Source organism: Strigops habroptila, chromosome 3 (genome assembly GCF_004027225.2).
Source record: "Strigops habroptila isolate Jane chromosome 3, bStrHab1.2.pri, whole genome shotgun sequence".
NCBI classification, from domain to species: Eukaryota; Metazoa; Chordata; class Aves; order Psittaciformes; family Psittacidae; genus Strigops; species Strigops habroptila.
In genome coordinates, this window is record NC_044279.2 from 8,755,535 (window position 1) to 9,043,892 (window position 288,358).

General features: G+C 38.7%; 1 protein-coding gene across 5 annotated transcripts; it reads left to right on the plus strand.

The window, feature by feature from the left end:
* Positions 1-101,297: 101,297 nt before the first annotated feature.
* SEMA3D (semaphorin 3D) lies at positions 101,298-239,204 on the plus strand. 5 transcript variants are annotated; one of them, XM_030481161.1, is made up of 19 exons: positions 101,298-101,382; positions 121,700-121,935; positions 146,285-146,477; positions 161,533-161,693; positions 174,254-174,316; positions 176,029-176,148; positions 180,254-180,347; positions 183,661-183,789; positions 189,861-190,003; positions 202,171-202,285; positions 202,687-202,756; positions 204,108-204,252; positions 215,454-215,676; positions 218,648-218,736; positions 220,546-220,587; positions 221,846-222,003; positions 224,113-224,177; positions 226,435-226,574; positions 236,153-237,963. In XM_030481161.1, the coding sequence occupies exons 2-19, from the start codon at positions 121,927-121,929 to the stop codon at positions 236,564-236,566; spliced, it is 2,373 nt and encodes a 790-aa protein (XP_030337021.1). In that variant the 5' UTR covers positions 101,298-101,382; positions 121,700-121,926; the 3' UTR covers positions 236,567-237,963. The 5 variants fall into 5 exon arrangements, with proteins under 5 accessions (XP_030337021.1, XP_030337023.1, XP_030337020.1 ...); XM_030481160.1 differs by lacking the exon at positions 101,298-101,382 and adding an exon at positions 101,779-101,849; XM_030481163.1 differs by lacking the exon at positions 121,700-121,935 and having other exon boundaries at positions 101,318-101,382; positions 146,287-146,477.
* The last annotated feature ends 49,154 nt before the right edge of the window (positions 239,205-288,358 follow it).

Genomic DNA, 288,358 nt, shown 5'->3' on the forward strand with positions numbered 1-288,358 from the left:
CTTCAGCAGTGACCTCAGGCACATCCAGCTCAGCTGTGCCGAGCAGAAGAAGGTGCTGGGGGCACTAGGAAGGCCACGACCTCTCTGCCCAACTTGGGAAAGCAAAGCTTGTTTTTGCTCCCCGGGGAAAGATAGGGGTATGGGGGCTGAAATTGCTGATTAGCAGAGAAAACAGCCTTTCCCTGAACCATCAGTGACTACAGCTATGGCCCTCCCAGCCCCCTGGGAAGAGGCACTCTTCAGGAGTGTCTTCTACTGTTTTCTGTCTCCTTTGGTTGTGCCTCTCACCCTCTTAGTTCTCATCCTCAGAGAAGCTTTTTTTAAGGGGTTGAAAGACCTTCAGCAGGCTCAGTCAACTGCCATAGCAATCCTCACAGCTCACCAAGGGCTTCTATTAGTTGTCAAGTAGTTTGTTGGCAGAGGAGAGTTCAAAGGAAGCAATTGAAGGATACCCATCAGTTGACTGGTAATAATTACAAAGCTCCTCTTACACACTGAGGCCAGGGGTATATTCTGGAAAGCTTCTATTTGAAGAGGAGTTTGAAAACAAGTCTCACCTACTGAAAGTGCTCAAGTGGGTGTTGAATAGGTGCTGAATGGAAATTGGCCCAATTTCCAAGTCTTAAAAGTTTTAGATCACTTGTTTCTAAGTAAATGAGAAAAACACTGTCAAATATTGCTAGATAAAACCTTCAAATGAGAGTTTGATTTAGAATCCACATGGAATTTCATATTTGGGATGGAAGTTTAATAGTTTGCTCGATAAAGAGCTAGTGTTAGTGTAGGACTTGATGTATAGGCTTAAATTCTGGTCCAAATTATGCTACACAGGGCTTTGGCAGTGACCAGAGCTATTTGAAGCCATTTGCTGAAGAGGTGAATGCAGAGAGAAAGGGAGAATAGGAGACAGTGTTTAGGAAAGAAATAAGCAGGTTTCATGGATATTCACATTCTTCAAATGGAAGCTTACTGTCCAAAAACATTAATTTCAACAGAAATGTAATGAGTTTACATTTCTGGTTAACCATACAACACAGCTGTTACCTCACTTTGCTGTTCAATATATTGCAGGTTTAGTGCATGAAATCACTCTGACATTCAAACTAATCCAAAACATGGTAGCAGGACTGAACACAATTAAATAAAGAAATCCTGGTTGTGGCTTTGAAAAACTCTTACTGTTGTATTGCATTGAAAATGTCCAGAGTTGTCAGCACAGCCAGCTCAAGGCTGCCTCACAGCATGGGTGCCTAGGAAATGTTTTAAGCAGCTAAAGGAGCTGAAGTTGCAGTTCAAGCCAGAGACACAGTAGTTGTTTTGTCCTTTCTATTATATTACCCTTTTACAGTAATTGCCTGACAAAGGAAGTAGTGGGGAACGGCGCAGGAGCATTTTTGTTGACTTTGCCCCTGTGAGTGTGGATGAAAGGAAAACTTTTCTGTGCATAGGAACAGTTAAAATGTAGCATTGTTTTCTGGCTTGGGCTATCAAGGACGAGACATGGACTATAATGAAATAACGGGGTGTACAGTTTGAACTTTCAAAAAGTGAGTCTGGCCTTTTCCTTATTCTCTTGGTTTTGCGTTTAAGAAGCTGTCCATATTGAATTTGCACTCATGTCTTTCAGCCCAAGTATTCATGCTTTCACAGCTACATCTCCAACACCTAAGCCAGCAAGTTAAGCCTGAAAAGACATTTAATCACCCAGCTCCAAAACTTTGTGAATTTGACTTCAGCAGTCACATTTTCTCTCTTTCAGTTGATATATTCCCAGCCAGATTTCATTCTCCCTGCTTTGCCCAAACTGCCTAAGCAATATTATTATGATTTCTAAATAAACTATTTCCTGACTCACTGCATCCCTGGCACAGCCACACTTCAGCCTTCCTCTTGTCCTATTTTTGTTTATATTTTTTATTTCTACTTAATCTGATCATTTTTTATCCAACCTTGCCTTCTGTTTCTACTTCCTCAAAGTCCTATATAGTCCATTCCTTTTTCTCTTGTTTTGCTTACCTCTCCCTTTAACGACCTCATGATATGAATGACTCCCTTAAAGTGGTCTACTCATATTTACCCCTTTACCTCAGCAATTTCAGATCAGATCATCAGTATGAATTTATTTTTTTCGGATATCTCTTCTTTGACATTCTAGTGCCAGTTCAGACTTCAAAGTTTCTAAAGAGACACCAGTAGTAATTCTTAGTATCTCTTCTGCTAGCTTGTCTCCACAACTGCTGGAAGCTTTGCTTATGCATGTTTGCATTCTTGAAGTAATTTGAGTTGTATTTCTCTTTGTCTCCCACGCTTCCAGCCTTCCAATAATTCCTATCATCATCTTCTTTAGTATTGTCAAATTTCTCTCTTTCTTCAAACTTTTGTTGTACTGCTGTTAGTCAGCCCCACACCTGTGTTATCTCTTGCTTTAATTAATCTAGCCTTTAGCTTTTCAGCTTTTTCTGAAGTTGCAGCTATTACATTTGTCTATACCTTGCTCTCAGTGTCTCCTGGGAGATCAAAATATCTTTCACTATTGGAATGTTAGTTACTGTCAGGTTTTTTTCAAATTTTTTTCTTTTTTTCTTAAAGAATGTCCTGATACTACTTTTTTAAGCTTTCCTTCCCTGTAGGTTTTTCCCTGTGGGTATTAAAAGTATATGCAAAAAGCTGCTTCCAGACTGAGAAGAGATGATGCTACAACATGTTCTTTTGCCAAATAGCCCAGAGTTATCTAGGATTTGAAACATCCTGAGTCAAATACTAAATACCTGAAACAGAACAGGAGATTTAGAACATTATTTTTTACTACCATCTCTAGTTTGAGAATATTCCATAAACTCTTCAGGGTATGACTTCCCAATGTTGATATCTCCCATGAAACCTGGTCTACTCTTCAAAATATTTGAGTGCTCAAAATAGCAAGAAATTAGGCTCTGGCTATCCAAACTACTAGATTACAGACTTCTTTCTCTTCCTCTGTTCAATCCCCGTCTCTATGTCAGATAGAGAGGATTCTTGGTCTAAACCATATTTCAGAGTACCCTAACCACTGTGTTATAGGGAAACACCTGCTCCAGAGATGTCAGAATTAATAGTTAACACATAGAGATTATGATCTTATAAACTTTTTGCTAAATTTGGCCATGCTTTTGGAGTGACCAAAACTCACCATATACAGTGAAGTGGTTTTCGAAACTCACTCATCTAATCCTGTCTAACGTGACTGACATTTCATTGTTGAGATGCAATCTGACTTTGGTGTCAAGTTCATATGATTAGAGATATTTTCTAGCTTGTTTTAGTTTGTTTTCTTCCCCTTCTTGAGTAACATTTTTCAACTGGGGGGGAAGGCGGGGAGAGGGTTGGGGGAGAGGGGAATGGGAGGGGAAAGAGAGAGAGAGAAAATAAAAAAGAGAGGGGAAAAAAAAAGTCTACATTTGTGGATTATGAAAACAAAGAATCTGACCAAAACCAGCAAACACTAATTTAAATTCTGCTTCCAGCATGACAAAAACTATGGAAAAAGCCTGAAGCTCATTCATTAAGAAGAAAGATTTAGAAACATGTGTCCTCATTGGAACTTGATCTCTAATATGGCCAATACTTGAGAGCTTTAATTGTTCTGGTGTACTTAAACTTTTATTTGAAATATTAATTGTGATGAGTAGGAGGAAAGGGTTATCCCTTCAGTTCTGCCTTCTGGCCTGATGAGCATTTACATTTTCCATGTAAATGTACATTTACATTTTCTACTAACTGTAGTCACAGCTACTTGTTAAAAGATTTTAATACACAATGCAATGGAAAAGAACATCAGCTATGCATCTCTGGAGAACAACATTCATACTGTCTTAGATCATAACCCAAAATGAGCTGTTGATCTCACCAGTTCTCATTTGTTTGTAGCATAAAACCACCACATGGTTTGGCACAGAAAGAATTCCCTGCCCAGGGAAAGTTGTGGCTTTTTAAGGGTGTAGCAGGTTTAGTATATAGCTAAACACAAGGAGTACAGCAAGACCAGTGTTGTTTAAGCACTGAACTAATTTGCACATGGAAAGAATATGTTATTTGTGTTTTCTACCATCAGCTACCTTCATGGTTTGATTATTTTTTCCTTCTCTTTTCATTCTGTGATTCTTTCTAATGAAAGGTTTTGTATTTCCAACTGGTATTGCAGAAACAGTCTAGTCAGAATATCTATGAGTTCATTGTCTAGATGTTTGCATCATTTACTAGTAAACAGCTGACACTGTTTTAGTTGATCAACTCAAATTGAACCTTTATTTCTCAGCAAACAAACCTGACCTGAAAGACAATAACATCTTGGTCTATCACATGGCCTCTCATTATTTTCTGAAATTATTGTTAAATTAAAAGGTTGTTGAAAAAGATTGTTTCAGCTTTTGTGCACATGAAACTGGATCCTGCCTTGAACTATTGCATGCTAATTAACTCTTCACTATTGGAAGTCAATGCACAATTACGTCGTCTATGTCAGTGTTCAAATTTTGAGGAGGAAATGTTCAATTAGCATTGTCAAATGAAAATTTAGACATTCACAATACAGAAGGAACCTTTTGTTGACTTAGAGTCAAGCGGTGTCAAAGGCACAACAGGAAATTGCCATTAGCCAATCTGGACTTTCTCAACATTCAGCTCTACATCCCATAATCATCAGCTTCTGAAGCAGAGCAATTTAGGTAGCAAGTCAATCACGTCTGTAACTTTGGTCAACCCATTTGTGGCATGCAACCACATGGGATGAAGATTGCCTACACATTCCAGCTCCTGGACCTAGTGCTTGACTCTTTTCTTTATCAGATGTACTAAACACCATTGGGAGACTGTTGTTATTTTGGAGGCAAAAGATTAATGACTTATCTTTAAAGCTACAACAACTGTTTCATTTTATGAAGCCTATTTTTGCAAATATTCATGGCTGCATTTGGTAATTGATATTTATTGTCATGCTCAGGAGTTGAAAAATTTGGAAATCGGGATTAATATTCAAATGGAAAGCTAAGTCATATGGAACATTTTTAAGCAAACTCAGAAAGATGTGCTGAATATGAACCCATATGTCATTTCCAGAAAAGGCAGTACTGGAGCCATGTGTCATGTTCATCCCATTTGTCCATCCCACAAGCGATGCTCTAGGCCATGGCTGCATGTAGCAACTGTGAAGTTGTAAGCTCTGGCTGACGTTGTGTAGCAGCTGTACTATGATGAGGGAATGGACTTTCAAAAGCCCCCCTCAGCTGCATGGAAATTTATCTCACATATATATTCTGTATAGAAAAACTGTACAGGACTTAATGGAATGCAAATTTTAGGTGATGGTGCTGGGGAGAAGACTCTGCTCCTGCTGAACAGAATCTGCATCTATTTTAGTTAACAAAAAAATGGTTAGGCTCAGCACTGAAAGCTGCAATAAAGATTCATTTGGTTTCTCTTGAAGATTCAGCCTGCAAGCTTGATGATTAGAATTACATTAATTGATTAAACCCAAACATGCTGGTATAACGTATCTTCAGATTCTTACTCTTTATCTCATTTTCCTTTGTATATGTGTGAAATGATTCAACTTAGATATAATACGTCTAACTTTTAATTTTAATTGAAAGATTGGAGAAAATAATACAAATAGTAAATACTTTTCTTAAAAATGTACCTTATCTGGAGGGGGAGCTTTGATGAAGATGTGTAGATAACTATGACTAGCAACAAATATCATGAGATAAATGTTAACTTAAAATAGCACCCTTTAGGCATCTATTGCCTAAAGAAGGTACATCAAAAGATAAAACTAAATATTCCTTTAGGCTATGGATACAGAGTACCATAAAGATTGAGTGCTCCTTGCAATCAAATGCCTTAGCAGGGTTTAGCAAGGCTGCCAAATAGATTCACTTTATCTTAACCTGGCTTGTTATTTTTCCACATTAATTTGTCTTTATATTGGTTTGAATAACTGCTGAATGCAAAAACCGGGCTAATTTTGGCAAGAAGTTCCAGAAATGCTGAAAGGACTAATATATAGGGTGATTGAATCATAACTCAGCTGACAGATGGAACAAATTCCTGTATGCTCCTCTATGCTTGTCCATTACAAAATCGTCCTGGCTCAGCAAAGTAGTTCAGATTTTCATAGCACAAGATCATATGTTCTTACCTTGAATAGCTATGAAAAATTTAGTTTAGATGTGAGGAAATTGCTGTTGAGTTATAAGTTAGGTTCCATCTATTTCTGGTAACACAGTTGCAAATCCATGATGACAGAATAATTGAAGTTATGTCACACTACTGATGGGATAAAGTCATTACTGATTTACATTTTAATAACACAGCAAACACCATGATTACCTCAGTACTAGTGAACTAATCTCCCCGTTCTGAAAGAATAATAATAAGTTTTTCACCTAAGAAGATAAAACACACACAAAAGTAAAGCCTTTTTAAAGGAAGTTGGAGCCCTACTTACCAAGTTTTATGTCATGCTGCCTTTGGTTACAATATAAAGAGTCAGCAGTTTTTGCTGATCAATAGAAATATAGCTATGTTCACAGTGAAGCAGAAAAACTGGTTATTTGATTTTGATAACATTTAAGGAAGATTTTACTAGGTATTACTTGGGCATAAACTCCTCTAAAGATGAGATCAGTTTACAAATGCAGATGCATTAGTACACTTAAAAAGTCCCAAAATGGAAAAGTCTGCTCTATAGAAAAATTCTGCACTTCAGGAAAAGTTTTGTTCTAAATTTGAACAAAACACAGAAAGTCTGAAGTTTCTCCTGGCAAAGAAAACTAAAAATTCTACCGGTGATTCTGACATTGGGGGTTTAGCTGTTACCCTAACTCAGGAAAACCCTGATAGTGCTGAAGAAAGTAAGCTGTGCTAGCATGAGAAAGAAATATTTCCTTATTTCTAGATAAGGAGCCCAGAAGACTAAGACAGCCAGAGAGCTCTCCCACAATAACAGATCTGTGACACAGACCTGGAGAGTTTTCAGTCTATCTGCACAGCAAGGTTGTTCCAGAGTGTAAGTTCCTGTGAATCCAAGAAATACCTGAGCAAGCAGTCTTAGGACTGAGAAATTAACACCCTCCTAAAATTTAGCCTGAAAATATATGTTAAAAAAGAAAACCTGTTCTTACTGTAACTTCAAAATGTAATTTCCAGGCCTTACTGTACCTTTTGCCATTACAAATTCTGGTATTGAATTACTTTTTTTTTTTTAATTAGGGCTTCAGCATTTCAGAGCATGTGACATTCCAATCAAAGCAATGAAAAGCATATCACCAGCTGGCTCTTTGTTATGCTTCAGTTAAAAATACCTTTCACTTCACTGACACAATGCCACATGCCATGAAATATATTTCCTTTCACAGATTCTTGGTGTCACTTGTAAGAATGTAATTAGATCTACACCCTGGTCATGTAGGTAGCCCGAATAAGTGAAATACTGACTTCAGAGACTACTGTTTTTAACAGCGGTAGAAGTCATGAGCTGTGCCCTTCAGCATTGTTGAATTGTCGGGGAAACAGTTAGAAACTCTACTTAAAGCTTTTAGCTGTTCAAATGTGTTGTACATGCACATGTAAGCTACTGCTGAGTTACCTCTCTAGTCTCAAAAGCCTCCTGACTGTTTACTCCAATGTTGCTTGAGAAGAATTAGCAATCAGGAATAATGCATGCAATATTTTTCTGGCATTATGCAAGATAAGTACAAGATATGTTTGTGTATAGGCAAGAAAGGGTGAAGTGAAAGGTTGGGAATAAAGAAGAAAGAATGAACATTTCATGGAGCTTCCCTGTAAGGTAAAAATACAGCATATTTGTTATTCAATGCTATTAGCAAAGGTCATTATATGTTTCTACTGGTCCCTTAGGGAGGGTCTACTATTGGTCTTTGATAAAGATACCAGTGATGAATGCAAAACTTAGTGATGGATACAAAGATAAAATTCCTCTGTTCTTGTGTCAATTTATTTTTTTGCTGTACTGGTTATTAGAAACGATAGTTTGGATGCTACAAGTTATAGTTCTGAATCAGATTTTCATAAGCAATTAGATCTGAGATTCAGTGCATCAAAGCCTTTTCAGCATAGATTCACAAAGGGCTGGATGTGCCCTGGATGTGTGTTGTTCAGAAAGATTTTCAATAGAATTTAGTTTCATAACCCCGTGTTACTATCTTTTTCTTCCTAAACTGGATTTTCCTTCCAGTCAGTGGATTTGCCGGTGTTGTATGACTTTTGAGTGGGACCTTATGACGTTTTGCTTTAAAAAAATAGGGAATGGTAATTATGAACCTGAAAAATAATATTTCTAAACAAATAAGATTCCATGACATTTCGTTTTCCCATAATAAAATCAAATTAAAAAATCCCAGAATCACAAATGAAAATGTGTTAAATCTATTGTGGGCTTAAATTCAGTTTAACGGCAGGGTTGCATGCACCTGAAAAACAGGTTTGTAAAGGAAAGGCTTCCAGACACTACTGTAAAAGAGTGACAACAGGCGCCACTATGTTGGAGATAAAGATAACAGCCCAGTTAAGAGCGGGGGGGTTTTTATTGTAGCCACATGAACTCAAAGCCAGCTCCTGAGTTTCTTTCTTGTGTCAGATTCATAGTGGGTAAAATTCAGTCTTGCAAATTCTTCCATGTATGAAAATGTTAATTCACTGTTTTATATTTCTTCTCTCATGAATTTACACTTACTTTGTAACTATCGTTACTCCCAAATTAGATTCATTCAATCATGAAATGAAGGACAGTATGGTCTCAGCTAAAGAGAGTGATGTTCTTTGTCCACACCTATTATTATTTTGGCTAATGCAGTTTATTATTATTTGACTAGCATCTATAGATATCTTATTGGTCAGCATATTAATACACCTTTTCTTTAGTTCTGCCAAGAAAGCCACTTCTACTAACTCTTAATGAGAACACCTTTCATCTTCATTTAGGTCTTACAAAGTTATGATCAGCAAACAAATTGTCAGTGAAAAAATCTTTTTTTACTCATCCCACCATCCTTTTTTTTCCGCCTTTACCTCTTCCTCATCACAACTGAAGCAGTTTATTTAGTACAGTAGTCCTGGCAACAAAGATAAAAATCATCTTAACAAGTCTGATGATAGTCATCAGTTGTTCAGAAGGCATTACAAGACTGTCTTATCTCCTAATTACTCAGAAAGGCACAAGCTGCACTCTCAGGGCTTTCCTGAAATGCCGTGAAATTCTCTTTTAGTTGTACATCGATCTTTTCCTTCTTGAGAAGCAGGAAGGTGGTAGGGAAATCTCCCATGGAAACCACTATGCAGCTTCCTGTCCCAACTGTTTTTGCAGTTTCTGACCCTGAAACCTGACTTTGTCAATGGTAAATACACACGGCTACAGAGCTGCAACGAAGCCAGTGAAGGTCTCCTTGACCCTGTACATTGTAATATATGATGGTAATGGGAGAGCTAAGATAAAATGCTTGGAAATGCAGAATGTAAAATCAGTATATGAAAGGAGAAAACTTGGAAGATTTAAGAGTCTGTAGGAACAAAATCCAATGGCAAGTTTGTTTCATCGCTCTGAAAACCTATAGGAAAATTTAAAGAATTGTTCTCAATAGGTGATAAGAAGGTGAAAGTTTAAGCTTGTAAAGAGAAAGGAGGTGTTTGGGATATTATGAGTTTGCTGGATTGAGTGATTTGGCTTCTAAGAAGCGTGTTGAGTGATGAGGAAGGGAGAAGGAATAATGAGGAATTCGATTCTAGTCCATAAAACGTTAAGGAGAAGCATTGCATGAACAGCTCATTCTTTTGCAGCTTGATTCTTCCCTGCTGAATGTAGGGGCAATAAATACTTTGGGGTTTTCAGGAGAAAATGCTCTGAAAATTTTTATTTCAGGAACCATTCTTTTTTTTTTTTTTTAATCAATAATGTCTTATGCTGCATGTAAACAGTTACCAGGAGGGTTAAAGCGATAAGAAAAAGTTTAATTTGCTGATGGAAGAACTACATTGACAAGACTTCAAAAAATTCAGGCCTGAAATGTTGTTTTGAATGAACTGCAGCATGTTTCCTTCTTTACAGTCTGAGAATAGCTCATTACTTTGCTCACGTTGTTCCAGTTTTAGAGATAGAATCCTGGTCCGACAGGATCTAAAATAGCCTCTTCTAGACTTGAATAGGGTCTAGAATATGCTTTTGTTTTTCTGTTTCTGAACACCCTGTTCTCATAAGCAAAAGTTCTTCATTTAGAGGAGATACAGTGAACCTTCAGGCCATCCTGGATAGGGGAATGAAAGAAGACTGAGATACAATAAGGAAGCAGAAGAAAACCACCACATTCTTTATACTCAGCTCTTTTAACTCTTGAGCAAATATCTGCGCATCCGGAAACAGCCAAATCAACTATTTGGTATTGAGTTCCTCCATCTTCCTTATTTGGATAAAACATACAAGGACGAGCATGAGGGCAGGTCAGGAAGGACAAATGGCAGATGTAATAGGGAGTCATGCTTTCTATCCCTTGAAAAAGTGTGGCTTAATAGTAACTGAAGGTCTCTGATTGCTGAGTTGAGATCTCCAACACAGCTATCCTGCCTCTATAACACTAAAAGTTATGAAGGATGTGTATTCACTTTGTCACAATGTCCCTTTCTCAGTGACTCTTTCTGTAGAGGAGTGTGACCAAGCTTTCCAAGCCAGCCTGAACTTTTTTTCTCCGCATTTACCACTGTGAAACATAACTACAATGGAAAAGATGCAGCCTTTATCTGTCTGTTCTATGTGAACTTGAATTGTGATTCATAAGAGGCGAGCCTCACTTTCCAGTGTGCCCCTCTTCTTGAAGGCTTCCTGCTCAGATTTGATTGATAAGTGAATGTATTTTCCAGATATGCTTTCTTGCCCTGCCTCCCCTTCCTCATTTCTGAAAAGAAGCAATGAGGGGAAAGAAATGGACTGTAAAAGAAGCACAAAAGCAGAGACTTGCTGAATTATGAGAGCAGACTCAAGGGGCCTCCCGGTAAAAATGGGGTAATCGGACAGCATAATATCATATGACTTCAAGACATGATGCAACAAGCACCCATGCGGCATTCAATTATACATGTCCAAATGATAGTCTGTCTTCAACCACCATTCTTCTGGGGCCTCTCTCTATCATTTAGCTCAGAGTGAAGGATGCTTTGTTCCTTTAGGCATAGAGGGGATTTGCCAGATATCCTTCAGGTTGCATTTAGGAGGAGGGGAGGACACGTTAGCAGCCTGTCTTGGCAGGTATGGCAGGTCTGTGACAAGGACTGCCCTCACAGCTGCTCAGTTTCCTCTTCTTCCAATGTGGTTTTGGTGTGTCTGCATCCAGTCCTACTTTTCTCAGCCCATCAATCTTCCTGGACGGACATTCCTTGGATCTTTGACTTTTAGTGCATTCCAGTGAATGGCTTTTGGGTTTATAGTTGCTCAAGATGACTATTTCCCTTCTCACAGAAGTTTTAGGCTACCACAGTACTTCTCTGAAAATATTGACAAGTGGAGGAGTTGGAAATAAGGCCTAACGAATGCAAGATTATAGTCGTGTCTGAGATCTTTCCTATACGTTGGGTATTTGTATATTGAGGAACCATAGACCTCTTCCTTTTCTTTTTTGTGAATCTTCTGTTTCAGTTAAAGGAAATCTCTCTGTAACACAGGCTTGCATGTGGTGTGAGAGTCTCAAACTGCCGTGACTAATGAAGACGCAGGGGATGAAAATTCCTTTTTCAATGCGAGATACACAGAAACTTTTAAAAAGCATTCTTTGAACTAGGCTGATGAGTGCTGCTTTATTGTTCAGAAATGTCTTAGAAACAGACTGTATCTAGTGTATTTCAAAATGTGCTTCTATATCAAGCTGCATGGAATATTCAAAATATGTTTTGTGTATGTGTGACTACATATAATAATAAATGGTACATATAAGATGCATTGTATGAGTGACTTTACACCAGGTCAGTTACACAGGACACTAATATTTTTAATATTTCTTATTTCCTAAAGGAGATTTTATTTTTCCTGCCTAATACAGGCTGTAAGTGTTAGGAATAATCTTTCTTTTTTAAAAAATAGATTTACAGAAATCTCCTGACACATACATCATGTCACATAACTCAGTTTTGAATATACTTCTTAAGACAGGTTTTGTGGAGACCTAACTAATGTGGAGTAATTATGACAATTGTTCTGCACCTTCAGGAAGGAAACCCCAGCCATTTATACAAAACCACGAAATTTTATTCCTATTTCTGAGCACCATAAGTCATTAGTAGACCTTAAATGTCCATTGGAAGTGCCTGCCTCAGGGCTATGTTGCTGTGTCCCTGGCCTGTCCCTGAACATTGAATGTTAGCTGTAGCCCTCTTAAGGTTTGTACCTTACACCATATAGAGAAAGAGTACGACATTAAAGTCAATTAAATTTACAGCCACTTAAGCAAGCTGCACTCCTTCCAGTCTCTTCTTTCAGTGGAAGAGGAGAGAAAGCTGAACGTTGCCTTGATCAGAGGAAAATAAGTAGAGAAGATCCATGGAAAGCCAATAGTTACTGTTCTGCTGTCTCCTTTCCTGTGAATGAAGTACCTTTAAAAGAGGTTTATTTGCATCAGGTAAACCGCAAAATATTTCAGTCCTGCAGCAAAACAGGGAAAGCACTCTGGGAACAGCACTTACCCTCTGCAGCAGTAGCCCTGTTTTGTTTGAACTTTTGGCACAGGGAGGCTTTTCTCCCATCTGAAAAAGTAGAAAAGGCACAACTAGAGGTTTTTGTGCACACAGAAAGTGAGAAGGCCTCTTCCTCCTATGGGTTTCTCTCCAAAAGTCTGTTGCATCACCTTTTCCTATTGCAAAAGCCTCATAGTGGGGTTGTGTGCAGTATGGAATTCAGTCTGCCTCACTTGCCAGCCATTGTACTTGGCTTTTTTATTGTTTGTTTATCTGTTTTATACTCATCTTTCTGTGGCTTTGTCTCAGACATAAATATTTATAGACTTCTGGATTTCTTTTTTTCTGTAAGCATTGTTTTTAATCAGTACAAACTCCCAGGAAACCACTGGTCCAGAGACCAACTATACATTTCCCTATATGTAAGATAGCAAAAGATGAATATAGGAATCTGTTCGCACTTCTCAACTAGGAGTCATTTCCTTTGCTCTCTATACTAACACTTCTCAGACCTAGTCTAAACCAGGACGGCTTTATATCTGTTATATCAGCATCACAGATAGAATAGCTGATATATATAACAGCTGATGTATAGGTATTATAGCTGTGATGCTGACCCCTATATCATTAGTGAATATGGACAGAGATGTTCTATGATGTTGTGTGCTAGTGAAAAAGAATTAGAGATCAAATTAGCCACTCTTTTCAATGTAGCTACATTTTCATGTGTAGCTGAGTCATTGCTGAGCTGGAGCAGCAGCCTATATATCCCATCCATTATCCCTTAAACCAAGGGTTCCCATCTACAGCTCCCACACTTCATCTTCATACCAGCACTGTGGTTTAGGCAATGCTGTCCATGGGCAATTACCCCATTGGCTGGTAAGCAGCTAACACTGATCTTACAGTGTCAACATTTTGTTGTTGCTCTGTTCACAGTACTTGCCACAGGAATTTACAGACATAGGAGCAAGAATACTGGATTCCCTTTTTCATCCCAGTGAAACAAAGGTATTCTAATGTAAGGTAGGGGGAGGCTATATTGTGGACAGTCATTGCTTGCGGGAAAAAGGTGATGGTATGTGAATGGAAAACCAGAGGTTACACACCGACTGCTGAGAGCTTGACACAAGGCCAATACCCTGGGCTTTCCTGAAAGGATTTCATGGACAGCACTAGCCCAGCAAATTAAACCTCGGATCCCTTCCCTAAAACTTTTAATCCCTCTGATTCATACCCTTCCAACACATTCTTTGTAACCTCTGTAATATTCCAAGAGAGGTAGGATTCATATTGATCCCAGCTGTTTCTTCAGACTTCCAGAAGCCACAAGTTTACATTTCCAAAACAGCACATCTGCCATGACATTATCATGGGGGTTTTCAGGGAGTTCGTTCTGGTCTGAGGATGAAAAGCCCTTTGCAGTGCCATCTTCCTGCATGAAGGGCCTAAGTTTCCAGCGATGTTCTTGCATCTTAGATATGCAATAGCCACTGTGATCACAGATACTGAATCTGATCTGAAAGACAGATCTGATTTTGTCACACACATGAATATCCCCACTGCACTGACTGAGCTGTTTAGGCATTTGGAGTAATATCCCCATGGCAGGATTGTACATCCCTTGCTGTCTACAGTGTTTCATGGCACATGGATAAGTAAGTGTTTGAACTCAGTCCCTAGTCACATCTCTTGCTGCAGGTGAATGTGTCATATTACCTCTGTGGATCATTTAATCTGTTACTTTACAGAATGATAAGATTTTAATGCTTTGAAGGTATTACGTTTAACATTGGTTTGTGGTGTTTTGTCTTCATCTGTGCAGTTCATCTCTGAGAAAAGCAGAGGTTTTTGCCCTTATAGATAATGTGAATGGTACGGTATAGGAAGTGTTAACCTGTAAACCCATGTAGCTCCACCTGGCCTAGATCACTAGACTCCTTCCCCGTGCATGGGCAACTGCTCCTCATGTTAATGAGGAAAGCATGCTCTTTGAAAGGGAAACATACACATCACGCTTCACATCCTAAAGCACTCAAGATGTTTTTTTGACATGCCAGAGATAAGTAGCATGATGCACAAATACATATAATACTTGATGAGGTACCATACTACTTGATGAGATATAATAATATATACAAAACTATTATCACTCAGCTGTCTTCCAATACATATGCTGAGACTATCAATAATCACACTTGGTTTGGATTTCTGGGTAATATTTTGAATTGAATTCAAATACAAGTATAACCTGGCATTAAGCCTTTTTTCCTGCATTACAGGACAAGCAGAGTTAATTCAAAAATGTGGTATTTGCTGAGAATTTTGAAACATGTATCTACAATTATTTTGTGAAACTGGATGATTTTAAATTTTTTTTAATGTTTTACACTCTTTTTCTTCTCTGTTTTTCCAGCTTTGACATAGAAAAGTACAGAAGGAAGAAGGTAATGGTTTAGTTTTCTTGTATTTGTGAGAAAATTGTAAAAAAACCACATAAAATGGGTCTGACTTTTTTTAAAAAAAGAATTCTGGCTTTGGTCAACTGCCTTTGAACAAAAATAATTACTGCAAAAGGTCGATCAGACTCAAAGGTCATGCTACAGCGAGAATCACAGTTGAATGAAAATAAATGTAACAAAAAATATTACAAGCATTTTTAAGAAAGTCATGGAATTAAAACAAATAATAAATAGTGACTGGCAGACTGAGCAGCAGGCAAAGAAAAGTAAATATGCTCTGTAGAGTATTTTAGACTTATTGACCACTCCAGCAATTTAGAAATAGGGCTTGTAATATGTCCTGTAATCTTTAGCCAGTACCTAGCTGGTACTCTTGTTTTTCCCATTGCCAGTGAATCAGGAAGCAAATGTTTAAACTGCATTGGAAATGGCTGCATGTTTTGTACTCATGCTCTTATTTGTGAGAGGTTAGGCTCCTGATCTGCCTGTGCATCTAAAACTCTTATTCATACCAATACTTCTGTAAGAAGAATGCTGTATTTGGCCTAATTTCTGCATAGAGTAAGAGTAAAATTTGATTATAAGTGGTATAGAATAATCACTCTAAGAAAACATCTCCATCTGGAGGTATATACTACATTCAAAGAACTACAGATAATTATTTGGAAATGAACATAGTTTGGAAAACAAATGGATAAAATTTCAAAATCCTTAAATGGGATGAGAGCAAAAACAGTAATACAATCTAAGTACAAAACTGATGTAAGTTGTAAGCATGACCAGAGAGAGTAAAATTATAAAATAGTACAGTTCATCTCAAGTCCCTGTTTTCACATGTCAACAGGACTCTGAATCAATTGCATTTTGATTACTCCTAATATGTATATTGTAGTAATTTTGATTTTCTTCTTAACTGCTTACATTTTTTGTGTGCTTTTGTGTGCCTTAAAATGGAATTACTTCAATGAATAAAGCAGCTTCACTCAAATCTTAAGTTTTCTTCCCCCTCATGGTATGTTTTTATTGTTAGGGTCCTATTTCTATTTCCAGAGACTACATAAAAAATGGGTTTACCTGTTGCATTGCTTGAGTTATAGTCCTCCAGATTAGAAGTCCCAGCACTGAACATGAAAGCCTATACTGGGCTACCTGTAGCCATGTGATTTCACCATAGCATGAATATATGACCCTAACTGTGAATAATTAGGATGATATCATAGTTAAGTTTTCCTTTCCTCAAGATATTTATGAAAAGTATTGATAAGGAATTTGAAAAGCCAGCAACAGGAAACATGGGAATCTGAGTACTCTTCATACAAAAGAATGTGACATAGGTCTGGGCATTGGATTGGCTCTTGACATGGATTATCCTTTTCCAAAGTGATTTAGGATGGATGTGCAAATTTATACCTTTTTGTCTCTGTCCACAGTTCATCCATGTTGTGACACAAGTGGTTTAAGGTTGCTCAAAGAACGACCATCAAAGGTACCAGCACGAGTAGTTTTAATATGAATTTATAAAGGCATGACCGAACAGAATTTGGTGGCAAGGTTCACTCTGTTGCTTATTACATGGATGAAGCATACAAAGAAAATTTGAGGTAAAATTGAGCTAAAAATCATTGTTACAGAGACAGAAGGCACAAAGAGTAAGGGAGACCCTCACACTGAATCATGAGGTTCAGAGTGGACCTCCTTGATTTCTAAACTCCTGATGGAGCCTGGCTGTGGCTGAGTCTTAGTCTCAGACTTGGTCAAACATCTACATCTAATGGAAGAGATAAAGAAATCCTCTCTTTGAGTCAGTTCAGAATAGACCCCCTTGCTTTCTAAACTCCTAAAGGAGTCGAAGAGTGGCTGGATTTAGTCTTTGTCTTAGACTTAGTCAATGGTACATGTATGTACAGGGTTACAAGTATACCTGTTTACTACAGAGGGAATTTTTACATGGTTCTCATCTAGCAGCAGTTTGCAGTTTTAAGGTGGATCTTATAAAGTGAAGCAATGGAATTTACTACACCTTTTATAGTGATTTATACACACACACACACTCATAGATATAAAGGTATCTGCTAAAAATTCCCTTTGAGGTCAGTGAAATATTCACATCTGATATCTCAGTATTTCTCAGTGGGCAAGTGTTGAGTGTCGAGGTGTGGGGAATCTTTAACCTAGGTCCCATCTTTCAGTGACAGTTTGTCGACTACCACACATTTGAGAGTTTGAGAACTCTGAGAGGCATCCCACTCAGAGGCACCCCATCTCTCTTGCAGCCTTCTGTGGTCCAGGAGAACTCAAAGAGCCTCACTTAGGACCACTGTATGGTTGCAAGATGTTGGCTTTAGTCATTAATATGCTTCCACCCTGGCCACAACCTGGGCTGGTAATTACTGGAAATTTTTCCAAACCCCAGTGACAATGGTACCATCCACTGAGGCTATAATCAAGGGGCGGAATGTCCCGAGGCTGTCAGGGAATGACTGATTATCCCTAGTCTTGCTTCCCACCTTTGCCAGGTGACAGGAGTCCCTGGCAAAATCAGTGCCTTCCTTCTTAGCCACATTAAGAGTTGCTGGTAGGGTCAAGGAATGCTTCACCACCTGTCATGAAGAAACTGAGAGAAGCAAGAACATGAATGAACATTGCTGAGGAGAGTAAAATAAACAGGAAGCACTAACTTAGAAAGCCAGATAATTACATGCCTCCTTGCACAAGTGAATTGCAATCCTATTTTATTATGCGAGCCTCTGTTTCCTGCAGTACTACTGCATCCATCAGAGCACAAGATGAGCAGTATTTCATGAGTGTGATTTTTTTTTTCCTTCAGTATAACATTATGCCTCATTTACTCCACACTAGCTGTGCAGAGGAATCTTTGTTGGCACTCCTCTGATTCTTGCTGCACATCTGCTATTTGAGCACATCTTCAACATGAACAAACTCCTTAGATGCTAGTTTGGGACAGAGAAGTATTACTTGCATTTCGCAGAGACAAAAGAAGAGATTAAGCTACTTTCTCTGTACATTATAGTGTGCAAGCACCAAGGGTTTGAAAAGTATCCAGCTCTCTCAGATTGTACTCCAGTGCCCTAATTTATAGAGCAATTAGTCTCTTGTGTGCATGGTGGCTTAAATCACTATACATCATGCTCTCTTTGTAATGAATGTAAGAGTACTAAGATTAGCAAACATTATCAGGGGGCAATGCACTGCAGGACATTACTAAGTCCAGCTTTCCCTGCTCAGCAAGTGAGCTGCATGTGAGCACTGTAACGGCTCATCTAGCGAAGCCCCAGCAGCAGGGCTAAGATCACTTTAGTTTTTAACTGCTGCTTCCCAGCCAAGTGTGCCACTGAGTCAGACTCTCACTGGTTTTATTGAATTGTGCAGTGGTAGAGGAAAGGATCAATTCCACTTTGTAACTATATTACCTGGGAAAATATTGGACAGTAGTCTGGAGATAGGACAGCACTAAAATGATAGATGCGACTCTATGATTCAACACTGAGATGGTGACAAAAGAGGTGGAACTGCCTTCCACTGCCAAAAGACCCAGTGCTTCCATTAGCTGGTCCTACATGGCAGGAGGCAGATGCTTGGGAAAATGGAGCTTTACCATTTCTGATGTTTGCTCTCTTCTAGCACTGGAGTAGGGCAGCAGAGCTGCCCCTAATGTTTCTCTATCCTCATGGCCCTCTACTTGATCCATTTCCACTACAACTCTCGATTCATAGGGGAGGCCTTTTCTTCTTGCAGGTAGTGCAAATTGTCTACAAGGAAAGAAGATGTATGTTTACTTTCTTGCAACTTGGTTATGAAGAACTGCTCTGCAATGCCTGAAATCCCCCAGTATGACTGATTCCTATCATTTGACCTTGACAGGCTTGAGAAGTGGGACAATGTGAACTATGTGAAGTTCAACAAGGCCAAGTGTAAGATCTTGTACCTGGGTCAGTGCAACCCCCAGTATCAATACAGGCTGGGGGTGAATGGATTGAAAGCAGCTCTGCAGGAAAGGGCTTGGGGGTACTGGTGGACAAAAAATTGGACATGACCCAGCAATGTGCACTCACAGCATTGTGGGGGGCTGCAGCACAAGAGGCATGGCCATCAGGTTGAGGGATGTGATTCTACCCCTCTGCTCTGCTGAGACCCCACCTGGAATACTGCCTCTAGCTCTGGGGTCCTCAGTACAGGAAAGACCTACACCTTTTAGAGCAGGTCCAGAGGAGGTCATGGTCAGGATCAAAAATGATCAGGGAGCTGGAACATCTCTTCTATGAATAAAGGGAAGAAAGGCTGTGGCTGTGCTGTTCAGCCTGTAGAAGAGAAAGCTCTGGGGAGACCTTATTGTGGCCTTTCAATCTATAAAGAGGGCTCATAAGAAAGACATAAATACTTTTTGCCAGGGCTTGCATGGCAGAACAAGGGGAAACGGGTTTAAACTAAAAAAGGGTATGTTTAGATCGGACAGAAGGAAGACATTTTTTTATACGGAGGGTGGTGAGGCACTGTAACAGGCTTCCCAGAGAGGCTGTGGATGTCCCATCCCTGGCAGTGTTCAAAGCCAGGTTGGATGGGGCTTGGAGAAATCTGATCTAGTGGAAGGTGTCCCTGCCTGTGGCAGGGGGGTTGGACCAGATGATCTTCAAACATAAAAATTCTACGATTGATTCTATAATTGTATGATTCTGTGATTCTATTATCTAAAAACTACTCTATAAAATTGATAACATTTATACAAAAGGTATTACATATGTCCTTAAACCTTTGACATACAATTAATTTTGCACTTGTTTTCCAGCAAGTCTCTGACCTTCCTATTACATTTCAAGTGTTTACCATCCAACTCCTGTAGTCATGATGTATTTGAGATTCAGTGGTTAGCTTTTCTAATAATGCAAAATACACAATTTTTCATCCATCCTTTATTTTTGCAGGTTGTATTTGCTAGGAAAAATATCATTTGGGACTACTACTTGGGCTGTGAAGAAACAAGATATTCCAAAGGGAAAAATCTAAACAGAGAGGTACTGGGAACTGAAAGAGGTCTCACAGAAATTTTTGTGTAGCTTTAGTGACAGCAATTGCTTAACATTCTGACTATAACAAACACACATTTCACTGCAGCTTTAACTCCAGCTGGGAGCCCAGCTATGCACGTTGTAAAGTAATATAAAGTGAAAGGATAGTTGTATGATGGAAACAAAGTATTAGGTGTCAGGATGTGTGGATTTCAGACCTGGATTTGCCCTGGACTATGCATTGAAGTAAACTATTTGGTCTGTTTCTATCTCCCTTTGAATAACTAACTACCTGTAGTACTTATATATCTCTTGGAGATGCTGGACTGCTAAGTTGGTTTCATGGAGAGTTATTTTGGTAGAATAGTAAAAGTTGCCGAAATGTCATTTGAGACACTGGAAGGAGTATTTGCCATCCACTCGAAGCATAATTCTCAATCATTTAGCTAAAAAAAATTCTGAGAATTAGGAGCTTTGGGCAGACAATAGAAATGGTATTAACAATAATTGTTTTACAGAATCACAGAATGGTTGAGGCTGGAAAGGACCAGTGGAGGTCATCTCGTCCAACCTTCTTGCTCAAGCAGGGTCACCTACAGCACATTACTCAGGATTGTGTCCAGACGGCTTTTGGATATCTCCAGGGAAGGAGACTCCACAACCTCTCTGGGCAACTTATTCTAGTGCTCAGTCATCCTCACAGTAAAGATCTTTCTCATTTTCAGGAGGTATTTCTTGTGTTTTAATTTATGCTCATTTGCCTCTTGTCCTATTGCCTGGAACCACCAAGAAGAGTCTGGCCCCATCTTCTCGACACCCTCTCTTCAGATACTTCTATACGTTGACCAGATTCCACCAAGCCTTCAGCCTGTTCTGAATGGCAGCACAGCACTCTGGAGCATCAGCCACTCCTTCCTGTTCTGTATCATCAGCTGAGGAGGCACTCTACCCCTTCTTTGTCCTAGTCATTGATGAATAAAGTTGAACAATACTGGACCCAGTATTGACCCTTGGGGACACTGGTAATTATGGGTCTCCAACGAGACTCTGTGCCACTGATCACAACTCTCTGAGACCTGCCTTTCAGCTGGATGTCAATCCACCTCACTGTCCAACTCGCACTTTCTGAGCTTGCCTGTGAGGATGTGATGGGAGACAGTGTCAAAAGCCTTGCTGAAGTCCATGTAGACAAAAACCACTGCTCTCTCCTTTTCAGTCCAGCTAGTTGTCCGAATGTAGAAGGCAATTGCGTTGGTTAAGTGTGATTTCGTTTTGGTGAATCCATGCTAACTGCTCCTGATCACCTTTTTGTCCTCCATGTGCTTAGAGATGGCCTCTAAGCTGTGAGCTGTTCCACCACCTTTCCAGGAATTGACCATGGGCAGAGGTTTGTACTCTTTGGTTTTTTTAAGGCATCTAAATTTAAGCTACTGAAAGTCTAAATTTAACTTAGCAGAAGTCTTCCTGGGTTATCTGTATTACACAGATCTGTATTACACAGAAAAGACTAACCTCCTCCAAAAAGTCTTTCTGAGTATCTAAATTAGATTTTCCTTTAAAACTGACTTTCAGAAGAGTCATCACTGACTATGCAGGGAGTAGAGGGTAATTAAGCATGGGATGCATTTCACCAGGTTTCAATGCCTGATAGCTAAATGTCTTCACCAGAACTAGTCTTTTAGGTTCACTGGGGAGAAATAAACACTTCAGAGTACAACATACACATTTCTCATATAAGATTAATGCTTGTCCAAGCAGTCATAAAAAGAATTTACACAGCTGATACTAAGTAGACCTCTCAATTAAAGAAGTCTCAAGTCATATTCCTAAAGTTTGAATACCTCTTTTCCTCTACCTGTACCTGCTTTGAAACAGATGTACTGAATATCCTTAGCGCTTAAAGGCTAATACCTTGATTTTCAGCACAGCTTGAAATGTTATCCCCAAAACACAAATTCTGGCAGTAAATTGGTCTGCCTTTTACTCTGAAGTGAGAAACTTTTGTTGAACAAAATTCTTGAGTTCAGGATTTAATTTTAAGGTAGGGATGCCAAACCCAAATAGGCCAGCACTCAGGGCAATCTGCCCGACTCAGAAGAGGAACATGAGGTTTGGTTCTTCTCATGCCAGATGAGAATCTTATCCTCCACGCTGTTGGCAGCTCTTTCCTGGGCCTCTCTTCTTCCTCTAGCTCCCACTCTCCTTCCCTCCCTTCCCCCATCTCTGGAAAAGTTTGACCAGGTTTGACTTCCTTTTCTTCTCCATCAGAAAAGCATCATGTTTTACAATCTAAAATCTGTGCAAAAAATGGAAGATTTGTTTTCAGGCCAGACTGCCTAAAACAATCCTTAGCATCAGCAGGTCAGTTTTGCTTAAGTGGTCAAAAGCCTCTGATTTTAAAGAGAAAAATTCACACTGCAGCAAAAATTAAAAAAAAAAAAAAAAAAAAGGAAAAATTAGGGAATGGAAATTAGTCTTTCAAAACAACCTATAGTAATAAAAAAATTGTTTCCTTTCATTTTCTGGCTTCAGTTTTCTGTTTCTACGTGTTCCAACTGCATTTTAGTAAAGAGATGTATTATTGCGTTCTTTTTGCTGTAGATACTGCTTTGTGGTAAACAGAATTTAATCGGGCTAAATAAAATTATTCTAATTCTTTCTGAGTTTGGATAACAGGAAGTACACACATTTTTTTATTTCCTTTCTTTCAAAATATCAAAGAATGAAAAATGTCTCAGTCTGAATGTTGTTTCCAGCTTCATTTTACCTTTTTTTAATATTACTCTTTCAGCTCTTGTTAAAATAGTAGCACTGTCTTGGGTTATGATCAGGGAGACTGTCACAGAAAAAATACCTCCTACGCAGAAGATTTTGCTGACCAAGGGTTACAAAAGTTTTGATAACAGAAAAAGGACTCCAGCACAGTCCTGTTGTGAAGGTCCTGAAATGATAAGCCTATCTCCACTTATTGTGAAGGTTTTCTCTTTGAGCTTGGCCATTTTTCATCTTCAATCTTGCTGCTCACTGCCTGTTCCATGGCCCTCTTTTCACTTTTACTCCTTTGGCCTCCTGGGTCTCCAAAAGCAAGGTGCCTCCAGAGCCTGTGTTACAGCTGCATAAACCAGTTGCTTGTTCACTCTAGACATTCCTATCTCTCCAGCCACTTGAACGGTGACATTACTATGGAAAGCAAAACTGATGGACTTATAGCAAGTTCCCCATGTACTGGGCTCTCAAACCAGAGGAAAGCCCAGGTGCTTTTATGCAAGTGACTTCTGCTTCGTTCCTTGCACTAGAGGCTGTGCTAAATACGTTGTGCCATTGCCTGCACAAAGTACAGCAGCAAGTGCATGATGTTTGTTCTTTTTGTTTCTCAGCTGGGTGTTGACCATGTGCCCAGTCTTGTACAATGCTTAAGAACATTTTGTTCTCTCCCAGAAGGTCATTGCATACGTATTGGACATACAATGCAATACGAGACCTCAGAAGAGCTCTCAAAGTGATTTTATTTTTCTTGCTAGTAAAAAGAGAAAAAACCACACTTCATTTTTCATTCTGAATCAAATCAAAAGCAGAGTTGGCTGCTCAGGAATTTGTTCTGCCAGAGATGGTGTTATGCTTAGAGCCCAGGGGTCACTAAATATAACAGTATGCTCTTACAAGAATAAGACAAAAAGGTTTCAGGTTTAGTGTTAGATACTAATGAACCAGAACCTGCCATGATCTCCCATGATTTTTTTAGATCCATCTAATAAATATCCAGGTGCCTCAAACTTTATAAGCAATCTCTTGCTGCCTAGTCGCTGTCAACCACATTTTAGAAACGGGTTAAACGCGCAAAACTCTTTGTGTAAATAAGGGTAAATGTATGATGGTTTTCATCAGGACAAAATCTTCTCCAACCTCTTCTGGATGACAGGTTTAATCCAAATACACCATGACTTCAAGAGCTGTACATCTGTTGGCTGGATCTCACCCTCTTCAGATCCTTCCTTGAGTAATAATATCCTACTGTTTTAAAGTTTCGGTTTAAATTATGTGGAGTATGACATTTTGCTCCCAATACAGTTGAAAAGAACAAAGATGTTTCGTTTTGCTTTTCCAGATCCTGAAAAAAGAGATGGTATTTCACTATCCACACTACTTTGTACAAAGTTCCTCTAGTATTAATTAGCACTTCTGTTTAAATTCAGGGATTTTGAAATGGCAAAGCAGGCACGTAAATATTGAATGACTTACCATGCATAAAAGGTAGACAAAATGTCCCCCCTTTCAAGACATTATCATTTGTACCACATTTTTAAGGCTAGATCCTAGGAATGAAATCTTGCTGTCATGGTGTGGGGCAAAAATTTCATCATTAGCTATGAAGTCAGGTTTTCATAAAGAGTCTTCCTGATAAATTTATTTGAGTTAAAGAAAACCTCTGTCAGTAGATGACAGCAGAAAGGCTTTTTCTCTCTGGACGCTACTCATTAAAAAGTATTGCAGCCATGAACACATAACCAATGCTGTAGTTGGGATTGCAAGTAATGAAATGCAATGAGGTGTTTGGGGTCTTATCTAACATGTTGTTAGATGTATCTCACGTAGATGTCTATAGCAGACTGTCCACCTGAGTCTCCTTTCACCGACAGTGGAGAGAGACATCACTGGAAGATTATCCTAGCTATATATATCCTATATGTGTATAGGATGAAATGAATTGTTCCTCACAAATGTCTGTTCTCTCAATCACCTTTCAAGTGACTTTGTGGTGGCCCTCAAATCCTGCATCTGGCTTGATGAAGTCTTTTCTCACTCTCCAACTGCATTTGCCTGATCAGCCTTCATTTTCCAATTACAATTGCGCTTCCATTTCATCATTACAATCCAGCTCCAAGGCTTCTCTGACAAACAAATCCCAGAGTGGTTTAGCATCTGCACATGCGACATACTGCAGACACAGTACTCTGAAACATATTGTAAAAATTCAGATTTTACATACTTCTTTGAGATAATTGAGTGAAAGCACAAATTGTGCAAAGAGATGTTCATTAATCAGCCTGTATCCTATGTGTTCCTTACTTTTTCCTGTGCTGTTTCAGAACTATATTTCCAGACTAGTTCAGTTATCTCCAAGACAGCTTGAGTCTTCTATTGTCTCATCAGTCTAGGAATACAGTCACATTCTTACCTTTTGGAGAAGATATTTTGTCTGAGCAGTTCCATGTGTGCTAAAGCATATCCATCTGGCACCCTTGAAGAGAACTCAGTGTGATAAACATTACTACAAATTAGCATGGTTTGAAATCCTGGATCTAAAAAGAAGGTTTTAATTAACTGTATTTACTGAGTGGTCTTGGGATGTGTTTTAAGACTACTCCCTCCAGAGAGATGAAAGTAAACAGAGACTTTGACGCTGCACGCGTGTGTTTGCGTGTGTGGACATGTCTCCTGTGATCCTTTTTCTTGTCCAAAATGCATGTTTTATTTTCTTGTTCCAAACGGAATATTCAAGAACTTAGTCATTGCCAGTAAAACTTTTGAGCGCCTCAACTCTTCAAAATAGAATGTCAATAGCTGGGTTTTTTTACATATGACTCAGGGTAAAAGTTTTACTGCCAAGGTTTATCAGTCATCAAACTTTCACTCAGTGTAGATACAATCTGTTTGCCTGAGAGCTGAAACAAGAAAGAACATGTATTCCAAGAAGATCTCATACGATCTCATGTAAAAAAAGAGATCTCATATGATTATACTGCTGATTTACTTTTGGCTAAAATACTTCCCAGAACAGTGACAGAACACCATGCACATACTTATAGACAGGTATTTGACTGGTAAATTGATGGAGGTTCTCCTTTTGGCAACAGCCAATGTTAAGTGTAGGATGAACAGCAGTACAGAAGCAGTCAGTTTTTTGAGAAAAGGTAAAAGTAGCAGCAACAGACAATACAGGGCAGCTGGAACCACTTCTAGGTGGCTAGATGGATGGAAATCAATTCAATTTCAAAAGTTAATTAAATTATAACAAATCCGTGAAAAAATTTGGAGACTGACCAACGAAAGACATTAGGAAAACCTAAAAAATAAATTAAAAACGAATCAACAACTGCTCAGCTTTGCCGCTTTAGGTGAAATAGAACTCCAGATGGACCAACACCAAGGTCAGTAAAGGTTATCTCAGAGGATATTTCAAATTCATATCATGTAACTAATGCTGATCCACCTGCAAAATCTTACACGCTCAGAGTAATGTTTCCGGAAGACAGAAAGAATGTTACTTCACAGGCGGATACTGGGTCAGGTCCTCAGCTGATACAAATTGGCTTTTCTACCTTGATTTCAGTGGAGTTATGATTTTCAATGGAATTATGCCAGTTAATTCTGGACTAGATCCTCAACTGAAGTTTTTACTTGTAAAAGTTTCAAATATTTCATTTAATACCTTCTTATCGGAAAAATTATCTCTTCCACCCTTCCTCCATACTTCTGATTTGGTTCTGTAAATTTCTCAGCCTCTTTTTTGCAGCAATTAATGTCTTCTGCTGAATTAATTAAGTTAGAATAAATATTTTCAAAAAAGACATAATAAAAATAAGGAATGCATCACTAGAGTTCATTCACAAGGCAGAGCAATTGCAGTCAAAATGGTGTTTCAGTTACTCATTTTGGTAATGTACAGTTACACTAGTATTTGTCTTTTATTCTTTGGAATCTGGAATTGACCTTTAGCATAATTTGGGGGGCTTTTATATGGTACTTTACTTGACTCAGCACTGTACTATGTGAGATTTGATGTCAATGTAATATGCTGATATATGTGTGGTCAGCTTCTCTTTTGAGTTTATATCTGAAGAAAAAAACCATTCAAAAATATATAATATACAACATATTTCTAAGATATATTAAGTAAGTGGTGAGATTAGGTATGATAGAGCTAACCCCAATATATTACCCAAGGTCCTAAGAAATGAGAAATGCAGTTCCTAGTTCAGAGGTTTTCTATGTTACCCTTGGAAACTGCTTAATCTTTTTGCTTCAGCTTCCTTTTACTTCAGTTTAATGAGTTTTATATTTCTTCCTTATCAATAGATAGTGAGAATAAAGTTGCTAATACCTGAAGTGTTAACTTGGCAGGTACAGGTGAAATCTGATTCATCCTACCGAACTTTTTTTTCTGTGCTGGGTCCTTTAGTGCTGTAGTACTTTCTAGGACTACTTTCACAGACAACAGAGGAAAAGCTGTTTCCAGAAGATGCTTCTTCCCACCCATTTCATATTTCTCTCCTGTGTCAAGATGAAACAATCCCTGGGATGTCTATTTTTTTCTCCCTGGACTAGAAAGAGCCTAGATTTCTAAATAGCTTAAATGTTCAAATAACTGAAATTAGAGGATATGATCACAAATATGGTCCATACATTAGTTACATATACAGCCAAATAAACCATTTTGAGAATACTAATATTTATAAATTGTGATATACATAAACCTAGTCACATAATCACTTACGTTCATTTCTGGCTGGGAATTTTCCAACAATTCACAGCAGAAGAGTCTGAAGGAGGAATTTGAGGGGAAACAGACAATCGAAATATGCTGTGCTTCAAATGAGTCTTTAGGGAACATTTTGTAGATAAATTGTCAAATATCTCTCTGTTATAATCTCCCAGTTATTAGAAATGCCTTGTATCAGTGCTTTTAGCTTGAAGGGGGCAAAATATTAGTGGAAACAAAATCTATGTGTATGATGATAGGTATCGGGAAGACATAAAATGAAATTCAGCCTAGTTTAGAGAACCATTACAGATGAACCATTACAGATTCTGAAGGCTTAAACAATGTGTCACCCTTAAGATCTATAAACATGCTTGTTTCATGGCAACCCATAAAAATGAACTCTTATGCCTAAAGGGGTTCAGCTGTCCCTCTTGAGGATTTTTTAACTTTTTCAATTGTTAGGTTATTGGGCAGGCCATAAACTCACGACATTTGCCTGGAAGGCAGAAGCTCTCTGTTTGACCTGTGATTGCTCCTTTTTTGCCAAAGGAGGTTGCAGAAGCACACACAAATAAGTCAGGTCTCTGCCAGTAGGACGTGTTTGTTTGACATCAACTTGCTTTGCTATTGCTGCAGCATATGCCTGGAAATTCAGTAAACTTTTTTAGTTCCCTCGTCATTCTTCTTTACAGACTGTTTCAGGATGATAAGAAGAAGTTTGGTGCTCCCTTCAAATCCAGAATTCCTACAAGAGTTTTTGGACAGATCTTGAAAGAAATATGTGTGCACATACCACATAAATGAATTATTTTTTACAATGATTCAGCTCCAGCATTTTTAAACTATTTATTGAAAGTTAATCTTCAAACTACTTAAATTTTCAGGTGGTTTTTGCCTTTTGCAATCAAATCTTTCCCACACTCAAAATTAAACACCATCTAGAAAAGAAACAAAAAAAGATGAATCTGTTTCTCAACTTATAACGGTGTTGAGGAACTAGTGCGCAGGTGTGACCTGTAACTACCACCAGCCCCCATTACCATCAACCAGCACAATGTATATTCCCAAAATCATATAACCAGGGCAGAATGCATACTTCCCTGTTATTTAATGAGGTTCACCTCATTATTTAATTCCAATCAATCTTCTTCTTACAGAGATAGAGAAGCTTATATGACTGACTTTGGTAAAAACTCAAATGCTTGTAAACTTTCAGAGTTATGGTCATTCACCATTAAGAACACCAAGAACAGGATAAGCATGGTGGTGTTCAGGCAGTGGTATTGTTTATTCTTTTGATCTTTACTTTTTCTTCCCTTTTCTTCCCACTGACTTTAACAACTACTTTTAGGAGTTAATAATCCACATTCATATATTTGCAATATGAAATGTAATACTTTCATCTGTGTAGTCATATAAAACTTCCCTCTCTGCAGGAAATGGAGAGAAATCCAGGGATTTAGATACTGTTGGCTACAGGTGTAATTTAGTTTCCATATAGTTAGGGCTGCTTTTATTGAGAAAGTTCTTTCCTTGTTTATTATCACTTTGGACTCTTATCACTATACCTAGTGTTTTATCTTTACAATTTGGAGCTGTGAGTTTCATAACCTGTTCTGCAGAAAACACAATGATAAGGGGGGGAAAGTACCCTACCTCTCAGGGGAGAGTTGTGTAATGGACCAAATCTCAATGGCTTGCAGTGCCTGTGATGACAGATTAGAAAACTTGAGCTCCAAAAAATATCTAAAACCCATTAGCATTAGCGATTACATTTACATCTCTCAACACATTTCTTTGTAATGTGGTATTTTTGTCTGCCTGATTTTGTGTTATTACTGTGTTTGTTATATCCTTTTGCTTGGAGCATGGAGCTCTGCCTGGGGGCAGATGAGGAATCGACCAACAGCTTATGGGTTAGATTTAAAGGGAGGGCAGGGACAGGGAACATTATAGTGAGGGCCTGCCGCAGGCCACCCAACCAGAAACAACTAGCAGAGAAGGCTCTTCATAGACAGATGGGAGCAGCATCGTATTCACAAGTCCTGGTTCTCATGGGGAACTTTAGCCATCCTGATATCTGTTGGAGGGACAACACAGGAGGGCATAAGCAATCCAGGAGGTTCTGGAATGCACTGATGATAACTTCCTTCTCCAATGACACTGTCAAAGTCACAGAAGGCAAAGGCAGGGACTGGGAGAATAAAGAACCACCCACTGTAGGAGAAGACCAGGTTCAAGGTACCTGAATGTGCGCAAGTCGCGCAACTAAGGAACGTGAAGGTGCACAAGTCCATGGGACCTGATGAGATGCATCTGTGGGCAGAGAATAGATTGAAAGCAGCTCTGAGGAGAAAGACTTGGAGGTGTTAATTGATGAAAAGCTCAACATGACCTGGCAATGCGTGCTTGCAGGCCAGAAAGCCAACCATGTCCTGAGCTGCATCAGAAGAAGCATGACCAGCAAGTCACGGAAGGTGATTATCCCCTCTACTCCACTCTTGTGAGACCACACCTGGAGTCCTCCATCCAGCTTTGGGGCTCCCAACATAAAAAGGATGTGGACTGGTTGGAGTGAGTCCAGAGGAAGCCATGAGGATGATCAGAGGGCTGGAACACCTTTCCTGTGTAGACAGGCTGAAAGACTTGGAGTTGTTTGCCTGGAGAAGAGAAGGCTCCAGAATGACCTTAGAGCAGGCTCCAGTGCCTAAAGGGAGACTACAAGAAATCTGGAGAGGGATTTTTTACAAGGGCATGGAAGGATATGACTAGGTATAATGGCTTTAAGCTGAAAGAGGGTAGATTTAGGTTAGCTAATAAGAAGAAATTCTTTACTGTGCTGATGGTGAGGCCCTAGCACAGGCTGCCCAGAGAAGCTGAGGCTGCCCCATCCCTGTGTTCAAGGCCAGGTTGGATGGGGCTTGGAGCAACCTGGTCTAGTCGAAGGTGCCCCTGCCCATGGCAGGAGGGTTGGAACTGGATGATCTTTAAGGTCTCTTCTAACCCAAACATTCCTGTAATTCTATGCTTTTCCAAGAGCTAAACAGAAAGACATAAAATCCTGCGAAAATTTGCATTTTGTTCTTGTGGTTTAATCTCTGATCAGTACTCTGGATTGTCTCACTAGTTTACGGAGCCCAGCACCTTTAGAACATGGTTGGACTTGCGATGTAGATACAAATCTACAGCATGAGACTTACTTTTTCCTAACATGCCACTCCTGGGAGGTCTGCTACACTGAAACCTACTGACCGGCTCAGTGGAAAATTACGGAGCTATAAAATGCTGCTATCCTAACAGTAATCTATTGGAGTTTATAATATATACATTAGCCAAGATTAACTTTAGCAAACTGTATAGTTGAACTGATTTTTCTGCTCCATACTGAAAATTAGACTCCTTTTTGAAGCTCTGTTTCCCTCACCCATTTGTTTTCTCCTCTGGTTTTCCCCTGCCTTCGGAGATGATGTACTGCATCTCTACTGCAGTTCTTCATGCAAGTCAACAGTCATTGTCATTGTCCTAAGCTTGGAGAGAGAGTCATATTAAGAATTCTGAAAATGTGTATATAAACCACATTTTATGAATAGTATAATGAATACTTTAAAGTTACCTTCTTTACACCTTACCAAACCCCTCAATTCGTTGGTAGGTTTTATTAATTTTCCATGGTCTCTCTAAGGTGTTTTCATCCACCAAATTTAGAAATTAATATATGAAAAAATATTTTAAATTAAACCCACTGCAATATTTTAAATTGAAATCTCCCCCTATCTATACATACACACTGCATTAACACAACTGGGTTACTTTTTTTTGACTGAAACTGAGAGCAGCTCCAGGGAAGAAACCCCAGGATTAACTTCAGCCTTGCACACAGCTTCTTCTTGGTTCTAGCTCACTACTGATTAATCAGCTCTCTGGCAAGGTCTAGGGTATAAAAAGCATCAAAGTAACTTAAAGACACTTTTGTTCTCCCCTCACTTATATGAGGAGTTAGTTACAAAATACACAATCCAACTCATTGTGCTTTATACCACTTCATATCCAGCCCTCATCCAGTTTTCCTCTCACTAATGGCAGTAAAAGGATCCTTACTAACTTGGGAAAAGTATGGCCTTAGATGTTGATGGTTTCCTGAACACAGTTCAGATGGTACATACACTCAACCTTTGTGTTTCCTGGGATATTGGCCTAACCACCAAGAAAAGTACAAAACCTTCATTCACATTTCTTTTTTTAGTAGCAGAAAGGGATATTATGTAACTTTGGAAATTTGATAAAGATTCAGCTTCAGAGATTGGTTAGTTAATGGAAGCATTCTGGTTTCCTCAAAAGAACCATGTCTCTGCAACAATCATGGCTGAAGAGTCCCCCAGGGCTTGGAGTCCTCTTCTGTACTGCTGAAAGGATAATATTTAGAACAGAGACAATCAGCTATTCATCCCCTGCCTTGATTTATGTTGTACACTTTGGATAACACTTACCCAGTAGCGGAAATTGTCAAAGCTTTGCCTATCTTTTAAGCCCTGGGTAAGGATGGAAGGGGAAGAGGAAGCTTGAATGAATCACTGAATATAATACACTCTGCTACTGTGCAAAGTAGCTATAAACACTTTAATATGCTTCTCTGAAAATGGTTTTGACCTCAAGGTGTTCAGAGCCTCAGCTTAGTTCTGATTTTACCATGAATAAGAGCTATTTGGCTATGGAATCTGTTCTCTGAGGCACCACAGAGAGTGAGTATCATAGTTTATTTACAGTGTGACATACAGTTAAGGAAACACTCAGAAATATACAGCTGGATGAGGAGACAATGTCAGAAGACAAGGAAGACTGGATTTATTACAGGTGAATAAGGAAATCCTGAGCTTTAGGGAAAATCATGAGGTTCAGAAATGTTGGCACTAAGTCTGATAATTATGAAAACAAGAGAGAATTTTTGTTCAATGGTACAGTTCTGGCTGGGATGACAATGATGCCTGATAGGTGAGGTGACTTGTTCACATCATGATCAATAGTTTTGGCACAGCTCAAAGAAAATACAGGCCGCTTTTCTAGGCTTTTAGTAATCTGTTAGGTTCTGGGCCACCCAGTTTTGCCACCCAGTTTCACCACCCAGCAAGTTCCTTGTAGGCAGCAGCAGGGGGTACTGGAGGGATTATTCTTCTTCAGACAGCAACAACACAGATAGGTCAATGGTTGTCAAATTAGTGTTTTTTGCTTTTCAATGGGAGGCCTTGGGATAAGACATAGTAATAATGGTTTGGCTTTATGGCTCCCAGGAGCTACAGCCCCTATCTGCTGCTTCTGCTTGTGCGGTCCATCTCTGCCCCTAATCAAAATGACTTTGACAACAGATCCTTCTCCTTAATGTTAACTGCCACTGCTTCTTGTGGGAATCTGCCTGGCAATGTGTCCTCTCTTCTTTTTAACCTCTTTCCCCCAGTTTGAGAACTGTGATCTTAAGACAGGTTTCACAGATTTTTTATTTTTTTTTTCTCCCTTTTAATTCTAAATTGAATGAATTGGCACCTTGAGGCTTGCAACTTCCTAAGGACTTTGGAGTTGATCTGGTGAATCATTCCAGGCTTTCTGCCTTGACAGTATCTATCTTCTTTATTTCTTTCTTCTCTCTTTTTCTTCCAACTCTCCTTCCTCATCTTCTTCATTTTGGAGTGACAACCTTGGGGGATGGGGGAGGAAAGGAATAAATCCTCTTTTATTCTCTCATTTCTCTGTTTTACCTCTATTATCCTTGTTTAAACACTAAAAGAAGCCATTAAGATGTTGTCATTTTCATTCATTGGCACATATTCAGAGTTCTGAGTCATGTTGCCGAAAGGCACCTCTATTTCCCAGCAAATGACTTATTGGCACATGAATGGCTACAGCTGAAACTCTCAGGTGTTCTAAACACACATGGAAGTGGTCCCTATTTTATTGCTTTCTCTTCAATTCCATTCCTCTGAAGTACATGGTATTCTACCAGCTTTGTGGAATTTTCTCAAAAAAATCAGAACTGAGTCAGTTACATTGCTGAAGAATGGTGAGATGATACCACCAAATCAAGAATATATCAAATATGTATATCAATACTATCAATATATATCAAGAATATATAGGACATATTAAGCTGGTCTGGCCAATAAGGTGTTGGAGCATAGAGGTTTTGGAGTGTGTCTAAAGAAAGGCAACGAAGCTGGTGAAGGGTCTGGAGCACAAGTCTGATGAGGAGTGGCTGAGGCAACTAGAGTTGTTTAGCCTCCTGGAGAGAAGGAGGCTGAAGGGAGACCTCATCACTCTCTGCAGCTAACTGAAAGGAGGTTATGGTGAGGTGGGGGTTGGTTTCTTTTCCAAGTAACAAGTGATAAGACAAGAGGAAATGGCCTCAAGTTGTGCCAGGGGACGTTTAAATTGGATATGGTGAAAAATTTCTTCACCGCAAGTGTTGTCAAGAATTGGAACAATTTAAAACTATTTTTCTGCTCTTCTGTCATGTATATTTTTTGACTGTACAGATGATAAATGAAAACCATCAGATTTCATCACGAAACAAATGACTAAAGGGCAGATGAACATTTTTTATGCACATTTTGAAGTTATTGTGTTTCAGACATAAAAAGGTTTCATATGTCACATAAAGTCATTTCAACGGTATTAAAGGAACTTTCTGAGGGGTTTGAGGTTATGGCTTAACTGGCATCTCACCTAAGAGGGAATACATACAGGCAAACTGGAAAGGTCCTTCTGGAATTAAGCGGAAATGGTTACAAAAGGTTTAAGAGAAGAGCTTAAAGAGGAAGGGGAGAACCTTACCAGATAGAACATATCGTTTTTCTATCTTGGCAAACACAGCCATCAGCAAGCTAAACCAGAGAGTCACAGGGAACTCTCCCTATGACTGTGCTGGACTCAGCAAAGTCATTTTGTTAGATGAATCCTCCACTCACTTGGGCGTTACTTTGCTTCACATAATTGACTGTGTGGTGGGTTGACCTTGGCTATCTTGAAGACCTCCAACCAGACATTCTCTCAATCCCCCTTCTCAACAGAAGTAAGACAGAAAAGCTTGTGGGTTGTAATAAAGACAGTTTAATAAGAAAAGCAAAATCTGTATGTGGGAACAAAGACAAAAGGAATTTATTCACTTACTTCCCATCAGCAGGCAGACGTCCAGCCACTTTCTGGGAAGCAGGGCCTCAATATGCATAGCAGTTGATTGGGAAGATAAATGCCATAACCACAAACGTCCCTATGTCCTCCCCTTTCCCTCAGCTTTTGTTGCTGAGCACAGTGTCATACGCTGAACATCCTGTTGGTCAGTTTGGGTCAGCTGTCCCACCTATGTCCCCTCCCAACCTCTTACCCACCACCAGTGTACTGACCTTGGTGGGAGGTGGCTGGGGAGAAGGCCTTTGATGCTGTGAAAGCACTGTTCAGCAATAGTTGACATATTGGTGTTTTGACACTGTTTTAGCCACAAACGCAAAGTGCAACCCCACACCAGCTGCTATGAAGGAAGTCAATGCCATCTGTGCCAGACCTTGTACAGACAGCAACTAAATAATTCCATCACCAAATAATCACAACATTTAAAAATATTGGTAGTAAGTATTCAAGTATGGTTAAAAAGTATAAACAGCTGAAAAGTGTTGCAGGATAAATATTATAAAATTCTAAGGAAATAAGTATGATCTTGCATTTATGAGATGTACAAGCATCTTCATATATTTCCCTGACATGCTGCCTGATATAAGTAATGCTCTTATAGACTTTGGCTTGTCTACTATAGCTCCTGGCTAGATATCTTTCACAAACGGAGAAAGATGATGAAAAGGAATTCTGTAGAAGAGGAAAATTCTCTGGCATTAATTACTGTAACTAAGCTTGATGGTTTCAGTACTTGGTATGGACCAAGTAAACTCTTTCAAGGTGAAGCTCTGTTCTCTTGGGTTTGCTCCAGTAGAAATTAGAACTAGCTGAAACAGAAAATAACGTTTGAATGCTCAAGTCCATTTACTGAAATTGAGATAAAATCGCCTTGTTTCTGGAATTATTTCTTGGTTCCTACTGATTTTTTGAAGGTAGAAAGTTCCCATTTCATGAAAAGAATGTTCAATTAAAATTCATACGCTGAACAGATATATTCCCTGAAACTGAAGTACTAGCTAGTGCAGTACAACTAAAGCCCTGAGGTCATTAAAGAGTAATGATAACAAAAAAGTGTATCAGTATGATAAGTCTACTTAAACTCTTAAACTTGTGAAAAATAAACTGATTTTTCACCCATAAAGGTAAATAGATGAAGAAAGAGTGCTCTATTAGGCAAATTCATAACTTTACCAGCAAAGTATTAAATCTTTAAGCAGTGTAATGTTTTTATGCTGACATTTCCAGATGAAACCACTGAAAGATAGTGGAGGTTATAAACTTCATTGTGAATGCTGAAATATTAAGACATATTCATAAACTTTGCTATAAAAGTACTGTTTTTGGACAATAATTCTGACCAGCCATAAAAATCACCAAGCCCCGCCTCCACCTTCTGTGTCTAATACTGCACAAACGCACTGTCAATCATTGTACTCTATACTGGGATTTTGACATTTTCTACATGACTGAAAGTGCTTATATGACTAAATCAAACTCATGAAAATACTGCCAGCTTCAAACCTTTGTAAGACAAAAGGAGGAAATGCCTAATACAGATATACTTAACCCAGTTTAACCCTCATTTAGCTTGCGGGAATAAATCTTTGAGTTTTATCACTGCAAAGAATAATTTTGTGTGTATGTCATTGTTTTGAATATGTTGGATACAAAACCCATTTAAACCAGTCCAACACTAAACACTAACTATGTTTTAATCATGCTCTCAGAGTTGGCAAGCTAGGGCTTTAAATTCTAAGAGCATGTCCCAGTGGAAACGTTAAAGAACTTGCTAGTGGAAATGGGCTATCTAATCTCGCATTAAATAGGAAATATAAATGTGCTTTGAAAGATCATGACTATCCTGGAAGTCTAACAAATTGAGGTACATGTTTATTGGTTAAGAGAAAATTTTTTAGTTCTCTAAGTAAGAAGTGGTTAACGAGCCACGATATTCGTTCCATCTCATGCAAGACTTCTAGATTTGTATCAAATTGAGGTGTACAAGCACATTTAACTTCTTAAAAAAAATACATATTTTTTTTTGCTAATATTTTATATAAAAAAATAAATATTTAGATTCTATGATTTTAGAGTTTGTATGGTTGGAGGTGGATGTATTAAAATACAAGCTTTGGTGGGAATTATAATAAGAAAAGCATGTTTAATCAGAAAGAAGGGAATAAAAAGAGTAGTTCATCTGTTACAATCCATCAGTTTTATATTATCAGTATCAGACCTAGAAAAATTACAATGAACTATGTTTAATATGTTTAACACTTGGCCAGTGTTTAGTCTGATGGCTTAATTCAGATACATGTTTTTTGTGAATTCTATCTGCCAAGAAGACATTTCAAAATCCTTATGCCCACATAAATATTCATCTCAGACCTTACAATTTCATTTGTGCACAAATAAATAAGTCATTGCTTGGGAGTAGAAGACAGGAATTGTTCAGCTGAACCATTCATTTTTTGTCATTAGACTAGTCAAAAGAGTTCTGAAAGGAATCTTCTATATGTCAAATGAAAACAGACTCATAAGGAAGAAATGTTTTTTTCTTTGATGTAATAAAAGAAGACTCTGTGTTTATTAGATGATATTCAGCGGTTTAATTCAATGGATCCTCTGAATAAATCCAGGAAATGTTGTTCTGGTTGAAAACCTACCAATTTTCTAATAAATCGGCTGACCATTCTGAGACTTCTTGTTCTAGCTCTGGATCTTACACTGGACTGATGCCACTAGTTACATTCATTAGTAATTTTGACACCTTTCTGTTCTCAGTAAATTCTAATGCTTTGATCTTTTCTGGATATGCCTTGAAATCTAGTTTATATGATGTTGCCTTTATATGCTTTGAGTTTAAGGATTCAAATTATTCATGCAGAGTGGAAGTACGTATATGATAGAACTGACAAAATCTAGACATCAAAATCTATGGCTGTTCACCTGAGACTTTCTTTGCAGACAGTAGAATTAGTTAGCAGAGATATATTTCATCACATCTTAAAATAGATGTCAAAAATAGGTCAAGTGTATCACACCCTGGAAGTGCTTACTTCTGTCTATTGACATTTGCAAACTCAGCTATTGATGGCTGTTGCAGAAATCCTAGCAGAAGTGTTTATACATTCATTGTCAGATGTGATTAGGAACTTGCACATAGCACTAACATAATTGAAGAAACATTCCTGAGACTTCTACTCCAAATCTGTGTAGCTATTGAAGAGCTGCATTTATTTCACAAAGGGAATTTTAAAAGAATCAGTTTAGGACTATAATGATAATATTATTTTCTCTGACTAGGGATTCCAGTTGCACATGCAAGGGCACAGGTTTATGTGTGATAATTACAAGTGAGTGGGCAATGAAGGCTGGCGTGAGTGCTAATGAGAAGAAGTTTGCAATTTGTCAGTAGTACAGGCTGGATTTAGTCATGAAAGAAATGTTAAATGATGACAAGTATTCTGCCTGTTGTACTCATCAAAAAAAGAAAGAGCAGGGCTCAGAAAGAACTGAATTCTTTAAAGTACTAAAATAGAAATTATATTTACAACAGTTAAACTGAAGAGAGTGTTGGTCAGAGAAGGAAAAGAAACTATTATAGTGGAAAACACAATAGGACGAATGAAGACAAAATCACAAAGAGAGAAGGCCAAGTGATTCTTTGCTGCCCATTCAGAGTTGCTGATAACTGACAGTTCTTGGATTCAATCCAAAAGATTTGCTATATTTGATCTAAAGATAACCCCCATAACTTGGAGGGAATTTCATTAATGTATCTGGGAACACTTATCTTACCTCATGAAAACAATATATCTTTTTAAGTGATAGCACGTTCATTTCTGTAGAATCGGGGAGAAAGAAGGTGTGGAAAAATGACTCATTTTCAAATGTGATAAGAAAATGAGGTAGTGTTTAGTTTAGAAGGTGTGTCTGACAGCAACTTTAATTTATATGCCCAAAAGCCTTGAAAAACCTGGAATAAAGCATAGAAAGAAACCTCAACAAAAATAGAACTACTATCATTCTGAGGTATAATTTATCTCCATTAAGGAGGTAATACACATCATGTCTTGTGTCTAGAAAAGCCTATGAATGTATGGAGATTAGCTCCAGTAGCAATTAAACCACTACCTCTGGGACACTGCACACAGGGAAAGGAAAAAGTTAAATTTATTCAACTACATGAGAAAGAAAGAAAAAGAAAGACAAAAATGGAAATACATATATGTTTTTTATCCAACATTCAAAATAATAGTATTAGGACATGGGATTGAAGATTGAATTATCATAGTTTAGATAGTTATTGACTGCCACCTTGCTCAAATTGCTTTCTGGACAATAATAGATATTATTAGCCAACCCTCAGTTGTGAGGTTATAAATTAGTTGTGAATCTTGAAACTGATTTGCATTGCCTCGTATCTGAAACAGGATAAACTTTAAATATGGAGACATTATTGTGAACTTACCCTGCCTAATATCCAGTTAGGCTGTCTACATGAGCCATTGAGCTATTAAATCAACATGCAGTCAGAATCATTCAGGAATATGGAGTGCTTCTTTCAGGTCTATAGAAAAAAAAAATCTTTATTTGCCTCAGCAACAACTTTATAAACTGGCTAGGACAACTTTTCCGTTCCAAATCAACATGGTTTTTGAAGACGGCAACAAAGAAAACCAGCACTGGCAAAAGAGTTTCTGTGAAGTTGTATTTTCCTGCAAGAATGGATTTAGTCCAATCACATCAAAATCACACACTTCCAATAGTATTGCAGTGTTCATTTCTGGGTTTTGTTTTTTGTCCTGATTCACAAAACCCTGATGTACAGGGAAACAGGTCTTGAAGTTTCATTAAAACTAATAGTGGTGCAGTTGGCCAAAACTGAGTAAGTATCTTACGGTTGCACCTCCCTTCAAAGAAAACCATCCCTGAAGACAATGAAATAATGAAAGACCAGGAAAGACCGAGTAAATGCCAACTCTGTTCCTGAAAACTGAGGTTCAGGGCCACTGAACTCCTCACTGTCTAAGAGTTTAGCCCAGCCAGAGATCTGGGACTTCACTGATTCAGGGATTACAGCCTACCAGATGAATCCCTCTTCCAAAGGAGACCATGGGAGCCGTGGCTTGACTGTTTTTTCACAGGGATAGGAAGCCTAGGAAAACTCCATTTAACCCTTTCTTGGAGTTAGCAAAATGGTCATTGAAATGGAAATGCTTCAAAACAATCTGAGTTCAATAAACCAATCATGAATGAAAGCTGCTAAATGAGTTTTCCAACAAGTTATGAAGAAAAACATGAAATATTTCAGTTTCTGGGCCTTTCAAATCATAGTGACTAAAAGCAAAATACATTTATAAATTTCTTTAAATCATAGTGACTAAAAGCAAAATACATTTATAAATTTCTTTCCAATGTAAGTTAACCATTTTTAGTATACACACAAGGGTCCATTTAGAAAGAGAAATGAGAAAGAGTTTGTCTGATTGTTCAACAGCCAACAGACTTATCTGCTCCCAGCAGAGTCTCTTTGGTGTTGACATACCACTCTTGTGTCTGAATGGAAAGCAAAAATGATATGTTTCAAGAAAATTCTGTTGGTGGTGTTGGGTACTCATGAAAGATGGGATTTTTTCAAGGAAACATGCTAGCTTCCTATATGCAATCACGAGCATGCTATGTTTTATTTTCCTTTAAATCTGTTGCAGTTAAACATGAGCCAGCTTGGCAACCTATAGAAGAATCTACATAAAAAGATGTAATCTGTTCCAGTTACAGTAATATGTGATGATTATTTCATAATTCATAACTGTGGAGGCGTTAAATCCATACCTGAACCATTAACATCCTGAAAGCATATAAACAACTTCAGTGTGAAGGAGTCTCTTTTCCCACAAAGTTTCGTCATGGTATTAAAATTCACACCTGAGGCTGCAGGGTAGGAATGTTAACAGCTGAATTGGAATAAATTATACTCTAGATAGAGTTCACTCTATTAGACTGACTTGTCAGAATTAGTTTCAGTTTGTATTATTTCCGTAGAGCTCAATGAATGCAATGAATGCATTAAATGAAACTTGAGTCTTTGTGTTTTAAACATAGATCTGAGTAAAAATAAATTATTCCAAGAAATATATGGCTACATTTTCCACAATGCAATGACATTTTACATAGTTATCAGCTGTTAATGATGTCTTAAGAAACTGCATTTTTAAACGGCAGACTACATGTGCTCATAGAATATATCTGGCAGGCTCAGAGAAAGCCTGTCACACTAAACAAGTTATTTTTTCTGTAAGTTATCTGATAAGTGGCCCATATCCCTGCAGAGCTCTCAGTTAAATCTTTAAGAAATGTAAGAAAGTCTCATTATGTTCACAATATGGTCCTGGATGTTTTGTAAAGCCAACAACTCTCCCAGCCAACTTAATATTCCAGCCCTGGGAGGGACTCCTCCCTGTGTTTTGGGAGCCCTACAAGTTGTTTCTGAAATTCCAATATAATCACCAGTTTTATACTAGAAATCCCATGGAAGAGGCCTCAATGGAATGTGTACATTTTAGAAAACTGTATCATCTTTTTTTAAGACTTCTTTTTGTAGCTCTGTTTAGTGGAATTAACTCTAACCTCAACCTTACAAGTACGGAAATACTTTCCTTCTCAACCTGTCAAAATACGGTCACTTGTTCAGCTTCAGAAAGAACACACTCGTATTCTTTTCCATGCTGCCTCTCATGCCACATCTACAAGACTGTCTATTTAGCTATCAAATAATTCCTTAAAATTGTTCTCTGGGTTGCTTACAAATAAGGAAGCTAATGTAAGCTAAGACTATTGACCACTATTAATGATCACCAGATTGACCAATATTATTTCATTTCCTTAAAAGCCCTTAGTTGCTATATATATCTGTTTCACCCACAAATTTATTTTTTAGCATTTGATGATGTTGGTTTGAGATTCACTGTGCCTCTTTTCTTCATACAATGTGGATACCATAACACTGTCAGAAAATAGGCTGTCATGGCATTTAGACCAAGATTAATGTACTCATATGAAAGGCGCTTACATGCGTGATAGGTATTTAATTTCCTTTTTTATTTGGTGACAGTATAGTCAACACTATCACTAGAATTTATTGAGCAGTTCAATCCACCTTTAAAGAGACCCCGAAAGTCTAGTTCAGTATCCCAGACTTAAGCATCTAAAGCCATGCGAGGTGCTGTAGAGTATTCAAGATAAACAGACAGAACTAGCAGGTATGGCACACTACCAGTGACCTTCTGAAGCAACAGTTCAGGCCTTTCAAATGACACTGGATATCTGAGTTGCATTCTTAGTCTGAAAATAACTGAATTCTGCACTGGGCATGTAGAGTGTAATCTAGATTACGTAAATGTATTCTGTCATTAAGACACAAAGCCAAAGGATCTCTGGCAGACAATTTGGAAAGTTTATATGAGTGATGAGGTACCTGGAGTTCATTAAAAATTAGTTCAATTCAGATGTATATCTAAATTTCTGCTTTTCTACAGACACCTTCTTGAGGTTATACAGAAGGCATATCTGTTCATTTGGCGGTCCATAGCCTACAACCTTTCTATTTCTAAAACCCTAACTATTCTATGATTCCATGAATCTATGATTCCAGTGATTAATGCCTAACCTCAAGGCCAAGTGGAAAGACAAAGCATATGCCTACACTACTCAGAACTATTTCCTTCTACAACACTCAATCTGTGGCTGAGTCCATAGGCTAGGGACTTTTGATGTTCTCTGTTCCCTGTGCTTTTACCCAAGGCACTCAATGCTCACATCCTACAGCCTGTGCATAACTGGGACCTCTGAGCTCCTGAAACTGAGCCATTAATATGTTAGAGCAGATATTCCTGTGGATGCTCTTGCTGTTCCTTCTGAATATCCTCCTACTTAAACCACTGACTGCACGTACAGATAAAAGCTACCAGTTGCCTGTATCTTTCCTCCTTTTTGAAAGACTACAAAAAAGACTTATTCTAATGCAGCTGGCGGTTAAATGAGTACTGATCTAGTAACTGCTCTTTTAAAACACACTTTCTAAAGGACTGTCGCCTAAATTTAGCATAGTGAATGTTTTTGTTCAAAGGCTGTGCTAGTCAACAATTTCCAGTCCTGGAAAATATTATAAAAATGACTGGGAACAGCAGGCTGCCTGTTTTTTTCTAACAGCATTAGAAATTACCAGCTCTGAAATGAGACCCAGGCTCCTGGTTAGCCTGGAAATGAAATAAGAACCATCTACTTGTCCAATACAGATCTTGAATTAATTCTGGCTTCTGGTTGGAAACATAATTCATTTCCCTTTAATTTTTATGTTCTTGAACTGTTTTTTGATTAAAACTGTGAGGTGATGTGACAGCAGAATGCCAACTTTGTGCTGTTTATTTCTTGAGAACAAGAAAACCAGTTCCCTAATGGAGGCCCCATAGGAAAATGTCTGTAAGTTTGAAAAGAGAGAGGGGGTGAAGGAAAGAGGGAGAGGGGAGAAGAGGGGGAGACAAAGGGAGGTTATTAGCAAGAGGAAGCTGGAAACAAAGCTATAAATTGAAGACCACACAATTGTTGGGTTGCTGCTTCTAGGGATTTTTCTTGCTGAGTTTCTCTCCTGCAGCACTGAGTGCCTCCTGCACGCTATGGAAGGAGCAAGTTTGGAAAGGCAGAAATGCTCCCTGGCCTAACCTCTCACAGCAGATTGGCTGGGCTGCCATTGCGAGTCAGTTTTACAGTGGAGATGGGACAAGGCTGGAGACAGACTTGAGCATGGACTAGGGATAGACTACAAAAGCTCTGGATTTTAAGCAAAAAGGCATGGTAAGAGGTTGTGCAAGGTGTTGAAGAGTGTCTGACTTGGAGACCTTGGCTATGATATTACAGTACATAGGTACACAGCTGTTTTGTCTTCAATGGGTAACACTAATTCAAGTGCCTTTGTTATGTGTTGATAATCAACGTTCTTCAGAAATGAAGGTGGCAATATTGCATTGAAAGCTTATCAGTTCCATCTTTGCAAAAATTGCAGATTTCTCTATCTCAGAGGCTTTAAGTGAATTTTAGTATTTGCACAATTGCAGACAAACACATTTAATGAATAGGAAACTTTGAGGTATTCTAAAAATGCATCTTAAAAAAAAAAAGAAACAAACAACAAAGAAAAAACCCAACCAAAACCCTGTATGACAAGTGTATCATTTTAGTTTATTCCAGCCTCGACTAGAGTAATTTTATTTTAGGAACATGGTTTAAGAATAAATTTCTGTTCAAGACAACACTGGAGCAGTTGCTTAATTTCCATTGGCACCTGTGGGACCTAAGCACATGATTCATATTATACAGATACTTAAGTGCTTCCCTGAATAGGACTGTGACACAGTGACCCAGCCCCAAAAGTGTATTAATGTGTTATATGTGGTCTTTATAATGTGCCAAGAACCAGAAATAAAATGGCTGCTTATGCCAAAAGCATCTCATGATATGTAGCTTACAGAATGGTATGTTGTAGGTTTGCTACTGTAATTCATTTTTATCACTGCAATTCAGCTGATATACTGAGAGAAAAGATAAACAGGATAGAAGAATTGGCCCGCGATGATTCCTCTGTACCTAAAGAGATTTATTGTCAAATAAGCTTAAGACAATTCCATTTGCATTCTGATAGCAAGCAGCTAGAAGAAAGGCCATGCTATTGCCAGAGCTCTCAAACAGTAAAGAAATAAAAGGATTCCTAAGACATGGGTTGAAATTTTGTCACCATTCAGCATAAAATCCTCAAATGTAAGTGAAAGGCAGAAATGCTCTACTCCAGAAGAATAAATTCATTCAGCAGCTCCTCAGTTCAATAGTTGAAAAATACCCTCCCCTATGACAACTAGGATAAGACACAGTTTAAGATTGTTTTCTTATTTTCATCAATTTCTTTTGTAGGTGTTTCCAATTTTATAATTAAGAACCTTACTCTTTTGCTTAGCTGGAACACAACATGCCTCCAGTCCAGAATTCCATCTGATTACATAAATCTGGGGAGTACATAACATATGTTCAAGCAAAAAATCCAGATAAATCAGTGTTGCAAGTAAGTTTGTTGCAGGATTTGCAGTTTGGAAGGAATTAGGGGATCAAAAGAGATGGCATGCTTCTTGCTAAATTCCCGTGTTTGGATAAGGGAAAAAAGAAACAGGAATTGCTCTTAGATGGTATTAGGTAATTCATGCATTGAACTACACTATGTCAGGGAAATAAGGCTTGAACTGATCTTTGTACTGAAGAGCGCTGAAGCTGAAGACTGGGATGGAAATCAAGGCAGACATCTAGAGCTGGAGAAATTATGATAGCTAGGTGAAGATGTGCAGGAGATTTATTCAACATGGTGAAGTCCATCCTGTGTAAATGGATGCAGAGGCTGGGGAAAGCTCAGAGCATGGAAGAACCCTGGTTAGAGAACCAAAATGCAGGAGGGTGATTTGATTGAGGGGATGCCACGTGGAAGACGATGCCATGTGAGAGGGTGGTACATGGAGCATATGCTATAGAATAAAAAGTTTAGAGGTTATGATGAAAAATATTATCACCTGCAGCCTGGTATCGTTGCGGTAAACCCTTCACTTAAATGTGAAGAGAGCAAAAGTAATTGGTTGCCATGCAGGTTTCCCGAGATGCATTCAGGGCACTCAGAGAGTTCTCATCAATGCAGGAATTTATAAAATTCCTGCAATTACCTTGATTTAAGGAAGCAGTAAAAATAACTCTATGTTATAGCAGTGAACTCGTCGGTTACATTCAGTCCCAAAACTACAATCCTGACAAGCTATGACAGTAGTAACAGTATTAGAATTACTTCAGATTACCTGCTCACAGATGATTGCAACAACACTTCAAAAAGTGATCCACAAATACTTCCATGAAAAGCAATTTAGCAAAAATATAGTGAACAAAAGATTGGCAAGGTCTAGAAAACATTACCAAGGAAACTGGGAGAAGTGAGGGCCAGCTCCTTCCTACAGGACAGAAGAGACAAGGAGGGTCCTCAGGGTGGCAAGGCAGAACATCTCAGCCAGGGCCAGTCCCCCTCAACAGGAGCAAGTCAGGCCAGGGGCATCTGGGGCAGCCCTAGGCATGGGCATCAGACACATCCATGGGAACGGGGAAAGGATGAGGCCAGTCGAGGACATTGGCCTGTGGGTGGGGGTCAGGATCCAAATCAGGAAGGAGGATCAGAGCCAGCCCCAGCTTGGAATGGCCATACAAGGTGGTGGGGATGGAGCAATCTGTTATTGGTGCCTGATTCCTAAGAAGCCGTGTGAATACTGCAATATGTGGCCATGGCAACATGTGCACTCAGAAACAAAAATGTCACAGCTGAGAATTTCTAATTTTAAGTGTTGAAGAGGATTTAAACAACAGAGTTTAAACTGATTTCTATAGTTTATGTATAGAATCTTAAATGTAGTACCATGACTGAGTTGCAATCTACCTGACGAAAGACACACATGACTATTTCCCATGTTGCTGTCAAATATTCAGTCAGTGCTCACACAGCAATAACACTCATTACATTTTCTAAAAGATCTACAATGTATATTTGATCTGACTTGCCTGATATTTAAAATAATTGATTTTTATTCACGGAAACTAATTCTATTTTAGGTTGTTAAGATGGGCCCGCAGGCAAACTTTCTAAGTCCTCTTATTTTCATTAAAGTAACCCTAAAGATTCAAAAATGCGGGAAGTGGTCTTGATCCCCACCTTAATAAATGTAGCCCCAAAGATTTGGCTTTGGTGGTAATTTCCTGCAGAGAATTTACACAGAAGACAACTGCTTTGAATTCCTGGGCTGATACATATCTGAAATTATCATCTTCTCTTTTTATTACCCACAAAAGAATAAACAAAATTCCACACATCCATTTAAATGAGCTTAAAGTCCAATATATTAAAATATTTCCCACAAAAGATTTCTTGAGTAGAACCAGTTCCAGATTCCAGCATGTTCAAATCCAGTTTGCATGTTCTGATTTTTCACAAAAGTCCCAGTAGGAAATATTCAAACAGAATACAAGAATTATTTTGTATAACAAAAACAAACCCCAAATGCTCTAGTTTGATTGCAGTTGTAATGTATTTGAGTGTCTAACACATCACTAATATGTTACTTTGTGAATGAAGAAGTATTTTTATTTCTAGACATTCTTTCAGCCACAGAATTTCTAATCAACACGAACAATTTTGTGCTTTGTTACCTTGCTATATATTGTGGAATAGATCCTATTTACGATGGTGTGACACAGAGCAATATTTTTGTCTAGTACAATGTGGGATTGAAGATGTCTTGCATAATCAAAAAGGCACATCATACCTATTACCTATTACCCCAGTGTATTTCCTTGCAAATGCAGATCTGCTCTGCAAGGTAATGTCCCAGCCAGGTTAGCTGTGTCTGAAAGTAGTTGGAAATGAGGGGTTTCTCTCTTCATTTGGCCTTGCTTTGTCTTTCTCCATAAACCAGTTTGAGTATCAAGTGTATAATAACCACTTGGAAATGGAAAAGAAAAAAAAAGAAAGAAAATAACACAATGCATTACTTGACTGGGATACTTCTTCTAAAGTAGACCTCTTTTAGAACATGATGCTTGGCACGCGATGTCTGTGTTCAGACAAGGACTGTGAGCTGCGTGATAAGACACTTCCTCCAACCCAGACTTTTCTCTTCCAATCTGTCAGATACTATTTATCCATTTCCCTGCATCATTGTGAGCCTTAATCATTTAGGACAATGCTCATATAACCATCAGTGGAAGAGGTTAAGGGTCTTAATGTGCCCCAAGCATTTTAAAAGCCTCAGAGGAAAGGTTCAGTGACTGAACAATATTATCTTACAGGCTAAAGACTTTTTTTTCTCCTTAATGTATATAACTAGATGTGCTTTTACTGTAATGAGCAGAAGTGACCATTAGGGTCATTGATAATACTTTGCATTTATAGAACCAGTTAGAAATACTCCTATCTCTTCACAGCATGCCTGTGGAGGAGTTTTACAATCCTTTTCTTTTCATCATGTTGGCCAATGGAACAATTTTTTTCTATAGTGGTTTTAGATCATGGGTAGAACTTGGTGCAATAGTCAGGAATTTGGATGTATGTGTCTAGGCTGTTTAATTTTTTTCAGAATTAATAAAACCTTTAGCTACGCAGGGGCTTTCAGAAGGCTTTCATAGTTGCATATATAGGAAGTAATGGATTTGGATAAAAGATCTCTGCAACTGAGGAGATTCAAGGAACTTACCCTCTTCTAAGCATGAAAAAAATGATGACCTACTTAGCTGATATTTCAGGTTCTAGGCTTAGTAGCATTGACATCTCACACTCTCTCTTGTGTTTCTGTTTTGTTTAAAATCAATGAAAATCTGGTAGCTTAATACTGTTATGACAGGCATTATAATGCTTCATTTTTCTCTGAAATGGTAATTTTGATACAACAATGTACACCCTAAATTAAATAGTTCCAATAACAGGATCAGTGTAGCCAGCATGGCTTCAAATTGACGTAATTTAGCCTAACACACCAAGTAAATCCTTAGGGGGCTGGTGTTAAGATACCACAGATACTCTACCACTGACACCAAAATAGTTCCAGTGAGTCCAGAAAGTAGTCATATATTCCCACTTCATCATAGGCACATCCAAAAGGCAGGTGGGCTCAAGTCTGAGGCGTGTGGTTCAGGAGGCCTGTGAAGCTTTTGTACGTATTGTGGATAAACAGAGTATTTCAGGCTCCGGGATGTCCATTTGGCACTTCTTCAAGAATGCAAAAAGCAGGCATAAATGAAAAATTCCACATTCTGAAACAGCTGAATTTTTCTTAACAGAAGTAATAAGAGACAAAACACTTCTCTACTGAAAGCTAAACCCTTAGTCCAATAAAATAATTCTAAAAGCAACAAAATCTCTTTTTTTCCGCAGGATGTGATCAAGTCTGTTTGTCATGGGTAGTTTAGAAAGCGTGTGTCTCCAACACTGTGTTCATCACAAGATTTGTACATAACAAAGGCCCAGTAAAAGCCTGGAAAACAAATCCTTGCTCATTATAACTAGAGCATGGAACAGGCTGATATCTGAGCAGTGAGCTAACAAATGACCCACTACAGAGGTTATTTAAATGTTTGGAATAAAAATGGTAATGCCTCTTTAGGTATTGCCAGTGGTAACTCAGTGGCTTGAATACTGTAGCAAGAACAAAATGTTACACAAGTTAATGAGAAAAGCATGAACTATTAAGCCCTGTAAAGGTGACATTAATTGAAATCTATGTGTAAGCCATTTAACTGTAACAGCTTGAATTTTCTTTTTCTGCAGTTAAGAGTCTATGATTTTCTAAATGTTTTACACTATAACACTGACACAGTTTCTCTTTTATGAGTGAAAGACTAATTTACTTTTGGTATGTCCTTCTGGCTTTTACAGTTCTGTATTTTTCTCTACATTTAGGTTAGGTTTTAAAATACTAAGCATTGGCAACCCAGTCACCCATAGTAGGCCGTTGCCTCCATGCACAGTCCTAAAGGTATGGGTGCTCACCCAAAGACACCCACAGTACAGTACTTTAATATTCTACACAATGAATTAAAAAGTTAGTGGGTTTTGAAAGTATTAAGTGTGAGGTTTTTCTTTAGAGCTGAGAGCACCTGAATTTCAGACTGGAGGTAACAAGTTTTACCATGATCACCTCACATACACAGTGGAATTCTATAGTTACTGAAGTCTTGACTCCCTCTGTGCAGTGACATATTCAGGAGGTGATTCAAATCCCTCATTACAATATTGTTCACTGAGCACAGTCCATCAAATATAAAGTGACTTTAAGCTGACTACTCCTAATGCAGCTGTCAGACTACAGATAGTGTGTATGTTTACAGTGCTACTCATTACCATTCCTGTAAAGTATCTTTGAAACTTAAAGGAAGACATTTTTTTCCATGATGTTTCCCTGAGCGTAGAGGATTTAGAAAACTTCAATTAATTCACTGTAATATTAGAGGTTTTCAATTCACAGAGAAGCAAACAGGATTAATGAATACATGCACCTGAAAGACTTGGAGATACACTACAATGAAAACTTACATCATCATCTTACTATACATCCCCAGAGTCAACCAACACTCCTTATCAGTCAGTGGATAAATAATTACACTGGCTAGGTCTTGTTTTTCTTAAATTAAGATTGTTTCATATGGTCCTCTGAAATCTGGGAGAGCAAGCCAACCTAATAGCTTCATGTTTCACTTGCCTGGAACAACCATTCTGGTCTTTTCACTCAGACTTTTCAGTCAGTAGTGATGACTAGAGTTCAGATAACTGTTTTCTGTCTGGTCAAGCTTAAGTTTTGTTATCTGATACATGGATAAAACTCCATAAAAACCAATCTAAGATAAACAAAACAAACCAATACCTCAGTAAAATGGGAACAAACAAATGGTAATTGGAGAAGCATTGCATGCAGTGTACAACATCACAGGCTTGCTATGCCAACAGCAGTTAAAGAGCTGAGTGCTTTAGACAGTTACTTTTCTTCCCATCTATAATTTCATATTTGTTTTTATATCGTGGACATAAAAACAGCTGCTGCTAGAACACGTTGAAAATGACTCCAACAAAGCCTAATTTATTGCAGTAAAGAAAGCTTTTACTTTGTGCAAGTAGAACTCAGAGCAGCTATATAGTACTATAACTATATACAGTTCTTCAGCAGAAAAGTTTGCTTTCTAACTAGACTGCAACACAGAACATGGTATAAGTGATAGGGCTTCAGCAAAGCACAGAATATTCATGGGAAACATCTGGCTGTACAGTACGTTTATAACTAATATCAGAATAATTTAAACTCAAGTCACATTCTCTCTTGTAATTAGACAAAGTGATTTCAGACCGTTCTGACTTATAGCTATTGAGACTACTAAATCCTTAGCAAAGGTTCATGCTTTCAGATTTATCTTTCCACTGTCGATGACCCATTCAGGGTAACTGTGTTAAATTAGCCTTCTTCATCCATTGGAAACAAGCAGCACAGCATCTTCTTTCATTTCTTTCCAGATCTGGTTCTTTTGTTAGGCTTAATTCATAGCCCTGTGTATGAGGTCCACCATCTAACTGAACTGTTAGATGTGATGATCATGACTATGTTTGCATTTTTTTCATGGGCAATCTGTCACCTGTCATCTGCCACATTTCACCATTGTTCATTTTTAACTGAATGTTGAATGATTATTTTAATATACTCCTTTTACTGTTGCATCTTAAAACCAGTATATTATCTACATTAAGCAGACAAACTAGCAAAGAAAATACATACCAGAGTAAGCAGAAATTCAGTTTAAAAGGGACTGAATGAAAGTCACAGAAGTTTCCGTGGAAGCAATAACTTCCATGACCTAAACCAGGATAGAGATTTGCTGTACAACCTCAAATAAAAAGGCAAATTTTTACTTTTAATTTAATAGGTGAGATGAAACAAAAGATGTTTTCAATTAGACAGTCATTTGTAGGACTCAGGTCTGAATTTGGAAATCTAAATTTAGGTGTCTAGTATGTAAGTATCTCCAGATGAGTGAGAAACATTGTTTGATCTCTCAAGGCCAGTCAGTAGAGATGTAGGACATGACTTATTCGTGTTAGAAGTCTGGTGGTATTTAAGATAACTTACAGCAGCCGCTTGGCCTCCATCTGCCAATTGAGAAGGACATGGCTCTCCTGTAAGTACTTTGATGTATCTTCCAGTTTGAATTTAGTAGAAGCTGGAGATCACAATCAGTCAACTGCCAGGTTGCCTAAACATAGGCGTCTAATGCCACTTGAAATATTTAACAGTATCTCGTCTGCGCTCCAGCATCACCGTATGAGCATACATCTCCCCTTTGTTCTGTATCATCTGACATGCCAGCACGTTTTGAATGTACTAGGTGCTTACATCAGGTAAATGAATCATGCCATAGATGTCTGATCTAAAAGGAGCTGAATAGCTTTTCCAGGTGCTGTCAACTGTATTGTCAGAATCTCTGTTGATCATTATACAATCTGAGACACCTACTGAATATTTAAAAGTCTGCATGCCTATTCTTAAATTTAGCCACATTTTAGACAATCTGAATCTGAACTGTCATTAATTTTTGTGCATGCCAGTCTTTTGATAGCTCTAAATAGCCCTGCAGAGGGACAATCTTTCCACCTAACCACATTCAAACACACAGATGCAGGAGAACACATCTGAAGGTGACTTGTGTATTGATATAAGTTGGCAGTGGACAACAGTATCCGGTAGAACTCCATGCTAATACTCTAGAGGCCAGTTGACTCCTGTTTTTGGCGTTGTGCTTCACAGTCAAAAACATTCCTGAGTGTACTCAGTCCAACAGTGTTGCATTTTGCTGCCTAATGACTTGGTTAGACAGCACTTCCAAGTAGAATGCTGTCCAGGCCACCTGATAGGAAGCTGGTCTTAGATTGGTGGAAGTAATAGCGGGTGTGGAGAGATCGCTTTGGAAGCAAAATGGACCAGAACAATTTTTGTGTTAATAAAACATGTGTTCTTAGTTTCATTTGCATGAAAACTTTTCCGTTCATGTGCATTTATCCAATTGAAGAGAGATGTTAACATTATATAAAAGTACATATCTGGGAGACAAGTGTTCACATTAAGGCCGAGTTAGATTTCTTTTTCTTATACCAGGGCAACTCAATAAAGCCAATGAACAATCTCATTCTTCTAACAAAGCAAGATTTATCCCTTGCTGTGTGATTTTTACAGCTGCATTGGGTGTTTAAAAGGGTCAGGATTGTCTCCTTTTTTACCCCATTCCTCAAAAGCTCAGCTTTCATTCAGCAAGGTTACAGAATCCTTGGGAAAAAAAGGATAGAATTTAGTAAAAAGTAAGTCCTCTGTTCATTGTATTTAGGAACTAAAATCTCATCTTTGAGCAATATAGGCAAGGTATATTTATTTTCTGCCAGACACTGTGTTTTCTGGGAATCTTTGGTGTGATTTGAGTTCACTATATGCCTCTTTCTGTCTACCTTGCAATAATGCTTGATATTTCTAGACAAAAATAACCCAACAACAGAACACATTCACAAAACCTAAGCATGGAGGAACTCTGTTGGAATCTGATGATGAAGGTGGGAACTAAACTAAAGGGTCTAAGGAGAAAGCTTGAATCTTGTTCAATTTAATTTTTTTGTGCTAATTTCCCAATAAGGTGTTTGGTAATGTTTCTGTTTAAGTAAGCTTGTTGTAACCTGGAAAAAAAATATTGCTGTAATTATAATCTGTAAAAGTCTGAACAAACAAATTATGCTTAGGCATGCCTGGGCTGAGGTGTTACCCTAATTTAAGGCAACATTTTGTGGCTTAGAGGCGCAATAGTCACAAACCATAAGGAAACATTGAAAAGACTATTAAGTCTCCTGCTAGGAGAAAGAACTGTGTGTGTGGTCCTTCATCCTACAAGTAGTCTCAGTAAAATGCAGAAATCACTTGAAAATAAAGATGATTAGTGGAGCAGGAGCAGCTCAGTACAGTGAATGGCATCTCACATTTCTGGGTCAGCTGAAACTTAGATATGTCCTTACTAAAGTTCAGGGCTGTTGTCAAAGCCTTGGAAATTGCAAATTGTGAATGGAGCATTAATATAGAATGTCTGGGAAGCAGCCAGTTGCCCAAGCAGTTGTCTTCCCAAGGGATTAAAGGAGAAGACTTAAAATGCTTTGGGAACTACTTTGGGCAGAGAACAACTTACTGTATATTATCCTGTCTTCTTTATTGTTGCTCATTGCTGAGTCCTCCTTCATACAGTGGTTTACTTGTTTCCTTTATTGCAGGACTGAAGTTTAGTGCATTTAGCACCTAGACAGTTAACTATAATTCTACCAATATCCTCATTGGGGGGTATAATTGTTTATTATTAATGATCTCCAGAAACTTAACCTGACCTATAAAAATACCTGGCTGAAGAACTGCACATATAGCACTTTATTTACTCTTTTCAACTCTACTTGGGAAACATTTCATAACTGCCCACTGCATTTCAGAAGAGGGTCTCCATTCTTAGTTGCTGTAAATTCACCAGTCTTCAGCGAGCAACATTGATTAATCCCGGATGAGTATGTGACTAAGTGTCTATCTAACCAAGATCATTACTGTATTCTTGGAAGCTGTTTTTCGTAGTTTTCAGATCTAGGGTGGAAAACTAGGGTTCACATTTCTGCTTAGAGTGGCACATTCACATCTCCAGTTGCCATGTGTTCTGCATACCTTACAATCAACAACTGAGTTACCTAACCTGGCTAGAATAAAGAAAAACAAAACAATAAACCCCCAAAAGACTGTTGTGAAATGGAGGAGTATTAGAAACAAGCCAGTATGCCCTTTGTATCTGTCATATCTTGCTGACTCCTTTGCATTCCTATGCTATTGCAGCAATTTCTGAGTATGAAACTTCCTTTTCAGTGGAGTGTGGTGGGAAGTTACAAATTAGACCTATAGACAAATACACACAAATCTGGTGCAGTATGTGAGTGTGGATGAGAAAATTTATCTATTCACGATAAAAGAAGGAGTTGTCTTCATTAGAGCTGTCAGTGACTCCACTCTCCCACCCAAAATGCTAGATAATGGTCTGTAGGAAAGAATTCTGTGCTGGTAGCCAGCAGAAGTAACATTAATAGGTCTCTTCTACCTCCATTTTTTTGTTTTAATTCTTTCAAAACAAGCGCAATCTGGGGATTTAACTGAAATATGGTCATTTCACTCACATTCTAATAAAAACGTGAACATCCAAGCATGACCTTTTTTCCACTTGTGACAAAAAGGGGCTTAAAAAGAGAAGTTCTACACTAAGGAGTTAAACCTCTGAGTAGACATACTTTGTTCCTACCCTGTGCTGCACTTTAATTTGCCTTTTGGTTTCCTTTCTCATTTAAAAATTCTCTTGTAAGTTTGGGGAGATGTTGCTCTGATGATTAAACACAGATTTTAGTGGCTTGCTGTATTAACACTGTTTCTGTGACTGCCAAATGTTGTAGCTTCAGGATTCTTCAGCATGTACCAAGAGCTGGCACATCTTCTTGCATTTGTTCTGGCACTTTTCAGTCCTCACAGTGTAGCAGCACAGGCTCTAGAAGAGTAACCCACCAGATCGCCCCAGGGATAGAAATGCCAACCAACCAAAGCCTGGCTTCTGTAATGCAGCCAGCATATTTAAACTGTCCTGGAAAACAGGAACTGGAGGAATAGAATAGAATTTTAAAAAGATGATATTAAAAAAAAAAAAAGAAAAATGGTTTGAATTGAGCTCAGTTGTAAAGCTAGTGTGAGCCTGAGCAAGTAGAAGTGCAGGAATCAAACTCTGGCCCACATTTTCCAGGCATTATTTTCTGCTTAGTGCTGGCTAATAGAGATGACAACTGCCTGCCACCCATTCCCACCCACCTGATGAAGACAGAGGCAAATTGTGACCTTCCCTTATCACAAAGCTTCAAAAAGTTCCAGAAATTCAAGTAGCCCCATGAGGGACACCTACCTGTGTGCTCCTGCACAGGACAGCAGGAGTGAGCTGTGCCCATCATATGTGAGACACGAGCTCACAGAGGTGGGAGGCAGAAACTCAGATGTAAAGCTGAAAACTTAACTGCTTCATGACCAAGAACCCAAGTTTGCACAAAACACCACAAAGTAGGAGTGTGAGAAATCTGACAGAGCACCGGCTGTGATTTGAAGCCAAGGTTTCAAATGTGAAACCTGAAGTCCGTGCTGTGATTTGCAGTGTGAAATATGGAGATCTCCAAACTGCAAGCAATTTAGTCATGGTTGGGTAATTTAACCCAGAGCTCCCTGTCATAGAAAACAGATAGCTCGATGTACTGAAAGCAGCTTCGTTAAGCCACCTTGGCCTCAGTCTCCTGGCGAGACCAAATATGTTCCAGCTCTGTTCCCATATTGATCCTGGACTCGCAGAGCAGTTGCAATGAAGTCAATTTACTGCTCTACCTGCAATATGGGAACGATGGTTCCTGCCTAAGCTGCTCTGAGATCTTCATCTAACTGTGAATGATTGATTTCTTTGTTCACTGCTCAAAAGACCTCTTTCTCTCATTTCAAAACAAAATAATTTTTTTCAGATCATCAAGTCATTTTTTTTGGTTCTATCCCAAATAAAATTATCTTTTTTTTTGGGATTATTATTTATTTACACTTATTCAAACATATGAAACATCTTATTAAATCTTTTCCAGCTCATCAACATTCAATGAAGTTTTAAAATAAATGCAATTTATCTGAAGAGTCACTTCTTAATACAGTATTTCTATAGAAAGTAATTTATTTATTTAAAAAGGACAGGTGATATTTTCTTTCCTTTCACTGACATTTTGACACTCTTGCTTCCCTCTACTCTTGGACAACACAGAAGAACACATAAGAAATTACAGGGGATTTATTTATACTGAGTGATACATTCATCAGTGAGGTGGCAGTAGTTGCTGTGGTACTCACTGCAAACATAAGAACTTAAACACATTCCCAAACAGACAGCTGTGATACTTACCATCTCCAGCTGTGCTGCTCATGACAGTATTCATGTAACAACAAACCGTTACGATAAGCATGTAATGTAAAGGTTCCCTAACTAAACTAATAGTCATGGAATCATAGAATCATAGAATCACAGAATCATAGAATAGTTAGGGTTGGAAAGGACCTTAAGATCATCTAGTTCCAACCCCCTGACATGGCAGGGACGCCTTACACTAGAACATGTTGCCCAAGACTCTTTCCAAAAGTATTATTAATGGTAGAGATTTGCATATTTTAAAATATTATCGTATGCTTAATTTGTCTTTCACATGACTCCAAACATATAGTGCATCATTAATGACACTTTTGACTGTTTTCTGCTATCTTGCTGAAGTAATCTAGACAGGTTCATCACTGTAAGAAATCACACATTAGTTAGTTGGAGTATTGAATCTCTTCATCAGGGACTGTAGTGATAGGACAAGGGGTAATGGGTTTAAACTTAAATGGGAAAGTTCAGGTTAGATATAAGGAAGAAGTTCTTTACTGTGAGGGTGGTGAGGCACTGGAACAGGTTGCCCAGAGAAGTGGTAAATGCTCCATCCCTGGCAGTGTTCAAGGCCAGGCTGGACAGAGTCGTGGGTGATATGGTCTAGTGTGAGGTCTTCCTGCCCATGGCAGGGGATTGGAACTAGGTGAGCTTAAGGTCCTTTCCAACCCAAACTACTCTATGATTCTATGATTCTATGATTTAGTTGTCATGACTGCAGCTGAACACTTTTCAAATGTTTAAGCCTTTCTGCTACCTCAACACCTTTTCAGATAAGCAACCCCTCAGTGTCCTCCTGAAATTAGCTATCAAAGCAAAGACAGTTACCATAACTTGCAGAATCACTGAAGCATCAATCAGCGAGCCTTTCCCCCCTCATTATTTACTTGTTACCTAGGAAGAAACTCCACTGTTTTATGTTATTGATTCTTCCTTGATTGTTATCTCAATTGATCGATTATACACTAGTGTTCTGTTGGGTCATGCCATTCGTGCTGCTCACAATCTCCAGTTCTGTTAAAAAGATACTGTCAGTTTACATCAAACTCACTAACACATGTGCTTCAATTTAAAACTGAAATCATCTCGCACAGATGCAAATCTTCTTGTTGCCACCACAGTGATTCTGCGAATTGGCATACACAATTTTTTCCCCAATCGTAACCTCTCCAGCTTGTGTGTTCCCTTTGAGTAGCCACTGAAATTACTCCCTCCACCTGCAATATTATTCCCTTTAGAAAAAACTGCTTTCACTCCATTGGGATATGTCAGAAAGAACTTCTCGGAGGCCAAAAGAGTCTTCCAAAAAGTTTTACTATATTTAGATTTGAATAATAAAGGCTTCCATGCAAGACTGCAGATTATCTACAGTACAGTTAAAGCAAAATCTCTTTAGCATTCAAATAGTCATTTAGACAGAAACTCAGCCACCTAAAGAAACTCCTTTCCACTTCATCATCATTCTGGGAAGCATGCCCTGAGACTTGTCCAACAGCCTGATCCATTGAGTTAATTCTACTGGTGTAAAACTGGTGTAAGAGGAAAATCAGACTCAGAACTTCCAATTTTTCCAGCTGTTAAGTACCTTCAAGTTAATTTCCTTTTTGCTATTAATACTGAAATATGTCACTTTCCTGACCTTCCCTCCCCCCCCATCTTTTTCCATTTGGATACTGAAAATAGAAGGGTAAGACTCATGGCAACATTACAGAAATTAATTCATATTAGCACTGCCTTCAGTTTCCCATTCCTGAGCACCATGCTTCACTAGCTAGTTTGTATATATCAGCCAATATTATTTATGTAAATGCTATTAACACAGAATCTCTTTTTCTTTTTTTAAACAAAGTAATATGGAATCACTTTTCTCTACTTTCAAAAATAGCTCACTACATATATTTCTTACTCACAAAAGCTCTTTAGCAACTCAACTGACTTCCAGGAAAATTAAGGAAGGAATCAGGATTGGGTCACACCTGAACTGGAGGTTTGCTTTCTACAGATCAGTTAAAAGATGGGGTTTTTCACATCTTTACATCAAAACTCCTACCTATGCCGTTGATGGTATGTTGTGGGAGTAGCACAGGTGTTTGACTTCTGCTTCATGGGTCCACAAGCACCATTTCCCTCCTCCTCAGGCCAATTTTCTCGTATACTTTCCGTTTCAAAACCTACCAACTCAATTTATTTGCAAGAAAATAAGCTTGCATTAAAGGATGTCCCTGTGAGTAAAGGCTACTCTGTGCAAGACAAGGCAAAATCTGAGTCAAATTATAATACTGGCATTTTGGCTCCCAAGAGAATGGTATAAATGTCATTTTCTTTTTGAGATGTAAACATCAATTTCTAGCAAGATGTGGCAACATAATTCCACATATAGTGCATCTCAGGTAATATTTGAGAAATCTGCAAAACCTCTCAGTTGGGTCAGTAGGTATTGGGATGCTCTGATGCAGTTTTCATGGTTGCTTGTAATCGTCTGTTGCAGAGAGTTGTATTTTTTTCCCCTCTTTTCTCATTGCAAACCCACCCTGATGGGTTTTGCAGTGTATACTACCCAGCGTTCTTCTGCTGATTTAACATTCTCTGATGCCACGCAAACAAGTTGAATAAACTGTAGCAGTGGTATGCAGACAAATGTGTTCCTTTGTTTATAGCAATCCCATAAATCTGTGTGTATTGATACTGGTGCAGAGGTCTCTGATGATCCTGAAAGAGAGAATTTGGGCAGGATATCAATCTCTTATGATCCTGAAATAATGCCACAGGATCTTTAACTTCCACTTGAACAAGCACTAAAGGCAGAGAGATGGAAACTTGGATTAACTTCTTATCCAAGTGACACCTCTCGCAATGTTTTTGACCCTTACTTTAAAGCTGTCACCGGTTGCCTTGATTTATGGAAACACTATCCTTTTAAATCCTCCTCCCTCTTATCTCTGCAGGCAGTTTCCTGATTTGCTTTTCTTTCTCTTAGATCATCCATATAATTTCTTGACAGGGGCTGTGTGGACAGGCACACTTTCGATGGTAGTCAGAAAGAAAAATGATTCTCTCTTTTCCAGTAGAACAGAAGATATGGACATTTTTAGTAGTTTCACTCTGAAGACTCCAAGTCTTTTTGTTTCAGTTTACAGAACAAAAAAAACCCAAAGCAGAATAAAATCACTGCAAATTTCATTTTGTCTTACTCTAGTTTCACAAGCTAAGTTTCCCAGAAGAATCAGAAGCGTACTATAGAAACAGGATACTATTTCCATCATTCCAAAGAGCTTTCTTCAGTAATAAAGAACCTGCTAGGCTAACACCATTTCAACAATAAAAATAAAAGCTGGTCCCAGCCCCAGAGATTGTCTGTACTAGTAAACAGTCTAAAAAGCCATAACCAGAGAGTAAGATGGAGCATGAACACACTATCTATGTGATTTAACAGTTGCCATGCTCCCTGCCAATATTTTGCCTTGTGCCATTTAGTGTTGACCAGACAATACCTGTGCACAATTCAGGAGACAGCATGTGTCTGTGTCTTTTTCCCATGGGCACTTTGGGTATTTTCATCCAGGTTTTCTTTGGAAAGAAGCTAGATGAAGTGTGCAAAGGCAGGCCATGCCATGTCATTGGAGGTCAGGAGCACAGAACAGTCTTTGTTCATTGTTTGTAACACAGACACAGCCAGAGATTCTGCAGCTGAAGCACAAGTGGCAACAGAGGAATGCAGTGGATGTCAGCCCACAGGAATTAAAATCTAAGAAGCAGTGCATCACCTGGAGAAACGCTGTCTATATTGACACAGCTTTGACAGTAGTTAAAAGGAATTTTTCAAGAGCCTAATGAAAGAAATCATAAAGCTTTAAATACTGAGAATAGGTAATAGGGAAGGATTATTATTTTTTTGGTTTTTCAGGCAGAAATACACATTAGTTTATAAAATTGTAAAGAAACTACCGTTTGCCATATTGTTATTGTCTACTTCCCATACTGGTGGATTTCACATTTTCCATTGGAGAGTGGACACTCAAGAAGTTAATTCAGCTTTTGTAGGAAAAATAGAATGATGAGGTGGGACACAAATGGAGCAGAGCGTGCTTCTCCTGGTCCACTGGTGGCTGTTTGACAAAAAACTCTACAAAAGAGTAAGTCACATATCACTTGCATTTGGACCAGTGGTCTCTGCAAAGTAATAATTTGAATGACAAAGGCATTAATGAGAAGGGTCAGAGCCTTGCAATGTGAAAATGAAGAATAAATCTACCTCCAGCAAAGTCACTTTCTTTCTGATATTAACATTGCAACATTCTTCTGCAAAGAGATTGAAACTGTCCCAGCATAAATATTCTGTGTGGAAAACAAATTAGGTACTTGTGACACAAAAACTGTAAGTGGATTCATAAGGTTTTACTTGGGGTTTTTTGGGGGGGTTGTTTGTTTCTTTGTTTAACATGAACCTGGGGTAAGTTTTCTTTCTTTCTTTTCTGCTGGTGAAGAAGTGAACTTTAATATGAATGCCGATCTTTCTGCAGACAACATCTCCTGCTGCTCCAACCAGCAACTTGGGGAAGATCACAAACAGCAGAGTCCCAGTTGGCCCCAAACATCCTGAACTTCCACTCATTAAAGCTGGGCCTTAAGACAGTACAATATGGCTTCCCCTAGAGGTGTTTTTTTCCCCAAGAAAAAATAATAATACACTGAATATTTTAATTTATTTTCTTTTGCTCCGTCTCAAGACTTTCGTGATGAATCCAGGAAAGTGCAGCATGATTTCATTATGTCTTGAATATATACAGTGTGAATATTGACTTTTTAGTCATTAAAAGTGTAAACATAGCTTGCAGATTCCACAGAGTTTAAACACATGACTAGCATAGTTACTCAGACTGTGGGTATTTTAAGAACATGTCAAGATTGCAGCTATCAGGAGCAGATAATTTTACTCAGTATATTTATTGTGGCTTTCTTGCATGACTTAAAACTTGCAAAGTTGAAGTCTTCTTTTCTCCAAAGTCAATTATCAGAAAGCTATGGGAGAAAAGCATCTTTTTTTCCACATGAAACCCAAGTTCTTAAGGTCTGTTCACACAGCTGGGCATGCAGAATCAGCAAAGCTCTTAAAAATTCCCCTGGGAACTAATGTGAGTTAATGACAGTGTAACAATGGGATAGCGCTTGTCACAGTCTTCCCAGTAACTTCCAAATAAAATAAAACAATAAAACAAATAAAATGAAATAGCCATTCAATCTTCTCTGACAGAGATAGTAGTCACAATGGTATTAACTGGCAAATATGTTCAGGCCGAGACTGTAACCCTTGTTGTGTTTACTGCGAGACCACTGCCACAGTCATTGGAAGTGTAGTATGTGAAAATTCTTTATGTTTCTGCACTACTTTGTTCTGCTACAGTAGCTGAGGCAATTTAAAGGCCAACTCGTGGGAATTACTGCAGCACAAACGTGTAATGTGAACATTATGTTAACATCACAAGCCAGTATAACTTAGCACTTCTGCATCTCTTGAAGGAATAGTACTAGATGGCATGTTGTCTCCTTTGAACTGAAGATAAGCCTTTTCTTAATGAGGGGACAATTTTTAACTCATCATTGAAGGAATATTGGCTGAATCTTTCACATAAATTTATGGTTCTTACGATCCTGATTCTTTTTTAATAGAGAAAAATTGGCTGGCTTTCTCATACGAATCGTTCTGGTGTTGGGAAAGGGAAAACAGCCAGTAAAAGTTACATAAAAACGGGAGAGGAATTGAGTTACAGAAGCACCCCAAAGCATCCAAACCAGTAAAACATATCGCATGTTATTCTTGAACAGTGCAGCCTTTTCAGAGGTAGTAGAATGCTTCTCTGAAGTCCCATTTTATATGTGATTGATAAGAAAACTATGCCTCCTATCTTGAAGCTGACTTGGCTACTGAAAGTCAGGCTTTTGGCATCCACAGACGAGCCTCCTTTCATCCTACCAAGACTGAGCACAGACAAGTCATCCTGTGTTCATTCTCTTTCCTGTTGACAAAGCATCAGGTTTATCCTGTTGGATTTCTGTTGCGACATCGCCTGGGGTCACGCTCTGTGCCACCCTTGCATGTTGATGGACACAAGTAGTCTTTGCCCTCTCATTCTTCCAGTCTCTCCTGCAGTTATCTCAACTGCGAGGCCCAAAAAAGTCTTGATAACAATTAGACAGCTGGCATAGATTGTGAGGGGGCTGTGAAAATAGTAGAGCTGTAATTTGTTTATAATGGAAAACAGCTTGACCCTCCTTCTGATTCAATGCCCTGTCAGTATAGACTATCAAAGCCTTGGGCAGAATTCAAAGGATTTTTAGGATCAAGGTCAGGTTCAGGTTCAATGCATCACTCTGCCTGAGGACCTTTGAAGCTCCTTCGTCACCCCTAGAAGAATGCCGTAAGTGCAGCTTCAAGACAGCATCATGGTTGAGCTCTTCCACTTTCTATTAGCAAACATTCACAAGTACAGCACAGTTACACTTTCCAGCTGAACATCTCAGAAAAAGTGGGTGAGATCACTAATACTGTAACTAGTATAATATTTTTATGTGGGTGTTCAGAGTTCTCAAAGGAGAAACTGGAGGACACCTCCAAAATTTCTGACATTATAAGATTTCCATATTCACTTGAAATCATTCCTTGGTTAATTGAATGGTGAGAGGATTGCTGTGGGAGGAGAAAGATTTTAATTACTTTTTGCTGTTAGAAACAAAATTTGATCCTGTGTTTTACAAATTCTGGATGAATTCTATGATTACTGAGTAAAAAAGGAGACATTGTTTTTGCTTCTCTTTACGGCAGATTAAAGAAACTAGCCCTGTTCCTTCCAACCTCATAAAATTTTCTGGACACAGAACTTGAGAAACTACAATTTGTCAAAATAGAATTAAAAAGGGAATTAAAAATTACCCTGCTTTCACTGTAAATCTTCTTCTTAGATCTAAACTAACCTAACCTAATCCAAGTTTCTCAGTTTTCTCAGATGCACTGCATAGTTCAGGGTCTCATTACTGTGTACACACATCAATGTTTTGCCATTTATTTATTCTGAAAATTCTCTGAATCTTCTGATTCATATCGTAGCTACATATTTACTGTGAGGGTGGTGAGGCACTGGAACAGGCTGCCCAGAGAAGTGGTAAATGCTCCATCCCTGGCAGTGTTCAAGGCCAGGTTGGACAGAGCCTTGGGCCACACGGTTTAGTGCGAGGTGTCCCTGTCCATGTCAGGGGGGTTGGAACTAGATGATCTTAAGGTCCTTTCCAACCCTAACTATTCTACGATTCTATGATTCTATTATTTGATGGCTGGGCTGCCTGATACCCTGAGGCAGTAATTCCTGATGGGAGGCATATGAGGATTTTCTGAGAATGCAAGAAGGCAGAAATCTGAAGAAGACCAATCACAGAGTGACTATGTATTGGGAAGAGGCTATTATTTTTACTGCCTGGAGATATCATAGTAAGACTGTGTTCTGCACTGCATCTTCTGTGATATACTTTATTTGAAGGAATACAACTCCCATGCTACAATGTTTCCTAAAGCCAAAATTGAATATTCATGTAGAAGTCTCTTCCAGAGGATTTTAACCCCAGCAGAACTAGAAAAACAACCTCCAGTAACTAGGTGTTCCTAGATTAGTCGAACTGCTTATTTTGGAGATCACATCTCAAAGTAACATAGTTTCAGATCATGTTTTCCAAAAAGCAACAGTCTTGATCTGTTTTGGCTGAGTCATAAAATTGTTGTGGGAAGTTATTGTTGAGCACGTTCTTTAGGTGAGTGTGTTCCAGGTTAGGTTATTGGACTCTGAGATGAAACCTCTGCTTTGGCAGGTGGTAAAGTAAGCCCAAAACAAAACCTGAGGAAAGGCATTGGCCATGGCTTAAGAATCTCTTTTCTAATCCCTTCTTTTATGAAGGGTGGAAGGGAAGGCTGAAGGCACTGCAGGGGTAGAACGAAGCTTGCTTGGGAGGAAGGGAAGCAGCAGGGTTAAATTATGACTTATGAATAATCATTTCTTTTGTTGTCATAGGGTTTTATTGCATTTGGCACTGAATGGCTGTGTCGTTATAGGAATTTATGTTCATGCCTCATTCTAATGAAAAAAAGAAAAAAAAACCTGAATAATTAATTTCTAAACTAAAAAGAACATGCAAGAGCATCCACAAGGAACATTACCTCTTTCATTTGGCCCAGCTTTAAAAACGTGTAAAAGCAGGACTTTACTGTCCAATTAGTTTGGCCAAATTCTGCTCCGTTGTCCATGGGGAGGAAAAAACCTGTTACCCATGTTCAAAACTGGACAACCATGAGTAAGTAAGATTTATAAAACTCTGAGTACCTCCAAAGTCTTTTTCACACAGGTTTTTGGTACTGGTACTAGAATTAACTACAAGAATTATGCATCCTTATAAGAATTTATCCAAAGACACCCTAAGAACTGAAAACTGGGCAGCCTGTGTTAGGTTAGGCACATAGACTTGAAGAGCTAGTCAAGTGGAACCAGTGTCTGTGGAGCCTGGTGTGAGAAAACAAGATATCCGACCTCTGCCCAAGCTGAGTGCTGTATTTGCTTCTTTTCTGTCTCATCTCAGAGGTGGACCTATCCAGTGGCTCCACATGTTTCCCCTGAAGCTCCTATGTTGCTTTTAAAGCTGAGTAACAGCAACACTTTTACTAAAAAGAACTAAAGTTAGGATTTGCTGAACCAAAGTTCAGTGTATGTGGGTGTTCTCCCTGTTAGACGCTTGTGTGCCCATGGCAACTGACTTCTCATGATGTCCACTTTGCTGTGTTGTTCTTGGATGGCTGGAATAGAGAACGCTTTTGCTGCTATTTGCTTCACTTGACTGAGGGGGGAATGGTTCCAGATGTGTAAATAGCTCCTGGTGCTCTTCCAGTTTCGTTCCTCACTACCCCATGGAGATGCGTTTGCTTAAGCAGGGCATAGTATGAGAAGAAGCCCTGCTGGATTCCTCCTTCTAAACCTTCCAGCACATCTCGGGCCTGACCTACAGTATCTTGGTCAGTAAAGCCCTTGACGTCTCCTTGAACAAAAAGAACCAGTTTTACTACATTAAGTTATGGTTTTATCTGATAACAATAAAGAGGGATAACTAAATGCATGTGACTCTCAGTAGGACTTTAACTTAGGCCTCCAGAGATGATCAGTGAATATCCCAATCAACTACACATTTGTCTATTCTTATACGAGTCCCTTGAGATAACAATGGTACAAAAAGCAATATTATCTAATTAACACATGCAGTTGGAATCTGATCTTTCCTTTTCCCTTGGAATGTGTCTGCTGAAACAGCACTCACATCACTACAGGATTTATGAGGATTACATAAAGTGCTTTTTCCCATACACATAGTGCGTATGAGTTTCATCCATCAATGCAAGCTTGCATAAGCCCTGTGAATGGTTATGCACAACTTTGAAATCCTATCTCAAGTGGCAGACAAAATGGAAAGTGTATAGAATACAATATGCAAAGTGTAGATATGCATTTTTTCTCACATATAGTTGTAATCTGTAGTTTATGAATATTACATTGAGGCTGGAAGGAATAATGTTTTGTATAACATAGTTTTCCTTTGTATGCTTGGTAAACTAAAAAGCATGGGAATTTCAAACCATGTTTTGATATTCTATATCTGAGTAATAACATCTGAAACTTACTGCTGATTTTAGAGGCTTACTTCCCTCAAAGCTGCAGAAGAAAAGAGTGAAAATTAGTACTTGTAAGCCCCTGGCTCCTAGTTTTATGGCCATATGAGTAGATGCTTCCTGGAAAAATGGTGGAGAAAGGAAGAAGCCTGAGTCCTGATCTGATATTAATTCCTGTAGTTATATTTGTTTCTCGACCTGTGTTATTGATATCTGCTGAACATATGATAGATACACTGTTAAAAAAGTATTTAACAAAAAAAAGCATTCACTGCTGACTGGCAAAAATGGCCCTCTTTCTCCATAGATACCAAATAACACAGTGTGTTGAACCTGACAAATCAGGATGTGAAGATTACCATTACAGATGAAACAAAATGTCCATCTAGCCTTTCCTCATCCAGTGACTATTGCCCGGCACACATGGAGAAAAAAAACACACAAAGAAACAGTACAGATGTCAGGTGGTTTTTGCCCTTTCATAGCCTTTTAGCATTGCCAAGGTAAGGTCTCATCCAGACCTTTGAAAGAAGTGGAAGATAAAGTTTTAGAGTAAGTTCGTCTTGCCTTGTTCTTTCTTTCTCAGCATTAGCTTTCTTCTCAAGGCTTTCAGTAGTCTTAAAACTCATTTCCCAAGGGAGTAGCAGCAACAACAGAAAAAGGCCAGACAGAAAAAACCCAATATTGTAGAGGCTTCAGAGACAGGGTTGGCGATGGTCTTCTATTCATGAACAGTGATCACTGGCATTGTTTGGTATCTCCATAGAGTGGTAATCATACCAGTTCTTGGGTTCTTTACAAAACAGTGTGAAAGAAAGGACAGCAACATCCTTGCTGTCTACAGAGGAACTGTCTTAGTGCAGAGAGCTGCTAATCATAAAATCAAGATCCCAAAAGCAGCAGGTTTTGAGTCGAGCCTGTGTAACTTTAATGGGGTCCTAATTTGAAGGAGTGCTTAGCACTGATCTGGAAAATCAATTGCCCACACAAACATCTAAGAGGTAGCACAAAATATCTCCAGTTAGTTTTAACAGCTGATCCTAGAAAATGCAAATTGCATTGCCCAGAGAATTCCTAATACTTAAAAAAATTCTGTGTCCTAGACTAGATACCGGTCAGGATACTTTATTTGAATAATTTCTGGAAAATAAGACCCTATAAAACCGAATTTATTTCCTGGTAAAAAGATATTAACTATATTTGTACCTCATTCAGTCCAGCTGGATTAAATTCTTGCTGAGCACATAAGACAGCTTTTATTTGCTTCCTGTAATGATAGGTAAGAAGGCATTTAATATAAGAAAATAGCTTTAAAACTGTATAAATCTTTGCAGCTGAAAAAGGACCCACTCAGACTGAAAATCCTTGCTTTTTAAAACAAACTCACTTTCTTAAAGTTTTTTCAATCCAAATATTCAAAGCAATGTTTAACCTTTGTTGTATTTTCTCCCCTCTTCTATGATATCCTTGTTCAATTGTTGCAGTGTACTTGATTTAAATTCTAAGTCTTCTTGTTAACCAATACACTGAGTTTTAAGCATGGTGAAGTCCCATTTAAACAAATAAATGTTTAAACTACAGACCACACTCCAGCTTTGGAACTTTGTATGGCAAGAGAACCGATGCACGTCTGTCACTACGGAATACTGCATAACAATAAAAATGTCTGGAAAGTTAACTGGCCAAGCCTGGATCAGATATCCATGCAAAATGCCATCATTCTGCAAACCTGAAAAGCTCAATAGGACACTTTACATGTCAAAAATTAATCATTTAAATGCAGCGGGAGTATTGCCTAGACTTAGATAAGTCCAGGCTTTAGGATTTAAGAACATACGATATTGTTTATAACAATATATCTGACATAGAAATTTCCATTTGTCTATATTTGTCATATACAGACATAGATTTTTATATATTTTATTTTAATAATTCAGTTTTCATAATGAAAATATTTCTGGATTGTGTGAGCATCTAGTTCAAATATCATACTAAAGAACTGTGACTCCCCGTTTTTGAAAATGTGGTATGTATTTTTGTGTGTCTACAAAGTCTGTTCATCTTAGAAACTTTTTTTGGACTATCCACAAATTGAATTATAGAATATAGTTAAAAGAAAAAAATCATGAATCATGAGAAAGAAGGATTGATTTAGCAAACAATACAGTCAGAAGTACCAAATGAAGAGAGAGGAAATAGTTTTGCATCTGGAAACCTCATGTGTTAGAAATAGATGCTTATTTCAAGACTGCCCTTTGGCTTAGGTTTCTCTGTTTAGTTCTATTCACCTCTAAGGTGTAACAGGCATAAGCTTCATTGTTAACTCTAAATGCAGATAGCATTACCAGAATTTATATAATCTGTGTGCAAATTCAACTACCAAATGAGGTGGTTGCTCCATTCCTAGAAAATGTTCGATTACCTAAGTACTTGCATGCAGAGATTTCTCATTCTGTGTGTTAGCGGAGACTCATGACAGATGGTTTCAGGATGATCATCAGCCATCACCCAGTTTTTCTGATCTGAAGTCACAAGATAGATAGATAGATAGTTTTTCAGGCAGGTATTAATCTGGATCATACCTTTCAAGTAGCAGCCAAAATGAAACAACCAATCTAATCTTTGAATGTGAATTTAAGGAACCATTTGAAAGACCCCGCTAGGTTAAATAAAATGTCAGGTGCACCTGTAGGCAGACTGACAACTTCTTGCTGAATTTGTATAAATATTCCTGTATCTCCAGTTGTTTTTAAGAAGACTTGAAAATTTGAATTGCATTTGACTGGTGTTGCAATGTCATCTGTGTAAAGCTTTACTCATACAGTCTTCATTTCATGTGTGCTTTGCTCAGTCAAGGCTTAGAAACCAAGAAGAAATTTTTTAAATTAACAAGAATAAATTCCAAGAATGAGAAGATATCCCTCATGAGTTTCAAAGGAACATGAAATGAGTAATGTTAAAGGGAATTCTATAGGCAAAATGAATTGTTACCATTCCCAAGCACTTGAAAAATCAGTCATCAGCTTACATGAGACTCAAAATACACAATGTTTTGCAAGCATGGTCTTCAGAATCTTTTATTTGCTTTTTATTTTTTAAAGTTGCTATGATTTGAATGTCCAAGCTTTTCTCTGCCACAGGCTGGAAGCTGATGTTTTATCTGCTTTCAGTGGAAACTGATCTCATATGAACACAAAGCTTGGAGCTGAATTTTGAGAAATCCTTCAACTATTGTAAGACTTGAGATAATATGATGAGATGTGGCATCACAGAGGCAGGTAAGAAGCCACACATTCAACATCAAAAATCTACTGTATACAACACACCATGTTGTGAGCTCAGTACAACATGAAAAAAAGCCTTTTACAAAGTGGAGGGCTTTTCTGTGCAGTGTGTTTTGATGTGTTTCCCAGGCTGGTAAGATGCTGAGAATGGCTTAAGCTTTTGTAGCTTTATTCAACTCTTAAAAACATCTCCAGATCTCTTTAATTGACTAAGCTGGCATTTGATAGTGTGAAGCATTATGGCATTTACTTCTGTGATTCAGAGATGGCTTGAGAGGTTCCCTTCCCAAGGGACCCCAGTGTGCTACTGAGAAACCTAACAGTTGTTCCACAAAAGGCTTGCTCTAAAGAGAAGACTGTGATAGTTTGGCAGGGGCCAAGAAATCATCTGGGATCTTTTCATCAGACCTACGTGCCCATTTTGTAGGCTCTCTTATTGCAGTCTCACACATGGCTGTTCAGGGGGCATTGGCTAAAGGAGACAACAGAAACCATTTTGTTATATAGTTCTGCATCAAACATCACTATGCAACATATAATTAGCACTATAGTGCTAACAGAATCATTTGCTCTCTATATATAAATGAAATAAACCCCAGAATATGTTGAGTACTACAGCACAGTACTGCAATACTGATGCTAGAAAGGCCCATTATCTATGAAACGCATTGCACTTCCCTTATTAGATTGTAAGAACTGGGAATATATGGTAATTATATGATGTCTTCCTTGTCATACAGTCTTCATGTATTTATCTTCTCGGCAATTTTCAGGAAATTGGTATTAGTTCTTCCCATAAACTGGGAGACAGGACACAGACATTAGATTACCTTGGACAAGTCTTCATAAGAGCTGAAGCTGTGCCACCACCAGACCACACACTTCTTTCTCACCCAGCTAGGTGGAATTCACTTTTTGTTTTCATCTCACAAAAATTGAGCTCTTTAAAATTACACTTTCAGTTTAAACTGCACTTTTACTTCCTGTTAAGGAAGACGCTGAAGTTGTAGCAGGAGTTTAATCTGCCTTTTATTTCTATCAATCAGGAATGTAGCCTGACTTTTTAACTGACCTGCTGTGATTTCTAAGTTGAAGACAAACACAAAAGGATTTTATTAAATCCAAACTACTGAGCTTTTTTGAAAAGCCCCTGTTTGGTATTTGCTTTCTATGCATAAAACCTGTTTTTCTTTTATCCCTCCAGTAGTTCAATTGAAAAACAGTTTGATGAAAAAGACCCTCAAGCCTTACTATGCAGCAATTGGGCCTTTGAAAACAAATTTTGGGTAATATGAGTTTTTACAACACATTTATATATTTATTTCTTGGATTATTGTATTTAAGGGCTGTGAGGAGTTGAGGGGGCTGACTGCTTTGTCTAAACCACATGGGGTTTTTTGGCATTAGCGGTGAAGCTGTTCCAAGCCAGATAACTAAGGCTTATGAACAAAGCTAATTAATTTAAGAGTTCATGCACAGGTTACAGAAACACCAGTGGTGTGAGCAGGTTTTCTTCTCCTTTCCTCTTCTAAACCCTTAAACACCTACTTTCCCTGCCACAGCTAACTCCAGCTAAGGGGCATATACATATCCTTGAAGAAAGCAAAATTCTTGTGCTCTTGCTTCTCCAGGCAGGTTCAGTAAACCTGGACAGGTCCTGTGGCAAGCCCTCATTTACTGCTCAATTCTTTTTACAGGCAGCAGGTATTAAGCAAGCTTCTTGCAGCAGCTGTTCTGGGAAACACTGGCATGACTGTAATCCTCCCGCCTGAAATACTCCTAGATATTTACTGATTCTCACTGCTCACAGCTGAAAAGGCTCCAAGTTACTGGAGCCAAACTAACCCTGGGGTCTCAGTGTTAGAAGCCAAATGTAAAAATGAGGAAAAAAATGTATGTTCAGGGTCTGAATTTTAGGTTAAATAGAAAAAACGCCCAGATCAAAACCCTTTACTGTGGGGCACCAAGGAAGGCTTTCTTTAGTTCTTGAACCCTTTTCAAAACCTGATTTTTTTTTTTCCCCTCAAAATTTAATTCAGCTATGGAAATGTAGAATATAATTTCAAACTGGAATTAGAAACATATTTGCTTATTGCTCAAAAAGAAAAATTAATGTAGTGTTGGGGTTTTTTTTTAATTCTTTGTGTTAGTTGAAATTACTTTTCAGATTCTGTTTCATACTTCAGTAAATCTCTAGTTTGGGCACTTCTAAAAATTTATTTTTAAGCAAAACTATAGAAATAAAGTATTTACTGTATAGCATTGTCCAGCTCTGGAAAGTCACTTTGGAATAAAATAAAATGAAGATTGTTCTCAAAGAAAACACTGAAAAGGAAATAGCAAATATCCTACTCCAAAACGAACAGAAATACAAAGAATATAGACTTTAGTAGACAGAGCAGTTCCTCATAATAGCCTAATCTAATAATCAGGCTGACTAAGGATTTTGTATCCTTTGGTAAAAAGGAGGATATAAAAAATAGCTGCATGCTAATGTCCTGGTTCACTGGCTTCTCTCAGACATTTAAGTTTTATATTACAGCCTCAGCTGAATTTTTTATTATTATTACTATATATTTTTAATAGTAGGCTGCTTTAGCTTCCTTATCCAACATCTAGAGTTTTATTGATTGAGCAGATATTGTACCAGACTCTGAAGTTAAAATTTGTCACTTCTTATTTTATAGAAAATCAGATTGTTTTAAATGGAAAACTTTTATAATCTTTGTAACTGAGACGGTCAAGGTGGACCCCAGCATTTTCCACCCACAAGATAGATAAGATGTTTGCTTTTGTCTGTCTAACTTGGGAATTAACTAATGAATTCTAATACGAACATAGAGATGGTCGAGCTTTCAAAGACTGGATGGGATTTCAGGCAAGACTGGAGTGAACTGTTGCCATACTTATTTTTATGGAGTCAGATCATAGCAAATCATACTCTGGATTGTGGAAAACACATAGACACAGTGAGGTTGTGAACTAGCTTGCACTGGGATATCCCAGTGAAAACTATTCAAAGATTAACATTCTTTTCATCTTTTCCTGATTATTCTTCAGCACAATGTTGTATCTTTGAAGAAACATTAATGATCAGTGCTTCCTTGAGCTTGCTGTGCTATTGGAATTGCTCTCACCTGACCATGGTTCTGCAGAAGCAGAAAAGGCTAAAACCCAAAAGCTATCACAGGCAGACTATGAATAGTTTGTCTTTCACAGTAAGAAGAAAACCTCAACCAGTACTTGGAAATTTTCAGATTACTTCCATATTATGGTGCTGCCTGACATTTTGTTCCCATTTTAATCCATCTTTCTCTTGTTTGAGTATCAAACTGCGTGCCCTGCATCAGATGAGGTCTTACCATTACCTTGTACACAGGCATTTTTCCCCTCATTCTCTTTGGATCGCACATGCCTTTACACAGCTCTACAACACAGGCAGCTCGTAGTCATACTGTGAGTCTCTAGTGTGCAGTCTTTTTTTCCTCTTTGTTACTTTCAAGCCCTTAGCATCCAACCCCCAAGCAAAAAGTTTTAGTACTGCCTAAATGAGTGTTCTCACTTTTCATAGCACTGAATTTTCTCCCATTTCTGTCTCTCTAACAAAAGACCATCCAGTTCTTTCTCTATGGCACCCCCATCTTTCACTACAGTGACAATGACTTCCAACTCTGTGTTGGCATGTTTTATTAGATCACTTTTGGGTTTCTGTGCCAAAGTCATAATGAAAACATTACATCAAGTTAGTCTAAGTTTGATCCTCAAGAAATTCCACTGCAATATCCATGTGATCCAAGGCTTCCCATTTAGATACAGCTTGTCATCTCCCGTTTAAGCAATTCTTTAGCCAAGTTCCAGTTTGTGTATTAATCATCTCCAGCCCAAGAAATTTCCCTGCGACCCAGTCTCAAATACTTTACTTAAGTCCAGATATGTGACTATATTTACTGCATTTTCCTCATGAGAAATTGAAGGTTTTTATAAAAAGAAGATTGAGGATCTTTAACACATGACATTTTGGTCAATGTGTTTTTATCATATTTTCAATTGACTTTTTCTTGAGTTTATTTTGTTTTTCTCACCAAAACTTTCTTTAAGCCTTGAGTAATGATACTAAGGGTATAACTGCCTTATCTCTTTTTCCTTTCTTTTAACCTGTTATATACAACTAATAGGTTTTCCAGTTTCCCATCATATAACACTCCAAGTTGGCAAATGCATTAGAACTCCTTCATATCAGAGCTGTTATTTTATCAGCATCTTTTTTTTTTTTTTTTTGGTTGGTTTCCCAGAAATCTTGAATGCACATTATCCTTTCTCTGTTTGCTGCTCCTTCAGGTCAAAATATCTAATGCTGAGTTCTCCTTCCACTTCACGTAATATTTCCAATATCAGTGGTTGGACTCGATGAAGATTCTGTGATTTCACTCTTACTTCCATTAGTCACTACCTTTATGAACACTGCCATCACTGAAACATAGATTCACAGGGGTTTGGGTTTTATGTCAACTTTATGTCAACTTTAATGTCAACTTAGTCTGGCCTACACAGATACTGTTTTTCCTTTGTTCCTTTGCATGGCTGCCTTGTGAGACTAATGCTTTTCCTGTATCTTTGTTTCTTTTTTATTTTTAAAGTTGGTCTTACCCCATCTTTACATATTCTGACCTCTACGATGTAGCTTCTTCATTGATTGAGCCTTCTTCCCACTTTTTACAGACTGTGTAACATTTTCTTCTATATGTCTTTAACAGCTTCTACAATAACCCTGACACTTTTAAAACTATAGTTATTTCTATTCTTACAAAACATTTGTCCACTGGAACAACTGGAACATACCAATGCCACCAATAACTGTTTTAAAATCTGTGTGAAAACTAATCTAATACATGTTCAGTATTAGAAATTATGTAAAGAGAGAGGAGAGAAGAGAAGAGAGAGAAGAGAAGGAAAGGAAAGGGAAGGGGAGGGAAAGAAGAGAAGAGAAGAGAAGAGAAAAGAGGAGAGGAGAGGAGAGGAGAGGAGAGGAGAGGAGAGGAGAGGAGAGGAGAGGAGAGGAGAGGAGCGGAGAGGAGAGGAGAGGAGAGGAGAGGAGAGGAGAGGAGAGGAGAGGAGAGGAGAGGAGAAGAGAGGAGAGGAGAAGGGAAGGGAAGGGAAGGGAAGGGAAGGGAAGGGAAGGGAAGGGAAGGGAAGGGAAGGGAAGGGAAGGGAAGGGAAGGGGAGGGAGGGGAGGGGAGGGGAGGGGAGGGGAGGGGAGGGGAGGGGAGGGGAGGGGAGGGGAGGGGAGGGGAGGGGAGGGGAGGGGAGGGAAGAGGAGAGGACATTTTCAGTTGGAAGAGACCTACAATGATAATCCAGTTCAACTGCCTGATCACTTCAGGACATATATTCATATGTCATATATGTCATATGACTTCTGTTCTGGACTACTGTTTCAGGGTAAACAACTACAGCATGAATACAACCAGACTTGTGTCACCAGTTCTTTGAGGGAGGACATTCAGCTGGAAGCTTTGAGCTCTGCTTCTGGTTGACAGAAGAGAATGACAAGAGTCTCAGCTAACAACTTTGTTTTAAGGAGGAATCAATATAACAAATTTTAATGCCAAAACTTGATGCCAAACAAACTCTTTTCGTGACTTGAATCCCAGCCTCCTCCTTAAGCCTCACGTAAAATTAACTGTTGTCATAGGGTATCCCTGAATTTCCCATCTTCATCTGGCATCAGTAAGACTAAAATGATATGATAACTTGGCAAAAACACTATAGTTAGTGAGTTTGAAGATGAAGGATTTCCAGTCATGGGAAACTGGAAACAGTACTCAGCTGTAACACAAAAAAGGTCATTAGGTCACTGTCAGCAGAGATGCAAAAAGATGGCGTAAGTTAGATCTGGGCTTTGGTGAAAATCCAAAATAAGCATAATGTCATATTCAGAAGAAAACAGTAGATATTCTTCTTTTTACAATACACAGTATAAAGCCCACTTGTGATCTTTTTACTTTGGTTGACACAGACAGAGCTCTGCTGATTTAACTACAGAATTACTTTTGAATATCAACCCTCCTGAATGCCCCAACCATGATAGGTTGCATAATTCTGATCAGATACTTCACCCTCCTTATACGTACATTATTGAAAATGGTACAGATTTACAAAGATTCAGTATCAGTGATTAGGCATTTTTTAATCAAAGTATACTAACTTAGTTTCTTAGAAAATTTCTGGTTCAGTTCTTCTGGCCCACTCAGAACTTTGAGGCCAGACCTAAATCATAGAATTATTTAGGTTGGGAGGGACCTTAAAGATCATCTAGTTTCACCCACCCTGCCATGGGCAGCGACACCTGCCCCATTCAACCTGGCCTTGAACACTTCCAGGGATGGGGCGTCCACAACTTCCCTGGGAAACCAGTTCTAGAGCCTCACCACCCTCACAGTGAATAATTTCTTCTTAATATCCAATCTAAATCTCCCCTCTTTCAGTTTAAAGCCATTCCCCCTTGTCCTATTCCTACATTCCCTTGCTGTTTAGAACAAGGTCCAGGATAACACCTCTCCTTATCGGCTTCTCCAGTACTTGGAGAAGGAAGTTATCATCAACACATTCCAGGAGCCTCCTGGATTGCTTGTGCCCTACTGTGTTGTCTCTCCAACAGATACCAGGGTGGTTGAAGTCCTCTATGAGGACCAGGACTTGTGAACATGATGCTGCTTCCATCTGTCTATAACAAAGGGCATCATCTGCTGGGTCTTCCTGGTTGGGTGGCCAGTAGCAGAACCCAACTATTATGTTGCCTGTCCCTGCCCTCCTGTTAATCCTGACCCATAAGCTGTCGGTCAGCTCCTCATCCATCCCCAGGTCGAGCTCCATGCCCTCCAGCTCCTCATCTCCCTCGCCTGTCCTTCCTTAAGAGTCTTTATCCTTTCATTCCAATGCTCCAGTCATAAAAGCCATCCCATCATGTCTTTGTGGCAGGCCAGGCAGGCGCTGTCCACCACAATAGTAACTTCGATGTATTCAGTTTGTTTTCATGCTGATGATAAGTCATCTCTTGATCTGCTGTAGAGAGCAGTATGCATTCTTGTACTGGGGAATCAGAAGGTACAACAAAGTCTTGGCCATTTTAACTCCTCTTGTTTGGAACACAGAGCTAGGTGAGATTAATTCCATCCTTCATTTCTGAATCTAAACACTACATTTCCAGAATAACATTTGTTATGAAAGCCCCTTATAGGGAAAAACAGGAAGTATTTGAGGACATTACCATCTTCACTGCTCTAGCAACATATGTTTGATGCCAGTTATGAGGTCATCTGGGTAGAATATAGAGTGATGTTTGAAATTATAGGAGGCAAAGAGAAGAATTAATAATTCAACAAAATCAACGCCTCGGTGAAAATGAAAGAATTATATGAATCGATTTTAGGTCAATTCATTCAATTAGCTATGCAGAATATACAACTACTATACTATGATGTCTTACAAATGCAGTAGTTGGAATTTGAAGAGAACCAAAGAGACTTAGACACCAAAATAAACCAGCTTCCATTGTCTCTTCACTAAATCTTTTTGTAACAACAGAGTAATCTCCCTGGCTGGCATATGCTGACATGGTTCAGTTTAGCTGAGTAGAACAAAACAGATTTATGAGAGCTGACAGTTTATTCCTTACACCTCTTTTCCCCGCCCATTCTGCTTACACAATTTAGCGTTCCTTGCAATTGCAATTTCTTTTAGGTGGCCTCTACATCTTATACGAAGAAATACCATGCAAAAGTTCTCTTTTAAAAGAAGTCTTTTTACTGTAGAAGTTTCCTTGTTTGAGCATCTTCTTCCTCTCTTACACATCCACTTGATGATCTCTGAGTTTTTTCACATCTGACTATAAAATGGGGAAGGAGAATTTTCTTTTTGTTTCCCTTCACAATACGTCATTTTTAAAACATTTGGTCTGAACACTTGCACATGCAAGTGGTTCTGCTGACTTCATTATTATATGGGAGCTAAGAGGCTTGCAGAGAACCAGTCCTCTGTGAATAGTGAAAAATGTTTAAAAGTACATTATAGCCCCTAGTCATTGGACTCAAATTTCTGAATGAGCCAGCTTGAAATCTAATGTGAGCTTCCAGATTTCTGCATCTAACTTTGATAATTTTAGCTGACATTCCTGCAATGACATCTTGTACATTCAAATATTTTATACAGCCCACCATTGTAGAATTGTTTTTTCATACTTTTTCTCAATTCAAGCAGTGGGGAACCTCTCCCCCCCCCCCAAAAAAAAAAAAAAACCAAACCAACAGATTTAAAATTATTGATTTATTTAATGTTTCCCAGCACTTCTTTGCTACTTCTTTATATATCAAACTATCACTAGAAATAGTGGGAAAAGGCTAAAACAATCAAAGGTGATGAAACCCTTTATGGTAAGGTAGCTGTTGTTTTCTATGAAGCTGTCAAAAAAGAACTGACAAATGCAAAATTTCAGTATTAACATCATAGCTGAATTAAATGTAAACTTTTTATTGTAAGTCAAACACCTTTTGGATCTACATATCTACCAAAAAATACGAATCTCTAATATGCATTATGAGTGACAATGTAGAGTTCTGTGCTTTCCATAAAATTACTGAATATTAAAAACAAAAGGAATGCATCTCATTCTCCAGTATTTGAGGTTGGTAAGAAAACTGTCAAACAGTGAAGTCTGATGAGGACTGCATTCTTTGAGCATTAAAACTGCCACTGGGTTTTGACATAGTGGCTTGCTTTAATTATTCTTAGCAACTGTGTCTTGGATTGCTTAACATGATTTTAATTTACAATGGTATTAACACAGCTGTTCGTTGCATTGTCACTTTTGGGAACCATGAAATGAAACATGTGAGTTACTAGATTTCTTTTTAGGCACATGGGAAAATTTCATCATCACAAAAATCATTCTCTTGGGACTGAACAGCTCAGACTTGGATTTTTTAACTAAACCAGGATAGACACTAAATATTTTTAGTAAAAGTCTGGTTTGTTGTTCAGCTTCTGTTGGAAGAAGAGCCTTGAGAAGGTGAATTTGAATTTAAGTTTTATATTAGTCATTTGTATTGATACAGAAAAATCCCAAGTGAACACTGGGATCTCACTGACAAACCTACATCCTCAAATCAATCACTCTATCACCAATATATTTTTTCTTATTTCTCAGCCTCTATAAATTAAATGCAGAATAAATCAGGGAAGTGCGCTAACTACATCATGAGTATTGTGTGCCACTACAAGTCTTTCTACAACATTTCCTGCAACATAGGGACTGTCTGATATAAGGGTGGTATTTACGTTTTTTTCCCAATTCATCATTATTTTAATCTATAAATAAAAGATCTATAAAACATATGAAATGATTTTGAAGTGTGTTGCAGAGAAGAAGCAGGTGGATGTTTTGGCAGTGGCATCTGGATGTTGTCAGGGATATGGGCTAGGTATTCCACTCACAAAGATCCATGACAGCTGGGCCAGCATGGCAGGCATATCACTGATTTCTATGAACATAGGCTCAGAATCATTTCCAGATTATCCAGCCTGGCAAATTGTAACCACTTTGTGATGCTGAGGAGTGTTCACTCACTGTTTATTAACCTGTTGCTCAGGATACTTTGAAAAGAGTAGTGTTTCTGATACCAAAACACATTATTGTGAAACTTGAAAAGATGCCAGTTTGCCATGAGGATGGTTACAAAATGTTTTAGATTGGCATTCTAGCTAATTTGATTACTAATCTATCATTTGGGCTTAAGTACTGAGAACTCCACCTGGTTCCTTGAATACAAATGAAACTCCTTCTGTAGCAAAGGATTCAGTGTTAGTCCTTTGTGATAAATAAAGAATGTGGCTGCTTATTGATGATTGATTACTTGCTACCTAAACTGTTAGGATGCTTATTCAGTATCCTTACTTAATGTCTTATACTTGATGAGTTAGGATAATTAGTATCTAAAGTATAGATAGTTATGCTTCCAAATTGGAAAGCTTTGCATAAAAGCTAAGCAAAACCAATTATTTTGTCTTGCAGAATGAGATTCAACTCATGGACTAAACTTATATGTAGGCATCTAGAGGTAAATGGAAACTGTGTGCTGAAGTTGCCACTGTACCCACACATGGGGTAGGGCATACTAGGGCACCTCAGATAGCACTAAATTCCTACATTTAAGCAACTGTACTGACTCCAGAGAACAAAACCCATTTCTGGCCTATATTTAATTTTACAACACCAATAAACATGAAACTTGTCCTTTCAAATGAAAAAGACTAATAAGGTTAGAAGAAAGCATGAAAAATCCCCCAATTATAGCTTGTTGGCAGGTTGGCAACACAGTTTAAAAGAACATATTAGGAAATTAGCATTGTGTCCTATTATTTTGACACTTCTTTTAGCATCTAAAAATGCAACTGTGCCAACATTGGGACATAGCAACTCTTAGAGCATTGATTGAGTGAGTGAAAACATGCTAAGTTCTGTTTTGATGGTTTATTTTGATAGTACTGCCAGACAAGATGTTATTTATAGACTTCAAACATCTTGAGTGAAAAAAAGTTTTGTTTCATGAAAGGATTTGTTCCTTTCATGAAGAGGTCCAGCTACCTTTGCCCAGCAGAATATGCTTGTAGATGTGTAATATGGAAAGGCAGTGGGCTCTGGACATGTATGCTCTTCATGAAGGCTTTCAGGCTGTAATAATCATCCTCACTGACATAGATCAGACATTTCTTCAGTAAGAGATATCTAAAATGATTTTGACATTATATGGGGTCAAACTTTGGAAAAGAAACTGCATGTTCAGTGTTTCAATTATGTGATTTAGATGCAGGCTGCAGAAGGGGTCCTAGGTTGAAGAAGATGAGCACAAAAAGCAGTTCAGGCTAGCTGGTAAGGGCAAGTAAGCCAGCTCTTTCTGGGTTAGCACACCCTGTGTCCTTGGACTGAACACGTTGCTTTTGGAAGCGCTGCAGCAGAAATGGGTGGTGTTTGCTTAGTGGTGGTGTCTGCTTTGCACCTGGTGCTGTCGACTCACAGCAGCTCCCATGCTGCAGCAAGACTTCTGCATTTGACAGCTTTATCTGCATTCTCCCTTTATCTGATGGAAGGAGACATTTTTTACATAACAAAGCTGTTAATTAGTTCCCGACAAGATTAACAGGGATTTGTTTTGACATAATCAGGGCTAATTCCATTAGTCCTGAGGCTAAGGCTGTGCTAGAAGAGACGCTGACAAGCTTTACAGGTAAACATAGATTCAAAAGTACTCCATAAGCAAACCTACTTTATGAAGGTTTAATAGACATATGCATACAAAAGCTGTGTATACAAAGTGTGTTTAACAAAACGACACTGTGTGAAGGAAAAACAGTTCTTCAGAGGGTGTAACAGATTATACTATAGTGAGTTTTGTTATTTCTCACAGATGTTTATTTTTCTCGCCTAAATTCCCTGCCTTTATACTTTTGCATATTCAGTGCTAGAAAGAAAGCAAATTAGCTTTACTGTGGAACTCCTAAATTAAACACTTTGCTAAGGCTAAACCTCTGCCTTTAAACACCCTATGTAATACTGTCTTTTGCTTGATTAGGTTATCTGGATGGTTAGAACATAACAGGAGGTATTTGTAGGTAAGGCAGATAGAGTAGTAACTATCCATACCCTTTAAAACATAAAAATAATTTAGACTTGTTCAGTGATTTTTGTCTAGCTCCACAAGAATTAAGTGCAAGGCAGGCCTTTGTTTAGCACTTCTCTGAACCATTCCCTCTTCACTGGAGGCAATATGGGCTTTTAGAATCATAGAATGGTTTGGTTTGGAAGGGACCTTAAAGCTCATCCAGCTCCAAACCACTGCCACAGGCAGGGACACCTTCCATTAGAGCAGGTTGCTCCAAGCCCTGTTCAACCTGGCCTTGAACACTGCCAGGGATGGGGCAGCCACAGCTTCTCTGGGCAACCTGTGCCAGCGCCTCACCACCCTCATCATAAATAGAGTTCTTCCTTGTGCCCGGTTTAAACCTACCTTCTTTCAGTTTCAAACCATTGCCCCCTGTCCTGTCACTACAGACTCTTTCTCCATCATTCTTATAAGCCCTTTTCATAGACTGAAAGGCTATATATAAGATCTCCCTAGAGCCGTTTCTGCTCCAGGCTGAACAGCCAACCCCTGCTCTCTCAGCCTGCCTTCATAGCAGAGCTGCTCCAGCCCTCTGGATCATTTTCATGGCCCTCCTCTGGACCTGCTCTAACAGGTCCATGTTTCCTGTACCGAGGACCCCAGAGCTGGATGCAGTACTCCAGATGGGGTCTCACAAGAGAAACATAAATTAGGTGTGAGTTGAATACAGAGAAATCATAGATTCAGTACAAACTTGCTAGATTAAATTTATATGACTTAAAAATAGATACCAAGAACAATAACCACTCTTTGAGTTTTGATCTGATAAAAACCATATTTTTAAAATTCTATACTGAAAGAATATGTCATTAGGAATCTGGCCCAAACCTCATTGACTTTAAGGTAAATAAGCATCACTGAAAGGTTCTATTGATCTGAGAAGAGTGAGGTTGGGTTTAGACATCTGAATCTTTCTAAATTTAACATATGTATTTATTATGCAAAAGAGGTTTCTTGAATGTTTAAAAGTATCTCTGTCTTAAATCCATTTACAACGTGGATATTCTAGATCCATTTCTAAGTCTATCCAGCCTGCAAAAAACCTACTTTATTTATGTTCCTATTCCATGATCTCTGCTTACTTGATCATAGTCTCTGATAGACCATCTACTTGAAAATGGCTGCAGAAATTATTTATATTTTTATGGTAAGGTGTTACCATAAAAATAAATGTTCTTCCTGAGACATAATTACCTCTCATGCGGTTACTTAAGATCTATGCTGAATTACACACTCAAAAGGTATAGGATATATTGAATGCACGGTCAAAAAAGATACAGTCATACTAGAAAAAGTACAGAAAGGGACAGCTGATGATCACTGATTTCTGTATGAGAAATGTCTGAGTGGATAAAGGCTATTTGTCATGAAAAATGTAACACTGAAGGGAAGATTATCATCGAGTTCTACAAAACTGTAAGTAATATGGGAAAAGGTGACTGTTGACAAGTAATCATGATACATTAGCATTGGAGCATCAAATACTTTAGCAAAATGCATGTTCAAACAACCAGAAGGACGTGACAATTAACATATAATTATATATGGAGCTCATGAAATGTTGTGGACAATCAGTTCAAAAAGCACAACTGACCAATTCAAGAAAGGAATGCACCATGGGAGGTTTTCTGATGTGAATACACCACATCAAACTTGAGGAAGATATTTTAGCTGTGAATGAGGTCTTTGGCATGGGTTCTTCAAGAGTGTTCTTGCGTCAAAGTACCACCTGCTTGTCTATTTTTGTGTGACTACCCACTGTTGGAGGCCAGATACTGATACAGATGGGCCTTTGTTCTGTTCCAGAACTGTTGTTCCGAGGTTCAATGCATTAAATCATAAGAGGCCTTCCTGCTCAGATAAAGTATGATGGGTGGAACTTAAGCAGGGAAAAATTCAAAAATAGACTTGAAATTTTGACTCCCTGGTAGTTTATATCGTAGTTTAACCCAACCTGGGGATTAAGCAAGCAATGCTAGCCTGGATGTGGGCTGTTTGGTGGGCCAGGCATATCCTTGGGAACCAGCATGAACAGATGGCCACTGTGAACTGATGCCAATGGAGGAAGCTGGTCATCTAGAAAAGTTTCCTCCTGCCCTTCTTCCCAAGCTTGCTAGTGTGTTTTGAGTTGAAGGGAGTTGGCCTTCTGAAAAGTCCCATTTTTGCATCCCTGTAGCAAATAGCATGCTCTGACCACTTAACTATAATAGTTTGTGTTCAGTGCTCCAACATGAACCACCTCATCTAGTGTTTGGATCTCAGTGCTAGAATAGTGCATTTGGCTTAGAAGGCAAGAACAAAATAAAGTGTCTTGAGAATGCAGAGCTATGAAGTAACCACATGTAACATTTCTGAAGTAAAGCACATTTGTAAAGCTTCAAACTGATCTTTTGCTAAAAAGAGAGCACATTCTTGTACAAACATTATTCCCTTCTTCTGAAATTGGAGCGCGATTGTCCCAGTCTTGAACTTATCCAACTGTATAAAGGTTTTCTAAGTGATAAAGATTACTTAATTTCAGGTGCTAAACATTTCCTGTCTATTTTTTCCAAGCATAGTTTTATATGAAACATATGATCATATATGAAATATTAAATCTTCAAAACTTTATACCAAAATTCTGAAAGCAGGTCATTTTATCATTAAATAAAAGTACATACTCAGATTGAAAAACTCTATGCCAGGAAAATCCCTGTGCTACCTGAAACAAAAAGAGTTTGCCTGATATTAGTGTTCACAGCTACAGAGATGACAGGTGATCTCAGAAAGTACTTTCAGCATCTGAATGCTGCATTAAGAATCCCAAGCTGTCATTTAGGTGCCAGTAACATTCATCAAATTCCCACCTAACCCCTGTGGGTTCCTTAAGTGCCTAATTTAACTAATTAAGGGGTTAGGCATAGAACCTTAAGTCTGTGAGGCTTTTTCTGTTCTTAATGGACATAAAGTAGCTCCTACAGGCTGACTCTGAGTGGCTGTATTAGGCTTTTGCTCTGAAATGCCCTGCAGGGCAGATCTTTTTTCTCAGCAGGGAATAAAAAGGGACCAGTGGACATCAGTTGCCTCACATTATTCTTTGTGACTATTCTACATAATTTCTCATGTGGTATCTAAACTGAGAAACTCCAGAGCAGAAGGTTCCCAATCTGAGTGTAAATCTTAGCCTGTCCTAACTCCACATGTAAGTGGGATTTAAGCACACCCCAGACATCTCCCACATCTTGTTTACTGGGGAAAGATAACTGAAGCACAGGCTGGATGTCATCTACTGTGAACTGTTAAGAGGTCTTTGTTTTGAAACACTGCAGGGTCTTCCATGGTGCAGAGCTACAGGTCAGTTTAGGAGCAGCCCAGGACATTTGCATTTCTGTGGCAGGAAATGTCTATTTTGAGGATGTCCAGGAGCAAGGTGCTAAAGTCATGCCTTCTAAACTCATGCCTTCATCCTTCTGCATGACTTCACCCTCTTGTCTTGCTTAGCCTACCTGCATGCCATGACCCGATAGACCTGATTACAGTATGTTTAATTCCAGATCAGACCAATAAATACAATGTTGGTATCTTCCCACACACTCAATATATTCTAGGCTGTAGATTTCCTTCTTCTGCCTGAGATTAAAAATAACATTGTATGAAATAGTTGACTATTCATTTCAGTGGCAAATGGAATGTAGTTTTCTGTACAATCCTGTTTGTATTTTTGTTAGACTTAGCTATAAGTTTAATTAAATCATGGAGAGATGCGTGTTCAAGGCTTTTCTTAAAAAACCCTGTTATCTGTGTAAATCAAACTGAAAGATTTCTAAACCTCCTGCAAACTGGAAACGTGGATAAAGTTTTTCTAAAATTATTTTTAAGAAAAGCTTGGGGTCTTTTTAATGATTCCCCCTCCCCAAAAGACGAAGTTTCCTGAAATCCTGAAACTACTCTTTGAAATTAGAAGAGGCAAAACTAGCAGTCACTTCTCTCCCGTTTCTCAGCACTTCCCAGGTGCCAGAGCTATTCCCACCACCCTTAAAGCCCTCTCAAACCCTTTCCCCTTCCTCACGGGAATGCTCCAATCCCAAAACTGTTACTTCCAGCGTGGGTCTTCCTTCCCCCTGCTCTTTCCATGGTCTTCGCCATGAGACATAAGCTGTCTCTTTCTGCAGAGTGGCCCAGCCAGGAAGGCGGGCTGGCTCTGCTGTGCCCATCAGCTGAGCAGAAAGGGTGCTCAGCACTGAGCTGGCTATTGCATAACAGGGAGCAGGGAGGTTGAACAAGGAATTATAATAATGAAATTCAGTGGACCAAACATGCTGATTGATGAGCCTGAGCTGTTAATAAACTGTGCGATGTGCAGAAGTGAGCTGGATGACTTCCCTGTATCCTTTCCTCTCCTATTTTCAAATACAGTCATCTGGAGTCAAGTCAGCCCCTGCTATTACCGAGTGCTATTACTAAACCTGATGATAAAAGAACTGAGCAGCATTCAGGATGGGCTCCAGAGACATCAGGGACACTGCAAACCTTGCTTTTTTGAAAATGAAAACATTTTACTTTCCTATTTAAGAAACAAAATAAGCAAAGCCAATCCAAGAAATCACCTAGCAAAACAATGGACAGGGAATTTCATTCTCCACCTTGGCAGAAGACGATGTTGGAGACGGCTTGCATATGAGAGCTGTTCATCACATCTAGGAATGGTTACAAAAATGCTGTCAGCACGTTTTCATCTGAAAAGGCTGTTTTAGCAACAGTGATATATTTTAATACAACATGTTGCACTGTTTCCAAAGGAGATGCTTTGGTCTAGAGAAATGAGCATTTCATTTATCATTACATTAAAAAATGTCCTTAGTGAACTAATGTGATTTTTCATCCTGCATGTTAGTTTTGGCATGGCATTTCACAGAATTTTGTAACTAGCGTGTATGTAATCACATAAAAATAAATATAAAAAAAGAAAAAATCTGGAAAAAATACTCGAGGCCTTTCAAAGTTCCATTCAGATCCAGCAATGTCTTTTAATACATTTAGTGCATAGTTATCCTCATAACTATACATATATACCGGTAGATGTATTGCTCATCAAGACAAGTCTTCTGCCACTGATATTTCACCTCTTCCAGCTCTTTCTTCAAGCTTGAAAACCTAAACTGAATTTACCTTCTATCAGGTTTAGGTCCTAAAAGCAAACTTCCTGAAGAGGTTTATTCCACGGGACATCGGCTCCTGTATTTATAGTAATTTAAACTATATCTTTTAGGATTTTGTACATACAAAACTTCCTGCCTCCATTTGCTCAGTTTCCTATAGTTTGAATAGCTTGCTTTGTATTTTATTCCATAATTTTCCTACGGTTTACTTAAAGTTAATTGATATACTCAATAACTTATGCCCCAGAGTAAAATCCCTTCAGAAATTTCTTTTCATATGGAGGAATTAGAAGTCTTTTTATGTGCATAAATTTAAGATAATCAAGAATCATCTTTCTTATAGGCTTAGTCTAGAGAAATATAGTCTTTTCTTTCTCCCTTTCAAGGTGGAAAATAAACTTATCTCTTATTAGCAGTGAGCCAAAAACTTGTCCTGTTACCATTGTGCTCACACATAATGAATTTTTAAGGTTTTCAATAATAATCTTAATGAACAAGTCAGGGAATTGGCTGTATAAGCGAGTGTGATCAGGTCACTTAAAGGGTAAGACAATCTTAAAATTAGTGAGGCACTGGGGATGGCTATTTAGAACATTTCAAAATGTATATGCTGAGATATTCAAGAACTTTTTGACTCCATTTTTTTCTATAAAGAGGAGGTCTCCCACTGGCTGAAAAATGACAAACCATCCATATATAATTTAATCTGTTTTGTATAATTTTACACACTATTTTATTTGGAGTAAAAGACATAAGTTTGCAGGGCTTCTCAGCAAGTCTCTATTTGAATTTCAGGATTTTGGTAGTGCACAGCAGGATAAATATATGCAGAGTTTCTTTCACCCTGTAAATAATGGAGACTGACAGTGGACTGGAAAAAACTGCATCTGTGAATAGGGCTTGGTGCAATTCCATCAGTCAAGCAGGTCAGCGGTATAGCAGAGTGGCAGCTGATAACTCCTGGTTGTGATGACAATAACATGCAAAGGGTGTATGTATGTATGTCTTTCCTTCTCGTGGTTGCCAAGTCCACAGATGACAACCTACTGCTGTTACCCATGACTGGAACTGAACTGTGGGTTCAGCCAGTGGAGACCTCATTCGAAAGTCATTTTTCAGACTCTGACAGCTTTTTTTTTTGATGATCAAAACAAAATGAGAATCCTCATGCTACATTTAATATAATTTTTTTCTGTTTTTATTTTTTATATATATGCTACGTTATTATCAATCAGGACAGAGAGTTAACTGACATAAAGTATTTACATAAGAAAACATTTGTGTTACATAGAGTTTTATTCCCATTAGTGGTATCTTTCTATGTTCCAATGGTCTACAGCAAAAATTCTGAGTCTTGAACACATTTGAATGTGTGATGGTAGAAAAATAAAATGACAAAAGGCAAAACTGAGATGACAGTGTGGCTTGTCTGACAAAAGAGAAGTAAAATAAAGCAAAGATAGGAACAAGCTCATGTGGAACAAAAAGACATTATGGCTGTGAACGTTTAATAAATGCTTTTATATGAACAAGAAGTACACCGTAAACACAATTGATTCTGCTCACAGCTTGAAGAGGATCTGTGTAGAATGAAGATGGTTCAAATTCCAATTCATTACTGAAAATGAAAAGCCAAAGGCTAAAATCATCCCAAGGAAATTAAAGTTTATCAAGGTAAAAATGCTTCTGAAGTTTGTGATTTCATTTTTTCTGAAAAAAGACCAAAACAACCCACACCAAAACCCCTCTCACTGCGAAATGTTGACACTTTTAAGGTATTTTATGGCTTTCACTTCAAATGTCAAGTGGGGTCTGCCTACAGCTAATACAATTTAACCATTCTGTACTGAAACTGATCTCTCAAGTTATGGCTAGTAACACAGAAGACTACTATGTTTAATATACATTAGGTCTAACCCACTCTTGTAATGGAAAATGAGTAATTTATATATTTTTTAATAAATCATTTCACCACTTGTTTTTTTGTAGAAAACGCAGTGTATTACTTGGCATAAGTGGTAGGATATTGTGCAATACACAACAGAGTTCATACTTTCAGTCCATTGCAATGTTTCAGCGTAGCTTCATGAAGTTCAGCATTGCTGTAATGAATTACATCAGCCAAGGATCTGCTGTGGAACTGAGCTGCAAATTTAGCGTGTAACATACAGAGACAAAAATTTAAAAGAAGTCCTGTTCATAATGAAAAAGTAAGAACAAAGGCTTGAGTCACTTGTCAAAAAATCTCCTGCAACCAACAAATTTTACAGTTATTGTTGATTTCAGTGACTCACAATTCACTCTTCACTAAGCCATAGTAGATATGTGGTTTGGGGTATTTTGCTTCTATATACCAGATACAGAAAATAACATAGCTTAAGGGTCATGGAAGGGGCAAAGTGACATAATGAAACACAGAAATAGGAAATTAGCAGAGCTACCTGGGAGGCCAAAAATACAACAAAAAGCCTCCCAGAAGTCTATTGTTTATGTCAGCAGAAAGGTTTGACATGAAAAAAGAAAGGAAAAATTACAAATATTTTCATTTTTTAAATAAAAAAGTATGTTTGCTTTCATCAAATCATGGAATCTAAAGAACCAAAGTAAAATCTTTCTTTCTGGTTCCAGTTATTTAAAAAGAACACAACTGTTCAAAGCAATAGCAAATCTTTTCCTCATCCCGGCTCTAGCAGATGCTACTTTTTTCCAGTCTCAGAGGGAGGTGCAAGAATTCCACTGAAGGATGCATGCAAAATAATCTGCTAGAAGGGAAGCTCCCTTCAGAAAAACAGATGCCAGATTTGAATGGTGCCCTTACTGAAAAATGGTAGAACTGAACCTTAAGTCTACTTTCACACATCATCTTTCAAAACATATATCAGACATGAATGAAAAATGTTAGTGCCATTGTGGGGTATCAGTTAAGAAAAATATGCAAGTATTGTGCAGTTTCCTTCACAAAGTGGTGAGTTTAAGTCTGCCAGAAGATTATCTGTTCTTTGAAGAACATATGTAATATGACAGATCTAAATTCTATTGTATTTTTCTTCTTGAGTGTTCATGGACAGGATGCTGCACTTTAAAGAAATACTATGAGACTAAAAATTTGAGGTCAGTGGGTCTGGTTTGCTATAACTGGGTGGATTTTCTATATTTAATTAAGTGGCTGGTCCTGAGAGAATTATCATCTGCTCTTTCCACTAATGTGAAGATGTGACTACTCAAGACTCTGTCATTCTCTTAAAGTTGAGATTAGCATTTGAAGAATCCACCCTGTGGCTCATGGGACCTCAGAATCAGCACACCACAAGTCTTCACCTGCCTTGTTTGCAGGGGAGTAATGAAATTTGGCTGGTTCTGGGTATTTTCCCTGCAGGTTTCTATCTTGCCTTAATTACAAAGACTTCTCACCTGCCCATATTTGCCTGTGGACTGCACAGGAATAACTGTGACATTCTGGGGCTATGGTGCTACCTGCTTAAAAAGTTCTTCAAGGCCCTCATCCCTCTGCTGCAGCAGTATCTATGGTGAAAGAGTGCTATGTAGAAGACTTAATACAAGGCAAATGTCTGTAGCAACCCTGAAGGGGACTCAGTGCAGTGGCAAGGCAGAAATTCCCACCTTCATCTCTGCCCAGCTGTGTGGTACACCTGCTCCTTCCCATAACCTTTTAGATTACTCCTTTTAGATTTGGCTTAGGTGTTAGTGCATCCCCAGCCGACCTCCTTTTTGCAATGATATGTTCTTCCACATATCCTTCTTCCTTACTATTTTACTGTAGTATTTTTCACTTTACCCTCTGATGTGAGGTAGATCATTAAGAAGTGAAATGAAGAAAACAACATGTCCTAGATTAAAAAACTAGAGTCCTGAAGATTTAATCTCTGCATTTGTTCTGTTTTTCTGGTGTTTCTTGTTAGAATTAGGATTAGGATGAGAAGTTTCTTATTAGGATTAGAATGAAAACCTGGCTCTCTCAGTTGCCTCTAGATGAGAGTAAAATACAAAATTCTGTTCCCAGAAGGATCTTCCTTGGTCGTTTTTGTGTGTGTTTGTTTTTGCTTCTGCTATTTTTTTTTTTTTTTTGTGTAGGCTTTGTAAAACCTCTTATTGTTTTATCCCAGAAATAAGTATGACGTGCATGAGCTGCTTCTGTGGATGCACAGGACTTGATCTGGATGGCCACACATGAAAGGAGTGGAACTAATGGGCATTGTCCATTATAAAAGTACTAGTTTGATGCATGGTTTGTATTTTGCCTTGTCAGTGGTGTGGTATCACAAAACCAGGCTTACATTTTTTTCAGTGAACTCCAGGCTAACTGTTTTGGAAAAGGAAGAATGTATGTCTGTACAGGCATCCAAAGATATTCCATAAAGCCATAAGCACAGAACCCATTGCTGCCACAAGGACCACAAAACCCAGGAGTAAGTCGCTTCAGATCACTCCAAAAACCACCTAGATCCTTGCCAACCCTGTTTTCCTTTATAGTTTAATTCTAGATTCAATAAACACAAAGAAAAGGCCATCAAACGGAGACTATGTAATTTACAATTAGAACGTGTAACTGGTGTTTCATAAAAATATGGGTACAGTTATGTCTCTGGGTTGAATCGAAAGAACCACAAGTTTTGACAACTTGCACCTGCAATATAAATTTACTGGATTTTGAGAAAAGTAAAATACTACATTACATATACACAAAGTACGTATTCCTTAGCCATGGTCCTCTTTTGAAACCTAGCTCCTTGAACAATGTTGCCAAAAGAAACAGCTTTTGTGCTTTCAGACAGCCAACATCTTATAAAACCAGGCAGATGAATGATGTTATGTGTAAAGGATGAATAAAAATATCAAAGATCCGAAGTTCCAAATAGGCTTTGCAGGCCAAGAAAACTGTATTAAAATTCACCGCATAGAAGATAAAAGTAAGTAACACTGGGACCAACCTGAGCATTTAGTTGCTTATGAATGTTCCTGAGGCAGAATGATACCTCAGTTTGCAATCAGAGTTCCTAAGATTTTTGAAGTGAGTTTCTACATTGGATTTGTTAATTGACGGTAAAGGTATAAGCATATGGTTTATGAGTTATATGTTGAATGGGTATCTTTACCGTTATTTGAGAGTGTTAGCATTCAGAGCCATGCTTTGGAATTCTGTCTTTTGAGTTTGGGAGAAGCCTTTTACCATCAGTGGCAGAAGACTGGGATTACATTTAGATTAAAGCCAGAAGAAAGAATTTGACAACTCAGACAAGACAGCCTTCATAATTTAAATTATAGAAATATAAAAAAAAAAGCTTGAATTAGCACTTAATAATTCAACACCATGAATATCATTCCACAGTAATCTCTAGAGTTGTATCATTGTATACCTTAAATAAAATCCATATATGCTTTAATATATGTAAATGAAAGACTCGAACTCAACATTAATCGGCAAAGGAACACACTGCTTTTAGACTTTCTCATGCCAGTAAAATATGCAGGTGAAAATTTCCTTTCTGTTCTTCAAAGCAGTTGCCAGCTCAATATGTTTTCACTTATATGTATGTAAAACATAAATATTGATACCATAACTAAAGACTTCAGAGAGAGCTGGATCTATTTATCAGATGTTATAGAAATGCACAGGAAAATTTGTTCTTTTCCAAGACTACACCTGATTTTAATCAGAAACTAGCAACTGACCATCAAAAGTAAGAGTGGCAGTATACATATAAAGGTCACCTGCAGGTTAGTTCTGGGTGAGAGTCATCTCACCTGATTTTACCTATCTGAAGATTAAAGCTCTGACAATGAACTCGTCATCATAGGTTGCCTTTGTGAGGCATCTCCAAAGAAGAAGTCATCTGACCTCTCTAGAACAGGATCTTGTATTCTTTGGAGGAGCCTATTTCCCTTCTTAGACTAATTGGTAGTCTCAGGTGACTTTATCATAATTAATGCCTTACTCTTGGCTCATGCTAGCCTGGTTGAGCTATTGAGAAGTTGAGCATAATTCTGCATGACCAAGGCGTATCCCAAAGACAGGAACAGAAGAGGTCACAAACTGAATAATAGGAAGTGAGGAAACAAAAGTTTACTTTCACCAGTATTTTTTTTAAACGCCTTATATAATGAGAATATGCCTCCTTTATTTTATTCTTTTGTTCTCTCTAGAATAGGGTTGCTTTAATACAGAGTGATTCTGGCAGTAGTCCTCACTGTTACAATATACATCTTGGAAGGATCTAGGAAGCTGGATCAGTCTCTGTCCCTCAATCACACAAGTTACAGCTTGGACATATATTTGAGCTCTTTGTGACCTTGCAGATGCTTCCATTGTGAACAATCACTTCATTTGTTTCCCTCATTCTTTTTTATTTGTGTTTTATTATTTTCTATTGAAGGCCAGGTTTTAGTAGGTTTTCTCTTTTTTTGTCTTTCTCAACAAATAACTTCGCAAATAGTACAGTGTGATTCTTTAATCCCTTTTGACATCCAAATATAAGATAGATGTAAATACTCCGAGGTAAACTTTGAAGTTATCAGGTACTTTTAGTACTGCTTAGACATAACTCGGCATTCTCTAACATACATCTGGATCTGCTCTGTTTTTTAGTTTCGCCGACAATACATTAATGTCTGGTAAATGGTCTACAGAGTCTCATGTATTCAGAGACTTTAACATGCCAAAATAATTTGCTGTTGTACCTTTGCCTTCCAAAAATCAGGATGATGAAACATACTGCTACAATGGGCTTTGCTCTAACACTACTTTAAAAATCAGTCATCTCAATAATGGTCATGGTTATTAGCCATTGGAACAATTTCTCCAGGGATTTCTCTTACTTTTAGTTACTTTGCTCAGAACTGACATTTTTTCTTATGTATCTGTTCTAGCTCAGCCTGAGGTTGAAGGCTGAACTCAGACATCGTCCACTGAAATTCCTGAGTCAGGTCAGAGATAAGTGATCACATCTTAGTTTTGGCCTTAAAGTCTTTCTTTATATAAACTAAGCCTTCTCATCTGATTGACATTAATGTGTAGCTGTTAAGTAGCATAGACTGAAATAATTAATAAATAATAATAAATTATGGAAATATGTCTACTGATATCAGTGAGAGAAGGTATTAGTTAAGCTTAATTTCCACTTCTTTCTCTGCTGCCAATCTAATCAATACTTAACTATGGAAAAATTAAATTGATCGGTTTTTTTCTATGCTGAACAAAGCTGTTGAGAAGTGCCTAATTTGTAAAAATGTCAGTCTTCCTTTTTAATCTAAAGCACCGTTTTCCTTTTCTATTATTTTTACTTATGTTTCTTTGTGAACTGAAAGCACCTGGAGCTATGCATTGACTTGGTAGATACAGTAGCTTTCCATATATAGTACACTTGGTGCTCAAGTCTGTTTTCAAAAGCATTCTCTCATTGCAACTGTTTTTCTATGGCCTCAGGTTCTGCTCTTATTGCAGTCTATAACAAAAGCCGTCATTTACTGAAAGAAGGAAGTCTGAACGAGAAAATACTATAAGCTAGCTAACCAAACTGATCTATATGCTGCATTTCACTTCATATCTGCAGTTTGCTAGGACAGAAGATATCTACCCAAACCACAGTATCAAATACTGGCTCTTGAATGCATTAGGATCCTTCATATTTGAGTTCAAATTACAGTCTTCTCAGCTGATAGAGCCACTGAATATAAAAGCATTTTATATGGATGCACATGTTTTCAATGATGCTAAACTTATTAGTTTGTTTTTCTTTTTTTGTTTTTAGAATTTTTTAAGCCATAGCCCTGAAGACTGAATGGCAGCCAGGCACAGCCACATCTAGAAATGTTGCTGATGTGAACTGAATTAAATCTAGTATAAAGCCGAATAAATGATTTATGCTGAAACTAGAAATAAACAAAATTAATTAAAAATCTGTTTATTTAGTTTGCATAAAATATCTTTCAGGCTCTGAAAGCAATTTTGTTCAACAAGAAACACCAACATGTGGTCACTCTGTTTCCAGGTTATAATGCTGACATGAATAGCACCTTTCATAACAGAGTCCTCAATAACCTTTGGACTTGATCCTGAAAACACTTTGTATGTAATTATGTTGGCTTCAGCTGTACTACTTCAGGGTGGGTTTCACTCACTTAACATTAGACATTTAGAAGCAGACATGTAGGCTCCCTCTGCAGTCAAAGGAGAGATATAGAAAGCACTAAGGAAGAAGTTGCACTCCTTGTCTGAAGTTTTTTTTTTAATGGGATGCATCATCATATAGGGAGATTGACATCAATCTCTACTGACTGCATAAGAAGCCTCTATGGTTAGAAACACAGATTATAGAAAATGTTTATCTGCAAATTGGAGTGCATATATTTTTGGTGATCAAAACCTGGGATCACCAGTATACCAGTTAGCTAAGCAGTTTGTGGAGAGAAACAATCAGTGCAATATTCATCACTTTAGTGTAAAGCATATATTAGTAATGACTGGTGCCTCCTTTGGCCAGAAAGGTGGTAGTCTGAAGGATGTAGAGATGCTATAGTACAATCAAACCTGGATGCAGCTATGATGTAAATGGGAGTGGTATGCAAGGACTCACTTCATTATGTGGACCAGAACTACAGTAATGAGAGAGGAGGTTACAGCTCCCACAGAAACAAGTTCATCTGCTATGAATCTCCACCTGACCACATGGGCAAGAGTGAGTTGTGCTCCTGTAAAGTGCTGTTGAACTGTGAAACTAAAATAAGACAAGAAAATGGTACTGGTGTTTTCCCAAGAGTTCCCCACAAAATACACTTCTAATTCAAAATGCAGCTCACTGTGGATTGCTGAGATACTCAAAATATGATGATACAAGGATTTTGCTAAGCTTTTGGGATTTGGCTTCCTTTCACTGGATTTAGATGTCTCACTAACCTTTTTTGTCCAGACTAGGTTTCATGTAGAGAGAAACCAACACTTAAACCTTTGAAGTTTCCCTCCAGAGCTCCTCAAATCCACAACTTCCATGCATATATGACTGTCTGCATTAGAAATGATGGGGTGATCTTCAAGTAAAGAGTCCATTTCCTTCAAACCTGTTGGATTTAAAGGATTTAAACAGACTTCTAACACAGAACAGAGGGATTATGCAAACAAACAAACTGTACCAAGTTACTGTTTTCTTCCTTCTGACAGCTGATAACTCTTCCGTATGAATTTTGTACTGACTTGGCTGGTAGTATATTAAGCTACTAACAACAATCTGTTCTCACTGATGAAGCTATAACAAATTCAGTGTTTACAGTTTAAGGGAGACAATCTTTTAATACAATCAAAATACCTATTTATTGAGGACAGTGAACATGAGCTCACGTAATGTATGCTGTGAATCATTAAGGCATGTGGTTCCATTTAACACTATTTTGCTTGCAAAGTGATCACCTAGAGTTAAGGCTAGCCCTAAATTAGGTAGGAAACAAAAATATCCAAGAATAAATAATAAATAGGGTGTGTTTTGGACTAAGCTATCTTTTAGAGCCAGAAAGAACATTTCTATCTATAGAACCATTGCTTGGATGTTTGTCTTCTGTTAACCACAAGACAGAGCCTTGGGACACATGATTTAGTGCGAGGTGTCCCTGCCCATGGCAGGGGGGTTGGAACTAGATGATCTTAAGGTCCTTTCCAACCCTTACTATTCTATGATTCTATGATTCTATGATTCTATATTTTCACTAGAAAAAAGCGACTTTCAGGCATTCACAAAGATTTATTCACGCTAAGGAAAAACAGAAATAGGTATGTTGTGTTCTGAGATAAGAAAATACATGGAACCATTTCTTGTAATAGCACTCATGTTTTACTAAAATGAGGAGGATTTTATTATTGGTACAGCCACTGCTGAGTGGAACTAGAGTTCTCTGGACACAGCTCAGAGCTGATTTTATTCCTACCCTCCCCTGCTGAAGCTAGTAAATCAATACAGCAGTCCTTGCCACTCAGTGAGAGCAGGTTATTGCCTTAAACCAATTAGTTCAACCACTGGTTTCATTGGAAGTAGAAACAGAAGGTAAAAATGCCCTTCCTTAGAAATACAGAAGTATAGTTTTTACAAAGCAGGAAAATGAGCTTCAGTTAGTTTTTCATGGAAATTAATTTTGTGTCTGACTCATAAGATACATAGAGCTGTGGGCTTTCAGAGGTTGCTTTTCTTTCCTACCCAGGACACGTGGAAATACAACAAACTTTTTTCTCATCATGCTATTTATTATGTAGAGACTGACTTAATATCTGAAGCATGATCTGTAGACAAAGTTTTTATTCTGCTCACCATATTTGGATCAGATCCCACACTGTGCACTAAAGTTTGAACTAAAGCGAGTGGAAATTGTAGGTGCTTCATGAGATAGTTGAAGTCTTGAAGGGATGGGGACTAAATAGTGACAAGAACATACCTGGGATGTGATATGGCTTAATTTGTACCTAGCCCTGGGATGTGCTGAACAAATTAAGCATTGTAAACTCAAATGGAGTTTGAACATGTTCAGTACTTCAGGATCAGATCCTTTATGACTAAGTTTTGATAATCAGCCAGGAATTTGGCAGCAAGACAAAGATGGATATTCTATTTTACCTAACACTTTTAAGGAAGGCTTTGTCCCCTTTTATGTAATATCTTAGACTTTTCTCTGCACCTTTCATAAAAGTTTCCCTTTGTCTTTTTTTTTTTTTTTGAACATCAGCTCAGTGGAGACAGATTATCTCTTACATCTTATAGCAATGAAAGAAGTGAAATCTGCTCTTATTTGGGAGCCGCAGGGGCTAGAAATGCACTTCATGCACTCTAACCCCCAGCAGGATTTCTCCTTAAGCAATCTTCAGTGCCTGCTGAGCTTCTTCACAATCTGGTAAACTGAAGGAGGCGTGACCTCCTCTTTCTGCTCTGACTGCTGCTTGTTCTCAGTGGTTTAGGCCAGTCAGAACTTGGAATGATCAGGTAAAAACTAAAATTAAAGGGCTTACAGAAACCCTTGTAAGAAACCCAGTAAGGGTCTGCAGGCACAGTCAGCGTTCGCAGCTTCATGTTCCTCAAGCACAGTGTGTGGTGGGAATAAGGATATAATACCAATGTCTGGTTCTCTGATGACCTGCATATAAATATTGTTGTAAATAAATCAGATTACAATGTCAAGGCTCTGTCCTCTGTCCAAGCTATATTATAAAGAAAAGAAAGGAGCAGATCCTGACCCTGGCTTTAAGGCTTCTTGGGAAGGGAGAACACATTAAATCAGTGTGTCCTACTGTGCAGGTGCTATATTATGATTACGAACACTGGAGTAAAACAGACTCTTCCCAGATTGGTGAGAGGAGGAGTGAGCAGAGACCTCTGGAGACCCCCAGAGGTCAGCCTAGCTGCATCAGCACAGGGCAATAGGCAAATTCTGGCTATTTCCATTCAGACAAAGCAAAATCCCAAGTTGCAGAAAGAGTGCAGAAAAAGAGCCTTTATCTCCTGATGGACAGCAAAGTGGCAGTTAAACACTTTACTAATATTACTGTTTCTTACTCATCCTCTTTAAACCACTTGATTTTTAGTAACTCTGTGGCATATATAATTCTCTCCTCTATATAGTCCCCATCTATCAGTATACGTCTCATTATTGTCAGTGGAAATATACCTGCTGTCTTCAGAGAACATTGATCCAGATTCATGGATACTGTTGGAGTATGAATTTGACTATATTGCAAGTGTGGGACCCAGCCTGCCAATGTGCTTGCACAGTAACTGTACTTAGTGACACACTAGGAGCTTAGTGCCTCAAGCCTCCCCAAGAAGGCACATTTGGTGGCTGAGTCAAAAATAGAGGCACTTCAGCTTGACTGAATGGTGGGTTTTGCATCCAGCTGATTACTCCCTCCCCACTCTTACAAAGGCTTCCCCACTTGTGGACGAAGAGCTGAACTGCACATGAAGCAGCTCCTTCATTGCTCCAGCTGGCAATCCAGCATATGAAGGTAAATGTGTGCTGGGCTTCAGTGGCTTCATTTAACAAGCTAAGTATAGAAGTTGCTCCAGGTTTGGCAGTTTCATGTCTGCTGTTAGAAGTAGGTGTAGGGATGGGTGGCTGGGAATAAGCATGACCAGGACATCCATTAGGTCAACACCTAATTTCTTGGTCTTCTCAGTGGAGAGTGGGAAGTTCCTTTGAAAGTTTTCAGAGTTGGACATGAGTTACATGGGCTTCTCATGAAGGATCTCAAAGACACCAAATACATATTTGTTCAATTGGAAAAGATCCACTAGGAACAACTTAGCCTTACACTGGGAAAACAGTCTCTCTCTTGTTAAGAGATTTAAGAAATATCACTGCATTGCATAGTGCTGCAGACATTTCTGTCACTACTTATAGAAGGAATAATAGTGCTCAACATAAGTGTATAGTGTGTCAGCATGCTGCTCTCTCATGTTTACCCTGCAGCCTTTCCAGAGATCATCTATCTGCTTTGACAATTTATCTCAGATGAATATAGTTTTGTCTGAAATATGCCAGTATCTGGCCAGTATTCAGACTTACCATCAAGCAGAAAAGGAAGGGAATATAAAGCAAAAAAAAAAACCAGCCTACCTCTTCTCCTAATTTTAATTATTTGCTGAAGATCTGTTTGGTCATTTAGTTCATGCTTGTGCCACTGCTCGATAAGAAAACAATGCAGGTATCCGATGTTTGTCTCCTGTTCTTTTATGAGCCACTCAGCCTTACAGGAAATTTGAGCAGTTGCCCAGGGCATGGGGTGTGGAATTTGGTCTTAGGGAAGCCTCAAATTAGGTATGAAAGACAAAAAAAGGGAGAAACCCCCCACTTTTCAAATTCATGGTTTTAATAACCTGTTGAATACTTCTTGCACCCAATAGTCCGTGTCCTTTCTGCAGGAAAAATAATGTCACCATCATTGCCATTATTATATTCATCACATCTTCAAATCATTGAAAGGGACCTTTCTCTTCCTATTAAAACTTCAGACAATTTCATTAAATTTGGCAGAAATTCCTATAACTTTTGGGGCGTTTTGAACACCCTGTAAGAGCCAAATGCAGTCCTGACCAAAAAGGTCACTTAAAGAGGTAGGATTAATGTAGACATCGAGAAAGGTAAAATTTCTTCTAACATCTCCCAGTAAAGCTGTACTTGTCTGCTCTGGGATTTTCTGAACAGTGGTTTAAAATACAATGCCAAGGAATGCATCAACTGATCATTCAAAATGATACTATGCAGATGGTGAACGACTCCTTAGCCTGTGTCCATGGTATGACCTTGTGCAACCTGTTTTACAGCCTTCATAACAAGGAAGAAAAAGGCATGTTTATTCTGTGCTGTCTGCACAGAAATGTTATGAACTTTACCAGTTTTCATTCAGCAAAGAGCCACAAGAGGGCATCTTTTTTCTTGGTTTCTTCCACTTCAGTAAATGGTTTAATTATTTCACAAATTCGTTTTCATAATTCTTGAAAGGTAAATCTACTGCTATTTATTCCACCAAAAAATAGGTGTTTTCATGATTTGCGAGGAAAAAAAGTAGCTACTAAAACAAAACCATTTCCAAATCCATTTTACATTTCACGGAGACTGCAGACAGGTTCCACAAATGAGAAAAGGGGACTTTCATGCTGATTTAATTTTCACAGGAGTCTGAAACATCTCTAGTACATGAAGCAAGCAGCACTTTTCAGCATGTTTTCTTTTTACCAAGATTCGTGTTTTCGGAGTACCTCAAAGCCCAATTGTGTAGTACTAGTGAATGCTTGAAAATTCAACAGAGATTTTTCTTCCATCAACCTGCCCCTCATTTTCTCTTTGTTGAGCTTCTGCTGCTGCAGAAGGTGATTACCAGCAGAGTGCATGTGATGTTCAGTGAATACCAGGGAACAAAGTGCAAGAATCATTCTACAGGAATTTAAAACACAAGCTGGCTATAATCTGCATCATACTGATCACAATGATGCTTTTATTAAACAGTGCCATCCAGGGATTAAAGCAATGGGAAGTTTTATTGATGATAATGAAATGAATGTGGAAAATTAGGTATTAAATCCCCGTTTGAAGGCCTTAAACAACAGAAGTCAGTGGCAAGTATGAAACAACCTGTCTTCAAATTCCTCCATTTATTTTGTGGGAATGTAAGACACATGTAGACAAGTAGAATCTGTGTACAAAGAGTTTATAAAACCAACATCATTTTGGTACTGTAGTAACCAAATGTTTTAAACACCTAGATAAAACAGTGTAAAGCTGGCTTTTGGAGAACTTAACCCCACCACACACACATGTAGATCCTGTGCTGTACGCCCAGATCACCCATCTGGCTTCTGTGTGAATGGCAGGTGAGGATGAAGTCCTGCTGAGGTGTATAACATGATGGAAACTCCAATATATTTCTCTGGACTTCTTTAGTTCTGCTGTTACTTCATGGCAGCAACAGTCACGGTCTGTTCTGCAAACAGCTAAAGACTTTCAATCTGAGCTCTTCACTGAGGGAAACACAGCTTTTGAAAGAACCCCAGTGTGTCTTGTCTGGAAGTGTCTGATACTATCTGTGCCATGTGTTCAATGCCTCTCAGCCTGTGGGCAGAAAGGCTTTTCCTCGGGCAGCCACAGTAGGAAATATGTTGGAGAGAAGGGTTTGGTGTGGGAGTGGATTGGTTCAGGAGAGAAATTCTGCCTTAGGAAGTGGTCTGCAGCATGCGAAAGACGGAGAACCACCGCTGTAGCACATTCCATGGGCAAAACAAATAAATGCAAAGGCAGATGTACCCCTGGCAACTACAGTTTTGCACATGGGCTATTCTCAAGTGCACACCAAGCCCTAGCTCTGGGCCACTGCACAGCTGTTTTCTTCTTATCAGTAACTGTGGCGAGCTGGCTTTTTTTTTCTACTCCCAGTCCACCAGCCAGTGATCTGCAGCTCAGCTCCAGTGGGAATGTTGCCCGGGAACAACGGGAGTGGAGCTGGGGCTGCTTCAGACCTTACGATCTGGAGCAGCACCTGTGCAGGGTGGTCAAAATATTAGGCTGGGATGCTCCTGGGCGAACTCCCAGGTGCGTGATCCGAAAGTGCAGGAGGTCTGTGGTCCAACGGAAAGTCCGTGAGCACAGGGTCCCTCGGTGCCCGGTTGGTGCCACAGTCTGTGTGCTGTGTTTGTGCGTGCACTCCGCTACTTTCCAGGGAGTTAAACGTTTCCTGGTGGCCGGGGCTGTGACCTACGCCGGGAGCAGCAGCAGTGGGTGTGTGTCTGAGCTGGCGGACACACACACACACACAGAGGCACACGAAGCAGCCCATTTGCTGAAGGGGTGTGCATGTGCGTGCGAGGGAGTGGAAAGGGGTGGCGGGGATGGAGGAAGGGAAGGAGCCAGGGGAAAGTCTGACACTCCGCGCAGAAGGAGCGAGACCCTCCGACGCCGCCGGGGAGGAGCCCGCCCGGTTCGCAACGCCTCCAACACCCGGCCCCCGGCTCCGCACCGGCCTCGCCCCGCACCTCGCCGCCTTTCCGGCTCCCCGGCAGGTACCCGCCAGCCCCGCGGGGCTCCGCGACTTTGCGCCGGGCACCGGAGCACTTCGCTGCCGCCGCCGAGAAGGGGGGGACAGGGAAAAGTGCGTCGGGTCCCCTCGGCTCGTCCCGGAGCCTCCGCTCGGCTCTGCCCCGCCCCGGGGAGCAGGGACCGGCGCCCGGCACAGGCAGCGGTGCCCGGGCCACCTGCCTTGCTGTCATCGGGGAGGTGGGAAGCCGCTGGCTTGGGAAAACCCCTGGGCTGTGCCCTGGGAGGGCAGCAGAAATGGGTTTGGGGGGTCAGAGGCTAGGAGAAGGCAGTTTGGGGGAGCGGGGGTTAAGGCTGCGGTGCGGTGCGGGTGCAGGGAGAGGTGTTTCGTTCTCTTAGCCCCGGCACCCCTGCGCCTGCTGCTGCCTCGCATAGGTGTCTCAGGGCGATGGGAAGGGCGCAATCAGCCCGTGGTCACAGGCAAAGAACTGTTGTGTGCTGGAGCGGTGGCAAAATTCCTTCCTTTCCACATAGTCGTCCAGCACTGCCGTGAGCGCGACTCTGCTGAGTCCATCACTAGGAGCTGCGGAGCACCTGGCTGGCCTGGGGTGCTCACTGAATGAGATTATTCGTCTTCTCACACTGACAACCTCTACTTTGCTTTGTGCAATGACACAGAGGGTGGTAAAGCTCCTTGTTTTGCTGTGAATATTACAAAATGAAAGTTGTAGCTTCTAGAAAGGAGACATTCCTGAGCGCGTTAGGTAATTGGTGACTGTGTCCCGGAGAAGCGCAAAGCAGCCACCTATGTTTCCTCCAAAAAAGCTTCACTTTGGTTTGAATTGGGAAGATTAGTCCAAGAACAATAGAGATCAATGGGGAAGTCTGACCATGAGCAGAGAGCACTTTGCTGAGAAAGCAGCAGCTGAATGCTGCATCTGCGGCTCTGACAGAGGCCAGGGAGATGCAGGCAAGAACTTTGCAAGGCATTTAGCATGCCACTTTATCTTTTTTACTACTTACTTGCAAATCTAGGGAACAGGACATCATTTCACTGTTTACCTCTAGAAGGTTTTAATACTGTGTGGTACAACATTTTAATACTGTTTTTCAAACCCTCATTATTATAGCTGATGTGGTTTTAATCTTTGCCTTTTAATGAGTTTGTTTAGCTTATGGGCCTGATCCAGAAAAGCAGTACTCATCATTTCTCACAAGGTATGTGAGGGCCAAGGTCTGTACTACATCTGTGAAAGCTGGGTGTCTGAGCAGCTTTCTGAAAAGGAATTAGGTTGTTTTAATTCATTATTGTAATCCTGCTGTCAAACAGAGATACCCAAATCCTGCAGGTGTCACACCTCCTTTTCTTTAGCTTTCCAAGACAAGTCCTGCTCTGAGATGCTTCATAAATAGAAGCATTTTAGCTTTGATCAGACTGAGCAGCTTGGCATCACTTTTATTTGAACTTTATTTTGGCTTGGACATCCAGACTAGCCTGAGATCCAGGAACTAAATTTACTTCCCTTCTTCTTACCTCTGGATCAATCCAACAGGGATTATTAGGGTATGGGCAACAGAGCAGACCCCCTGTTAGGTGCAGCGCTGAAGCACAGAGAGATGTGTTCCAAACCTGGCAGAAGCATTTTGAGCCAAAGTTACCCGCAGCCAGTATGTGGGCTCTGCCCATGAAGCGCTTTAACCAGAAATGGAAATAGCAGCTTCACCGCTATCCTCTGCCGCATTTCAAAATATAAGAACAACTGCAGCAACAAGAGCTGGTATAAAATGCTTCCAGGACCACAATCCCAGGAAGAGAGAAGTGCCTTCTGGTAGTGTTGGGTAAGGTGACTAAATCTCAGAAAGGTATAATTTTGAGTTGTATTCCTGCCCTCAGCTTTGGCTTGGTGGGTAGCTGCTCTGAAGTACCCAGAAGAGTGATACCTCTTTTGGACCCCTCTGCCAAGTACCAGCCTCTGCCTGCTTCTGCAGGTTGTGCTGTCAGCTAACCTTCCAAAAGACTGTAATAACCCTGATCTCACTCTACTTCTCAATAGTTTTATCTGCTTGTTTGTTTTTCTGAGAGGTGATATTTTCACTGTAGATACCACAATTATGCAAATTACACTGAACTCTTGAAATTCTACTGGGATTTTGCAGTTGAATTAAAAGAAAAAAGGCCATAGGAAAAAAAAAAGTTTTAATTAAGCTAGAATATTAAATGGAAATAGATGTTGTTCAATGGGAAAGAGCATTTTCAAGTGTTTGTGGATGCTGCATCATTAGTTCTCAGAGGTTAGATAATGATAACTAAGCTAATCAACATTGTAAGCACCAAGGTATTAAAATGCAAAGCCAAATAATTAAACACTCCCAACAAAACCTGTCCCTGTTTTGTCCCTAGCAGAGGGGATATACTCAGCATCCTTTTCCATGTTCTATCGCAGAACAAGTGGAGGTGTAACTTCCCCACAGTCAGGGTCCTGACAGTTTAATTTTCGGAAGGTTATAACCATTCAGAGCTACTCTGTGAGCATGCTGTCAGCTTCAGGTGGTCAAAATAATGATGTATTTCTGGATTCTTTTTGAATCCCTGTTTTGCTTTTTCTCTCTTTACTCTTTTTGCTGTTAAAAATACAGAAGCTGTAATCTTGGGTGTCTCTCCGCTGTGCGCCACTGCAACGTAGACATACCGGTTACCTGTGGCTCCAGAGAGGGCTGATTCATCAGCTGGGAATCAGCTGAATTCCCAGCTCATGCTGACATTTCTTTGGCTGAAACCCCTGGTGCTGGAATTGGCCACTGAGCCACCTCTATACTCTTTGAGGTTTCCTACACGAGGGAATCCTTCGATGCTGGTTAAGCAGGCTTTCCCACTGCGCGCTCCTGGCAGGGCAGCCTGCGGGATAGCCAGAGCTATAGTTGGTCCTTTGTCTTTTTAACCCGTGGAAAATGCCAAAGGTACATGCTAAGTGTCGTTAAACCAAATAGACATGGAGAACCTGTGATGTGTTTGTTTTCCTTGCTTTCTGGATTTTCTCCAACTACAAACAAGCAACAGAGAAGCTCATAGAAAAGCCATGCCCATGAGACATGAAGCATGGTGGCTGTATTTAAACTATGTGTGAAACAAATTTTTGCTCCATGGGTGTGCTATTTTTATCTTTTTATAGCACTGCACCTCTGTCGTACTTAATGCAGTCTCCCCCCTGCCCCACATTTCTGTCTGGTTTTATATATTTTGTAAATTTAGCAATGGCAATGAGTCAGTGCTTAAATTAGTCCTGTATAAATCTTTAGCCCTTTTATCTTTTCCTTTCTATCCTTGTTCATTCAGAAAGGCCCCGCTCTGGTATTGTTACTTTTCACATCCTAGAGACAGGCTGCATGAACATCCACGTGTTATCTGACAGTGGGTTATAAAAAAAAAAAAAAAAAAAAAGGAAAAAAAACCCCAAAAAACCCAGCCCTTCTATTCCACTTATTCCCCAGCTTAGATGGATCCAACGTCACATGGAGGGGATCCAGGATGAGTCAGGGAGCAGTGTTGTGGTCCAAAATTCCAGTTTGCATTACAGCTGGGAGGCAGCATTTAGCATCATGTGGATTTATTTTCTTTTAACGGGAACTGCAAAATAATTTATGGGAGTCATACAGCCTAATGGTCAGAACAGATAACAATAAGCCAAGACGAACCTGGATTCCCAGCTGGGTTGAATTATTGACTCAATTTAACTATCAGAGTGATGGGTGTGGTATTTAAGCCTAGAACATTATACTGGCCTTAACTAAATCCACTTCCCCACAGCATAACTGGAAAATGCGATTAAGTTTCAGAGCTCTGTTGGTACCTAACAGTTTACCTAATAGTCATCTTCAGTGGTAAGACTAAGCACAGCACATTAGAGGCATTTATTTGCAACCGTAATTTGCAGGACAAATCCTAAAGGGTTCAGCATAAATATGGCTAAAGGCAAATTCATGCCTTAGAGTTTATACGTACTTGGAGACCCGTAACTCGCGAGGACCTTCTGCACTGCCTGAATTTCACACTGTATATGTTGCTCAGCTTTCAGTATCTTTTTGTACATCTTCGTTTATTTTTCTTCCTGTGTTATTATAAACAGAAAGAAGAGTAGTGTGAGCTGCTTCTTTTAATGTGGTCAGTTTAAAACCAAAATAAATATAAGTAATTAAACTGTTTCCAATCTAGTTGGTCAGTGAATCAGGAGACTTGCAGGAAGCAGATGGCATACAGAAGAAGAGAGGCTAAAACTTCTGAAACATCTGAGCATACTCCAATGACATGTTGGATTGTTGTTGTTTTGTTTTGTTGTTTTTCCAAGAGGATAGGGAGAAGTTACAAATTTTCCTGGAATGACCCCTTCCAAAAATCCTGAAGTCATTGCAGCCCTGAGTCTCCTCTCATCTTGTGTCAGCATAACTCAGGACTAAATGCATTGGAAACAGAAAGCCTAGGATTAACTGAAAATTACACAAAACTAAGGCTGTCATGAAATCAAAGACCTGCGTCTGTTCTCAGTCTATCTGTACGTAGTGGCTTCAAGGGACTGAAGCACATGTTTAAAGATAGACTGCTGTGTAAATTGCTTTCTTGAAAGAGGTATTTTGCTAGAGTTTAAATCTAGAGTGAGATCAAGTCTTTTAAAAGTTAAATGCAGTCCCAAGGGCTGATGTGGCCAAATATTCCAGCTTAATCTTGGCTAGAATTTTAACATTTTGCACAGCTAGATCTAATGGTATGTGCCTACCTAGCTTGTTATATTCCCCTGGAATTTATCAATGACACACTCCATATAATTGTGGTTACTTTTTGTCCGTCTGAAATCCTTTTTTGGTTTTGCAAGGGAGACACTGTAAGAGGGAGTATGTAAAAAATTCTTTCTCAACCAAAAGCTAGAAGCCGATTTTTTTTTTCCTTCCAAAATGAAGAATTAAAACAATGTCTGTTGCTCTCATGCTTAATGTCAGAATCTCTGCTAAAAAGTAGTAAGAAGAAATGTGATTAATTTTTCATATGGAATTTATTCCCTGTAATTTTATAAAGCACATATGTGAGGTTTTATGAAGACTTACACTAAAAGGCTTTAGGAACAGTGTAATAAAGGAAAACTGTTAATAAGATCCTTTGGTATCAAAAGAGCTGAACAGCCACAGCTGAGAGAGGGAAATTAAATGAAGGACAATGACAAGTAGTGATAGACTGCTGCAAATGCATTTCATTTTCTCTGAGATTTACAGAAAGAACCAGCCTTGACTGTTCTTCTCACTATTTTTCTGACATCTTCCACCTGCTTATAAAATACTAATAATTTACTTGATTTCACAACTGGTTTTCTTTTTTAAGCAGGTGCTGAAAAACATTTATTAAAGACATAAATAAATCTTTAAAGCTACTACAGTATGTCCTAACAGGGTGATTGCGTGTTGCATATCTGAAGATCCGTTGCTGCTTAACAGAAATCAGAGGAGATGCAGGATCAAATTTGGTTGTGTCTGTCTTCTATATTTCCTTAAAATCTTGTTTTCAGTAGGAAGCATAGACTCATAGAACAGTTAGAGTTGGGAAGGACCTGAAGATCATCTATTTCCAACCCCCCTGCCATGGGCAGGGACACCTTGCACTAAACCATGTGGTCCAAGGCTCTGTCCAACCTGGCCTTGAACACTGCCAGGGATGGAGCATCCACAACTTCCTTGGTCAACCCATTCTAGTGCTTCACCACCCTCACAGTAAAAACTTCTTCCTTATATCCAACCTAAACTTCCCCTGTTTAAGTTTAAACCCGTTCCTCCTTGTCCTACCACTACAGTCCCTAAGGAAGAGTCCCTCCCCAGCATCCTTATAGGCCCCCTTCAGATACTGGAAGGCTGCCATGAGGTCTCCACGCACCCTTCTCTTCTCCAGGCTGAACAGCCCCAACTCTCTCAGCCTGTCTTCATACACGAGGTGCTCCATCCCCCTTATCATCCTCGTGGCCTCCTCTGGACTTGCTCCAACAGCTCCATGTCCTTTTTATGTTGAGGACACCAAAACTAACATGTATAAGATATGGACAGTCATGATTTATCACTTCTGTTTGTATAGTCATTAGTTACAAGCAGTGGACTTATTCAGACAAGTTCTTATTTATTTATTAGCTATATTGCAGTAACATCTGGAGGTCCCAGTCAGAAATGAAAGTCCACTTGTGTTTAGTACCAGTGATGTATCCAATTAAAAAACTAAACCAGCTTTCAGCCATAGTGTAGGCCAAGTTGGCAGGCATAGAAGACTAAGAGAGCCACAAGTTCCTCCAGAAGACAAGTAACAAAACCAGTTTTATTTCATAGAATAAACAGAGGTCTCAGCCTGTTTTTCCATTGTTGAATGATACAAGCATCAAGGCAAAATTCAATTTGTAATGGCATTATGAGATCCCCTATTGTGAAAGATAAACAGCAAATTTGTCCTAATGCCTCAATAAATTAATTACATTGAGTTAACCTTACTTTTGGTTCCTGTGACCTCCATAGTTTAGCAGATTAATTTCTGAACAATGCAGCTTCAGAGAATCCACTTTATTCTGGGGAGGTGCGTTATAAGGAAGTTAGAGGATTTTCTAGATGCACAAATTCTCCACATGAACAAATTTGGATTCTTGGATCCATTGAGCCATGTAATATTTTGAGTTGAAGACTAAACCTTTGTGTTAGATACAGCTGCTGCACCGAGGAAGTGAACAGTGTCCATGCGAATGATGGTAGCACACAATGCTTGTTCCAAAATATTTGAGATAAAACAAGCTGCATCTTCAGTTGGTGTAAATTAGAGACACGTAATTGAAATTAGTGGAGTCATTTGTAAAAGCTAAGGGCAGTCCTATGTCTTTAGAAGACATGAGCAGCTCTAAAAGCTGAAAGAGAAAACCAGATATTTAAGTTAGACTGAAAGCATTTGGAGAGAAGAGTTGTAAAGGGAAGCTAGAGACTGAAGTACTAAGCAAGTGCTATTGCTTCATGTCACTGACTGAGTGATTGTGGTGGAATCCCCAAAAGCCCCAAGTCATGAAGAGTACCCTACAGCTTAGTCCCTGAACTGCAGATTTAAGCACCTAAATTCTTTTGGGATCCTAAGTCATGAGCTCTTCCAGCAGATAGGTATCTATGTAGGGTAGTCTTCTCCTTGTGTCAAAATTGAAAATAATAGTAATAAGAAAAATCCCTAGCATGTATTCCAGTGATTCGGGTGCCTGCTTTTGCCTGAGGCGACCTGTTTTTCAAGTGTGGTCTGCATGGTAATGTTGGTGGTGCTCGGTAGCACAACTTTCTCATCCACCACGGTTGCACTGTGCTGCAAGTGCTCTGTTATCAAAGGCCCAACAGAAAAGGACTGTGGCATGGCATAGAGCATCATCTTTCAGGGATAAGATTTCTCTCACTGGACATGCTCCAATTAATGTTTTGGCATCGGTGTTGGTAGTTCCTATTTGATACTAAACTGCACTGTTAAATTAATCATTAGGAGTCAAATCCTACCTGTTTCTGAAGGAGTGCACTAATCTTGGGGCTGCTGGATAAAAGGTATTGGGAGAGGTGGGCATGCTTGGAGCTCACCCTGGCTTTGCAAGTAGGGTGGGCAGAGCAATGCCTAGTCTTGAGCACCACAGGCACTGAACAGTTTGGAATAACCAGGAATTTATTGTGTTGCACCTGATGGCCCAGGTGCCATGGGGGATGTGTTGTTAAGCGGGTTTGGCTACATGCAAAGCCTGGTAACAGCAGAAGGCAGGTTTTATACTTGTCTCTGATGCTGAACCTGGCTGACTGAATAGGCAGTTAAGATCATAAATCTCTGTTATTAATCTAATCTTTGGGCTAAAACAATTTTAATAGACAAGGATGCTTTACATAAGTACTGCCTGAATCACTGTGGTCTGTTGGTCTGATGTCTTCTACAATATATAATGTTGTCAGAATTGAGGTTTTCTTACATCTGATGAAAGCTGAAGAGTTTATTTTAAGACTCATTATTTTGTAAATTGAACTTAAAGTTCTAACAGCTTTAAGGAAAAGCTGACTGTAGGCAATTTTTTAAATGTCAGTCCGAGCTAACCGAGGATAAGGGGAGACGATGAATCTAAGAGAGTTGCTAACATAGTTCAGGACTAAGGGACTTTTAGGTCCTGTTTCTAGGAGAAAAGATTCATTTATCTCTGCTGCTCTGTGTTGTCTATCTTCTTTATATGGGTGTCTTGGGTAATACCATTTGCAGCGTACAGATTCATTCTGTAGTTCTGACTTGGTGTTTATAGTCCTCTAGTGACATCTGCAAACAGCAGACATTTATTATCTCATAAAGCTACCTCAGCTTGAAAAAAGTAAAAAATGAATCTATGGCAAAGAAATACCTTTCACAATATAACATCCCAAAAAACTGTGCACCTTTCAGTGAAATTAAGGGAGTTTTCACATGGGAAGATTTTCCACCTTTAGAAAAAATTATAGACTGCTTAGGCTGAAGATTGATTAAACTCACAATAGAAAATATATGTGAGGGGTGAAATGGTAGACTGATATTCTTACAGTATCCATCTGAAAATTCATTTTGTTTTGTTTTAGTTTGGTTTGCGTTTTGTTTTTGTTTCCGGTTTATCTTTTTCCTGGATAGATTTGCACTTCTAAGTACGGATCAATTAATATGCTGTCTGTACTCACGAGCCTGAAGCTCCTGTGTCCTTTGCTTCCTGTGACTTTGCTACATCTCATTGCTTTCCCAAATGGCAACATGAGCACTGTTTTGAAACTTGCAACACAAACATAAATCTCTTCAATAGCACTTAAAATCAAATCCTACTACTTAGTAATAGACAAATTGTTGTGCTTTCACTATTACAGTGATGGACGTTTGTTCTTTTTTCTCCATTTGCTGCTGTTGTACATTGATGTTTAAGGATGAAGACTAAATACTAAGGCACAAAACACTGCTGAAGGCTCCAATGCCTATTTCTGTACCTTTTAACAGTCTGACGGGAAAGCAGGAGGTACATGCAGCAAACAGTGCAGGGAGTTTGCCTCTTTTAATCCCAAACATCTGGTTTCAAAACAAGAGAAGGAAAAAAGGGCAGAATGAAATTGTCATATTTAGTTTAACATCAAGAGTGAGATTCTGCATAGTTTATCCCTTTTTTTTCCATTCTCCTGTATCTGTGATGGCTGCCAGCATGTCCTATGGCATAAGGGCTTGGCCTCTCCTAGCTAGAATTGCCTGGCCTCATCTCTTTGCTGCAGCAGTTCTCCAGGCGGTTTCAAGGCACAGGACAAGCTACTCCTGCCACCAGACTCTTCTCCTCTCTGAAACTTCATCTCCTTCCTACAGCTTAACTCTCTCTTGTGCTTTTGTAGGAACTGCAGGCAGAGTTATCCTGTATCCTGTCAATTCCCAGAAATGATCCTAACATGATGGAAAAAACCCCACTCCCTAGAGGTACTCAGTAGCAATTTTGCATGTTAAAGGGAGAGAAATTCAGACAGATTTCAGGTCTCGTGTCAGGTTTTCATGACAATGGTAAAAATGCCTTTGTTTATGATAACATTTATACCACCGATACTACAGGCACAGCTGTTCTGAAATTGGTTAGTGCTGAAGTATGGATAGTAATTTTCTTAGTAAAGACAAGCTTTGCTTCTATTTTTATCCTAGGTTATCACCCTGTTTTAAGGATAATAAAATCTGTTCTAATGAATGGTATTAAAAAAAAAAAAGTACTTTCCATCCTTTCTCTCCTTTCCTTCCTTCCTTTTCCTGCAAACAAGGTAAATGCCACTAAAGTGATGTCAGAAGAGCATTTTGGAAAGTGTTTGCATTCATTGTGTTTTGTTTTCCATCCAGAAATTCACATGACACAATGGAAAGCGGGATCTGACACCTCTAAGATAAACTATTGGACTGTCTATAAAGCACTACACTCATCTTTATGATGAGTATGTAAGGCCAAAATAACTGGGACACAGTGGCTTTGAATATAAGTAGCCTTGTTATCTTTGGTGCAAGCATCAGCAGAGATTACAATGGTCTTGTGATGGCCCTGGGGGAATCTCACAAGGCCCTGAAGTAGGCACTGTACTATTTGTTTTCATTCTGTTCTCAGTAGCGTTCTGATGCTTGGATGACATGACCCTTTTAAAACTGTGCTATCTCTCTTCATCCTTATTTGAGCCACACAGGAGAAGAGGCGTGAGCACAAGCAGTTACAAAAGTTGAAAAGGTGCTAGCGGAGAATGGAGAAATTAATGATTGACACTGTGGAAACATTTTCTTCCGTAGATCTACCAGGACTCTGTGGACATTATGATGAGATGGATTCAGGATCATAAGTCAGTGCCTCCAGTGTTTTCTCCTAGAAGATCAGTAGCTTTTTTCAAGCTCATTTTATTAGATTCCACCGATGGGATCTGGCCTGAGCTACAAATACATACCAAAAGCTTCCCAGGCCTAGCCTGCATGTGACACCACTCAGAGAGAAAGCACAGCTATACTGTGGAGGCAGCAGCAATTGTTCAGAGCTCTTTTAGGACATGCTCAAGTTGAAGATGTGACCTCAGTCCCATGAGTGTCTTTTCTTGTTTAGCTGACATTTCCACCTCCTGCTTTTCTGTTAGGCTGGGAGAAACTCCCCAGATAGGCATTTGAGGTTTTGGCAGTGTTTGCTGCCTAAGTACTTTTTCTTCATCAGAGAAATGGTGGTGTGTGGGATTCTCTGGTTAGTGTAAAATGTGTTTCTCTTGTGGTTCACAAGACACAGGTTGGAAACCCTGACACAGAACAAACACGTTTGCTTGTTCTGAAGCTGGGTGATTGGGCAAAACTTTCTCATTTTAGTGTAGGAGTTTTATCTTTTTTCCATTTCAGAAGGTGGGCAAGGCAATGCAGTGTAAAGGATGTTACAGAATCTCATTTTCTTGATGTCCCAAGAAACTGAATCCTATTTGGGTAATAAGCACTAGTCCAAGCTACTGGGTTAAATATAAAGGTAACTGTGTAAGGTTTCTGTGGTCTGTTTAATATAGGAATTCAATTGTCCCTCTAACAATCTGCAGTCTGGAAAACCTTTCACAATTAAATATCTCGTTTGCAAGATGCGTGATACTTTATCTGTATGATTCCCACACGCTGCCCATACTCTGTGCTTATAGTTCCTGAAAACAAAACAGGATAGACTTTGATGATAACTCAAAGTAGATACAGGATTGTTTTTATTAGGTAGAGATCAAGGCTGCTGTTCTAGAAAGGGAGAACTGCATTTGTGTACTACCAGAAACAGTGTTTTATCTTGTCATTTGTTTGAATAGTGTGAGACTGTCGTCTGTCTCCCTACAGAAACTTGCTTTTCTGTTTCACCTTACTGAGATAATAAAAAAAAAAAAAAAAAATCACGGATTAAATGAACGGAGCTTATTTTATAAACTGACCCTTATTGCGATCCGGGTGCAAGTCCCAGAGAAGTCAGAGGACATGCTTAGAATTCAGCAGTTCTCCCCATGATTATTCTAAGAAACACATATCTCCCAATACTGAAGCCTGCTCTGGTCTGATAAGGTTTGTCTACATGCAGAAGTCAGCATGCTGTTAAACTAGAATAACAGTGTACAGTGTGGTGTCTCCTTCACGCTAACTCTCTGCATGACCAGTCACAGCGTCTTATGTCCTGAGGTTGCTTTTGAAATGAAATAAGCTGTTTTCTAATTAAAAGTCTAATACACAGTTCTGTGTGATGTAATTGCAGAGCAGTCAGTATGGTGCTAATTCACATCGTACTGCGTCTGGACTGTCATGTTGACAAGCCATTTCAATTTTAAGGTCTTGGTAAATTATTTCTGTAAGTGCAACAGACAATATCAGTGCATTGTACTGTGATACAGAGTGCTCAGATGCTACATACTAGAGTAGAACTCTGTGCTCATTGAGGTGAACACAATATATTCAGTGATTTTAGTGAAAGATCCAACTTCATGCTATGTAAACACACATGTTCGTGTGTTTACTTCTATCGAAGTAACACCTAAAAATATAACCCAGAATTTTGGCCTCATCGTGCTATTACTGGTAAGTTAACATATAAGGAGAACTTAGAGAAGAGCAATAAAAATGAGAAGGGAGGCTTTGAGTCAGTTTTGATTTATGAGGAAAAATCAAAGGATTCGAGTCTGTGTAGCTTGTTTGAGTTTGACAGAGAAGAAGACATGACTGTAAATACTTCAAAAGTTTAATTCCAAAAAGAGCAGAGGATTTGCTTAATGTTAAAGACATACCAAAGGTTAGGACAGCAGCTCAGAAGACCTGGGGTTAATTCCATGACATATGTCCTTAGGCAAGTCATTTCTGCTTAGATCCTAGCAAATTCTTAAAGGCACCCAGCTGCCACTTCTTTGTCTACATCATTGTATGATAGTCAGCTGAGACTGAAAACCACCTATTTTAGACAATTAACTTGTTAAATACCTTTGCAGGTCTAGATCTTGGCCTCTACCTGCCTCAGGTTTATACGTAAATGGGTAAAAATTGCCTTTTGTCATAGAAAGAGTGTGAGAATAATAGGTTCAGAAAGTATTGGTGTTGCAACAATGGGATACATGCAAGTATACTGAATAGAAAAACTAATTAAGATGGGATTTATTTCACTTGTCTGTAGTGTAAGGTGGTCACCTAATCTTCCTGTTTTCAGCACAGAGATGAGGTGGCAGTATCTGAGACAGGGCATGAATTCACCCCAGCAGTGTCTGTCTCTACCCTCTCTGAAGGGAGTCAAGACAATGCCTGAACTTTAGACAGTTGAAATTAGGCAAGATGAATATTATCTTAAGAATAAAAGGATCAAATAAAATCAACTCAGCTTGATTTTAAGGGAAAAAAAGTCTTTAACAAGTGTTTTTGCAGAGATGTTATTTTAGTGGGATGACAGAAACCACCTCAAAGAACTTGTGTTTTTCTCCTGTTATTTCTCACAAAACTTTCAGGAAGTCTTTTATTAAAAACTAACTAGATGATAGAGCTCACGCCTCTGTTTCTTTGAAGCAGTCCTTATGCTAGGACTAGGACTAGGACTAGCATAAGGACTAGACTAGCAACATCCCAAAAGTGCTATGGTGCACATAGTACTAATGAATGCTGTATCCAGTATCTACATTTGACAAATCTAGGACTTAATAACTAAGTAGGAGCTGGGCTCTTTTGGAAATCAAGTCCTAATGTCTCTTGCTTTTATACAACAGCCTCATGCTAGTTGGAAGTACTGTGTTACCTCTGGGTGGTAGCTACCTCCTTGAATATGGCTGATCCTCAGAGAAAATACAATAATGGGCACTGAGTTTAAAGGAAAAAAAAAAAGTAGGAAAATGAATGTTATTCAAAGGAGAGCTACAAAAATTCTGTGAGTTTCTGTAAGAGTTGCTGAAGCTGTAGGGTGCTGGGGATCTGAGGAAAGGTTGAGCGATACAAAGAAGATGGAGACTCCCTTTTTATAAAGATTCATATGGAAATGATGGGGGTAATGGGTACAAGTTACTCCTGGGGAGATTCATGTTGGACACAAGAGGAAAATTTTTCACAATGAGAGCAATCAGCCGTTGGCATAATCTCCCAGGGAAGTGGTGGATTTCCCAACATTGGACGCTTTTAAGATTTGGCTGGACAGGGTGCTGGGACATATAGTCTAGGTCATGCTTTGCCAGGAAAGGTGATGATCCTTTAGGTCCCTCCAACCTGGTATTCTATGATTCTATGAATACAGACTCAATGGGGAAGACCAAGACTTCAAGATCCATGCAATTGCACAAGTTCACATTTCAAAGAAAGATGAGTTTAATTGCTGTAGGTGTGACTCTGTGATAAAGTTCTCGCTTGTGTTATTACATTTGTTACCCTGCGGGACAGCAAGATCTTTTTGCGACTAGTTTACTCTTTTTGGTTTGCACTCTTCAAAGGAAAGGCCTGCTTTCAGGCTTTTTCACTCTTGGTTTGATAGTTCCCACCTCGAGCCTCTCCACAGTCTATCTTCATGCAGCTGGATTCTTATTTTCCCTCGCAACTGCTTGTCATTTTCCTGCTTCACTGGCGTCGCAGGGAAGGGGAAAGTCCCTTTATGATGAAGAGAGAGGGATGAGTGAGCAATCAATCACTTCAGGGACAAAGACCTGTTGTTGGAGAGCCTGTGGCTAGATAATGGACTAGACTTATGCTTGGGAATGTCTAAAATATGCTGAATTCAGAAGAACAAAATATATTTACAGGAGTTGATATTTGTTGCTTTTTCTTGACCTTGTAGACCCAACACCTGTTGCTTTGGGGAATCAGAGCTGAACTGTCCTGAGAACTTAGAGGAGGACTTAAGGTTTGCACAGAGGATCTAAACGTGTGGATTTTATCTGGGTATGAAGCAATCCTGACTCAGATTAGAACATGGAATAAGAACTCTCTAATTGAAGAGGCATACTTGGGTCATAAGCCTGTGACCTTAAAAGCCCATTTTCAACTTGCTTGAGCCTTAGTGTGTTAGATGGGAGATGCACCTATTGCTGGTTCCCCAGAGAGCCTGGGCTTGAACTAGGCGCTATGTTCCTGAACACTATAAGATTTCTTGGCTGTTCCTGTTGCAGAAATGCAAATATATATCTCCTGCACTGTTAATGTGTAAGGGTATAAAGGCAGAGATTATGTGAACTGCACTGAGACTAGCTTCTTGCTGGGCTCCCTTGACACCCCAAAGTCCTAATCGTTACCCTGAGTGACTTCAAACCCGTGAATTCACATCATCTGCTTTATGCCCTAATTCAGGCACTCTGAATCATCCTCTGTAAGTACCTACCTCTTTCCTCTGGTTTACATCCTCCAAATTTCTCTGAGGTGCCCGATGTGGGCAGTGAAATAGGCTTCCAAGTACCCAGTATGTAGTAAATTAGCTGTTGTGCTCAGCCTGTTATCGTTATTAACAACTATTTCACTTTTTGCTCTCACTGACCATTTTATCCATCTGGTGTCATTCATTATATACTTAAACTATAAGCTGCAAGGAGGTGAGGCTCTTGTATCCTCCTCCATAGTATGTGTATCACTATGGGGTTCTACCCCTGACTGGGGCCTCTAGGCACTATCCCAGTATAAATAATACATGAAAATAGATCATCAGTGCAATATCCATCAAGAAAACCATACAGAGACCTAAACAGTGCTTTAATATTGAATTGCTCTATTGTCTAATGTGGGGTTCATGCAATAGCTTGCTGTAGTTTTCCAAATTAGAAGACAGATCATACAAAGTCTTATATCTATAGGCAATGTGCAGGGAGCTTGGAGGAAATCTATAATTACTGAAATCGGGAAGTATGCCAAAGATGATTTACCAGTATGGTGAAGAATGCATCTTTTGTGATGTTCAGGACTTTATCAGGTTTATTGTGGAGGCGTTCCAGGATTAATAGCAAAAACAGCCAAAAATTTTGAAGTGAAGCAATCAGACCAAATTTCAGCTGCAGCAATAGCTTCAGTAACCCACGGGCTTGCAGCAGCTTTCTCAGTCTTGACACAGAACTGATTGTTCCTGTTGCACCAGGTAGGATCACATTAAGCAAAACAATTTAACTGAGTGATACAGACAGCTTTGGAGGTGTGCAAGAGATACACACAACAGAAATGGGTATCATTAATATTATCACCTGTATTACAGCCAATGTTTTAAAGTTCACCTGCACTCAGGGTCTCACTAGACTTCACGCTATGTACAAAGAGCATAAGTTAAAACTTCTCTGAAAAAAGTTAACAAGTATGCTAGAGAATAAAGAGGTACCTCAGAAATGAGGTATTTCTATTCTCATTGAGCTTGGAGCCATGAAGGTGTAGTGATTTGCTCTTACATAGTTGTAAATAGTTGTTTCTTGCAATAGATTTGATGGGACTTTGGAAGGTGGAAATAAATAGACAAGTCCATGGCTGCTGAGGATTTGTTTCTTGTGACAGCAAAACATTGGACCTGTAGCACCAATTATCAGATGCTTTTTTATAGAAATTGATTGTAGTTATAATTTTAAGGCCTTTGATCCACTTTCATTGTGCAAGTACTTCTGTATTTGCCCCATGACTCCAGCTGTTTGAACTCCATGCTTATTTGGTAAGCCTGATTGAGAGCTCCAAGAGGCAAGCTCTAAGGATCTCAACTTACATAGTCATGTAGTTTCTCTGTCTAATCAGTATGGAGGGAGACTCCTCAGCTTCCCATCCAAGAAGTTTGAAGTGGCTGGGAGTAATCAGTCCCTGAAGTGCCTGTATCTCTCTAATGGTTGTAAATGGAAACTAGACAAACTGACACTTAGTTTTCAGTTGACTAAATTTAGGATGAAGGAATTGCAGTGTTTCTTTAATTCATTTTAATTGCTTTTGAAGGCACTAGGATATCAATAACAGCAAGAGGTTGGAAAGCAGCAGCTCTGGCAGCAAACCCCAGCCTAAAATATTTAGTTCACTTAGGTTGCAGTACTTTGAGGCAGTGAGCTGAGGTGAATCTCCTCATTGTCAACATGGGACTCTCAGGGCCATAAAGTTCAGTCAAATAACCTGTGTGCTAAGTTTCATTTTTGCTTTGTTTTTCTTTGTTTTCCTCTCCCCTTCATCATTGGAAAAACATGCTGTTGCAAACTTGGAGCAGAGATAACATGTCCAGTCTCTGCTGCTGAATTGGGACAGGCTGCTATGCTGGTAGACCAAGTATGGGCTTCCACACTGGTGGCTGGTGGAGGCAATCTCCCTGATGTTCATTGATAGTGCTACAGGATTGCATGGTATTCAGGAAAACCACATAGGGTTTGATTTAAGATCAGCACTGCCATGGCTGTGTGGTGGTGACTGTTTGTGGAAGGGAGTATAACAGCTTGCTGTGTGCTTTTATATCACATCACAAATGATGTTAATAAATAAATCAAAGAGAATGTGATTGAAGAGACCAGGCATTTCCCTTAACTTCAAAGAGTTGGATTTGGCCTATTAAACCCAAAATTGTGTCTACAGGCACAGTATACACATACAGGAAAACAAAGACAAACCTGTTTATTTATCTGCTTTCTGTAGCACCTGTTTTAGTGTTTATGGTTTAGCTGGAGCCATGATGGCAATTTTCCTGCTGTCCTTCTACCCAGCTTGGAAGAGAGAGACTGTTCTGTGGCATTGTATGATTTATTTTTGTGAGGTTATTTTGGAGGTGCAGAATCCCTGGATGTGTAAGTGCTGAGACTCCTGATTTTTTCTATATCAAACTGGTGGCTCCTGATTTCAGAGTTTCTTCATGCGAAACAAAGTCCTTCAGTTCTGCAGAAGACTTTATAAATGCATGTAGGGAGACTAAGAGTCCTTGGTTTCCACAGATCCAAATAAACCCATGAAAAGAAAAAGGTTTCTTTCGTTGCTCTCAGGACGAGTTGGGCAAATAACTGGAGCAGCAAGAGAAGAGTTAAGGATTTGTGCAATCTGCATTCATATCATTCACACTCACATGTTGGGAAAAGAATTCACAGCTCAAGAGTGGGCTCAAAATTAAAAGAGAAACACCCCCAAGGCTTCTGGAATAGGAAAAAGAAAAAAAGTTACAGAAGCTCAACTCTTATGAATTATTAAAACAAAACAAACAGCTGGATGGCAGAAGAGCTGCTCTTTGCCATAAAACATTTCCTGACACTCTTTCTTCCAAGATCTATGATGATTATTTATTTGTTTTAGTTTTTCTTTTTCATGAAATGATTTGATAAAAAAAAAAAAAAGGCATCTGATCTTCTGAATATGACGAGAAGATGCTTGCAATAATTCTGCTAGTTTCTCAAGTGTGATCAGCTATTAATCCCTTCTTCTGAGCATGTGGTGAGAGCAAGGGATTCACCACACAACCTTCTTGTCTGTAACCCTACCATCTTAAAAGCTTATTTCCTATTTCCACTCTCATTTCATCGTGAGCCTTCTGTCCTCAGTCCTGCAGATCCGTTTCCAGCAAGTACAGCAGCACTGAACTTCAGGTTTTTAAAGTAAATCAGCTAATGCTGACTGCCCCTGATAGTAACTCGATGAGCAGGTCCTTTGGCAGAAGAGAAGAGGTGGTGACATGTGGCACAAGGGCCGTGACAAGTACCAGAGGTCAGTAGCGCTCCCTTGTCATAGTGCTGCCTGCATGGCTTTTATGACCTCTCTTTTGAGGTCTGTATCTCATGGAAGGTGAACTAAGAACGTTCATGAAGAAGTTGGTGAACTTCTGCTCTAAAAGCAGGATCTTGTAGGAGGACATTTGTGAGCTCTGTAGTGGGTATCAGCTGTTTGCTGGGGTTTTTTCCAACTTTGTCAAAGCTTTTTCTGAAAGCAGAGTTTCAGTGATCATAAAAAGCAGCTGATGTTTTAGCTTAGCACTGCCTTTTCCAGAACCAGAGCTAAATTTCGCGTTTCACCTGTAATTTATCTGCCCAGATCCTCACAAAATCTAGATGCCCTTTCACTTTTGAACTTCTACCCGAGGGTCGTGTTAGTCTGATTCAGACATCTGTATTCACACTGTTGGAATATTTTGCATGGTTTTGCCACGTCTCGTATTTTCCACAGAAATTACACAATGAAAGGCAATGTTTTTCAAGTGCCAAAACTTGATGAGATGCTTTGCTGGCTCTGTCACTGCCTGCCTATCCTGCTCAGCTGATGGCGTTAGTGGCACGTTTCCCCTGTGGGTGCAGGGACTCTCAAGCAGACCGCAGGGGAGACAGATGGGTTGCATCTGTATTTGCAACTTAAACAAGGCTAAAAGGCAGTACTGGCCTGCAACAGCCTGTGATGTTGGTGTGCTCACTGGACTGGGTTTTGCTCATCAGCTAGCACATTTCCAAACTGCCCTATCATAATCGGGGGGGGGGGATGTGGAAGGATTCCAGGAGGCAATATGGATGAGACCACTTGGTTTTGACAGGAATGAGGATTTAGTTGTGTGGACAGAAGCTGTGCCAGGCTGCTTTGTCTCTGGATCTGCAAATAGTGTCTGGCACATTTTATTTATTGATACAGACTTAGGCTTGGGGTCTGGAAGCTCATGTCAGAGCTGCACCAGGGGTGACTGTACCATATTCCTATAGTTACACTGGCTTTTCCTCCACCCATCTTATGTTTGTTTTGTCTTCTTAGATGTAAGCTCATCAGGAAGGTATTGACACTTGCTCTTTATTTGTAGAGTATTCAGTACCATGTGGCCCTGACCTGCATAGATTTCAGTGCATGTAAAGGCAGTTGAATCTGCTTTTACCAGTTTGCTTGCAGCTTGAAATGTTTTCCCAGACTACAACTTCACTGTTAAGGAAGGAACAACGGGTAGCTACTTAAGAACTGTAAAACCTGCCTCAATTCAGCCCTGCCTATTTAATTTTATAGGCTTAAGTCAGACCTTTAAGGTTAAAAATGTTTCTTTTCTTGTCTTGGCTTGAACAGCAAATAGAATGTTTAAAGGAAAAAAAAAAGATAGAATCCATATGACACAGGCCAGAGTGATGCAGCCTTGCCTGTTTTTCTTGATCTGAAAGACTTTATTAGCTGGAGCGCAATATGGCCTGGCTGTCTCATGTTCCATCCCATTTTTTGGATGGAAATTTGCACACTGGACAGGCACAGAAGGAATCGTTTGCTCATGAACAGGCGGATAGTCTCTTGTTTTCTTTGTAGCATAACATTTTCTTGGTTAGACTTGTTTCATCCCTTCCTCCTCCATGAACGCACCCAAAACTGCAGAGTAAATAACTGTGGCTTACAGTGAGCAACGTTCTGAAATGATAATGAGAAGCAGTGAATAAACTCTCCATGTTTTACATGATACAGACTTGAACTCTGCTGAAGGGGCCGTCTGCAGCAAGGTCAGGAGTGTGATGAAGTAGAAGTTTGGAAGGGGAATCTGCTGGAGAGATAGTATAACCCACTGAGTGATAAGTGCTGACAGACTGGCACCCTGATGTTTGAAGTGCTTTCCCCTGCAGCAGAAATATGTCTCTGATCCTGTTGTGTTATGGCCAGACTCAGTCTGTTTTGAAAGACTATACTTTCTTCACATGGAGACTTGGGAAGATTCAGGCTGAATGCATTTAACAGAACCCTAAATTTTGGGCCATGGTTAAAGATGAATTTTAAAGATTCGATATGGCCTTCCCAAAAGGCATTTTTAACAATAATCATAAGCATATGTCAGCACATTTACATTATTATTATCATTATATGTTTACATTAATGTTTTTCTAATACTTCACCATTAAGTTACTGTGTTTACTGCACTAGTTCATAGAGAATAAAAGCATTAAGTTATGATTTCAAAAGAATGATAAAACAATAACACTGGAGAAGTTCAATCATCTACTAGTGCTTAACAAATTTGGAGCATTATTCAGTCTGTTCAGGCAGGCTCTTGTGCGGTTCCTGTTCTTCTCTGTTTCTTTCCTGTGGGTTTAGGTTGTGAGTGCTCCCAGTATGGCCACACATGGAGAAAACCTGAAATATGTGAGTGAGACTCAGACTGGGAGGCAGAAGATTAAGTGAAACATCCTGGGACCTTCCAGGAGAAAGCTGCTCTGCTCTTTACTCAAACTTCAGTGATAGAAGTAGTATCAGAAGATAGTCAGGGATGGTTTGACTAATACGGGGTCTTAAGAAACAGTAGTGATGTTTTCAGTTCCTTGAATCGGTTTACTTCAGTTACATTTGCAAATTTATATATATAAAAATAAAAGAATTACGAAATTTGTAAGTAAAAAAACTTGCGAGAGAAAAAGATTTTTATTTTTTTTCCTTTAGTTTCTGGTCTAGGACTGGGAAAAAGCTCCTCATCCCATTTCCTTTATCTCTGGTACGGCAATATTCTGTTATATTTTCAGAAGATTTCTAGTACCTGGCATGGCAATTCTGTCATCTAGTCTGGTTCTTCGACAGCCACTGATCAGAACACTTCACTGCTTTGGAAGACAGGAGGAGGCAGGGATATAACCCTTAATAGTATACAGGACTAATCAGGCCTCTCTTTAATTACTTCTATACAGATGGTATATCTGCATAGATAATAGAAGAAAATACTGTTTTCATTTTGATTATTAATAATAAACCACTAACAGACATGTTGATATGCCAGTTTTCAGTGATTTGCAGCCATGCTTCCCTCCATTGGAATCAGTGAGACATAACTTACAAATGCTGTCTTTATCAGCATCCCAAAGGATAACTGTCTGCACTTTCATTCCTTCCCACTCTAATGTATGTGCACTAGGCTGCATTTTTTAACCATGCAGTCAGAAAGCATGTCTTCCTCAGGACCTCTGGATCATTCCTGCAGAGGATGGACACTGAATGAGAAAGACACCAAGGAAGTAGAAATGTTGTCTTGTTAATTTTAAATGAGCTTAGTAAAATGTTGCCTTTGTTTTCCCTCTGCTTCACAGACGTACTGCGAGAGGCAGGCTCATGTTTGCCATCACATTCCAGCTGTAGCACTTGGCTGTGTAAGCTTCTTATTTAATTTATCATGGAATCAACATTTACTTTTGTTTCCTCTCAAGTGAGAATACTACCACAATAAGGACATGTACATCTAACATTGCTAATATACATTTAGTGGCAGGAGGACAAGAGCCTGTTACACAACCATTAAAAGGATTAATTCCTTTACCTCCTACAGCAGGGGACCGTGCTCAGACATGCCAGGGTTTTATGATGGTCCAGCAAGTGATACTCAGTGAAAGCCATTACATAGGGAGTAACTATACATAGATCTGGAACTGGAGAAACAAAAGTAATTGTCCTAGCAATGTTATTTGTTGGTTTTGGAAGCATGTATTTGGTCTGGATATAGTCAAATAAATAAACAAGTGATACCACAGGCCTACATTTTTTCTTCCAGTATGGTATCTGATGTTTAATTAGAGTCAACAGAAGAGGCTGAGCAGCTCAGGTTGGTAGTTTCACTTTCTGGCAGTTACTGTTTCTCAATGTTGGTTATAAATATAGCTTTGAGTGATCAGGCAGCCACCTTCTATTTTTCAGGTACCTGAATTGAATGGGAGTGAGTTTGAACCTTAGATATATTATCACATATTTTAACATTAGATTTATTAAAGACAAGCTCTGCTTTCATGCAAATTATCTGAATGATTGTGCTCACTGATTATTCTGTCAAAAGAATTCAGATCTGGAGCTAAGACTAAGATGAATTTAATATTTGTATATTATTGACCACAAGTATCACCAGTATTACAGGGTCATGATCCTTTTCTAAGTAATTAGTTCAACTTTAGTGAAGTCAGTGGACACATGCCAATGTATCCCTTACTGATTACTTTCTGCATTACTCTGATAAAGTTCCATAGGGGAGACTTTCTTATAAAAAATTATTATAAATCTCTGTGATTTTCATTAAAAATGTGAAGACATTCAGTAAAATACAAGGAAGGTAATTGCTGGGAAAAGAATGAAGAAGGAAAATGAGAATGAATAATCAGATAATCATTATTTGCAACTCTAAGCTTTTCTGAAGTATTGATCTTCATGATTTAGGCAAAAAAAAAATGCACTTTCATGTTATAATGTTTAGAAATTGCATGATCTCAAAAGGTTTGGAAGCCTTCAAAGATACTGAACATGGGCAATAGTATTACCATGGATAATAGTATTCTTACCATTTTATATATTTCATCTAAGTAGAAATGTATCTTCTTAGAAAAGGTACATTAGTATTCATCTTTAATGTCATGTGTGGCTTTTAGACCATGGAATCTTCAGTATTTATTTCTCCAAATCAGATTCAGTGCAAACCTTTCATGTTTACTTCTGCAGTTCATTTCTTCAGGAGAATCAATTTACCTGATGGACACCTCTCATGTTGTGAGACAGCTATATGCCTTTCTAGAGATCCAGTTAATCTTTGTGAAAACAGAATTAGGCTGTCAGTATGCAGTTGTTTAAAATAAGCTCCACACTTCACCAATGTGGCGGGTAAGATCATGACATAGTTTACAGATCTACATAGGATTTTAGAAGGAATTCATAGGGATTCCTATGGGGCTTGACCTTGTTGACAATGTTATTGACATAACTCATTTTCTTCTCTGTTGCGTAATGGAAATCTAAAATGCAGCCTTATTAAATAGCCTCACTGAGTTGTAGGAGGGTTACAACTTCTTTCAACTATTTTAAAAATTTCAGTATTATTTATTAACAAACACATTTTCCTATTAGAGGAACTTTCTGTGGACAGAAATGAACCGACTAATTGATGCATCATTAATTAAGATTAAGAAATCTTTCAAACTGAAGATTTTGGAATAAATTTCGTACTTTTTCTTGGTGAGGAGGGTGAAAAAAAAAAAAAGGATGTAATTCTGTTTTTTATTAAGATGCTTCTGCTGTGGCAATTGATACAACGTTATGAAAAGGTCTGTAGGAACTGAAACTAAAAACTAGAGTGCCAAGAAGGTGATGCTGTTTTGCACTGTGACTTAGTTTATACTTCAGATTTTCTCAGTAAATTCAGTGCACAGTTTAAAAAAACAAATGGGCTGCTAATCAGTGACAGTGTTTGTGTTTTTCTATTCTTGTGAGTGCTTCTGAAGAACCACTATATTATGAACATTATTTTACAGCAAACTTTGCACCTCTGTAATTGACCACTATTCTTCTGACTTTTTCCTTTTATACCTAAAAAGAACCATGGTCCCACATTAAAAACAATAATACTAAAAAAATATTTCAGATTATACTGGCTTAGTGTATTGAATGTGTTCCCAGAGATATGTCCCAGAATCTATCTTGTTTTGCTGTGGTAGTTTATAATTAAACTTCTTGTTCCCTGGAGGGCCCTTGTTTTGGCTTTCTAAGAGTGAAAATGCAGCGTGATAGATGTGTCTTTGGTTTTTTCACCTCAGATGAATGGAACAAATGTCTAGATTTGCCTAAATTACTGCCAACATGTAATCTTTAAAAGTAAAAAAAAAACCAAAAACCAGCTCTTTGTTTATTTGAAGGAATTCTGCCAGCATTTGGAAGCAACATAAATGCAAGAACAAATGGTTATTTAATGAGTTTAAAGCACTAATACTTATTGGCCTATTGTTTGTGCTAGATTGAGCTGTTGTCATGACGTTAGTCTTCTTAATACAACACACAAATACGCAGTTAATATCCTGAGGATTTTTAAACAAGATGTTGCCTTGTCAGATGCCTTTCTGAACCGGCTTTGTTGTGACAGTTGTGTTAGATTGTCTTTTGTTTGGGTATTGTTCCTATCGTCAGTTCACACAGGGTAATCGGATCAGCCCTTTAACTCTTCCAAACCTATTAAACCTATTTTACCAAGCCTGAAGTGTTCTCCTCCTTTTGCAGGTGCTTTTCCATAGAGATCTTCTGCAGCTTTCCAGCCGTGGCACTCGGCAAAGTCCAACCCAGCAGGGCTGAACAGGGCTGCCAGACATATAAATCAAGGTCCACAGTTTGGCTGGTTGGGTCGAATGGTGTTTATGAGGATGTGTTAGCGCAATACCTCACTAATGCACAAGTTCCCAGCCCTAGCTGTTGCTGATAGCATGCTGCTGTCAGAAAGGCAACATTGCCTCTGAAAGCTCTGCTTTTATTTTGAATGCTCCAATTAGTGGAATTAGTGCTTGAGGGTTTTACAGGCAACATCCTGCCTGGAAGCACATGTTGGACAAGGCTGAGCTAGAAGATACACTCAGGGTCGGGGTTAGTCTGACACGCAGGAAAGAAGGAGACGAGTTGTTGCAGGGTTGTCTGTCCTCCAACTTGGATATCAGACTGGGCTAGATCCCAATGTGTCCTTCAGTTCATTATTTGCGCCAATTGAATTTTAAGAATTAGAGCAGGCTTTTGAGAGTGATCAAGCTCCTTCAGTTGTTTCATTTCCCTGTCCTTGGATATACCAGGGAATCATAGCTCACTATTGCAGCAACAGCTTTCTAAATTAAACATCCATTTAAAATTAGGTACTTAACATGAGTATAGGTTTTGGGTGTCCTGTGACTGGGTTTGTTAGTTTCCTTGGATAAGACAATCTGCTAGCTGCAGGTATGCATCTTCCCATTCAACTTTTGCTATTTGGATAGCGAGCAATTTCTGTTCCAACTAGGTGTTCTAACATTTTTGAGAGGAAGACTAGCAAGAGGCAGTAATCCCTCCTCTGCCAATCACCATGGTGTCTCAGACGTAGGCTTGCGACAGTCCAGCTTGACAAATCCAAGTACTGACGTAGTGGTGGTTTGGGGCAGAAAGAGGGAAGAGGTGCTGGCTTCCACTTTGCTCAGGAGGTCTCGTCCTTTCTTGCTCTTATCTATCTACCCTTCATTTCACCCTGTGCTCTTCCACTGTACAACATCTTCAGCCTCCTTCAGACCAGGGCTCGCCCATTGCAATGGCACATCGCTGCTTAACAGACAGCTTCGCTCAGGTCCCTGTCCTTCTCGCTGGCTTCCTTGCACCACTGAGGTTGTCCATGCAAATGACGGACAGCATTGTTTCCCAGCCTGGTTTCTGAGATTTCTCTCCATGCCTCCCACCCCCAGAGTTAAGCAATTGCTGCTGCATGTCGTGGTGAACTCTGCATGACCAGTTGGAGGGATTTCTCAACTGTGGTACGGCACCAGAGCCTGCCTCCAATTAGCTCGGGAGCACAATTCCAAACACATGTATTTGGTTCAGCAAAAGCTATTTGTTTGTTGGGTGATGATGTTTTTCTAAGCTTATGCTTTATTCATAGCATGAGTGACATTACTGCAAGAGGTGATGATGTGTCTCTAGGTCTTAGGGTTTTTTCTGGTTTTGGGAATATACATCAGACAGCTATGGCAGTGCGCATTAGATAACTAAAGTATAAGTAAAATTGCAGTGATAACCAGGGACTTGAGAATTAAATTAAACAAATATAGTCACTAGGTTTTAAAAGCACTATTACTGTTAGGTAATTGAGCTAACAGCATTACTCTGATTAAAGAAATAATTTTGAATGAAGTATGGACTAGAACTAATTTATTACTAGAACTAATTTTGTGTTTATCATTGTATAACTCATGAGATTTAAACACACCTTCTAAAAATGAAATGTAGAAATATGACTGTTTAAGCAATTCATTTCAAGATCACTAGGTACATTATTACCTCATAGAAAGCAATTTCATATTTGTTTTGATCCTCTTTGATCGCAAATGGAGAGCAACCAGCTTTCAGTAGTATCTGTTTGTAATGTTTCTTTTTCAATATTCCCATGCTTTCGACAAAATTGCTTCCACTGAAGATGTTCAGTGGCTCTCCCTGGTTTTTCTTTTTGCCTGTTTTCAGATTAATAACACGAGAATAGATAAATTTCAGGAAAAAAATAAAATACGAAGGACATATATTTCAGCATGTTAGCCCAGTAATACTATTATGCAGCATCAAAAGAATAAAACTGTGTTTCTCCAATGCCCTGAGAAGAATACCTTTTTAAAACCCTTTGCCTCTCAGAGATTTATATTCCTGTGGGAATGTAATTGATACCAAGGGCAGCAGCTTTTGAGTGCAGCTGTAGTTATCATTAAGAGAGATAAGTATTTGAAGAAATTTTGATACTTCAGCCGTGCTTGTGTTAAATACAGAGCTATGCCAAGAAAAATACAGATGACCATCGATTTGTACTTTCTGCTTCATTTAATAAAAAAACCCCAACCTTCTAAAATGCATTCTATTTTTAATATGTAAGAAATAAAATTGTAATAAGCTCAAAACTCATACTCAGGTACTGTGAATCACAATAATTCCCCATGGAACAAGACAAACATATACATGCCTTGTATGCCTTTTTCTGCGTATGCACAAGTTACTTTTCTGTCAATCCTTCATAATTTATATGCTTAGACTACTATGGATGTAACAACATTAAAAATCACTTTAAAATGGCTTTTACACTGGCAGCCAGAAATTTGGATCAAATACATTGAGAGAAATGCAGAAAAGTGGGCATTGCTGAGATTCTAAAGTTCACATATTCCAAGGCAGTACCGTGTATATGCTATGTTTGTATTTAACCTGCCTTATTTAGTAATATGAAATTATAGAAAAATAAGATCTTAGTATAAAGTCTAAAAGCCTAGAAAATTAATGTGTAGTTTGAAGGACTGCCTTCAGCTTTCACAGATTTCATTGAGAACTGAAGAGTCACCGCGCTGAAGAGGGTTCTCAATAGCATCTGCAAGATATTGAGCAGGACAAAAGCAATGTGTCTGTGTCACATCTACATGGTGAAACATTAAAACATAGCTGAAAGAAAGCTAATGTCATATCGAGAGGTTCCATGTTCACTGTAATTCCTGATTAATCTAATATATTTTATTTTGTTTATTATTTAAGCTGTGTTTTTTCCAAATATCAGTCTCAGAACTTCAACAACAGGCACTTATGTAAAAGTGGTGGGAAATGAAGCTTTAGCAATATCCTTTCTCCTTTTGCCATTCTCCCAAAGCAAAACTTGGAGACTCTCTGAAGCCATTTGCCAGCATTTACTATTAATATACAGCCTGTCTACATTTTTAATTTCTTGTTTTTTTAAAAAATTCTATTCAACCAATTGGTCATATTAATAAATCTGCTTTCCAGCCATTATTCATCTAAGAAACAATACCACCTAACCGTATTGTGCTTTTCCTATTGTGAAATCTTGTCTTTTAAAAAAAATTAAATAAATTACTATTTTATTTTTCTGAAGGCAGAGTGGATTCAGACACAGTACCTGCCAAACTTGGAGAGACTTCAGACATAGGTTCCAGTTTTTACGAGTCTCTAAGCGCTTTGGGGACCCAGATTCAGGCATTCTAACTTTGAACATACTGGTATGTTTTAGCTATTTAATATTTGGGAGTCAAGAGTCATATTGGCATGGAGTAAAATACAGAAATGCAGTCTATAAGCCCATGAAAGAATGTTATTGCATTACAGCTGCTTAAAAAGTTATTGTAGATCAGCTGAAGTACTGTAATTGTCTGTCCATGCACTTAAGCTTGCCCAGAGTGAGGTAAACATCCATGTGCTCCAGGGATTACTCATTAAATGAAGCATTATGTTTTAGTACTGAGAAGTCTCTGCTGTCCTTCCATTATTTTCTAATTGAAGATAAATTTACTCTGCATAAGAGTAATTTTAATTATGTGGTTTACTGTGTGTATGTCTTGGATATTTTTCAATTGCTTATGCAGACTGTAGACAAACACATACATGTGTGTGCACACGACATTTTCCCTGCTATAATTAGGTATTTCTGGCACTTTGCAATAGCAGGATCAAAGCCAAATTGTAGCTACCTTTGGAAAATCTTAAAAGTAGCTGTAATTGAAAAAGGAGGTGTACTTTTCTGGTTTAAAACTTAATAAGATTTTTTTTTTTTATTTTTTCCAGAAAGTGTAATGTTTTCTGTCATCATTTTAATGTTAGCTTTTGATTAAAAAAGTTGTGGAAATTTTGAATACCTGTAGTTTTTTGAAACAGCTCTGAAACTCACTAGGCAATGACAGAAATGTCATTACATTATCATGATACACTGCAGATACTAACATAACAGAAACTTGACTTTTGATAGAAGTAATGAAAAGAACTAAATAAGTTTTAATTCTGAATAAGTAAATATAACTAATTTGATACTTTGGAATAGTTACAGTTTATAATACTGACTTGGAAACTTCGTTGTTGTTGTAAAAGGAAATTAACTTTTTTCTATAATGCTCATTGTAGTATTTCTATGAGATGTAACCCCTTACATTTCACTATGTTGGGTATTGCTAAAGAAGCTGTATTCTGGCAGTCCCCTATATCGATGACTAAGCATGTATAGTCATTGCTATAGGAGTCATATATGAAGTATGGAGTCATGTATGAAGTATGGAGTATATTAAGTACAGTTGTTTTTTTAGTATTTATATTCATCTACTGATCCAGTAGAATGCAACAAATTCAAATGAGGAATCCCTTTCATGAGCTGTAAATTTCAAGTTCTGACCTATTGACTTCATGAGAATCAAAATTCTCCAGTGGGAGTAAAATGTTTGTCATGTCTTAACATAAAGTCCAGGAGCCAAGGAAATACCTGACTGGAATAAACAAGTAGCTCATCTAGTCTGCCATTCTGTCACCAAGAGTGGGTAAGGCTAGATGTTTCAATGGAAGGCATAAATCTTCACAATTCTACTGTTCTAAATTGTGCAAGAGGCTTCTTACAGCGTGTTTCTGTGTTTCTTACAGCGCTCACACCTTGAAACATGAAGATTAATAGAGCTGTTAAGTATTTCCACATCATCAGTTTATAGCATAGATCTTAAAATACATTTCTTAAATTATTGATCCTAACAGTTTTAAGAACAGAAGATTTTTAAAGATATATAATCAACTTATGCAAAAGTAAAACCCTTTCTCACCCCTTTCCCCCTTTCCCGCCTTCCTTTTATTTCGTTTATAATGGGAGTATTGGATATGGGAAAACCCTGGCCATTTCAGTACAGTAAAACCAAATTTTGCTGCAGTGTGAGAGCCAGAGGGCCTTGCCAGGGAAAGGGGATAGAGCAACCTGACTGCTGGGTACTGGGATGCTTTTTCCACCCTACTGCCTGAAGGTATTCACCGAGAACGATGAGTGAAACAGCGCTTCTGCTGCTGGTGTTGAGCCACTGTTGGCTGTGAAACGTGAAAGGTTTCTCTTTCACTGATCCAGGCTCTGGTTTTGCCCCACCCATGTATTTGCCAACCTTGGAAAAGTCGTCTTTTGTTGAATGTTCAAAGCTATTCTGGATTAAGGAAAAAACTAAACCAAAGATTTAGTTGTGAAATGTTACATCTCATCTTGTGCAGTGACCATAGCAAGATATTATTCTTCGGCAGCAAACACTCATTGGAGCTGACCACTACTATCATCTTATTTTTTTCTGACCAATTTTCTCGTAATTTCCGAGCCACTCTGTGAAACTAGCATACAAAGTAAAATAATAGCATGCATGTTAAAGCAGCTGGATGATCATTACAACTAAATCAGAATCTTATTTTTATTGCCCAGTGGGATATACTTTCTGCTAACATTATGAAGGTTGTGGTATATGAGGGGAAATTCATACGTTGTCACGCTGCATTGTTGGTATTGGAAATGGCTCTTCACACATTGGGTAGCAGACGTACAAAATTGTTTGCCAGATGGTGTCGCAGATGCAAGAATTTTACAAGGGCTCAAAGGGAGGCTGGACAAGTACTTGAAAGTGATATCTACTTGGGGGTTACAAAAGAGGCAGGCTGCAATAGGATCAGGAAATCTCCTGAGCTGAAAATAGATGAAGAGAAGGGGGAGCACTAAGGGTGGGGGAATATCATATGTAAATGTTCTATTCTTATTCCTCCTTACACTTACTGTTAAAAACAGACTACTTGACTGGATGAGCCTTCAGTCTTGCCATTACAAACATTTTTATATTCTTGCTTAAGCAAAGAGTTGTTGTGTAAGAGAGTTTATCTGGAACAGGAAATGAATGTTGAAGGTGGAGAAAACCCAGAACTGCTTAAATGTAGAAAATCAGTAATGTGTTTGGTGATACATATTGCTAAGGAAAGCAAATTGAGAGACAACTTTAATGTTGAAAGAAGCTCAAATGTGGTTACTTTCTCAGTTACTGACTGCATAGGTTTACAGACTTGCTTTTTTAGCTTTTCCATTTCATCTTAAATTACTGTGAGGAATAGATTTGCATTGTTTTCTTGGTAATTTTCCTGATAATTCTCCAAGTACATACAGAAGGCATTTGCTGATCTAGCTGCACATCTCCTATGTCCTACATGCTGCTTTCTAAATCTTTAGTCAAACTTAAGTACCGTAACTGCTACTGTTACTGTAACTACAGTACACATGTAGTTACATCTACATGTGTAGATGTACACATGTGTACATCTACACATATACATATAAACAAATAAACAATTGGCTGTAGCAACTACATCTGCTGAAGATGTTCCTTCTTTTCAGAAAGGACATCATTCTGTGGAACAGTTAAAAGGGGCATGCTCAATTTATAGTTCATGAGTCTATTCAGTGACTCATAATATTGAAATTTATTGTGCACATAAGGCATTTATTTTAATCTTGGGTTTTTTTTTTTTTCAATTTGTCTCATCCTTTGTTAGGATTGGCCTTGCGTGCTGGATTCTTATCTTTTTATTGTTTTGAGTTGTTTAATATTTATACAAGCACTTCTGCAAAACAAGAATGTGGTTGAGGTGCCTCTGAAGGAATAGAGATGCCAAGGTTTGAGTGGCCTTTCTGTATTGACTCACTCTGCATGTCCTGACTTCTAGACCTGAGTTATAGCTTGCAAATGTCACTGGAAACAGCCTACTTTCTTAACATCCGTGACATTTAAATTCGAGTCTGGCAGAACTGTTGTTGCAAAAAAGGTTTTTTAAAAAAGTTATGGTTATGAGTGTTGTTATTGTTGCTCTAAATATGATAAGTATTAATGATGATGGTGAAAATTATAACTTTCCTTACTCTCAAAATTGCTCTACTTAAGAAGAACAAAATTCTGCTGCAGTGTTTTTCTTTGCATATTTTCATGTTTTGGCAGATGGTATCAGCCACAGACTTGTATAAGCCATCTGAAATAACTGCTTGCTGATCATTAGAGTGATTACAACCCACGAGTTTTATCTATATCACTGATCTATATCTGATAGATACTCTGGAACCTGTCAAGAAAAAATGCTGCAAGAGGTATTTTTCCAGAAAATCCTTCTGAAAGAAAAACTGCTTTTTACCTCCTCCCAGTTCATTAATGGTGTGAGACAATAGCAGTTTAGCAATAATTTTCTTGGTACAAGTTATTAGTCATCTTTGTTCTTTTTAAATGCTGCTTTCAGTGGGCTTTATTTTGTCATTAATGGCACTTCTGTCACTATGTGTCTTAGTTAATCACAGTTCTCCAGAATAACAAAACTCACAGTTTACATGTATGTGTCTAGGTTTTTCCTGGATTCCAAGGTAATACAACCATTCTGAGTGCTCTAGAAAGGGAGTTGTGAGACCTCATCCTTCATTGCACATTACTCAGAAAGAATTAGCAATGAAGTCTTTCTGTGCCTCAGGAGGGGCACATAGCGCCTGTAGTGGGACTAAGGGTCTAGACAGCTGATCTCATTGAGTATGGAGGATGGTCAGCACAACAGAGAAAATGTTCGATAGCTTGTCAATTCATGACCCTGAGGTCTAAGAGACTTCCATTCCCTCAGACAAATACTGATCCCCATTAACATGAATGGTTGAACTTCACCTGACATCAGTCAGTCCTGGGTCTAAGTGCATGTACATTATTCCCTGTGCCATTATTGCAAGTCCCATATCCCAGCTGAGCAGAGTTTCCAGTAGTTGTTGTTTTGATTTTGTGGTACTGTGTGAAGATGGTCAATAGATTTATTTCTCTGTAACTGTGTTCCATGCTTGAGTATCTTCAAGATACTTCATAAAGTTCATCTTTACACTTGTGCATGTTCATTTGAAACTGATATGCTGTGTCAGGTAACCTGTTTGACTGGGTAGAAAGAAGTATGTCATGTTTAAGACAGTGGTATTGACAACTCTTAATTAATATAATCTGATTCTACTTCTTATTCACTTCAAGTCCTCCTAGGATGGCTGCTGAATACATTTAGAATCAGCTTCCCCTGCTGTGAAACTGGAATAGTACAGTAACATTTCTTTTGCAAAGACTCAAAATTGTATGTACTAGTTACTGTATATTTTAAATTGATTGTACGAAAGGTATTTTATCAGTTTAAAAAACTGCATCTTATTAGTGGTTTATTCTTCTCCAGGCACAGGAATTTCAGTTTTGCCTTGCAGATTAAAAAAAAATAAAAATTAAAAAATCAAGGATGAATTCATCTAACAGGTTATCACATCTCTCCTCATTTTGAAGGTGGTCACTATTTAGTTTGCTGAAGGACCAATGGACCAAGGTTCCTTTTGAACATCCAGTAGTAGTTTTCCTGATGATTTATTTCTAATAGTTCTGTTTTTCTGGTTCCTTGTGAAGAAATTGCCCTTCACAGGGTCTGCCTATGTAAGGCTTTAGTATAATACATGCTCATTTAGTTAGTTGTTATATTTGCAAGCTCCAGCTGCAGCTATCACTCTCTAAATCTGTCATTGAAGGATTTTGTTTTAAATTCTGCCTGGCTTTGCTTTCAGATGTCTCTGAATTCCTCCCTGTGTTGAGTCACAGCTGTGAAAAGAGAAATGTACCCCTTTATTTCAAGGGGTCAGTGGTTTAAAAGCACTAAAGCCTGGTGCGGAATAGCTTAAGAAAGATAGTTAATCATAATGATCCCAGGGGGTTTCATAAACTTATATAGGGCTCATCTGATACGAAGAGTCCTGGATATCTGTAAGTCCTGGTTTCTTTGAGGGGTGCCTGTTTTACCAGGGAGTGGGATCCTCTATAGAACAAGCACCTGTGGTGGATGTTTGCCACCTGCTCAGCCATGGCTATGGAAACACAATCTCCAGCACATCCCTTTTCTAGTTAAATCAGCGCAGATGTCAAATCCTTTCTAGTTTTTCTCCCCACAACCTTCTGAAGCATTTAATGTGGTAACTACAGTTGCTTCCACTTCTTGATCCAACTGGGAAATGACAGACTGGCAGGAAGGAGTAACAAAATTTCGACAGAAAAGAGAGGTTAGGCTGGGACACACAACTGATATTTTGTCTTCTGGGTAAGCAGAACTCATTGGCGTGGTTTGGGTGTCAGTCGTCCATCCAGTGGTATTTCTCATCTAGCTTTCTCTTCAAGCTCCAGTGGGAGAATCCTGGAAGAAATCATCTTGTCTCATCAGTGCAGACTGAAAAACATTATTTCAAATACAGTGTCAATAGTTTTGACTCTTGGTTCTGTGTTTAGTTCTCATGGGATCGGCAAACCAGGGCTGCGTGGGTAAATGGTATCCTTCAGCTGTGAGATACTGGATTATGTTATACAGCTAATGAAGTGTCTGTACCTGTTCCATGTGTACTTCACTTGTCCTGTGCACACATTGCTATTCTTGATACAGGGATTTATGATCTGCTTGTGAATCAGCTCTTAAATTACTGCTACTTTTGGACAGTTTTAAAAAGGAAATCTGATTTCAGTCAGATTTCAGTAGTGAGTTGATTTGTGTGCAGGTCAGGTAGGTGTTGCCCTCATCAGAAGAGTCCTTGGAAAGATAAGAGTGATCACTAGAGAGTAGGGAAAGCCATTTGATGGATGTCAGAGCCTTAAGTTGATCAGTGGAAAGGTGTTGGATGATCCTGAAGACTAGATCAATGTGTGATCCAGTTCAGTTATTCCTCTGTCCACTAGCTTTTAAAACAAACTAATAGAAAAATTTAGTTTGGAAGGGACATGAGGAGGTCATATGGTCCTATTTGTAGTTCAGAGGCTGGGTACTTTCAACTTTGGATCAGACTGCTCAGAGCCATGTCCAGTTGAATTTCAAATGTCTGCAAAGATGGAGAATCTACAACTTGTCTGAACTCCTGTTGCAGTGTTTACATCTCTGTAGGGAATGAAGCCTCATAACTCCCTCAAGATTGAGACTGCCTCATCTTCTTAGGGACAAGTGTCTACTGAGAAAAGGCAATTAGAGATGGTGTTTTACATCCTACCTTCTTTATATTAATCTTCTGGTTATGGCAACTCTCCAGTAACTAACTGGTTAACTGTTTAAAAAGCTTTGCTATTTTTCAGTGAAGTATTGATTCATTTGTGCACTCTATGTCCTCACTTTGTCCTCACGAGACAAAGGGAAGTTATTGTGGTTTTAAACCAAAGTGGAAATAGTTCTGTGTTGAATGGAGGTGGCGATGCCTGAATTCTTGTTTTCTTTTTCAGTATGGCTGTTTCAGATTCCAGGAACTGTCATGCTAACACCATTCACAAAGCAGCTTAAAAATAGACCAACAAAACAACTCTATTGCACCAAATACAATTTGATTTCTGCTGCAACACAAGCAGAAATTTCTCTTAGAGTCTGATAGCAGCATGTTCTAACCCTTGAAAATGGCAAGGTTGGTGATCAGTGAGCACAGGACTGTTAAATCTTTGATAACCTGCCATTTGAACTCACACTGGCTGCATGTTACTCCTTACGCAGCGCTCTGAAGTTCTTGTTTATGGAAAATGAAACTGTGATTGCTTATAATTTTCTGCAGTTTTCACAAGGGCTTAAATCAAGAGTAAAACACTGGAAGATGTGGTATGTGGGTCATGGATCTTGCCACAGGAATCACAGCCAGCAATCTGTAGTCCCTGGTGAGAAGCCCCTGGCTGGGTGACTAAGGCACTGCCTGGACGTCAAGGGGATGTGGGTACTGGTCCTAACTGCTGGTGTGACCTTATGCAAGTGATGTCATCTCCTATGGTAACATTATGAAAAATCAATTAACCCATAATGACAAGGATAGAGGATAGAGCATAGAGCCATTAAAGCTTTTAAACTGCTTAGGTGCTGTGGTGATCAGTACCTGAGGGAAACCTGTCAAGAAGAATATATCCACATTAAGTTAGTGACTTGTGTAAGCTTACAAATGGGACATGTTACAGTGGCTCCGCAGATGCCCTGCCACACATCTTCCAAATGCAGATTGAATCAAACCTCTACAAAAATACTAGGAAGAAAGAAAAGGCATGAAGCCTAACAATATAATAACTAGGTTAATGTGCCAACGCAGATCACTGCACTTCAGTGTACACATTCATGTGTATATCATTTTACATATTGGCTGCATAAAATGTGGATCCAAAATTAGTTGGACAATGGATATAAAAAACCTTTATAAAACCTCTCCTCCAATAGAGTTGAAGTGTATAGTATGAATTATTAAATTGAAATTTATTAAATTGAAATTTATTGGAAGTGTAAATTAAAATCCTTCTGGCTTGTCTCTTCCTATACTGTAGTTTATATATTAAAGCCCTGCAGACTGTGCTTTACAGAGCTCACTGACAGTGCATAAAATAATGAGGCCATACGCTGATGAAAGGAATTCTATGAAACTATGCCACTGGAAATACAGCAAACATATTTGATCAAAGCCCAGCTGCCATATGAAGTGCATATATTTTAACCATCACTAAACCATATTAGCTTGAATTCTTCTGAAAACTATCAGGTCAGACTTTTACACAGCTGGTAATGAACTAGGTAATACTGGCAGTTAATGAAACATCCTGTCAGGATTAGTACAATAGAAATAATTTAAAAAATTAATAATAATTTTAAGATGCCAGCTATAACATGCAGTTGCCTGTCCTTAATATTTGTAACGTTCTAGTTTTCTCTGAGAGTCCCATAGTCAGCTTTTAGATACAGCTGAGAAATCTCTGAGTGCCTACAAGCATTTAAGCAAAATTCCAAACTAGCTGGCAGTACATTTCTGCTTAGATAAATCTAGCTACAAATTTTAGCACAATGACGTACTTGCTATGAAATGAAATCAACATTATAAATGTATTTTTATATGTAAATCTTAATTCCTTTATTTCTTTCAGGGTTGTTTTTTTTTTTTAATTCTGGTTGTTTGGGGTTTTTCAGTAGGGACTGCTGGGTTATGACTGTACAGATGGGCTGGGTAGCTGTGGGCAGAACCATTTCTGCCTGCACACAGGGTTGGCTGGCTGGTGGTGCCTCTAATGCATGTATAGCTGAAATGTGTAATATATTGTTGTATAGTTTGCAATTAATGGAGCCATGCAACAGTAGGAGCTGGCTTAGGTCTGAATTGCTTGGATCAAGGGTAGAAGAGCCCTACTTACTTGCACATGTAGATAAATCCATGCAGACAGCTCACTGACTATATGCTTTCAGAGTATGTTATATTACTTACCTTGCTGCTGTATTATGCCTAGAATTAGGTATGGACTTGATTCATAACAAATTTCACCAGAGTGCTACACTATCTTCTCATCAAGCTGGGTTTTTCAAGAGCATAGAAAATACATGGTAGGGCAATTCTCTTTTCAAGTAACTAATCTGTAAAATACCCCATTGCCACTGGTGAATGCAATACTCAGAAATACCAGCCAGTCCAAACCTACAGTAATAGAACTGTCACTGCTAGAGGATTCATGCTCCACCCCTGCAGATGTTGGAAGGTCTCCTATGAAAAGAGCTGCAGAGAACAGTTTTTCCATATCAAACACTGGCAAGTATTCCTGGAGGTGAAAAAGAGTCTGTAATCCTTCCTTTGAGTTGGCCATTGTAGGTGTATGTTTCTTCCAACGAAAGAATAGTAGTTGCAGGGTCAGTGGTTTCGCTGACTTAACAGTGCTGCCTGGGGTTAATTCAGGTTCTAGCAGGACAAATGCAATCTGTTAGTGTTTAAATGTTCAGGCAGGTCTCCCCAAAATGAGCATTTCTTTTCTCTGATGGCCATTGTGACACTTTTTTGGCTTTTCAGTATTTTCTCAACAGCAGGCTAAGGCTGTTCCAGAGGCAAAGATTCCTGCATGCATTCTCTCCCTGTCTGCTTTATCCAGAGCTGAGCCAAGCTACCCCAAAGTGCTGCAGGTGGTGACAGATGTTTCAGAGGAAAATTTTCTGGCTCTCTTCGGAAACCTTCAGACATCACGGTGCTTGGGAGGAAGTGGTCTTTATCTAGTCTACCTTCTCATTAATGTCTCCAGGAATTCTTGTCCTCCTGCCTTTTTCTTTTCTTGGATACCAAAGTTACAAACCCCATCTCAGAATTGCTTTTCATAGCTCGAGAGGCTTTTTTGGTTTGCTGGGGAAACATGCTATACTTAAAATAATGTAACATTGAGGTTTGGCTTAGGGTTCCTTTTGATTCTTAGGTGTTGCTAAATTGTGCCATACTCAGCTTTCTTCTTCGGCTTGTGTTTGGTTTGTTTTGGCATTTTTTTTTAGTCATCAGACATTTAGGGTGCTCTCATTCTAAATAAAGAGCCTATGGGAAGCTGTTAGTACAGCTGTAATATAGAACAGTTAGGGCTGGAAAGGACCTCAAGATCACCCAGTTCCAACTCCTCCGCCACAGGCAGGGGACACGTCCCACTAGACCAAGGTGCTCAAGGCCCTGTCCAACCCAGCCTTGAACACTGCCAAATCTGAAGTCACAGTTCCTTTCTCCAAACAAAAAAGAAACAAAGCAGAAAAAATCCATCTGAGATGCATATGCATCTAACTTTAGAGTGAAAAGCATGTAGGTATCCATGCGTGGAAGATTTCAGTTGTCCATCTGACTGGTGAGACATTTTGTTCATTTGCCTGCCTCCTCTTTGCAATATCATTATCAACTGACAAGTTGCTTTCCATCCCACCCTTTTTCTTGGTCAATAGACATTGTGCTTGAGAAACAGGCTATAGAATGTAAAACTATAGGTCTGTTTTTCTTTTTTTTGAAGAGACACAATATACAAAGAATTAGGGTTAGAGAGAAGCATTTGTTTTATCGTCAGTCTTGGATTTATGCATTGTATGTCCAAAAGATTCAATGCCACAGATAAAACTTCTCAGAATCACTGTTTCTAGTGATATATAACATGTCTGTGTTCATGGCTGTCTATCTGCCACATTATGAAAGGAGTGCTTCTACGTCTGCAGGAAATCTTTGGATGTAGTCCTGACCCCACTGACTCTGACCTGAAAAATATCCTGGTATCTTTTGACGATAAAGTGCTCATTTCCTATGTGTATAATTTTAGGTGCCTGATAGTAAATTTCACGCTCAGATAAGCTCTTCATAGCAATGTGAGAAACTACTCTAGAAAGGTTATCCATTCTTACCAGTATTCATCTCCAAACAGAATATGCCTTTTAGAAATGCTTCCATCAGTAGATGAAGAAAACTATAAAAAATAAACCAAGTAAGTGAGTTCATTCTCCTTCTTTCATGTTTCACTTCCTTAGTCACCATTTTTGCTTCTGCTTGAGTTTATCTTTAGCTTAATGAGCTAGAAATCCAATGTAATCCTCAAATATATTTTCTATCCATTAGAGAGCTTTATTATCAGATGGTTCTCTGCAACAAAAACAGGGTTGTTTTTTCTGACTCTTTGTTCCTTCAGTTGCATCCCCCTTGTCTCTCAGTCCCTTCATTTTTCTTCATTCTATTTGGCTCTTCTCAAGTGGGAATTAGAACAGAGATTTTTCTTGCTTTCAAATTACTGGTGTTGAACGGATAGGGTTTAAATTCTGTGAGGAGCTCAGTAAAGGTAAAGTCTGTGAAGCTTTGTAAAACTCATTATAAGCTGGGTTATGCTTCATGTGAGTCTACTTTTCATCTGGGTATTTAACAACAGCAAAGTCTTCTTCATGGCAAAACCTTATCTAAACCAGATCTACTAAACCCAAAGATTTAATAAAACAAACTAGAAAATCACGTACTCTAGGCTTATTTTTTTGATTGTGCCACTGTCTTTTTATTTAGTAATTTTTGTTGGGAAGTGATGTAATACTGTTGTCCTTTTTTAAAAGAGAGAACATGGAAGAGAACTTTTGCTGCACTATAAACAGCACAAAAGCTACTTAATAAATGGGAGAACAGTGATGAATAATACTGTTTACCAGTTCTTGGATGGAGTGAGCTTTAAACTGAGATTTCATAATGAAGAGAAGAACCTCTTCTGCCAAATAGTATATCAACAGACCATCTGTCTAAGGGGAAAAGGAACATAGTTTCAGTGTGCTCTGGATGAGTATCTTTGTTATTTAAGAAGTAAGTTAAGAGTGTTAAGTAAGTCTGGAGATGTAATTTTATTTTTAATCTGTTTTATTTTATGAGTTTTTAATCTAACTCACATATGCTTGTACTTTTCCACCTTATTAACACAGAATATTCAATATCCAGCTCATGATTGTAGTTTTGAACTACACAGTAGACAACCATAGAAATTTTTATTTTGGAATACGTGTGATAATTTATAGGTGAGACATCTAGAGGTAAATACATTGGAAACATGTATCTATATATTTGTAGTTAAAGTAATATGCTTTAAATTTGTATGCTTGTATCATACATGTATATAAAGTACATGTATGATATGAGCAAAGGAATAACATACCTTTCAAGAAATGTGAATTGTAGGTGGGATACTTTCTGTTTCTTTTTGCAGCTGATTAGTTTTAAATCTTTTACAGCAGTATGTTTGTCTAACAGGCCACATATGCTACTTAGTTGATGTCTACAAGGGACATTTTTTACTCTCTTCTCACTTCATGGAAAAATAAAATAAACCCCAAGATCTCAGACAAGGATAGATGAGAAGAAACTAAAACTCCAGCATCAAACAAAGTAGTTTACATATTGAGACTAAATGGCCTAGGTAACTTCTTCAGCCTACTTAACTGTCCATTGTGACCATCAGAAATTTTTCCATTCTGTTCTAGCTTTTTTAAATCATCATGAGCCAACTCAAAGGTTGCCCTGGATTTTCAGTAGTTGCAATTTGTAATGTTGCTATTGGATTCAGTATAACTGAGTTGTACCGTTTGGTTAATCACTTTTCCTGTATTTTCTACAGGCTGTTTTCATTGTCCTCTTTATTGGAGTACAAAATTCCACATTTTAAAATGGTCTCGGAGAACTAGTGCTGGAGACAGGTTTTAAATTATCCTCCAATTCCGTACAGGTTTTTTGTTATGGAATTACATTGAGAGTTACATGAACTACTGTTAAGAAACTGTGTATGTTTGCAGATAGGTCACAGTCCTTCCAGCTTTGGACTTCATGACGCCAGGAGAAGTCGGAAACCTACACAGTACTTGTGAATGTGAGATTTAGATAGGTTTGAGCTGAAGGATCTGAAAAACTCCCATAAGCACAGAGCTCCCTACTGTCTGTGGTTTGAGAAGGCTGAAGAGCTCTGTTTATTGCAACAAAGGGCCTGGAATAAATTATGTTTAGTAAATTGGCTCCAGGTTTCCCTGTTTCAGACAGTAGCTACGGAGCAATCTGTTTTATAGGCTTCACTAAATCTGACCAATTGCAGGGAGGTGACACCTCATTTCACGGACTTGATATCACGTATGTGCTGGTTACATTCAGCCGCCTCTCTCTGGCAAGGTGGCAGGACACCAGCAGATCTACACTTTGTCTTCTGGCAGTTTTAACCTATAACCCGTTATGAATTTACAAGCCTCATAGGGAGATCCTAGCAGGAGGGAGCCAGGCTCCCCAGCCCTCCCTTCAGCATCGTGCCTTCCACCCTCATGTGGCCCAAATAAAAGCTCCTTTATTCCAGTGGGAATACCCGTATTTCAGTGAGGTGTATGCATAGCTTCCTTTCCCAGTCAGTCTCGCAGGTGATAATTAACACAGTGCAGATATTTCCTAGCTGAAGGCAAGGTGGGAAAGCAGTTTTAGCCTCAGCGGTTTCTTTTCAAGCTCTTTTTCCTCATTTATTTTGTGTCTGTTCATGATGAGGAAGTTTAAGAGTGTGTTGGTGCTTAGCAGAAGTATCGAACTAAAGGAAACAATAATTTTTCCTCTTCTGACAAAGCTCTTCTTACTTTTGAAGGGAGGAAAGAACGGGGGAGTTAAATTTACTTTAGGCTTTATATTTTATTTCTGTTCACAGGTCTGATTACTTACACATAGCAGCGTGACTATGGCTGTTTTCAGCAGAGGACACTGATTGACATTACATATGTTACAGAGAGGAAGGATATTTCCTGAAGATTAATGGCCAGTTAGTTGATCTGAAGTTCATTAACCTGAACTAGTCATTAGGCTGCTGGAAGGACTCTGTGTGGAAGCTGGAATTGTATTAGAAGATCATCATAAACTAAAAATATATGTGACAATCTGGCCAGATTGCAATGAATCTAGGACAAGATGGGGTTGGCTTAAGCTCACAGAGCAGCTGTCTCCAGTGTAAACTAACCACCCTGTGTCAGGAATTAAAGTAAATGTTTTTTCACTGACATTAATCAAATAAAAGAGTAAAGTTGAAAAAAAAAAAAAAAAAACCAAAACAAAAAAAACAAAAAAAAACCCCAAAAAAGGGGGAGGAAGGTTTCCCTAAGCAAAAGAACCTTACATGAAAAAATGAGGTTGTGAGGTATGACCAAAGAGCCAAGTTTGGTGCTCATCCTCAGTGAACAGAACAAATGACAGTGTGTTCAGGCAACTGTTTTTTTTCTATAAGTGGCAGATTTAGTCCTGATTCTTCACTGTGCTTTACCCCAAGAAAATGAGGCCCAAATCCTCTGATGAGATCCCTATTGGCTGAGGCCTAGATCCTTAAGCCATGACTTCTCAACATATTTGCAGTGAGACTGCAAATTCTGTGAGACTGATTCCCTCTTAATAGCTTCTTTTTGAAGTATCGTTTTTCTCTATCGTCCCATTGAAGATGAAGAGGGCTGGTGCCTCTTGTCTTCTTCTTCTTGTCCCCTTCTTTCCTTCCTTTCTTTTCCCCTTCTTCCCTCCTCCCAGATAAATTTCATTACAGTAATATAACCCTATGATAATCTAGTCAACAGCAGTTCCTTCATAGTCCAACCACAAATAAATGTATTGGCATGGAAGAAGTGAGGGCCTTCCCTCAGGATCCTATACTCTAATAAAGGGAAGGGAAAGATGAACCAGAGGCATTTCATGTTTGTTTTGCTTTCTTTCCATGTCATTTCATGAATATGTAATGGCACTTGTCCAAAAATTGTGCATTTGAATGCTGAAAGTGAGCATTGAGGAAGGGATTGAGAAGAAAGCAGCTCAGTGTTCTGCAATAGGAACGATGCTTAGGGGGTTTTAGAAATCGTTTCTCTCTCTTTCCCCGTCATGCCCTTCCTGCACTCTCCTATGTCTTTTGCTATTGACAGAAGGTCTGGAGGCTCAGAGAGCTCCAGCTTCCTCTGAGAGAGGTTTCCTCTGGCACAGAGAACTGAAGGGGTCTTCTTTCCAGTCCCTTCATGCCAGGAAGGATGTACTGCCTTCATCATGAGGTGCTAAATTGATTCTGGATGCCCCTGCAGCTCACGGAGGTGCTCTGGCAGCAGTGCTGCAGCGAGCATAAGTGCCAGACTGGTGGAGAGGCTCAGGGGCTGTGCTCTGTGATGTGTCTCTCCTGGGCTCACAAGGAGCCTTTCCCTTGATGTCCATGCAAGTGCTGGCTGATGTGGGCAGTAGGATTACTCTTTTAATCAGGCTGTTTCAGTACCTTTCAGAAAAGAATTTTCATGGCAATTCATGAGCCATTAATCTCACCACTAACCATAACATTTCCTTACTCCCTGATTTACAGCGTTACTCAAACACTGACATTTGTCATTTCACTAACTGTCTCCCTTGACCTCTGGTATCATGCACTTGTAGGGGGGGATGATTTGGTCTCACAAATATTTTCATACCCTGATCTCTGTGATTTATTAACCATCAAATTCTTCCTTCAGAACTCAGGATGCCATCTGAAATAATTTTATGTGCAAAAGTGGAGTTATCAGGCAAAAGGGATCCCTTATAACTAAGTACAAACAGGACACCAGCATTGCTGTTGCAGCTTTCTGTTCAACTACTGTGGTGGCTGTGTAACCTTGAGGAAGTAGGTTCACTGCAGTTTTATGGCTCTGTTCTTGCATAGGGAATATAAGGACAGTGATAATTACTTTCATTTGTAAAACACTTGAAGATTTATAGAATATGAATGACTGTTATTAAGTGAAAAGTGTTGCAAAGCTGGCTTAGTTGCACACTGTGCTAACGAAGTCCCATATCAGCCTATTGACCCCAGCGTGAACCACTCATTAAAGTTTATAGGACATTTTGGTGGGTGAATTGAGGCAGTTATTCTGCTGGAAATATCATACTGAAAGCATTTAAATCCATCAGCTGCATTGACTTTTTTCTTTATTAAAACTAAACACAACTTCTTGCTCTATCCAATTTTCTTAGTTTATTTATGAAAGTTCATGATGGGTATGTACTCCCTGTTAGCTCAGCTTGTACACCCATGATATTTGAGATATTACAGTTTATTCTAGTCATAGCATAAACATACAATAGCTGTTGTACTGAGATAAAGATACGATTATAAAACATTAAGATATCCAATGAAGCAGTTTGAACTAACAAGTTGCATGGTGACTTTTTAATGGAAAATGTTCTTTTTATGGATAGCGCATTAATTTAATTTCTGCTTAAACTTTAGCTATGCTAGACATTGGTGTTTGAGAGGTGTACATATTTTTCCAAACTCAAATTGTGTAAGTTTAATATTAAAGATATTTACATTTTGATTTATAATAGAGGAAATTACTTTTTTAGCAAATGTATTAAAAGAGCTACTCTTTAAAGATGTCTGGCTTGCTTTCAGAATTATTATTTATATAATAATGCAAAAAATATACAGATGTTTTCTTTTTTCTTCCAGATTAAATTTGGATTGTTTGAAAAGTGGGGAGCTATTTCACCATAGCACAAAAGAAGATACAGAAGAAGAGACCAGAATGAGAACTTTCCAAGTACCACATGCCTGCAGCCTGTTATCTTTAGTGATGCTGTTCCTTCCAGTCACTGGAACATCAAAACAAAATATCCCAAGACTTAAGCTTTCCTATAAAGGTAAACTTTTCGGTGCTTTTTCTGCTTCCACCACTTTTGTTTTGATGTAATATTGCCAGCAGTTGATTTGTATTATTAACCAGGAAAGTGAAAGACTGTCCCTACAGTTCCCAGAAACACGTGATAGAAGCCTTAAAGATGGATGAATTCTTCCTAAGGACACAATTAAATTATCTTTTTTGGATGGAAGGGTACATGTTTGTGAAAGATAACTGGGGTTGTAAAACATTATTTCAATTTGCTCCAAGAGGGTATTAATATACTATATGTAGATGAGGCAGGAGTCATTGCCTGAACATTGGCTTCTAGTGGTACTTGAAACACTATGAGGTCCTCTGGAAACATTCCCATGTAGCTAGTGGGGATGACGTTGGGCGTGGAGGACACCGACATCTTTCTAGAACATCAGGGAAAGTTGAGAGAGCTGCTCCAAGTGTTTCAAATGGCACTGACATTTTATTGTTGTAATTCTCTGTCACTAACTTGGTATGTGAAACTCTTGAAATGTTGTTTTCTTTCTTCTTCCCTCTTTGGATCACAAAAGCACGTTTTTTTCTGAGGAATTTCTTAACTTCATGTGCACATCTTTGTTGAGAATGTTACTGGCTGAGGGGTTTAAATACAGATGTATTTATGTTATCAGTGGACAGTTTTTTATAGAAGACAGATTTCTTGGTGCTTTGAATGTACAGCTCACTTCCACAGTTTTTACAAGGCACAGAGATACATCACTGATACTGTCTTCTTTAGTTAAAGGAAATGATGATCAGTTAGTTATTTTTTCAGTTATGTCAGCACCCTGCCCTTATGGGAGCTAAATCTGCTCTCAGTTTTTCAAACTTATGTCTTTTTATGCATTGCAGAATTACACTCAGTGTGGTATGATGGGACAGGAGGTTGTAAAGCCTTCATTGGTAGTTATGATATGTTTATTATGAGTTTAACACATACAGGAATTTATTGAGTAAGCACAAGGACATACTATTTAGATTCGTATGCCACTGTGTGTGCTATTCTACTGCCTATGTATGTGTTTTAATATGTTTGTGTGAGAGACACAGAGGAAGAGAGATCAAGGGATCTTGACAACATTTTTATAAATTCAGGAAACAGTTGCACTCACTTAAGCCAATGAATACAGAAACCGAACAACCTGATATGAGTTATGAAAGTTAGCAATAAAACCCTCCTAACATATAGCCAGGCTTTTCACAGCTAGGCCTTTTGAGACAATTCCCAATAGCAGCATATACCATATGGTGGTGGCATTTATTGTGTATTTGACACTCACGATTAGTGAATTCCTCTCAACTTCAAAAGCATATAGCCTTCGGCAAAATCCTGATGGATGCATTTGACAGGTAAGGAGGGGGAGAGAGAAAAATTATTGAGGTCAACGCAGGGAAAAAAGAAATCACTGAATTCTTAGTTTAAAATAGTGGCAGGGACCTGCTGGGAGTGGTTGGGAAAATGCCTGAGCTCATTTAAAAAGACAATGAGTGGATGATTGATACGTAGGCCCTGACCCAAACTTTTATTAGCAACTTTATAAACCTTTCAGTTTGGCTTGAGGGATATAGTTTCCTATCCAGACTTATCCACCTATATCCCTGTAGGGAATAAAAATCAACAGCAGATACGAAATAGCACATAAATCTTAATTTGGAAAGCTGTGATGGAACTGAAAAGCCAAAGGAAAGAGAATTTATCAGACTTTATTGTGCCTTCTCTTGCCTTTTTTTTGGGGGGGGACATGACTATTTTTCCATAGGGAACAAGAAAAGTTACTGCTTTGTTTTCACACTTTTGCATTGTAAATGGTGCAGGTAATGCTTGTCATAATTAAATCATATTTTTGTTGTTGATAACAACATGACAGAAGTCCTGACTAATATAGTTGTCAGAATTAAGCTTACCTTCCTCCCTCCCCAACCAAGTATCCCAGCCAAAATAACTTCAGTGTTTCTGAGAATAAGGTGTAGGAGAAATGAACTGTCTTGCCAGTTCTCATAAAATAGTTACAGTCATGTTATTGACAAGTCCTGGCATCTCCATTCTTTGGAATTAAGACTTGAAATATCATGAGGAGGATAATAAGGGGCCCTTTTCCTTCTTCATGGAAAACTGACCAAAATTGGCCACATGAGGCAGCTCTGAACACCTGGTCACACGTGTGTTCATTTGACTGCTAAAGATGTTGTCTTTGAAGGGAAGGTTTCATCCCCTTCCAAGTGCAATGTGTTTATGGGATGGTGTAGCATCATCTTCCCAGGACAGCTGAGCATTTGCTTGGGCAAGAGAGCTGGAAGCAAGCAGGGCTTTGCCCTGCAGTTACTTCATCTCACAGCTGCAGCCCAGCACACCTCAGCTGAGGGCTAGGAAACTGTTTCTGCCCACACCTGGAGATTAGGGAGAAGAAAAGGAATGCCAAGTGACAGATGCTGTCTCTCTTTTGGGTAGCAGTCTTGCAAATTTATTGACAGGTATGTCTATACAGATTTTTTTGTGTGTGTTTCTAGGTTTTACTTTATAGAGAAAGGCATAGAATAACCAGACCAGAAGGTTGATGGTCTTCTAGGTAAAGATAAAAAAAAAATCAACCTTTCTCAATTTGTGACTATCCTAAATTTTCCAGTAAAAATGCAGACTCTCATTTAAGCCTATTGCTTTGCTTTACTTTAATGTGTTTCATGGGCATGCTAGAAGTAGTCTGTGCACTCAAAGAATACATTTATATTGCAAAAATGTGCACCCTGGTTTCTTGGTTGGGGGGTATGCCCCAGCCCAGATTTGGGCACTATCACCGGTGACATATCCACACTGACATCCACAAACTTATATCATTCCCATGCAGGAATGCAGCCATGGTCTAAAGCAAGCCCCGTTTGCTGTGACCAGAGGTGATTTGGTCAGGGGACCAGGATCCTGCATTGTGACAGATCATGTAGGAAAAGGCAAGACTGAAGGCAGCCGTTGGCTTTTAAGACAGGATATACTTAACACTGTTGAAAACAACTATGGCAGTAATTTAAATCTAATAAACAAGAACATTATTCTCAGCTGATTGTTTCTTCTTCACATTGAATGAATTAAGATGCAGTCTCACTCACAGTAAAGTCATGGCAAGAGTTTTGCTACTGAAGTAAATTGAATCAGGATCAAATTTCCACTCCTCCTTAAATACGTACACTAAAGACATGCAATTCTTTCTCTCTGTTGAAGGATGACAGTGCTAAATCATCAGCTCCACATGGAAATTAGCCACGTTTAAGGATTATTTAGCTTCATGTGGTGTTTTGCATACATGATTTTCTTTCCGCTAAGAGCGATCCATTCTTACAGCATGGTGAAAAAGCAAACAGAGGATAACATTTTGGTGCCAGGAATTCTTTTGAAAACTTGACTGGATTAGTACATTTCCTTAATGTTCTAAAAATGATCCTTTGAACATGCTATTTTACAATGGCAAGCATCCTGTTTTCTAAATGATTTTTGCTTTAAACCTGTTTAATTTTATAACTAATGAGATGCTTAACTGTTGGATCAGAGCAGTTAGTTTGTTCTGTTTCAGTAAAGCTAGCTTATTTCCATGTCATGCATCATTTAATTATGCATATAAATTATAGTTACAATTGTACAGCTCCATGAGCCTCATTTAAATTGTCTCTGATACTGTGGTAATCCCAGTACTCCAGTGAGGGTGTTGCACAACTAGGAACGGTTGGAACGTGGTAAACTGGTGATGTACAAAAAAGCATAGAAATAAGCTTGCATTTCAGCAGCTGTGCTTGCCCTACAGGAAGAGGAAGAAAAGTTAGTAAATACGTGCTTTTGTGGTAATATCAGCAGCTGTAATTCTGAATGCCCATGAAGATGAAGGAAAATGTGCTGAGTGAGGAAGTGCTGCTTTTCTTGAATCCCTTGTTTGTTGTTTTCTTCATTTTTGATGATTTCTGATTTCTCAGAAAAATCTATCTCTGATTCCTTAGTAGAGTAAGATAAAATATTTATGTGAGAGTTAAGATCCTAGCTTCAGATGATTGTCTAGTTATGAGATAGATTTTGCCTGTTTTCTGTCAAAAAGGCTTTCTGGAGACAGTGAACATTGAGACTTACAATCCACCCTAGGTTGAAGATGGATGGGCCTTGCTGTCCATGTGAAGAAAGACTCTTGTATATGCTGTAGACTAAGTGTAAACTTGAAGGCATTAATTACATTTTACTGACAGGAAAAACAGCAAGTCTCTTACAGACATTTTTTTCCTTTTTTAAACTAGTGAACTTGGAGGTCAGATCCAACTACATGTTGCATTTTCTGTTGTATAATTATCATATATATAATGTCCTGAAGAGCAGCCTCCCGTCAGTGACATCAACAGTTTACATAGTGCTGAACTAAGAATAACCTTAGAGAACTGACCCGTATCAACCTCTTAACAGTGTAAACAGCCTGTAGCTCACAACAGTTGTCTTTTTTTCTTGATCACAAAAGGGCCTCAATTGGATAAAAAAAGAATTGTGTTCACAAAATGCCAAACTATTCTGCTGAATGTTCACTTGATTAAATCTCAGAAGATGAGAGAAAAAAAACAAAAGGGTAAGACTTTGGGAAGAATGATTGGTCCCTTGTAAAAAGGATGAGACAACACTGAAAACTGCTTCCCTAGAAGAATGTGGGGAAGATATATGATCAGTGGCATCAGCTTCGAAGAGGGTACTTTCAAAAATATTTGTCTAATTGTACTTTACTAAAGAAATTTGTAAAGCAAATCCAATTCACAGTAGTTTCAAAGATCCCAACTTTGTTCTCTTTCTATGCACTAATTTGAGGGCATGATCTTCTTGACGTCAGTGCATGTCTAGCAGTGGACATCTGTGGTTGCAGCACAGGTCCTCGAGTCACATCCTATTTCCCTTTCCTCCCTCCCCATTTCTGCTGTTCCATTTATAGATGAGTTCCTCACAGAAGGACTGAGGGGTGCAGGGGAGGTCTGTTTCTGTAGTCTAAGTCAAAGATAAATGCACAAAGAAATGGGAGAGACAAAATTTCCTTTATCACACCAGAGCAGTATCAGAGAAGTCAGAGGGATTGGCTCGCTGTGGTTAACAGAGGATTGACAGGAGGTAATATGATTTTGCACATGGCTACATTGTGCGGACACACATCTCTGATATACCTTGCCCTGTAATTTTTAGTTAGTATGGTCCTATCACAATGTTGCCTAAGTTTAAAAGGCAGATGTTGGGTCCACCTGCATATCTGTATGTGGGACTCTGAATGTGACAGAAGTTGCAAGGCACACTCCAGCATATAATGGAATTAATGCAGCTATTCAATGACTTCATAAGAACTTATCTTCTGTCGATATCAGAATGTGTATCTGATAATTATATTTCACTTTGCCATAGGAGAACATTGTGCTAGTCCAAGCTATTATAATGTGAATCGAGTTTATTTTCATTGCTCAAAAGATCCTTTGCTATTGCCAGTACAAAATTATTTTGAAAACCTACCCTTACATTAGCCAGTGGAGTTACCTTGCTACACTTCACTGTTTTTTAATCAAATAAAATTATATCTGGAAAAATGGAAAAATCTTTGAAGTTTCCTGAAAATGGTCTTTCTCTACATTTAAATCACATCTTCTTAAAAAATGTCCATACTATGCAGTTACCCCAAATAATGATGTAATAGTATTTCCTTATAGTATTATATCTCTGTACTGCACTTCTGCAGCAATGTAGAGCAGGGCTATTAATTTTTCCTGTGTGAACTCAACCAGGAGTCATGATGGTAGAAATAGCTAAAGTATTAATGTCCCCACTGTCATTATAAAAGTTCTGGTTCCTCATTCAGAGCATGGGAAAGAAAGATTATCTGACCCATGTCAGAGAGGGAACCCCCCTGCGGGGACAGGAACAAGCAGTTACATGTGGGGAGAGCAAGCAGGAACCTCTTAAAGCAGGTTTGCTGCCAACAGCGGAAATATTTGTTCCACTGGCAGGTAAATCTGCTCACAAAGGTCCCTGCCCTTTGCCTCCTTTCCTGTGCAGGCAATTCTCCCACCACAGTCCCTGCAGCCCTGCCAAATGCTGCCTTTGCTCCCTGGGTAGCAAGTCATGCTGGTGAGCTGGTTATTGCTTCCCACACCTGGTTTCATCTCTTTTACTGTATCTGCTCTGCCCATCTGGACCTGGCTTGGTTGAGTCGAGAAACCAGAAGACCTTTTTGAAGCCAGTTATGAGAAATTTCCTTGCCCTCAAGGGGGCTATGGGAAGGGTGTTCAAGGACCATCTGCACTTAAGAGATCTTACAGGCTCTCTCAGACATGGTTTCACAGCAGCTGAGCCAACATAACAATGTGCTGCTTCTGGAAGGAGGACATCTCCCTCCCTGCTTCCTTCTCTCCAAACACATATATCCACTCCTTTCCTCCCTCACCTGTGCCCAGATGCATGGGTCTGCCCTTTCTCTTGCACCAGTTCCAGGTCTCATCAGACACTTTGGCAAGAGCATATGCTGTTAGTAGTTAGGACTTTCTCTTTGTATCTCATTTAGCTTTACAGCCTGACCGTATAGCTTGTGAGGACTCTGGTCCCATACTTGGGGAGAAGAATGGCCACCATGGCTTCTTGCTATACGCTCAGGCCTAGATCCTCAGTTGATAAAATTATTGCAGGTCCCAGTGGTTAAATTAAGGGTCTGGCTCCAAGTTTTGATGCAAGTGCAAATGGAGCATGTGTCTGTGGAGCATGCAGAGGGAGGGGGAGAGTGGGATGTACACCTTTTGAATGTTTCCATAAAAATCTGTGTTGCTTATAGACACTGGTTGTAACTGGTGTGTAGGATACCATTACACTGGTGTGGAAATTGCAGATAGTTTTCAATAATAGCAATGACAGGCAACAAATCTGGATTTTTCTTGAAAATAGAGGCACTAATGAAGCAACTGAGAAGGTAAATCTATTTGGCTTTAACCGTCATTTGCACTGTCAACTGCCCTTCTTCAGGAATAACTTATGCTGCTCTGTGTCTTTCCTAAGGCTGTTAGTATCAATATTAATGTGATTTTCAGGCCCGCGCTATCTAACGCTGTTATTCCAACATGCCGCTCATGCCACTGCAGTTCAAGGTCTCTCATCTTCTAGCATGAAAGCCTTGTCTACTTTGTTATGAACATTGTGCTTATTAAGAAGCTGGCAAATACTTTTGAACTTGGTGAGAAAAATGTTAAAGTGAAAATAGTATTAATATATCTGACCATTTTAAAACCAATGTCTTTCATATCTAACAGCTGTAGGCTCAGTGGAGCAAGTCCTGGTGTCAGATACACAGTCTGAGTAAGCAGGTCTGAGTAAACTGAGTCAGACTCCCAAAGGAATCTGTCATCACCTAGTGGTAGTGTCAGACCAGCTGCTGAACTAAATCCAAGTTTCTGTAGCCAATTATACCTCGGATTTACTTGAGAAAACTCCTTGCAGGTGTAAGTCCCGGGCTCTGAAATCCACACCAAAGTTCTCATTTGCTCCAAGTGTGACACAGAGCCCATTTACCTTACTTCCTAAGGCTGGAATTTCATTGACAAAGCAAAAGCTGATGAAGGATTTAAAAATGTGTCATGTTCTGTACAGCTGCTACCAGATAGTATGGGTGGAAGAAATAGCACAACCTGCTATTGTTTTATCTGGCCACAGATATGTATGCTGTAAGTTGTAGCAAAGAGCTCCTCTGTCTGTCCTAAGGGTGCTGTATACATCTCCAGAGACTATCATGTTCTCAGATGTTTCTCTGAAGATGCAGTTAGTTGAAAACTGCAGGTACAGGTGCTTGAAAATATTCTAGCCGTTTTTGCATTGTTCTGGGGAAAGTCAAGCCCGAAATGGAGGGTTGGTGCTATTTTGAAGGCAAGTGCAACATAATGACAGTAATTTGTTTTGGAAGGAGGGATAGCACTGCATATAATTTTATGAACCGTTCTTTGATGAAGAGCTATGTGCCTTAAAGTGCTAAATATGATCACTATGTTACATTTTTAACACTTGGATGTACTAGCAAAGTGCACATGTCTCCACCCAAGCAGGAAGGAAAGAGTCCAGTGCTTCAGAGTGGAGTGTGTTCATTCCTGCAAGTTAATGCAAGTCCCAGATCCCCGAGGTGATTTTGATGCTAGATGTCTACTAGGTACAACCCATTGTCAGTGCATATTGTTTGTGTTGCCTCTTCCTCAGAGTGTGAACAAATCTCCACACTTCAATTCCTCATGGCTATGTCCTTCATAAGATTCATGCCTTTCTGGTTGCAGGTCGTATGATTATATACCTAAAGGTAGCTGCAAGGTGTATGATATGAGATGATAGACTAGTTGGAGCAGTAAAACTGAGTCACAATCCGTGAGTTTAACTCAGCTTTTTCAAATAAGCCAGTCAAAGAGGATTTTGCTGTTATTTCCACCTGAAGTGTACCATCACTCTCTTGCTTTCTATGTATTTGGTTGGCTGGTAGACTGGGAGAGACAAGAGGCTGGGAAATGGTTAACCAGGGCATGAACGAAATGATTTTATTTAGAGGTACTCCAAGGCATATGAAAATTGAAATTCTAACTAGTGAGAGTGGTAGAGTTCATTTAAAGCTGCTGTTTTTCAGGGTCAGTGAATTAATAGGCTGTTTGCCTATTATGGATTTAGTAATGTGTGTTTTCAGAATAGTTTTAGGAATAGGTGAGTTTACAAGTCATCTCCCTTTGAACAGGGCAGAGGTTTTGTCAGCTGCTTGACACTCAGGTTGCTGCAAGATATAAGGAAAATGTCTTATGCTTTTAGAGAGCAATATCCTCTCACTGCTGGAATACTTTGAAGGAAATTTGAAGTAAAGTTGAAGAAAGCAGGTTTCAGTCAAATTATTCAGATTATTTACCTATTACACTGCCTGATGACCTGTGAGAAGTGAAGGGAAAAAAGGTACATTTGGTCCTGACAATTGAAAGGGACAAAGTAGACACGATGAATCCATTGTTTGTATGTTCAGCCTCTCATTTAAGGAGGAGCTTTGGTTCTGTTGAAGTCTGTCAATGTGCCAGGCATTCTTAATGGACAGGTGTGTATGATGAGATGCCAACGATTATCTATACATCATCAAAGTTCATATGCTTGCCAATCATTTTTATTGAATTACATTTGTCATGCATATTCTTTAAATATCCACAGTATCACTTGGAAGAAAAAGTGATTTAATTTTGCCTTGGAAACAACAGTGAGTTTGCTTACTTTGGCAGTTTTGCAAGAAAGATAAACTACTTAAGAAAAGGGAACCTGTGCAAATCAGCAGTCTTAGGTCTTCTTCAGAAAAACAAATGTTTCACTTGAGATACATTCTCAGTTGTGCTGTCTAAAGTTAATTGTTTGGTTTGGCTCTGTGAAGTTTGTAAATTGGACCTTTGCATTTTTTCAGCAATAACATGAGGTCACAAAGCAGCTTTTAATCATCTTTGCAATAATAACACTTTGCAGGTTATTTGTGCAGCTGTTTTCACTCTTTGAATTTATTTGCAGCTAAAACACAACTAAAATACACTTCCATAAACATAAGCAAGAATTGTTTAGTTCATATTTTAACTGGGTGTATTTTTGGAGGTAAGCAGCTACCTATTTTGTTCTAAAATATTGCCATTTTTGCACATTTAAGAAACACCAAGTCAGACGAAGATAGGACTGTAGATTGATTATATCTCCTGGCTCAGAAATAAATGAACTAAATAATCTGCAGTAGTCTCAAATCTGATCTTGCAGAAGCACATCCTTTCACACAAGCTTTACACCTTACAGCATGAGGTTAGTTCTTCTTTTCTTTCTCATTTTTCTCCTCTTTATGGATGGAGTAGCCATTGTGAAGGTTATCTGAAGATAACGATGATCTGTCACTTCCTGATGAACAGTGTGAAAATTCTGTTCAGGGTTCTGCATCAAGAGAGCTATTGCTTAGTTAACATTGTCTGTAATGAAGGTTTGAGGAGCATCGTGCATAATTGAGCTACTTTAACTATTAATGATTTTTCTGGGTTGTAAAATGCTGGCAGTTTTGATTTTTATCAATAAGTATTTGCAAATAGAGATGTGGTAAATGTTAAGTTTGCTGATTGCTGAGCAGGCAAATATGAAAATGCCCTGAAATGCCTTCAACAGACTGTTCCTGAATTTTGGAGTAATCTTTGGAAAAGTTCTCTTTTCAATGTCATCTTCCTTGACTGTAATACTCTTCTGGAGAACAATTACATCCTAAAAGAGGAACATAAGTGCCAAATCCCAAAATGGTGTATTAAGGCAGTTTTGGGGGACTACTCAGAAAGAGAACCAAGATTTTGACACAATATTGTGAAAACAAGAAATCATATTTACTCTGTTCCCAGTAATGTATTGGCTTTTGGAAATGCCCTGCTGTCCCATGAAGGTGGACTTGGTAATCCTGGGGTAACAGTTGGACTTAATCTTAAAAGTAATTTCCAATCTAGTTGATTCTATGATTCTATGAATATGACAGTTTCCTCCAGGCCAAATAGAATTCCTTCTATAGCAATGAGAGCCAGATGACATGCACAATAAATCACACAAAATCAATCATTGTCCATAGTGAGATGCAGCTAAACAAAATACTGCTTCTTGCAATATGTTATAGAGACTGGTAGTAGAATGGAGCTGTTCTGTTTGCTTTCATACAAATACATCTAGGATCAAGCGCATCTTTTAAACTCAGAATACTTTAGGAATTAAGTAGATTTCTGTATTTATGCTATATAGACATTTCTTTATCTGGGAAGTTTAGGTGAGGATCCACACAATACCAATGTAAATTGTCAAAGGTATTTTACAGCACATGAAAGGACTTGCTCCCATCCAGAGTAAAATGATGTGACATTTGTTTTTGTACTGTATCTGAAAATTACAGAATTATACATATACAGCCTTTAAATTCAGAGTCCTTCAAAGGTGTCGTTAGATGTAGATGTTTCGAAACAGGTTGAGGAGTTCCCTTTCTGCCGCTTTAGGCATGGCCTATCATTATGAAAATATCTGTGACTGGCCACAGAGGCAATTCTGAGTCTCGACCAAGCGGTTCCAGATTGCTGCATGCTTATGGTCTTTGCATATGTGACTTGAGGCTAAGAAGTCTAAATGTGCTCTTTAAATGTAAATACATATTATCAGAACAGAATGACAGTTTTTCATTTGAAGCCTTTTTGCCATGGCTCTGCTGCTGGAAATTAAGTAATGATCATGCTGTTGTGAGCCAAGTCCACTGAGATACTTTTCTAAATGAATAAAAGTCACTATTCCAGCTTCCATCACTTAGGAGTGAAATGTTAACCCAGAAAGGGAGTTTGCTGAATATTCCTTTAGTTGCCAGACTGGAAAAAAAGTATTTATTTTTCAGTAAAACAGCAGATACACACTATAAATTTAGTGCTGAATGGGTATTTGTGAAAGACCATCCCTATAACTAACTTTGTTTCTGTGCATTGTGAGAATGCTATTTCTGTATTAGCCTGGCTACAGAGATGCAATAATTCAAATCAGCAGCTTTCTCTAAGCTTGAAAATCATTGGTCAAATGTGCTTTTCATAGCAATTTTTTCCAGTATTATATCCCTGGTGATATTACATATATATCACTGAAAGGCAATTTCAATCCATAAGATTGGATTGTTTTCCTTTTCTGGAGTGAGAACAATTATTTATTTGGCTGTAATTTAATCAATTCTCTGTTAATGTTTACTTGACAAATTTTATTAGGTCATGTTTCAGTTTTAATCTTACCACTGGCTGTGGTCAGGGTCTTTTTTCCAATCTCTTTTCAATAGTTAGTAAATAACTGACCAAACCTGATTCTTCACCACTTTGCAGTTTGTGTTGACCTTTCCGTCAGTAAGAAATCAGTGTGCAATGCTGTCGTTTCAATCTGGAACATTTAACAAATGTTTTCCTTATGATGCAGTGAAGCAAATGACTGTACAAGGCACCAGGCAGGGCTCGTTCCCACTTGGCCATTTCAGTCATGAGACAGCTTTTTCCCTCCCTGTTGTAGCTGTCCTAGGTGGCTCTTTACTGAGAAATATGAGAAGTGTTAAGTACCATATGACAAATGTCCATTTGGGATGGTCATTACAGAGATCATTCCTTCCGAATAAGAAGGAACTGGGAAGTGGAGAGCAGACTTGGTCATCTCCTTTCAGGTATGTGGAGAATTAGGTCTACATATTTTTGGCGACCAGCATACTTGCAAAGGTCCATGGATTGCACGATTCTAAGCAACGAAAGTGCTTTAGAGCATTTGCACAAACGTATCATTTATCCTTACTTGGATCAAATTCCTGTGGCTGGAGATGAGAAGGAATTTTCCCTCATATTCTGTGTCTTACTCATGTCCCATGGGTGAGCACTGTGATATGACTGGAAGCTTGTCATCAGAAGAGATTTAAAAGTAACAGGGTAATATGAATTGCTGAAATACAGTAGCCTGTGAAATTCATGAATCTCTCCTGTTTATTGATGTTAATGACTGTGAATGACTGATTACTAGAAATTGTGATTCTGTATTCTTCCTCTTCCCTCCATCCTATGTATGGATTGAGACATAGAACTGTTAAATAAAGATTTAATCTAGACTGCAGAATTTATAAGGCATTTGTTATATACAGTATATCAGATAATCTAGTAATGCAGCCAGCTCTTATGTCATGGGTGGAGAAGAGAAATTATTCAGAAATTACGTGCTGCAGCAATGCTCAGCTATATTTTAGAGATCAGCTGAGAAGAATTTGAGTAGCCCAGGGGAGCTAAAACCTGTGATCAACACCAGAGAACTTTTTCCTAGTAAACAGCTCCATCATAACCATTAACAAGGATTTCCAGTCACAAAAAAATCAAGCGAGGAGGTTTCTACAGCGAATGATGTCTAATGAAGACACATCTACATCACACACGAAAAATGAAGAGAGTTTCACTAGAAGTGGCTGTCCTGTAACAGAGAACCCAGTAAAGACAAGGGTCAGGAGAAGTAGATCTTTATTTCTTACTGGGTGAAAGCACACTAGTGGAGTGAGCTAAGCTTCAGATGTTCTGTGTTTCAAGGATATTTCTTTTTCCATTTAAAATTTGTATTTATTTATTACATTGGCTTGGCTGTTCTTCAACCAGGCTATTCATCAGTCAGCTTTAGTGTAAGAAGTAGTTTGGATAGGACTTTGGTTAGCATGATACTATAATAACCCTAAGTTGTTCTGAACTGATCTTGCTGTTAATTAATAAGCAGGTCTTTTAAAGTGTTACTAATTTAGAAAAAAAACCCTGATGTTACCTTCAGAAAAGATATGTGAGAAAGGGCAGTGCTGGTGGAAGGCAGTGTAGCGCTTAATGTTGGATTTGATTTTTTCAACGTGAAGTAAGATTTAATTTCAAAGTACTGCCAAATAAATCTCACCTAGGGGAATAGAAGCTGCAATACAAGACAATTTGTTTTCAGACTGTACCGTAACAACATTCAGCAGTGAGCCAGACAAAACCACATGAGCTTAAGTAGAATTGACTGAGCCAAAAAATAATTGTCATGATTATATGCCAGGTAGTCAGATTAATAATGATAAAATATTTTTTTCTCCCATGGTGCTGTTTATTAGCCAGGAACAGGGCTTAATCTTCGCTTTGCCTGTCACGTGTTTTGGGAGAGACCTTGAATAAAAAAGTTTTGGTTTGGTTTGGGGTTGTTTTGGTTTTGGGTTTTTTTCCTCTTTTAATTTCATTCAGGAGTTTCTCTGCAAAATACTGGCTCTGGTTTTGATCATGATCAGGAAGTGTAAATAACTTGTGCTGTAATTCTGGCTTCTCTAGCAGGAAGGATACATTGTCCATGCAGTGCCAGGAAGGTGGAAATAATTTTATGTTCAGTTAAATAGAGAATGTGCCTTTCTGTCCAAAGATTTCTGAATAGTTTAGCTTGGAGAGTTTGCTTGTGGAAAAGTTGATTCATATGTTTATTTTCATTCTCCCCAAATTAATTACTACCCAACAAGACTAAACTCTCGTTGTGCTTTTTTCTATATGTTTGTGTCTTCATCCGGAATTATGTCCACAGAGTATTCATTACGCAAAAAGTTACGAGCTTTTTATTTTACAGCCTTTTAGCATTTATACAGAAGAAGCATAGATTCTTTCATTAGTTTCATAGAGAAGCATGTTTTTCTCAATTAATTTTGGAAGGGATTGGAAGCCACTATTAAACCATAGGAAAACTTAAGTGTCAAATTTGTGCTTTCAATAGGAAAAACTTCTGCAGAGAGGGCAAGGATGCAGGAACACCATCCATTGTCACCTCTGTAAGGAAAGTAAAGACCTCAAGATCTTAAAGGTTTTGCTACCAGATATTCCCCTCGATCTGCCTCCCTGTTGCCTTCATTTCAGTACTGTGCATTAGGAATATACTGCTCGATGTCTGTTGATTTTATCTCAATTGAAATTTTAGTAATTGAAAAATTAATTGTAGCAAATCTCTATATTGCCACTAGAATTTAATATCAGATAATGGACAAATTGAACTTTTTATCAAACTTCTTTTACACCCTATGGTTGTAACCTTCTTCCAGTTCTTCTCTACTATATATACTTATATGTATGTATATTATTTATATATATACATGAATGTATATGTGCTTATTTATTTATATACTTTATTTATATTAAACATAGTAATTATTTATAGATTATAAATACTTCTATATTTTTTCTAATTTCTGTAGAATTTCTAATTCCTTTATGTCTTAGAGATAATTTATTAAGAAAATTTCATGCAGAAAGTTCTTTTCTGAAATTAAATATTACCCAATTTGGAAACAAAAACCCTGAAGAAACCCAAGGTTAGCAGCAACTTTATTATGACCCTGGAAAGACATACTCTAAGGCTGCAGTTATCTCACCGGCATGCTCCGTGCTGGTTGCATATATTTATAAAAGACACCAATGAGTCATATGTAAACATTTTGATTATAAAGATTTTCTTCTTTTTCCCACAGACTTGCTGCTTTCAAACAGCTGCATCCCATTCCTGGGCTCAGCCGAAGGGCTTGATTTTCGAACCCTGCAGCTAGATGAGGAGAGGGGCCGGCTGCTGATCGGGGCTAAAGACCACATCTTCCTGCTCAACTTGGTTGATTTAAACAAAAATGTAAAGAAGGTCAGTTTATTTTCCACAGAGTTAATCTCATAAGTTCATTTTTGTTCTCTTTTCTCTCTTTTTTTCCCTTCACTGACAGATTCATTGTACAGTGCTGTGTACCAGGATTTGATAATCTCACCTACCATAGTTATACAGATTATCTTTAATCAGTTGAGTTTCTCACGTTATATGATCTCCTGTGAGACTGATGTCCTGCAAGAGGTCACCTACCTGGAGGATCCCTGCAGTGTGTGAAAGTAGCATCAAAATATCAGCAAATAGACAAAAATGCAGCTGAGTGTTCACTTCTTAATTTTGCTGTTTAGGGTCACCCTCCTCAAATAAAAGTGTTTGAAAGAAGATAACTGAAGACAGCTCTTTGCTTGCTTCTTGGCATCACCGGGATTACTTTACTGTGATATTAAACAGAGTAGAGGCAATTTGAATGGTTTAAATTATAATAAAAATGTTAGTGGCAATTTTAATGTTAACATTTTTATTAATATCTAGAATAACTAGTGATAGGAGAAACTTCCACTGGGGTCTGCTCTATTCCCTTGCCCATGCCCTATGACAATGTGTTAACTCCAGATAATAAGCTGGCAATTTAGCCTTCAGTATTTCTAGCAGACATGATGAACTGGAGCTTTTGTAAGCATAATTGACTGCTCTATGTAAAAACCAGATGCTGGTACAGGAACACACATGAAAACTGCTTTCCTGTTTGTTCCAAATAGGCTACTTACTGAAGAAAATTTAAATTCTCAGCTGTGTTTGATATTTTCTTTAAGTAGAAGAAGGAGGTTTTAAATTACTGTGTTCTGCTGTCTGCTCTGAAGAGGTAACTGACCCTGGATTAATACAACTGCAGCACAGGGTCTTAGCAGGTGTGACAGGAGAATATTTTGCCCCACGTGTTTGAGCCAAACATTTGCTGTTGTTGTAAAGAAGGGATAAAGTACCAGGCTGAATATCTTGTTTCTTATTTTGACTTCTGGAATGTTCCATATGCCACTTTTGGGAAATTTCTTCCCTGGGATGCTTTATCAAACTCTTACCTTGCATCTGCCACCTCAGTAGTTTGCTCAAAAGTCAGCACCTCCTCAGGATGTTGCATGAATAACAGCATTATTCATACTGCAGATTTTCAGGCTACAGGTTGATTTCTGGCATAGGCTTTCTGTAGAAAACAAATTTTGTGTGTGTGTGTGAAAAGCAGATTTCTGTTTCTGTGGGATGATGGTTACCTCCTGAGAGATGCTGAGTGCTGTCACCTCAGCAGGGCTTGATAGGTTTAGAGATTCCTGGAGGTGGTAGTACCCTGTGTGATACACCCCTCTGTCCAAGATGGTAACATTTTCCCTGTAGCCAAACCACCACTGATCATTATGGACGTTGCGCTTTCCAAGAAGAGCAGAACGCAGACTGAGCTAGGAGAATTAGATAGTGGCAATCAGACAGTGCCATTTAATATAGATATTGTAGAGCAAAAGCTCACTTTACGTTGAAATGAAAGCTTGCATTTGGTAAGCTGAGTGGAGAATGTATGCCTACATATTTGTGGTAACCTGAAAGAAGGGAATAAAATCCATAACCAGTAGTAGCATAGCTGGACTGAAGAAATGATTGCAGGTCAAAATAATACTACTTCTTAGTTTAACCATTCAGGTCATCTTTAACTTTTCAGATAAAACACTAAGGAAAAAGTGTATTTAAATAGCTAAAACTGATTGAAAAGCTCTGCAAAGCATCCTGGTATGCTGATTCCCAAGATCTCCATGAACATTCAGCAACTTTATAAACTTATCCTCTTAGGTAAATGCCAGAGAGCATGAGATAATATCACACAAACATTTCTCTTTGTTTCCTCTGTGCTGTGCTGTTAGAAACTTGTCTGAGGAGGGAAGAGATGAGATGAAGGAGGTTGTGTATAAATCTCAGTCACTGACAAGGTTTCAATGCTAAAGGATACTCTCCAGTAGCAGGGAAGTGTCAGAAAGTAGTGTTTGCCGGCACTGTGTTTAGACTGACCATGGTTTGGATTGGCGCCGGGCCAGGCGGCTCGCTTCCAGGCTTTCCCGGTGCGAGGAAACCACACATGTTGGGACTACAAGGATCTGAAGTGTGTCCTTTGTACTCCTCTGGAGTAAGAGTCGTCTGGAAAAGAAATCTGCTCATGCACAGCCACTAAAATGAGAAGTAATTGATTAGAATGTTAAATTTCTACCTATAGCTAATATGTTTAATGTCTTTGGCGAAGGAGGGTTAAAAGAAAGCAAGTTGAGGGTGTGAAAGAGGGGTTAAGAGCTTTGAGATTAGAATACAGGATTGTGCTTAGTTTGGGTTTTTTCTTCTTTAAAAGAAAACTGAACATGAACTGTAGAATGCTCTATGCTGGCTAGGTTCAGATTACTTTATAAAAGGTCTCACTTCCAGATATTTGTTATATTAGGAAGTACAATACCTCAAAAGGCCAAATCGGGATCCCCAAACAGTTACTGTCAGAAAATCCTCATCTGTGGATATAATTATTTGGCAAGATTATACTGGAGAGTCTGATGCTTTAAAACATTTCTGGAATAGTATTCAAAGAAACACCCAAAGCATTGTCTCTTGCTCCCTTCTCTAATGTATACATATATATAATTTAATAACTTCCTTTTTACAACCTAATTATTTACCTAAATCAGTTAATTTAACTTACATATATTAAGTTAGGGCTTTATTTTCTGGTATACTTTTCCTGATGAAATAAATCAATAGTTCTCCTAGAGTTCCAATTTCTTAAATCATTGTATTTTTTATTCAATTTATTTTGTAATTGGTTGAAACTTTCGTTAGCTGGCAGCTTGAAAAAATCCATCTAATTTCCAGTGCTTGCAAACCTTGTTATAAAAGAACAGTAAGTAGCATTGTATAATAGGAAAAATCTCCAGAACGAAAGACAGATGCAGAAAGCTGAAATGGTTGCACCCTACAAATATCTAAAGCTTAGTAAAGGATAATCATCCCTCTGTAGCAGGCATATAATTTCTATGAAGCTGTCCTGAACAGAAGCCTTTAGCTCCTATTGCAGAAATAGAACTATCAAATGCCATAGTCTTTTCTTGAACGATCCTTAGATGCCTGACAAGTGTTGCAAGCTGTTTGTCAACCGAAAGATTTATGGTTCCTTCATATGAGCAAAATAAAGATGTTGAGCAAAAGAAAGCAGAAAAGAGCGGCAACCGACATTTATCAGGGCATTGCAAATGTGGAAAATAAATCTGAAGACAGCTATGCCATAACCAGTAGAAGTGCAGCGTAAACCAAACATCTTTAATAGCATGAGGGGCTGAAAAGCTGGAGAAGAAATTCTATAGGAATCCTAAGTGCTGAGATCCTGCTGGAAAGATTACTTTGGTACATAGAATTTTCTTATGAGTTTGCATAAAGCCTTTGTTATTTTACTCCTTTTAAACTAAATACAGAATGTTGTCAGCTGGGTAAACACTTGAGAAATAGCTGCAATGAAATGGTGCACCTTTCTGTAGGTCCTGTGCTCGCTAACAGTGCACATGGGGTTATATGTCAGCACTATTATCGCTGTGTAATCCGCAGTGTGACCCACCCATCTCTGCAGGAATAAGAATGCTATCAAGGGCTGACAAGCTTTTGAAAAGCTGCCAACCTGCAGGAGCTGTCAGTGCTAGAAGACACAGCTACATGTGGGCCAAATAGATAAACATGTCAGAGCCGCAGTAGCAGCTTTGAGACAAGTTGTTTTCATCTGCCCCTCTGTCTATTGGATCAGGGTCACAATATCGTTGCTTGGAGCATCCTTAGTTTGTAGTTCCTGCTGTTTTTTGGCATTACCAGGTGCAGCTGCCTTGCGACATCCTTGAATGCCCTCTTGTATTGATTTTTACCTGTATTTCACAGCAAAAAACACATATACATATATATATCAGCTGGGTAAATGCTTTTGAAATAGCTACAAAGAAATTTTGCACCTTTTTAACAGTACTTACTAACAGTCCAAGTGGGGTTATATGTCAGCATTATTATCTCTGCAGGAAGGGGAATATATATACAAATATATATGCATATTTATGTAAAACAGCATCCTTGAGATAAAGGAGTTGAATTTTACCTTCATTGCTCTGGGAAACCTCCTGTCAGTCGATGTAAGCATGGTCTCAATTAGGAATGAACCCAGTGGGAATTTAGCTCTGTACTGAAGGAAGCCTTTGGTTCTTGCCATCAAGGAATACATACAGAATCTGAGATACTTACTGAAGCCCTGAAACACAATAATAGCAAGATTGGTACTCCCTAAACAAATATGTGCTGCTTATTCTGTAATTCAAAGGACTTAGCTTTCTGCCTGGCAGCAAAGCTGTAGGCTGAGGGTGAAACTTTCCTGACCTGTCAGAAGAAAAAGGCTTACCAGGAAATGTCATTGAAGGCCAAGGAGTCACATGGAAACCACTGGAGATTCTGAAAGTGGGAGCATGAGAACTGGGAAAGTCTCAAATAAACCCAGTAGAACTGGAGGAGGCTGGTGATGAGTCCAGTCGGAATCACGACAGTTTATTCTCTGTGAGTAGAAAAAGTTCTAAGAAACTAAATGAAGTGAGGCTGAGATATGTCAGGGGGGCATGGTTTGACCCTCTGTACATGGGGAATTATTTCCCAGGAGTAAATGAATACGGATGGCCCTAGTTTTGAAGCAAAGGGAACTTTTCTGGGTGTTGCAGTTGTTAGGATACTCATTTCCACCTATTTTACAACATTTGCTCACCAGAATTAATAGAAATAGATACCATCTTGTCCATCATTTACAATAAAACTACTGGTTTTACTGGATATCCATATAGTTTAGTGTCCTGTCCCCAAATTGTTTAGCAGTGGGCACCGAAAGAAGAGTGTGAAAGCAGCTGTAATGGTGCCTCAGGTTAAGGACTTCCAGAGACAGAGGTAATAACTTGTGCTTTGCTAGCCCTTGGAGGGCTCCTACTATTGAGCTATTTAACTTTTAATTTGAACCTCTGAAAACCTTTTGAAATCCATAAAATTGTTTGACAGACTTAAATTTAGGCACCTGTGTAGACAAGGCGGAAGTTTTTCAACAGTGTTTACAGACTCAAAAAAACAAACAGAGGCAAGACGTGAAGAAAGCAGAATGACAATGATCCTAGGTGGAAGAGCATGTCTCTGTTATTTCCTATTGCATTGTTGCCATAAATTATGTTTCCATAAACATCCGCTGACATTTTTGTATTTTACCCATATGTTTAGCTATAAAGAATTGCTAGTATCCTGCTCTCTGAAAATATTTGCTCATATTTGGCTTTGAGTTTTTCAAAGGTAGTATTTGTCTTCAGTCTGACGTGATAAACATGTCAGAAGCAATGCCATTTACCCTAAAAATGCTGGTGCACAGTTTCCTTTCAGGAGAAACAGACAGCAGTCAGAAGTCCACTGTGGTTTCATTGTGGAAAATAAAGTGTAAAAGCACTGAAGCCTTACAAGATTTAATCCAGTGTCAATGAAATCAGCGTCTGGTCCCTTTTGTTTAAGCTTTCACACATGTTCATAATGTACACATGAAAATGCACTTTTCAGAGAACCCATAAGTACTGGAAGCATTGGCTACTTTTTGTTTTGTGTTGGGGAGTGGATCACAATTGAAGAGAACAGTGGCATGTGGAGGTCTTGCTTTGTCTCATGCAATATAAAAAACCCATTTGGTTCTAATAAATTTCATTCCAACAGCCACCTACAAAATTTAAGCTACTAAAATCTGTGAATCTGTCATCCAAATACACAACTGTTAATTCCCTCTGACTTCCAGTGCATTTTACTCAGTTTGACAGCACCATGAAAATAAAGAATGCCATACACTGGCACTTCCTGCAGTGTTGTAAATCACTCTGAAACGATCCTCCTATCCTCTCTTCTCCCTGCTCCCTGTGTGATATCAAATTATATCTTTCAGAGATCCAATTTATTGCTACTGTGAAATAATTTGAGTTGGAAATTCTAGTCAACTCTTTCTCTGGATGTAAATTTCAGGTATGGAAATCAGTACATCAGGTTTAGGAATACCTGTCGAAAAAAGGAAGTTCTGTGGCAGATATAAAAGAGATTTAAGAATACATTCCTGGCTTTTAGGGATCTCTAAATATTTCTGAGAATTAGCTAAAATATGATAAAAGTGTTAAGAAAGCTAGGTGATAAAATCTAGTTCTAGTGACAGCCTGGTTGGATTGCAAATACAGGGAGAAATTCAGATAAGGAACTTGGATGTATTCACTTCCTTTGCTAGTGACTCTAAAATATCGAATTCCAGAGTACAGTAAGTACAGTGAGAGCCAGTTACAAGAACTGCTCTGGGTAACCTTCCTCTTAGGATTTGTATATGAGAACAATCTGTCCAGTTCCCCAAGTTGTGGACTTCCCAATACCACACACATGAATGCAGCAGATGTGAGGTATTTAGAGAGCAGCTGGTATGCATGCATGGTATGCTAAAATCTGCTCATTTTCATAATTAAAATACTCTTTGTTTTCAGGAAAATAATACTGAAAAAGCATTAAATTCCTTCCAGTGTTTGTTGGGAAATTCAATAAATTTCTAGTGCTTGCAGTAATTTTCAGTGAAGTGACCTGGGGTCAGTATAGAGAGGTAACAAATGCCCTAGTTCTCAGGCAGAAATCCATGAACATCCACTCTTGTGGTATTGGTGTGTGACATTTATGATACTGTCTTATGCAGCAGTGTAACAGTCTTATTGGATCACTGTTGTACCTTTTCTCAGTGCTCCTTGATCTTACTGTTTTTCTTCGCTCTTCATTTTTCACCTATGAATTACTAAGCTCTTCAGTTAAAAAAAAAGTTACATTATTGTCATTTTACTGGTAGGAAAACTGAGACCTGACTGTCACATATAGTAGGGCAATAGCAAAACTGGGATTAGACTGTCTCCTGGTTTACTTTAGTGTTTTTGGATCATGTTGCCCTCTTTCTGTACCCACTTTATGGTCACAATTGGGCTATGTCATGAATCCTTTCTTATTTTTCCACACAGGGGAGTAGTTTCTTATGGAGGAGAGATTCCCAGGGGGAGTATATTGCATATGCCAATGTGACAATGGGTTTACAGCTCTGTCTGGCTTTGTTCTTTGGAAGCTGCAGTTGGGGCTGTCATATGGGGAATTCACTCGTACCAATGAGCTTAAGCTTCTGAATTACAAAGCCTTAACAAGACATTTTGATGCCCAGGAAGCCATAATTTTATTGCATGCCTTCCGTCAAGCATCAACATAACAAATAGCTGGTACGTAGAATAAAACAAGGGAAGAAAGCAGGCTTTCTCTTGCTGCATCAAACAGCTGGTTTAGGTCATTGTATTTTCCCTAAGTGGCTCTAGCACCTCTTATTCCTTCAAAATAAGCAGCAAGCAATTCCTTTATTCACAGGACTCAAATTCAGGGAGTAAGTGTTATGAGGCATGTTGATCAGCTGATGTCCTTCACTCTAGATACGGACACATCCTGCTGGTGCTACATGTACCACTAAAGAAGTACTCTGGATTTTCTCGTACCAGAAACTGTACTGATAGAGAAGTGCTGGAGCACGTGTGCAGCATCAAGCACGTGAGAGGCTCCAGTAAAGCCCACAGGGCTGCTGAAAGCTGTTGGCCTCAATGGGACACTCAAGTGCTTGCTGCTGGCATGAGTGTGACTATCCTGGGGACATGAAACTGGAAGGTGTCACATTGGTCAATTGGTCTCACTCCCTGCTATCACCAGCAACTACCTCATATAGCAGTTATTCCTTTCATAACCTGATCCAAATCTGTTGCAAGGGGCCTTGTGGGAGACTTCGCAGAACTCCTTTAGCTATGCTGTTGCTATAGACCAGAACTTCGTTACTCTGATGTTTCATATTTATTGTTAAAAACTACAATCTATATTTATTTATGACCAGTTTATACCCATTTTCTCCGACTGTTTATAATTCTGATCTTCAGAGCCCTTTGATTCTTCCTACATAATATTACCAATCTTCATTTGTATTACTGATGCTTCCCACCTTTGTGTCACCTGCATCTGTTGTTGCAGAGTGCTGGGTTTTTGCCAAGGCTCCTGAAGGTTGTACAAAATAGGATGAGCTCTGACAGTATTTCTTACCTTCATGAGTAACTTTCTGTTGCAAGTTCTTATCAAACCATTTTTTCTTGTAATAATCCTTGGTTTTGCCAGCTAAGAAAATCAGTTTCCATAAGGCAACTTAATAAATACGTAACAGGAGCCCTGATGAAGAGAAGCTCTACCACATTAATGTAGTGTGCAATTCAGCTATGTTACTAAAGAAAAGTATAATACTGGAGCGGAATAACAGCTCTTTAACAAGTTATATTGTCTTTTGTATAATATGGCATTTTCATTGGAAACTTGTTATTCATTCCCTAAATAAAATTTATTTTGAAGCTTTGCAAACAGATGAAATAGGACCAATAGGCCTGAAATTAGCTTAGATATACAGTGTTCCTCCTCTTTTGTACTTTTCACTCCTTTGATGAAGTCCTGCATTATCCCAGATTTAGTAACTTCATTAGTAATGATTTTTGGGAAAGCTGTACTTCCATTAAACAGTTTCTTTGGAATTAGAGTTCACTGTTTTATTCTTGAGGCATCACTTCTCCTAAGGATTTATGGTTTTAAGTGTTTGTTAGCCTAGAAACAAAGTTGGATAGAGAAGGATAGACACAGAAAGATGAGGAAAATATTCGCTTGTAACCGGTAATGTTAATGCATGAAAGATGGCAGCTGAAATGGAACTCTTACAAGTGAGTCCAGCTATTATTTATATATACATATAATGATATATATAATATCTATCAATTTATGTATGTAAATAATGTTATTTTAAAAAATATTTCATTTTCCTTTTCCTTTCATATTTGGAGAAAGAGAAAATGTTACTTTTAGAAATTACTCCTGATCTGAAAAGGACCTCTGTGGTTTTTAATGTTTTGTTTTAATCAGAAAACAATTTCCAGCTACCCTTTAAAGTGATACCTTATCTGTTCTACCCTTATGTACTACTTAATTTTGTACTCCTGGGAGGTTTTCTTTCACTCTGCTAGCAGAGAACTTATTAACTTGCATTTATTAGGAGATTTTAATTTCTTTCCTGTTGCTAAATTTAAGAAAATATTTGTAGACTGATTTAAAAGTAATGGTAAGGTTGTTTTGGTTTTTTTTAATTGGGCTATGAAGGTAAAATTATGGCAGTTGCCGACCTTTGGAATTTTGATACGGATATTTTGCAAGGAAAATAAACTGAAGATTAAAAGAAGAAAATAATCCTATTTAAGTATAGGGGTCATGTATTTCAACTAGTTGCATTTTTGCCTTAAATTCAGTGACCTCACCTACCTGTACAAAGGTTTCTCCGGACATTTCAGATACAGATGCAACCATAAAATATATATATAATTTGAGCTGTTTGTGGCATGAAATGATTGTAATTTTACATGCCACTGGTCTTGTGATTATGTATTGGGTTTTGGTTTTGTTTGTTTGTTTGTTTTTTCCTTTATTTGAGGTTTTACAATTCGGGAAAAAGACTGTTCCATTAAGATGGTACCATTGTGAATTCAGCATGTAAACTGAAAAAAACTCCAAACAACAAAAACCCTGACCAATTTTAAAGCATCAAACCATTTACCATCTCAAAGATTTTGGTTATACAGGAAACTATGGGAGCATCTAGTCTTGCTTTTTGCATGTTGTGAAACTAAATAACTCATCTGAATACAATATAACACTAAGATTTCATTTCACCCCCTCAGAAAGGTCAATACAGATGTATGTAAGCTTATGCGTGTGAAAGTTCAGTGAGACTATTTTAAATGTGTAAAGTTACTTGTGTGGCAGTGTTTGAGGGAAGGAGACCTGTGACACTGTCACACTGCAGGTGATGTAATAAAAAATTGAATTTATACTTCCTTGCTCAGCATATTGGTTCATGATTTATTATGCAATTTTCTTGACCTATTACAGTTTGGAACTGACAGTTTCTTGGAACCTCTTATTTCTTACATGGAAAGCAAATAAATATCTCTTTAACTCCCCCACATATATTTGCAAATCAATTTTAAAGTTGGATCACTTAGCTTCACTTTTCATTGTCTAATGTGGCCTTGTATAATGCTAAACACTGAGGCTGTTGAGTAGCCAGAAAGTAAAACTGATATTTTTCTATATAATTGACTGTGATCAATTATCATAGAAAAAGGAGTGTGTATAACTCAGCCTTGTTTGACAAACTCTGTTTCCCATGAAGGAATCTGTAGAATAGTTAAGGGTAAAGTTGAGTGCATCAATGTGGTATGCCTTCAGGCACATCTCTTCAAATGTAGCTGGGCCTCCCAAAGCAAGGGTCCTATTCTTCTGTGTAGCTGGCAAGGAGAGCTGGGCATTTTCAAAAGCCTGCAGAGGTATATCTTGCTTACCTAATTGCATACCTAAACTTTGGCCAGAAATCTCCAAAACCCCTCAAAGACCTCTAGCCTTCTCTGTTACTGATAGAGGAATCTTGGGCAGAATTGGACATAAAGTTTATATACAAAAGAACTGAAGATCAGATTTCTTGGCCAAATGTACTTGGAGATCCATGATCCATGATCTTATATTTCTCCAGCTGTTCCTCTTCATTATCTTTTTTTCACCAGCCTCAGCTCTCTTCCTTAACCCAGTGGTACATGCATCAGACTACCAAGTGTCAGTGCTACAGGTGAGACTTATAACACTTTGCCCAGATAGAAACCAGATGAGTTCCCTTCAGCTCTTCTTGATGCAATGTTCCCAATGCTTTCCTCTGTACTTTCTGTCATTGTGCACTGTGTAATCCAGACACACTGCCACAGCTGATTTCAAATTGTGGTTTTGTACCTGGATGCTATCATGACATCATTCTGAGAAAATGCTCTGGGAAAGTAATTTATGCTCTGGTGCTGAGATGTTGTTCTATTGCCTTATCTCTGACTTTAAGTAAATATTTCTATAAAGGGTTAAGCTTTAAGTAACTTAAAATACATTATCTGTAATAAGAGCTTCTAATCAGAAAGGTAACTGTAAATTCACTTGAGAGGAAATTAATTTCCTTGTAGAAAGCAAATACGTCCATTTTCACTTGGAAGAGAGGTGGAAGAATTCATGAAATAAAAAGACAGTTTCCAGATTGAGAGGAATGATGACTGTAGATCTGGGACAGTGATAAAGCTATTTGACACAGGGCAGTCTTTTGCTTTCCTTACCAGTATGGGACTGAGCCTGCAAATGTGGCAAGCCACATCCTACAAAATGCCAATAGCTGAGGGAGTGAAAGAATATTGCAGCAGTTAGCTCCTCCTGCATGTGGTTGAGCTGTGCATTCTTCCCTGATCATGATTTTTTCTAGTATGTATTATATTAATAATTCTTTATTCCCATATATTTCACTATTTAAGATTTTCTGTGATTCTGTGAAGTGTGATTTGAGACTCAACTACTCTTAATCATCTGTGACTACTAGTTATCTGCATTTTGAATCCTGGGAGTTGAGGCAGTAACCAATATTTGCTCTAAAATTTGTGTAATTTGTTGTTGTTGTTAGTCATGAGAAATGGCTATAGCTTTGCGTTGTCAAAATAAGAAAGAAAAAAGATCTGTTTTTAGCATGGTGATTCTAGAAGACACTAGCTTCTATATTGAATTTAATAGAATAGACATATACTCAATAATATCCAATTTTGACTGTTTAATTGAAATCAATGAGCCAGAACCGGAGCTGTTTTTCATTGATATTTCTTCACTAACATCATTGGGGTTCCAGTAACTGATAATAATTTGTCATCTGGCTCTACAACAAAACCTAGTTTATAGAATGTTGCAGTAGAGATGAAAGAAGAAAGAGAAGTAGTAATAATATATGCTACCAATTATCTAAGGTACATGATCCTCTTCTAAACTTCTGTCATTTTCCCAGTAAACTCAATTATGTTGATGGGTGACCTTTTTAAATCATGCGTTATTGATTTCAGTCAAATGTACTTTTTGTTCTACAGATTTCCTGTAAGCTATCTTCAGTTTTCTGAACAAAACTTTTCATTTGAAAATTGGCAGTAACAGCTAAGTATTTTTTCGTAACAGCTTTGCCAAGTTTACTGGACCAGATTAATCTCAAATGTAATTTGCCTTGTTTTGCCATCAGTTTAATTTCGAGATTATTTGGCTCATGATATCTTTGAGAAAAACACACAGTTCATAATGATGAAAAGGTGTGCTAGCTGTATCAACTAAATTCTTGTAAAAAGTACATATAGCTAGTGAGGAAATGAATGAAGAATGGAGCTTTTCATTTAAAGCCTCTTCACTTTTTGTAATGGAACCCTGTATTTGAAGTCATATTAATTTTGAAACATGAAAATTCCTTCAATATGCATAAATCTGTTTTTTCTGTTCATTCAAGGAAATACTTAAACTACATTCACAGGACAATTTGTAATATTCATAATCTTTGTCTTATTTTAACTATCTTACAGGTTTACTGGCCTGCAGCAAAAGAAAAAGTAGAATTATGCAAATTAGCTGGGAAAGATGCCTATGTAAGTATTACTGCTGAGAGTATTGTGTATCTGTGTATTTGTGTCTAAATGCACAAAATGGGTCAGTAAGCTGTGTATACACTTTTTTTCCTGAACTAACAAACTAGGTGTTTTAATTAATTTAAAAAAAAAAGTTACACTTCTGTTTTTTTCTATAAATATTAATGCTTCAAGAAAAAATATTCAATATTGCAAGCAACTGTCGTGCTAAGCCATCCTTGTATGTAATAAATGCAGTTGAGAGATCATGGACTTTCTTCTGAAATAAATCCCAGGCGATGCTCCCCTGAAATCCTTCCTTTCCCATCAAACTGCTTTTTTCTTGTGAATATCCTGAATGTAACTTCATTATAATTCATTAATGAAACAGGGTAGCAGAGCAGAGTACAAATTAACTTAATTTGCACACAGCTGCGGTTAAGGTTAAACCAAAATCTCAGGCTCATTAGCTTTTCTCTGGAACCACAAACCATTAGTAAGTCTCTTTAGGAAGTGTATTTAAGGTGTATTCATATATAGAATAAAACTTTCGTATCTCTTTTACATACCACAGATCACATCATGTGTCTAGAGCCCACTATAAATGTAAACATTTCCTGGCTGCATAATAAAATTTCATTCTTTTCTCTCCACAAATCTTGTTGGATCTATCCAGCTTGTCTGTTACCAAGGTGGACCCCAGCTCAAAACACTCTCTCAGCTTGCTGCCTGAGGAATTTCAGCTCTTTATCCTAACTTATTGCTACCCTTATCTTTACAGCAGACAAAACCTAAACAACACCTCTGCTGAGCACTGGGAAAATTCTGGTACTGGTCTGTATGGGGGATTTGTGCTGATCTATTTTTATACTAAGACAAAAGGAGAGGGACTAGAGAGAGAAATGTTTGTTTTGGACATAGATAATAAATATATAGTTTTTGCTTCCCACACTGTCTCTGCAGCTTCCCTCTCACTTGGGTGTAGGGTGGTAGCTTCCACACATGAATGGCTCTCATGTATTCCCTCCAAAGTAGCTTGTTTATAGGTATATGCTTTTGTTTAATTTTGGGGAAGGCTGTAGCAAGCCAGCCCATGTAGCACACTTGCAGCATGCAGCAGACCACTGTGCTACTTGCCAAAAAGGACCAAGCCCAGCTAGAGCCAGGATTGACCCAAGCATCCTGTAGGACTCAGAAATGCCTAAATAAAAGTGACCAGAAGGATGTGGTTGGTGCAAAGAAAGTTCATTTAAACACAAAACACACCCTTGGAAGTATTCTGAAGCCCTTCAGCTCACCACAATTATTTCTATCGTGTAATCTTTGGTGTTAAAGCTTGTGCAGAACTCTGAATTGAGAGCAAAGACAGGAGGATTGGTAGCCAGACTAATGCAGTGGCTCTCCGACCTCTGCTTAGTTGCTGACAGGGGTTGTTTGTTACAACACAGGCTGAGTAGATATCATCCACACAGTGCTGTAACCACATAGCTTCACATTACATATAATGTAAGCGTTATTGCAGAATTCGGCTTGCAAGTCTGATTGATGAACTGCTTAGTAGATAGCCACTGCAAAATTGTACATCACAGCTTTGAACTATTTAGTAAACAGTCTCTGCTACAGTAGTTTGGAGTTGAAATACAGTGATACTATGGCTATAACCTAGTACAGTGTATAATGTGAAAGAGAAGAAGCAACATGAAAATTAACCTTTCTCTTTCTTTTCCCAATAGACAGAATGTGCCAATTTTATCAGGGTTCTTCAGCCCTACAACCGGACCCATGTTTATGTCTGTGGCACAGGAGCTTTTCACCCTCTCTGTGGATACATTGAACTTGGAACTCACAAAGAGGTAATTTAATTTCCTCACTGCTCTTGACATGTCAAGGAATAACCCTTGTCTTGTTTAGCATTCATCATAGATTGGAAAATACTATGCGAGTGTCTCAAAAATGAACTGACAGCAGCTTGCATAAATAACAGGATAAATGGTCGATTTTTCAGGTCAGATGGGAACTCTTGTTCTCACATTTGATATGCGCATATCTCTTGAACAAAGCACTTTCCTCAGTAAGGCTTAATACACAAAGTTCTTCTGAATGACACTTTCCTGTATTAAGTAAGTGAAAAGAACATTTAACCCAGATGTCTTTCTTCCTAGTAAGTCATTTCCACACATACTTTCCGCTTATGTACATACACACGTATTCAGAGTTCAAGATGACGCTTATAGTTCTATCTTTAAATGTCCATATACCCTTGGTCCACCGAGATGGTTTCCTATTCCTTGTGCATGAGAGTAATATGCAGTTTGTAAACAGCCTCTGAGCCTGAGCCCGGGAACGACATCTCAGAACTTTGCAGATGGTTTGCAGCCCTGTTGCTAAGTAGATGTTGGGTATCCTCCATCACTAGTAGCATATTCCTGAACTGACGTTAGCAGCTGATTGGTCTTCATTTGCTGGTGACAAAGAAATCTCTGTCCTAAGTGGCAAATGTTTGAGACCTAACCCCCGCAACAGAAGAATTTTGGTGTTGTGTCAAGCAGCCACTTAATACACAAGTCTCTTTTTAACTCCTGTATATGTAACACCTTGGCTATATTTATAACACTGGCTCTGTTCTCAGACAGCGTTGAGACGTGACCTGTCTGGCTGCTTGCCTGCATTGCAGGCTTCCTATGCTGATGTAGAAAGAGCTTCCTCTCTTCTTTGGGATTTGGTGAAATTTTAGTATATAAGAAATGAGGTCTAATGTTATGTTATTAAATGCAATAACCTGAAATATGTACATATTTGAGTTTTTTTGACATACAGAATCAAGGGTTCACGGAAAAAAATAGATGGGGGAGGGGAAGTTATTAATGCTTGCCCAGGCTGAGACCCATCACTGTATTCTGCATAATTGACCAGCCCAGAGGGGCTGCATATGTTACAGAAAGCTGAAGTTGCCTTAAATCTGCACAGTGGTGTTCTGTCTCTAATAAACCATTAATGCTCCTGGTATTGTTTGGTATATGCTCTATAATTGGGCTTGCAATGAAATAATTTTGTAAGCTTCTTTTGCTTCACTACTTTAAATATTCCAGTTGAAGCAAGTGAAATTTTAGATCCCTTGTATCATGCTGATTCCTTAGCCTTAATGATCAAATACATGGCTGAATTGAACAGAACAGCTCTCAGCAAGAGTATAAGCAAGGCTCTGGTTTACCTCCAGGTCATTAGCAGGATGCCTTATTCACTCTACCATTGAACCTTTAACTACTTCATTTGCGAAGGCTGTTTTCATCAAACATTATGAAATTATGGAATTGGTCTGATTGTTCAGGCTGGCAGCCAGTCTAGACAAGGGGTCTGTCTCAATTAGTTGTGACAAATTACCTTCTGAGGGGAAATGGAAGAAGAATCCTGGTATTGTATTTCCTAATCCCAACACTGTCTCCCAGTCCTGCCTCTCCTGCATTCCTCCTGGTTGCTCAGCTGCAGTGGTAGGTTGCACAGTGTTCAGCACTACTCATGAAGTGTGTCTTCTACAGCCTACTAAATTAACAGCTTTGAATGGTCTATTTTCCCTTTCCTTCTTGGACCCCAAACACCCTAGAGCCATTGTCCTTCCACTTCTCTATCTAAATGTGACAAGGCAAGAGGGGGCTGAAGACAGGCCCAGTGATGTGAATTTGACAAGCAGCTGAAAATGTCTCCTCATTGTAGGAAATGAAGCCAGGAGTCCTATGTGGTAAAACAAAGCACTTCTATTGCAGATACATTATTTTGGTCTCTTTTTTCTCCCTCCCCCCCTATTCTGTCCCTGCCATCTCTCCCCCCCCTCCCCCCCCCCCTTTTTTTTTCCCTATCTCTGAATTATAAGAATGGGTAATGGATGTTTGGTAATGAGCAACCTCTACAGGAAGCTGTGGGATGCCTGGGAGAGCCAGGGTCTGAGATAGCCTCACGGAGGCTGTGGAACCAGGCAGTGCTCTGCTGACCTTTGATAGCTGTCGGTGGATCTGCCCAGTCTCTGCTGGCCAGTGCCAGCACTGTGAAAACAGAAAGGAAAACAGTGTGAATCAGGTGACTCAAAACCACAGCAGACACTGCTTTTGAAGCAGTACAAATCCCCTACGGGATCACACAATTAAAGGGGATTAAAGTCCTCCTCTTGCTGTTGCTGAAGTCACTGCCAAAACTTCTCTTGGCCAGTGAAGAGGCTTGGCCCGGTTGGTGCTGTTAACCACAGCTCTCCAAGGTATGCTCTTTTCTTTGAAAGCTTTGTTCAAAGTGAAAGCAGGAGGTTAATTCTGTGTGAATACCTCGTAGTGTCCATTAGTTTGTCTGGGTGAAGTATGAAATATTTCATGTTGATCTCTAAATCCCTCAGTTCCTTGAGCTGGAATTGCAGCCAGCCTCTTTGCGTGTGATACAGCAAGGGTCCTCTGAGCAGCTCAGAATCGCACATCTTAGAAGAAAGAAGGATGGGACGCTAGCATTTTAAATTTAGCTTTTTCCTTGGTATGCTCTGATCCACTTCAGTAACCTGAAAATTTGGTTTACCTGATATCCTATAGGTTTTAGAAGATGAAAAGGGTGGTTGTTCGATGATTAAATTCAGTTTTGTATCATCTAGGATTGCTGGAGGAAATGGAATTTATGTTGACAGATAGGAATTGATTTTTCTTTTCTTTTAAGGAGCTTAATTATTCAATAACTTGGGCTCTTGTCGTCCGAGCCTAGAGAGTTTAGGAGGTACCTCAATGAAATCGAAAGGCTTGGTCATTTATAATCTGATGTACATTAAGGACAAATTGAATTAATGTGTTGTAAAGTCTGATCCTATGTGTCTGTCTTTGGACGTACTTAACTGTCATTTGTACTCTTCACTTCTCTTGCAAGGCAGAGCTATAGAAACAAATATTTAAGATCACTTCACCCTTTTTAAAGTAATTGTTTAAATCATAGAGGTGTTTTGACTTTTTATTTTAAACTAGCTTCAAAAGTTATGTCTCTACAATAGACATTAACCCATAATGATTTGATTCTTGAACACCAGTGGGATTTTAAGTATCACTGTAGGCAGGAGGGTATGTTAACAGCACTTTTGTAGGCAATCATTTCCCTTCTCTAACAGCAGCAGAATTCTGAAAATCAAGCCTCTATACCTGCAAAGACTGCACTTTACTCCTCTGAGCAATCAATTTGCCTTCAGAAGGGCTCACTATGAGTTTCAGGTTAAGCGTGCTTTTAGGAAAGTAATGAAAGGAACAAGTAAAAGCATTTTTGCTGGCAATTCGAAAGTATAATAAAACTTCAAATTGATGCTTGCAAAAATTGTGTTGTTGATTGCCCACTGAAAACATCAGGAATAGTTTTAAAATCATTTATTTTCTTTATCTTCCTCTTAGCTTGTGTTCTGTGACCCAGGAATTAATCACACTGTATTTGGGAACTACAAGGAAGGATCTATTCTGATATCTCTTGTATCATTAGCCTTGTTAAAAATAACAGGAGAGAGCATATGCTGCTTTCATTTAAAAGGGGCTGAACTGTGTGTGCTGTGAACATTATTCAGCAGTCTCTGGAGAAATTTAAGAGTCAGCCAGAATCCCTTCTGGGTCTCCTGTTGCAACACAGTCTATCAGCACTTTCCCAAATAGAAGCCAATGACTTTTAAGTACAATCCAGCTTTTAATTTGAGTAGAAATGAACAATGCATCTCTTTTTCTGAAAATAATTGTGTTTTCTTAAGATTTGTGTCTCGCTATAGAGTGAACAGGGTATGTTAAAACAATGAGCAAAAAAAATCTAGATGTAAAACAGAGACACGGACTGCAAACATCAATGCCGAGATGACAGCTATGGGATCTAACACAACTTCACTTTGTATGTTAGCAGAACAGCCCGTATATGTGAGGTTTTCTCTCTGCAGCCACACCAGGATAATGAATATGTATTTGTTCTCAGGAAATGGTGTTCCGGCTGGATACTCAGAACTTGGAGTCTGGCAGGTTGAAGTGCCCCTTCGATCCTCAGCAGCCGTTTGCTTCAGTGATGGCAGGTAAGAAATCATCAGAGCCAGGTGCTCCTCTCAGATGTCCGATGGCTTCATACGTGAGCCCATGTTCAGAGGCTCAGCAGATGTCATCATTGAAGCTCTTCTGGTGTTAGTTGTGTTTCTGGTTTGTGCTCTCAGAGGCCTTCAGCCTGCAGACACCAAGGAGCTGGAAATGCAGCAACACAAACAGAAACATTTGAGTGGCTGCAAAGTCTCTGTCAATTGAGCAGGGAGGTGGTTTCATCCTCACCCAGTCATTTCTCCTTTAAGAAGACAAACAAAAAAATACACAGACAGACAATGTTTGAAGTGCTTCTGGGCCTCTTTCTGCAATTATCAATATGTTCTGCCCTTTGAAGTCTGCCGACATCCACTATTTCCATAAATACATTTTTGAGGTTTCTATTACTTGAGTAGCCACTTCTGAAGCTGGAAGCCTAGGAACAAGATAGTGCAATCCGCCTGCTGCGTGCATCGCAGCACTGTGTGGTCTGACATTTGGTGCCGAGGAATGTCAGCTTGACCTCCGGATTTCAGATCACTGTAAGGGCTACTTTTGTCGTGGTTTGGTTCATAGCTTTAGACAATTTTCATTTAACTTGCCCATCAAACATATGAATACAAGATAAGAGTGAAGGACCATGACGTTTTCATTTACAGCCAAAGAGCAGTAGTGACAATGCTTTGAAGTATCAGTCACTCTGTGTTATAAAAAGAATATGACTAATGTCCAGTCTTTATTCTCAGATAATAAGATAGATGATTTGTGATTCTGACCCTACAGAGGGGGCAGGACTTCCTTTATTAAAAACAATAGATTAAAGCCAGTGCTTATTCTTCTCAGGGACTCCTAGTACTGTTTAATGACCATGAAGTCTATTTTCAAAATGAGATTCTAGAAAGTTTAACTCATTTTTTTGCCCCCGTTTTTTTTTTTTTTAATGCAATAGAACTCCATAGTTTATTATAGTGTTGGCTAATTTCAGTAGCACTCTAGTGCTTTGACTGTTCTATTAAATTTTGTGAAATGAAGAAGCTGCCATCTTTCAACTAATGAAAACATGACCTTCAGTACATAAGAATCTTTGGGCTAGATAAAATTTATGGTCAGGGTATTCTTGTATCCCTTCTCTGACTGTGCTTGGTGTCAAGTGCTTCACAATAATGTACAAGGAGCACTGTAAAGAGTTACAGGCTTGACCAGAAGAATGAGTTCTTGGCCTGTCTTTTGATAATTACTTTATTTCCAAAAGTACTCGGAGAGCAGTATAGCTCACAGATAAGATACTGCCCTGGGACTCAGCGGAGCTCAGTTCCTGCCTCTGCCACTGATGAGAGGAGTAACCCTTGGCATGTCACCTTTCTCTGTCTAGTTTTATTTATCTGCAAAATGGTGATAAATATTATTTGTACCCTTCAGAAAGTGCTTTCTAATCAGTTGTACATATGTGAAATAAATAATATTTCAGTATATTTTCAGTCCTGTATGTAGGTTAACACAACTGAGTAATTTTCATTCTTTCTAGAAATACATAATCTCTCTTTGAATTCTACACACATTTCGCCCTGACGAAATGCCACAGGTAAATTTGAAAAGCTACCGTTTTTAACTGGAAAATCACCTGCTCATCATCCATCTTCTGTTACAAATTACTGCTCACCAAAACTGTTCTGGACATAACTGGAACTTGAAATGAGAAATACCAAAAGCTGAGAGAAGTGCTGAAAAAACCTTGTCAGCAGAGCCTAAGCAAGGAGGGAGAATTTCTGTTAGCCCTTCAGTTATATCGATCACTGAGTGCCTGTCAGTTAGCAAACACCAATTACCCTGCCCATTCCTCATTATGATAAATGCCTTTCAGAATGCACTATTGTTTCTTTACAAAGGCGACATGCTGTCTGAAAGATGTGCTTTCCAATACTGTCATGGACATAATACATAAGTAACAATAATAATGAGGTAAAAAGAAAGCTGATCTTTTTTTTCTTTCTGAATAAAGTGCTTAAGGTGAATCATGGGTTGTGGTTTTGTTTGATTTTTTTCTTTTTCCTCCTTGATCTCATATTTTTAAGTGCATTTACATCTTTTGCAAATGAAAACACAAACATCTATGTTGAATGGTATTTGTTCTGCATTCACTCTCAACAAAGGACTTTTCTCTAAAAGACCCTGTGAAATGTTTCCACCCAGAGGATCAGAAAACCTGGAGAAGGAACTCCTGGAAGGGGATTTTTATGTATCATATAGCTTTTTATATGATTAACATTTATGAACCTGAATCTTTTTTCTTTTTATGAACTCCAGGGATTCACTGTTGCAAGTCATTAAACAGAAAAACAAACTCCTCCAAACACTAAAGCTATCTGGTTGTTTTGCAGGAAAAAAAAGAGAATTGTAGGATGAAGTAAAAAAAAAGAAATGACAGTGATGATAGTGTTTCTTTACTGCTTTTTAGAAAATTACCGAGATCTGAAGGAAAACGGAAATCATTGTACAATTCTTAAAGTTGTGAAGTTTTGCATTGTCCACAAAACTGGCAGGAGACTAAATAGTAACTGCAGTTGCATGCAGCAAGCACACTGTACTGTATTATAGATATAGTTTCCTTGTGAGACAAATTCTGTCTGCCTTATTCAAGCAAGATGTCTCATTTATTTTTGTGGGACCACTCACTATGTTAAAATGATCACGATTTGGGTCTGTAGCCATATCCCTACTATTAACACATTACATAGTTGAGAAGAATTCCCATGCTGCCTAAATTCCTCTTCGTGAATGAAGTGTTGGACAGAGATCCCTACACCAGGAATGGGCCAAGTTGCAAGGTTCCCGTAGTGAAGCATCCATCATGTTTACTAGCTCAAGCCCAGAAGCAACAAAGCCATTGGGGCTGCAGCAAGCCTGGGACACAAGAGCTAGCTTGAATGGATAGATGGTCATGTCCTCTCCATGCCCCCAGTTCCATGGTCAGTGCTCACAAGGCAGGACGCAAACTGAATATACCTTTATACCTTTAAGAGCCTAGCACCCATTAAAGCCTGGGGAATTTACTCTTCTGAGTGCCTAAAAGATGTGAAAATTAGACTTGGACTCCTCTACTTCTAAGGCATATAATTACCAATATTACTCTCATTTAAATGTAAGTAACACCACAGAACACAAAATCTCATTAAAATACATGTCAGTAATACTTTAAATCATTAAATTAGCTCATATGCCAATTAAACACACGTGTTGTTCACCCAACAAAACACAAATAGTTTTAATTGTGTTTATCCCACAGCTGTAGAAACCCTATTTCTTTTTCATTTGCAGATGAGTATCTTTATGCTGGAACAGCTTCTGATTTCCTTGGCAAAGACACGGCTCTAACACGTTCCCTGGGCCCTTCTCACGACCACCATTACATCAGAACCGACATTTCTGAACATTACTGGCTTACTGGTAAGATACCAAACATATGCTGTTGTCATTTGCATTGTCCCTGCCTCTCTGAAGTTAATAGCCCCTTTCTTATATAAATATATGTCCAGTAACTATAAATATAGATACTGTATCATGGTATCTTTGGATTGCGTAGGCTTTTTTTATAAAAAAGCTCAGTGGAACAAAAATGCACTTGAGAAAAGTCAGAGGTGAAAATACTAATTAAGGAAAGAGTAGGAGCATACGACCTAATCATTCTTTCTGTCTTTGATCTGTACATCTGTATATAGTCCTGTAATTGGAATAATATCATGACTTAAATGCTTCTATTTTCAGTCTTTTTGGAATCATTTTTTTCTAATCCCTTTTTCCGATCACTTCTGAAAGCTGTTCCCTACAGCATGTGGAAATGACAGACTAGAAAATCCACGGTTTTAGGCAGGAGGTCTTTTTTTTACCCTTGTCTTTTCCTTTTTTTTTTTTTTTTGAAGGGGGAAAAATACCCTTTGTTGCTGTGAGGATCATTTTAAAACCACTAAGGGCACCCTAAAATAGCTTCCCAAGCAAAACACTGCTTTTTCTTGCCCATTAAAAAACATTCTGAGCTAGTAAACCCTCTAAAAAACTGGCTGCATTTACACCCAGTCAGTCTCAAACCACACACAGAGTAACATGGAAAACTTCACTCACAAGCTAGCTCAATTAAAGCATCCCCCTTTTAGTTGTCAACTGTCTTTAAAGATGTGGCAACACTGGCCCTGATTCAGGATGCCTGTGTAACTACTATGGGTGTATTGTAAAGCCAGGGCCTGCTGACCACAGGTTTAAGTTGTCTTCCCAGCAGACAACTTTTGAAAGGGATAATTTTGCCTCTTAACTCTTTGAGACCTCAACAAGAGGAAATGTTCCTTTTTTATTTTATTATTTTTTCCACCCGCTTCTCTCTTTTCTTCTAAGCTGTTGCCTTACGTTTCTGTCTAGGTGTAACTCCATAACCTCAGGATTTCTCCTGTGAGATGAGGAGGAAAGGAGAAGCCATATAAAGTGCTTTTACCTTTTTAAATAGGAACAGTTCTTCAGACAGATAGAAAAATCTCACATCTGACTCTGGTGACCTTCCCACTTTCATCTCCTGTGCTCAGAACCTTTCTTGTCACACCTTTCCTATCTCCTGTCTCTCATTTCTACAAATCCCTTGTGCAGTGTAGACCAGAAATGGTTGTAAGTGATATGGACCAGGATAGGTGCTTCCAGCAGGCAGTTCTCTAACTGTAATTCACCAGGCAACTGAATGTACAGTTTTATCACTGGCAGCCTGCTGATGCTTAGCATGGAAAGATGGCTTGGGTAGCTGCTTTCCTAAGGGATGCTATAATATCCAAAAAAGAAAGATTTACTGCAGTTTGGTCCTGAGGAGCATCTGGTGTTATCATTAGTATAGATCCACCTTGATGAGCATTACAGGGTTCAGCTCCCAGCCCAAAAGAAGTTACAGCTTAAATATCCAGTTCAAACATTTCTTTGTGCTATTAATGTTTCTTCATGAGCAGTTTGAGGCAAGTACAAGAACACAGAATAAACTAAACGTTTGAGAACGGTTTATGCGTTTTACTTTGGAGGCTGGGTGGGGGAAAGGCTGTCTATCTTTCTTCTTTCTTTTAGATTGATTCATGTTTTATTCTGTTTTCACTTAAAGTATCTGTATTTGTGAAAGTTTTCTAAGGAGAATAATATATTAATACGTCTGGATTTGAAAAACAGCTTTAGTGTGTTAGACTGCGATGTGAAAATTACCCCACACTATATAAACACCGAAGACCCCATATATTCTTCAGGTTTACCTTGTTTCCAGCCATATAAAAAACTACAGCCACGCTCTGTCTAAGACTTCACATATACAATCCATGCAGTGTTATACTAAGAGGCATAGATATAAACGAGGTGCTTTTAATATTTTGAAACAGTCCTTTTAAGGTTGGGGAAAATTTTGAGTGCAGCTCTAAATGATGGGATCATACCCTACGATGGCAATACTCTATGGCAATAAGCCATAGAGTAGCTAGTATATTTCTAGTTTATTGTGTATCATTACCAATTACATACCATTGTGCTTTCAGCCGATATTGTTATAAAGAAAATATTCACCTGATTTCAAGTTTAAAACTCTCATCCCATCTAAATCCTCTCTTCCCTAAATCTACAACCCATTTACCAAGCATGTGTTAGACCTCCAGGAAAAGTTGTACATACTTGAGTAATTGTACAATTAGAAATAAATTATTTCCAGGCGTGACTCATGTTTTACTTAGGATAAGCATAAAATGCGTTACTTGTTTTTTACCAGAGGGCTGAGGAAGTCTTGCTGTAATGCACTTTAATATTTTTAAAGTTTAGCCTTATTCTGTTTCTGGAAACAGGATTATCCTTTCCTGAGGGAAGGGAGGGAAAGACAAAGTGTAAGGGAAAAATGCGTAGGATACCTTCCAGTTCCTTGCAAGGCATCTCTATCTTGACTAATTAAGACATGCCGTAATCTCAGTGACTGAATAGCAGCTCCACGGAGGAGGAAGGGAGGAAGGCAGCTGATCTTTCCCATGACTCATGCTCACACAGGCTCATACTCCTGCACACAGTGGCACTGAACACAGAGGGGATGCTGCCTCTGCTCAGGCTTCAGCCCTTCTCCTGCAGAGCTAAAGAATCAGGTGCTCCTGCAGCCCCTAATGAGAGGTATCTCACCCATGGCCATGGCTGGGCATGAGGCATGTGCGGCTGGTGGCCCTGCTCCAGATGGCAAAGCCACCCACTGGAACTGACTCTGTGCTGCTCTACCCTAGTAGGCAGAGGAGAGCATCCCATGGTGGGATATCCGAGACCCACATACAGGCGTGCACTAAACAGCTGCACATTCCTCCCCCCTGTATAGGAAGCTAAAGCCATAGCTGGAATGAGTGCTTCCCTGAGTTGCTTTTTTCCCCCCCCTTTTTTTTTCACTTCACTTCAGTTGTCTTTGCCAGGGCAAAGACTTGCAGGCAATGACTTCTTTATATTCTGTGAAATTTGGCTGGGATTGAACTCACTGAGCAATAAGAGGCAAAAGTTAGTGTCCTGTCTGGGCTCAGTTGTTTTTCTTGTCTCTGTCAGTAATTTACAGAGAGAGGTGACACTTCCAGAGGGTGACTCACCCCACCTATTGTAGGAATCTGTCTGAAAATAGAATTATTCATTGTCACTTTCTTCCTTGTGTCCCTCCCGGAAAGAAGACCTGAATAAGCATAGGTTAGGAGCTTGACTTCTAGATGGCGAAAGGTAAATGAAGTGAGCACTGTCCTTTGCATTTAATCGTGCCACATATTTCTGGCAGCCCATTATAAAGAGGTGCTGCCTCCCACTGCTGTGGGTTGCTTTTCCATTTCTTCATGTTCTGGGATTTGCTATTCATTTGCTGTCCCCTTTTTTTCAGCCTAATGGGTCTGTCTTCTCTGTAGGTCTTACTAAGGCATGCATGGTTGCGATGTCTTAAACTTCTGCTGGTGTTAGAAGGGTGTGATAGCCAGCAGGTACCCAATAGCAAACATGACCACTCCACAAACCCAGCCGTAAAGGTGTAACAGCTCTTCCCACTAGGCTGCAAAAACATGTTTAAAAAAGCATAAGCAATACCTGAATTTATTGTACCATCTATTGTCAGAGGTCATGATGCTTTTGATCCCCTCTTTGGTTACATATAATCTAGCCATGAAAGCAATATGTGGGAAAACCTTCTATTAACATTATTAGAGGGCCCAACTGTGCATATGGGAAAACAAACAGTGGTTTAAAATCATCCTCGTATAATTTGTTTCCCATGCAAAGAATCCGAAAACCTAATTCACAGTTGGTTTAAACACAGTTTTCTATGTTGTACAGATGGGTTACAAAATGGGAGACAATGATGTCACTTGTAGAATGAAATGTGCTTTTCAGATCATAATCTCTTTCATTAAATTTTTTTCAGTCTCTTTGTCTTCATATCTTTTACAGTGTATTTTTGTTTGGATTTCAACTTCAGTGTTTTCAATTGTGATTTAAAATCAATAAATGTTTGTGTTCCTTTAATTTTTTTAGAGATTCTTCTAAATCTGTTCCAGAAATTGGTATTGAGACATTTGGTTTTGCATTTGGCTTGCCAAGTAAAGCAATGAAATTTAATTTAAATACCCCTTATATTCAGAGTTTTGTTCTGTGAATGTGAATTAAAAAAAAATCTATGTGAAATTCAAAAACGTGCTATGGAAGTATTTCACAGGTTTTCCTATTAAATGCTTATTTAGCTAACCACATATTTAAGGAACCATACTTGAAGTGTATTTATGTATTTATTCATGCTTAAGAGATCTAATCTTCAAAGTAGCCTTACAGGCCCTGAGGGGTAATTGAATATTTTCTTTAAGCTCATTTTGAAATCCTAACTTAAATTTATGGAGCTTGATGCCTGCATCATTTAATTTTTCTGCTGACGCCATTCTGTATTGTCAGAAAGGTTTCAAATGGAAGCAGCACTGCGACTATTTTGACCCATAAATTTACTCTTCTGTCATGAAGGTGCACATTCAGCACTTAACCACATCCCATTTCGTCTCCAGCTTTTGATAATGAACTTTTGAATCAAGGACCCTCTTTTTGTCTTGTGTATACTATAGAGTTCATGGTGAAAATTCTTCAAGGCTAATGTAAAGTAACAGCCATTATAAAAAGGACAAAGGCATGAAGATACATTAAAAGCTGATAATTCCGCACATATCGCCAGTGTGCTCTGTTTGCTCTCCCATCTTACAACGTCCTCCTTACTGCTTTCTACTGCAGCCTGCCTGCTTATGAGGGCAAAGACTGTGTATTTTATTGATGAAAGAATGTATTTTAGAGTCAAGGGTCTCTTTGCACCTTATTTGTATAGCCACTTCTGTTTAAAGAAAAACATAATTGATCCAAGTGCCCTCAGAAGAGCTCATCTATTGTAGCACATTAGGGAATGTCTTAAAAGTCACTTCCCCAAGTATCTGGTTCACTTGTGCAAGGCAGGGTTGCTGCCTACTCCGCTGCAGCCAGGGATGCCTGGAATTAGTTTAATTTCTGATTTTAGTGCAATTTTTAAAGAAAAAAAACAACAAACAACCCAAAACACAGAAAAACACAACTGGTGAGCAGGCCTGGAGATCATGGATGAAGGAGCTGAAGAAGACAGTGAAAGACATGTATTAAATCCTTGGCCTGATAAGCATACCCATAAGATGCAGGCAGAGACACCCAAGCTTGTTTAGGAAGAGACCAGAAGTAATATAACAGCTCATCATGTCAGGGCAAGGCATGCTTTAGCATTTCTTGCAAAAACCATTTTAAATAACCCAAACAAACCATGATGTTGATACAGCTAATCTGTTTTCACACAACAAGGAACTGTGTCCTTAACAATGACCAGTCAGTTGTGGATTTTCATGTGCTAACTTGGGAGTCCCAGCACGGCATTATGTTGGATTTGGTAGATATGGTCAGTAAGATTGTTATAGCACAGATACGTAGGAGACATTTAAAGCTGTCATTTATGTTGAATTTTTAATCCATCGGTCAATAAAGGTTCATTAATTCCTTTGCAATCTATCTATCTCTAGAAAACAGTAGTGTATTTCTGTACTATAACTGCTGCAATGTGTAACTAAATTAATTTAAATTCTACTGTGTGATTGCAGCAAATTTACCTAGCTTGGTATTGGTGTCAAGAGCAGTAAGGCACGTTTTTAGGCAGTATTTTGTACTGAGAGTTACCCTATTTTCAAACAGAGAATGATAACCAGTGCTGCATATTTATGCAAGTGGCAGTAAGGTATATATAAAAATATCACACTAAGAGTAAATACTTCACAATCTATGGTGGTTTTCACTCGGAGTTAGTAAGAAACTTGCCACTACATGTCTATATAGGGATATTTTTATTTCACTGGAAGGTGCAACATAAATGCAGATACTGAAGCAGAAACTTAGTAGCAAGTATTCAGACTCTTCTTCAGATTTTTAAAGGTTTTTTTTTTTTTTTTTTTGTCTGGAACTTCTAGGAGCAAAATTCATTGCAACTTTTCCCATCCCAGACACCTATAACCCAGATGATGACAAAATCTACTTCTTTTTCCGAGAAATATCACAGGATAGTGGCACGTCTGACAAGACAATCCTTTCCCGGGTTGGCAGAGTTTGTAAGGTGAGGACTTTTATCTTCTATTTTATTTAAAGAAAGTTAAAAAAAAAAAAAAAAGGGAAGAAAAAGTCTTTGGTTTGTTTCTGTGAGAAACCTGTTTTCCCCTTCAGATCAGAAGGAAATAGTGGTGTTTCTCAGTGAGCTATCATAGTAATTTTTCTGAACATAGATTATTATGCTGTCTGAAATTTACTTGTCTGAAAAATATAATTGCTATTGACTGCGTGCCTCATTTTAAAAAGCTGATATGCTTATAAATTATAATCCTCTGTCTAAACAAGAATGTATTTACCTTCAGATATGTAATAGTGACCTCCTTTGTTTCATAAGCTTTCAGTGAGGATTGACTTGTTGAAGTGTACACAATGGCGAGGTATTTGGGTTTTTGTGGAAAATGCCTACTGAATGGAGGGTTATGCAAACCAATCCCTTCAGCCTAGCTCAGTACATCATTCCTGGGCATTACTGGAGCTGAGGTCAGTCATTTGTTTCTGCACATTCCTGATAATCAGTTGGAGTGAGGGGAGGATAAAAATGTGTATAGTTACTGAGCTACACCCGCATCTGCCTGGAGGTTTTGTCCCCTGGGAAGAAGTGCAGTCCTTGACCTTCTTGACCAGGAGAATCCAGGCCCTGGGTCTGCTGCCTTGTAAGAAGTTTCATTTAGGTGGTGCCTGACCTCCTTTAAATGATTACTCCCTTCACTTTCTCTTTCATTATGCCTGGTTTTGCCCTTTATGAAAGATTTCCACCCCTGTGATGTTCATAATGCAGACTCAGATTTTCAGGAGCTGCACTTTCTTTGAAGAAGAGTCTCTGTCAAGGGCGGAAGCATCCTCAAATAAGAATAAGATAAACTAATTCCTGCACATGAAGACTGCAGTCAGTGTAGAGTTTGCTGTTTAGCAGCCTCCTGGTTTTGCCAAGGTCTTCTTCCCACTACAGCAGAAGGGTCTATTGACTTCTATGTCAGACATATTCTCTATTCACTCCTTTGATCCATAATATTATAGGAACTGAAGCTGTCAGTATAAGTGCTCCCATCCTGTCCTTAGGTCCTCATTAAATCCACGTACCCAGGAATCACTGGTAAAAGTCAGGAAAATGGGACTTTAAAGCTGTCTTCATATTAGTAAATATAAGCTTTGAGCAAATGTTTATTTCATGTAATGAACTAGGTATCAGCAACACCATCACAACAATTACACAAGTAGGCACATTTCTGTGATATTTTGTTCAGAAGTTTTCATAAACTTGCATTTTCTGAGCTATGTGACTCTGCTGGCAGTGAAAATTATCTTCTTAAGAAGCTTGAGAATAGTAAACAAACAAAAGAGTTTCTGATTTGCAATAAGATGTGTCTAGAAGAGCACCCATTCAGCTAATGGACACACACTGAAAAACAGTGAATTTACAACTTCTCTGCAGTCTGTCAGACTCCTAAATCCAAATGAGATTTCAATGACCACAGCCATTTCACACTTCTGTCCTTGTCATAAAGTGTTAAGAAAACAAAAAAACTCATTCATAAATCAGTTCTCTAGTAGCTTTTTAGCCAGGCGAAAGAATGGGTAATCTTTAGCTGGGTATTTCACAGCAGTGTGATTAATGGCAGAATGGAAATGCAAACATATATGATTTGCTGCTAGACATGGCATTTGCTGATTATGAGAAACCACTTAATGCATTAGGAGAAATTGGTAGACAACATTTTCAAGCCAAGGCACAAGAGAGATTGTAGTGAAGTAAGATATATTAGCTAGAGATCTCTAGCATCCTTTACCTAGAGAAACAAGGAGATAAGGTATCATAATAAAAGCAAATGCATTGTAAGGAAATCCTAATGACCATGCGTAATCATACCTCAAATGGGACTAAATTTGTAGAGTAGTCATGTTAATGGGAAAAAAAGTCTTGAATTTTATTTGTAATAGTCAAAGCAAAACAATGGAAACTGATAAGTAAAGTGATTAATATTAATGTTAGTTTTGCACTGTCTTCTTGATTTACTGAGCACTTCCTGATGGATGCAGAATTCTCTTGAAAATTCAGACTCCTCATTTTTTTGTACGTTTTTCTTGATTACCTGCAAATAAAAAGACATTATAATGCAAATTATTATAATACAAATAGAATTATTATGGGTATTTAATATAAATTAAAATATGCAGGTGGACTCCTCTGTTTACTAACTAAGATCCTCTGGAGCGGTGCTCTGATATGAAACATCTGCTATGCTTAATTCTCTCTGATATAGGATCCGACAGTTCTGGTTTCAACAGTTGGTAACATAACAATTTCTACTTGAACTGTCTCATTAATGTGACCTGTACTGCATATAGTTAAGCTTTTGCCTTCTTTCTCTAGCAAGCAGAGAGTAACAGTGGTGAGAGGAGCCCAGCAAACTTGTGAAATCATTTGCTTGGTCTAAACCCAGATTTTTCTACTAGAACTCAGTTGCTGTCTACCTCACTGTGCCCTAGGGCTCCTGTACATTAATGCCAGAGACATGCTGAAATTAGAATAGGCTTTGTTTTTAATAAGGAGGTTAGTCAATGCAGCCTATTCTTTGGCTAATTTTCAATGGCTCAACAATAGCGTCTCTCACTAATTCTCCCCCTTAGGGAAAATCTTCTCTGGAAAGCATCCTCTTTTCCCAGCTACTTTCAGACCCAGAAGATTACAATACTCTTGCTGGCAGCTGTTTGCCCAGAGTCAAACAGCTGCCACGTCCTGTTATAAGACCATACTTACCGTCTTGAAGCATGGGTTGTAATAACACAGCCACTGTAACACTAAATAACACTAATTCAGATTTACGTCATCTGCATTATGTATATCACTAGGGGATATCAGTATGAATTGGGAGGAAGTGCTTTCAACAGTCACTTTCAGAACCAGTTGTGTCATTTATCATGGCAAACGGCATTTCCTATTTTAGGTTTGAGGGAGGCAGAAAAAATACCATTGGCCTATCCGTAATACCTGATACTACTTGTCGCATGTTCCCACTTACATAAAGTGTAATCTGTTGTGTTATTTGCTTTCTTTTCAAGTAAGGTCATAGTAAAAATTAAAAAACTTATTAAAGATTAGCCAGCAATGTTTATTTTTTAAAACACATATATACACACATATGTATATTACATGATCATACAAACTGTAACTTTTTAAGAGTATGGACCCAAGTATTTCTATTTCCAGAAACATAGGCGTAAGCTTTTACAGCTACATTGTCTTCAAGCCCACACTGCTGAAGCAGTTTGCATCAGCTAAAGACATGACAGAGTCATTATGAACTGAGCCTGGTTTAAAGGCAAATCGCAGCATCCATGCACTGTGCCCTCTGCAGTCAAGTAACAGGTCAACTACATTTCTGTATACATATCTACCAGCAAATTATGACAGAATTGTAATTCTGCTTAAGGACAACCTCACAAATGTGCAAATATAGCCCTAGGAAAGACCTAGATTTCCCTCCTATTTTTCTCACTCAAATAAAGTGAGAAATGAAAATCCTACCTTGCAGGAGTCCACAGAAAGGTTTTGGAGAGGGAGGACTGTTATTGGGGTTTTTGTTTGTTTGTTTTCTATATAGAAACACATTTTTTCATAGTTACAACCTCATTCTATTGGAACAGAGTGGAAATTAGCCAAAAGCAGTAGTCTCTCTGCTGCAGTATGAAAATCCTGTTTATTATTACAGCGGTTTGCATTTGCTGTGTTACAAGCTTCTCTTTAATGGTTTTGGTGATGTACTGCAGAAGTTATGGTGTGCAGTCTTATTTCTGAGACCTCAACTGCCAAGAAATCAGACTTTAGCCCCTGATGCTTTCCCACATTTCCCGAAGTGTTCAGTATCCAGAAGTGGCCTTTGTTCTAGCAGGAACAAGTGAGCTCTTTGTCTTTTTTCTTTGGTATACTATTCCACTCTCATATATACCATGCTGTACCTGGGGATGAGAGCATAGCAATTAGGCACAGCCCTCTTGGTTAAACTATACTTTCTAAACACACTGGAATGTAATCATTTTAAGAGCTGCTGAGTTGAGAGCCCAGGACACACCCTGCATTCCACCTTTGGGTAATTTATTTCCAAAGCCATGAACATGAGCAGAGTTCAAGGGTATGACCTTGCCTCCCGTCTGGTGCTTTAAGGCAATTTGTATTCCCAGCATGGCAGGAGGGAACTATTCTGCCATGACTCTGAATCCAGGGTCTCTGGTGAGCTCTGCCATGGGGCTGCTTCTGTGTAAAAGTTAGGAGGTGTTTTTCTTGTCCTGGAAATAGTCTAGCCATGCCTTTACTGTGACTAGGGATAGCTGGATCATTAACATTCTTTGTATTTCTACATCGTGTAATGCATCACTGTGTAGATAATTGATCTATTTCCAAAACCATTTGAGTTGTCCACATAGCATAATGCTTTACCATTCAGCTGTATTAGCTTGAGTCCCGGAAGCAAAATAGCCATGTTAACATGTTCTCAGCAGGACTAATTAGTCTGGGCTCAGAGCCATGCTCGTGCAGCTATCCTACTTCCAGTTCTGGAGGCAACTAATTCCAGACAAGATTTAGCTTACTGCCTATTACACGCTTACATACTTTCTTTGTCACCATATAGCCTAGCCACAGTGCTCATCATGAGTAATGTTGGGGGTTTTTTTGTGTGTGGTTTTTTTTATTGTTTCTCAGTGATAATGATTAAAACCACTTCAAGAATGTCATCCCTAGAAAAACTTTGGCCCTCATTTGCCCATTCAGCATCTCTACAGCAGTGGGTCTTTGAGCAGCCAACTCCTCTTGGTCTTCCAAATTTGATATTTGAATATTATGTGCCATTTGAAAGTTTTCAAATTCTGTAGAAAAGCTGATGCTCATCAAGATGATTTCATTTTAAGGGCTGATGTGTTGGAGATGGGCCAGTTCTATATAGTATCTGCTTCTAACATTGTTGAATTAAGAGATATAACATGAGGCTTTGTCAGGTCTTTTGGTCCAACTTTCATTATTGGCAAGGGTACAGGCATGAGTATAGGAAGTTTTGTATATTTTTGTCCCTTATGGGTGTGTTTCAACAATGGAATCGATGTTTTTTTTGAGGGGGGAAATCATGATTTGCAGATGAAGCAAAAATATGTAAGTTATGCTTATATATAAAGAAGTGTGACTGAATTTTACTGAACCTCAGGGAAAATGAAAAAGAAATTGCAGTGTCAAGATAGAGCTTTAAAAAGTGGATTATGGAAATGCAGCTGCACAACCTCTGAAGAAAACTCTGGGAATCATCCTAGTTGCCAGAGAGACTAATTGCAGAATACACTGTCAGTAACTCACTGGCTTGGAAATGGGAAGCCTGCAGAGTTAATTGGAGTGGAGTTTCTATGTCTAATCCAAAGTCCCTGACTTCAGAGTACTTTGAATCAGATGTGCAGATATCTCTAAGGGTAGCAAATAATAACTTTGTGATTTTGGAGTTTTTCTGATGTGATAAAATCAGCTTCCTATGATTTTTTTTTTCCCTCTCAATACATTTAATATGAAAACATAACATGGTTTACAGTTCAGGCTTTGCTGTTCTTGATTGAGTACATTGTTATAAATGTAGATGTTTCAGAATGAATCATTCTAAAAGACTTTGTAAGATGTTGACCTACCTTTGTTTTTTGGTCTCATGGTTTTCCAGCTCTCAACATGTGGTTGTCAATATTGCGGTCACACAGTCCCTCACTAGTGATTTTAGGCACTTGTATGTATCCAAGCAAGGAAAGTAATTATCAGGCATTCACTTCAGTCAATAAAGATAGATTACTGTTTTTTGGAGGAAGACTCCTTCCATCTTCAACCCAAATCACTCTTTCAAGAAGATATTTTCCACTGATTATAAAGGGAACTTTGTCCTACTGGGTCCCTGGAATGTGAAATTCAAGGCATTCTTTTTTAAGAATGTGAAATTTTGAATGGCAAATTCAGGCCTATTTGTTCAGAAAGAAACCAGGCTATTCCAGTGCTGCATCTAACCCTGCTTCAGTTTCACAATGCTCTTAGTGTATTCAAACCATATAAATTCTGTTCTCCTATTTGACATTAATTACATGATCCATTTAGTCACTTGGCGTGCCTGTAGCTTCATGATTAAAAGAATGCTACATTTCATAACCTGAAGGTTTTGTTCTCTATTTTTTCCTTCTGTCTTTTTACATCCTTTTATGTATTTATATCATCTAATTTATAGTAAGTATGTATGAACATTTAGATGATGGACAGGTAAAGGCAAGTGAAACACAGTGAAATAAACCATGAACAGATTATACTCAAAATTTAAAATAGATTTTCCTGAGAATTCTTTAACATATTTTATTAGTTCAGTCATCACCCTTTGGTCACTTCAAATTTCAATTGAAGTTGGAGTGAACAGCCTGATGATGGATATAGTAGAGTACATCTGCTTTGTGGCAGCCTTTAAACAGTTTTGGGAATTTCTTAATACTAGCAAACCTGTTGGAGGTAATATTTTGTTATTTCATTTGTCCCAAACCACATTGAAGTTTGCTGTTGTCATTTCCCATGTCTTTACCTAAGTCTGTTAGTTTCTGGCTTTTCTGTTTTTTCATGGTATGCTTAGTAACAGTCAGAATTTTTCTTTGCTATATAGTTAAATTTTCCAGTTTGGATCCCATCCAAAGATAATTCAGTAGAAACTCCTGGGTGTGATGTTTAAATACTTTCCAAAATAAAAATCAACATTTTCCATAGTGAACCAAATGGTTATGCATACTTAATGTGAACATATTGCCATTCTGCATGAAATAACCACAAATCTGCTTGAGGAGTAGGAACTCAAAGCTAAAACACTTTTTCTCGCTTGTAGTTCAGATAGACTGTTTTTCCACAGCAGATGTGGCCGACAATCTTGTAGGTTTGGCTATGGTTGTGGTAAAGACCCTCTTTTCCATTGTCTTAGTGACTAGAAATATATGATTGCCCAGAGTGGCATCCTTACCCATAGGTTTCATATCAGCTTTCCAGTGACACTGAGCCATCTTGCCATACACTCAAACTGCTGAAAGGAATATTCCATCTGACACCATTCTGGTTTGGAACAAGAGATCCTGAACCTGAATTCCTGAAGGCGGAAATGTTACTTTCCTGTGTTAAGTCAGTGCCTAACAGAGTTGGGTAATATGCAAAGTAAAATGGAATATGCAAAGTAAAATGGAATAATTAAAACTATCTGTGAGTTTGAAGACAGAAGTCCAAAGAAGTCTGTTGGATGCTTCTCCATTTATAAAGTCTGCTAGAAGGTTTTTGGTTGGTTGGTTGGTGGTTTTTTTCCACAATGTAAGGCTTTGCTGCAGAGGATGCCATTTGTTTCTGGTGGGTTTGTAACATAGCTAGGCTTCACGCAAGAGAAGGGCTGAAGGGCCTTTTGCTGTTTCAGCACTTTTATCCTCTCTTCTCCAGCATTTCCTTTTATTCAGGCCAGGAATTCACTTTGGATAGTCCTTCTGCACATCTTGCCAGTGGCTGTAATTAATAACCTGCTTCTAGAAATTCCACTCATTGTCTTTTTTTCTTCTTATTTCAGAAGCTATTCAGGATAATTACTATCTTTAAAGTTTTATGAATCACAGTGTTTGACATCTTTGATGTTGATTGATTTTCAGAAAACTGCACTTTTTGTTCTAACATTCAATTTGTCACTGTTACTTACAAACAAATAAGAGATTTAAAATCCCAAAGATGCAGATGTTCTTTAGCTTTGTTGCCATCTGTTTTCCTGCCTACTGGATTCCAAGACTAACATTTGCACATTTTAATGAAGCTACATTTATACAATATGTAAGATACAATAGAATAGAAAATAGATACAACAGAAAGTCTTTAATGTAAGTTGATTAAATCACTTGTTCATAGAGCAATATTTTTTTCTAATTGTTTTTATTTTCATGATAAATTTAACTAGAGAGTTTGAAAAATGTGTTGTTTTGCTTGGTTATATATAAATTACAGCTCAGAAAACACCATGGAATTCTCCCAAGAAAGGCATATGATATGACCTTAATTCACTTCACATTTTAAATTGTGGCTTTTAAACAGCATTCTTCCTGGATGTCAGAAAGCCATACATTTACCTGCAGTCATTGAAGTTGTACATCAAATATTTGAATTCTTAATTTAGTTTGGTAGAAACCTGATTTCTCACTCCAACAAATTATTTTTTAGAACTAGCTCATTGAAAAGGGTCGAAATTTTAGGATTTCTGTAGAATAAAAATCTATCTGATTTATGAAAATCATATTTGATTACTTCCCAACTTACCTAGATAGTTTCTGTGTTTAAATCTTTGTGATATTTTCTTGATAATATTTCCTCCACAGGTGACAGATTGAACTGCCCACTTTCTAGTTGGCAGTTATCTAAATCTCTTAACTCAGGCAAACACAAGTAACCAAGATTTTACAGGCACTTCTTTCTGTTCTTAAAAGGTATTTTGGGCAGAATTGTTGGTATCTGTTACGGTTTGTGAGATTACAACTCAGTAAGTGCTAATTAAACCTTTTTTATATTCAGAAAGAAATATGCAGTCCTAAGTGCCTTCATCTGCACTATAACAAAGTTTATAGTAAACACTGCTAATCCAGTGTGCTTAGAAGTGATATTTTGGGAGATAAGGTTTCAGCTACTTGTGGCTGCTCATCTGTTACAAGTAGATTAACCATATTTTTGGAATGAAAGGCTTGCTCATGCTGCCTTTCCCTTCTCTCAGCACTTAAATTAATTTTGTCTTCTTGTCTCATCTTCCAGAAGTGTTTTATGTTCTTTGTCTTCAGTGCCAGTATCATTTGTCCAAAATTATTTCAGTGCATCCATTTTACTGCACACTGCCAGGGGGGTTGAGGCAAATCCTTGCTTAGTGTAAATCAGTCCAGCGATCTTCTTAGGTTTCTTTAACTTTGTGTTGACTTCTTATTTCTGTTTACCTGCTCACTGAGTGGTCTTTTAGTCTTTTCTTTGGTGATTTTCCCTCTTCCATCCATTTTTCCTGATCCACTGACTACCCAGACTGTAAGTTGTATTATATAATGTCATACGCTACATCCATCTCACAACATTTGAGCACGTCAGTGATTTATTGCAGACTGATATTATTAAATAATCTTTTCTGCAGAAGAGACTGTCTTCTTTCTGTAGCAACCCAGTCTCAAACCTATTTGGACCAATATGTCCTCTGTCCAGCCTCTCAGAGGCCAATAGTTATGAACTATGTTAGTCCAAAGGATCTGCAACAGAGTAGGCAGATGCAAAGCTAATGAGTTCATGCCAACGTGGTCTGAAGGAAAAGAGAATAATTGCACATTCTCCAGCACCTAAAGCCTCAAGACATGTCAAAGACTGAACTAATATGCACCAAAAAATAGTGTTAGGAAAGAAGGGGTGCGCTTTCTTTAAAAAATTTGAGATTTCCAGAGCTTAATAAGACAACTGCTGCTTGAGAGTCCTGGAGCAAAGATATGCCTATACTCTTAATAGTTTTTGAAACTCCTTGGCCTGAGCTGTACTAATTCTATTCTACCTGCAGATAAAATTGCCATGGCCTTTGTCAACTTCTCAGTCAGTGATTCCTGGGTGCATATTAGGAAAGCAAAGACACTATTATTCAGAGATGACATAAAGAATTGAAGAGTACTATATGGCTGCTAATAAAAACCAATAACAAACAAACAAACAAAAAAAACCAAAAACCCCAGCCCAAAACCACAAACAAAAACATCCTCCTAATAAAACATACATTTTGTTTCATTCAGCCATGGCAGTAGGAAGAAGCATGTTATAGGATATGTTAGCGTGTTATGTGTGCAGCTGCCTAAATCAGTGAAAGGTCTTTTCAGTCTTTTCTGCATCATCATTTCGTCACTCTCTGGCTTCAGAAGGACTTAGTAGACCATGGAGTGCTCATCATCGAATTCCCCTTGCTTCTTTATAAACTGGGCAGTGTTATTGGCAACTTTTGGATATGTAAGGCACACCTACTGAACGTCTGTTCTAATGTCTCTAAAATTCAAGTAGCGTGGTTAACACTGTGTCCTGGCTTGAGAGTAAGGAAATAAACAGATACGTCCTAAATCCAGTTTAAAGCACATAGCACTTGCTAAGACTGCTTCCTTTGAGCACAGTGCTTGGTTTACACTACTCTTTAGGAACTCAGTGGAACTACTGATATATTTAAAATAAGGATTTGTGAAAGTGGTGTTGGATCACGATTTAAGGGTGGTAAAACACAAGTGCATATTTTTCCATCACTTTCAGAAGCTGAATGCCTGTGATGACAGGAGCAGGAGCTAGACAAGGGTGTTTTTTGCATTCCAGTCCCATCACATCTTTCTTCTTCCCCGCTTTCCTAGCCAAGCAGTTAGAAACATCTCATCTCCTGTAATGCTGCACTGCATCCACCAGAAATCAAAGTGGAACTGAAACGTGAGAATTGCTTAGCTAATCCGAATTGCCAGAGGAAGGAAAAGCTTAACACTTCTTGCTTCTTAAGATTCTTTGTTGCATCTTTGTAATTGATTTTAATTACACAACAAAGTTTATCTGCTGTGCCTTTGAACAGAACACACACATGCAGGGCTTGTTTTTCCTATTGGCTGCAGGCTGCTAATTTTGACACCTTTCTAATAAATCTGTTGACTAGATGCAAAGCTTCAGGCTTGGCAGGACCTCAGGAAATCAAGAAAGGAGGTAGCAATTCATGTTAGAACAGGAGTTCCAAACGCGATAGATTAACAGGAATCATTCCAACCGAGCTAACCTATTTAAAAGTAGCAAGTACCTGAAAAGGGAAAACGGTTAGACTGCAGTACCAGAGAAGCGTTACTCCTTGTGAAATGGATTTTAGCACCTAGAACCATCTTTCTGAATGCCTGTAATATTTATGATACAGCCCTGAAGGGCCGAATATGATCTATGGAAATACCACCTAATTTACACCACCCAGTGTTTCCTGTTGGCTGGTTCTACACCTTCAGAGTTGCAAAGCCAATTAACAAAAAAAAGTGATTTCTCCTAATGAATCTGGAGGGAATGAACATTTGTGACCAAATCTGTGGTGCTTAAATTTACAGCAGAGATTCCCTAAGCTTCAGAGTTTATAAATGAAAAGAAGTAGGCACCTTCATGGGGTAATTCAGAACCTATAGCTGTGAGACTACTGCACTTCAGATGTGATAACATTTCTCTGAAGTGTTTGAATTCCTGCTGCAATATCATTGCAGTCTAAATAGCAATATCATTGGGGCCTAAATAGCTTTGCAGAATCTAAACAGATCTGTTATTTGGGGCCAAAAGGGACAGGTAAATGTCATTTATTAGATTTTTCATGTACTCAGTGGAGGTAAACTCCTAAGCAAACTGATATAAGTCAGTAGAATGACATCTACTCTTCAGAAGTGTAATTCAAATGACCTTTTATAGATTTTTACTTCTCCAGTGAAAAAAGGAAAGAATTTGGGCAAGTATGCTCATATCTTGGAAACCCATAGTAAAGTAGATTAAAAAAATAAATCCTTTTTGTGGAGGATAGACTGATATTTCCATAACAATTATTATTAAAATAATATGACTGGTTTTCCCTGGAATGTGTACTATGTACACAAAAAAGAGAAAAACAAACCCAACAGTGCAGTATTTACATTGCAAGAACTGCTGATGAATATAGTTTTTCTTTTTTGAGAAATCTATCCCGAATGTTCCGTGTTATTATTGGTTTGTAAAGAATTCTTGAGAACAACTGATTACAAAAATTAGCATCACAAGGAACAAGAAATCGCATGATATAGACATGTATTTTCACAGCATTCCAGTTGTAGAGCTGGTGAGGGGATTTTGGAAACAGATTTGGCTGTAATTAGGAAATCTGAGTTGCCCACTCTCTGAGCTGAGAGGTGACTACTGGAGCTATTTACAAAAAGGCAATCCACACTGGTTTTGAAAAGAAAAAACAATGAACAAACCATCAAAAAATCCCCAAAAAAATGACTTTGTTATTGTTATGGTAAGATCAAACTGGAATTCTGAAGAAGCACAGTCAATATTGTACTACCATCAAATATCATTTTTTAAAACTCTTCTTGTTTAATATTTAAGTCTTTCAATCTTATTTTTATTAGAATGATATGGGAGGTCAAAGAAGCCTAATAAACAAGTGGACTACTTTTCTGAAAGCCAGGCTTGTGTGTTCAATACCTGGTCCTGAAGGAGCAGACACACACTTTGATGAGCTGCGTAAGTTGATTTGTTTTTAATGCTTTATTCTGGCATTGCTATTGTTTGGGTTTATTTTGCTGTTTGTAGAAGCACTATGTCTTGTTCTGATTTTACTACTTTTCCAAACAGTGCTTGTAATATCTCTGACTTCTACCTGAAGTCTCTGATTATAACTGAAATTAATATGAATTGCAGAAATATGGGGGTTTTGCCCTTTCATTCTAAAAGCTGGAAAGTGAAAATCCTATTCTGTGTAAAAACCAGACTGTGCAAATGGACAAACTTCAGGATATTAGCACAAATTCACATGGCAGAATTTAACATTCGGACAAAAATAAAGCTTTGTTATATCTTTCTAACTGATAAATGCAGAAATATTCAGTGAATGTTTAATTTTATTTTTTTTTTCCCCGTTGCAGGAGATATATTCTTACTTTCTACAAGAGATGAGAGAAATCCACTTGTATATGGAGTTTTCACTACAACAAGGTATGCATTAGGATCACTTTTGCCTCTGGAAATAAATCCTTGTATTAAACCCTTCTATTACTATATTCTAATTCCTAAAAGCAGTGAGAGACTGCTTGAAGAAGGCTTGCAATACTGGGGCTGTAGTCACTAAGGGCAATATTTTCAGAAATGGAAATCATAAATTATGTCCTGAAACCTTTATGTGCCTGACTTTCCAGAATGATTGTAAAAAATAATGAAAATTTAACAATCAAAAGCATGCTGGTTTTTTTCAACCTGATCTAGCTGAATTGAACAGTTTCAGTCATATTTATTGGGCAACCAGTAGTTAGTATTTAAGAAAAATCATCATTGTGAACCGTTGTTTATGTAAGCAACAACTTGACATCAGCTGTTTCTTAGGGTCAAAACCCACTATGCTCTAAAGTGATATTTCACTGTTTTTATAGGCAGGAGTTAATGGAAGAATAACTCATATCTATGTTAAGGGGACAGATCAATCAATTAATGAACATCAGCTGCAGTAATGAGGTGTTCTCTATAGAATTGTTAGAAAGGAAATAAATAATTATTTTGTCTCCAGAACCTTTGAATTAAGTGTAAATAATAAAGACTAGCTAAATGCTGAACAGTATGAGTACAACAAAGAATTGCCAAGGCACTCCTTAGCTCAGAAGCAGCCACCACAGTGGCTCCATTGAATGTATAACCACATAAAATATTTAGAATTGATTGAAATGTTGAAGACTGAATGAAATGGCATTTGAAGTAACTAAACTACATGCCACTCAACAACCCGTCATGCTGTTCTTTTGAAAACTGAACTGTTTGGGGTTATTTTTTGTTTTGTGGATTTGTTTTTTTTCATTTGTTTGGTTGTGCTTTGGGATTTTTTTTTTATGAAAATATGTCAAAAAAAAGGGAAAAGGACATAGAAAAATAAATAAATTCTTTCTTTCTATTGTCTGTCCAGTGCAACTTGTAATTCTCAGGCATGTGACCTGTAATATCATTAATATACGAACTTCCAGATGTGAAAACAATGTAAAGAAATGCTCTTCATTGGCAGAAAATTTGAATCAAAATAGCCAACAAATGATAGCTGGAAACTGTCAACCACTACAAAAAATGGCTATCTATCAAGTGCTCCCAAAGTCTAAGTCCTGGTTTCAACCAAGCAAAGCTTTAAACTGTAATGACAGTGACATTAAATATCTGTAGTTGTCAGACTTGTACACATTGTCTGTCTTTTAGCAGCCCTTTTATCAACTCTCAGGTGCAGGCTTGATCCAAACCCCATTAGACTCTGTGGAATTAGCTAATTCACTGGTGTTTACAACATGCATTATCGATCCATCTTCTTTTTCAGCTCTGTCTTCAAGGGCTCTGCAGTTTGTGTGTACAGCATGGCAGATATCAGAGCTGTTTTCAATGGCCCTTATGCTCACAAAGAGAGTGTGGATCATCGGTGGGTACAATATGAAGGTCGCATCCCATATCCCAGACCTGGTACAGTAAGTGTCTCCTTAATTACATACTTCTATTTTTACTCAAAAGCAATCATACTTCACACCCGTCCCTGGACTGGTAAATTATATTTTCCACTGAGGATGTTTCAAATTATCCTTTCAACCCCTTCCCTTCCGTTGACAGCTCAGACTTCTACCTACCCTGTGGGTATATAAATATCATTTTTTCCATGACTCTGAGATAACATTGTGTCCAGACTGTCTATATCCTGATTGTCTCTCATATTGTGGTCTCCTACTGTACAGCTGTATTTCTGTCTGTTGGAATGACCTCAAAGGCATCAATACTTCATAGAACACCAAAGACATTTCTTTATGGAATATTAAGTTATGATGAGGTATTTTGACTCATATTTCTGTTATTCTGTGTCTGTTAAAGTCTGGTTCCTTGATATATGGTCATTGATTTTATTATGTGAGTTTGTGCCTGTGTTGTGTTTTGAAGTGAAATAAGGAGTTAGTTGCTGGAGACTTCATGTGATGAAAGATAAGTGACAGGAAGAAAAGAGAAGTGTAATATCTGGAAACACTTCTAAATCACAATCTCTTAGATTTCAGGTATAATAACTGGGCCAAAACAAAGAGGAGAATATCAAGTTATTAAATAATTTTCCCCCCACTTCTGTCTTGGTATTAAATTTGGAAAAGCACAGACCAACATTATAGCTGAGGAAGAAAATAGTCTTTCCAAAAAAACACATCTATTTTAAAAAAGTTATCACAACTTTAACCAACTGTTCATATGTAGAATGTAAAAGAGCAATGTTTCAAGAGTAAGATAGATATTATCCAGGATAGCTTTACATTATGTTGGTCAGATATTCAGCAACCTAGTACTAGGCAGATGCACAAATCCAGCCAAGCACTGAGCTACTGAGGTTGGACTACTGCTGGTAGCTTGCCATCTGGGTGTATCTATTTCTCTGACATCACTGCTGGTGTAACTTTTGCTTCCATCAGTAAAAAGTCAGTAAAAAGCTGCTAGATCTAACACCTATTAAAATTGTGACAGTTATTTGGGAAACTAGCTATAAAGTATGTAAAAAATATCCTTTTCATTTAATGATGCATCTTTAGTTCAGCAGTGCTGAATGTTTAAACGTTCAGAATGCTGTTCCCTGTGAGCTTCAAAAGGGTTTCTATTTCCAGTGTGTTGAAAATCCCAGTTTGAAAGTGACTTTTCACATTGAACCTTTGCTTCAAGCCTCATTATCTGGCTTATTTAGCTTTTCTTTTCACACATTTACTTGTGCCTCTGTGTTTTCTTCATTATCCTTCCAATGAACTCAATTGCATAGTCCAGGACCATGCTTTTAGCTGCACTCGGTGGTCTCAGGTTCTGATTCACTCCTCCCAACTGCAGGCGAGAAACAGAGAGCAGGTCTCTCTAAAGACTAAGGCAGCTCCAAAGACTGATTTGGCCTGCCTAGGATCTGTGCTGCTGGAGCAAATGAACTCCTAATTTAGACAATTTGGGCACTGTAGTCTTACGCATCTCTCTCTCATGCAGAATATATAGTGCCCCAGCAAAGAAGATTAAATTCAGGTTTTTTTTTTAAGCATGTGCAACTCCATTACTGGTTAAGAAGTGGAGATGCATTTAGTTTTAAGTACAAAAATGGTGCCAGCAAGAACAATAGCTGGTCCCATGGCATCTAAAGAGATTAAAATAACTCTCTTGGAAAACTCAGAGTGCCCCATAAGGATGAACACTCTGCACAGATAGATGGGTCATAAGCTCATTGCATTTTTGAGTGTATTAGCCATCACATGGTTGAGCTGGGATTCACAACGAAGGAAACATGTCATGCTGAAGCATGTCAGTGCTGATCTTTATCACTGATTTGAATATCCATGCTTGCAAGTATTCTAAAAGTTGGAAGGTTTAAAGATAAATGGCTATTTTCCATAAGCTGCCACTTAACTCTCCAATTGCTTCTTTTAAGCACCTGATAACAGCTGTGCGAAAATGGTGTAGTTAAAATCCTTAGGACCTCCATACTCAGTGGATTTCTGTAGGAGTTTGTCTGACCAGGGACTGAGAAGGGAAGTGGATTTTACTGAAGAAGCTCTCAGATGAAAGATATCCATAATATTTGCTACATAGATAAAGTAAATGTATTGCTGCATAGTTATTTATCTTTTTTCTTAGTGGGCTGGACTGCAATAATAGTTTAATACAGGGAATCCAAATAAGTAGATTCATGCCATAGTCTCATAACAAGCCATGCCAAATCTCTGGATATGAACAGATTTAAGCTGGGATCTGAAAAAGCAGCACAGTGCTCAAAGACAGGGAAAAGCAGCAGCATGCTATGCCCCTGCAGAACTCTGCAGTGTGAACACTGAAATGCTCTTCCTTAACTTCACCATTTCTTGCCAGCTATGAGATGGTTCAGGAATGCTCAGAACAAAGTCAAAGTGGTATAATGTATTCTTTTTTAACTTACTGGAACATTTTTGAAATTTAAGCTCCGCCTAAGTGTTGCCTACATGACAGTTGCCAGCACTGCCTTGATTTTGTGTTTCTTGTATTTTAAGTCACTGTCAAAGTCTAAAAATGGCTATACTAGGAAATGCATTTCTTTTGATGTTTGGTTTAGAGAGAGGCATCGGCTTCCTTTCAGCGTTTATGTAGAAGCAGGAGACTGCTTACCCTAATTTAACTTTCTGCTCAGCTGCCTTTATCTCCTAAGTAAATAAAGCTGTTCACTGTACAGGCTGTGACCACTTTGATATTGAAATTTTGACAAAATGCTTCCTGTGGCAATTTGTGTCGGAGATAAACTCCCAAAATGACCATGATATCATGCCTTCACAATGCTGGGTGGCGTGCAGGCAGCAGGAGCCCTTGCCTGTTCCGGGTCCCGGCGCTGTGGCGTGATCTGCCTGCCCTCTGCCGTTGTCAGGAGACCCCTGAGCAGGGTGACTGGGGATCTCTGGCACTCTCCACACCATTGACTCTGCAAAATGTACAGCTCTTTCACTCGTAATTTCTCCCGGCAGTATTAAACAGTAAGTGGAAATAATGGGAATTAAACAGAGGCATATTATCAAATCTGTTTCAATTTAGAAGCTGAAAAAAGGAGAAAGAAGAAACATGTAGCAGACAGCCCCAACGAAAAGGGCGATTTGAAAACCAACGGAGCTTTTGATCTCTCTTCTATAGCTGTTTAAAAATTGGACTTGCATATCTGTCCCCAGATGAAAAATCCAGTTTTCTTCCAGTCTCTTAGGGTTTCACCCAGGAAATTATCCACTGAGAAAGAAATCATCAAGGGCTTTCTTTAAAGTGTGTTCTGTATTCTGAAATAGACTTTCATAATGCCCTCCCAGTAACCAAAGAAGGCATTTGAACAAGATTTTCAGTGAATTAGGAGTCAAAGAACACGTTTCTAGCTTATTTAGCTAGAAAAGTTATTTAGCTGTAACCATTGCAGTATCAGAGCTCAACTCATAGCCCTCATATGGAAATTCTGATGTCAGCAGTCATCCTCCTTTCATTCATGGTGAGTAAATGTCTGAAAGATGCACTAAAGGTTAACACTGAGACTGATCTACTGCAGAACATAGGATTCTAACTGCTATCCAAAGCAACACCGAATATTTTTGGTAGATCTAGATATTTTACTAACTGATTTCCCAGAGGTTCAAACTAAGATCTGCATTGGCAAAGAAAGATTCTTGCAGTCTGAGCCATCTTAGCTACAAGAAGAAACAGCACATTGCTTTTGTCCATTTGAAGAGTCTCATGTCTTTGCATTCCAGATCTGAAAATGGCTCTGAGCTCCTCAATTCTTTGTGTATTTCTTTTTTGAAAGAAGTTCCCTTACAAGCCCTCAGATTCCCCTGTGATCTTTTTCATCTTTTTCTCTCCATATATCTTTTTCTCCCTTTTCTTAGTGAAACCGTTTCCTTTATTTCTTCTACTAATCCAGTGCACAGGCTGATTGAGGTGTGGTGTCCATCCCTTTGGGACTTGGCTGAGCCACAGAGAAATACTGTCTGCCAGAAAGGCTCCCCCTGTCCTCCCATTTTGCTGGTTTAATAAGCATGTTCATAAAACATTGAGGATTGCACAGATTTCCCTTGTTATTTTCAGACTTATCTTCCTCTTTCACCTGATCTTATATGGGACAGACTGCATTCTTTGCTCCTCCAATTCCTCTCTCCTTTGATCTCCCCACTGTAAATGGGGCTGCTTAATTAAGTGAAATATTTCACTTTATGGGTTTATTTTCATGAGAAAGCCTCCTCCACCTCCTCTTACTTACCAACCTGTTCTCCCCAACATGAATCACCTTTTAGTTCCTAGCAGCCTTTCAAAACTCTGTGAACCCAGTCACCTTTCCCGCCGGAAGAGGCCAACAGAGAATTGCCAAATGCCGCCTGCAAAGTCAAGCTCACTCACCCAGCTGGTCATAGCCCAGTTAGCCTCAGACTAACACGGTCTTACGTCAGCCTTTTCTATCAACAACACAGGTGTGTTAAATGGAAAAGCAGTACAAAGTGCTCAAGACAAACACTGGAACAGGGTAGAACAAACCTGGCACATTCAATGGGATGCAAACACTATCTTAAAAAAAAAAAAACAACCAAGAACTTCAATTTATTTTTGTATAGTTTTTTTTTTTGTTTGTTTTGTTTGTGTTTTTTCTGGTGGGGGTTCAGTGAGGTTGATTCCATTTAAGATTTGTGCCGTTTGTCTCCTGCAGAACCTGACTCATTCCCCTCTCCCTTGCCCACTTCCAGGCTTCCTCTGAGTACGGTTAGAATGAAAGTATCACTGCTGAGTACCCAGTCCTTCTGGCACAACCTATTCATCCCACTGAGAAGCACTAAGGCTTCTTGCAGGCATGTCCAAATGCACAACGTATTGTGCAGCTCTGATAAGACCAGAGGGAAGAAGCCACACAGTATTTAAGCCACTCAGAAACCCAAGTTTCGTCTTCAGAATGGCTTATGGTTGAATCTCCAATGGCACATAAGTGCCTACACCCTGAAAGTCATCTCTCTGCTGTCATCTAAACCATAGAAGATCATAAACCTATAATACCCCATTTTTTAAAGTACTTCTGGGCATCTTCGAAGCTCATACCAGTCCTTAGTCTTATATCTTAACCCCTCAGGACTCAGATTTGGCATTTCTTTATAAATTCTGCAAATAAAGTTCAATGTATTGGGTGTGTGGGAGGTCCCCATTTAACACAAAAGTGATTAGTTGAAGGCAGTTTGTCTGTTTCTCTGCTTTTTGCTTGATGGATCAGTGATAAGGAAACTTATTTAGAGCTTAGAAGACTTTACATTACACCATACAGGAATGCTGACTACCAGGCCATATCTTCTTGCTAGTTAAATATTCATTCACTGAGAACCTGGGAAAAAAGGACCATGTGGTTAATTCATTCCCTCTGAGGGAGGGTCTGGTGCTCCAGTTTCTATGGCACTTAAAATAGAGAGCTTTTGAGAGGAAAACAGATCTTCTCCCTTCCTGATTAACATCTGGGCAACATTCTTACTACTTTTGGCTAAGCTGAGAGGTAATTATCCCATGAAAAGGGAAACATCTTCAACAGGAAGGAGCGAGGAGCTCCTAGGATGGCTCTGGTCCACATGCCTGGAATCGAGGAACACCTCCTTTAGGAGGGAAACCCAGTCTAAGACATCTAATTTTCCAATATGGGAGAGCTTTAAGAAATATTTCACTCCTTAATGTTTCACACTGGCTACTTCAGATGCTCCCAAGAGAGTGACTTGGTGATGTCATGCTTATTTCTCCTTGTGAAATGCATAAAAATTCCCAGCCTGGACATTGCAAAACCCACCAAGCAGATGCCTACTGCACTCAGTATTATCAAGTCCCTGTTGAGTATCTAGCCTACAGGTATTTAAGTTTCATTGTTAAGTGGATCTAAGGCTCAGTGTGACAAGTCACTTTTAGACTGTGATTTTCGACACACTGGAAATAGAAAGCCTTTTGAAGCTCACGGAGAGCAGCATTCTGGTTTAAAATCGTCAGTAGAGAGCAGCAATGCTGAACTAAAGATGCAAAATTAAATGAAAAGGATATTTTTTTACATACCATACAGCTTTTATATGCCCAAATAATTGTCACAATTTTAATAGGTGTTAGATCCAGCAACTCTTACTGACTTCACTGGATGGTGTGAAGCACTATGCATTTTGGCAAATGGAAGGTTTATTTAGGAGCCCAACTTCTGGCACCAGCTTTTGAAAATCTTGGCCAGGGTTCCCACATAATGTTAACACAGTCACATCATATGTCTCAGTATTGTGTGAGATCTACACATCCAGCACTCTGCTAAGCTGCGAATTTAATAAGAGAAGTGAAAAAAGAGAAACGTTTACGTATGTGCAGTGTTGCTAAGTTAGTGTATATTTTCTTTTATTTGAGAAAGATTAGCCTGAATTTACCACCTCCTGATTACATTTGGATACAAATAAAAGGTGTGAGGGAATAAAAGGCATCTTTGTAGATCATCTGGGATCAGGACTTAGTCCAGGGTGAATATCATCAAATCGAGATCACGCAGAAGGCACTGGAAAAAACTGAAGTAAATATTGAACTGATACTTTAAAAGTTTTGTGCCACAGGGTTTATAAAACAGTTGAGTACGCTTATTACTTCAAACTCTACTTCTGTTGTTTTGTTGTTTGGTTTTGGTTTTGTTGGTTGGTTTTGTCTACTTTTAATTTCGTAACATATATATTTGTATCAAGTTACCATTCACAACAGTGAAGGCCTAAGCAACCTCCAAAGAAATAATTATATGGTGAATAAGTTTATTATAGGATTCTTATCTATCAATACTAATTTTACTAATTTAATGTAATTCATTTTTCTTGATGTCAGCTATATAGAAGAAAAACATCAAATCTGAGCTAGTTGTTTACATTTCTCTATCAGAAAGAGAAAAGAGATAGGGACCTCTTCTGTGCAGTTCACACACATACAAGATAAAGATCTAGATCAGGTGAGATGAATACCACCCTGTTGCAAAAGCAAAAGATGCAGAGAGAGCACAGTGATAATGTTATGAGAACTTTTATGGAGCCAGATTCTTTTGTAGTCTGTATGAAACAAGCGTGCTAACCTACTCCTGTGACATCTGATGTGAATACAAATCACTTATTGTCTCCAGTGGGAGATGACACATATCTGAGACAGCATCTGGTGCTGATGATGTGAATAAATGCCCTCTGTGAACTGGGCAGAGAACACCGGTATCGTTATCATGAGACATGCAACAGGATGTGAACTCAGAGGTGAAAGGCTGCTTCACTCACCCACTTGGCCACACAGCCTTTACCATCATACATCCTATTGATTGCTATGAAAGGAAGGACAAGCCTACAGGAATTGTTCTGACATGATGGGTGGACACAGCTTTAAACAGCTGTCTGAAGACTTTGCCAAAGGGTGGCCAGAATGAATTTTTCATTCCCCTGGTCTGTCCATCATGCCACAGTGAGTGATGCCTCTGGAAAGAGCTCCCTTGGCCAAGCATAACAGGGTCACACCTGCCCAGCTGTTCTTGGTGGTCATGGGTGGGATCCAAAGCCCACTGAAGTAATTGGAAAAGGCCCTGTTAACTCAAACGGATCTTTGGATCAGACCTTTAGTCGTTGTTTCTACTAAATTAGCTTCACAAGCTGGCAAAAATTTCCCTGTATCACGCATGATAAGGCTTGGGCCTGTGGGATTACCATAACAACTTTATAGGTAGATATTTTATCCTAGTGGTTTTTAGCTAAGTGATGTCATTGCTCTTATCTTCCTCCGTTGATGCATTTTTGACAGAAGTCTAAGACATCTTTAAGACCCATGGGACTACTTGAATTTTTCACATAGAAATGGACTTCTGGGATTGAGCTGTGAATAGGTGAGCAATCAGCGAATTTCCAGAAGACGCAGACTGTAACTTGGAGTAGCAAGTGAGAACATGAACCACAGAAAATGCACATATAAAGGAAAATCATCCTCTAGTACACAGTGAAGTGAAGAGAGTTATTGCATAGTTGGGGAAGTGAAGAAGTAAATTTGTCTCTCATCCTATATAGAATAAATTGATGCAAAATTTTGATTCAAAGGCAGTTAAAGTACATGTGTTTCTTTCTCTTGATTCCAACAAACTTTTTTCAACCCCTGTAAAGATAAACATGTTTTTTAAATAATTTGGGGTTTTGAGGTCTAATTCTGGTATAAGTGGCAAAGACTCAGACCTCTCTTGTTTTAAAGGTAAGGAGAAATGTTCATTCCTGAAGCCCAGGAAGAGAACAGTGGAAACCTGGTGCTATGTGTGTTGTTCCTAATGCAAATGTTTTGGATAATGTCAAACCTTACATAGTAGAACAAATCCTAACCACAAGCCGTTAATTTGCACCATAGATTGAACACATCAAACTGGAGATTTGGGAATGTGAACTAAAGTCTTCTTAGTCAAAATTAACTATGAAGGAGGACTGTAGAGCAACTTCACTGCAAATCTTAACTTTCTCGTAACTGCAGACACTGCCTACAAAGGCATTATTTAATCACATTTGTTTCTTCACAGACGGTGTTATAGCTCCACCTAGCAGGAAACACAGGGATTACTTAGTTAAAAATAGTGTTAAAAAAGCAATCAACAGTTTATATGTAAAAGGGTGTCACCAACTGGACTAGTGTTACTAGTTCATCTTATTATTATCATCCAGGATTTGTGGTGCCCCATTAACACATCTAGATACTTCCAGGTTCAAAAAAAAAGCTTTCTCTGACTTAGATAAGAGACTAAATGTAAAACAAGGGATGGAATAGAGACACAGACAGCCATGGGAGGGAAAGCAGAGATAGGTGAGCACGAGACATGATGGGTCACCACCATCACTGACCTTGCAAATGTGTTGCTGGGCTCATCCCAGAAGGCACAGAAGGGAAAAAATTAAAGGAGGTTGAAGAGGTAGGTTTGTGGGTGGTCTTCAGGCAAGAAGTGTGAGAACCAATTTACCTTCTAACCTAAAGGAACAGCTGAATTAGTTTGTCAGTACAGATCTAACAGAGGTGGGAGCCAACCCCAACAACAAAGAAGTGACACTAGGGAAGTGTCCGAGGGGGTGATAGCTGTAGCAGTTGTCTGGACCGGAAGAGGATGAAACTGAGCTGCTCAAAGACAGAGAAAAGGATGCTGTAGTAGTCGAGCCATGGGTCAGGGCAAGAGTTTAAGTTATGCAGATGAGGAGGGAAAGTCACGTCTGAGAAATAATGACCTACAGGGATCATCTGGAGAATCTACTGTTTTAAGAAAAAGAAATAAATGGGAGGTGTGAGAGGTGTAGGAGGTGCAGTTTGCTGCAAAGTTATGATCTCTGATTGCAGACCATATACAGGGAAAAGATAGATAGGGGTGTTTAAAGATAGATAGGGGTGTTTAAGTCTGGAAAAATGAACATGGTTAAAGCATTTACTAGGGCTCTCTGCCACAGTAACTCTGAGCATACCTCCCAAGAGGAATCAAGCCGTTAGTCTAACATTGGGGCATGCTGGTGAGGATCCTCCCCAATTCTGTCTCACTGCATCAACACGGCAGAAACTCAGCCTCGATATGAGGAACAGAAATACAAAAAGCAGATAAACTTTGATGTGTGAGATCCTGCACTTTAAATGCTTGGTGTTATCCCATGGTAGCCACCAGAGGGCACTCTAGTCCTGCTATTGAGAATCCGTTGCACTGATACCTGCACTAGTTTGCTAAGCATGCGGCAAATTTAACTGCATGGTGGTATACCTGTGCCTCAAAACGAGAGCTAAACAGCGTGGCAGGTCTCCTTCACTCCAAACTTGGTTCCCTTGTCTTTGTAAAATGTGAACCGTGATATTTTGCTGTGAGTGGAGCAGGGGACGAGGAGGTGAAATCACTTGCAGATGTACTGAGCCCATCATGAGAATTGCTCCAGTTTTAAAAAATGCTTGCTTTCAAAAAATGGTGACCAAGTGCTGCTTTTGGGTGAGAAAAATCATTGAGCAACCTGGTTTCTTACTGGCTTCACAAGTGTCCTCACAGAAAAGTTAGTTTCGACTTGAATATGGATTGAAATTGTGACTTATTCATAAGACCAAATTTCCAAAGTGGCCCACACTTTTGGCATCTATTATGATATTACATACAAGTAGTTTCTAAATATTTGTTGTGGTTTACCTGAACGCAGGACAATATTTAAAGAAAAAAATAGGTATTTTCCTATATTATTAGATTGCTTAAGGCTATATTTTGCTGGATTCAATGTATGATTAAAAAAAAGGTTCAAAGCACAGAACAGTACTGAATGTACTGCTTGAATGGTAATAATAGTAATAATAGTAGTAATAATAATAATGTATTTTCATTAGTTGTGGTAACAGTATGAATATTAGGGCATGTCTCACACTGTCTTCAGGAACACTGCTAGATGAAGAAACATGGCCTCAAAGATAATTTGGTGATAAAACTCAAAAAAATTGTGTAGTTTTTAGTAGTTTGTTTTTACAGGTATGTTAATGCAATAAATAAGAATTAATTCACATTTTATCCAACATCAGACAGATGTAATAATGCTGTCTTCTTTTCCTGAGTATCTTATAGAAGCTAAGAAAGTTCATCTCCCTTCTAAATTTTAATTTATCAAAATCTCTGACTGCGGAAAGAGAAAAGCCTATAAGAATTTTTCTTCAAAGCTTGCATATAGGTAATTGCAGACATGGGCATATAACTAAAAGGAATGGAAGATTTATAATTCTGAGTAGCAGTAAAAATGAGTGAGATGAAATGAAGTAACAAGTTTGGTGTGATTTGAAAAGGTAAAGGGGAATAGGTGGGAGCAGGATAAAAGAAAATGAAGATGAAGGGGAAGAACTTTTGAAGAGAGGTAAAAAATGAAAAGAGGAGAGGGAGAGGAGAAACAAGGGTGAAAATGACCCTTTGAAGAACCAGAAGAGCACAAACACCACTAGTGTGCTCCCATGCTTTCTAATAAAACCTGAGCTTTTTTACTTGTAAATCAAATTACCAGCCACTGGCAAATGAGCTTTCAAACCATTACAGCTGATCTGCACAGGGCAGCTTTCCTACTACAGAAACCAACCTCCAGAGTACTTGTACTTCTTTCCTAATATTCACTTATCTTCTTGTTCTCTGTCTTCCATTCAGTGTCCAAGCAAAACCTATGATCCGCTCATAAAGTCTACCAGAGACTTTCCTGATGAAGTCATTAGCTTTATTAAACGCCATCCACTGATGTACAAATCCGTTTACCCAGTGACGGGAGGACCAGTTTTCACTCGAATCAATGTGGACTATCGTCTGACTCAGATCGTGGTGGATCATGTCATGGCAGAGGATGGGCAGTATGATGTAATTTTCCTAGGAACAGGTATGAGAGACGACTTCCACTATCATTCTGCACAGACCACAACCCTTTAAGAATACTTTTACTCCAGGAGGTCCTGAATAAACCCGTTGATTAACATATTTTTCCAACACATGCAGCTTCAAGAAGCATTTAGGTGCTCCTGGTTCTGTGCCAGGTCTTCCTGCAAATCCTATAATTAGATTAATTTGTCAGCTCAAGAGATTGCCACTACTGGGATTTTAATGCTTCCTGGTCCCTAGGTGATAAACTAGTTAAGGGCCAGGGTACCTGGACCTTCTTATCCTTTTAGTACAATTCAGTACCTGTCTTTACATTACATGGTAGTTTCCTCTAATTCCTGCTGGCAGAATATCAGTATTCAATTAAAAGAAAAAAAAAATTACCTTAATTTCAAGGAGTACTTCCTGTTACCAGTAGTGACATGATACTTCATTAAATCTCATGTGACATTGAACAGCTAAAAAAGATTTAAAATTGAGCCTAAGGCAAAAATTATACTTAAATACTTTTAAAGATATAACTTGGTGACATGAATAGCTCCAAACAAGAGAACCAGGATTGAGCAGAGAGAAGTTAAACTATTCTATGAGGGAAGAAACTTGCTTCGCAGTTTTTCTATGGATAATTATGTATCTATTTACATTGTTATGATAGTTATATGCCTTTAGGAAAATGTCTAATTTTACCATAGTAATTAAATTTAGGATCACTGGATGAATCATGTAGCAGCGTGGTGTGTGAAGAAATATTAACATACCTATTCGTAATATTTCTGAAGTAATAATCTACCATTTTACTCCACTGGAATTTCTTGTTCTTAATCCACAATTTGACTTTCTTTCCCTAGTAATAGGTCTTATAAAGCACTTTTAACTGTTTGATCTGAATGCTTTAATAAGGAAGTCATTGCCATTGTCTCCATCTCACAGCAGGTGAAACTAGGGTACATGTAGGTGAAAAGGTTTATCCAAGGGCAGTGGATGAGCTACTGCCGTGAGCTGCAGGGAAATTAAGATTTCTGTTTGAATCCTACGCCAATTTGGTGTCATATCGAGTAGTTTCATAGGTATGGATATCCTGAAGTGATTTGGAGAAAGGAGTGAATTGTCACAAAGCATCACCTCTCATAAAGTGTGGGTTGTCTCAGCCTTCAAGAACTTCCCAGCTGCATTACCATGTATGTGGTCCAGAGATAGGCTCTCTCTTGGACCATTAAGGTCTTTCAGCTTAATCCCTCTCACAACTCTTGTCTTCCAAAAAAAGACAGTGTGAAAGTCCCTCTATGATCCCTGCAAGTCACATACAGTGGTGTAAGAGAGAAATAAAAAATAACACTAAAGTGCTGTTTGCTCCCGTGCTGCCTGAGGAGGCTGGGAATAAACTTTAGTTGTGATGATGGGAAATCCTTGTTGCTTTCTGAATGCAGTCTTTAATATAGCCAATAGAGAAGGAAAGAGAGCACATTCTCAAGTGGTGAGATGCACAGGGTTTGGGAGTACTCACTAAAACATACTTTTCTTCTGATAAAAGTGAGGAAAAGTAATTTAAAATTTAGCTGTCTGAAAAGATGACTTTACTAGTTAAAATTAACAAAACATTCTTTTAGTGGCTATAGAGGTTGCTTTCAGATGTTTACTATCCTCCACTATAAAATTTGTCATAGGAATAAAATTATATAGAGACATCAGCAACTCGAATACTCCCAGGTTAACTGTTATGACCCAGCACGAATGCTAATTCGTTCTGACTAAACCCTCAGATTTAGGGATATCAGGGACAGCATGTACCATACAGTCACTAGGTGGCGCTCCATAATATGAAAATATTTTTTTATCTTCGGTTCTTCCCTTAAAAGTGAGTTTTCTTTTCCAGAAGCACATGGTTTTGTTCTATTTTATCCTGTAAACTCGTCCTATGGAAAAAATAAACTGAAATATAAAATTTCAGATGTTGTATAGAGTCTGAATACAGATATACCAAATCACCCAGGAGATTTTGAGCAGCAGATCAGAAGTTTATTATATGTTTGAATGTATACAGCCAACTTGTACATCTGCAGGCTTTGGCAATTATGTCAAACAAACAAACAAGAGCTCTAATATGTAAGGCAAACAAATACTTTCGGCTTTGATTGGTAATATGATCTTCGGTAGTTTGGGAAAACAAGATTGAAAATCTCATTTTTCCATTATAATGTGTTATTATTCATCATTTCAGTACTATGCATAGTGTAAGCTGTGCACATCCCAGCACCCAGCCTGCTTCCCCTGAGCAGTTTTTAAGGGTACTTTTTAAGGCCGTTCAAAATTTACTGATGTGCAATGGTCTGAGATTAAACGAGCAGCTGTGTTTTTTTCACTAAGCAGGAACTCAGGTTAAAATTGATGAATAGATATAATTAAAAAAAAAAAAACTTCAAAGAAGTAATTTCTGTAATGTTTGAGATTTTGATTCTGAATGGAGATTTTTTTCAAAAATTTCCCTAAAATTCAAAGATAAATTTTAAAAGTGCATTGCTTATCTCCCCATGTTAAAATGAAACCCCCTTTGGCTTAAGGGGCTCTACTGAATGAAAATTAGTTCTATAAAAAAGAATAAATAATTTTCTGCCAATTTAGTCCTCCAAGCTGGATCTCTTTACAGTCAGATGGGCCCCAATTCTTTATCAAGGAAATCTGTGGAAACTTCTAGCTGGAAGCATGGATGTGCTTGTCTCTGTTTGTGTGTTTGTGTAGCAGGAGAGTTAGACCGTCTCTGCCAGGAGCAGCCTACAGTTGTGTTGGCTCAGCCATTCAGTAAAGCCATAAACACATTACATAGAGTTAAGTAGATAGCAGTAGATGCAGATAAGGATAGATGTTTTTTGAAGGCTGCATCTTTGATGCATTATCTTTATCTTCAGGGCATGAATTAAAGTGGCACATATGTACTGAAACAACTGTGGGTTTTACATGATGAACGTTTGTTTCAGACATAGGCACAGTCCTGAAAGTTGTGAGCATCACAAAGGAGAAGTGGACTAAGGAGGAGGTGGTCCTGGAAGAGCTGCAGATATTCAAGGTAAGCATTAACAGCTGCAACATCAATTAAATAATATTCAGGGGACTTTAAGGCCCAAACTGGCTTTGTCTGTCTGGTTGATTGTTTACTGGAACTAGTTCAAGTTTCCAGAGGGACGCTATGTAAATTTTTAAATGCCTTGGTATTCTTTGGGTAAGTGAATTGAAAAAAGTCCAAAACCAAACAGACCGTGATGTTTCAAGCTCATAGAAAGTCTCGTTTATCCTGCCTTTTTTAGTTGGAAATCTTATTATAAGCCCCAATTTTTTTGTTAGCTGTATTTTATTTTTAATGCCAATTATTCTCTTGTCTCAGCTTTGGGACTGTTGTTAGTACCATTATAATTGTTTTAAAACAAACAAACAAACAAAATTCCATAGATGAAGTGAGATTCTTTACGATAACAACTTTAGGGATTGAAAGCACAGAAATAAAGCAAAGTTAGTTTTGATTATTGGTAAAGGCTGACTCAGTGGTTTTGGCTGTTTTGATTTGGTTATTCTGGCTGAGTGAAAAGACAAAAAGTAACTAGAGCCCTGCTAACACCAATGACTTCTTCATAAATAGAGTTTGTAAAAAGCCCAACTTCCCTTCTGTTGCACAGGCACAACTTCTGATTAACCTCATTGCTGATGAAGGAGCTGACATGGACATACTCTTACAATAGGAAAATGGAGACCTGTGTCTTCCCCACTGATTTTCTTTTCAATTTAGTAGTTTCTTCTTTGTTCTTTGCATTCTCACTTTGCTTTCTTCTCATGCTGTATAGCTCTTCTTCACTTTTCACCTTGCTTTTTCACAAAAATTTACCTACATCCCTGGCATTCTGATTACTTTCTCACACATCCTCTCTCCTATGTGCTATATGAGTTCATACCCAGAAGCCAGAATTTTTGCTCACAGTAAATAAATTAATTTGGGACTTAGAGAGAGTTCTCCAAGTGTAAGGAAATGATCTTTAACAATTATTTCGTATAATATATTTCTCCATATGCCTTTTGATATGTCATGTGTGCGGTGAAACTTTGATTTAAAGGCTGTCCATGTCTTCTTCCCACTGTCTTGGACACCAATTATAAATATCACTCAGAAAATACCAAGATTACTCAGTGGCCTGCCAAGTAATCAGCAGTTTCAGTATGTGCACCAAATTGCTGCATTCTTTAAGCATACCGTCAAGGGCAAATATACCATATCATATTTAAAACAAAAAATGGTTCATTTTTTTTCTGCTCAGCAGACATTCCTTTGCATGCTTATTGGTAACATCCATAACTGTTACCTCTGTGGTTTTGAATCCACGAAAATTGAAGGGGGTGAAGGGCTGAAAAACATCCCTTATTTCCTCAGACTGCATTAGGTTTAAACAATAGGCTTAGATTAATCATCTTCTATTAGGGGATAGATAATACCCTGAGCTTTTTCCTGTTCTTACATCACTCACTGGCAAAAATTTCACTGTCTCTCACATCCTGATGCAGAGGATCTGCCTATGTATCCCTTAAGCGCCATCTAAGCCTTTTAAATAGTCCTTAATAAGAACTTAAATTGATGTGAAGGCTCACTGTTAGTCCCCAGGATGGAGCAGATAGGAGGCTCTGAGAATTGAAGCCAGTTGCTTTGTAAGTAGCAGGGAAAATTTATGGGAGCTATTTTTGAAAGCATGAATTTAGTGATTTTCTGATTTTTGTTTAAACCAGGCAAATGAATCTGTAGTTTTATTTGCTTTTTGTATGTTAAGTTCTGTTCTCTTTTTCACTAAGAACAGAGAATGTGTGAACTAATGCACCTCCTTTATTCATTTTTCAGCACCCTTCGTTTATCTCAACCATGGAGATTTCTCAGAAGCAGGTAATCATGAGGTTGTTTAATTACTGCAGGATATATGGTACACTGAATACTCAGTTTGTTATTTTCAGGTGATGCCTGTTACTTGCTGGCCAAGCTTTCCATGGGTGGCTCTTAAAATGTATCTGGAAAGAAGGAGATATGCTTGAATTTGTTTACCTGCCTAATTCACGTTTGCTTACAAACAGTAATTTGTTTACCCAAGCTGGTAATTATTCATGGAAACACATCTTTAGTCATATGGTAGTGAGATTTGTGAGTGAAGTCAATGCACATTCATTTTCCGGACACTAGAAATATATGTCTCTTTACAATCTAGTAATAAATTATTATTACTATTCTTGTTGTTATTTTTATTAGTAGTCAAGAGAGATCAGGGCCTCATTGTGCTAAAAGTTGTGTGCACACAGACTGAAACTCAGTCCCCCTCCTCTAAAATTGCAATCTAAATCTGGGTGGTCCAATCCCGGCAACACAAGAGCTAGTCCCCGTTGGGAATCTCCCGATGGGAAATAGTTTTACGGCAGCTTGGAGCTCTGTGAGGGCTACGTGCATGTTCGGGAGGCAGCATGACACCACAGCCATCCCTCCCTGCCCTGCAGAAGTGGCCAGAGCAGCTCCGGCACAACACGACTCCCTCACACGGAATGAGGTATTTTGCCATTCAGGCACGCACAGCACAGCTGGGTCCCATCTCCCCTCAAAGAAGGTGGCAGGCCAGCTGGAAGTATTGCATGAGCCAGCTCCAGCTCAACAGCAAGCACTTGGACCACCCTTGTCTCAACAGGCAATCTACTCATACATTGGGGAGAGAGGGGAGTAATATTATCCTCATTTTACCTAAGGATAAGAAGCAAAAGATGAAGTTTTACTCACGCAAGGTCATCCCTAGTTCTGAGATTCCTAACGTCATGGCTATCCAGCCCCTGTTTTTTAAATGTGTTATTGAACCATTCTTTCCATGGTTTGGTTTCTGATTTTTTATTACAACATGAAACTAAAGGTGTAAGGGTATTGAGCACCAGTGTCTTTCCAGGACTGCAATCCCCTTTCCTCTCTGCCATGTTGTCAGGGATGGATTGGAACTGGCCAGTTCACACTGAGCCCTGAGAAACATTTTATGGTAAAGGAGGAATTCTCCCTTGTTCTTTAAAATGTGGAACAGGGTTGAAAGTCTGTAAGCATGGCACTGAAGAAGGGAACTTTTTAAACAGGCTGCTCGGAGAACACTCCTAATTCATTTGCTTTGCCTGATTTGCAGCAACAATTGTACATTGGTTCCAGGGATGGATTGGTTCAGCTCTCACTGCACAGATGTCACATGTATGGGAAGGCTTGTGCAGACTGCTGCCTTGCCAGAGACCCATACTGTGCCTGGGATGGAAACTCATGTTCCAGATATGCCCCTACTTCTAAAAGGTAGGAAAAAAAAATACAACGTGCTGTAAAAGATCTTTCTGCTTGCAAGAATTTTAGAGGTTCCTAATCAGAATGTGTTACCTTTACTTAGCATGTCATTTGCCTTAAAATTTGATCATACTTTGGCCATGTTACACACTTCTGCTCAAGGAACTGTGAAGACAACATAGCTTTTTTCAAGTCTGTGTTACAGTTACTCAGCTACTGCAGCTAACATCATCAATCCATCACTTTCCTTTTTTATGCTGAATGCTTTAAGGCATGAGATCCTTAGATGGAGGTCCAGGTTGTGGCTAACGCTGCCCAAGATGCAAGAGGATCTCTTAAGCCTCTTGACTTTTGCACAGGCCACCACCATAGTTACAAAGTGGAGTTTAATATAGTTTCACAGCTTGGACAGTAATGAAATACATTTAATTCCATGATCTAAATGAAGAATTGTGTTTGTGCTCTAGCCATGAGAGGGAGACAGAGATTTAAGCACTGTGACTTGACCACATCAGGAGTAGTTTTTCCACAGTGAAAGAAGTTTCATCTGAACTTTCTGTATCCACCAGATAGGATGGCAGCATGAATCTGCATGGAGAGAGAGCATGCTGCAGGCTCTAGCAGTGCAGTACCCAAGCTGCTGTATGTGTCTCTTGGAGATTTGGGGATGATTTAGCTGGAGCTCTGAGCTTACTCGTTGAGCCAGGTGCTTCAGAGCCTCTTCATTCCCCTTTGGATGAAGCCTTCCTGACAGCAGTTCTTGCAGTGAGGTTGCAGTCTGAGCTCAAGCTCTGGAATGAGACTTTCTGCCTTAGGGGCTGCAGGGCTGGGACCAGAGCAATTAGACAAGCCATTGAAGTTAATGACTCATAGGTTATCCTGTCATGGTGTCAAGGAACTTTATGTGTTTTCCCTCAAAGCCAAAGCAAACTAAATTCAGGGAAGCATAAATGAAAGGAGAAAAGCAAGTGTTCAGGCTCACTGCAAAGTTAGTGACACATGAGGCTTGCTGAAGCCTGAGGTGGGCTGGGACATGGAGATTGATGGTCCATGGTTTTTAACAGATGTGCGCTTTGGTAGGAAGGCCAAAAGTCTGTGGCTCAAAAATAAAAGATGGGTGACCGGCCTTGCGAATTCTCCAGTGGATCAGTTACTTGAATGATTTTCTTCCGTGTAGCAGCCTGTGCTTCCAGCATGTCTACAGCTTTCACTCGAGGGGACAGCTCAGCCTTAGGAACCCATTGTCCTGCTGAGACATTGCTCTGCACAAAGGAGGTCCCACTCCTGTTGCCTTCAGTGTGGCTGTAAGGGAGGAACCAGTCTCCATTCCTTCTACTAAAAAATCAAAATACAAACTTGGTTTTGTAGCTCTTGGGAGATGAATGCAAGATAAATGCAATCATCCACAGAGGAAGAGTTTGTTGTTTGGGTTTTTTTAATGCTCTTATTCTGAAATTACACTAAATCACAGTGAGTTTAAGTAACACACCCAGAGATGAGAAGGCAAGTTAGTTGTGGAAGGGAGCAGACCACCTCAGACCATTCTCGCAAGCATTTTTCTGTCCATAAAGATTAAAGATAATCAGATTTGTCAATTGTTAGTTACCTAACTAAAACATAAGCTTCTCTTTCTTCATTTTAATGATTGATTTATGATTCAGTATTACCTCGGGCCAATCCTGAGCTCAGTTTTGAATATCACCTGTTGAACCTCAGATCTTTTTCGTGACCTACATCATTAATGATGTTTTTAGGTATTTCCAAGACAGTCCACCCCCCCCCCAGGACACCCATGCCCCATGCTCTTAAAGCAAGTTTGGATGCTTTTTCTGTCCCTATAGTACACCCTCTTTATTCTAGGCAGACTTTTTTCTCTTGCTTTTTCTCTTTCCCCTCCTAGTGGTTTTCCCAAATCACAGGCCCTTCTCTTGATGTCAGTTGTACAAATCTCTCTAGGCCACATGCTGCTTTGAGGGTGAGGCTGGTTTTAGTTAAGACTGTAATTGTCAGCAGTAGGGTGGGAGCCATGCAAGTCCACATCTGCTGAGCTCCTCTGTATTTTGTTGTTGAATTCCAGCAATTATGCCTGAAGTGTTACAAGTTTGCATGCTCTTCCCATAGGCGAGCCAGAAGGCAAGACGTCAAATATGGAGACCCCGTTGCACAATGCTGGGATGTAGAAGACAGTGAGTACTTCACACCTTTCTTGCTTTTTTTGTTGCTTTGACAACAGAGTTTGCTGTGAGGGTCTCTGTATGTCTGCGAAAACTTGCTGAGCTTGACAGAATAACACCATTAAAGCAGTTGTCTTTCCCACACTTTGCATATATTAGCCCTCCTGCAGTTAAATTTGCGGAGCCAGGGATGATAAGGGAGAGCCAACATGGCACAGCACCTTCTCATCTCTTGTGGGTGACCCTCCACAGCACTCACCCAGGGGAGGGAGATGTGCCCTGACACAAAACCATCACGCACATCCCTACAAGTAGCTAATGGGGTGTGTGTGATGTTTCATCCAGAAACTGGAGAGATAATCCTGCAAGGAAACCCACAGGGGTGAATGGGGAACACGCCATCTCCTCCCCTCCCGCCACATACACTTGACACGAGTCCCAAGGCCCATCTGCAGCTTGCCAAACCAGCTCCTTCCCCTCCCTGCAGCTACTTAAATACTCCTGTTCTTAACAAGAGCCTACCCCCCACTTCCCTGTCAGCTTCCCCCTCCCTTTCCCACGCCCTCTTTTCAGATGCCAAAGGGTCTGGCTTGCTCCTTTGGCAACTGCAGCACTTCTCTTACAGCAAGCACTGTCAGTATGAAATCCTGCGGTTACGCAGCAATCTCTGCGGCGGCATAAAATAAATGAAAAGCATTCAAAACCAAGCTTGAGTTTGTCTGGGGCTCTTCTAGCTGCTTATTAAAACGAACAACCCAGTCAAAACAGTATTGATTGTATTGCTGCGCCGAATGTTTGGTTCAGGATGAGCCACCGCTTCCCATTGATCTCTGGTTATTTTTGTGCTGCTGCGGTGCTGGGTGCCTGCCGCAGATCTCAGCGTGAGTCAGTGCAGAAACCGGAGCTGCTCACCACAGGATCAAAGCTTTAAGTCTGTTGCACAGTACAGAGGGCTCTGACTGTACATGTGTGCTTGCAGACATAGTTAAAAAGTCAGGGTAAAATTCTCATTTCCATTAAAGTCAACGACAAAACTGCTGTTCATTCCCAAGGGCCAGAATTTCCTTGCTTGCTGCTTACCACAGCTCTCCAAACAGTGGTATCTGAGACTGTGCAAAGCTCAAGGTTAGAGAAGCCCTAGCAGAAAGGCTGACAATGTCACATTTTCCTAGAAGGATAAAGAGATACTGGAAGAGGTGGCTTTACTAGACAAATGTAAAATGGCTTAACACAGAAACTGGTATTACTCTTTTGCCCCAATGTAGCACCACCAATAGAAATTTTATTCAGCTTGGGATGACTCCTGTGTGCCATAAAACCATGAAGCTGACCTGTGCCACTCCAGGCTCTGGGCTTATTTTTGCCATTTACGATAATTAATAACATTATGGCCCCAAAACCTATCTAAATTCAGTGCTCCACTGTGTGAGATTCCCTCCCAGAGACTTCATTGGCTGCATGAAGTTGTTTGGCTGTACTGAAGTCTCAGTGGCACAGTGAAATAGAAGAAAAGTATTTAATAGAGAGCTTGAATTTCTATAGATCTCATATAGGTACTTTTATGGAAAAAACAATCCAAATTGTATTCATTTTTTTGTTGAGCTAACTTTTGATTTAGGAGATGCCACTGCTTGCACCTTCCTTTCTGTTATTGGCAGGGTATAAGAAACAGCTTTAGTCCTATGATAAGGCCGATAAGACACAGATAAGACAGACTGGAAAGGGAAATGGAGATGCAGAGATTAGAAATTACTTGCTCAGGTTTACAAAAGGCCAAGAATTGAGCCCAGATCTCCTCATGGCTCCTTCAGTGTTTGTTCTGAAACATACTGCAGAGCATTTCAAATTATACTGAAGGAAGGTAAACTTCAGTTTACTTTAGTCCTGTGACTCTTCTGAAGTGCTTGGGATGAACAAACCAGACCGTACAATCTACATTTAGCAGCTTTAGCTCAGGTTTAATAGTTGCGTTACTTAAAGGAAAAACACAAGTCAGATTTTAAATTCCTCAAAGGTGAAAGCTTCAACTTTAAAACAGAGCAAGCTCATGATACAGATTTTATTGACCTCCTTAAAAACCAGTTGCACTAAAGGAAGGTTAGCAGCCGCCTCTAAATCCTCATAGTTATAGTTTAAGCTAAAAGTTAAGTTTCCTTTTGCTTTTTTATAATTCAGTCACTCTTACAGCATCTGTTCTGAATCAGGCTATTTTCCCATTGCTTTAAAAAACAGGTCAGGGTTAATCTCCTGTACCATGTTTGCTTTCCAGGCATTAGTCATGAAACTGCTGATGAAAAGGTGATTTTTGGCATTGAGTTTAATTCAACTTTTCTGGAATGTATTCCTAAGTCCCAGCAAGCCTCCATTAGGTGGTATATTCAGCGCTCTGGAGAAGAACATCGAGAAGAGGTAAGTTATAGTCATCAAGGCAAGTTTCCTCTATAGAGAATTCAGCTGAGCATTGAAAGGCAGGAGTTATTGGGATTAGTCGATGTTTTACTTTTCCTTGCCTCACCTTAGGTATCACATAGCATTCTGGTATCACCATTTGGGGCATGCAGTGGGGAAGAGAGAAGCCATTTGCACTGTGTCATAAGTAGAATTAAATATTTATTTTTACTTACATGCTCATTCTATTAAAAAAAAAAAAAGAAAAGATAAGTTAAACTTTAATTAGTGGTAAAAAATCCAGGTAATGAAAAAGAAAAATCCCTTTCGTCCTGTAATTAACACTAACACAACAACTATTTCTGTAGGTAAATGTATGTTCAAAGCCCTTTGTTTTAATAAAATCTCGGCTCCGTTTAGTGTCTGATTTCATTCCCTTATCACGTTAAGCAGTGTAGTTAAGAATTGCATTTATTGCTTGCTGCTTCTCTTGCCCTCTCCCCAGAGAAGGAATAGTCTGTGCAGTAAAAGGTTTTTTGTTTGCTTTTTTTTTCTTGTTAGTAGAGTCTGAGAATTTTCTTCAATGTCACTCTGAGCTGATGCAGACGTGTCAGGTTAAAAACTTGCATCTTGCATCTGGAGTAGAAAGCTGAGAAACTTGTGATGGCCCTTAAATCCTGCAGGAGGCAGGTTTGGGGTCCTCACTGGTGGAGAAGCCCTGGAGAAGCCTCCAGGTCCCTACATACCTCCTGTAAAATTTCCTGCTGAGTCCTCTCTGAGCTAGTGACAAAGGGGCCCTCTGACTTGCCCAAAAGGTCAACACACCGGGACTGGTTTGGACTGGGTTTGAGTGACTTTCAAACCTCAGGAGTTTTCATAGCCTTTCTCTTACATGAGTAATTTTGTGTCTGAGGCCAAGTCCTGCTGTGATGGCAACCATGGCAACGAGGAAGCAGGAGGGAAAAGAAGTGCCCTTTCAAATGAGCTGGTCCCAGGTGTTAGAGAAGCTTTTTTGTTGAGTGTTCATCCGAGACCAAAATTAGTTTAAATGACAGGAACTATCAAACACCCAACCAGCCTTCCACTCTCTACGATAATTCACCCTATGAGACTTTCTGAGAGCAGAAAATACACTGGTTCTCTCTAAAGGCTGGGGAGATGCAGGCGAGGGCAGGTACCCAGCAAAGCACTCCTTTTGAGTGAGATATGACTCATGGCAGAAGTCCCAAAGTTACAACTCCAGTCATGTCTTGGCCCAGAAAGCCAGAGTAAGGAGATACAAAGCACTTCTGATTTTCCACAAGACAAGACAAAAAACCCCACAAAACTGTGTATTAACTATGGCACTACAGTACTTTTAATTTATTCCCCCTTCTCTTACTCATGTTTTGGATTGGCAAAGATTCTTTCCTCTGCTGAGAATAAAAACTGCATGAATTTACAGATACAGTGCTTCCCACAGCATGCACTAAACACCAAAAGAGAGAGATTACTGGTTTGAAATACCACCTTTAACCTCCGTTATAGTCCACACATGGGAAAAAAATGAGATCTGATCAGCTGGCCAAGCACACTCACAGCCGCAGGTAGTTGAAGTGAAAATCCAGTTAGAAGTATATCAGCCTTTAAAGACCTGTGGGCATTCATTGTTTGTGCTTTAATTGATTTACCTTTAACTATCCTGGGCAGAAGACTCTCTGCTCTACTTCCCTAAGGCAGCAGTTTGTAAATACACTTAACATATTTGATCAGGGAAAGCACTTGCTAAATTCTAACCATGTGTTTAAGACTCATTTTTAAGTAAATTTGAGCAGACAGTTAACAGGAGATTTTTTTATTTTGTTTTGTTTTGGGGTTTTTTTTGGGGGGGGCTGTTCTTTTTTCTTTTTTCTGAACAGGAAGTGATGTTAAGTTTTGAGAAGACTCAAAATCATTGTTTAAAACAATGTATTGCAACTATAGCATGTGCCTGAGCTTCTAAAAAGAGCTACAAACTTTGCATAAAGCAGCCAGTTCCCTGTGAAGAATGTAATATTTCTGTATCATAAGAAGTTACAATTTCAAGATTTGAAAGCCTGTTTTGAAAGGCTGCTTTTGAATTTTATCCCTGTCAATTTACAGGGAAAACAGCTGATTTTCTCGTAAATCACAGGTTCAGACAGGCCTCTGAAGTTCAGGAAGCCAAGCTCAAGTTATCTTTCTTATTTGATTATAGAACAAACTGCAGGTCAAACCAACTTGTGAACAAAATTAAGGCAGGCTAACCTATATAACGTAGCCTAAGTTAAGGCTATATTATATTTTGCCATGCTTTTTTATTTCCAAAATGTTCACTCTGGCAGTGACTGGCCCCTGCTACTTGTTCTGGGCCAAATGACAGCATGGTGACGTCCAATACTGCAGGACTGCCCAATGCACCAAGGATGTGCACATAGAGAGTAAGAGAATGCGTGCATCTGTGGGATGGCATTCGAAGCTCCAGCAAGCACGCAGCATACATCTTTGCACATTAGCAGTCTTCCACAGCAATGTTTACTGGGTTTGCTCTGTGTAAACAGTCTGACATCTGTTTGTATGAGAAAAGTAAAGCTTTGCTAAAAGGCTAGATTAACCTTTGAGGCAAATTTAGAAGAAAATTAGAAGGCGAAATCTGCAGACAGATTTTCTACATTATGAATGCTAACAGTAGGCAAATAGCTTTTTACCACATATTGTCCCTAAAGCCATAGCAGTGTTTCTGTGATCTAGCTTTGATAAAATAGAAGTTGGAGCACATGTTCTGCAACTCCTTGGGGTGGTTTTGTTAGTTTTTTGGTTTTTTTTTTTTTGCAGTCTTTGAAGATAACAGCCTATATAAATGCATATGCACATACTGATGATTATAGGATCAGATCACTTAAAGGCAGTGTATAGCTATTAGTTTTGTTTATTCCTGCCAAAAAATTCCTACAGTAACTGAATTTCTAGTATTTTGACCCTAAGAACTTGAAGTCCTTCTTAGCAAACTCAGCTTGCACATCTTGAATTAACATAGTGGGAGACAGCATTTTTAGAAGGGGGAAAAAAAAAAAAAGCAGCATTTTTTGGTTTGATTTGGGTAGTTTTTTTAAGATAAAGATACTAGTCCGAAAGTGCCACATTTTCAAATGCATATGCCTAAAGTTAGATTGCTAATTTCATATATGGCTGCCTAAATAAATGCCTGGGTCTATAGAGATCCAGAGCAATCACTCCTCCTATTAGATAGAATAAGGGTATTTGCAGGTTAAAATGTTAATCCCATGTTAATTTGGGAATCCAGAAATTGAGGTTTTTCAGGTTTTCTAATTTAACTTATCAGTGAAAATTACTCATCAGTATTAGAGCCTAATTGGAGGTCTTCCTAGAAAATCCAAAGATCAGCAGAGCAATTGACTTTCTTCTTAAAGTACTTCAATTTGACAGAAATACCATATGTGAAAGAAACAGTGTGGTCATATTTAACATAAAGCTCGATCTTTGCTCAGCCAATGCCTTACCATAACTTTTCCCATTACAATTATATTTTCTGCTCTCTCCCTCCCTTCCTGCAGCAGGTTTCTCAAATAACACTGTACGCTATTTTAGCGCATGTCTTAGTGGTGTAACTTATTGTGATGACGATACCATGCTTTGCAAATTACTCCATGCACCTGGAACTTAGGTTACGGACTTTTAGTTCCAGGGCTGGAACTGTAATGTCTCAGCAAGTCTTTAAACCTGGCTTTACAAATATATGTCTTTGCACTGTCCCGGACATGCGTTACAGCTTCCTGAGGGAAGGAAAAGGGCAAAATCCAGACTAGATGGGAAGCATTTGGCCCAGCAGGATGTCCCCGACATTTTACCCTTAGGGTCATGGTTCAGAATGTGACTTCCAGACAAAGCAACCTGTGGGGAGGGACAGGATCTCCTGTGGTACAGGAGCTGTCACCAGGTCATTTTGCTGCCAGTGGGAGTACATTTCCCTGTAGTTTGGGGCTGTTTTAAGGTCAGGAGTCAAATATTTAGTGCTTTTGTGTTTAGTGTTGCTCACGCGGTTGATCACGTTTGTTCCTGCGCATGCAGGGTTAGTCACTGAGACGAGGGAGTGCATTTCAGTGGCTGGAGTTCATAAAAAAAAGTGGAGATGTCGTCCGTTCATAATGTTAAACTGTTGAAGTTTTCTGAAGCTTGAAACAGATATTTATTTATTTCTCAAAGAAATTCCTGTGTGTTATGCTATGTATGTAATAGGTGTCAGGACTGCAAACAGCAAATGCATGGCTCCCAACAAAGCCATTAATTTTGGTGCCCCATGGCTTTGAAAAGTATTAGCCCCCTCCTGCTTTAGGCTGTGCTTTACCCCAAGTCTCCTGCAGCTCCAGGTCTGCCAAGCTGCCACCTCTCCTTGCAGGGGACAGAATAAACCATATGGTCTGAAGTGACAGAATAGGTGCAGATCACTTTTAACTCTCTCCTTCCTGCTCTATTCATACCTGGGAGTGAAAATAAAGCCACCAAAAGGCAGGAGGACATTCCAGTTTCTTCCTCAGTGGTTCTCACCCTTTCCATGTTCCTGCCCCGCAGCCCTGAGCTGGGTTTTTCTGAGGGACTCAGTTTAACAAACATCTGATGGTTTGGTAGGTACAAGAGTTTGACCCACTCTTGGACAGGACATCTTGCCAAGCACAAGACTGTGACCTAGCTACCCCATTAGAGCAAAGAGATGTTGTTTCCATTCCACATTTTAGCCAGACTGTGAAGACATATTCAGTTTATCCAAGGCATAAGTTTCCATCTTTTTGTGGCTGGAGATTTTTGCATTATGATGGTAACTTTCCTTGTTACAAACATCTGGTCAGCAGCATCTTGTGAATAAAGGTCAGAGATTCAGTGCCAGTCCTGAAATCTGAGTTGGATGAGACCAAGGATTGAGTTTCCAGTAGTACCTTCTGTTAGAGGAATGTAGTATAGTGTTTGAATCCTTAGGTCAAGGAGAAAGAGATCAAGAGTGGGAAAAATAAGAAGACATTCATTCTGCAGCTCAGGGACTACTTACAGCTTTCATGCTTTCACTCTTCTGTTTTATTATATTACTCATTGGCTTTTTTTTCCCCCTAATGCCTTGAGATTCTTAAGACAGACTAATATTTTTGACAGTTTCCCAGAGAAAAAAAGAAGAAGTAACTCTGAACTTAGATATAGCTCATGACATTTCTGCTTTGATTTAGATATACTGGGGAGGCAGGAGTTTAAAATTTAGTCTCAGAATAAGAAGTTAGCTTCACCTTGAAGGTAATAGGAATCATGCATTTCCATAATGACATTATTGTACCAGCAATACGTTCTTCATCTTTCCTGTGGAAAAAGAAGAAAAGAGAAATTAAGTCTACAGATGTGTTGGCATTAGATGATTATTTTCCCAGTATAAGAGAAACAAAATTATATTTAACAATAATGGAAAGAAAAGAAAACCCCAACCCAGAGTGTTCTTTATTTGTAGTCAAATGATGAAGATGAAGAAGAGAATAGTAGAAAAACACAGACGAATGTGAATTATCAGCAAATGTTCCTCATTTTCCTTTCTCCCCCTCTCAATTTGTTCAGGCATTGTAGCTAACCCATGATTAGTCCAGCTTTACCTCTTAACATTTTTTCAGATGTTGATTAATGACGGAAGGCAGGCTTTGAAGCCACTTTCTTCTCCCAGACAGGTGCAGTGTTTTAACTGTGAAAGAGTTGACATGTGAATTATTTGTAAAGAGGCAGCTATCTAAACACATCATTAGCAAAGGACAAAAAGCATTGACCTAACCTGGTGCCACAGCACTTTCAAATCCTTGGTTGTTTTCCAACTTACTGATTGTTTAAAGATTTGCCACCATTATTGGCAATGCCTATTTTTCCTCCATTGTTAAATTCTGTTTGTGAAAATCAAGCATTCGGTTTGCATGGAGATCTTTTCCCGTTGCCAAATATTGCCAGTATCTATGGCATGTGCCATAATTCGGGTAATGTAACTTTAGGCAAACATCATGAAGGACGGAAAGTACAATTTGTTGATAAAACACTCTAAAAAATCTGCTCCCACTCCACTAAGAAAGTTAATGGTAATCAATTGCTTCATTTTTGTGGTTTGTAATGTGTTCCCTATTGAACAAAACTATGTCTCTCATGTTTAAGTTTTATTGTATGCTCAAATTTAAGCACATCAACAAGCTTTTATGAATTAAAGCCTTTGTACTTCTGAATTGTTAAATCCTATTTACAAACATTTTAGGAGAGTTATTGAATATGACATGGTGGGGGGGACTATACACATGAACACAATGATGAATCCACAGTTGACCAAAGCAAAATGATGTCTTTTATCTAACTAGTCTTTTCACTCTCCTCAAAATTTAATAAAATATGTTTTACATCTTTGGGTCAGGAACCAAGGAGCACATTAAGCATTCAAGTGAAAGGTTAAAAATCTACTACCAAGTAATGAAATGCCAGGTGTTTATGAAACTCCAGAGCCCTGTGGGGGAAAAGTAGAGAGGAAAGACAGGAAGAGTTCTGAACCTATGGGTAAAACAACATAAACAGGATACCAAAAAGAGAAGTAAGGGAGGGAAACAGTAATGAAGTGTTGCTCAATACATGTGAAATCAGAGACATAATTTCATCCTGCCAGAGGATAAGAAAGGAATGAACAATGAAGGCACAAAGAAGGAAGAGGTGACAGTCACCGTAAATCAATATCCAAGGTTAAACCAGGACATTCTGTAAGAATGCTGCTTCATTAAAAATAGGAGTCATGATGGGCTGGGATTAAGGGACACACACAATGTTCGCTTTCTCTGCGGTATCCCAAGGCAGATGGGGGGTCAACTCCATCAGTTAACACATTTACAACTAGAAAGTGACGGCTGCTACACAAGTGGTAAATAGTTATGAGTAGCAGGGTGCTGGACTTAGGGGTCCAGTGATCTTTTCAAGTCTAGATCTGCCATTATTCTGCCTTCCTTTCACTGAAAATAGGCGAAGCCCTGGTAAGGGCTCCTTGGACTGGAGCTCAGCCAGCCAAAATAGCCAGCTGGAGATCTTCCAAGTGTAGGAGGTACACAGCTGTCAAGACGCTCTAGACTACAATACTGGCAGAGCCACTGATAGGCAGATGCTACTGCTGCAATTGCATCAAGCCCCGAGCTCAAAGAGATCCGTCCTGTTTTCACTCAGACAATGTGGGAATTTGGTCTTTGCATAGTGCCTTATGAAACCCAAATGCCTGGAAATTAGCTGCTTCTTCCCATCCTTTCCCTAAGTTTCTCAAACTTGGGTCTTTATGTTGCATGAAACTTGGACAGAAGTAAGAGGTGCTTCTTTGTCATATTGCAACAGCCAAGCCTCTGAGCCTTCTTACCTGGCCCCTGCTCCTGCTTCTTTCTGCAGGATCCAGCACCACAAGGAAAGACCTTCCCCAGACATATTTCTGCCTACAGCTACTCATTTGTGGATTCATGTATACATTTTATGCTCCTGTTTTTGTAAGCAAGGTACATTTACTTGAAATGAGTGTCACTAGCTGATAAAATTGAGGATTACTGCCCTATGCTGTAGGTTCTGGCAGTAGAAAACTAGTCTTTTCTAGTCTGTCTCCCTGCTATCTTGTGTGCATGTGCTTGTGGCTTGACCATGATTTCTCTGGTTTAAACTCAGTGTAGTAAATCAAAAGTAGCTTCTGCTTATGTAGCACCTGTTGTCAGGACAATCGATTTTCCAGGAATTTCCTGAAATTAGTCCGATTTCACCCTGCTGGTGCCAAGTAAGCATGCTTATATACAGTTTACAAACAATGAAACTAAAGCTCAGGGTTGACCCAACACCATCAGCTAGTGGCTGGAGCCAAAAAATACTTGGCCACAGAACCAGGCAGCCAGAGCCATGTTCTGACCAGTATTTTGTAGCAGCTGGTTTCTTGTCTCTGCTGCAGTCAGATCGGTGGTAGTACACAGGCCTATATCCATCCATCCACATATCTGTCTATCTATCTATCTATCTATCTATCTATCTGTCTGTCTCTGTCTATCTACCTACCTACCTACCCAATGTTACTGAAGACTTTTGCAGCTCATACAGTAGCAAGCCAAAGTCTCTCTCTCTGTGCATATGTTATATATACGCATATTGCTTTTTAATGGTGATCTCAAAATAGTCTCTCAAATTATTTAACCCTTCCAAAGTCATTATTATAGAAGCTTAGAAAAGGGTAAAGCTAAAAGCCCTGGGAGGTTATGTCATCTATCTCTTTGCTCCAAGAGAACCTATTGTGATAAAGTACTAGAATCATAACAGATGGATCATATGTGTGTATATATTTTTTCCCATGGAATAGAAGAGGGAATCGTGCAGATTTTTTGCATAAAGCAACAGTATGTAGCTTACCCTGTGAATAAATCTAATTCAGTCATCTTTACGCCTCCCTGACCTTCACCTTCTGAATTTTGCTGGGGGGTCAGATGTGCACTCTGGGAAATCTTCCAGATTCTGTGTTGGTTCTCTCTGTTCCCACTCCCCACTTCTTAAACCCACTACTCAGCCTTGTGCTGATGTTTTTCTATGTTCTAGCAATGGCACCAGCAGTGCTGAGGCTGGCTGTAAGGCCTTGGCTCTGCTGCAGGCTGCTCAAGCAGCACTGGGGCCCCTGTGGTGCCATTGTGTCCTGTAGCCTCTGTGCGGCAGCAGAACATAGCATGCCAGAGGCGACAGCTCCGGACTAGACCAGCATCATTTCCAAAGGAAACTCTGGTGTTGGGCACTGGGAGTTAGGGGTCTTGCTTTCTACTTCCACTTCTGCTACTAATCTTTATATGGTCTTTAGCAAATCACTTACCTGCTATGTTTCCCAGCTGCAAAAATACTTTGGTGCCTGCTGCCCCATCCTGTTTTGTTTTGTTTTGTTTGGGGGGGAAGGATGGTTTTTTTTGCCTTATATGTTTTGGAAATTATTTTCAGATCACCAGATATGCAATTTACCTGAAGACGTTATTACTCAAAGGTGCACCTTATTCATAAATGAAATCACAGTTCCACGCTGACAGACTTCAGCTCTCACTTGCAATCTCATTCTTTGCTTTCTTTTTTTCTTTATTTTTTTTCTCTCTAAGTTCATCTTCACAGATCTTAACAATAAAAGAATTGTACTCAATTGTAATTGTCTAACCTCACGGGATGGTTTTAATTACATCTCAGTGAGTCAAAGACAGGATCAATTTCCTTTTGAAAAACCCAGTTGAAGAAGATCAGAATCAGAGCATTTCACTTTAAAAATCAGTAGTAATATTTATTTTCAATGTAATAGGGGCTCAGCGCTCCAGATATATACATGCACAGTTGTATATTGGGTGCATTACAGATGCCTCAAGAAAAGCAGTTAAAAAATTAATAGGATTTGTGGCACTAAATAGCTACCCTTTCTTGGAGAATGTAGACTTATTGCTTTGTAGTGTGATGAGTGTTACTGTCCTTTTACACGTGTCCTTTCACAGCATGTCGTGCTCTGTTTTTGCCAGTGAAACTCACCTGTCACATTCTTCTTTTGTCCAACCCCACAGCTGAAGGCTGACGAAAGGATCATCAAAACAGAGCATGGGCTGCTGATCCGCAGCTTGCAAAGAAGGGATGCGGGAGCCTATTTCTGCAAAGCCCAGGAGCACACCTTTGTCCATACCATCGTGAAGCTGAATTTAAATGTCATTGAGAACGGGCAAATGGAAAGCACTCAGAAAACTGAGGATGAGGAGGGCCGGGTGAGGGATTTGCTGACAGAGTCCCGGCTGAGGTACAAGGACTATATCCAGCTTGTCAGCAGCCCCAGCTTTAGCCTGGATGAATACTGTGAACAGATGTGGCACCGGGAGAAGCGGCGGCAGCGGAACAAAGGTGGTGCCAAGTGGAAGCATGTGCAGGAGATGAAAAAAAAGCGAAACCGAAGGCACCATGAGCCAGCCAGGCCACCGTCTACGTAGTTTGTAAATGCTATTTAAAGAAAGGACATTTTCCATGGAAAAAAAACAAATACTGTGTTTTGGTTTTGTGCATCTTGCCTATGAATTAGTACTGCTTCTTATTGAAATCAGATAACTCACCATCACTATTAATCTGTATGAGACTGTACAAGGGGATTCGATACCAAATGAGATGTTCCTTATTGGAGTACCACACACCAGGCAATAATTTCAAATGCATTCATTAAAAGGATGTACACTTCTAGCTAATTTCTGGGTAGCCTGAGGCTACGTGAGCTGTGTTCTGTACTTTCTGATAATTTTCACTAGGATTTAGTGTCCGTGTTCCCATGTTAATATTTGTTGCCACATTCCACCCCAGAGGTGGCTACATTTCAGGGGAGTGCAGATGTATTTCTAGTTCTTTGGCATCTTTCTGAATAAGAAACATGGTAGAAATGTGTGACAGATCTGCAAAAATACCCTCTAATTTACCCATTGGGCCTGTATGCAAGCACAAGGGTGGGTTTTGCTAGCACAGAGAGGCACAGCAAAAAATCAAATTAAGTATTGGCTTAGGGACAGCATTCATTCTCCCCATAAAAAAAAAGAAAGCATAATCATAGTTTAAGAGAGGGGAATTATTGAGCGTTACTCATTAGAGTTTGAGTAGCCTCTAGTTTGCAGTCCATCTGCTGAAAAGAAATGTTGACTCTAATTGAAACTGCCACCAAGATGCTGGGGAGTAAATTTCCTAAGTGGTCCGTGGGAGGTATGTGCGTAAATCCTATTAACAAATAACAGGATTCCTGCCTGCACCTCTCCTATCTCTCCAAAGGTTTGACTTTGTCTGTTTCTCTGGCCCTTTGCTAGCTTTGTTTTATGCAGAGGAAAAGAAAAATAAAAGACAACAACAAAGCTAAAACAAAAGACGATGAGGGAAGATATTTAGTGGTTAAGACCAGTGCTCTTACACAGAGCTGACATTCCTCAGATGTGTGTATTCTTTGGGATTTTCTCCCAAAGGTCTTATGTATTTTTAAGTTGAAAATTTGCATTGTTGGGTTTAATACTTTTATTATAATTAAATAAAACAAAAGGTGTCCACGTGTAAATAAAACCTGTAAGTTAGAAATTTGCTATATACCACAATTTTATTTGTAAAGTGTTCCTTGTTCCTTGGTTCATATTTTGGTTTTAATAGTGTAAATTTTTCCATACAAGCAAGAAAAACTGGCCTCATTCTTACCTATTTTGCATCAATATGATTTCATTGATTTTATTCCTGATATGCAGCAACAAACACAAGCTCGAAATCAGGCCTACTGACTCTTCTCATGAGTCACAGCCCCCCTTTCCTCTCTTCCATCTAACCTCCCTCGTTTTGCCTTTCACGCCTTTTTGAGTGTGAAATGACAAATTAGCCACTTCCTCACATGGAAGAGAGCTTTGATGGATACCAAAACGACAGGCTTTACTTGTTTCTCATGCATTCTACAGATCTTGAGAGCAAAGTCTGTGGGAAACCCGTGTAATTGGTGTGCACCTCATTAAGGAACCAAAAACGTTGGCTCCGAAAGTTGTAGATTCGCCCTCGCCCTTGCTAGTGTTTGTGTGTGCATTCAGTCCCTGGTCTATAATTGTGTAGGTCCAGTTTACATCGTTGTTCATTTCCTCTCTGTTGAAAGTCAGATATGGTAAAGTGTTTGTCAGATTCAGAAAGAAATCTTGGCTTACCCACGTTTCTTGTAAAACCTGAAAGCTGAGTTTGCATGTGTTGTATAAAAGCCAGCCATACCATATGTCATTAATTTTAGATGCTTTTTTTAATAGAAGATGTGTGAGTTAATTAGGAGATATTAGATAGCATGCGTACAATGCTTTGATAGTGTAAAGCACTGAGTGCTAACTATGATAAAATGGGTCTGTGTGGGGGAGGGAATTTCTCAGCACAGGACCTTTAATTGGCAGAGAGAGTGATGCTGCAGACATTAACCACTCAAACAGTATTTCGAGAAAACGCAGAGGACTTTTTGGCATTTTTGCTGCAAAATAATGTAGGCCAGGCATTTCACAAGAGGCTCATCATTTTGGGTACCTTGATTTTAAGGCCAATTAAGACTACTTAAAGGAGGTATGGGGGGTGGGGGTGGTATTAAACTGCTACATATAAAGCACCCTGTGACAGGGATACTCAATACTCTTGGCTGGAAGGTTATGCTGACACCACACAGAACCTACCTAATTACTCCTTATTAGATTTTTATCAGCCCACAAAGTCCCATTTTTCTGACCTGGACATTAAGTAAATCAGTGGAACCACACCAATGTTAGGGACTAACAGGTGGTCCTGATTCACATGCGCTCGCAAAGGACCTCTTCTCCCCAGTGGTGACACAGTGCTTCAATTACTGCATTTCACACAACTCTCATCACATGTTTGCCTACTTCATAAAAAGCAGATCAATTTCTTCTTCCATATTTTATTCTTCTCCATGAAAACTAAATAATCTGATTTGTGTTAAGATATGACTGGCGTTATGTATTCTACAAATGAACCCACCCGATTGACTTTAGTAAAAAGCTGGGATGACTAAGGGTCTCAGTGCTGGGAGCATTAGATTTAAATGGTTGAATTAAAATATTATTACTCTTAAAACCAACTTTCATTTCTTTTATTTCAAATGTTGTTGCAATGAGATTCTTCTTAAAGAAATGACCTCATCACTCTGGGGTAGTGGTAGCATAAAACCCCAAGTGAGATATAAGGCCTCTTCCATCATGGGAAACAAATTCAATATCCTCCAAACCAGTGTGCTGTATTGGTTTCATGCCACCCCAGGGAGCATATTTAATAATATTGCATAGATAAAAGTCTGTGTTTTGGTACACTGGGTAAGATGTTTTCTATAGCTGGCAGGGCTAGCACTACTCCTCATGCACAGCACGTGTACACATGCAAGAAGGCCAGAGGACCTTGGAGACAGAATGAGAGGTACAGGTCAGGGATCACTACAGGAGCTAAGGCATGGTTTAGTTAGGCAGGACTCAGCAATGCAAACACAGGAGTAGGAGCAGGAGGAGCAGTGGGTCCTTCCACAACCTTGCAGTCCCAGGGAGGGGTTGGGAGGATGAGCTAGGCTAGAAAATATAACAGGAGAGGATCCTTCTATTTTCAAAGATTTCCATGTGTATAATTCAAAGGCTCAACTCTAAGACTTCTTAAATTTCAAATCAATGATTTGGGGTTCAGCTGGGCTGCTGTGAGCTGTACTATGAGCCACAACAGGCCCATAGTTAATATGAAACCGAGCCTTACCTCCTTCAAGAGCTCCATAAAAATGAAGTTAAATGAAGTTTTTGTCCAGAGTGGAAAAAAGTTACCTCCACCTTAATAACTGTAGGTTTTAAACAGATCCCTTAGTGCATATGATACAACATAGATATCTATTTACATATCCATTCAACTGGGAATCCAATTATTAATACATTGTCTTTTTATTCAACAAAACCTTTCCATTGACCCTACACCATCAAAAGGTCAGTGCTGGACTGAAGTGGCTTCAAACAGATTCTTAGAATAACCAGCATAATGTGAACTGTAGTTATAAAAATGCTGAAAACTGACATAAGCTTTAAAGCCCAACAGGGCCCTAAACTTTGTAGTGTTCTTGCAGTCAGTTAAAATAAAACAGAAAATGGGATTAGCAGAAAAAGGAATAAAGTATTAACACATATTGTGATAAACTAGTTCCGTTACTGGAAACTGTTCCAACAACAGGTGTGAATGTGTGCTCATGCCATAAGCAAATACTTTTCCATCAGTTAAACGTACATTGCTTGAGGTATCTAAGAACCTGAATACTTTCCTGTTCATAAGTAGATTTTGGACCTGATTCTTATGCCACTCATGATGAAATAATTAGGTTAAATGCAACAGATTTCCTTCGGTTCATATGCTTTTGAGATCAGAAGACCCCTACAGTTCAAATGCCATGAACCCTTTAATCTGACAATTATCGGTATCGATCTGCATTTAACATTTTAGATAATGAATTGTTATTTTTACTCATTATTCATGTCATGAGCCCGTGTCTCATAATAATGTCTCAATATTTATAATGACTAATGGAAATAGAGTTTGCTAATGTTTTGTCATATGAGCATATGTATATAGGAGTGCATATACAAATGTCTTATTTTCTGTTCTTTTTGTAACAGAGGTTAACTTGCAAAAGGCAAATGTGATCTCAAAAGTCAAGGTTCAGCTCAGCTTCCACTGACAGCAGAGATTAAAATCCTTCTGGAACCGAATTGTAGCCTAAATAGATTATAATCTATTTACAGTCTGTTAGTCAAACACCCAAAGCTATGTGGTGTTCTGTAGAGTATATTGGCCTGGTTCTTCTTGTACACAGTTGTAGATGAGATCTGGAGGTCTAAGGAATTACATCTGCATGAATGGAAAATTAAGCCCACATGTCTCTCTAATATATTCTGTTACATTTTATAAACTTTAAATGGTCTCTATTGTAATATTTTACCATAGTGTTGCTAATATTACCCTGAACAAGGCTTCTGTCATTAACAGAAGTGTGACATTCTTTGCAGTTGTAATCCAGATTTCAAGGTTTGTAAAATAAGTTCATTATAGTAACAAAAAGCAAAGGCATGGGAAAAGAGTTTAATTATAAATTCTACAAGGTAGGTTTGTAACAATTTATTTCTATATATCAAAATAGCGGTTATCCAAAAATGTGTTAGAAACACCAGTATTTGTTATCCTTTTTTGGTCAGGTAAGGATACATAACAAATTGTAATCCTGATTTTCTCACTTGCCAATGTGTGGCTGAAACATCTGGTCTGACAGCTGTAGCAAGACTTGGTTTTTACTTGCCTGTTCTTTTCTTCCACCAGTTAGGCCCATTGTCTCATGTTTTTGAGACTTTCTGGTTTGTCAGGTAACCCCACTTTTATATGGAGGAATACTTTGCGATTTGATGTTTCCACAACATATAAACATCCTTACAAAGTCATAGTATCACAGTCTGCCTTCAGATGATGACTTTCCTGAGCATTAGCTTTTGCACTCAGTTGCAGATGCAAACCAAACACTGTGAGGTAAATTGGAGACCAGATGGGGTTTTCATTTACAAAGGAAATTTTTGGGACTGTAGCTGAGAGCTCTCCTTTCTCTTTTTGCTTATTCGGTTGCTGTGTATAATTCTCCAATTTAAAATCAAAGTCTTTTGTGCTTTAAAGCATAAGATTTTCCATGTGATGTAAAAAAACCAGAAGAACATTTCCAGGTGATTTTTTTGATTGATATGGACGGCTGGTTAATAGTTTCAAATGGTACAAGCCAAGGAAATAATTTGTCCAGCCATAGATGGTTGTGATATTTGCAAGGAGCCCAGACATGCTTCAGTTTTGGTGGTGTTTCATATTCTGTTCCTTTCCTCTTATGGTATATAAGTGCTGTGGCTGGGAATTTTGGGGCAGGGGGAGTGGGGTTTTTTTTGGGAGGGGGACTCAAGTAGGGTTTTTTTGGAGGGGTTGTTTTGGTGTTTTGTTTTAGTTTGGGGTTTTTGTTGGTTTTGTGTGTGTGTATGTGTATGTGTGTGTGTTTGGTTTGCTTTTCGTGTTCTGCTCTTTTTCTTTCATGTTATTTCTCCTACTAAAAGGAATCATGCCCAAAGCCAGATGCTTTCTGGTGGTGCAACATATGACGAAGCAGTAAGAGGAACAGAAGGCTTGGGCAGATATTTTGGTATGGAGTGAACACAGTATATTTGCAAAGAGCGAAGTCATCACTTAAATGACTATGCTGAAAGTATAAAGACCATAGTGCCACTTCTGTGACTGAGAATGAGATTGAGTGTAGATTTACAGAAGGCATATTTTTTAATTCCTGAAATTTTGTCAGTGTACAGATCCACAAAATCTAATCTGTTGTTAGGTCTGTTATCTGTAGTTGCCAGAAACGTTGAAATAAAAATACATTAACATAATTTCGCAGATTATAAATTTCTAAATTTATTTTCATATTCTGAAATGATTTATTTAAAAAATGCCGTAATTTTCATTTAAAACATTTTTCTTAAAATGTTTTTCACTAAGAAAAGATTTTTTTCTTAAAATATTTTTTAAAATCAGCACTTTAATGTCTCTTCAAAAACATCAGAAAATTGAGAACATTGTAAGTGGAAGTGTAAAATATTTTATATTTCCACGTGTTTTCAAAAAAAGACAAAAAGCAGCAGCAGAGGTTGTTCATGTCCTCTTTTGTAGGCTTTATGTGACTCTCTTTAAGGATGTTTTCTGTAGAAATGAATTGTACTAGTTACATTTTAATTCTGCTTGTAAACATATCCTGGCTGTAAAAAAATGGATCCAAAGCATGAAAAATCTATGAAAATACAAATGAAAAATGAAATTAGATTATCTCCAAATACTTAAATTTTTTTTAAACTTTTTATGATTAATGCATCTCCTTTCCCTTCTCTCCCAGTGACTATCTCAGGATGTATATTGGTTGGGAAGAAAGGAAGAGATTACAAAAGAATGTAATCACCAAATTCCAAAATCCATAATGAAAAGTCACCCTAAATGGGCTGGCGGCAAGGTTTATGAGTAATATCTCACATTTGACCAGTAAAGGCTATATTTTCTCCTAAGGTGAAATTCATCACTCTTTCAGAAGCTCAGCATAGGAATTGTATGCCATATACCTTCTTTTTTGATTTGTAAGGCATGAGTGGTACTTAGGTTGACGTGGTACTTGGGTTGACTTTGTGTGGGAGACTGATTTTCACTCTGTAGAATAACTATTTCCAGAGTAATAAGACTGAAACATTTCAGTAAGAGTATCTATTTGTAAATGGTGCAGCTCATTGAGTTGATGTAAGTGAAGTATGGCTTAAATAAGCTATGTGTTTGCCATGCCTGGTGTTTTATTAAATCTTCCAATCTTATATGCAAAGGTAACCAAAACAAATGTATATTTTGTGCGTACTACAATAAACTGCACATGCTGAGGTTTTGCTTCTTTTTTAAATCCATGTCGAACTACAGACTAAAATACGAGATTTCAGAGAAACGAAATCTGCAGCATGTCATGGAAATGGCAAAGATATTACTGCAAGATTCAGTAATCTGAAGTGCTTTACTTCAGAAGTCTTACATGAGTGAGGACTCTGAGATTCACCCCTCCACTAAGGATGAGCCTAAGGCCAGCAAAGTCTACAAAACAGCTCAAAGAAGCCATGGACCTCACAGTGATTTAGATTAATACACACCAAGCAATACACAATAGGCAGCTCTCTGCTTATTAATTCAAACTCAATAATGGCTTTTTAATGCATGCATTTCTAGGCGATTAGCAACTACCATTGCCCTCGAAGACTGCACTGACATTGTGTTTCAGTTACCCTCAAGCCAAATTGATCACCCATCTATCTTGGACTGCCTCAGAAGCAACTTTGGCTCTAAGGGAGCGTGACTGCCTACCACCCCTCAGAGTGTTTTCAGGATGGGGATAATTGCACAGAAGGAAGGGCTGTTCATCTTTTAAATCCTGCCTCTGTCCACAGTTATAGGGAGAGGGAGATTTTAGAGAGAAAAATAAAAAAATAAAAAAATAGTCTTTAGGCAGGAAAATAAATAGGCTGACTGGTCCATCCCCTCTTCCAGCCTTCAGCTCAGCACCCTGTGTTTCAGGTGATTTATTAAAGGTTAAGGAGGCTATTTTATTAACAGACAGTCATCATGTTATTTCCAAGGACATCCCCATTGGTGCACTCAAGGATGCCTGATTCCCAGTCCCATGCTGTGTCCATTAGACTGCGATGCTTCTGACCCTTTGCTGGAAAATGTCCCAGGGTACTGCCGGCCTGAAAGCTGACGCCAAATCCCAACTGCGGCAATAGCGTTCTGCTCACCTAAATTCCACCTGCAGTTGCAATTGGATATGGTATTCTTCATTTCCGAGCCTGAACTCTTGTTTCTGTGTTACCATGCACTGCTAAACAGCTGCTGTATTCCCCCACTCCCTCCCCACAGGTGGCTGCATTTGATAATGTCTCATGTAGGATCAATCTTGGTCCCATTGAAGTAAGTGGGAATTCTGCCAGCGTGTCCCAGATCTGGTCCTGCATCCAGCTGGTAAACCACTTTCGGCTCCAGCAGGAGAAGAAGTGCTCTGCACAGGCTGGCTGATTATCCAGCGTCATTAAGCAGAGGTGGGTGCCAAAGAAACATAAACCCTTCGGCTTCTTTCTGCCACCTCTTGCCCAGTAAGAGCCTAAGCGCAGCACTGTTTTGTGTGCACTCAGAGAGACAAAAGCTAATTAAGCTGAAATCTGCCATTTTCTCTGTAAGGATTTAGCAGGGTCAGACTTCAAGACAATTAGTGCGGAGTCTCAGGAAGGAGCACACAAGCTTTTCTGCAATTGCTCAGAAACATTTCCAATGTGATTGGCTTCCTGAGCTCTCCCTGCCCCAGTCTTTTCAGGCCCTTAGAAACCAGAAGGGCTGTTAGCTGAGGAAGTCTGTGCTTAAAGTAAGAGGTATGAGGTAAAATCCAGCCCTTCAGGATTCAAACGGCGGGAAGTGTTCTGGGATGTGTTCGCACACAGACTACATATGTACTGTGAAAGCAAGCAACTGGGAGCTAACAGCCTGTTCACAATAATTTATATTTCTGCAAAGTAAAACATGATGTGGAGGATACTTAGGGGTTCATATAGTTTGCACTACTGTGTCCCATGTAGTTACCGTGTAGAGTAATAACAATACTGGTGCACGATAACAGAGTCTGCATTTCTGCTGGAATGCTCATCAAATACTGGACAAAAATGTACACCAGTTTATGCAGGACAATTTATGAAATGCTAATCCATATTATCTTCCTCCTGGCTTTTGCTTAAAATTCTTTATAACAATTTGTAACTGAATATATTACAGAAAAATTTAGAAAGCATTTATAAGAGTTGGTAGATGAAACTGCAAACATTGTTAAGACAGGAAATGACAAACCCTGACTCTTTGGCCAAAGTTTGATTTCTTTGCCTTGCAATAAAACTGTTAATGGCTATCATTTTTTACATCTTCCAGTGTCACAATTATATTACATTACAATTACATCTTCCAGTGTTAGATGCATTTCCATATGCAGGAAAGAAAACCAGCAGCGAAAGAATAAGCTGCTCCTTTTCTGTTTCTCTTACAGGTAGGTGTGGTCCCTAACTTTCTCCCAGGAAAACTTGGCTGTTGTTTTTTCCATCATAAAGAAAACAACCACAGTGTTTGGACTGTGTTTGCTAACACGTACTAGTCTTGCTTCTCTCCTCAGCCAGGATTATTGTCAATGATTTCAAGTTAAGCACAGGTGTTGGCATGTGCAATGCTGAAGCTGTTGTTTTAGCTTCGGAAGTTGACAGCTTGGGCACATAGGAGGCTTTTTGAAAATGCTCACATGACAGTCATTGTCATTAAGGTTTATTATTTAAGGAAACACAGAACTTTTTTAAGGAATAAAAGTAATATGCATTTTGGGTAATGATGCATTACAGGGAAGACCAAATACGATATAAAATTGTTGCTCCCTTTAAGGTAAAAGCCTTAGATGTCAGCAGCTAAAGTAAATTTTGCTCCATTCCTCAGCTATTTGAAGAGCAGGTTTGCAGATAAATAATAAGAAACAGGAAACACTGATAATTCTTCTTTAATGGAGGAAAAACTAGAAATTCCCTGTCTCTCAATCTGATACAAGTCAATGTTCAGAGTGTGTCTTAATTTGTGTCTTCCAACATATATTTGAGGTAAGGAATGTAAGGTATGTATGGCATATATCAAGGGTATGCATGGACTGCGCTGTGTGAGAGCTGCTTTAGCCAGTGTCAAACAAGAAGATGTATCTTTCTGTGACTGGTTATTGTATGAAAAAAGTACCATTGCTCCCAGTTGCATGAGAAAGAGTGATCTGGACTTGATAGTATAAAGTTGGGGGGGGGAGGGGGAATGAAACTAGATGATCTTTAAGGTCCTTCCCAACCCTAAGCATTCTATGATTCTATGAAAATTGTGGATTTGGTGCCCATCCTTCTTGTGATTGTCCATTTACATACCTGTATAAGGCAGCAAATCTAATGTATTGGAGTCAAGAAATGCGCTCAAAAGATATGCTAGGCCTGAAGAAATTGTGTAAGTGACCAAAACAGGCTGTGCAACTGCAGCATAGAAGATGTTGTGTGTATCTGTGTGAGTCACTGGGGCACTGACAATAACCCCAGCATGGCATGGTACAAGAAAACTTACCAGACACTTTGCTAGGCAACAGGCAGGATTGCCAGTTGTTGTTGATCTAACCATCGTTTCCCCCCACACACACTTTTCCAACACCTTTTCACCTTTGTGTAGGCAGCCAGTCACAAAACCCATAAGAAAACCATTCATTTTGGAGACTAATCAGCTAAAGCTCAGGAGCTGTGCCACAGCATAGCAGGGACTTTTATTAAGGTTTTAGCCCTAAATCACAAATTTAACATTTCTGATACAGAGAAATGAGTAAACTCTAAACCTTAAAACACTCGCTAGCACCTGGCCACTGCATTAAACTTTTTTATGTATGCATCTGCCTTTTACTGCAAAGACAAATTCTGAATGTTTGAGCTTCAGTTGAACATTGCAGTGTTATCTGCAAGATATCACTAGATAAAGAGGACTGCTTCAATTAGATTGAAACCCAAGGTTTTAAACAGGGGAGAAGTTAGAGCATTTTTCAGTTTTCAAAATATGCATATTTTTCTGTCTGAATGAAAATGTGGACAAAGCCAAAACCTTGAAAAATCTTTTTACAACATTAAGGCTGTTTCAGAAGGAGAGAGTCTAAGTCTGTACTTATGTACCTCTTGTCCACATAGAAGGCAATGGTAGTAGAGAATATCCTGCCAGGTCAGAAAATCTTAACTGTAGTCTCATTTTGGACAGAATGGACTATGAGTAAAGTATGTTGCAGAAAACAGGCATATTGCACCTTTCATTTCAAACTACTTTCTTTTGTGAAAAGAAAATTGTAGAACATGAGTAGGCAACAATCAACCCTTATGAACCTGTGTATTGTTTCCTTTGTCTCTTTCCATTCCAGCTCGTAAGTATTTTTATTTCCTCTTGTATTTTTTTCTTTCTTATTCCTGAGGGTATGGCATATTCTCCCATGGTGCATGCTTCAAAGTGCATTCCTGACTATAAGATTTAAAACATGGTGAAGAGGGTAACAACATTTTATTTCACTTAATACAATCCAAACTCCATTTTGTAGAGGTGCCTTTATCTCAGGAATTCGCAATTCACTTGTTGTATACTTCAGCTTCCCTCCTTGGTCCTTTTCAATGTCACTAAAGTAGCACATCAAAGTCCTCTATGATAAATGAAAATGCTCTGGAATATAAGTGGTAGGAAGCTCACGCTATTTTACGCACTGATGCAACTCCATTCTGTTCCTATTAAAAGAATTTTTTTCATCATGAGTGCTCTTGTCTTTTTTTTTTCACACACAACACTAAATCTTCTGGGATTTATTTTCTAGCTTTTGTTGTTTGCATTGTATGTTCTGCTTTTGTTTAGACTGTAAGGAGACCTTTTTTATTCATAACAGAATGTAAGATTATATTTATGGATAGAAGTTATTTGAAAGAGAAAAACACAATACTAAGAAACTGTCAAAATTTTACACGTAATGTGGGTAGCTTGTTTTATGCAATGGGCAACCAGTTGGCTAAATGAAATGACAGGAACTCAAAGACCTGGAAAGTACATGTGGAAGACTGCTGTATGTCTTATACTATATTGCATTTTGTTATACGCCATGGTTTGTCAAAGATGAATCTTTTTTTGTTTGCATAATGCAGACATATTTAATCATAAATCTGAAATTTGTCTGAGGCATATATAAATAATTACAATAACAGGAAATATTGAAGAGATGTTAACAGCAATACATGTATTAAGAAAGCTGAGATTTAAGGAAATCCTAGTCAAGAAGAAGTGACTAATATTTTAGTGGTCATACCACCTTCTTTGGCAGGGATTTGATATGTGATACCTGTAGAGGAGAAATACAAAACATGGAATAGTAATCATAGCTTTTTGGGAACAATGAGAGATGTACGCATGACTTTTAATGACAGATCTAAAACATTCTAAGACAAGGTAAATCCTAAAGTGGTTGAGGGACTATGACTATGCTGTAATGAGTGTCACAAACATAATTGTTTCAAAGGCGGCAGAATGAATAAAAAATCTTATGCTGAAATGATAATAATAGCATTTTTTTGTTTCTCTTGATTATGAACTAATGGAAATTATAATCTGTTTTCTGGTTAGTTTATTTTTTGGGGGGGAAAAGTACATCTGTGAACGTGCTGAAGGTCTGTTCAAAAAGAGAAATAAGATACACAGATGTTGCATATTTGTCCCTATGTCTTTGTAGATATTGTTGCAGGAGCGCAATATTTAAAAGGAAAAATAAAAATATTTCAAAGCATTTTCTGAAATGCTGTTTTATAGCCCATACACAAGGATCTTATTTTATTACAAAAGATATTCTATCAAAGGCTATTGGCAAAAGCCATCATTATCTGGCTGTGTCATTTGTAGCTTTACTTCCTATTGAAATATGGGATCCATCTGCTCACCGATCGCAGGATAACAGCCATCATTCCCACTTGCTTATCATAAATGATATATCTGAAAGTACCAGAAATGTGGTGGAGTGCAATCCCAAGCCTTAGTCATTCCCTTAAATCATTCCTAGTTAACTTAAGTTCGGCCTGATATGTCTTCAGCATATAGACTGAATTCCAGCTTCAGTAAACTCAGTCTGATCCACTCAAAATTTCCAAGGCCGTGAGTAAAAATCACACCCTCTTTCATTTATTTTCCTAATAAGTCTATTTAAATTTGTGCCCCATTTCTGTGCTGTGTTGGTACATTTGAATCTGCTTTAGCTTACTGCTGTGATGTGAAGGCAGCATTGCTAAACCTTGAAATGAGTGTATCACAGAGTTTGAAGAACCGTAGCTATGAAATCTGGCACACTGAAGACAAAATCTATGGATTTGTGAACTACATGAAAGTTGGTCACAGACTGAATGAATTTTAATGTTAATAAAAATCATAAGTTATTTCTCTGTAGGCAGGTTGATCTATTTTCAAATTCTGAGATGCCGGTATATAACATTTTCTAAATAAGAAAACTTTTTTTTAAAGAGTCTGACTTAAGAATATCGAGTCAGCACAAAAAATGTGATCTTTTGCACTCTCATTGGTATAGGTGATATGATTAGCAGCCAGGACTCAAACTGCAAGCAAGAAAGTTTCCTAATTGTGCTGCGATTCACAGGATATCTGAAAGCTAGTCCCATAAATGGATCTCATTCTACAGCCATTAGCCCTCCATCTCTCTTCTCAGCTACTTGTCCAGTCTCGTAAATAACCTAACTACCCAAATATTAACAAGGTGTTTTTGAGCTCTGAAGAGTCTTATGGATACACCTGCCTCCAGCTTTAGTTCTATTGACTGCTATCAATATAATTTTATCCCCTCTGCCTAACTAAAATGTTTATTCAGTTTATTTACTTGAAAACATTCTCCAGATGAACCCACCCGTGAAATGACAGTAGCCATTATTGATTCATGAATGATACAGAAACCTGCTGAGTATGGTCAAGCACTGCTACCTATGTTTCCTTATTGACTGTACCCAACCAGTGAGCTCCAAAACTCCATACCAAAATTGCTTAAACTGTATGTTGAGGATAAAGGACTAAAGATATATACTGTTACTACTCAAAATTCCTTCCAAATTAATTTTTTGAAGTGATTAAGAGGCATAGTACGATAAATAATAGATTTGGAGTCCTGATCTAGTGCTTTGGCAAAGAGAGCACTCTCCTTCAACCTTAATGCAGTATGTACAAAATTATTTGTGCTTCTGAAAGATGGCTACTGTGAGGGTGGTGAGGCACTGGAACAGGTTGCCCAAAGAAATGGTAAATTCTCCATCCCTGGCAGTGTTCAAGGCCAGGTTGGGCAGAGCTTTGGGTGACATGATCTAGTGTGAGGTGTTCCTGCCCATGGCAGAGGGGTTTGAACTAGATGACCTTAAGGTCCTTTCCAACCCAAACCATTCTATGATTCTGTGATTCATTTAACACATAATGCATGGGCATGGTACATAATGCATAGTACATGGGCATGGTCATCAATTTATTTTGCTTGAAAATGGAAAAAAGCTCCCCAGAGCTACACAGTTATTCCATATGACTTGACCAAAGACACACTGTCACTGCATAATTTTAGAATCCCATTTTGCTGTCTGACCTGTGCTAAGTAGGACTCTATTAAGTGAGTCTTATTGAAATCTTTTGACCTCTCCATGATTAGTTAGGAGATGATGAAAGCAGTGTAGAAGAAATGGGTTGTAAGTCACAGTCTGACATTATTCCTAGCTAAGCAGCTTCTGAATCAGTTGATTAAAATGAAGCAGCTCTTGTTCTGTACCAGCATTTGAAAATGCTTAGGCAAGTTTCAGCTCAACTTAAACCTAGAGTTAACTGTTGTTTCACAAATTGTAGTAGACATAGCCAATTTACACCTGAAAGCTTCGAACGGAACAATTTAAATACCAAAAAAAAAAAAAAATCTTACATTTTTCTCCCAAGTGTTTTGAAAGTTCTGCTAAGTCACTTGTTCAATTTTGAAACCGCGTTTAGAGGAGATATTTTAAATATCAGTGTTTTTAAATGTTAATGATTCTAAATATCAAAGAGCTCCTGAGTTGTGTGAGGTGAGCTGGGGAAGAAAATGACAAAAACAAACCCCAAACTCTCATTTGCTGATCAAAGTGAAACTTGCTCTGAAATAACTTTTTCAGGTGTTTGGTTTGTTTTGGTTTTTTTTCTAAAAACAATGATTTATTGTTGAACGCAGAACTGTTCTTTTTGATTTGGAGTGCAAGAATAAGAATCCAGTGGAATTATTTGTTGATTTACGTTAAGATATTGTCATAAACTGTGAGATCTCTGAGTCTGTTTGCAGGGGAGTCTGACTTCAAAGGAAAGATTTTCAGAACTGTGACATTAAACAATTGCTAGCATGATCATGAAGAATTGACAGAAATATTTTCCTTTTTCTTATTTCCAGCTAGGAAAACACTGCTAAGCACCATTCCAATGCTTTGTGGAAACAGATGGTATGTGATAGCGAAAGATTATTTCAGAATAAAATATGCTCACTCTTTTTTCTTATCATTCTTATCATATTTGCCAACTGTCCTTCATTATAGTAATTTGTGTGAATATTTTCTATGGAGTCTTCTTTCAAAAACATAACCCAACCTTTGACATTTTCTATGCTTCTGTGCTGAATCAGATCAAACCTGGGTCACCAAAAGAAAGATGCTTGTATTTTCTGTGTGTGCATTTTGCCACCCTGTTCATATCATTTAAAAAATCTAGTTAAATGCACACAGACTGGTTTCATTTGTGCATTTAACCCCTGCAAAGGTAAGACCAATAAAGATCATATCCAACTGTCACTGTGTTAGATCAAGATCTCAGGCTAAACATATGGTACAGAAAGGTTTAGGTATATTACCCTTGAATCTGGATTTGTGGCATAACATTCCTTTTCTTACTTGGTAAAAGATGTGACTGTCAGCAGTACAATTTTCTCAGCTTATATAGCTGGAAGTCTAGCATGACAATATATCAGTATGTATTATAAACAGAAAAAGACCAGGCTTTAGCATGCACTCTTTTCAAATGCTCATCAGTACTGTTGAATAATTTAGTAATTAGACCTGTCTTTATCCAATATGAAACAATTTTACTAACTCCTGCTATCCTTGCAGGAAAAACTCTGGTTGACAGCAGAAGCCTTTTTGTTGTTGTTTTTCTAAAGGACAGTAAGGAATAGTAAAGTGCAATCCTGTGATTTCCTCTACTCAAATTCAGAGACAAAGTGTTACATTAGGATGAGTAGATAATGTATTCTAGTATGATGATTCCTATGAAAAGAAAAATCTTCCTTCCATTAAATATAATTTAAAAAAAAAAAGCTTAAAATGACTTTTTTTTATTTTTTGCTATAAAATATCCTCCTTTCTTCTGCCATCTCTACCAAAACCCAGCACTATGACTATATTGAATGCAAAAGAAAATATTAAGAGACAGATCAGGGGAAAAAAAACCCAACAGAACTGTAATAACAACAAAAACATTTTTTTACTTAAGGGTTTTTTTCACATGCTTAAATACACTGGATTTCTACCCTTTATTATGCCCCTTGGGAGGCAGGGGAGAAGAGAGAGAGCAAGGATGTACTAGAACAAGACTCAGTGTACTCAGAAAGGGAGTACTTCAGAGGAAGGAATGGAAAATTCTGCTTTCCAAAAGGAGTCAAATTTAATGTTCATTATATTGTAGTGCCATTATAAACAGCAAAATCTTTCCTTTACTGATATGTGTATGGCTTTTCAAGCTGATTTTATAACAAAGGAAAGCTTCTTATTTGAGGATAATTAAGCTCACTCCCAGAATTTTTATAGATCACAGGTTTTTTCCATATTTCATGTTATTAATGTAGATTCCATCTTCCACTGTGAACTTATACTAAATTGAGTAACTATTTAGATAACCCTCAAAGGCAATACTTTCTTGAAGACATTTGACTATTGTGGTATGAATCATTAAAACAATTTACTTTAGCAAAAGAAAAAATAAAACCAATTCTGAAAGAGGAGAGGTTTTCATTCCCATGCAGTTTCAGAATTTATTTGCCTATTAATGATTCCATAATAACCTAACTAGTCATATTGCATTCCTGATTCAGCCAGTAACTTTTTTGGAAGTTGGAAGGCTAATTGCAAAACTGATTATTTATAATATCTGAGTGCTTTATTCAGGGACCCATTAAAAGCATAAACAGTGGGGACAGAGAAAGGTTACAACTGTTTTAATGAAAAGAAACATATGAAAGCCTTATACAAATCACTCCCAAACTTGTCCAGATTTTAAATAAAGACTTCTAATGAAAATAATGTTTTCCTTCAGAGGATTCAGTATGTTTTATACTAACCAAAATAGACTGTTTTACTCCCAATATAGCTATTCCACTTTACTTGCCAGTGTTGTCAAGATTTTCTTGTGGTATTCCCAAAATCAGACGTTTTCTTAAAGCCATGATATTTAGCAAATTAGTGAGAATTTCAGCCTGTACTTTTTAAAAGAAAGGCCTCCAAAACCACGACTCTAACTTCAAGTGTTTTTTGTTTGGTTTGTGGTGGGCTTTTTTAAGGATGTTCTTACTGGTAAATCAATCTGGTGACTGTCTGAGAGCAGAATATTTTACATTAGCACTGTTACCAATCTGCTTTTAGATGAATATAGCACTTCTGAGGGCCAGCAGGACAAGTGGCATCATACACCGTCTGCTCTTCGCTTGCACAGACTGAATCATCCAACAGTATTTCACTTGCCACAGCCACGATTCATGTGCTAAGTGATGATCTGTTTGGAAAGAATAGTTTTTACTTTCACATGTTTTCATTTTTTATACGGTGTTGAAAAAACCCCAACACAAACCAAACAAACTGTTAGGTGTTTATGCCAGTTGTTCCCCAAAAGATAGGTAACAGTTTTGGTTAGTTTTTGTTGTTAAAAATGTGACATTTCATTAAGACAGAAAAGTCCTGAAATTCAAACTATTTCAGTTTTAGTTTTACAAAATGTGGTTTTGGATGGAAAGAGAAGACAAAGAAGACGATCAATTGCCGAGGTGAGTATCTCCAGAGAGGACGACTTTAACACCGGAGCGGGGGGAAGCACAGCGTCCCGGAGCCTCAGTTCGGAGCGGCAAGAGCCACCGAGGCAGCCTCAAGTCCTCGACAGGACTCGCCCAGGAGCCGGCAGCTCCGCTCACGCGAGCAGCTGACTCACAGGGGGCGGCGCCAGGAGTGACGGCACCACCCCTCAGTGGGTAAAAACCCATCCCGGGGAGCGCGAGCGACCAGGGCGTGGTACGTTAGTCAGGGCGTGGCGCGGCAGTTCGCGCAGGCAGCGAGCGGGATGGTGAGCACTCGCCTCAGGACCAGGGCCCGCTCTGGGAGCTCTGCCCCGGCGGTGGCCAGCGTAGGCACCCAGACAGAGCCGATGGAGGGGAGGCTGCGGCGCAGACCTCGGAGTGTAGAGAGTGCCTCGACTGGGCTCTTGAGGCGAGGGTGCACAATGGGCAGGGCTGCACTCGGTGCGCCCTGGTCGAGGTTCTCCTGCAGCAGGTGGCTGAGCTGCAGGAGGCTGTTGGAGAGCTAAAAGATGCCAGGGAAGCTTAGAGGAAGCTGGGCTGCTTGCTCCAGGCCCAAACTGTGCAGGGGCTGCAAGCATCTAGCACTGCTCATATAGGAAAGAAGGAGGGCAGCAACCCAGGAAGCTGGGAATTAGTCACGAGAAAAACGAACACAAAAAGGAGGAAGAGGACAATTAACGACAAGGAGCTTCCTCCTAAATCTGATGTCCCCACCCAGAACCGCTTCGCGGTTCTGCAGGGGGCTAACGAGGAAGCACCCACCACACCTAATGAGCACCCTGCTGATGCACCAGTAAAGAGGATTGCTACTGGTGCCTCCAGGAAAAAGCGGAGGGTCATAGTAGTAGGGGACTCTACTTTGAAAGGCACAGAGGCACTCATCTGCCGGCCTGATCCAGTCTCGAGGGAGGTGTGTTGCCTGCCGGGGGCTCGGATCAGGGATGTTGCTGAGAGGCTGCCTGCTTTAGTAAGTCCTGCTGACTATTACCCCCTCCTAGTGGTCCATGTGGGTGCTAGAGATATAGATAGCAGTAGCCTGGAAAACATTAAGAAGGACTACAGAGCCCTGGGAGAGGTGGTTAGGGGCTCTGGAGCTCAGATAGATAGTTTTTTCATTGATTCTCCAGGGCAAAGGGGAGGACCTTAAAAAAGCTAGGCGTGTCTGGCAGGTTAATAAATGGTTAGAATGGTGGTGCCATAGTCAGGGGTTTGGCTATTTAGAACATGGGGCTCCACTTGGGAGGCCAGGTCTACTGGAGGCTGGTGGAGCTGGTCTGACAAGGGGAAGAGCTGTTTTGGTAGGAGGCTTGCCAGGCTGGTCAGGAAAGCTTTAAACTAGATGTGTTGGGGGAGGAGAGCATTGATCCATCCCAGCACTCCCGGTCAGTTGCCAGCACCTGTAGTAAGTGCTTGGAGCGATGTAGAGATGTTCCAGCTGCTCCAGCCATTGAGTTGGCTTCATTTGGAGCTCGGCTAAGGTGCCTCTATACAAACACCCATAGTATGGGGAACAAACAAGAGGAATTAGAGATGTGTGCAAGGCTAAGGGAATATGATGTCATTGGTATCACAGAAACATGGTGGGATGGCTCCTATGACTGGAATGTCGGAATGGAAGGTTACAGGCTGTTTAGAAAAGACAGGCCAGGCAGACGGGGAGGGGGTGTTGCTATCTATGTCAGTGATAGGCTAGAGAGTATGGAACTCTGTCTGGGGACGGGTGATGAGGTAACAAGAGTGTTTGTGGGTCAGGATCAAAGGGAAAACAGCAACAGGGGACATTACGGTGGGGATCTGTTACAGGCCACCTGATCAAGAGGACTGTGTGGATGAAGCGCTCTACAGACAGATAGGAGCAGCCTCACGCTCGCAGGCCCTGGTCCTCATGGGGGACTTTAACTATCCTGACATCTGTTGGAGGGACGGTACGGCCCGGCACAAGCAATCCAGGAGGTTCCTCGATTGTGTGGAAGACAACTTCCTCTTTCAAGCAATAGAGGAGCCGACGAGGAGAGGTGCCATGCTGGACCTTGTGCTCACCAACAGGGAGGGACTGGTTGGAAATGTAACGCTCCAGGGCAGCCTTGGCTCTAGTGATCATGAGATGGTTGAGTTTGAGATCCTCAGGACAGTGAGAAGAGCGTGCAGCAAGCTGGACTTCAAGAAAGCAGACTTTGGCCTCTTCAGGAACCTCCTTAGTATGGTTTCATGGGATACAGTCGTAGAGGGCAGGGGGGCCCAAGACTGCTGGTCGGTATTCAAGGATCACCTGCTACATGCTCAAGAGTGTTGCATCCCGACTAGAAGAAAGTGCAGCAGGAGGGCCAGGAGACCTCCATGGATGGACAAGGAGCTGCTGAGGAAACTTAGAGGGAAAAAAGAAGCTTATAGAAGGTGGAAGCGAGGACAGGCGGCCTGGGAAGAATATAGGAGCATTGCCCGAGAAGCTAGGGACCAGGTTAGGAAAGCTAAGGCCCAGCTAGAATTAAGTTTGGCAAGGGATGTAAAAGATAACAGGAAAGGATTCTATAGATACGTAGCAAATAAAAGACAGACTAGGGACAATGTAGGCCCTCTCCAGAAGCTATCAGGAGAAGTGGCTACCATGGATTTGGAGAAGGCTGAGATTCTTAATGACTTCTTTGCCTCAGTCTTCACCAGCAAATGCTCTGACCACACAACCCAAGTCTTGGAAAGCAAATGCAGGGACTGTGAGAATGAAGACCTTAGGCCCACTGTAGGAGAGGATCAGGTTCGAGACCATCTTAAGAACCTGAACGTGCACAAGTCCATGGGACCTGATGAAATCCATCCACGGGTCCTGAAGGAGCTGGCGAATGAAGTTGCTAAGCCACTGTCCATCATATTTGAAAAATCCTGGCAGTCAGGTGAAGTTCCCGATGACTGGAAGAAGGGTAATATAACCCCCATTTTCAAGAAGGGGAAGGTGGAAGACCCGGGGAACTACAGACCAGTCAGTCTCACCTCTGTGCCTGGCAAAATCTTGGAACAGTTTCTCCTGGAAAACATGCTAAGGCACATGAAAAACAACGAGGTGGTTGATGACAGCCAACATGGCTTCACTAAGGGGAAATCCTGCCTGACCAATTTGGTGGCCTTCTATGATGGAGCCACGGGACTGATGGACAGGGGCAGAGCAGTTGACGTCATCTACCTGGACTTGTGCAAAGCGTTCGACACTGTCCTGCACGACATCCTTGTCTCTAAATTGGAGAGACATCAGTTTGATAGATGGACCACTCGGTGGATAAAAAACTGGCTCGATGGCCGCACGCAAAGAGTTGTGGTAAATGGCTCAATGTCCAGTTGGAAACCTGTAACGAGTGGTGTCCCTCAGGGATCGGTGTTGGGACCGGTCCTGTTCAACATCTTTGTTGGCGACATGGACAGTGGGATTGAGTGTGCCCTCAGCAAGTTTGCCGACGACACCAAGCTGTGTGGTTCGGTTGATACGCTGGAGGGAAGGGATGCCATCCAGAGGGACCTTGACACGCTTGTGAGGTGGGCCGATGCCAACCTTATGAAGTTTAACCAAGTCAAGTGTAAGGTCCTACACCTGGGTCAGGGCAACCCCAGGCACTGCTACAGGCTGGGCAGAGAAGAGATTCAGAGCAGCCCTGCAGAAAAGGACTTGGGGGTGTTGGTTGACGAGAAGCTTAACATGAGGTGGCAGTGTGCGCTTGCAGCCCAGAAACCCAACCATATCCTGGGCTGCATCAAAAGAAGCGTGACCAGCAGGTCAAAGGAGGTGATCCTGCCCCTCTACTCTGCTCTCGTGAGACCTCACTTGGAGTACTGTGTACAGTTCTGGTGTCCTCAACATAAAAAGGACATGGAGCTGTTGGAGTGAGTCCAGAGGAGGGCCACGAGGATGATAAGACGACTGGAGCACCTCCCGTATGAAGACAGGCTGAGAGAGTTGGGGCTGTTCAGCCTGGAGAAGAGAAGGCTGCGTGGTGACCTCATAGCAGCCTTCCAGTATCTGAAGGGGGTCTATAAGGATGCTGGGGAGGGACTCTTCCTTAGGGACTGTAGTGGTAGGACAAGGGGTAATGGGTTCAAACTTAAACAGGGGAAGTTCAGGTTAGATATAAGGAAGAAGTTCTTTACAGTGAGGGTGGTGAAACACTGGAGTGGGTTGCCCAGGGAGGTTGTGGATGCTCCATCCCTGGCGGTGTTCAAGGCCAGGTTGGACAGAGCCTTGAACCACGTGGTTTAGGGCAAGGTGTCCCTGCTCATGGCAGGGGGGTTGGAACTAGATGATCTTAAGGTCCTTTCCAACCCTTACGATTCTATGATTCTATGATTCTATAAGACACTGATTAACCCTCCTTTCTTTGTGCATAGTGGTTATGGATTAATGTATTATGATACTGAGCAGGGATGAAATCTCAGTTTAATCAGCCTGCAACAGACTGATTTTACATATCTGCAGAGTCAGAAGGATGATTTAGAAATCTAAATATTTCATATCCCATGCTAATGCCCTATATGGACACTCAGTTCAGGCTAATGTTTGAAATCATCCTCTGAGACAAGATCCTGAAGATTTCATTTCCAAAGGTTTATTTTAATAAATTTTTAAGTTTTGCAGCTTTTGTGAAGTTTGGTTTTCTAATGAAAAAAGGTTGTGGACAGTCTCATGAGAGGCAATTCCAATCCCCAATACTGAGTATTTCCTACTTCATTGGAATCAGTTATGACTCTAAGGTATTTTTATAGTGAATTAATATTTTCCAAATAGATAAAAACAGATTAGTGTAGTACAATTTTTGCTACAATTTTTCCATCATTTAACTACTCTATTTTTTTACATCACTTGCTGTTCTAAACCATGATGTTTCTCACTTCTTTTTTTCACTTCTCAGTCTTTGGACAGTATTCTACCTGAGATAGATATTATATAAGCAAGTCACTCTTTTACTTTGCAGTGTCAGCTCTATGCTGTGTCAATAGACAGAAGTGAGGGGTGTATGAAGACAGTGAGGGAATAAAAACTTCTCTGAATGGACTTGGGAGGACAAGGATATTACCTGACAGTTTGTGGAAAGCCATACCTGCAGCACATCTATTTGTTTTATGCTACACCCCTCAAACTACATTTGCAAAACAATTTAGACTATGGCACGCAAAGCCAGCATGAATGTAGGTATGATCTGAATAAAGATCCACATCTGGAATGTCGATGCCTTCCTGCAGAGTTAGGTAGGCCGGACATCTGTATCTGGATACATCTTGGAGTAGAAACATAGCCTTACATAGGGAACAGTGCAACATCTTGACCTTGGAAACATTCATTATGGCTGAAGAGGGATTTTTTAGACAGAATGTTCTTACCAGCTCTAAGTTTTAGTTGATGGGTAGGGCAGGGGGTAGCTTGTGTTTGATGTGGTGAAGAGGAAGCCATGGCAAAATTCTCCACTGATCTCCTCCTGGGATACCAGGAATGGATTACATGTGAGAGATGTTTGTCACTTAATGAATAATTGGAGAGGCCTCAGATACAACAGTGATGAGAGCATTGTAAGAACCCATGGAGAATATAATCATGAGGGTAACAAAAGATGGGGGAGCGTCCAGCTTCAGAGAAACATGCCGAGTACATGATCTAAGATGTTAAACTGGCTAAAATATCAACAGATCAAACTGAGCGAGGCTGAGACATAATGTCATCCTTCAAATTGCAGATTTGGGACTGAATTTGCACTTAGAATAACAGTTTGATACTCTTCCCACTGAAGTCTGTGGCAAGCTGCCAGCTGACCTCAGTGGTTACAGACTTAGGCCAGAAGCTACTGTGCAAGTAGAATTTGCAAAGTGCTGAATTGGTACATTGGAAACAATTCACAGTTTGAATGCCAGAGAATGCAGGGGGGAAGGAAGGGAACACAAGTGTTTTCTAATTTGCGAAAACACACAAGAAAGGACAACATACAGTCCAGGAAGGAGAGTCAATGGTAGCAGGTAATTGAAGAAGACAAAGGTAGTGAAATATGGACTAGAGAAAGAGAGTGAAACCAGCACCTGCTTGTGTAGAGAAGTGATTTGGTCTCTTACCAGCCAAGCGGCACAGCAGAGATGTTCTGGCTGCTGACAGTGGCAATCTGATGCTGGGGCAGCCTGGCAGAGAGCAGGTTGAATAGAATATTAAAACCTGATTCTGCTAATTTCTGTTTCTGTGGGCATGAATGAGAATCAAAAATATGTTAATCTTTACTCTTCTGGACTGTAGGATTAACCATAGTAATCATATACAAATTCAGAATAAAATATCTGCCTACCTGAAGGTGCGGCTAGAGCATGGCAGGTTCTAGAAGCAACTGTAATACTGAACAAAATGCCAATATGACAACAAAGGAATTAATCCATTTTTTGAAGAAGATAAAGTGCTAATGTAAAATGGAGTTCCTGCACTGACTTCACCTTTGACCTGCACTTGGAGGAAATCAGCAATGATAGGAAAAACCTCAGTGCTCTGACTAGGTAACAAATAACGTCTAACATGATTTGATTGAACAGTTTAAATTAAAACATCACTTTCCTGACAGTTGATGCATCTCTGTATGAATGTGTTAAGAAATTGTCACAATGGATCTGCCTTAGAACACAGCACCGCAAAAAGCAATCACCAGAACATTGCTATTGTTATTGCTGATGCTAGGCATTAGCTTCTTGACTTTGATGTGTGTTTGAGCTCCTCAGCTTATTAGTTTCCATTGCATACAAGTGCCAAAACATTCCTAACATCAGCTTTTCATGGTAACCTTACTGATATGTGAGATTACTGGAGCATGGATCACCCATCACTGGAGCGTGTAATAGTCTTGCCAAAGCTTGCAGAGATCCATGCTGACCCAACTGGTACAAGCTTATTAACTCTAGCAGCAGGACCGTGGCAGCTATATTTACTCCATTATGTGGGCCAGAGTCCTTGATACAGGTCTCCTCTTTCATCAGAAGTGAGTTAGCACAGAATTTTGTTCACTTAGCAAACACATATTCTTATTGAGCTGCATTTTTGTTAGCAACTAACATCACTAGTTGTTTGTAATGTTACGTGTGCTGCTAGTAACAGTAACTCTAACAATGAAAATTTTAAATTTATCATGTACAAGGCTTTTTTGTTTACTTTGGAGGAAGCTCAGAGTTTTTGAGTGTGGGTTAGGGAGGTTTTTTTGAACTTTGTTTTAGAAGAAAGTTTGTCAGCATTGTTGGTGCTGAAGATTGAAGAAATATCAAATTGACTTCAAAATATAAGCAATTGAATGTTTCATTTCCAAGGTATACCTGACATATATATTCACCTCACATTTGTTAATATATATATCTGAAATAAAATGTCTTATTGACTTGAAAATTCAGTTTTCCTTTGAAACCAATACTTTTGTAGTTTTTCATGTTTTAGTTTTTAACGTCAAGGTTTTTTCATTACCTAAGATAGCGCAAATCTGCAACATGCTGTAATCCAAAAAATACTTAATTCAATTTTTTTTTTCTGAGTCTAGATGTGATCAGCAATAGCAGAATCATCGTTAACAGTTTTTTTTTAAGAAGTGACCTGAACTCTGTAGGGTTCAAATTTGTCTGTGACTGCCTGTTTGGTTTCGATGAACTGATTTGTCTGCTTGTCATTCTTCAGAGTTTCTGCAGACAAATGGGAGGAAGAAAGTAAAAAGCAAGAAGAAAAGGCAGGGAGGTTTTTTTTGTTTGGTTGGTTTTTTGTTGGTTTTTTTTTTTTTACATTGTGGGTGAGATAACATTAGTTGAAATTGACGCATCTTTTTCTATAATAATTAGAACATTAAATCTGTCTTTATATATCTGAAGTACAGAAAGATGGCAATCATGTATAAGAATGGCAGATAATAAGGTGAAGGATCAGAGGCTTAAACAATTGCTCCCTGATGTCAAACTGAGAACCAGCAGAAATAATCACTTTGGCATCAGACAGGAAAAGTCAAAGGTCAGGATTTAATGCTGTCACAGAAGGACTCTTCAAATAAGACAAGCAGGTGCTTACTAAAGCATGATTATTTGTTATGCTTAGGGATTCAGAGCAAAGCATGATGTGGATGGGACTGCAGGGTTTCCATGGAAAAACTGGAGAACTATCTTATCTGGAAAACCTTTCCCACAGTAATTTCTTTACTTGAACAAATCCATTGAAAGTAGGCGGGTAGACTTCTCCTATTTCTTCTCTTCAGCTAATAAGATTTGTATTAAAAGGATTTTTTTTTTTTTTTTTTCCAATTAAGTAAAAGCCAGTGTCCTACTTCACTGAAAACTGGATGCTCTGGTGAACAGCAAAATTGCCAAGCACCTGCCTGTCAGAGCAGAAACAATGTCTTAGTTATTGTTCCATCACAAAACAGCAAAATGTGACTCCTGGTGCCTCCTGTTGTTGATGATGCTCAGCTGCAGAGCTGCAAATCTGTTGGCTGGATGGCTATCTCTCCGACAAAAGAAGGTATGTATTTGTGCAGTCGTGATTCTTATCAGTGGACACATTAGTGTCAAGTCAACCAGAAGCTTGGATGAAGTCCCTGGATTTACAGATCTGTGTTTAGGAAGCTGGTTCCTGCAGAACCTCAGAATCTCAATTGTCAACTTGACAATTTGATCAAATAGCCACCTCTTGTAAGTCCTCTAAGTATCCACATTCCTTTGATAGCTACAAAAGATGAGAGCTTGCTGTATCTACTTAATTTGAAAAACTGCGTCACACATACCTCAGCAAATCCTTGTATTTGACTGTCAGGACCACTGCAAGAAATCAAACAGAAGGAAGGCAATAAACTCAGTTCACAGTGTAATAATTCACCTGTATCTGATACCAGTCTTCATGCTGACTTTTCAAAGAAAATAGTGCCATCACTTTAGGGTTAGGGGAAATGCAAAAGCAGATCTAGATCAGGTTAAAACTGGTAAGGGAAATAAGCACCAAGTCTGATAGACTGTCATTCAGTGATAATATTTCACATATGGCTTACTTATGAAGTTATCCCTTATTCCACAGCATGGCGAGGGGTGAGGGGAGGGATTTAAGTAACCTCAGTCTGCTTCTACAGGATAGGATAAATTTTTGAGGCCAGAGTAACAAAGCTTTCCTCATGCTGTTGATTATGTCTTCAGAGTTCACCTTATTACCTTCCCCAGCCTTACAACACAAATTAATGTGCATATGCATGAGCATGTATATGTGTATATGCAACCTATGTAATCAGCCAGATATTTCGGAAGTTGAATGTTTTGCCAATTCTTGGAGAAAGTCTCTAATTCACTGCCTCTCCAGACTCTAATACCTTTGGCTGCAATATAACAAATTCCCTTTAAATGCAATAGGAGCAATATGCATACTCAGGATAGCACAATATCTAGTGCATTGAATGACATGAGATTAACAGGAGAAAATGAGAGTATAGAGACAGCAACTGGAAAGTTAAATAAAGATCGAGACTGCTACAGGTAGCATTGGCCATACCATCAACACTTTCCTAATACTTTTAAACAATTGTATTTTGGGGTCTAAATTTTTACGTCCTTGATAAAATCTCCTTTCTGATTTCTTAGATGTCCATATGATGCCCGTTTGGAACTGATCCTTGAGTACTGAAAATTTTCTATTTCTATTTTTTCTTTACCTTTTTCCTTATTTTGATTTATCTTTCTCTCCCTACCCACCCCTTACAGCATATTTAATGCACACTGGGGATGAATTTAATGCACAACCAAGGGACGAATTTGCAGAAGGTTTCGAACACCTGCTGCTTCTGTTGACACTAGCTGGGGCGTTTAGATGTCTTGCACATAAAGTTCCTACTTGTTTCCAAAATTATCAAGTAAATCAAGTGTCCCGTTTGCCATGAACTAAACAAGAAACTCTTCTGATTTCTTTTCAGGGCTTGCTGTGTTGTGTTGGAGCTGCTGGAATCCATTGCATGAAATGACTCATCAGGTTAAAGGAGGAATATAATAGCAGAGGAACTGCTTTAACAGAATAGATCAATAATCCGTCTTATCCAGCATCTTGTCTCAATTCTGGATACTTCAGAGTAAGGTGTTAAACCCACTTAGTGCATGTGATATTATACCATAGGGGATATTTCTTCCTTACTCCATCTGGTGATCAATTTATACCCTGAGGCTTAAGGATTGAATTCACATTGTAACTATTCAATACTTTCGTTATCAAGATCCAGAAAACATATATTTCTGAGTGTCGCTACATCTGACTACCAGATACAGCAAGTCTGTATTTTTAAGCAAACTTCCTATACTGTTTTGCTTAAAAAAATGAAAAAACAATGTAATCAAAATCAAAATACAAGCAGGCAAGCAATAAAAAAACCCCCAAACAATTAAAAAGAATACAAACAAAATGGACAAACAAAAGCATGAATGAATCATAGAATCATAGAATAGTTAGGGCTGGAAAGGATGAAGAAAAATTACAGGCTGAATTTTTAGTCTTTTCACTAATACTTGAAAAAAAAAAAAATTACAGCTATTCTAAAACATCTTTTTGTCTGAATACCAATGCCAGGATTAATTTCCAAACATTTGAAGCTGAAACTCTGAATAACGTTCTTTAACTAACACTGTAACACTGTGAAGTTTACTTACACGTTTCCACTACTTAAGAGAAGAGTAAAGGTTAAATGTCACTGAAGATTTTCAACTTATTGGGTGGAATCAGGACATACAATGTTAATGTTTTCTCATGATTCTAGGGCCAAAAATTCAACAATCTGTTATAATAAAGGGTGCAACCTGCTCAAAGGTCTTCCTTCCTTTGTTCTTCGTGACTAAGATTTTCAAAGAAGTGGAAGGATCCAGTGATCTAGTTCCATTCAATTCCATAAGTAAATTGTTCCCAGGTCCTAACATAGCTTTTGAAAGGACTTCTCATTAGTTTATGTAGAAGGATGTATTCCCAAACTGCACATCAATTTTCATTGTTACAACTTACTGTCATACTTGTCCTAGGAGTGCACTCTAACCAGTTTTCCAACCCATGGAAATTCTGACATTTTGACATTTGTTTTCCTTCTGAATTGTTACAAAATATCAAACACTTTGAAACTTTCTGTCAAACAGAATATTCTGAAATATTTCTGGTTTAACCTTATTAAAGGTAGGTTGTATTTTAAAGGTTATTTACCAATGTAAAACAAGCATTCTGTTTTATAAAAAAAGAAAAGGATAAAAATGTCATATTTCTCTGAAATTTTAAAGCTCATTTACTCAATGTTTTTGCTGAAAAGCTGCTCCTTTTGAAAAAAATAATACCTAGCTCTGCTATGACTGATCTTTGGAGTCTTGGCCTATCAAACTGTGGGGAGAAAGTATAAATTTATTCTGCTGTTGTCGTGGATGTTCTTACTAAAATACAGATCACGTGAAATTTGACTAATGAATCATAAGTCTGAATAGTCACTTCCAGTAACACAAACAGACCATGACTCTCCTTAGCTGTTTCATAGAGGAGTAATGTTGCTAGTATCCAGTGTGGTTTGAAAATGAAAGTATTCTGCAGTAACATCTGAGTTGTTGAAATGATAGCTCAAATTCCACCAAAGAAAAGAAGATATGCCAAAACATAAAGCCTTTCAGAGGCTTTGCAGAGGTTTTTTTCCCAGGACTATTGTTTTTCAATTGGCATAGGAAAATGTAGTTATTTTTAAGACTTCTATTCTGTATGGTGTAATCCATTTGCTTCATCCCAGTACAATCCCCCATGACATCACTAGGAATGAGGAAAGAATGAAAAGATAAGAAATGCACCCTACAACTAGGTTTTAATCAACATGTAAAAGGTGTATGTGGTGCCAAGGCAATGAAAAGGAATTACACAAATGGGACAACTCTGCCCCTACAGCAAAAAGTACCACGAAGGTGCATGCCAGAGGAGGCAAGGTTTTCAGGAGCAACCAGCACAGGGCTAACAAACACAACTTCTGCTGAAAGCAAAACAAGCAGGTTTGACCATAATCTCTCATGTCCTTTCCTAGTAGCAAAGTGTCAAAACTGAAAAACATGATCTGAATGTCTCCATATTTCACTGACTTAGAGTTTATCTTTACATTCTAACAGTAATTTAGAACAAGCCTTCTAAAATTGCCATGCATTTTATTGAAGGGGAATAAGTTACAGATGATGTGCTGCATACTAGAGTATTCTCATGTGAAGTTAAATGATACTCTCCATGGCACCCAGTTATGCCATTTACAGTCAGTCTTATCTTGAAAATGCAGATTGCTCGCCAAGAGGCGTTTCTGATCATTCAAGTCTGGGTAAAATCTCACATGATCCAGAGGGCGCACATTTGATTTATGTCTGAGATACTATTTTGCACACCATTACTCACACACTTTAATTGCAAAACACTGCCTAAGCACATGTGTTGGAGGACAAGACTCATTTACTACACAGTCCAAAGGGGAAGCGTCAGGTTTTCTGGGTTGATATTTAGTATCGAACAATGAAAAATGTTGTGCCAAAGCCAAGAAGCTGGAATGGCTGTCAGCTGGTGTCATCTTTGCTCTGGCTTTCAGTCACTTTCTGTAATTAGATATTAAATTTTGTGCAACGTACATTTGATACTCCAAACATGTCAGCTCTATTAAATTAAATACAATCCAGGAGAGAAAGCATAGAGCCTAGATATTTTGCCATGTTTGAAATCAGATGTTGTAGCTAAAAGTCATCATAATTTTACAGGTTTTTTTTTTTTCTTGTGTTTTTTTTTGCTTTCTTCATGAACAGTGGAAGTCAAACACCTCACAAGTTCCTGGGGATTGCTGTCAGATAGAAAGCTACTGAATTATGATCTTCAGTCTAGTGAATTAGTAGATGTGGATTAATGGTTCTATAAGATCTTCAAAGACCGACTTCCAGCTAAGAATACTTTATTGCTGTATCTGCTGACTCAGCTAAAAGAAAGTTCCTAGTTTGAGTCTCAGAGTTAGACATTTAAATATTCATTTTAAATTAAGTCTATTGCTATCCTGTGATTCTAAACTTGCAAGGTGGGACCTTTAAATTAAAAAGCTAAAGGGAGATCAGATCTACTCCCTTTGCTGTCTCAGTCTCAGTCCTTTAAGTTCTTACTAGGCTACCCAGTTTGAGGCTGAGTGCTCAAACTTGCAACTTAAATATTTTTAACAATATTCTGACTGTAGTATACTTTTATATGATATGTCTGTATTCTATCATAGAGTGGCTTTATTTAAAAAAAAAAAAGAAGAAAAAAAAAAAAAAGGAAAGCTTAATCATTTCCAGAGAAGACATTTGATGGTTAACATGAGGTAACTCTTATATAAATTGATGCCTCTTATAAGAATTGGCGATTCTCATAAAAATTATAAAACACTATTGTAGCCATTTGCCTTTCCAAACTTCTCTGTGCACTGTAAAGCTTTAAGTACATACAGCTTCTGTTTGAACTCGCTGCGTTTCAGCAGCTAGAAATAATCATGGAATAGAGGCAGGAGAAATTAAGATGAAATTTACTGTTGACCAAGTTGTGAATCAAAGACAAAAGCAGGGCTAATGAAATGTTGGAGCCAAAATCCATGAAATCAGAAAAATTTATGCCCCTTGAAAATCTGAACCTTAATCTGCTTCCTCAAACAGTGCACAGTTTGCTTCTATTGGTCCCACATTACAATCACATTTTTCTTCCTTTCTAATTTGCTATTGTTATTAATTGCTACTTCTGTTATTATTGCTGTTAACTCCCTATTAAGCACAGATTGACCTTAAATGAACTTCAGAAAAGAATTTCTGAAACTCAGATTTAGTGTAATGAAGTGGTATATAACTCATTTGCTTTCCTGAACTATTTCAGTTAATCAAATTGTTTGATGTTACCTGAATGAGGGTTCAGTATGTGTTGCTTGATCTTTCTATTTCTGAAATAAATAAATAAACAAGGGAAAAAAAAAAAGAAAGAGATAGTGCCAAAAACTTTGCAGTGGCCATTCATGTTTCCTAATAGAGAGTTCATAAGTAAGTATACAAATTAAGCTGCTTTATGCTTTAAAAACCTATGGAAAAGAGATGTTATAACTGACTGCAATATTTACAGAATTTTTTTGCAAACACATGGGTAATATGAGGAGAGACAATAGGAAAGGTGAGAGAGAACTACAGAGAAAGACCAAGACATATTTTTTACTTTTTAATAAGCCTCACAAATCACGTAATATCCTTTAAACGATGGTTACACCTTGGACTCCCATCAAGCCCACTGCACCACTGATATTGCAAGTGCGACACCTCTTATCCTTTTATTAACCTCTCTATTTTATGATCTGTTAGTCATAGATGCACAACTGCTTCATAGGCCATAACAGCACCACCTGCCTAAGCATCTTAAAAACAAGGTGTCTAAGTACATAAGTGGGGCACGTGCTACCCAGCAATGGAGACTGTATCCTGGTGGTAGAGCCAGTGGAATAGGAATAGCCTCAGCTGCTCATATGGTGCACACTTGTGGTCGGCTGGCATGGGGCCTGGCTGAATAGCAAAAAAGTCTCAGGTTCAAACGGTTGCAAATTATTTTAAGGAAATAGGGGTGTGAATTTGTTATGTGATCGTGTAATGGAAGAGACTCGTGATACATATGTGCAAGCCACAGGGTCAAGGTTGTGAACAATAAGCCTGAATCTGTTTTTCCATGGAGCAGTACTGTAGCTTTCCACTCAGTAAAAATAAACCCTGTAAAAGTTCAAATGAGTTCCCTTATTTAAAGCTCAGGAGAGATAGCTTTGGTGTCCTGAATATTCTAATAATCAACCAGTCCTGCGAAGGAATACTGTCTAGCTTTCAACGACTCAGTCCCATCTCTCCTTCCTCACATACTTCAAAAAATCCAGCCATTGCTCAGCTGTTGAATGAATATTCTTGCTGGAGACAGTTACAGGAAATAGTTCCTTGCTGGCAATTCATTGGAAAGAACCTGTCTGCTGCCCTTTCATTTAATTGTTTGCTTAACATAGGTATTCTTTGAAATGAAATTATGCTTCTTCTTATGTAAGCTGAATTAATATTATGAATATGAGGAGCTCTTCTCTCCATACTCCTTTTTTTAGACATAAGTATCTATCAAAGGCTAGAGAGTAGAGACAGAAAAGCTGCACTGCTGAACAAGGTCAGCACAAGAGGGTTGTTTCACAGAAGTGCAAGCCCAAACCATGGTTTATAATGGTGTAACTGGTGAGGCAAGGGAAGCAGGAGAAAGCTGGACTCTGGTCCCACCTCCTCTGCATATCCCTGGGAAGCCAGTGTCTGGGAGCAGGAATCGGTGCTTCCTGCTTGCAGTGCAGCTTGCACCAAGGATAACAGGCTGGAGACAGGGAAGTGACCTTTTATCACCCTTCATCTGGAATGAGAGGCAGCCTGGCACTGACTTTGTAATCCGAGTGCTTGCTTATTTGCTCCATTCAAATGTTCTACCATTTTCTCTCCTAAGCTGCTGTGTGTTTCCTGCTCTTAGCATGGCTCCTTCTTTACCTGCCTTGACACTGTGCGAAAAGCCCAATTCTAAAATTGGATCATACAGAAATTTTGAAGTCATTATTGTCTTGTGAGTGAAATCAGGATGATTTTCAATAGAATCATGGATGGGTTGATGTTGTTTGTTGGTTTAGAAGATATAAACATGTGAGGAAATGCAAAAGTAAGTTTTCCAGTGATGAGTTTTTGAATGGTTCTCAGTGGACACGCTACTGCTCTATAACCAACAAAACAGTTCATTTAGCTTCTGTCTTTTTGGGAATTCCTTATCTGACTTTAATTACGAAAATACACTGAATGAAATCCTGGTCTTTCCTAGAGCTATTAGCAGTATTCCCCTGGACACCTCCAGGACCAGGATTTCACCCACTCCCTCACATTCCTACTTTGGCCTCCAAGCATTGTAGCTGGGATTTCATAACTGAATCACTCATCTCAGCCGACAGGGCATGGCTGTTGACCCCACTTTTACACAGCTGGTGTGGAATACAAGGACATTTCAGGAAATTTCATCTGCCATGAGGTGCTTTCTGCCACACTATCTATCACCTTAACAACTGCTGTGGATTGAGTATACAATGTACTTGACATTAGCACCTGTTTTTATAATACTCCAGTTAAATACCAGAGGCCAAGACTACTGGGTCTTATCAAAATACTGCTTACCCTCAAATCAGATTGTTTCCTAGAAAATGCTGGAGAAGAAAATGATTTCCCAAAAGAGAGTCAGCCTCTTTAATCTACTGGGGTGATTGCTTGTGAAAAATCACTGATTGCACCTCTAAGTAGAAATTAGTCGTATTTAAAAGTTGCTGATTGGAATATCTGACATGGTAAACCTAAATGAAGGAGAGATTGACAAAATATCCTAATCAGGAAAGCAGAGTCTTAAATTAACTGAATATTCTAATGCATTTATGAATTATAAAAGGAGTGATCAATTCAATTCTAAACTAAAGCAGTAGTGACAGGCAGTGGATTTTTTAATTCTTACTCTAGTGTTTACTTAAAGAGTTTTGTGATAATGACTTTGGTAAAATCCCTGCCCAGTTCTTAGTATTAAGATATCCAAATAAAAAAACTAATAAATAATAATAATAAAGAATAGAAAATATCGACCCCATGTGTACCAAACAGTGAAGGCAGCATCATCATCTCAGAGAAGTCAAGCAAAGACGGATGTCCAGTGACTCTTGGATCTATGAGCAGAAAGAGGAGTTATGATCATGTGGTTTTATTTTTGATGTGGCACAAGTTACACGATTTTACCTACTAATTCCCTTCTGAAGCTCACCATGTCCAGCACAAGCACATATTTTGCTCATCATAACTTACATTTAAAGTTCTGATAACTTTACCATAATCCTAGGAAAATTATTCCAATGACAAGTAACCTTAATATTTGTACTGTATCCTAGTGTTTAGTCTTTGTATGATGGCATTCATGTATTTGCCTTATATATAAAATATCTTTTGTCTTAATTTAAACCTCTGATTTTAATGAATTTGATAATTATGATACATAATAATGCATAGATTTTCCAAATATTAAATTGGATAAGCCTTGCATTCCTAATGCTGTTTCAGTACTACATTGTACAGAAAGAAGACTCATCATTTCATAACTATGCTTAAGAAAAAGTTAGATAGATTTATGTTAATGATATTATTTAACTGCTAAGATAGATTTATGTTAATGATATTATTTATCTGCTACTTTTTTCCTGCTACTAAGTAACATATCTAACATTTATGCATGATAGGCAGAAAAAGAGAAGATAGAAATTATTGATACCTTATTAAAAATACGACATGAGTAATAGGACACTCACCCTAGGATTTGAATGAATATTCAAAATGCTACATGCCATTGACAAATGTCTCTTAATTCACAGACAATACCATGAAGTGCCCTTACCACTGGGGACTTTTACTGAAGACTACATAAGCTGTTATGTGTGATTGTTTAGATTTTCCTTTCTTATTTTTCAAGTGAAATGTAATACTGAGAAGCTACTATACCTTTACAGGTGAAAAGAAACACATAATTTTGGTGTGCATTGCTCATAGATGAAAAGACTTGACATAAGGTGACCCTTCTTCTTTCTCTGACCAGCTTCACCCTAGTCTTCTGATTAAAATATCACACAGCCAAACAGAATTAAATTGTCAAGGAGTTCAACAGCAAAGGTAAGATTTGTTGCTTCTTCATTACTTCACATAATTCTTAAGACATCTATTGGTTTAAATACAGATGTTTGCGGTTATCAATCACCTTGGAAAATAAACCTCTGGGCCAATTTTCACTGGTTTGTTGATGGGGTGAACACATCTGCCTGCAGCCACTGGCTAGCAAGCACATGTAATTCAGGAAGAAACAGTCGCTATTGTCTATGTTGGAGCATTAAAATTATAGATGTTTACACTGTTGGAATGGTTTATGGGCAGACAAGAGAGATTCAGTAAATGATTTCCCATTCAAAACAATTTATAAGGAAGCAAATGACATTTTATATATTTCTGTGTGTTTTCTAAGGTATATAGCTCTTATTTTGTGTCTCTCAGAGCTGTAGACCACCCCAGAAATTTTAACAGTACCTCAGATGTGGAACAGGATTGGAGAGAATATTTAGCAAGCTAAATATCTGGTATCTGAGGCAAGAAAACTGATATCCGCTTCTGGAGCTGGACTACCTATAAATCAGGGATCAGAGACCAAAGTCCAGGTCTCCACTTTATCCAGTGACTGTTCTAATCACTCTTGTTCACTGGATCATGAGTCTGTTTCTAAGAAGTGGAACAAAGTAAACATTTGCCCCTGAAACAGCTCACGTATAGTTCTCCCCTGACGGAGTGAGGGGTGTGGATTTAAGATTAATTCTTTTTCTGAGAAGATGAGCTTTGAACCCAAGTTTTCTGATTCCTCTCTGAGTTGTCTGGACAGGGAGATGACATATAAAAGTGATTACACTGTGCCTTTAGAAACTGGCAACTTAAGTGTCTGGCCTCAGTAGACAAATCCAAACTCTGGACTCTACCTAAACATTACCATGAACTTTAGAATGAACATAGAATCTGAGTGTCCTTAGAAGGCTCTGGTGGTCTTTTTCTAAATATCTCTTAATGTCTGTTTTGGTTGGTGGTCTCAGGTGGCTTCTACACTTCACCTTGAGAAGCACTGTACCTAGAACTCAAATATTGAACAAAAAGTCTAACTACAGACTGCACTGTGGGCAAACTTTTAGAAGTTAAGCATTGTACTAATACATGCAATGACCCCTGAGTTCCTTTGGGGATTCAGATTTTAACCCACTTTAATTTCTGAAAACTGGTTTTCTAGCGCTCTTCCCATTACCAGTGGAGAGGAATAGGCAACTCCAGGGAGATAGTGACCTCATCCTAAGATAGCTGTGCCATGCCGGAGGCACTTCCTTCAGGAGATTTTTCCCACTCAAACTAGACTTTTTGTTGGTGGGGGTTTTGGCTGGCTTTCTGTTGACTAGAGAACTATAAGTGATCAATTTAGACTGAATGTCTAACTTTCAGTAGGAGGAACCTGTTAAATGAATCCTAGTCATCATAACTTACTTTGCCATCTGTAAAATTACAGCTGTTCTCTGCCTCACCAGGAAGCTGTAAGGCTAAATACATCGAAGGTTGAGAAATTTGCTTAAAAACTGAGGTTGTCTATGAACTATGAACACAGAACTCAGCAGGAATTTTGCTACTGACTTCAGCTGTGACAGGATTTAGCTTGAATTATTTAGCTTATATTTCAAGGAAACCTTTATTGGTTTTTTATGTCCCAGCATTCATAGAGCAGGTGAAAAAATCAATATTTGATGACTTTCAGAAAACCAGTCTTTCTTCTTATGAACGGCTTACAAAAGACAATAGTAGAACTCTGAATAGCAAGGAAGACTTAAACAATCTCTTGACCATACCACTTGTATTATGTTTTATAACATTTCTAAGTATGATCACTTTTGCAGATGCCGGTTGCTATGGTTCTTGCATGGGGACTTCCGTTATTTAGAGATTCATGGATGCATATAACATATTGTTTCACTGAATGTCAGAAACTGAGCCACTAGATATACACAGCTAGAGACAAAATGTTTTGCCCTTATGCAAATTCACAGAAAATTTTTGTTCTTGATAATATCAAAACAGTAACAGTCTTAAAACCACCTTGTATTCCCTTAAGCAGTAAAGATGCAGAGCATACATGATTATGTTCTGCCTAATACCATCAGATGCTGGAGCAGTTCCCTGTTCTTACGCTTAGCTGTGTGCTCTTTTGCATCCCAGGCAGAGTACAACAATTTTTCTTCCCTATCTTGTGTCTAGGCAGGGGAACAAGACAGAGAAACCCACAGTGCACTCTAAAAAGTTGGTTGCCCAGTGGCATATAGACACAGAATTTTGTGTCAGAGGTGTTTTCTGTTTCAATAAAAACCAAGCTTTTGCAGGCAGGTTACTTTGATTACTCTTCTCCTTATGACTGCTGATCACTTCTTAAGGAAGCTTTCTGTCACTCTTTCTCAGGAGAACTTGGAAACACATGGGTATCTAATCAGATAGAACATATGAAATTATATTAATTAATATATTAATGTATTAATATACTAATATATTAATATTATTTCATGTATTAATTAATATATAAAAATACATTTTCATGTAGATTTAAGTATGCATTCAAGTGTGTAAAACCAGACTTTGCAAAGCATTAGGAATATCCTAGGCAGTCAGTTCATCCTATGGCAACTATAGTGTTGGTTCATTGCACTTGAAGGATGACATTTTAGCAAGAATATGTGTAGGACACTCAAAGTCTTGCAAGGTGTCTACAGGTATCCTAAATATTAATTGCTTTATCTAAGAACAGAATTTGAATTGTCTGGTGGAATCATAGAATCATAGAACAGTTAGGGCTGGAAAAAACCTTAATAATAGTACCTTCCAAAATGATCAAAGAAACAAAATGAACAAGCATCCCGAAAACCTTGTGAGATAACACTTGGCTTGCATGAAGAGAAAAGGAAAAGAAATGCCTATATTTTTCCAAATATTGAGAAATTACACCTTTCCCTAGAAAAGTCAGTAGAACTTGTGGAATTTAAAACTCCTCTCCTTCTGGAGTTCCAGAAAAAAATAATTCCCAGCAATAAGCTACAGTTTGCCAGCTATGACCTCCGGGCTTTTGGATGTCATGTGTTTTCAAGCCCTCACAATCTACAAGAGAAAGCCTGGCAAAGAGAGAAGTGTGGGTTGCTAAGAGAGTTCTACAGCAAAAAAGACCACACGCTAACTCTGTGAGTGAGAGGGTAACCCCTAAATCGCACACTGGAGTAAGCCCAAATTTCAGCTACTTATGGGTCAGCAGAACAGAACAACAGTGGCAGCATTAGAGAAATCTCCGATGCTTGAGTGGATGTGAAGTGGAAATAGTACTACTTTAAGGATTGTAAAGCTTTTATCTTTAACTTCTTCTTTACTGTTGCAGTAAGCCCAAATCTTATCCAAACTGAAATGTAACCTTAATGTAAAAAATGCATAGTTATTAGACAATTGTTGGTATCACCATGATAGAAACCCCTGTGCATGAGTCACCAAAGTAGTAAACCTTGTTGAGCTGTTCATGCTGAGCCCATTTGCCTACAGTACTTACAAGTTCTTTGTTCAGCAGTAAATTAAAATAAATCTTTCTGTAATTTGGTTATGCCTGGCTATGTCTGTCATATGAAAGCCCCTATTCCCTCCCACTTCTTTTGCAGAACATGCTCCCTTTTTAGACATGTTAAGCACATGCAATTCAGCACCAGGATTATGTGTGAGCCTTAGATACATCTCCATACTGTTTCGTTTTGACACATGCAAGCATATATTCTGAAATGCCTATAGCTTGTGATGTCTTGTAAACTGAAACTATTTTTTTTTAATGTGGTGACATTAACCTAGTTGAATTTTTATGCAAACATCTGTCAGTGGTGTGATTCTTGACTATCTGGTAGCCATCCGTTATGTATACATGTTGGCAATAATATAAAAAATAATCTGTGTGTTTGGCCCATCAATAAAAACACATATGGAGACTGTAGGCTTAAACTTCAGCGTTTTGTATTCTGAAAAGGAAGGACAATTCAAAGATTTATAAAGAATCTCTAACCTTTTCTTCCCCTTCCAATGTAACAGTGAGAAATCATAATTTCTATTAAGAAAAAAAAAAACCCAAACAGAAATATTGGATTAAAAAAACCTATTTTACATGGTATTTTAATTATTTCAGTGTCATATTCCCAAAAACTAATCGATAATATAGCAGCTATCTTCTTCCTGTAACCCTGTAATGATTTCGGATTTTAAATCAAGTTCAAATAGCAGCCACCATTCTTCTCCACTAATCGAAAAAATGGAGTCACAATAGGTAGATCTGGGTAAAAGAATTGTACAATAGCTCAACAAAGAGGAATAGGATCCTTTCTTTACTCAGTGGAAAACTGATTTAAAAGCTGTCTGGTTCACATCAAAATGTCTTCCACAAAACTGATTCATTCTACTTTCTAAATTACACAGAACTAAAGGGTTTGGGATTCTTTTTTTTTTTTTTTACAGTGTCCAAGCTACTCACATAGAATGTTTTACAATGGTGATCAAATCTGATGCCCAGAAAAAGCTGTGGGAATTGAGGCCCATGAAATCTTGTTTCAACTGCTTTTATATTTGCTGTCGGAGATGGATATCATTCTCAAAAGGAGAAGGGCGTTACTTTGGCTCCTAGTGTATTGCTGATCCCTCCCTTGTGTGCTTGTCTCAGAAGCACGAATAATTGTATAGCTTAGCCCTCAACCAGTGATCAGTAAAACTATTTATTGGTCTTCTCTATATACTCAGTAACAGTACAGTCTGGGAGCCTGTAAAACCAGGAAAGAGTTTCCCAAACTGGAAAAAGTAAGGCAGTTATCTTCCCCAAGCCCCTCATTATTGTGCTTTTTAATAATTAAATAGGTTGTTGGAGCTTTCAATCACTTTCCTCTAGCATTTTGCTTGGACTCCAGAGGAGGGAAGTAAAGGAAATAATTCAACAGTTTCAAGGGAGGAACATGACATTTAGCTCGGAACAGACAGATCTGCTATAGAAAGCTCAGGGTTCATTCGCAACTAGCAACCAGTACTTGAAATTAGATAAGAGAACAAATATCTGAAAGCAAGAGATGCAAGAGCTCTTTGCATTATTTAGGGCTTCAGATGCATGCTGCAATACTTTTTTCTTCAATAAGTAGGCCACTGAAATCATGAGGGCTATTAGCGGAGCGTAGTACTGTTTCTTGTGAAGAAGAGTCTGACTCGTATGGTTGAATTTTTGATGGATTACAATAAAAAATATATCCAAATCCTCTGATTATTCTCTTTCAAAGTCCAATATACCATAAAGAGCATTAATAAAGTTTTTTATGTTCAATTAAATATTTTAATATGTTTCTTTTTGCTTATAGTGTAATATTCTTCTACAGTTGTTGCATGTAACTTATGCTTAGTTTTTTTTTGAGAATTTACATTGGACATCTATTGCAATTCTCAGCAAAAGAGCTGTAAAACTGATTTAAAAGCAATTTTCTAAAAGCGTACTATAGAAATATAGTGTAAATAGCTGCAATTACACAACTTCAGAATCAATCACACATCTTATGCTGCTGGAAAATCCAAATGAAGTTTTTGTTGTAGAAACATAACAGTTAAGCAGCCCATGAGGACATGGGTTTTTCCAGCAAACTCACTGAGAACTATGTCTTCTAACTTGGGAATGTTTACAGTTTAAAAAAGCACTGATCTAATTAATCTGTGGTCACTGTCAACAAAACTGAGAGCAATAGTCACAGTGTGAACCAGCACAAAGGAAGCAGATAACTCTGAAATAAGCTGCTTAGCCCCGATGGGTGGTCTTGCAGGTTGTCACTCGGTTTGCCCTTTCTGTTTACATCACTTAGTTATTTTTTCCATTAGAGAAGGTCTTCAGACGCAGGGCTGATTGGTGTGTTTTCTTAGTTTCATACCCATTCGTCATGTTCTAATTATTGATTCTGCAGCTAGAGTGCAGTGTCACTGAAATGCTGGTTACTAGAATCAATAGAGGATATTCTTGTTACTAGGCTGATAAGATCTGGATGCCTGTGACAAGCTTTTTATTTTCACTACTAAGGCCATCACTATGTGAGATAAATTTTCTTGTGAAGGACCTAATTTTTAAGACACCTGCACACTCAGAATGAACATACTATATTCGAATTTGAGTCAAAACCACCTTTTGTCCCTCAATCTGAAATCTCTTTCACCTGTTTCAAACTATTGCAGATTTCATGGAGGCTTAGGGGAAAAAAGGAACTACAGTTCACTCTCTAGGTTGGGCAGTAACCTAGGACAAGCAAATCAGAAACCCAGAACTTTTCACATGCCTGATTCAAGTAACATGTTTTGTAAAAGTAACTTTAATCAAATAGTTTGCAATTACATTGTCTACATGCCAGGTTGCCTTCATTCCACAGTGCCTATTGTAGAGTAAATGAAGATCTTTCTTTCCCTCCCACATACACACACATTCACTCATCTAATTACATTTAGAAAGATCGCTTCCAGCTTGGACTCCCAAATGTTTCCACTAGGAGACAGTAAATACTCCATTTATGTAGCATAAAAATTTGGTATATGTACAATCACTGTCTAATGAGATAAAACACAAGCTGAAGGCCTGAATGGGTCTTCAATATACTTACAAATTAGGCACTGAACCATATGTTTAAGAAAAGAAGCAAAATTTCACTGTACTGAGAGAGAAATTGGGTAAGGAAAATATGACAAATCTGTGTCTCTATTGTGTGATTTTTTTAAAGTGGATATTTACTGGTAAACTATATTTCGGTTAAAATTAAGAGGCCAGTGCAGATAAATATACGTACATATATGTATGTATATATACACATATACAACCCATGAATTACATTACACAGAGAAATAGTCCATTTTGAGAGGGATGAAATTGCAAAGATAGATACACTTTTACCTCTAAAAGGAATATTCACACCAAGAAGCTAAGATAATTGTTAATGTTAAACTTCAGCACCAATAACAACAAAATCCTACTCTGTAATTACTTTATAATTTAGCTTTTACCATTTACAACCAAAAAAGTTAGTTATTGATTGAGATACTGATTTGTTGTGAGTACCAGGGCAAGGAGATGGTCAGTTAGGATTGCTTGACTTGCCTATTGAAAAGATGCCACTTAATAGAGTGAAAGAGAACAGAGGGAGCAGAAAATTTCAAAGTGGTTGTAACAGTTAAAATTTATTTTTCTGTGTAAAAAGACAATTCTTTTTATTAAAAAAAATAGTTTGCAAAGTTTTCAGCCAGTGTTCAACGGTTGTTTTTTTTCTCATGTCTAGTGACAAAGTTTCTCATTAAATGAAAAATCATTTTATGTTAAAACAGTTTCTTGTTGAAAATATGAAATATGTTTGATAAAAATGGATCCTTCTTGGAATGATTAAATATAAAGAAAAGTAGCTTCATGTTTTCAAAGATTTTTTAAAATCAGTTTTCTGAAAGGAAAATGTTAGAGATCCACATGAGGACACATGGCACGGAGTAGGGGCCTACAACCAAGATTTAGGAAAAGGCAGAAAGAAAGGATGTAGAAAAACTTTTTCTAATAGTTTGAATGTTAGGCTGAAGCCTTAGTTTGAGTGTTTTGTCTGAATAGGTTCATTTGTCACTAACTCATATCAGTATAGCGAACAAATAAATACATTTTCTTTTGAATACTGGCATGGTCAATATCTGATCATTCTTGTTGATAAATGAACTCTTAAAACTCAAGTGAAAAAGTAATAGGTAAGAGCTGAGTGTTTGAAAATTCAAATAAATGGTTTGTCAGGAAACTATAACCACCTGTCAGTTCCTTGCACTGTTAAGCTTTTCTTTTCCTTTTTTTCCAGGACACTAGAGAAGATGGCCTAAGTGCCAAAACCAAATAAAGAACATACCTTTGGGGCTTCTGATCAAAATAAGTGAGAAGATGATCAGTGACATAAAGGAAAAAAATTAAGATCACAAAGAGATTACTTAGATTGTCAAAATGAATCACAGATTTACACTATCAAATAGAGGCCAAAAGTACATTCCTTAGTTATTGTATGTCAATAGCCATTTTAGATGGCAAGAAACTTATTCTTCTGCTATATTCCACCATCAGCTCTGAAAGTATTAAGGCCAACATGGAAATGATAGGCTTTTGATATGAAACAGCTATTTAAAAATATTGTCATCTCATTAAAAATGACCTGACTCCAAAGTGTCGAGCTGCCTGAGAAACCGGTCAGTTCCTGGCTCATTTAGAATTTAGATGCCATATTCTGCTTGGAAATGGCACCAACTCCTGACAGGTTGTTGAGGCAGTTTCTCTACTTTGTTACTCACAGAAATGATAAAGACAATCCATGATGTAAACAGTCAGTGTAGGCCTGCTCAGCTTTAGCAGTTCAAATACCAGAAGCAGAGTTATCTCTGGGAAATAGGATACAGTAGCCTGCATAGGCTTGTTTCAGCAAGTGAAACTCTGCTACCCAGGGTCAGAATGGTCTCATTTACTGTATCTACATTTCTTCTTCAGACACTCTTCATGTGATGTGAGAGGAGAGAAATATGCACTTTTAGCAACTAACACATTTGGCTTATTTTAGACATCTATTTTAAGAAGAAATCAGAGATGTCTATGCTTAGGGAATGCACTGGGCATCTAGAGACAGATTTTCTTAAAGCTGACACTATATATGCTGTGTGGAGATTCAGCAAACAGGGAATCAGCCTACTCGCCTGTAGACCATTAACACGTCTAAGGAAAAGGCTGCTAATTGCAGTGAGACCCTGTTGCAACTAGAAGTTTCTTGACTTAAGGTTGTGGTTGGTTCATTATTTTTCTGACTTCATTGCTTTTTCACTTTTCCAGTCAGATCCACAAAATTCCCACGTGCTGGATACTTCCTCAGCAGTGTATGATAGCTGGCCAGTTAAAAAAATTCAGAGTTGCCAGATAACACGATAATTACAGACTTTGTGTGGTCTCTTCTGCTTGGCATATACTCAGACTCCCTAAAGACATGAAGCTGCTATTTGTAATACTGCAGACTGCTAATACTCTAAAATCTTTAGCATCCTCACTGTAAGCATGAAATGTTCTTAGGTTTTCAGCATTTACAAATCTTTTTAGCAATAAAAGTGGACTTTGAACAACCTGATCTAGTGGAAGGTGTCCCTGCCCATGGCAGGGGGCTTAGGGGGGTTGGATCTGGATGGTATCTCTTCCAACCCAAACCATCCTATAATTCTTGCATATGTCTCAGTTTTAGGAGCAGACATCTTCAGCAACCAACATCAGAAATTAAGTAAAATCCTTAGAACTGGCAAGTCTGTTCCCTCCCCCAATACAAGATTGTATAAAGAAACCACACAAAACTTTACTTTTCTGAAATGTCTGCTTTGCTGTGAACAAGTTCAGTATGCTAATGTAAATCATGTACAGAACTTCCTTGTGATCCATCTGTTGACGATCTTCAGCACATTCCTGATGTTCATTAGAAAGCCGTAAGTAGACAGAATAGTGCAGAGCCAACTATTTAGCTTAGAACATTTTTAGTAAAATATTTATTCTAATTGTCTCCTCTAGCTTGGTAAAGTGATATAGGTATTTGAAGATATAAGAATAATGTACTGTGGAGCCTCTGCCAGTTAGACCATTAAGATGTTCAAAACTATGCTCTACGATAATATATGTCTCAAGGAAGTCTAACTACATGTAAAATGGAGAATTTTTTTAAGTTGGCATCTCGACTGCCCACAATTTTGTTTTAAAGTATTTCAATATGAAGGCAAGAGGCCTTCTTTCTTCTTTCTGAACTTTAGGGCATCACATCTGAGAAAATAACCCCATACCTATTTAATTTACATTCTAGATCTGAGATCATTGCATATGGGCACCTCTCTGATCCTATAAATAATGACTTCACTTTCAAATGTGCCATTTCCAAACACTGACATAACCATTATTTTTCATGATGTGCTATTCTGATGAAATATCACCAAGCCCTGGCCTCAGTCCCATGGATAGGAAAATATTGTAAGTTTCTAGGCCTGCTAAAAAAATAAATATAGGAGAAAAGAGAAATAGTTTGTGGAAAGCTATGTGGAATAAATCCTAGTTCTTATACCCAGCAATATGTAAAAAAAAAAAATCCAACAAAATATGAAATACAAAACATTATATGATACAGTATCTATCAGGTACTTACGTTACATATTAGTCTATGTAACTTGATTGAAAACATGTTTATTTTCCTGTAGAGTCTATTTCAGAAGCATTCTTGTATATTAAAGAAAAAAATAGATATACTTAGCAAATAGATGTATCGAGAGAGATACAAATTTTTGACTCTGCCTGAAGTGTTATGCAGTATTGGGAAAATTAGGAAAATAAGGTTACTGTAATTGCTGTGTTTCTCTTCACAGTCCCAACCTGCCCATGACCACCCTAGTACCACCCCTGCATAAACACTCCAGTATCACACTTAGCAGCCAGTGTGGGAGAGCTGGCTGTCTCCTGAGGTCCAGCCAAGCTTTCCTCTCCTGGTAAGCTCACAGGGTAGAAAGTGAATACAATGTCTGACCATGTTTAATGACTGCGGTGGGGCAGTCTGTAGATTTAAATAAAATGTCCTGTCTTTCTTTTCTCCTATTTATATTTTGTTTTGAGTTTACTAGAAAGACACAGAGTAGATGTCTGCATTGCTTTGCAAAGTGCTTTTTGGTATCTTTCTGTCTTAAATATTGCTGCTAAAATTTTCCATGTTACTGAAAGTTGGTGTAAAATCAGTTCAGGGACAAGTTAAATATAGCAGATTTTCTTCATATTATGAATACTGAAAAATAGTGTAAAAGACATCTGCTGAACTACTGGAAAGAAATCTGCAAACTGTGCTACATAAATAGGTATGTACTAGTAAATTCTAAGTTATGCATCCTTTTAATTATTGTTTTGTATCAATGTCTAAAGAGCGTAAGTTTGTTATTTTGAACATAGCCAGATTCCATAGAATCATAAAATCATAGAATAGTAAAGGTTGGAAAGGACTTTAAGATCATCTAGTTCCAACCCCCCTGACATGGGCAGGGACACATCGCACTACACCATGTGGCCCGAGGCTCTGTCCAACCTGGCCTTGAACACTGTCGAGGATGGAGCATCCACAACCTCCCTGGGCAACCCACTCCAGTGTTTCACCACCCTCACTGTAAAGAACTTCTTCCTTATATCTAATCTAAACTTCCTCTGTTTAAGTTTGAAGCCATTACCCCTTGTCCTACCACTACAGTCCCTAGGGAAGAGTCCCTCTCCAGCATCCTTATAGGACCCCTTCAGATACTGGAAGGCTGCTATGAGGTCTCCACACAGCCTTCTCTTCTCCAGGCTGAACAGCCCCAACTCTCTCAGCCTGTCTTCATACGTGAGGTGCTCCAGTCCTCTTACTATCCTCGTGGCCTCCTCTGGACTTGCTCCAACAGCTCCATGTCCTTTTTATGTTGAGGGCACCAGAAGTGTGCACAATACTCCAAGTGAGGTCTCACGAGAGCAGAGTAGAGGGGCAGGATCACCTCCTTTGACCTGCTGGTCACACTTCTTTTGATGCAGCCCAGGATACGGTTGGCTTTCTGGGCTGCGAGCGCACACTGCCACCTCATGTTAAGCTTCTCGTCAACCAACACCCCCAAGTCCTTTTCTGCAGGGCTGCTCTGAATCTCTTCTTTGCCCAACCTGTAGCAGTGCCTGGGATTGCCCCGACCCAGGTGTAGGACCTTGCACTTGACTTGGTTAAACTTCATAAGGTTGGCATCGGCCCACCTCACAAGTGTGTCAAGGTCCCTCTGGATGGCATCCCTTCCCTCCAGCGTATCAACTGAACCACACAGCTTGGTGTCGTCAGCAAACTTGCTGAGGGCGCACTCAATCCCCCTGTCCATGTCGCCGACAAAGATGTTGAACAGGACCGGTCCCAACACCGATCCTTGAGAGACACCACTCGTTACAGGTTTCCAACTGGACATTGAGCCATTTACCACAACTCTTTGCATGCGGCCATCGAGCCAGTTCTTTATCCACTGAGTACATTCCAGTGCATTCACATTGAGAAACATAATAATTTCTGTTTCCTTTAAGTACTCCAATAATTTCTGCCTAACAATCAGAGATGAGCAAACTAAATGGCAAAAACTTGAACTGGTTTAACTGTTTTCCCTCAGGTAGTACCTGAAGCATCCCACGGCCAATGTTTGTCCACCTTCAGTCTCCCCTGAAGATTTTCTCTTTCCTGGAGAAATCATTAACGTTCTCTGCACTGTTCAACATCTCTACAAACCCTGTGCAGCAATATCAACCAATATAAAAACAGTCAATGTCCCTGGCAAGTCATACACCTACCTCTGCTGGTGCAGAAATTCTTCCCTCTCAGACTTGACTAATGTAAGTCTCCATTCCCAGGAATGAAGGAGTGAAGTTTCATAAACCAATAAAGCCACTATCTGTTTGAAACACAACAGCAGGCCCTGCTTAGCAATGTGCAAACACCTGAATACTCTACCAGGATATTCTTCTCTGACCACGCTGATCACAGCTGGTATCTAAGGCTTCCTTCATGAGGTTTTGGTGTAGACATGTAAACCAATACTTGGGTTTTTTCCCAAGTATTATAATGGACCTGAGACTTTTTTTAGTCCTTTTTCAAGGCGCAGACTATAATCTCTTGAGGAAGAGGGGCAAGAAGATACTGGGGAGGTGTCCAGAGGGACACAAGAAAAATCCCTGATGACAGAGGGGACATGTTGCAGCCAGAGGTGCTGCTTTAACTCAGAGCATTCTGCCTAGCTGCAGGACACTCCTTTGGGTCTTGTGTCCTTCAGCCCTCTGGAATAATTTCTAAATCCTGCCTACCCCGCAGCACAAGATATTCAGTTAGCAAGGTGAGGGCTAGGAAGTGAGGCTGGCCAGCTGGGAGCTGGTGGATGTGACTCACTGCTGAGTGGATCTGGCGCAGGCATGAGCAGTCTGAGAGAGAAGACATGTGTGTGCAGCTCACCCCCCTGAGAGAGCACGGCTGCAGGCCTCATCACTTCTGGAACAAAACAATGAATTCACCCATTTAATTTATGGCATGTCTATTCTACAGGCCACACTGGAGAGTAAGATTAGCTCAAGGTAGCTGTAAAGGAGCCAATTCATGCACGATACAGCATGACAACAGTAGGATGCAACTCAGAGGTATGAGCTTCACTTCTTAGAGGTGCATAACAGCATGAGCTATGCTCCAGCGTTGTTTGTTTAAAAGCTAATTTGGGCATCTCTAAATTATTCTTCAAAAAGAGCATCCTTTCCCCCGTCCCCCAGAGCTTTTACTCAGGCTCACGGACTGGAAAAAACAAAGCCAAATAAATGAATTAAATCATGTTCTCTAGACTGAGAAGACAGGAAATAAGAGAGATTTATTGGTTTTAATTTTTAAATCTTGGGAGGTGCTCAAAACCTGTGCTGATGGGACCATATAAGTAGCTAGATAGAGATAGTAAATATCAGGAGAAGCAATGATAAATTTCTCTCATGTTTTTATTGGAACAAATCCGAGCTTATATAGCGGAACTACATGCCAAAAATTTTCAAAGTTGAGAGTCTAGAAATAAGTACCTATATCCATGTGGGAATCAGTGAGAACTGTGAATTCTCAGTACCTCTGAAAATTGCTTTCACATAGATAAAATTTATAGGACTACCTTCAGACATCAAGCTTTGAAAAATTTGGCCAGGATTCCTACCTATTTATTGTTTCCTGGGCCAAAAAGAGTGATGAAAGTAGCTGGCTTTTTATTATTATTTCCATATGCAATATATTTATAAGAATATTTATGCAAGGAATGTTACAGAAATTCCATGCTTTGTTTCCTTTGTGAAAGATACCTTCCTCATAAGAAACACATTATGCTTGGTCAAATATTTCTCTCTATGGGAGGATTAGATCCACAGAACTGTGGGGTTCTCATTTATCAGAAGCGCTTAATTTATCACCTGGCTTTTATTAAAAAAAAGAGAGAGATCTATTCTGTTTGGACAGCCACTGTACACTGGATTTAGGAGATTAAGGTTTACTCTAGAAAAGTGTTATTGTGAGATATGATACGAATAGCATGACATCATTTCTGGCAATACAGTATCGGAGAGTGAAAGGAAAAAAAACCCAGCATGCAGACAGCTTTCTGATAAAGGGAAAGAGTTCTATACTATTTTCAAAATTTACTGTGTTTTAAGATTGTGTATGTCATATACCAGTCTAGAAATAAGAATAGACAAAACAGCCATAAATTCTTCAGAGGGCATCATTAGAAAATATGTTGATGTTTTTAAGTGTGGGAGAAAGAGGAATTTAGGGTAGATTATTGAGGAGCCAGTGGGCTTGGATATATTTTCTTACTTACAAGAGAGCTAAGTATTTCCAACTTTTACTTTAAATCTTTGTATAGATACAGTACTTCAGATTTTAAAAGGTATGTCTTTTTTTGACCAGCTATATGACCTTGTTCTAACTTGCATGATATCATACTTAATCAAAAATCGGTTAATGAGAAACACTATATTCTTCCCAAAATCAGGACAAACTTTTATTAAATAATTTTGGTTAACATATTTGGTAAACTAATTTGCATGGAATTAATAAACATGAACTACCTATAACAAATTATTTTTAGTTACACAATATTCTGTTTCAGTTAACACAATTTTGGTTTATTTATCTTTGTCTTTCCTATACAATTTTTATAACATATTTTCTCTAATTTTAAAATCATTTAGAATCACTGCAGAAACCTGTGTCAGGGTATTATCTGGTTTATCAATACTAAATCCCCCCTTGGATTTGAGATGCATGAGACAGCATCATAAATAGTACTGCTACTGGGTGGTCTTAACAGAAACAGTGAATGCATATAAGGAAAAAAAAGTACATGTTTTTTCCTGAGCTTTTGGACAGGAGATATGCAAGTTACACTGTACCCTTAAAAAAGCTAAGAGGTATCATTGGTTCTAACTTTCATGCTAAGCAGTGTAACAGGCTTACTAAGAGGTATTCCATACCCTGAAGTTTTTAGAAGAAGGTTTAAATATGAGACTTAATAGTTGCAAACTCGTGACAGACTGTTTTTGCCAGTTTCTTGTATCAATATCTTAATTACTAGGTAACATTGCATATACTGTGTATCATAACACTGACTTTTCATTGTTGAGTTTCTCTTGTCATAACAGTTTGCATTATGTTCATAGATTTCACTAGGTTTAACTTTACATGTCATTAGTGTATATCTCCTAAATGAGTCTTTCTTTACTGTAAGACACTATTTGCCATCCTTGAGCTTACCAGCAGCCTTGCAGTATGTCTATGAAGTTTAAGTATTCTTCACAAGAAAATAGTTGTAGATATACATCCATTCCTTCAGTTCAGTTGAGCTCTTTAGTTGTAACTGATTAATTATATCATTCCCGTATCAAGTTATTCCCCTGTATAAAAGTTATGTGAAAGGATTTTATATGTCCTATGGTCTATTTATCTTTGTATTCACCCTGTGTTTTAACAATCTTTGACAATTTTCTTACATTCCTAGGATTAGTTTATATATTGCTTTGTCTTATGTTAATATTTGCAATCCTTTCTGTTATGTCAGTTAACTGCTAGGACATCTATCTAGACATAGTGTACTCAAGTATAATAAAGAAAAGAAAAATACTTCAAGATGCTAACAAATTATAACCATGCCCAGATGTAAACCAGATGTATGAGTGATAAACACAGAGATACAAAATTGTCACCACCCTTCAAAATCACAATTTAAAATGCCTCCACCTTTGACCTGTGGTAATAAGCTTTACTAGGGCATAACAGAGATGGAAGTCTAGCCTTGTGTTTTCTTATTGAGTTTTTTAAAAGGTTTCCATTTTTTTCTTTTTTTGTTGCTTCTTTAGCAACAGAATTTCTCACATTATCCCTAAAAATACTAACAAGAGTGGGGAAAAAAAGGTGGCTAATGGAGTGTAGCTGCCTGCTAGCAGTGCTCAATGCAAACATGTGCTTCAGGTTATGAAATGGAGAAATTCTCTCACTACCACACAGCCTTCTTCCTTCACTCACTATTTCACAGCTGTGTTTAGTGCTGGAGAATATATGTGCTGATATAAACTAAGAGCACACATAGGCCAAATGTATTTTATCCCTGCTATCTAGTAACAGCATAGTTCCTGAGCAGACCCCCAACTTCGGAAGAC

Coding starts and splice junctions, on each gene's coding strand:
- SEMA3D (XM_030481161.1), top strand. Junction 190,004..202,170: donor GGGTTGGCAGAGTTTGTAAG/GTGAGGACTTTT, acceptor TATTTTTATTAG/AATGATATGGGAGGTCAAAG. Junction 202,286..202,686: donor CACACACTTTGATGAGCTGC/GTAAGTTGATTT, acceptor TCCCCGTTGCAG/GAGATATATTCTTACTTTCT.